This window comes from Scleropages formosus, chromosome 7 (genome assembly GCF_900964775.1).
Source record: "Scleropages formosus chromosome 7, fSclFor1.1, whole genome shotgun sequence".
NCBI classification, from domain to species: Eukaryota; Metazoa; Chordata; class Actinopteri; order Osteoglossiformes; family Osteoglossidae; genus Scleropages; species Scleropages formosus.
In genome coordinates this window covers 6,823,689-7,056,185 of record NC_041812.1, presented here as the reverse complement: position 1 = coordinate 7,056,185, position 232,497 = coordinate 6,823,689, and the positions used below count along the sequence as shown (strand labels likewise).

At 46.5% G+C, this 232,497-nt stretch overlaps 4 protein-coding genes and 1 long non-coding RNA gene across 5 annotated transcripts; 2 read left to right on the top strand and 3 right to left on the bottom strand.

Moving 5' to 3' along the window:
* Window positions 1-3,042: 3,042 nt before the first annotated feature.
* On the top strand, window positions 3,043-12,680 carry LOC108937658 (uncharacterized). The gene is made up of 3 exons (XR_001966355.1): window positions 3,043-3,090; window positions 10,326-10,419; window positions 12,573-12,680. It is a non-coding gene; the product is annotated as an uncharacterized LOC108937658 (long non-coding RNA).
* A 29,376-nt stretch (window positions 12,681-42,056) lies between these two features.
* basp1 (brain abundant, membrane attached signal protein 1) lies at window positions 42,057-80,825 on the bottom strand. The gene is made up of 2 exons (XM_018757561.2): window positions 80,642-80,825; window positions 42,057-44,265 (listed from the first exon to the last, which is right to left on the bottom strand). The coding sequence occupies exon 2, from the start codon at window positions 44,252-44,254 to the stop codon at window positions 43,559-43,561; it is 696 nt and encodes a 231-aa protein (XP_018613077.2). The 5' UTR covers window positions 44,255-44,265; window positions 80,642-80,825; the 3' UTR covers window positions 42,057-43,558.
* A 12,416-nt stretch (window positions 80,826-93,241) lies between these two features.
* Window positions 93,242-207,017, top strand: myo10 (myosin X). The gene is made up of 41 exons (XM_029253576.1): window positions 93,242-93,766; window positions 120,427-120,525; window positions 131,547-131,705; window positions 142,440-142,627; window positions 156,811-156,945; window positions 157,076-157,200; window positions 157,909-157,922; window positions 158,036-158,120; window positions 158,998-159,101; window positions 159,582-159,711; window positions 160,577-160,695; window positions 161,602-161,748; window positions 161,871-161,971; window positions 168,142-168,208; window positions 168,305-168,397; window positions 169,221-169,289; window positions 169,502-169,584; window positions 170,055-170,163; window positions 170,451-170,531; window positions 182,714-182,838; window positions 182,979-183,093; window positions 185,464-185,570; window positions 187,444-187,662; window positions 188,697-188,736; window positions 189,277-190,137; window positions 190,416-190,536; window positions 191,972-192,215; window positions 192,989-193,084; window positions 195,428-195,521; window positions 195,750-195,805; window positions 196,253-196,395; window positions 197,005-197,196; window positions 197,368-197,525; window positions 197,674-197,797; window positions 198,976-199,273; window positions 200,915-201,122; window positions 202,430-202,566; window positions 202,836-202,956; window positions 204,091-204,549; window positions 205,361-205,552; window positions 206,092-207,017. The coding sequence occupies exons 1-41, from the start codon at window positions 93,746-93,748 to the stop codon at window positions 206,200-206,202; spliced, it is 6,150 nt and encodes a 2,049-aa protein (XP_029109409.1). The 5' UTR covers window positions 93,242-93,745; the 3' UTR covers window positions 206,203-207,017.
* Window positions 207,018-207,095: 78 nt separating this feature from the next.
* Window positions 207,096-218,568, bottom strand: marchf11 (membrane-associated ring finger (C3HC4) 11). Its single transcript, XM_029253578.1, has 4 exons — window positions 218,251-218,568; window positions 214,195-214,350; window positions 211,786-211,978; window positions 207,096-211,037 (listed from the first exon to the last, which is right to left on the bottom strand). Exons 1-4 carry the CDS (start codon window positions 218,548-218,550, stop codon window positions 210,709-210,711), a joined length of 978 nt encoding a protein of 325 aa, XP_029109411.1. The 5' UTR covers window positions 218,551-218,568; the 3' UTR covers window positions 207,096-210,708.
* A 4,072-nt stretch (window positions 218,569-222,640) lies between these two features.
* On the bottom strand, window positions 222,641-229,585 carry znf622 (zinc finger protein 622). The gene is made up of 7 exons (XM_029253577.1): window positions 229,454-229,585; window positions 228,623-229,201; window positions 227,821-228,102; window positions 225,936-226,098; window positions 224,804-224,919; window positions 224,169-224,312; window positions 222,641-223,582 (listed from the first exon to the last, which is right to left on the bottom strand). The coding sequence occupies exons 2-7, from the start codon at window positions 229,197-229,199 to the stop codon at window positions 223,449-223,451; spliced, it is 1,416 nt and encodes a 471-aa protein (XP_029109410.1). The 5' UTR covers window positions 229,200-229,201; window positions 229,454-229,585; the 3' UTR covers window positions 222,641-223,448.
* Between the last annotated feature and the right edge of the window lie 2,912 nt (window positions 229,586-232,497).

Sequence of the window (232,497 nt, the reverse complement as noted above, 5' to 3'; positions counted from 1 at the left end):
CCCATTTTTCCTGCTTCCAAGACATCAAATTCAAGAACTGACTGTTCACTCGCTGTCTAATATATCCCACCCCTTGACAGGTGCCGTTGTAATGAGATAATCACTGTTATTCACTTCACCTCTCAGCGGTTTTAATGTTTTGGCTGATTGGTGTATTTTTGAAATATCAAGAATAGAACCCATTTTTATTATACACACACACTTTCAGAACCGCTTGCCCCTGACGGGGTCACAGGGAACCGGAGCCTAACCCGGCAACACAGGGCGTAAGGCCGGAGGGGGAGGCGACACACCCAGGACGGGACGCCAGTCCGTCACAATGCACCCCAAGCAGGATTCGAACCCTAGACCCAGCGGAGAGCAGGACTGCGGTCCAACCCACTGCGCCACTGCGTCACCACACCCCCTCTCGTTTTTATTATAGCAAACCCTCAAAATGCTACACTTGTTCTGTGTGTGAGTCTAGCATTTCACCACACTGGAAATTGATTGTGTCCGTATAGAAATGGAGCCATGTGGAATAAATTATTTCACAGTATTTGCAGGTTCCAAATGTGAGCTGATAAAAACAGGTGGCTGTGTCTCATAAAATATTTTCACTTTGGGGGACCGCTGTATTACGTCACACACACACACACTCATCCCACCACACACATACACACACATGCAATGCAGATTTCAGTTAAACGATTTCTCTTATTAATTGCGCTGTGTATATGTATTTTGCATATGGCTTTGTTCCCCATTCGCACACATCATGACCCATGTCTGATCACATTAATTCATATTAATTCAACAAGCTCCTGTTCAATAACCACATCTTGGAGCGATTCCTGCAAAAACGACTGTCAGGGAGAAAACTGTGCTGATGGCAAAACAATCCCTTTTATATTAAAATGCATATATTGAAAGGCCTTGGATGATTAATTCAGAAGTGCCTGGAACAGAGATGAATTTGAAGTGCTTTTATTAATTGAGGCCGTTGTGAACAGTTGTTAGCAAAAGTTTGTGTAAATACAGTTCCTATTTTCAAATAATGTACTGGCCTTAGGGGGTGCGGTGGTGCAGTGGGTTGGACCGCAGTCCTGCTCTCTAGTGGGTCTGGGGTTCAAGTCCTGCTTGGGGTGCCTTGCGATGGACTGGTGTCCTGTCCTGGGTGTGTCCCCTCCCCCTCTGGCCTAATGCCCTGTGTTACCAGGTAGGCTCTGGTTCCATGTGACCCCGTCTGAGACAAGCAGTTCTGAAGTGCGTGCGCGTGTGTGTGTGTGTGTACTGGCTTTATATTTTTTAATTTGACTGGTGCAGCTGAACCCTAATAAGAGTGTAGTTAAAGGTCTATTTATTTTAGGTTTTGATGGTACGGTCGGGGGCCACGTGGCCGTACTATAAGTATTCATACACTTCACGCCTTTATGAGACATCCCAGGCAGGAAAACATCAGGACTTTGCCCAATTATTTCTACTTATTCATGTAGCTGACACTTTTCTCCAAAGCAGCTTACAAGATAAAGCTCCTTAGAATTATTTACCCATTTATACAGCCGGGCAATTTCAGGATAAGTTGCTCAACGGTACTACAGCCAGGATTTGAATCAGCAACCTTTAAGCCCAAAGGTAGCAGCTCTCACCACTATGCTACCAGATGCCCGATTTAATAAGAGAGCTAATCTTTGTACATTAAATAGATTTATAGGTTGAAACATAAAACTAAGACAGAAAAATAGACATTCATGTGCGGACCAATAATGCAGAGTTTTATGTTTTATCAGGCAATCCCCGCAAAGCTCACTTAATTTTCAAAAGCAGTGGTTCCCATTGCTTCATTAGTTTGTTTGCACTAACATAGCTGAATATGAGCTGATGGATACATTTCTAATTATAATTATTATAATTATTCTGTTCATTTTATCGTCCTTGTGATTGCAATGACTGGTTAATGTTTGCGTACTGATCCCGCTGTAGTGTAAGACCCTAACCCATATGGAGTCCAGTAAAATTTGCTCACAGTGTTCACGCTCTAAGTGTCAGTCACTTGGACACAGGGACTGGAGAATTTTAAAATTGTTTAACATTTGCTCAACACTGTCTCTCTTATGACTAGAACAAAATGCAGTATTAATATTCATCTTCATCTGAGCCATTAAACATGATTGCATTACATTTTGATGCACTGAAGCTTTTACGAGTAGTTCATATGCAGTATGTTGTTGCAACGTATGTATTGTCAATAGTTCTACATGTTGTCATTAGCGCATTTTTATGTCGTCAGTAACAAAAATAAGTGTAAAGATAAGCATTTTTTCCCTTGCCATCAACCATCCGATGTCCATGTTCTAGATCCTACCCTGGAAACAGGGTGTGCGGCAGGGTACACCTTCCATATGACAGCAGAATATACAGCAGAAAGCAGAATATAAACATATAGAATGTAAATATATATGTGCGTTCTTATTTATGTAATTAATGCCAACAGTCTGTCCTTAATACTGATACCGAATATTTGAAAGGTCAGATGTTGGTCATTAATAGATTCACTCTAGAGATGCAATAATTCCGACAAAGATAAATGAAAATAACTGAAACAATCTATCCTGTTCAATTCAAATAGAATTCACGTCTTAAAAACGCTTTTTGTGTCCTGCATTCCAGCTCCTTGTACAGCACGCTTTGTACTTTTGTCAAGTAACCTTGTAATGCATTAGTTTCCTGATTCCAGCTGGTTCTGTTGCAACTTCATACGCATGCACAAAAATATGTTTTATAACCTTGGTAAAAATTTCATTACACTGTAACATGTCACCATAAGTCAGGTTCTTCACTAACGTCGGGCTCTTTCACTGCATAGTTTTTAATATTTGACTTTTGTTCTTCTTTCAAAGCTGCTGCAGCAGCAAATCTTGCCTGTGTAGAAAAGCACTGGGCCGTGAAAAGAAACACATTTTAAAACATGCTTCTTTGATACAAATTATTTTACCGCATTTATTTCATTTTTAGCTGTAAGCAGCAGCAGGTTGCGTAACACAGGCTAGTAGCCTGAAGGTTGTTGGGTCAAGTCCACAGGAGCTCCTTGCTCAAGTACTCTTCCTTAAGGTACGTAACCTCCATCGTTCCTCTGAAATACTTGGATGAAAACAGATTAAACTTTACTTTTCACGGTAGAGAAAGTGTGAGCTAATCAACACAATAATAAATTGCCTCTACATTATTGGGTTTGAATCCCACCTCCCGTTACAGTTCTCCTGATCAAGATACTTTCTCTAAATTTATTCAGGAAAAATTACCTGGCTGTATAAATGGGTCAATAAATGTACATGACTTAGTATGGAAACCAGACATTGCAATTTGCTTTGGAGAAAAGCATCAACATATATGTGTGTGTGTGTATATACAGCACAGTTGCTTTAGTTTATACTTTCATAGCTGGGGTGCCTTGTCATTTGCTGTGCTTCTTTTCCTGGCATCATGCCGTACAGCACAACCGAACCATATTTTATTTATAATGAAAAAAAACATGCAGAGTTTATATTAAAAGTGGGCCAATCGATGCTATTCCAATTAACCTCTGTTCCGAGTACCTGGAAAGCAGCTTCCTAGAATCAATGGGGCTTGATAATTAATACGAAAGGAGAAGCGTAAGTTCTGGACCTGAGCTCCTCCGCTCTGCGGGCTGCAGTTTCCAGAGGGACCAGATTGGCCCGGTGTTGTACGGTCTCCCAGCCACCGCGAACGCGGACAGCGGCAGCCACGAACATGGAAAACGGAGGGTTTTTGCAGGTTTGTTAGAGTCCTGCAGCGGAAGGGGGGAGAAGAGAAGAAGTCACCCTCTGATGTAGCTCACCGGCGAACATTTCCACAGCACGGAGCCTCCAAATCCAGCTAACCCCTGAGGTCACGCAGACCCAAACATCTCAGTCTGAACGTGATTTCTAGATGGAGTTCTTGACAAATGAGAGCGACAAGTCATTAGACAACCAGCTCAGGGTTCATGCAAGTCCTGATTCATGCTGTCTGCTGTAATATTGTTCCTTTTTGATTCGCTTAGCGGAAGCGCTTGTCAGGGCACAGCAACTCTGCGCCTGAATCATTTAGAAACTCACAGACTGTGGAAAAGAGTATTTTGGAAAACGGCAGTTTACGACGCAAACCTTGGACATGGAACACTAGTTTGTGTTTGTTGTTCAGTGTAAGCACAGTTAAGGCAATAGAGGTATGACATCCGGTGGTCCGAAAAGAGTGATATTCTCAACTGCAGAGTGGAGAGAGATTGGTTGGAGGGGCTGCCTTTCGCTCAAAAGATTGCGGGTTTGATCCTCGCCTCTGACTGCAGTGCCCTTGAACAAGGTACTTTCCTGCACATTGCTTTAGTGACCAGTTGTGACCTCTCAATGGCCTGGTGCACCCCCCTCCCCCTTCAGCCTCGCACCTAGTATTTCCAGGATAAGCTTCGGCTTGCGTAACCCTGATCAGGACAAGTGGTTCTTGAAGTTGGTTGGTTGGTTTTTTTCTATTTACAGTATATATACACACACACACGCACGCACGCACGCACGCACGCACATGCCGATGCAATACAAGGAACACGGAGTGAATAGAGACACTGAGGGAAGCTAAACCAGCGCACAGAAACGTGATGAGGGGAAATTGTAGGTACACACACTGACTGAGCCACATCTTCCATGACATGAACATGGTACCGAGAGAGTTAATGTACTCATGCATCAGAAGGTGAGGCGCATTCTTAGAAACACAAAGTTTGCTTTCTCCAGCATGTCTGTCGCTTAGACTGCCTGATCTCCTTCCCAAATTCAACTATTACTAATGGGGGGTTGGGTAGGAATAAGGTGTAGGTGTATGGAAATATCTGCTTGCACCAGCAAAGTATGTATCCTAGTTCACTGTTGGAATGAAAATTTTCATTGCAACGAAAGAACACTGAAGGGGTTCATTTTTTTTTTTTTTTAATTACACTGATCAGTTGTTGTTGTGAAGCTTACAGTAGGACAGCTGATACAGCTCAGAATAAAATGCCTGAAAAGGAACAGCTGAATAAAGCACAGACACACTGTCTAAAACCACTTGTCCCAAGTGGGGTCGCGGCAAACCAGAACCTAACCCAGCAACACAGGGCGTAAGGCCGGAGGGGGAGGGGACACACCCAGGATGGGACGCCAGTCCGTCACAAGGCACCCCAAGCGGGACTCAAAATCCAGGCCCCTGGAGAGCAGGACCCAGTCAAACCTGCTGCGCCACCACACCCCCTCTGGAATAAAACGGTAGTGTATTAAAGTAATTAAAATAAGATGAAATAACAACAATAGTAGTAATAGACAATAGAGAAAAATTGTAATATTTACAGTATATGTATTTTTTTGATGTGTGTGAGAGCGTGTTTAGAGTCCCTGCCCTGCAGCTGAAGGAGCCAGGTTTGAATCCCTCCCCCTGCAGCAGTATCCTTGAACGAGACACTTAACCTGAATTGATACAGTAAAAATGATCCAACTATATAAATGGGTAAATCATTGCACACACTGTAGCATTGCACTTGGCTTTGGAGAAAAATGTCACTTAAATAAATAAATGTAAGGCCAAAGCCTTGTAGCCTGAGGGCTGCTGGCTCACATTCCAAGAGGGGTCCTGCCGCTGAGAGAAGAACTTCAGCTGACCTGCTCCTCTGAAATTTCTAGCTGTGTGTGAGTAAGTAAAACGGCTTGGAATAAAAGTGTCACCTAAGCCAGATAACAGCAGACAAGACATTGTTCTTTTGCACCGAAGCATAGCTGAGTAGTCCTGAGCAAAACGGGTCACTATGCAACGATCTGAGAAGCATACAAAACTGTGATTCGTTTTCCAGAGAGCTTCATCCAAGTTGACTCACAACACTCGTGATCCTTCATCTCAGAGATTGGGCCCTGTGTTTTGCTGAAGTAACTGAGCTATAGCACCTTGCCCGAGGGCAGTACGACATCAGCATCCCACCAATGACTTTAATCTATGTCTCTCAGGTATGGGATTCGTGGCTTCACCAATTAATTCAGAGAAGGCCGGGAAGATCAACCAAATCCACTAGAATTGAATTCTTTTGAGCGCATCCTAATTTGATCTTAGACAGTTGGCTTCCAGGTTTTATAACACTTTATGAATAGTTTCATGCTGTTGGGCTCAAAACACAATGATGTTAAGTGAGGGAGAGAGAACAAAAAAAAAAAAAAACCCATATTTTTCAGAATTAAAGTTTTAAAGCGCTAATGATTGTATGCTCAGTTGAGTCAGTTTCACATTTTTTGCAGAATATTGATTTAATTTAAACAAATGCAAAGAGTCTGTAAAAGTAGGTCATACGGTGCTTTTCTGAGGATCGTAAACGGTTCCAAGTCAAACACAGAGTTCGTTATGTGATCTGCTTTACCCTACAACTATATTTGTACTTCTGAAAAATAATAATGCGAAGTAAAAATAGGTATTCTTTTCACATCCTCAGTGCAGGAAAAAAATGTTGCTAAGCAACCGCATCACACAGAAATGAAAGCAAGAACAAAAAGGACGGAGAAGTGAACAATGCATTTTTTGTTGCTATTTTCAATTCACATTTAAAAAATTAATGGGTGTTAGATATAAAACTGATAGAATTTATTCAAGCAGCAGGCAGTTAATGACAAATTACAGATTTTTATTTCCATTTTACCCCATTCCTCTTTAACAATCAAACTCACATTCAAGAATTGAGTTATCACTGTTGATGTGATTTTTCTGCTTCTTGTTTTAGGAACAGTGTTTGATCTTGCTCCATTATTGAGCTTTGCAAAACATAAGAGATATTTGATGCAGTCACTTCAATACTCTAATCGATATTAAGCAGAGAGATTGGCCAATGACTCAGCAAAGCAACGGAGTCAAGTTTTACTTATTCAGAGACGGCAAAACCAACTATAATTCAAATTTAGCTGGATTTTTAAACACAGACTAATGCAATATCCGTCATACTGAAACCACTGATGTTATTTGCGTTATGATTGTTCAAAGATATTTATAGTTAATGACAAATATTGAGCAGGAGTGGGAGTGGTTTCATACCTTTCATATCGGTTTCTTCTTGTCAAGAATGAATATTTAAGAGCCATGTGGCTTCCAGGTAACCGAGTTGTATTTCCTAGAGGTTCTCAGAATAGGACCGCTCAAGATGCTGCCCTGATGGTGGCCTTGCTGAGCAAAGTGCACTTTGATGACCTAACCAGGTCACCTGCTCTTCGTTGCTTAATGACCAATTAATTGACCGCGTCTCTCAGGAAGCAGCTATAAATAATAATACAATTTAAATACGTGAATGAATAACTGCTGGAAACATTATTTATGCTAGTGTATGGATGCCATATATAGGCAACAATTGCTCGTTTATCACTCAACCGTAAAATGCATGAATAACCATCCGGAATGAAGAACGGCCTGGAAAGCTGATTTCGGGCTGGAGTTTCATTTCGCAGTGACAGGCTCTGTGGGGCGAGATGTTAACCAAGGTCCTTTTGCCTTCCCACATTGAATGAGGGTTGAGAGGCGGCGAGCACTTGTCAACACATTAGCACTGATGTGCTCTCCTCCGCCCCCAAAGGGATCACCCTGCCCCCACCATCCCCTGGTACAGCACTAGCACTAAGCAACTCTTGGCACGTCGAGGCTAAGCAGTACACGGGTGTAAAAGTCAGGGGGAATTCAATTATTTTTTATTATATAAATATTTTGCTGCTGACCTGACACTTTTATTTAAAATAACCCATTATTTTCATCAGTTAGGTAGTTTGATTCTCCCTGGAGGGGTTCCAGTTAGGCATGTTGATCAAAGGTGTTAAAGTAGAGACTTGGGACTTGAGCCAAAAACCTTCAGGTTAAAAAGCCTTACGCACAGTGTTACTTTCTGTTTAATTTCACTTACCTCTCCTCCTGAGGGTCACCGACCATGTCGGCATTGCTTTCCACATCCCTGAAACTGTTTCAAAAGCAGCATGGCTCATCAGCTGACGACAACTCGCTGTGCTCTAATCTGCATGGACCTTAATCAGAGTGCTGTTCAGAAGGGAATGTTGGAGAAAGTTCAGCTGGTGAGCCGTGATTGCATGGCTGGTGGTGGGAACAACCATGATGGAGAGCTCTCCACCACTAGAGGACTGACTGATGTGGTACATGCAAGTCAGCTGGTTTGAAGGTCCAAGAGAGGCTTAAGGAGAGAATGAAGGCTTATCAGTGAGAGCAAGCTTTTCTTTTATTTTGTTTTGTTTTGGCTTGTTTTAGTGGGCAGCTGGTAGTGTAGTGGTTAGAGTTGCTGCTTTTGGACTCAAAGGTTGCATGTTTGAGTCCCAATGCTGGCTGTAGTACTCTTGAGCAAGGTACTTGGCCTAAATTGCTCCAGTAAAATTACCCAGCTGTACAAATGGGTAAATAACTGAAGGTACCTTAACATTGAAAGCTGTTTAGGAGAAAAGCATCTGCTGTTGGTTTTTGGCCCTTTTACTCCTTCTATTATGCCTTAAAGGGCTCATTTTATTCAGTATTGTCAGAAAAAAAAACTTACATTTTTGTTGGGATAACCTACTGTCCTTGTCCTCTGTCTTGCCCATGTGGTCACCTCAAACCCATGATAGAGCACAGTACATACTGTTATCTGAAGAATACAGGAAAATACCCTTCTCTACACACACACACTGTCTGAAACCGCTTGTCCCATACGGGGGTCGCGGGGAGCCAGAGCCTATCCCAGCAACACAGGGCATGAGGACACACCCAGGAGGGGACACCAGTCCATCGCAAGGCACCCCAGGAAGGACTCAAACCCCAGACCCACCAGAGAGCAGGACCCCACCCAACTCACTGCACCATCGCACTCCCCTCCCCTTCTCTATAAAAATCTAAATTACTATATGTAGCTTAACACTGTAAGTAACTGCAGGGAAAAGCCTCTGTTTAATAAATAGAAATGTAAAATGTATTATGGAGCAGAATGAGTCTGCACTGCTGAAGCAAACTGCACCAATATAGCTACGAATAGTCAGATTCTAAGGGGCGAAAGTGATTACAAAGGCCATAAACCTGCGTGACCCTGCAATGAGTTGTCCTTCTCATAATGCTCCACATGAACGCCTTTTCAGTGTTTTTCTTCATGTAAGATCATTGACAAAGCCCACGATGAAACTCTTGCGATGGAAAAACGTCTCTCAGCTCCCTCGCCGTTCGCCTGCCTTGCTCATGCAAATGAATAAAGAACGCCGTTAATGAAACGATCGTGTGCATGCATATATCCGCAAAAATAGCCACAACCCTCTATAAACAAGAGCCATTTACGATATTTGTTTATCATAAACGATTTTGCAAACGGCTGTACGATGAATGACCGCGGATCTTGAGAGTGAGCGTATCTAGGCTCGGCTCGGGGAGCGGCGAGTATCTGTGAGGATGGCACAAGCAGAACCAACTCGCGTGAGTCACCGTGTGAGTAAGTGGTGGTGGTGGGGGGGGGCAGAGGCGTCTGGGTTGGTTTACTGGAACTGCTAACCAAAAAAATGAAAGCCTGATTATCGCTGCCATCTTTCGACTTCTGCTTTGGCCTCATTGTTTCGGTTGCTCGTTCGGTAAGACTCTACATGGCCGGTGTGTCAGTAGCCTTTTCCCCGCAGCAGCCCCCACCCCCGCAAGGATCCGCACAGACACGTCCGAATACCAGGAACCATAACGCAGCTCAATGCATGACCAGAGTGAATGGTTTCTACATACCGACTGAACCGGTTTACCAGGCGGCATAGGGTCGGAGCCATTGCCGCGCAAAGGACGCAGGTTTAAATCCCACCGCCTGCTGTAGTATCCATCAGAAAGGTTCTTAACTGAACTGATACAACAAAGATTACCCTGTTGTTAAAATGGGTGAATTATGGTAAGTGGCTAATCTACCGCTGTAAGTCACTCTGGAGTGAAGTGGCAGACAAATTACTAAAAAGTAAAATATAATAACAGTGTTTGAAGCAGTCAGAATGTACAGTGAGAAATATATGTGTTTCAGCTGTTAAAATATTATGTTGTTATGCGTTATGAACACGAGTGTCATTAGCTGTGATACACGGGTGTCTTGGAAAGTCATTTGGACGGCATTTGGACATGTGGAGGGCTGCACACTGCGTGTGTGTGTGTGTGTGTGTGTGTGTGTGTGTGTGGGCTGCACAAACAGAGAGTGGTTGATTCTAATTGTATTGGAAAGGGTGGCGGGGTTTCACACAAAACACACACGCACGCACACATACACTCGCACACATACAAACGGTTTTCCTTGTCTGCGCTTGTTCCACCAGGCTGCCCCCTCCGTCAAACAGAGAGCTGCTTTCTAAGGACCCCCCCTCACCAACAATGGTCCTCCTGCTGCTCCCTATCACTCTGCCAGCAGCGGTGAGTCAGGCCCCCGGGGAAGGGCAGCGACGGGACGAGGCAGGGGTGGGGATGGGGGTGGGGGCAACGGCACAGTGGCAGCACTGATCTCAGTAAGACTTAATAGTCACCTCTATCCACCTCACACACACACACACACACACACACACACACACACACACCCCTAATCGAATGCGACAAGAGTGCTGGACAGGCTTGGTTTTAGTTTTTGAGTCTATTACTGATTAAATTAAGTTTGCTATATTATTATTATTATTATTATTATTATTATTATTGCAATTATAATGATAAAAAATATTATTATAATTATAATTTTATTATTATTAGAATTTTGTAGATGCAAGACAGCCAAACCATCCAACCAAGGTACAGCTGGGCAGTTCTGAGATCACAGGTATTTTCTTGTTCTCTTCCGCCGGTATTAGTTTTTAATAAGACTGCCTTATATGTCTCAAATGTCAGAGGAGAGGTGAGTCGTTATTTGAACAATAACACTGGAGATAATATGGGTACTGATTCCCCTCCTGCGTACTCTTTGGTTTCCCCTTTTTTCTTTTTCCTGGCAACGTGTCACGTGCTCGGTAATGTAAAATCTGCTCGACGGGCCGCGGAATCGAGACGATCGTGGGATCGGTACCAGGAGCCGCGCACTCTCGTCACGCTGGTACGAATAACAGAGCAAACGCGTTTGTGATTGAGCTGTTTGCTCAGGCAGCGTTTCGGTCGGGCTGACTGGCTAAGGCTGACAAGCAAAGACCCCGTTGCCTAGATACAGTGTTAGCGGGGAGGCGGCAGCTTCGATGCGTCTTGTTTAGAGGCCATTGTCCCCCGGGACTACAGACATCGTGGCCGCCGGGCTGACGGACCTCCAGCTGATTGAACCGCGAAGGCCTTTCAGCTTGAAAATCGGGCAAACGTTTGTTTGTTTGTTTGCCAGAATTCGTAACGTTCCGGGCTGCTTCTCGCTCAATGTCACCGTCTCCGTGCAGAGGTTGTCTAAAAGCGTCCGCAATCCTTTTCACGTTTTTTTTTTCTTCTTTTATTCGCACCGCTCTTCCATCGTTCCTACGTCAATGCTCCGTACCTTGTCATCGGTAACAGTCTTTGTCGTGATTTACGTGATCTCCTCAAACTCTTGGTACCTGGCTGTCCGTGCTTGTTCAGCAAGCGGGAAGAATAAAGAGCCGATATCCAGGGCGGGGGAAGAAAACACAAACCGCCTTTCACTTTAATTTTGAGTCTCGAGCCTCCGATGGGTAACGGGTTTCTTTTGTACGCCGAGCTGCGCGGAGCAGCGAGTCGGTGCTGACTGGATAAGAAACTGTCCTGGGACTTTGTGCCTGGAATTCTTGATGTGGAAAGCATTGTGTTTTGCATCCTTGACAGAAAATCAGTGCTCCAGTTGCTTTAAGCCCCACAGTAACCGACTTACAATCAGCTTATTTCCCACAATGTTAACACGGCCCACCGAATGCTAACGGACTGAACAGATCCAGCATCAGTTGCTTTGAATAGAAAGTATTTCCTTTTTTTTCCTTCTGAGATCTGCTAAGAGAACGTGATTTAAGAGTCAAGGAAACCGTAAAAAAATTTTTGTCCTAAATTTTTCTCCGTTTCCATAGGAGTTATATATTCTGTTATAGCTGCACATTATTTGTTCACAATATTGTAGCAGAACAGAGCATGTGAGTGAAAAACAGGCATAACAAGGGAGGTATGGGGGTTGCTTCCCTCCAGTATTTGCATATAACTCCAGTGAATGCTATTCCCGGTATCCTTTTGGTCTTTCCTATACCTGACAAATTTTTACGCCCCCGAGAAAAAATGTTTCATATACAGTACGTATGTAACCCGAGCGTAAACTGTACGAGTGTAAGTCTACAAAAGTCCAAAACAGGTATAAATAGAAGTCGCAGCTGTCATGCTGACAGTTGTAAGGCATAGATGTTGCACACAGCTCCAAGCGATGGGAGTTGTTATAAATTGTTCGGATTATTCTGAGTTTGCCGTTTGGTCTAAGTAGACGCATGCGGTAAAGACTCGGAAATAAAACACTAGAGGGAATTAGATGCCGTCTGCTGTGGCCTCTGTCTTTCTCTCCTCTCCCCCTTTGTCTCCTTTTCTCCTTTCTTGGTCTCTGTCATCTCTTCCAGGAGTCAAGATGAGCACCGTCCAGCAGCACCTTCCTCCCACATCCCTCTTTCCATTGTCTTCGGCACCGCGACCCCTCGGCATGAAAATCCCGGCACTCCCACACTGAAGTTTAGCACCTGTAAGATTTTAAATACGGCTCTGAAAATAGTTTGTATGAACACCTGACAAAAAACACACATTTTTTTAAAAAATATGCCAAGAGCTATAAAACAAAAGCTGGATCTGCACATTAATACTAGAAAAAGCAGCATAACTGTACAGTATTTCAGAAGGCTGCTGGTTTATTACAGCTTGATGAGTGAGACCTGGTCTTCGGGTTCGAAACAGTGCTCGGCACAATGGGAATGGGAGGGGAAATTAGGGTTCGGCTGCTGTCTGCTTTTTCTTCATCTGCTCTCTGAATCGGCCGGATCAGAGTGGGTGGAGATGGCGGTCGGGCAGCACGGAAGTGCTCCTTGGGGTCCAACTCAAAGGCCCTGACAGATAGATTCCAGAATGTTCTGAAAAGGGGGAATGAACCGAAGTGCAGTGAACTGAAGATGGATGAATAGTCTTCTGCCTCAAATTAGAGGCATTTGAGGCACTGCTCACATGCTGTGGAGAAAAGACGAGATGACAAGAGGAGGAGATGAAAAGACATCTCACTGAGATCATCCTGCTCCACCTCAGACTGCTGTGTGCAGCCCACCCATTAAAGTTGGGCTGTGAAATGGTCGTCCATCATTTACAGTAGTACCACACGTGGTTAAATGGGGAAGCACGTTCACATTGTGTTCACTGGCAGAAAAGCACAGGCCTCCACCAATCCAGACCTCGTTCATTATGCATAAACTTTTTATGCAAATATAGAAGGTTATATGCAAATCCCGCCGATCAAGGGGTGCCGAGGTTACAGAGAGCACTCCGAGGACACCCTGTCCATCACGACGAGTCCGCGATTTGAATTCACCTCCTGCGAGGATTTTGTACCCACCCAGAAACAGCCCTTAACAATGTTCTAAATTCATGGATATGTGTAACTTTTTTGGTAGCTTGATGATTAAGGACATAAACCTGAATGCTGAAGCAGGTCTGACCAACTCTCAAGGGGGGCCTATTTCAGAAGAGGTGAACTTAACCTGAACTGCTTCTCTAGGATATGCAGTTGTGTGAATAAAATTGAAAGTTTGTATAAAAGCATTGGCTAGACCGTTAAAATAAATGTATAATGTGATCATAAATATAAGCTGTTGTGATTAGAGGGAAGTGCATTGGTGCAGTGGTGTAGTGGCACAGTGAGGTGGACTGGGTCCTGCTCTCTGGTGCGTCGGGGATTCAAGTCCTGCCGGGGGTGCCTTGCGACAGAGTGGCGTGCCATCCTGAGTGTGTCCCCTCCCCATCCAGCCTTATTCCCTGTGTTGCCGGGTTAGGCTCTGGCTCCCTGTGACCCCATATGGGACAAGTGGTTCAGATGGTGTGCGTGTTGTGATTAGAGGGGGGTGTGATGGTGCAGTGAGATGGACTGGGTCTGGGGTTTGAGTCTGGGGATTGAGTCCTGCTTGGAGTGCCTTGTGACAGACTGGTGTCCTGTCCTGGGTATGTTCCCCCCCAACCTTATGCCCTGTGTTACTGGGTTAGGCTCCGGCTCCCCACGACCCCGAATAGGACAAGCGGTTCGGACGGTGTGTTGTGATAAGACCCAAATTAAGGTGTTGATGTCAGACATCATCCAAATCATTTACCTTACCATTTTTAAGGGACCAGTTGGTAGCATAATGGTTATAGCCCCGCCCTGGAGTCCAAGGACATGAGTTTGAATCAGTGTTCCTGCTGTAGAACTCATGATCAAGGTACTTACCCTGAACTGGCAAAGTAAAAATTACCAAGCAGTATACCTGGGTAAGTAATTGTAAGCAGCTTGCTTTTTCAAACTTAGCATTAAATGTCTCTTTCAACAAAGGTGTCAGAAAAATAATATTTCATCTACTCATAGAAAATACAGAGGATTAAATGTTTCTGGCACTCACTGGTACCAGGATCATCTCCAGATTCATTCTTATTTTACAGACAGGTACACGTTTCAGCGAGTGTTCTGTACTTTGCGGTACCTCCATGGGAGAGGTGCATGGGTAATGTTCTTGGGGCCAGATTTTAATTGTGTTCCATAAATTTTTAGTCATATTCCCCATCTCATTCCCATTCATCTTTCATCATGAGTCCACAGAAGTGATTTGGGTGGGACAGTCTACTATGCTCTTTTCTTTCACTCCCCCATATCTTTGATGTATTATTCCAAATTTTGAGTGAGATGACATGAGCAGGACGAACCCTTGTGTCTTCGATCTGTGATGAAGAAAGAGCCCACGTGAGCCCATGTTTTGTTGTGTTTAGGTCTTCTGGACTCCAGTAGTACAATTTCGATGCCTGACGTGCAATGGAAGGTGAACGAACGCATGGAGCGTCGGGCAACACGCCGCCATGGGATGCCGCCGTCAGTGTGCTCGCAATCAGCATCGACTACGATAATTGAGAGTAAAACTGCGGCGAAGGAGATGGAGAGCATGCAGAGGAAGACCAAAGCGACAGCTCCTTTGAACGCCACCGCTCCTTTTGCGCGAGGGGCTGGAGGAAGGCGGCTCGCGAACACATAGCAGCTGGGTCTCGGCAGCAGTCGCTTGAAAGCATGACACATCCTATTACTCCTGTGAGATCAGGCAATTTCCACGTCATCTCCTGTTTCTGAGGGTATTTATAGACTTTCAAAGGCAGCATGGCAGTAGGCAAGCATCCCTCTCCTTGTCTCTCACTCCCAGTCTCTTGCTCTCTCTCTCCCTCCGTCTCTCGCTCTTGCCTCTGATCTTGCTCGAGCTAATGTCCTCTCTCTTCGCCGTCGCCCCACCTTCCCACACACACACACACACACACACACACACACACACACACACACACACTGCCTCCTGCTGTCCCTGCTGCTTGAGATCAGCATCGATTAAAATCTGAGGTTCAGCTGACGACGAGACTACACCCATGAACACCAAGCCCAGAAACGTGCATTAAGAGCCAATATCTGGATACCGCCCCCGCCCCCGCCCCCCCCCAAGGGCACCCGTGTTATCTGACTAGCTGATCTCCAAGGGGTTGTAAGCCACTGTCTAAATCATGCGGTATCGGCAAGGAGAATGCAGTTGCCGTGGCGACCCAGCAGGCCAACGAAACGCACGGGCTCCCCGGAGACGGGCTAATACAAGCTGTAGCGCAAGCAGGTGGCCGAAATGAGCCGCGCACGACAGCTTTGAAGACCAAATTACAACAATTTGCTTCAGATTTATCTGTTTTTGTCCAAACATCGCCATTTTTACCTTAACAGCCTTGAGGGGAGGAAGTACATGTAAAAAAAATAGAGGAAGAGAAGGAAGGCAGTGGCATTTTAAGTGTAGCGTAACAGCGAGCAGCTGTGGCACATCGCAACGCGTGACCCGTGTAATTTGATCGTCCCTGATTATCTAATCGATGGAGGAACTGGAGTAAAAACCATAATTCCTAAAAAGGTCGCGATTCCACGGTTTTTCTTTAAGGTGCCTCTTGGCTTCCTCTATGGAAACTCAGAAATGTTCCGCTCAGGTGTGCAGCACGGTAAAAATCTGAACGTCTCACCGGCGGCCGACCCTGAAAGGAGGCGACGGTGATGCTGGGCGTGAGATCGGCCGAGGTTTCCACAAGAGCGGGGTAGCAGCAAGGTCAGCCCAGGGATGCTTCCGAAATGTCAGCCAAGCCCAGCGGCTGGGTGGAACCGTGGCTTCAGTCCCACTCCCCCTCCCCCCACTTCACCTCGGCCACCGAGCCCTGCTGAAACAAGGCAATAAAAGCTTTCACCTCAAAGTGCTCTGTGGTGGATGCCGAGGGGCTAAAAGGAGGAGGGTCAGGCAGTCCCTCCCGTTTCTATATACGGAACCTGCAATGTTGTGACTTTCGTGGACCCGCCAATCCATCGGACTGTGCGCAGGGGTCCTCACCCCAGCACTTGGTCGAATGGTCACAGCTCAGTGTGAACATCCAGATTACTTCTCAACCGTTTCTCGTAAGTCAGCACCTTCCCAGTCGACATTCTGGACCTCAGTCCGTCTATAACATGTCATTACCACAATCCTTCTTCAAGACCGGTGTGTGGCCAGCTTACGATTGCAAGCATTTTAATCTAGGTATCCAAAGTCGGGCACGTTCTTCATCTTCCAGGAATTTCCCAGAGAGTTGTCCTTGGCTGACTGTCTCCTTTTCCACGCAAAAAAAAAAGAAAAAAAAAAAAAAAATTGTGCTAAAGGCAGACTGTCCTTTGAGAAAAGTCGAGGGAACACAGCCATTCGATGACATTTACCTTTCACCATGATTTACATCTCCTCTCTGTTAGCGGAGAACTGCTGCTGGATGAACATTACAGCTATTGCACCGTCACAGATCTCGGAAGCTCCAGAGCAGTTTATTCCCCGTATATTCGTTCCCATCATACATAATCAAGTAACCGATGCTGCCGTTCGCTACGACGCTGCTGATCTGCACCAGGATTTGGGAGTTTGTCTACTGGGACCTCTGCCTAAATTGGCCTAATGTGTTTTTTTATTATCTAATTATAAGGCAGTCATAACACATCATTAGATGCTGTACTCCCCTGGCTGCAGGTAGTTGCGGCTGAATTGATCCGGAGGGGAATGGTCCTTGAAGACAAGTAACGGGAACCTGGGAATAAAGGAAGGAGACAGTGGAGAGACAGTTTCAGACACAGCTGCAATTGTACAGGGGAGAGCACGTTAGACTCTTGCCAAGTGAGACGCCCCCCACAGACACACATAAGCTTGTTGCTGCAAGAGCGCTGCATGATTTGTGCTCCTGCATTCTTCAGTGCATCAAGCTGGTGTTTAAGTGGCACTCCAGAGGTGGGGAGATTGCCCAGGGCAGGGTGGGGTGGGGGGGTTAATCTGTGGCAGCCAACGGTGCTTTTATTGGAATCCACTCACAGGTAAAGGGCTTTCTGACCACACTGGGACAATATCTGACTTACTGCCAAAAGGGAAAGGATTCATTTAGTAAACACTTCCTATTGCAGGGTCAACGAGCTGAAGGTTCCTTAACCACCGAGCTAAAAGTTCCCATTAGAGGAAACTTCCGCGTTGCTCAGGGCTTCAGCAGCGCCACAATGCAAGCTCTGTTTACTCTGCGCGGAAGAGCCAAGCCGCACTCATTAGCATTTGCATCTCTTCCAGGCTTTGCAGCTCTTCATAACAAGGGAATATGTCAGCTCGTTACCCAGACACCACATGAGGACAGTGGCCTGGGTGTGTTACAAGGCTGTGTGTGTGTGTGTGTGTGTGTGTGTGTGTGAGGGAGAAGCCCTGCTTTTGGAAGCATACATTGCCGCAGTGATGAATGGGATTAATAACGTTCGTATCACGGGTTTATGGAAGTCTGTTGGCGAACAAGTCCCGGGACAGGGTGCCGAGAGCGCAAGGTGGGTAGGGCAAGGTGGAGGTGGGCAGGGATGTGGGCGGCTCGAAATGATCCGTCTCCTTTACGGACACATTCAGAGAGCCACTCAGCATCCACATTCCACGCAGCTCATGGGATGTCATTCTGACATAATTGTTTCAGGCAAACGGAGAAATTTTAATACCTCCCAGACACCTCCCTATGCTTTAGCCGAGGTGGATGGGAGGGACATAACATGCACCAGGATTCTACAACAGCTTGAAAGAGCCATAAATATGCATTAGCATTCTCGACTCTGTGTTCCTGTGCAGTTTAAATTTATTCACGGCTGCCAGCCGTCACCATGTTACTCAGAACAGCAAATACTGATTATGCGGTTATTAAAATCAGCCTCTGAGAAACCTCGGGCCAAATATTAATTAAATCCATGAATATGGATTGTGCCTCCCATAAATCAAGCATCGGTTTTTGAGAATGCTTCTTGGGTTTTTGTTTGTTTGTTTGTTTTTTTTTTGTTTTTGTCTGCAACTGCCTTGTAATCTGAGGTCTGGTGAAATGCGTCTCAGACTCGGAGATTTTAATTAATGTGTGCAACCATTTCGTGGAAGATGACTTGGTTAACGTTTCGCAAATCAGAATTCGGCATTCGAGATATCGCATAGGCTCTGTCCAGTGACAGCCTCCTGCCTGTAAATCTCTTCATTGCTAAAGAAAACTGAGAATCAGTCCAATATCTAATCAACCCTATGACCTACAGGCTTTTGATACTTCCCGTGGCTTTGCCGCTGACAGACTGCAAGCTGAGATAACAAGGACCATGTTTTTCGGGAACGCTCCACGTTCACAAAAGTGGATAGATCAATAGGCCGCCACTGTATTGCGGTGCACTAATTGGCATTCATCAAGGTTCACTGGTCGTGGGGGCAAACCCCCCTCCCCTTCCTACCGGCTCTGTCCTGGATGTCACTACATTTGACAAAAACGACCCCCTGGGAACCTGTTCTATTCTGCACAGCCTTCAGCCTCATGCATCCCTATGATAAGGCAAAGAATGGGATGCCATTTGCTCACTATAACTGCAAAGCAAACTGCTGCCCCTTCCTACTGCTCCCAAAGACACTGTCACTGAATGTGTCTCCTTCAACACACAAGCTCACCCAGGGGACTGAGCCATGTACTTTTTCACCTGCCCACCTCATCCTTATTCTGATGTCCCCACACTGAAAAATCATGCTAAGGTCCAGGCCATAGTGTCCACACCATCATCATTCTAACAGGAAAATAAGAGGTGTTTTCTGGAGAACATGGAGAAGACATGTATGTGATATTGGCCCTGGGCTCACTGGCAACGGGTAACGTTCTCTTCTCTCCTGTTTCCAAGGCGATCTCGTCACATCCTTGCACAACGTACATCACGGCCACGTGACAGGTGGCTCTGAAGGCTGATGAATAAAACAGCTGCTTGCAATCACTAACGCGTTTTGCACAGCACACCCGCTCAACAGAACCTGCGCTCTGCACCGTATGACCGCAGATGTACATGAGAAGAAACCTCAACCACTTTTGTGCCATGCAGCTGCTATTAAAGTGACGCCTGCACCAGTCCTCTGAGAAAACTGGGTCTGAAGCATTTAGCCTAATACAACATAAGGCTCCGGTGGGAGGGGTTTGGAGTACACTGAGTGATCATGATGCTGGCCATCCAGCCATCAAAATGGGCAAGAACTGGAGAGGATAGACTTTTTTAATTGCCCCTAAACCCTCTATGAACACAGTTGTACTACAAGACACAATCATAAGCACTGATGCAGCTGTACAGAACTAGTTTCCTGCACGTGTACTCAAACTTTTGACTCGTACTTTAGATATAGCGGAGTTTGTAGACCAACCCCAAGCGGCCAGTTGATCGACGCAAAGTCAGAAGAAGGAAAGGGCCACGATGCTTCACAGTGTCAACAGAGCTGCTGTGTACCTCCCCCTTCCATATCCTCATCTTTGCTGTGCTTCCATGTTCTAGGAGGGCATCAATGCACTTTGTGACCAGGGAAACCAAAGCTAAAGAGTATTCCTCTCAACACACCAGGATCTCCTCTTTGCGGTTCATGTTAATTGGTTGTTAACCTGCATTCACATACCGAGTCATAATGAACCACATGCACAACACAGCTAATAACAAAGCTCCAAGTTCAAAAAAATCTACGATCAGTTATGTCCGCAGACTTTTCAGTTAACATCCACAACCTGGGTTGGTTAAGAGATCAACTCTGTGTTCATTTTCCTTCTCTCAACTGCACAGAAGTGGTTCGCTTCACCCTGACATCTCCAGCAACACCTTCTGCTCCACAGGAATACCACAGCGGGAGCATAGCAACGTCTTGTTAAACCCTCTGAAACCCTTGAGCACCTCTCACTGGTGTCAGTGGGTGGAAAAGGAAGCAATCGATACTTCCTCTAGGGCGGAAGCTTGCTTAACGGCCGCCTTTTCATATCGTGTTCGACTTAATGGAGTCTAAAGTCTTCTAATAAGAAATGACCGCGCTCCACTGGGGAGGCAATGGCTCACCAGCTTCATCAGACTCAATGTTCCACCCTTGAAGATCACACCGAGGTCAAAGCATCTCGCAGTTCTAGGGGCGATCATTCACAATAGCCATCGGGCTTTGACTGATCTCTGTTTGGTTATCCTTCGAGACTCATCTTTCATAAGAGACGAACATCACCAAAAGCAATTTGTGTATGTGGTGGTCCTTCTGCGATGAAAATATCAGGAGGTTTCTTGTTTCGGTCCCCCAATTACACCCCAGGATCTCTCGGTCCACGTGCTTTGACAAAAGGTGACACAGGGACAGAGGATGCTCCTGGACCATTGTCATCATATGAAAGTACAAGAAAAAACATCTGAGTGGGCCTGTTCCACAAACAGTGATTATATCATCACTTCATTACGGGATAATTAGCTTATCTTTGTTATTAGACATAATAAAAAACTAATTGCTATCTGTTATTGTTATTTATTTGTTGTGTAATTGTTATTACACCTTTTAGAACACCTCTGAAAAGCCTAATTTTTCTTGTCGGGCAATTGTCTTGTCTAACTATTTTAGCATTTTGATTTATGCCTTGGTTATCAGTGCAAAACTAAGGGCTATGAGTATTTAATAAATGATTAAAGCATTTTGAAGGAAAATTTAAGCAGCGGCATTTTTACGGGGTCTTATTTACTTTTAAATTTCAAATAACATGGTTCTGCTAGGAAGGCTCGTTTATGAAGCGCAATCTCATTAAGAGCGATTGCGGAGCAAATCACGCTGATGACCCTTTAGAGCTGCAGCAGTTCCAAACGCAACAGCAAAAGAGCTGCTATTTCTGGCTGCAGCGATGGTGACCTTTCGACTGAAAGGAAGAAAACAAGTGCAGGTTGATATGGTTTATATGGTGTACGTGTCAAATGCCACCAATGCATCCTGGAATGCTCAGAATAATATCTCCAAACACACATGCCGTTGCCCAGATACAAAGAGAACTTCTTCAGAGACTTTATTTATTATTCTGTTGTACAAGGCAACAAAGTTAAATGGAAGGTATTCAAAGGATCTCCCTGCATTGTGATGTGTGGCGGCCTGCTTGTTCTTGGAATTCACCCTCGGTGAAGATGTCCCATTGTTCTATATATGAGCCTTTCATGCATGCAGGTGCATCATGCATTCAAAAGTCATAAACGTTAACCTCCGACCTCTGACCCCAGCATGCGATAATCCCTGGCCCTCGCTGAGAGCACAAGAAACTGCACATGTTTGTTTGTGCGAAGCTTTCTTCTTTTTCTTCCTTTCTCACCTGGGGAGTCTGCTCAAACAACACCCATAAATCAGCTTCATTAACAAAACAGAAAAGCATGCACTTACTTTATGTAATTATACAACACCTGGCAAAGATCTCATCAAAGCAGAACCTTTCGAAGGGGTCCTGAGGCTGGATAATGAAATAAATATTGACTGAGCTGCAGATAGCAACTTCCACTCTGGGATCTCTCTCTAGGGAGGTTTAAAAAACCTTATCTTGGAGAGGGCCATTGAACTGTAGCATGAAGAGCTTTTTCTCTTATTTTACACTACTGGTTAGCTTCTGCCTCAGTTTCTGGGGTTATTGTAACATAATTTGTATTATTACCATTGTATTCATCTGTTTATAGGCAGATTGGGTGGCACGGTGCCACAGGAAGTAGCACTCCCGTCTTACAGTGGTGCCTGGGTGGTGCAAGAGGACATGGATGTGATCCCTGCTCAGTCTCTGCGGAGTTTGCATGTTCTTCCCATGTCTGTGTGGGTTTCCTCCGGGTGCCCTGGTTTCCTCCCACAGTCCAAAGACATGCTTTTCAGGTTCCCCCATAGTGTGTGAGTGACACAGAGAGAGTGTGTGTTCCGCTGATGTATGGATGAGTGACCCATTGTAAGTAGTGTATCTAGTAGAGTAAGTCACCGCCAGGCTAAAACACATCTGAAAGTCTTGTTGTAGCCAGTGAGTGCAGGTCAGCAGAGCAACTGCCACATGCCTGTGAATTGCATCACTTTTGTGTTTTGGTGCAATAAAATCCATGGTCAGACTGGCTTCGCCTCTATAGATCTGAAGTGTCGTTTTGGCCTGATACCATATGGATTAACACCAGCACCTGAACTGGGCTTCAAACTGATTTCAGCACTGTAGTGGGTTCTATCAGAACAGACAGCCTAAATGCAAGTTCACGCAATCCCTGCCCCTCTGTGTTCTGGAGTAGGATAGAGAAAATAATATCTTTTATGTCCTCCTAACATATCCACCAGCTGCACTCACACAGACTAACACACACCTCCTTTGCCATTATGGGCCAGCATTACGTAAATGACACTTACATCTTGGCAGCTAGGCTCGAAAACCACTTCCTGGGCACTTCCCTGAATTTATATAGCACCTTTCTATATTTTCAACATGTCTGCATGTTTGTTATCAGCTTGAACAATGCGAGGAAAAACTAATACTTGAAAAAAAGCAAAGCAATAACAGACGAGAAACATTTACTTTGTTTACTTTGTTAATCAATTGATCTGCTTGTAAAGCAAGCTGCAAAGAAGGCTGTAAATCAATTAGATCCACCAGCCGCCCTAACAGATCGTGGCCCGTAGGTTTGTGTTACTTTCCCGCCTCCGAGCTCTAAGTCTGATCAGATGTTCCTTGAGCGGATGCGTTCACGGAGGCTGCGTGCCGGAGCCTGTTGCTAGGGGAAACGTGCGACTGCGGCCAGCGCCGGAGCCAATGAGCTCCTGATGTCAGACCCCAGCAGCTGACACCATTGGCCAATACAACACAGCCAACTCCTTATTCCTCAAGGTATTGCTGCTAATTTGAGACGAGGTGTCTGCATGCTGTGTTTGCACATATGATGCTGTTAAAGCATCCGATAGCTGTTGCTGCTCTAAATTACCATCCCAGTGGCATGCAGACATTTCCTAACATGCACCTGTAAGGTTATACAGTGTAAAAGCCAAGCTGTCTCAACGCACCGATGTTGCATGTTATGCAGGTCCTTTCCAAAAAATATGATTTTTTTTCCCTCCTGGTTTTCATCCCTCTGCCAGTGAATTACATGCAGTTGCATATCAGTTTGCTTCGGTTTAACGTAATCTGAAATCTGTGTTTATTCATTTGTAATTAACGAGGATGGTTTAAAATAGCGGATTTAACCCGGTCCTTTGGCTCACCAGTTCAGCTGTAAATCCCAGTTAAATGCAGAAGAAGAGTGACAGATTGATACCACCATATTACATCTTATCTGAATCACCCTGAAATTAGGGAAATGCGCTAGGTGCAATAGTTGGCCCTTTAGACATGCAGAGAGCATGAGCCCACCATAACCGTTTCATGTAAAACATACACCTGAGGGAATATCAGGTGTTCTTTTCTTTCTTCTGTTATCTGCGGAGTGTATGAGTGGACTCACACATATATAACTCACACATAACACAGATTCACAGTGTGTTCTGCCCGCAGATTTGTTTAGTTCATGTGATTAATTGCTTTGTTGAGCGGAACCTTTATTTCCGTAAGTTATACGCAATTTGTGCACATGCGCTATTTCCATGATGCGCTACTGTCGCGATAGGCATAGTGGAAGCGTCTTGAGTTCTGTGTGCTTTCCTACGCCCGTGGAAGCAATAACTGTAAGTTGTGAAGTTCTTGTAGACATTGGCTAAAATGTTTACGTGCTTTTAAGTTTGACCTTTGTAATGTAAACTCTGTTTATTCAGCCGTAACTCCACGTTATTGTATTGTAAAATGCGTGTGTGAGTTCGCGCTGTGTCATGCTAAGTGTGCTATCGGCAAACGATTTAATTAGTTATTATGACGATTGTTGTAATTAGACTAAGTTTCCTTTACTGTTTCTGTTTATTATAGTTTCACTCGCATTTTCACATTTGGAGACAATAAAGGAGCAAGACGCTCATAATCCTGGCTCGTGAGAATCGAGTTTGGCTTGCTGTTAAACTGCGTTAACGTACTGGGTGTGCACAACACGCAGGGAGAACAGTACAGTGAAAAGTTATACCAGCGGTGGGTGCAAGGAAAAAATACAGGAACGCAAGCATGCAGCGTCCATCTTCACCCAACTCTTCAGTCCATGCAGCATCAAGAGCGAGCTCTAAGCGCTCATCTTCTTCCGAGTCATCTATCATGGAGGCTGCTGCCAAGGCTAGAGCCTCAGCTGAAGCAGCTCTTACTAAGGTGGCTTATGCTAAAAGACAGCTAGAAATAAAAAAGCAGAGAGCTAGGCTAGATCTAGAATTAGAAGCATTGGAGATTGAAAAGGAAGCGGAAGCTGCGCGAGTAAACGCTGAAATCTTAGAAGCAGCCGCAGCTATGGGAAATGATGACATGCAAAGTGTGAGGAGCGCTGTCTCACCACAAGTGATTCAGCAGCGCACGGAAGAATATGTGCGGTGCCGGTCACAGGTCAGTACTCAGACTCCTGCTTTATCGCATCACGATGAAATCCGGCACGCTGCGAACAATGATACTCAGCAAACAACACCTGTAGCTGCAGAGGAGAAGCCTCCGCTCAATCTCTTCAGACCCTCAGCAGATCAGCACGCATGTGCAACTGAACGCATACTTACTTCACGACCATCGGATTACCCACGCAGAGAACATGGTCAGCATCCTTCTCATGCTAACACTTCAACCATGTTAGACTTTGCCAAGTTCCTAGCACGCAGAGAATTAGTGACCACTGGTCTCTCCAAATTCGATGACACGCCAGAGAACTTCAGAGCATGGCAGTCCTCATTCCTCAACGCGACACAGGGCTTGGGGCTCACATATAGTGAAGAGTTGGACCTTCTTGTGAAATGGCTGGGTAAAGAGTCATCTGAGCATGTGAGAAGGATCCGTGCCGTTTATGTTACTGACCCCAGAGCTGCCCTCCATCTGTCCTGGGAAAGACTTCGGGAATGCTATGCTACACCAGAAATAGTGGAAAATGCCCTATTTAAAAGATTGGATAGCTTCCCCCGTCTGTCGGCTAAGGACAACACAAAACTGAGAGAGCTCAGCGATCTTCTCATGGAGCTGCTCGCAGCTAAAAATGATGGCTATCTTCCTGGCCTGGCCTACCTCGATACTCCTCGTGGGATAAAGCCCATAGTGGAAAAGTTGCCTCCAGCCCTGCAAGACAAATGGCTCTTCACCGGCTCACTATACAAGGAACAGCACAGAGTAACTTTTCCTCCTTTTTCATTTTTTGTTGACTTTGTCTATGACCAGGCTAAGGCCAGAAATGACCCAAGTTTCACCTTGTCTGGCAGCGGTCAGTCTTATAACAAAGGTGAGAGAACTCAGTCAAAGCACAGCGGATTCAAGACTGCTATATCTGTGCAAAAGACAGACGTGTCTGCCACAGTTGACGCAGACTCCACAAGCACTACAGAGGCTGAGAGAGGAGACAATGATCTAGCCCGATACTGCCCTGTGCACAAGAAAACTCATCCTTTGGAAAAATGTAGGTTATTCAGAATGAAAACATTGCAGGAACGAAAAAGCATCCTAAAGGAACACAAACGCTGTTTTAAGTGCTGCTCTCCAAGGCACCAGGCCAAGGATTGTCAAGCGACTTTGAAATGCGGCGAGTGTGAGAGCGAAAGACACTGCTCTGCAATGCACCCTCTCACCTCCCAACCTCCTGCTTCTCTGACCACTCTAGAACCAGACGCAGAAGCACGAGGCAGTCCTCCACTCGAGGTGACATCACGATGCACCAAGGTCTGTGGAAAGGGCAGCCTCACGCGGTCCTGCTCAAAGGTGTGCCTGGTGCGTGTCTTCCCCCGGGGTCAACCGGAGCACTCCATCAAAATGTATGTCATCATTGACGATCAGAGTAACCGCTCACTGGCCCGCTCTGAATTTTTCCACCTGTTCCGGGTTGAGAGCAACCTGTCACCATACCTGATGAAGACATGCGCAGGCACCACGGAGATGACTGGAAGAAAGGCGGTAGGCTTTCAAATTGAAGCAGTGAATGGAGGTGTGTGCATGGACCTTCCACCACTCATTGAGTGCAATGAGATAATGACCAATAGATCTGAGATTCCAACTCCAGAGGTCGCTCTCGCACACCCTCACCTAAGGCACATTGCTCCCCACATTCCCAAGCTAGATCCTGACGCGCAGATGATGATCCTGCTAGGGAGAGACATGATACGTGTGCACAAGGTGCGAGAGCAACTCAATGGACCACATAATGCACCCTTTGCTCAGCGTCTAGACTTAGGCTGGGTAATTGTAGGTGACGTGTGTATTGACAATGCTCATAAACCAACTCTGAGTGTCTTCAGAACCCACATTCTACAGAACGGACGCCCGTCTCTCCTCACTCCTTGCCATAACAGCATCAGGGTAAAGGAAAAACCGTGCTACGGCGGGGAGCGCAGGTATGGTCTCTCTACATCCACGTCAAAACCTATGCAACCTGAAGACAAGCTCGGGCTTATGGTCTTTCAGCGTACAGACAATGACAACAGATGTGCCATGTCCTTCGAGGATGAGATCTTTCTAAAGATTATGGAGAAAGAAGTCCATCAGGATGAAAAGAACAATTGGGTAGCTCCCTTACCGTTCAAGTCACCTCGTCCCCCACTCCCGAACAACAGAGAGCAAGCACTGTCCCGCCTTAGGTCTTTAAGACGCACTCTGAGCAAAAACGCGGAGATGAAGCAACAGTTTTCCTCCTTCATGGAAAAGCTCTTCGAGAACAAACATGCAGAGAAGGCACCGCCCATCCATGAGAAGCAAGAATGTTGGTACCTGCCCATTTTCGGGGTGTACCATCCGCAGAAGCCAGGGCAGATACGAGTCGTGTTTGACTCAAGCGCCCAACAACACGGTGTCTCCCTCAACTCAGTGCTGCTTGCAGGCCCCGATCTGAACAATACTCTCCTGGGTGTGCTGTTACGGTTTAGGAAGGATCTCATCGCAGTCACTGCTGATATCCAACAGATGTTTTATGGATTCCTGGTAAAGCACGACCACAGAGACTACCTGAGATTCCTGTGGCATAAAGACAATGACCTATCCAAAGAGATAGAAGAATATCGCATGCGAGTGCATGTCTTTGGCAATAGCCCATCCCCGGCGGTTGCTATCTACGGTCTGCGGCGAACTGCTCAGAAAGGAGAACCAAAGTATGGAGCTGACACAAGGCACTTTGTTGAAAGACACTTCTATGTGGACGATGGGCTCATATCCCTTCCTACAGAGTCTACAGCTGTAGACCTACTGAAGCGTACTTGTGCATCACTTGCAGAGTCTAACCTGAAGCTGCACAAAATCGCATCAAACAGCATCACTGTGATGAAAGCCTTCAAACCAGAAGAACTGGCCTCAGGCATCCAAGACCTGGGTCTAGATGATGAGACTCTGCCGGCCCAAAGGAGCCTAGGCCTATGCTGGGACATCAGCACAGATATGTTCACCTTTAAAGTAGCTGTCACTGACAAGCCTTACACCCGTCGTGGGGTGCTATCAGTCGTCAACAGCATCTTTGACCCCTTGGGTCTGGCAGCACCAGTGACGATCAGAGGCAGATTGCTGTTGCGGGAGCTGTCCAGTGGAGTTCAGGATTGGGATGCTCCTCTGCCAGATGAAAAGATGAGCAAATGGGAAGTATGGAAATCGTCACTCGAGGAGCTAAGCAGCCTCCACGTGCCTCGCTGCTATATACCCAAGTCACTCTCAAGACCTATGTACACGGAACTGTGTCTTTTTTCCGATGCCTCAAACTGGGCCATAGGGGCAGTAGCTTATCTAAGAGCTGTCACTGAAGATGGCCGTTGTGAAGTTGGATTTGTCCTGGGAAAGGCAAAACTATCACCGCAGCCAGAGCCCACAATCCCACGCCTTGAGCTTTGTGGGGCCGTCCTGGCGGTTGAGATAGCGGAGCTGATCTTAGACGAACTGGACCACAAGCCGGACGCTGTACAATTCTACTGCGACAGCAGGGTGGTCCTCGGATACATCTGTAATGACTCAAAGCGATTCTTTGTCTACGTACACAATCGCGTGAATCGCATACGCCAGTCAACGTCCCCTGAGCAGTGGCATTACGTCCCTTCAGAAGAGAACCCAGCCGACTTAGCCACCAGATCTGTGGCTGCATCACAGCTCATGAACACAATGTGGTTCAAGGGACCTGACTTCCTCTATAAGCCTCCAAAGCCAGAGAAGCACGAGCACTTTGAACTGATAGACCCTGAAATGGACGTGGATGTCAGACCGCAAGTAACGGCTCTCGCTACCCACATTGAAGCTAAGCGACTTGGCTCTGAAAGATTCCAGCATTTTTCCACATGGAACTCCTTGTTGAGAGCTGTTTCCCTCTTGATACATCAGGCACGTTCCCACAAGTCAGGCTCCACCGACACATCGCAGCACATGTGTAAAGGATGGCATCAATGTAGCAGGCCTCGCACTCCTGGAGAACTCGAAGCAGCCAGGAGGCTCATACTAGAGTCTGTTCAAAGAGACACATATCCGAACGAATATGCTGCTCTTCAAGCAAACACAGAAGTCCCTAATTCAAGTCCAATCCTGACCCTTGACCCCTACATCAGTGATGGCCTCCTGAGGGTCGGAGGGCGTCTCAGACATGCTTCCCTTGAATCAGAGGTAAAAAACCCAATCATCCTCTCAAAGAATAGCCATGTTACCAAGCTGCTTGTGAAACACCATCACATGGAAGTGAAACACCAGGGGCGTCAGTTCACAGAAGGGGCCATCAGAGCGGCTGGACTGTGGATTGTTGCTGGCAAGAGGCTGGTGAGTTCTATCCTTCATCGCTGTGTAATATGCCGAAAGCTCAGGGGGAAGGTAGAAGTGCAAAAGATGGCTGACCTCCCTCCGGAGCGGCTCAACACATCTCCACCCTTCACGTACGTGGGGCTGGACATATTTGGACCATGGTCGGTGGTCACTCGACGCACTCGTGGAGGTGCAGCGCAAAGCAAAAGGTGGGCCATTCTGTTCACATGTATGAGTACCAGGGGAGTACACATCGAAGTTATAGAGTCTATGGATGCCACCAGCTGTATCAATGCATTGCGGAGATTCTTTGCAGTTAGAGGCCCCGCAAAGCAGCTTAGGTCAGACAGGGGGACTAACTTCGTCGCTGCCAGCGCAGAACTGGGCATGGGGTGTCTTGATGAGAGGCAGACCAGCATCCTGAAGTATCTCCACAGCAACGGCTGCACATGGAAGTTCAATCCCCCGCACGCCTCCCACATGGGGGGAGTGTGGGAGCGTATGATTGGGGTGACACGCAGAATACTAGACTCTATGCTTTTACAAAACAAACGCACTCACCTGACACATGAGGTTCTGTGTACCCTGATGGCGGAGACCTCAGCAATAATCAACGCAAGGCCGCTGGTCCCCATCTCATCGGATCCCTCCTCACCAATTCTGCTATCCCCTGCCATGCTCCTAACTCAAAAGCCAGGCCTACATGCTCCACCAGGAATCTTCACTGGAAAAGATCTCCTGAAAGGCCAGTGGAGGCAAGTGCAAGCGCTTGCGAACGAATTCTGGGGCCGTTGGAGAAACGAATACCTAAGCACGCTCCATTCAAGACGCAAGTGGCACAGAACGCATCGGAACCTGCAACCTGGGGACATTGTGCTGTTACACCAAAGTCAAGCGCCTAGGAATGAGTGGCCAATGGCTCTGGTCACGTCAACCTCTCCAAGCAGCGATGGAAAGGTCAGCACAGTTGAAGTACGGACGTCATCTCAGGGCACCTCGAAGACTTACCTGCGGCCCATCTCCGACGTCGTCCTCCTGCTGGAAAATGACTGGGAAGAACGGGATTGAAAAGGACAGGGAGAAAACAGCTTAAATTTAGTGGCATTAGTCATGCCAGACGGGGAGTGTTCTGCCCGCAGATTTGTTTAGTTCATGTGATTAATTGCTTTGTTGAGCGGAACCTTTATTTCCGTAAGTTATACGCAATTTGTGCACATGCGCTATTTCCATGATGCGCTACTGTCGCGATAGGCATAGTGGAAGCGTCTTGAGTTCTGTGTGCTTTCCTACGCCCGTGGAAGCAATAACTGTAAGTTGTGAAGTTCTTGTAGACATTGGCTAAAATGTTTACGTGCTTTTAAGTTTGACCTTTGTAATGTAAACTCTGTTTATTCAGCCGTAACTCCACGTTATTGTATTGTAAAATGCGTGTGTGAGTTCGCGCTGTGTCATGCTAAGTGTGCTATCGGCAAACGATTTAATTAGTTATTATGACGATTGTTGTAATTAGACTAAGTTTCCTTTACTGTTTCTGTTTATTATAGTTTCACTCGCATTTTCACATTTGGAGACAATAAAGGAGCAAGACGCTCATAATCCTGGCTCGTGAGAATCGAGTTTGGCTTGCTGTTAAACTGCGTTAACGTACTGGGTGTGCACAACACGCAGGGAGAACAGTACACAGTGGCATGTCACATTCATTTTTTAATGCTCAATTTTTTTCTTTTTTTTTTCTTGTCCGGAGCAAATTAGAGCTGAAAGAGAAAAGGTGATAAATTACCATTCAAAAGTTTGAGTACTCCAATACCCGGTTGTCAAACTGGGCAGTGCTTGCACAGGACGAACTGAACCGAAGAGGAGAAGCGACTCAAAAGAAACATGTTTAACGAATGACTGAAACTGGTATTTTAGGATGGGGAAAAAAACTTGAAATACACACACACGCACTTTCTGAACCACTTGTCCCATACAGGGTCGCAGGGAATCGGAGCCTAACCCGGCAACACAGGGCATAAGGCTGGAGGGAGAGGGGACACACCCAGGACGGGACACCAGTCCATCGCAAGGCACCCAAAGCGGGACTTGAACCCCAGATCCACCGGAGAGCAGGACCTGGTCCAACCCACTGTGCCACCGCGCCCCCCACAAACTTGAAATAATGCTGCCTTAATATTTTAAGTTAACTCTGCTCAGAGAATCAAGTTGATTCAGCTTCATCTAAAATATGACCATGTTGAAATACGAGTGGTCAGACTGTTTATTTGCAGTGTAGAGAGGTGTCCTTCTTAGTTACCCTCACATACAGCGCTCTCTACACCCCAGTGTGTCTGCTGACCCTCCGTGACCCTGCTGACCCCCCTGGCACGGGGTGAAGTCACTTTGTGCAGGACCGAGGTTCTGCAGCTCCTCAGCCACCATTCCCCTGCTGTTAACTTGGAATGGAAGTGACATTTCTAGATCAAGCAACATTTTGGTTATTGGTAGGTGTTTTTTTTTTTTCCTGTGTTTTTTTAGGACAAGCAAAAGGAGAGGTTTATTGCACACCCAAGAGATGTGCTCTGTGTGCGAAAGTCTTTGTGTTCATCTAACTGTGAAGGATAAACTTTTCTTTTTCTTAAAGTAGACTCCTTTGCTAGACCATTGAAAAAGTAGCAACAGGGGGAAGAATGCTTTGGAAATTATATTGTTGAACTGTTTTTGGGTGAAGGGGGTGCGGTGGCGCAGTGGGTTGGACCACAGTCCTGCTCTCCGGTGGGTCTGGGGTTTGAGTCCCGCTTGGGGTGCCTTGCGACGGACTGGCGTCCTGTCCTGGGTGTGTCCCCTCCCCCTCACGCCCTGTGTTACCGGGTTGGCTCCGGTTCCCCGTGACCCCGTATGGGACAAGCGGTTCTGAAAATGTGTGTGTGTGTGTGTGTGTGTGTGTGTGTGTGTGTGTGTGTGTGTGTGTGTGTTTTTGGGTGCTGGGGGTGCGGTGGTGCAGTGGGTTGAACCACAGTCCTGCTCTCCGGTAGGTCTGGGGTTCAAGTCCTGCTTGGGGTGCCTTGTGATGGACTGGTGTCCCGTCCTGGGTGTGTCCCCTCCCCCTTGGGCCTTATGCCCTGTATTGCCGAGTAGGCTCCGGTTCCCCGTGACCCCGTCTGGGACAAGCGGTTCTGAAAATGTGTATGGGTGTGATTTTCATGTGATTATGATCCAGGTTTAGTTAATGTCTTTACCTTGGGGAGATCTGTGAATGTTCAAAGTACTAAGAAGGGATTTCCTGCCAGAGTCGTCATTATTATTATTATTATCATGGGGGGTGCAGTGGCGCAGCGGATTTGGCCTGGGCCTACCCTGTGGTGGGTCTGGGGTTTGAGTCCTGCTTGGGGTCCCCTGCGGCAGACTGGCGTCCCGTACGGAGTGTGTCCCTTCCTCCCTCAGTGTTCCGCCCTGTGTTGCCAGGTTAGGCTCCGGCTTGCCATGACCCCACTTGGGACATGCGGTTGTAGACATTGCGTGCGTGTGTGTGTGTGTGTGTGTGTGTGTGTGTGTGTGTGTGTGTGTGTGTGTTATTATTTAAAAGGAAAAGGGTTGGAAACCTGGGCCATTTTTCCTGTTCATTTCATTTAATTTCCGTCCCCGCAAGATGTATGTACTGAGGATTATGAAAGGGAATTTATATGTACTCAACATACGCAGAAAAATTCAGTTTTGCATTCCAACTTCGTGCTCTGAATTAATTAGGTTCGGCTAGTGTTACAAATGAGTTGTGAAAGTTTGTAGAACCCGTAGGCCGCACCCCCCAGATGCCCTCATTTGGCCCGCCTCCTCCGTGACATCACAGCGTGGGGGCCAGACACGTAGCCATGTTTCTCCTCCCTGCAGCAGTGCTCCGCAGTGACAGCCCATCACAGCGGCTCACCGTCAGCGGGATGCCGGAGCCCCGAGCCGACCGTGAGATTATAAAGGCGGCGGCTTGGGCCGAGCGATGGCTGCCGTCCGCGGTCACGCCCAGGAAACGTAGGGTCGACCGTGGCTGTAGGGTCGACCGCGTTCCCGACGATCAGCTGACATTCCGGCCATGTGACACCACGATGCGAACGTCTGTGGAAGCGACCCCCGTGTAAACTGCCCCTTCGGGACCCTCATTAGCTCAGAAACGTTGAGGGTGCAGGGCCACTGGGGGACATGAGCTGAAGGCCCGGTAGCCACACTGCTCGTCGTACTACAACCATTAGTCATTATTCGTTCGTCGTTCGTGACCAGCAATTGGTCATTATCGCTTTTATCATTCATAGGGCAAAAACGAAGAAGGAAAGCGTGATTTTTCTTCGCACGGTTTTTCCGAACGATTCAAAATGTTCGAATAAGAAAAAGGTGTAGCTCACCGACCGGACGTAAGCGTTTATGTAAACAGCACAGAGTGACGATCATTGTCACATAAACACATTCCACTGTACAAAGAGCATGTGGACTAACCTGGGGCGGATGTCCTCGGTTCCCCACCGCGTCCAGACAGCATCTTCACACAATGCACAGGGACAGATATTGCAGTTCCTCTTCCTGACGGCTCACGCTTCCTGAGAAGCGATCGCACTCACCACTACAAATAGGAAGCAGATGTCTCCCCGACTTGTAGACTACTTTAATCCATTATAAAAGTCCCCCGTTATTGCTACCAGATGTGATGCTGACCTGTTTCATTTCTCAGCCCTCACTCATTTTTATGTGCGTGTTAAGTGGGCCAGCTAGGAGTCCCCTCACCTCTGCGCTGCCAGCGCAGGCCTTTTACTGGAAGGATGCGTCACTCGAATTGTGATGCACCAAGAACCATAAAAGCAATCACAACGACGGCTGCTACAAATAAACGGCACACATTATGAGCACCGTGAGCGGCCCGATGCCCTATTTGAATTTTACTAAGGCGAAAGAAAAGGGATCATTCTTGGAGGACTCTGGTGTCATTTTCTTTTACTTTTACGCATTTGGCAGATGCTTTTCTCCAAAGCTGGGCGTGTGGTGGCACAGCGGGCTTGGCTGGTGCCTACTCTGTGGTGGGTCTGGGGCTCGAGCCCCGCTTGGGATGCCTTGGGGTGAACTGGCTGTGTCCCCTCCACCCTCAGCCCTTTGCCCTGAGTTGCCAGGTTAGGCTCCAGCTCACTGCAACCCTGCTCTGGGCTAGCGGTTGTAGAGATTGTGTGTCTCCGTGTGTGCGTATCACCACTCTTTATTTGTTTTTTGTCTGGCCGATGGCTTTCTCCAGGGTGACGTGTTAATGTAATTTATAATGATTCACCCTTTTTTGCCACAGGGTCTTCTTACAGTATCAATTCAACGTAAGTATCATGAGCAAGGGTTCCACAAAAGAAGGGGATTTGAACTGAGGACCATGAGGTTGCTAGGCAACAGCTATAAACCACTATGCTATTTGCTGCCCGCATCACTATGTGATGCCTGTTTGCAAGACTCGTGATGTGGGAAATCTGACTTCTTATTAGGAGACTTATCAATACATCAGTACATGTTACCCTTAATGGTAACTCTAAATGATGACGTCCCAGTGATACTTCATTGCATTTTTTTTTTTTTATGTTGGATGGTTACGTTTATGGGACTCCAGGCTTCCAAGATTCCCCTTTTTCTGAGTCAGAAACTTTCAGATACTTCTTTTTACGGCATGTTGAAAGCACATTGAAATATGACAAACTCCAGATGGATGTGACAGAGGCTATCAACAAATCTTCCTAAAAAAAGTCTTGTTAATTTATAGTATTGCCTAATGCAAGCGTAGAAATGAGTGTGCTGTCTGGCTTTGGTCTGGCACCACTGTTTTTCAGCCTTGACAACAGGTTGCAAAATATGAATAACATTTCATTTTCTTTGACGTTTTATTTGGAATAAGCGCGATAGGTCCCTTGACATACAGCAATAAAACTCTATTTACTTGATTAAAATCGTTCGCTGTCACTGAATCTAATAACTTCCACATTTGCGGATGGGCTAATTAATAATGCACCGCTGGCATCCAGTTTTACAATGACGGAGATCAAGAGGGCAAACAGTGAGATTTAGTGGTTAAGGAAATGGAACTAGAAGTAGAGTAAGGGGGAGAGGGCCAGAGATTTAAATACACACTTTGTAATGTGAGACCTTACTCTTTGTGGTGTAGTAAAACATGGTTTTCAGATCTTTCCCCTTCTTGCGTGTTTCCATGTAATGTGCCCCTACGGATGGCGTGTACACCTGCACTCATTTATTTGTCCCTTTTTTTCACGAGCACAACCCTTAATAAAAGCACTGAAGGGAATGGAAAAGGCGAAGAGAAGGTGCTGGGATCGTTCATCACTGCCTGCAGATCCCAGCCGGTGGCACGCAGATGGAGGCGTCGGGCGTGGGCGTCGTCGACTCAGCCGAAAACAGGTCGCCGCACGGACCGCTTCTCGTCTTCGGCAACAGTGGAAGCGTCAACGTCCCCGGTTTGCACGGAAGCGATGGGCTGCCGAACGAGTTGAAACTTGCCAATTCTTCTTTTGCTTTGAGGGGATGGTTTGGCGATTTTCTCCGCTGCTTGCCGTATGATTGCATTTTCAGGTTCAGAGGTGGGAGACCCGCCGATGCTCAGGTCTGCTGCGCTGGGCAGGGCTTCGTCTTTCACGGCTTGTAAAACACTCAGCAAAGTCAGAGTGGATTCAGGTCCACAAGGTCTCAGGGGCCCCGAAACTACAAAGGAAGAGCTTGAGCCTTGGCTCCAGGGACAAAAATCTGCCAGGCCTGCATGAATTACACTTAATGCACCATACTAAGTCACAGGGACCAGCTACAAGAAGCCAAACAGGCCTTCTCTTTAATTCTCTGTTGTGTATATTTACTTCTTATTTGTGTATATTTATTCAAAATCAGCACAGGGGTTTGCAATGCTTCGTTTCCGTGATCGTTTCGGACACCGCGGCACACCAGTGCGCCGGGGAAAGCGATTCCGTTCACTTCATTACTTAATCAATTCAAAGTGTCAAATCGAGTTTGGTGCCGGAGAGAGCGCCCGGTGTGGGCGGTGGGGCCGTCTGGTGCGTGGCACGACCCCAAACGGCCACCTTCCCAGATGAGCCCATTTTCCAAGGAGGAGAGAAGCAAATCCGCGGACTATCCACGAAGGTTACCATCCCCTCCGTCTGTTTGGGCCGCCACCGTTTGTCCTTCCAGCGGGCTGTTTGTCTTGGGACCACCGCAGATGGATATGCAATCGCCCCGACCACAGGGCTCGCGCGTCAGGGAGCATTCGTCATGTTCGCGCGAGGGGAGAGGAAACCGCGCGTCGTAACTCACTTTTCAACAGAGCGCGCCCCCAGGAAAGACGGGTCAACAGAACGCACGGCATGGACGTGTTTCCAGAGGAGGGGGGCATAGTGACACATCCAGCAATGGGGCTGACAGCTCCTCCACATCCTCTGCTTGTCTCCAGGCTCGCGATGACAAAGCTGAGACAAACACGTTAACCAGGCTTTCATCAGAAGAAAAGGATGGCGTTCCACTTATACTTTTCAACCCATGCTGGAAAAAAAAAGTTCTCTTTTTTCCAGAAGTTTTTTTTTCCTCGCTATCCTTCCAATTTCTCATTTTCAGCTTCAAAAATAAAACTAAATGCAGGTACTATTTAGTAAGTACTATGCTGGCAGGAGTGGTAGACAACGGAGTGCAAATCGTGACGAAAGAGTGAAATGTTTAGATGATGAACTTGAATGTCACAGAAAGTTCTGGAATATAACCAGAGGGGATGTGACATTGTGCTTGTACAGAAGCGCAAAAATAATTGATGGATTTTTAAATAGTGCGAGAGAAGCAGAAAAAGGCTAAGCAAATATACGAACGGTCCGTTCCCACCCATAGCGACCTTCTTCTAGTGGCAGTAACACGCAGCTGCCGTATTTTTAATTTCTTATCATACAGACCAGTAGTTCAGCAAACAACAGGTCATTTTGGTAATTTGCATTTATTCAGCTGATGCTTTTCTGCAGAGCAACTTATACATTTACCCCTTTCTACAGCAGAGCATCTTCTACAGTTTTAGGGTTGGTTCCTTGATTAAGGGTACTGCAGCAAGTGGTGAGGTTCAAACCTGCGACCTCCAGATCCAAAGGCAGCAAGTTTAACCGCTATGTGACTTGTAAACTCCTGATTTCACTTTAACTACAGGGCCTTTTCTGTTGAAACACATGGCAGTTATTTAAGCCATGATGAAATGGGTACTTATGGGTCAATAAGTATGCATGAGGTGTTTGTTCTTGCAAGGAGTGGTGGAATTTAACCTCAGTTACTATGTGCGCATGTGCCATAAGTGTCTGTGAGCATGTGATTTTGTCTGCTCAGTAGTCAATAACAGCATTTAAGACCCTCGAAGAAGATAAAAAAAAATAACCAAAGTCTATTCTGGGGGGGGCATGGTGGTGCGTGTGTGCAGTGGGTTTGCCCGGGTCCTGCTCTCCGGTGGGTCTGGGGTTTGAGTCCCGCTGCGGGTGCCTTGCAACAGACTGGTGTCCTGTCCTGGGTGGGTCCCCCCCCTTCAGCCTTACTCCCTGTGTTGCTGGGTTACGTTCCAGCTCCCTGTGACCCTCCATGGGACAAGCGGTTTCAGCTGGTGTGGTGCGTGTGTGTGTGTGTGTGTGTGGTCCATTCTGACGTTCCTTTAGGGCATTTGAGGTTGTGGGGGGAGTGGGCATTTTGTTATCACTGTAAAAGTTTGTGCACAAGGTTTGATGTGCGATCAAAATATGTGTCTCTTCATGCCAAAGAACTGTTCGATCTCTTTGGAGATTGACAGGATGCAGCTTGGCGTTGTTTGTAATATGCGTGTTTGATCTCTCTGGAAGGACTGCAGAAATGATACCTCCTAACAACTGTCGCCATGGTGAAATAGCATGAAACGTTTACAAAGTCCAGTGCATTTTAAAGCCTTATTATTTTTCACATTGTTTCTTAATATAACTTGACTTATGTTGAAGAGCAGGCAATTGTTCTTATCATATCATACAATATATAACTTATGATAACCTAAGAAGTCAATGAAGTCACAGTTTCAAAATTCTAAAGGAAAAGAGGCATGCTTGTTGTAATGAAGCATGTGAGCTCAGCTACACAAAGTATTGCTGCAATACCTGTCGCAGTTCAAAAGTTACAAAAACTTATCAGTCTTCTATAAATCCTCTTGGAGCGCCCATAGTCACTTCTGCTGCCATTGAACAAGAGTGTCTGGAAATGAAATGGTTTCATAGCAGCATTTGCTTTACGTCATATCCTGATACTATTGGTAATCATTTTTACAAGAATAACATTTTTCACTTAAAAATTAGTTTCATTAAACAAAGTGTGCTGTTTAGTCATTTACATGAAGCATGAATTTTATTTATTAAAGTCTTACGCTTACTGAAGCCATAAATGTCTATAACCATGTTTGCCGTTTTCGGTGCGAATGAGTGTTTTAATGAAGCACCGAGCTTTATTTACGAGGTGCCATTAAAAGACATATCTTCTACAGAAAATTAACCTGAGGCCACTGCTGTCGTTTTTGTTTTGCTTCCAGACTACTTCATGTTGTCCCCCAAACAGCTCATATTTATTTGTGGTATAACTCAATGTCTTGCCTTTTCATCTGAATTTGTTTTTTGTTCGCACAGTAGACACTCCTATACTTAGACCACGTGTTGAACTGTGGGATTTTCATTATAGCAGATTTGTTCAGGTTAAATTTTAAATAGACCACCAGTGTTCTCGAGTCAGGGTAACACTGATAAATTCTGTGCTCTGTTTCAATGTCATGAGGGTCAATGAATCTGTGTCGCACAAGAATATTATGAAAGTTTTTTTCAATGTCTAAAATTCCAATATCTGGTCCCAAACCTATAGGACCTAAATTTATTATGAAACACATATTGGACATTTTCAGCTTCTGGAAAGAAAACATAGACTGTCTGAAACCGCTTGTCCTGGGGGGTGGGAATCGTGGCAAACCGCAGCCCAACCCGGCAAAACAGGGCTCAAGGCTGGAGGGGAAGGGGACACACCTAGGATGGGACACCAGTTAAATTAAATTAAATTAAATATATGACAGAAATTTGAGTGAACAAATATCACAAAAAAAAAATTATTATTTATTAACTCCAACAATAAACCACCAAATACTCCTCTGTGAAAAAATTACTTTTTGTGTCACCTTTACCTGCAATGACTGCAACTAAACACTTCTCATAGCTGCTGATCAGGGCATCCAATAACTGTGGAAGAATGCTGGCTCACTCCTCAATGCAAAACTGCTTTATCTCAGGGACATCTGCTGGCTTTTGAGCATAAAAAGCTCTTTTCAGATTTAAATCGTGTTTAGATGAGGGAGTGTCAGGGGTGCGGTGGTGTGGTGGATTGATCCATGCCTGCTTTGTGGCAGGTCCTGGGTTTGAGCCCTACTTGGGGTGCCCTGTGGCGGACTGGCGTCCCATCCTGGGTGCGTCCTCTCCCCCCCTTGGCCTTACACCCTGTGTTGCCAGGTGTGCTCCGGCTCATCGTGGTACAAGCAGTTGTAGACATTAGTTGGTTAGATGAGCGCTTTGACTAGGCCTTCCCATAACTTATGTGCCTTTCTGATTGCATAGCTTGCTGCAATGTTTGGGATCATTGTGCTGCCGCATGACACTGTAGCACTTCATTTTCAGCTAAAGGACAGATTTTCTGATGGAAAGCAGAACTTAACATTCTTTCAGAGACAGATCATGCTGATCCTGAGGCAGCAAAACATCTTCAGGCCATCACACCTCCACCATCATGCTTGGACTGGTAGGACTTTTTGGTAGTTCTTACTGTGCCATGCTTGGTTTTTGCCAGGTATAACGGGGCCCATGTCATCCGAAAAATTTGATTTTGACTCATCAGTCCACAGGAGCTTCTTCAAGGAGCTTCCAGACTCATCCAGATGCTTTTCAGCAAACTGGAGACAGTCCTTTGTGTTCTCTTTAGTCAGCAATGGTTTCTGCCTTGCTGTTCTCTCCATGTGTTCCATTTCTGCATTTTTTTTTTATTTTGACGTTATAGATATTGATTTCAGTTAAAGAAAACGTGGCCTGTGTGGTTCTTTTTGACATCATTCGTGATTTTACTTGATTTTGGTGAAGGACAGACTTTTGTTGACTGCACGCTCACTACCATCACAGATTTTCTCCACTTGTTGAGAATGGCTTTGACCATGGTACGGTTCGAGCAGAAAACCTTAGAAATGGCTGTGTGATGCTTTCCAGATTGAGCGATGACAACTTTCCTCTGGAGGTCTTCAGAAATTTTTTGGAGCACGACACAAAATGCTTCTAAGACCCTTTCTTCAACCAACATGACTTTCGATGATGAGTTTTCCAGTTAGTGAAGTGTATATTTGACAGATTTCATCCAAGTCAGACCCGATTGTTCACCAAACTATTCAGCTGACCCCCCTGCTTCTTTAGTTTAACTTGGGCCAGTTGAACTCGGGAGTGAGAATTCAAGTATCACACCTGATAACTTCATACTATTGAAATGGGAGAAGAACAATATTAGGTTTATTTCTTTATCACTCGGGCTTCCTTTATGCACTACTACAGCAGACAAAATGGAAAAAATTCAATGTCAAATGCTCAAAAAATAGAGAAAATCTGAAAGGGGTCGACAGGACTGTGAACACGTCTTTTTATGCTTCCCCTTCACATCCTATCATTTGCTTTCCAGCGTGCTCATCGATTTTCATTGAGAGTCACACATTTATCACAATGAGATAAGACTGAGTCTTCATGTTGTCAGCACTACATGTATCTGTTCCCTAAATGTGACACAATAAACTCGCTGGCCATAACAGCACAGCAGACCAAAACACCTACCGAGTGGACTGCAATGGACGGCTGCAAACAAACTATATCCTTCAGAGCACCATTATGCCATTGATTTCAGAGGGAAATATTAACATCCCAAAAAATTGCTGCATTATGCAGAGATGATAAGAAAGCATGTCTGACGTGAGTGCTATTGAAAACGCATCGGGCCTTTGTCCAACATGGATAAACGAAGTATGAAAGATTTAGCGAGCCACTTCCCCTGGGCTGCTTTGACGAGTGAACCTCAGCTGGGAGATGTGAGCATGGTGTGATCTTGCTATATGCACAATGTTTAACCCTTTACTTCTATCTGGATTCACTGGTGAGGAAAGCAAATGCCATCGACACCCATTTAATCATGCAGCTGATGCTTTTATCCTAAGCAGCTTGGATAACGACATCATTCACTTATTTTTATAGCAGGGTAATTTTTATTGACTTCTTTTAATGGAACAATTTTAGGGGAAGTAGCATGCTCAAGGGGACTGCAGCAGGACGTGCGATTCAAACGTAGGTGCACTGGATGGAAGATGGCAGCTCTAGAAACTACGCTACATGTGTTCTGTCATTTAACCACCCACAGAGGAGTTTACAATTTTTTAAATTTTCATTTTGAGTTTAAAGAGAATTTCAACAAAGAATATATCTGATTGTGCTCATCAGGTGTTCTTATCGTGTTGGGGTTAGCTGCTTTTTTAGTTCTGTTAACACCTTAGTGGAACCAAGACCACATCGTCTGGCTTTTTCCTTTTATCGACCGAAATCACGTCCCTCTCCTTCCATTATTGCGTGTATGGAGAGCTTTAAGATGCACCGCAGAAAGAACATATTACCTCGTGGACGACATTGTGTTTTTTATCCATTACTTACATTTTATTACTGTTGCACCATGTATACAAGTACATAGAATTTGAATGCATCCATTTTACATCTTTTTTTTTTTTCTCAATGGGTTGTGTTTGGTGTCAGAGACACAGAATGGAACAGTGAGTGTAATTGTAATGAATGCAGACTTTTTTTTCCATTTCCACTTGACCGAAAGACAGGACTACAGGTGCACCCAACCACGGACATGCATTTACTTTGTCAAGAGAGGAAGAGGCGGCCCGGCTAGCACAGAACGTTCTTGGCGGCGCTTCAACATAGATGGGTGTTAATACTGACGTCGAGGGGAACGCTGTGTGTTAGCCAGTAGAAACCTAAATAGCGCGAAATATATATTTATATATATCTATATACCTAGAGAAAAAAATGACAGAGAATGTGCGGGTAAGAGAGAGGTCAGCTGGGTCAGTGGTGCTCAACCTGGTCATGGGTCGTGACCCGTTTAGCGGGTTGCATCAGGCTTCGAGGATCGCAGCTGGCAAAGTGAACTGCCAGCGCTTAGTGCCATGAACACGGTTTGTATCCTCCGCTGTGATTTACCATGGAAAAAGCTGCTGTCGCTGCTGCGGGTTGTTAATCACCTTGAGGTGTAAAACAATTTGTCACGGACTTACTCTGCGGAGAAGCGTGTCGAAGAGGCCACGCTCCCATTCCGACTGGACTGCAAGTTGAGAGCCACTAGAGAGGGGCAGGCAGGATAATGTTGCGGATTTGTCAGTAGACCCAAAAACTGAGGGAATAAAGGGCAGGGTCACCGACGGGCAGCTGCGGGGAGCAGGATAGCACTGGGCGATGGGGCGGTGGGGCGCTGCAGCGCTGCGCGCTTCCTCAGCTCTGACGGTTCTAGGCGCCGGGGGCAGATCTATGTGATTTGGGGAGGAAAGGGAGGGATCGATGACCATCATGGAAAGTGAAAACAAATCAGAAAGGGGGAAAGGAGAGTCGAGGGGCTGAAAGGGGGCTGGAGGAGAAACACGAAGGAAGAATCACAACGCTGGCCCTACAGACGCAGTGAGGAACATTGCACCCTGGGAAAGAGGGAGAAGATGGGGCTGGAGGGGGAGTGGTGGTGGATGAGGGGGTGAGAGGGTGTGTCTGGGAGGTCCAGGTGGGGCCGAAAGAGTGCATGTCCAGCTGGTAAAGAGATTCTACCCTTCCGTTTCGTTTTCAGACATCTGCAGAGTGGAGAGTCCAGGAGCGCTGATGGTTTATGGTCCTGGAGCTCCCCGGCGGAAGCTTCAGACATGGAAGCGGGACACCCGGAGATGGGGCAGAACCCAGAGGACTGGTGAGGATGGAAGCATGAGGCGGGTGGTTAAAACAGACCTGTATCAAAGTTCAAATACTACAGCAGAAAAATAATAATAATAATAATAATAATAATAATAATAATAATGTGGATGGGCAATTCAATTTAATTGTATTCTTTTTCTGGTCGTCGTTTCCGATTTAAAAGAAGCTGTCCATTAATCTTGAACTGCTACGGTTTGATCCTTGCTGGGGACTGGTGCTTCCGTGGCATTGGCCTCCTTCCCTGGGGCTGCGCTGTCAGTAGCGGCCGTTGTGGAACTGGGGGCCGCCTCCTTGGCGGGGGCCTCCTTGGGTGCAGCGGCAGCAGGCGCAGCGGCGGCAGGCGCGGGGGCTTCCGTGGGCTTGGCCTCCGAGGCGGCGGGTGCGGCCTCACTTTTCGCTGCCGGTGCCGTGGGGGCCTCAGTCTTTTTGGCGTCGGCCCCGTCCGTCTTGCTCTCGGTCACCGGGGGTGCCGGCGCCGGGGCCTTCACCTCTTGGGCAGGCTCTTTAGCGGGAGCGGCGTCAGCAGCGGCTGGAGTCTTGGCCTCCTCCTTGGGGGCGGCGGATTCGGCGCTCTTGGGTGCTTCGGCCTTCGGCTTGGCGTTGGCGGTGGGCTTCTCCTCTTCCTTGGCTGCCGCGCCCTTGTCGTCCTCCTTGGCCGCTGTCTGGTCGGCAGCCGGTTGGGCATCCTTCTCAGTCTTTTCGTTGGCTGCCGCCTCGTTGCTCTCGGCCGCCGCCGGCGCCTCCTCCTTGCTCTCCTTCTGGGCCTCGCCCTCCTCGGCCGACGCTCCTTCTGCCTTGGCGTCCTTGTCTTTGGCCTTCTCGTCGTTCACATTGTAGCCCTTCTTCTTTTTGCTTAACTTGCCTCCCATTGTCTCAGTCTCTGAAATGACAGAAGAACACATGTAAGATCCATGTGGGAAACACCGAGTGCCAGTTAAACAGTGAAAGGATCATCACAAAACACATGCGTTACAGATTAAAGACTCTTCCTGTCTGCCTTCAGCGATGCAACACAAAGATATTTATCTGCCTAATGGGGGTATGAAAACACGAATACTGCACAGATTTATGCTTGCAAAAAGGATTCCTCTTCCTTTTGAAAAATTGATCACCTATGAATGCGTAACCAGTAATGATCCATCTGCACACATGTACCCATTTCTGTCATTCCAGCTCCTCCAGAAATTGACAGCAACACAAATATTTCATGTAGAAAAATGTAAATATGCGACACAAAATTGAATTCAAACCACCTTCCTATAAAGTGTATGAAAAGTAAAGCGCCCACAGGCAGGAGCTGCCAACAGCTTGCAAATAAGCATGTCTGTTACCGTGGCAACGCCGATGTGATAGGGCTGATTCAGACGCAGAAAGCTGCAGAATGTTAATTGGATTGTTCGAAAACAATCACTCGTGTAGAAACATCGTTCCTCTCGCCTGTGGGACTTCTACGCAGCCGTGCAGCGTCAGCCCCTAAGAGTGGTACGAGGGTCTTATTCATGTTTTAAAGCCCATGAGCGTGCAGGAAGATTCTCTGCCAAGGTGACTTGGAGTCACTAGAACCGATCTGTCTCTTGGAAGCCTGCGGCAACATCCTTTTATCAAATCTCCAAATGTGCCTGTTTCTCACAGGGTTCAAGAAACAAATGCTCCACATTACCCACTAGAGCATGTTACCATGCTGTAATTCATACCGTGAGCCAGTCCACCAAGCTTCCATTTGATAAGCAAAGCTTTGTTCAAAATTTCCTCGAAATTAAGGAACCAAAGATAGCCTGGGTTTGAAAACCATCCCCAGGAAAAGTATGTGGACAAGAGAAATTGAGAAGACACCACGCAGACACATGGCAGAAGGCTGGGTATCAACCTCAATGCTGAAACCTCTCAATATTTGGCTCCATCCAGGTGGTCACAAACTGTACGGCTGATGTACTGCTAGAACCAATGTGTTCATAGCCTCAGATCAAATAATGCTGGTTGCAGCCTCATGGGCTACATCCCAAGAGCCGAGACACAGCTGCCAACATGGAACAAGAACTCAGAATACCATACTGGCCAACATGTAAACAGCATCAACATGGAAAGCTGTACCCCATCAGCAGGCAGTGAGAGCACAGCGCCTCCAGTCGAGGATACGTCCTGCCGCCGAAGTATTGGTTCATGTCCTTGCAGCGGTTTCATAGATAATACAGATAAACCAGAGGATCTTCATCATATTAAAGGTCTCGGACCCCTTTAACAATCCAGCAAAAGGTAAGGACCTTTCCTGAGAAAAATCTCCCTGAATAAATTCACGGCAAGCTTTCATCAGACACACCCCAGAAGTCCATCCATGCGCCCATAGATTAAGAACCAAAGATTCAATGATTTCCCTCAGAACAGCTGAATCCTTTTCAAGGTTCAAGAAGGGCGTTACATTTATTCATGTAGCTGATACTTTTATCCAAAGCAACTTACAACTATTTGTTCAGCTGGGAAATTGTACTGGAACACTTTAGGGCAAGTTCCTTGCTGAAGAAAGGAGCTCTTACCACTTTGCTACCCTCTGTCCCATGAAAGACTTAAAACACACAGACGTCTTAAAACATTGCTTGCAAACTCACATCTCTGACCTTCATACACTTCATTACATCACACACACACACTGACTGAAATCGCTTGTCCCAAGTTGGGTTGCAGCGAGCCGGGGCGCAACCCGGAAACATGGGGCACAAGACTGGGGGGATACACACAGCCAGTCTGTCACAGGGCACCCCAAGCGGGACTCAAACCCCAGACCCACCAGAGAGCAGGCAGAGGCCAAACCCACTGCGCCACCATGCCCCCCACTTCATTATGGCTTTAAAGTAAAATAAAAATGAGTTCTCTTTATCAGTGTGAGAAGGTCAGAGGCACATAAGTAAGAGGAGGTACAGACGAATTTCACGACTATAATTTATACATCCTAGCAGGAATTAAAGCAGGAGACAAAGGGAATATATGTATGATCACTTTCCTGCAGCACTCCACCGACTCCGGAATGTTCCCCCGAAAGTGCCAGTGATGTGTCGCGAGTTTCTCCGGGCAAGAAAATGAGGAGCTGGACCATTGGAGCAGGATGAGGACGGAGAGCTTCTTCCACTCGGATAATGGAGGCCACCCAGAGTCGAGCAAATGTGCCGTATTAACATCACAGCCATCTGACCGCACAAAGACAACTCATCGTCTCGACGCCTCGAGCGTTTCCTTTTCATGATTCTTGACACACTTTTTAAAGTTTCGCTCCAAATAGTGGATCTTTACGACTGTGCGTATCCCACTGAGAAATTAAATATCGGTTTTCTGTTTGTATTATACCGAAGAACTCAAGCTCCCTGTATTGGCAATGAACGCAAAGCTTAATTTAGAGCCAGAAAGTTTTTTTTTTCCCTTTTTCAATTCATCGAGCCTGAAATGCTTCTAAAGAATAACAGTATCGGAGTACATTTCTAAAAAGCAACACATTTCTGGAATGTCTAAACCCAAGTAGTGGAGGGCTGTTAAAAGTCCTGTTTTTGCCCATACCATGGTACCTTTATGGCCAAGGCGGCTCTGTGTACCACTCTCGCCTTACAGACATACGTTTACAAGACCACAGAGCGATGAATCAAGTTACTGCTGGAATGTGGAGATCAGCTCCTCTGAGCTGCTGACTCAGAGCAACCATTAGAGCCTCATGCTGATGTCCCATCCAGGCCACAGTCTCCCAGCACAGGGAACAGATCAATGTCCTCGGTTTTAGGTTTGAGAACTGGCCCAGAGGCTCACGAGACGCGGCTAAAAACTTGGTAGGAAAGGACAGTGGCCGGAAGGTCGTTTCGTGCCACCACACACGGCAGAAACTCTGGTTCTGTTCCGCTTTGTGAGACCACTCTCAGGTTTTGTGCCGTGAAAATGCATCAGAAGATGTGAGGCTTTCTAAGCAGAAGAAGCTGTTAAAGTAACTGGGAAGAGCGTAAAACAGTGTACGGCCTAGTTAGCCCAGCGGCTAGCACTGTCACCGTGCAATGGACGGAATCTGGTTTTAAATCCCGGCTCCTGCTGTAGTATCCTTGATCGAGGTTCTAAACCTGCACTGACACAGTAAAAAAACCGAGCTGTATAAACTAGAAAATTTATACAGCAGGTCATTTATACAGAATGAACTCAGGGTAAGAACCTTGACGAAAGGGACTGCAGCAGGAGACGGGATTCAAACCCAGATTGCAAGACAGCAAAACAGCTCCAGACACGATGCTACCTGTTGTAGAGACCACCCCATATACTATCATATCGGAGATGCCGGACATAGAAGCGTGACTGTAGTCAGCCCACGTCTTTACTCAACTGACGCTAAGGATGAGGGAGATCTAATTTGCTTAATTAATTAGGGTCATTAACGTTCGCTAATGTCGAAAAACCTAGGGGTGCGCAGTGAGTTTAAGTGCAGCAGTGTTTGACAGACCGAGGGACTAGCGTTTCATCGAGACACGCTGGGAAATCTATTCAAACAGCCACGCGTTGCCAGGTGATGAGAAAATGAATTGCCGTCAAATAATTTAGTTTTAAACAAACAGCTGCCGTCACAGGTAATGATATATATCTGGCTCTCTGTGCATAACTATGCCTTTCTCTGCCTTACATTATTTGTTCTGTTTCAGATTTTGGGCATTGTTATGTTTCCACGTGGTCCTGCACCCACAATGAGGAACAGAAATGCGATCGGGCTCGGAAGGAGACGGGCGCCGGGGGACGATTAAGGCAAATGGAATGGGGTTACGGTGAGATCGGCGCAGTCGAGCTCCCAGAACAATGTTCCCTTAGTCCAGCGCTGCTAACAAATTGCCTCGCTGATAAGACGCTGACTTGGATTTGCTTTTTCACCAATGAATGGCGCAACAACCAAGAGGAAATAAAAGCGGACAGCAGTCCTTTTCTGCTCCATTTATTTGTACTCCGATATAAAATTACCCAGAGTTCTTATTCAATAAATTTTGCGTATTTATAAACGTAATTGTTGGCTGAAAAGGAAATCCCTTTTTAGGACTCATGTACTCTAGGTTGTTCTGGGGAGTAATGGACCTAATCACTATCCTTTTATTAAATTATCTCTTACTACCGATGGGTATTTCCTATCTCTAAGTCACGAGGCTGATATTATAAACTCATAATACGCCAGCAATAAAATAGCATCAGACAATAACAATCTGAAAAATAAAGATTATCTATGGTGGAAGTAGGGGCCCACCTATTAAAAAAGGACTAATTGTGGAAGAAATCTTATCACTAAATTAAACTTGTCCACATGATAGCGGCATAATGGGAATTGTGAAAGGACATAGAAATGTAGAGGTTTAATTGTAACATCGCTGCGTTGTAGTCCCGTACGGTCCAATGTCGGAAGTGAAGAAATTATTAAAAAACGGCAAAGGAAATGAGAAAAGAGTCTCGACACCTTGATTCTGATCAGCTCTTTTGTCTTCGCCCCGTTCCGTTGTGCTGAATCTTTGGCCGCTTTTTTTTCTGTCTCTCGAAATTTTGCAATAAATTAAGGTCAGGAGCACAACACCCCTGTGGCACTGCTGACTTCAACTCTGACTGGGTTCCAGGAGCTATTAAAAAAACAGACTATTTGCTGTGGAAGTCTGGGGTGGGCTCAAGATCCTAAATCAAGGGGGGAAATCAGGAGAAAAGGCTGAAAGTAAGATGGATTGTTCCGGAAGGAGTACGTAGAAAAATATTGAATGTCTTCAATAAAAAGCAGTAAAGTGTTTTTTTTTTTTCTTTTTTTTTTTTTTGCCCGGGGGCCCTCTTTTTGGGAATGTGTTGGACAGACTTGAAAACGTTAAATCTGGTGAATGAATCACACATGTATCTGTGAAGCTATCTTGTGGGTTTCATTCCAAGATGCATGTAAGCGCAATGGTCGTCTGAGAGCACTCAGGTACTCCTCTGTGTATCCGATGTACGGAGTGCGGTATTCAGCCGTGCGCTGCCACGGTCTGAATCACTTCTTTAAAAAAATAAATGCAGCCAATAAGATAAAACGTCCATGCGTTTTTTTGCACGGGTGCCGCGTGGAAGATGTCTCCATAGAAACAGATGAGAATCCCAGCAGGCACCTTGTGATGATGCAGGTGATTTTTCTGCAAAATGACGAAAAGTTTCCAGTGCAGAGCAGGTCCAGCTCAAAAAAATCACAAATCATATGAATATTTCTTCCAAACTGGAGCGAGGAAACTGAACCTAGTAAAAAATAATCATGCGTTTGGTCAATGTCACAGAGCACTTTGGATTGGATTTGGATATACTGTAAAAAAAAGAAAAAGGGGGCCGTATCAGGCTGCAAGGTTGGACACGGCATCGAATCCCATTTGGTCTCTGTGATGTCTGCATGTTTTCCTTCTGCCGAATGGTTTCTGACAAACCAAGCAGAAGAATGTTACCTCTCTGTGTAAATCTACAAAGAGGAGGAAATAACCATATCCCATACCACAAACTGTGATGGGGAGCTTTGTCACCGTAAAGATCAAAAATTACAAAAAATTATACTAAATAACATATAACATTACGGTGTTACTGCAACATAAGTTCAGCAAAGCAACCTATAAATAACGAAAGTGGGTTTCTGCCAAAAGCGTGGTTTCAGCTGGACCTCTCTGGTTTACTGATTTCCAAACATACTTTATTAGGACAATAAATCATATGCATATGAACTGACACAAAGGAAAGAGAACTTGGGAAAACGGTCAATGTGGCAGCGCGGGAATCACTCGGACATATATATGGGCCGAAGTTGGATCAGCGATCAGAAGAATGGAACGGGACGTCTGGTACACTGCGCAGGGGCAAAGGATGCTGGGAAATGTTTGTCAGCTGGGAGGGCTGACATTTCAGTACAGTATCCTGTCGTTTTAGGTGCTTAAGTCAAGTGGAAGGTCAAAAATAAACCAAAATCAAGGGGTGGTAGGTGGCGTAGTGGTTAGAGCTGTCACTTTGTCATTGAAGGACACGGTTTTGAATCCCAAATGCTGCTTTCGTGCCTTTGAACAAGGTACTTACCCTGAATTGATACAGCACTAATACCTTACTGTACAAATAGGTAAATTATTATATTTAGGATAACATTGTTAAGTTTGGACAAAAGCACCAACTGTGTATATAAAATAATATCTAATTAAATTCAACGAAATGCAAAGCAAGCAGCCTCTACGCTCGCTGGCCGTGTCACATGCTCATTTTCCCAGAGCGATTCCTTCGCTCGCAGCGCCGTCCGTGGTTAAGCAGATCGATTCCCAAAGCAGCCAGCTGGTAGAATCCTTAGTTGAAAATGACTATCGATCACACTGGACTCTGAGTTTTAACACCAGTCAGCAGAGAGCTGCTCGCGCACTCCGAGCATCAACTAAAGCACAATTTCTTGCAATTTCGTGCTGTTCGTGAATTATTTGTTTGACTGTTGTCATTGGCGACGAGCAGCGGGGGGCCAAATCGTTGCAGTTCCTTCGATCTGGCAACGAATGATACATGGCGGTGCAGCGGGAGCTCGGGAGCGGGAGCTCAGAAGCCCCGTAACATCCGCCAGGACGCGGTGGCATTTTGCGGCAAAGGCCTGCATGTTCACACACCCCAAAGAGGGGGCGGCGCGGTGGGACGGGCTGCGGAACAGCTCTGCGCCGCTTGCAGGAGCCTCCCGAGACACGGCGAGTGCCGCAGCGGCCGTCTTTCCTCATCGCGGAGCACGAGCGGCGTTCGCAGCCAGAAAACACAGGAGAAAAACCCTCAAAACTCACTTGAGGGAAACAAATACAAAAAAAAATTGTTCATGTTAGTCCAAAAAAAGCTCATTTTGCATCTGAAAATTGTCCAAGGCCTTTTCCTTTTTTTTTCCCTCCATTTTTTTTAACTGCTGGGAAGCGGATAATTCCTCCAGTGGCCTTTTTGCACAGACTCCGCACTATAAGCGCAGCAGGCGTATGGAAACGCAGAAGCGTAGCTAGTGCACCAAATAATTTATATTAAAGACCATCTAGAGCGAGTCCAGTTCCAGTGCCCCGGGGAACTCGTGATGACAGCACATAGATGACAATGAATTCACTTTGAGAGCCTTCGTTTGCGAAACCATCTGCAATCATTCTACGTTTTTATTCTATTTATTTACCTTACGAGAGGGGGGCATGGTGGTGCAGCGGGTCTGGGGTTCGAGTCCCGCTTGGGGTGCCTGGAAATGGCCTGGCATCCCATCCTGGGTGTGTCCCCTCCCCCTCCAGCCTTGCTGGGTTAGGCCCCGGTTCGCTGCGACCCCACTTGGGACAAGCGGTTTCAGCTAGTGTGTGTGTGTGTGTGTGTGTGTGTGTGTGTGTGTGTGTGTGTGTGTGTGTGTGTGTGTGTGTTTGTGATTTACCTGACACCTTAGTCCCAGGCAATTTGCAGTGTTATGTTGGCATATGAACCTCCTTTTACCCATTGATACCCGTTTAAACAGCAAGGGTGCTGTGTGAAATCACGGTAAGGACTTTGACCAAGGGTATTATCTTGGTCTTTCAATTGCAGGAATACAGCGCAAACCTCTGTGCAACCCCCTGCCCCTCTGTATGTACATGTTAGGGTTAAATGTTGTCTCCGGTGACACCATCATACGTGAGCCCCAACTTTATCGAATGTGAAGAACTTATTTATTTTGATACTTTGAAATATGTAAAAATAGTTGAGGTTTAGTCCTAGGAGCTCAAAGCAGAGACCATGCTGAAGGTGAGCTGGTGTGATTTTCATTTCGCTGCTTAGTGGGTGACTTTATTCCGAGCCAGTTTACCATTTTACCCCTGTAAGGCACAGAAACTTAAATGTGAATATGAAAAATGTAAAAAAGGTGTTTAACCGTTTGGTCTTACTATCACTCTGTCTACCTTTCCCCTTAATTCCTTCCTGCAGGGGCAGCTTACAACACAGCAGTTGGAGATGCTGCATTTGGAGCCAAAGGTTGCAGGTTTGAAGGTACTTACCCTAAAATTTCTCCAATACAATTTCCCAGCTGTTTAAATAGGCAAATCGTTGCAAGTAGCTTAACATTGTAAGTGCTTTTGCAGAAAAACATTGGCTAAATGAATAATTTAATGGGGCATTAAAATATTAAATTATTAATTTAGTAAAGCTGCAGTTGGTAGCGTAGAGGTTAGTGCTGCTGCTGCCTTTCAGCCCAAAGGTTGCAGGTTCAAGTCCCACCTCCCCATAATACCCTGGAGCAACAAAATTACCCTAAATTGCTCAACTGAAAGTAGCTTAACGTTGTAAGTCGCTTTGGATAAAAGCATCAGCTGAATGAACAAATGTAAGTGCTACGGCACACGCTAATAACACGGTGGAGAAAAAGCACGGGAAATGTGTTTACCTCTCATTTGCTGCAAAAGGATAACAAATTCAGTAAGGAATTACTGCGAATGAACGGCATCACCCCCCGAAGAATAAACTGTCACCGCGACATGTTTACTTCCTTTGGGAGGATGGCCGTGTTCTGTGGAGTCCTCGCTCCCCACCAAAACATCTTTTTAATTAAATGTTAAATTAAAACATGGGGAATTCATCCCCCAATAATGTGATCATCAGTCAAGTTGGCCAGCGGAGCCTTTTCAGCTTTATTATGATCATTACATAATACCTCCTTTTGTATGGTAGACTTAAATGTTGTTTTCAAACATGTTAACAGGCTTTCGGGGAGAAATCATATTTTATTTAGATGTGAAGCAGTTCAGCCAACAGCAAAATGTCAAATTAGTTCACAGATAACAGTCTAAGGGAGAGAGATCCTCTGCTCGGTAGTGTGAGGATTATACTGGTCAGCCTGAAGACGTCCGGTATGAACACCTCACATGGATTATTAGGAAGCTATGCATATTATTTGGAAAAAATAATCATAAAATTATGTGAGCTAAGCTTAACATGTTACTCCCTGACAGCACGTCTTCAAAGTGATTGCTTTCATGAAGCTTCATTTAATTGACATCTTTGTTCAAAGCTACCTAATGATCAATTATTTACCCATTAATAATGCAGAAAATTCTTCCCGTGTCAATTCAAGGGAAGCGCCTTGATGAAGGCAGTACCGCAGCGGTGGGATTAGAACCAGGAACCTTCAGAATACAAGGTAATAATAATAATAATAATAATAATAATAATAATAATAATAATAATAATAATAGCCCCTTAATCCTTAACACCAAGGTGGTTAGGGCTTGAGTTCAACCTCCTTAATTTTCATTAAAAAAAAATTGTATTGTGAGAGTTACATTTATTAAGATGTTTTTTCCCCAAAGTGACTTACAGTTATTTACCCAGGGGGGTAATTCTATCAGCACTATGCAGGGTTACTCAAGAGTGCTACAGGCAGAGATGAGAGTTGAACCTACAACCGTTGGACCCAAAGGTAACAGCCCAAACCACTACACTACCAGTTACCCCTCAGCTGCAGCACCTATGTTTTCTGAGTGGGTTAAGTGAATAACTAAGCTGAGATGTACACAATGCAGTCAGTACCACTGCAGTAGTGCAAACACTGAAATGTGCTTCTGTACCAACAGGTTCATCTCGTAGCTAAACGGGTGCCAATTAATGGGGGCAGGATATCGTATCGCAGCCTCTAATAAAGCTGCTGCGGCTGCCGTCTCAGAGGGTCCGTATTGATCCGCATGTGTCTCCATTAAGGGCCAACCCATGGACCGCCCCGGGGCCTGACATCGCCCGGTTCTGGCAGCCTCACCTGGCCGATAAGACCCGATTAGATCCCATGAGATACAATCAGCGATCAATGGCGGTCTGCCAGACACTACAGGCTTTCGGTGTGTAAAGACGCTGCCCTGTCATGCAGCTGCCCACCGATCCAGAGGGCTGCCAGAGCCGCCGTGGTCTCGGAGCGGAACGTGTTTGGTTTGGGCAGATGTACTGCCCAACCTTAGCTGATCGCTACATGAGAACTTAACCTACATGCTGTCCAAAAAAAAGAAAAAATAATTCTTAGTAGCACGGTAGAACAGTGGTAGCGTTTATGCTTTGCATCTCCTGGGTAGTGGGTTCAGATGTAGGTTGGAATCCAGCTCCGACTCACTGCGGCTGGACTGATCTCCCTGTGTTGCTGTGACTTTCCTCCAGGTGCTCTGGTTTCCTCCCACAGTCCAAAGACATGTATTTGAGGTGGATGGTTGAATCTAAGTTAATCTTAGCGTGTAAATGAGTGTTTGTGATGGACTGGCATCCCTTCCACCGTGTACCCTGCCCAACTTCAGGTGTTTCTGGGATAGGCTCTGGATTGCTTTGACCCTGCATCAGACAACTGGTTATTGATAATGCATGGATGGATATAGCCATTTAGCCAAAGTAATTTTTTCCAGGCCATTTAATAAAATTGGCCTGGAAAACATAGCATCTGGGAAGTGGTTCTGGTATAAATCTCAGTCTGATTCTTCCTGCAAATGAAAACGGTTATGAAACAAGTCAATGACTGCAGAGCAGGCTCCGTCTAATAGCTGTTTCCTTTATTCCTTCTCAACATAGTGTGATTTATGGGATTTATGCTTTCTGGCACTGGGTTATCAGGCAGCGCACTGCACGTTACTACTAGAAGGACCGGTGGCCATTTTAACACCCGGGTTCCAGGACACGCATCGCATGGCCTCCTTAATCCCATCACCGAGATCAATTTCACGAAAGTCAGCGTTTTTCCCTCCTTTTTTGGGGCAACTTTACACACACTGATTCGAAACAGCTTCTCTCCTTTTGCACCCACTGTTGTTACTCACTATCACAGTTTTTTTTTTTTCTTCTAAATACAGTTGTTGTTCGGAGGCAGAAGGGTGGCCAAATTCGGATTCCACTGCCAGAGTGTCATTTCCGAGCGGGATGAGGAGTTTTGGCGGGAACGGACACCGGGACGTGCTGACTCCAGGGATTCCACGCGAGGTGCCAGGGATGATGAGCAAGAGCATTTCAGAGGTGAATTAACAGCACAGCCGTCGGAGCAGCAGTGTGTTTGTTCTGTCTCCCCAGAACCCCCTTTTGCTGACAATTCCATGCTTGCTAGGGATGTTGACTGTGTCAAGGGCAGAATACCTCATCCGTGGGCCGCCCTGTCCAAACACACCCCTTCTAGGGGAGACGCGCAGATTGCCCATCACCTTCGTTCCCCTCCTAATGTCTCTTTGCTCCAAGGCTCTCTACTTTGTTTACAGGCGGCGAGCCTTCGATACCACAAAGGAATTTCAGCATTCTTTTTACCGTGGTCCACTCCAGAAATCGGCGTGCGGTTTCTGATCCGGCATTCCTTTGGTCGAAAGCTGCAAGCTGTTCTCATTACTTGTGAATAATACCCCTGCTGGTGCCAGGAAAAAATAGAGCACGGTGCCGGGGCCCAGGGCTGGAGGACCCTTCTGGGCTTTTTTCTAGGATGTGGATAGGGACAGAACGCGCTACTTGTTAAACCTGGCCCGCTTTTCCCGTATCTTCACCCTTCCCTTTCCTCGCTCAAATGTATCTGTGCAATAGAAGTTGTGCTATTGTGCGAGGTATTAACTTTTACACAACCTCATTTTCTTTTAGAGCGGAGCCTTTTCTCTGCTGGAATCAGCCTACCACGGTACAAAAGACCAGGAATGGCTTTGGAGCAGGAATTGCCGTGGAGTATGAAACAGCACTAATAACAGTTCTAGGGACTATTGCTATTTAAAATCCAGGTTCGAGACTGTGGTTATGGCCTAGAGGATGGTCAAAGGATCAGCATCCAAAGTCTGCAAGACCCGATCCATCGTGTCTCATGATCAGCATTTCCTGTCTGATCCTCGGTTCTACAGACAGCTATCGATGATGCGTACCAGCAAAGGGATGGCAAAGTCAGACAAGCTGTGCTTTAATAATTACGCTTCTGTATCTAAAGCTCTTCGTCTGTTGAGAAACGCACTTCTTGTTTACTCTGTTGCACACTGCTTCGGAGAGAAGCATGTGCTAGAGTTAGCCAAGCCAACTCTCATCCAGGGAACAAGGAAACCTCCCATCATCTATTCTGATTCAACCTGGATCACTGAAAGAGTCTTCCACAGCTTGCCGGTAGGGAGATGCTGTAAGACATGAGCGCTCAGCAAGAGCTGTCTTCTAATCGTGTTTCTTTTTAACGCCCCATCAGCCTGTTGCTACACTTAGCAGCTGTATAGTAACCGGGTGGGAATGGGCACCATGGGAGCCGTGTCACCACCTGCAGCAGCGACAAGCACAGCCAGGTATCCAGACCGGCTCCTAACAAAGCTGCCCTGCCCCAGCTGGAAAAGTAATTATAGATTCTAAGTACGACAGTATTGCAACCATCTATAATAATATACATACGTGGGTGATACACGTGGCAAACCTGCAGGACATTTATGAAGACTAACAATGAAGCTATTATAAAACTTTTCTTGGCTTAAATATTAACATATATACCCCCAGATCCCCCTCCCACAGCCCAAAGAAATGCATTTGATGCCATCCCTGTAGATAAATGAAATATTATGATTTATTTATTAGAAAGATGGGTCTAGCTATTGATTTTGGTTCTTAATTATAGTTATGAACTGTAAAAACCATATCCAGGAAGAGCTGCATGGTCGTGTACGCAAGACTCTCGCTGCTGATCTGCACTCGGTGGAAGTGATACGAACAGTCCACACCCCCCCCGACCCTCCACCACCGAGAATAACAGAATTCAGTGCCAAGGTTGCAATTGATCCTCACGGTCTGATCACTTGGTCTGATGGCGCGAGTGGCACACTCGATACCCAGTCCGGACTACTCACGCTGCAGGTGGGTGCAATGAGATTAGAGGGCAGTGGCTTTTCTCTTGCTCCCCAAATGTCTGGCAGGAGAAAAAAAAAACCAAGCAGGCACAGGGACCCATGAATAACCAACACTGACATTCACGGTATTGGGGGACAGAAATCGAATTTCACAGCATCACAAGATACGAGTTAGGATCCACTCTTGGCGCAGAGACACAACGGTTGATTGCATAAAAGTCTGTTTTGTTTGTTTGTTTTTTGCCATTTGTGGAAAATTGCATAGGCCACATGGGCAGGACAGGCCAGAAATTAAATGTGGTTGATCTTAACTGGATTGGAGAAAGGTGGGGAATGGGATGCTGATTAAATCAAGCCTTTGGCTAAATTGACAATTACAAATTGGGCGGGGCAGAAGGGGCAAGAATCTTCTACCCCACTGCCCAGCACCCATGGTATGAGAGCAGGGACAAGAGCAATAAATCTCACATCTCAATTTCACAGGTGTGTGAGCCTAAAAACCACACAAATCTCTCACTTAAGGGTCGCAGCTCAAGATATATAGTACATCAAGATTGTGAACATAAAACATTTTCACGACTTCTTTGCGAAAGACTCCCAGCTAATTTGAACCATGCAGCATGCAAAAAAAATAAAAAATATTCAAATGCGGATTGTCACCGACTTTTGGATTCATAATTTGGACTGTCACTGGCTGTCAGTGGCTGTTTAAAAGAACTGCGAAACTGATGTCTGAGACTGAACTCTGTGTGACAGTTATACATTCCTCTGTAAGGGTAGTAAAGTGTTCTGTGTGCTGTGGAATATAACACCACACTAAATGTTGGCAGGAGAAATGCAAAAACTGTAAGCAAAAACTATATAGTGTGGATATATATATATATATACACACACACACACACACAATCAGGTTGCACAGTTGTGCAGTGAGTAGGGCTGCTGCCTCACAGTGCCTGGATGGTGCAAATGGGTCGTGGCATGGGTTTGAGCCCTGCTTAGTTTCGGTGGAGTTTGCATGCTGTCTCTGTGTGGGTTTTGTCCAGGTGCTCTGGTTTCTTCCCACAGTCTAGACCCACATAATTCAGGTGAACTAGTGACTCTAAATTTCACTTAGTATGTGGATGGGTGAGTGATCGTGTGTGTATAGCTACCACGGGATGGACTGGCATTCTGTCTGGGGTGTAACCCCCCTTTAGCCTTGTGCCCAGTGCTTCCGGGATAGACTCTGGATCACCATGACCCTGCTTAGGACAAAGAAGTTACTGAAACTGGATGGATGGCGAATATAGATATCCAATTAAATATTGTTAAACTGCTTGATTTCTATATATACATATTAATATCACAATCGATAAATTTAGTAAACAGTTTTGAAAATGCATGAATATATTATTATATATTTATAAATTATTATATACATGAAATTGTTTAGATTGGTAGATAAACTGTTATATTTATTTCTTTACCTGATATCATTGTTCATGTGAATGTACAATGTTACGTTTGTATTCTAAGGAACTTTACAATGATTTACCCTTTTGTAAAGCTTGGAGATTTTTACTGTAAATGCCACACGATACCTTGATCAGTGGTGCTATTGCACAAGTAGGGATTCAAACTCAGGTCCTTCAATGACAAGGTGACAGTGCAAAGCACTACGCCACCTGCTGCTCCCCATCTGCATGTCAGCTGTAGCATCATCATGCAGATTGTAGCACAGTAACTCCAATCAGAAGGCTGTGAGCTCAGTGTCAAGTACGAAAAGTTAATGTTGCACTATTTAACATGGCACTTCATTCAAGTGGTCGTCCCAGTTGACCCGCGCGGCAGCAAAACAGGAGACGGCTCATTTTTAGTCATTTTAATAGCGCCGCTGATGATGGCTGCTGTGTGAATATTTTGAAAATGCAGGTTTTCAGCCATAATGTGGCGTACAGAAGGGAAGGCAGATAGCAGTGGAACACCGAGGAGCGAACAGCCAGCTCCTGTCACAACCCAGTGCATCTTGGGTACTAATTAGAGTGCCCTTCAGGCTCTGGCTGCTCCTCCCTACCCGATGTGCCAGGTGTACCACCTGTGGAGACCCTCATTTTCCTCCAGGAGGACATCCAAAGCCCTCCTCATATCCACCTGGGACGCTCTTTCACTGCAACGACACACTCTTGTTTTGATCACCCTTGCACATCTTATCCAAGGACAGTTACAGCAGCAGGATGGTGATTTTTTTCATGCAAACTGGCAGAAAGATGAGCATTTTTCTCTATGTCTTGCTGCATGATTCTCCTTTTTTTTTACCAAGACTGACTGTCAAAGATTAGTATCTTAAAGTAAACAGAGTACAGTGCAGTATGTTGTGTGCACAACCATACCATTAATCAGACTGCATTTCAGAAAACTGAGATTGATATACAGATGTACAGTTTTACCAAACCTTATCAATGGGATAATATTTAATTCTGTTTATTAAAAATAGCAGAGGCAGAGCAGATGACTGGCAGAGATTAAGTACAATACAATCATCTGAAAGATGGTATCAAAGGAACGTACTGCTTGGCACGTAGGGGCGAGAGCGAGAGAATGCAGTACTCTGGTGCATTTCCCAAAGATGAGCCTAGAGAGGGTAAAACGGAGTCTGAACCCACAAAGCTGGAAGAACCTCAAGGGGTTATTGATTCCAAACTGGCTGTAGTAATTAGAGCCAATTAGTGTGTTAATGCAAAATTATTACTTGCAGTGCTTACGTTCATGGATATTATACTTAAAAGCACAGCACATCATTTTCCCATTTTTTTTTTATGTTCCGTGAATGTATTTTAATAAAAATTGACACCCTGCTAGTTCAGCAGTTTGACAAGATAGATTAAATGTTTCCACACTGCACACATCATGCAGCTCAACAAAAGCAGCCTCTGATACCGCATGTATTTTGCTTCCCACAGCTCTTTGGTTCACTTTTTATGAAAGAATGCTTTAACTATTGTTGCTATATTATACTCTGATGTATCACAGTCATTGGTGCACGACTGAATTTAAACAGAGGTGTAAATTACACCCATGAAATGCAAGAAGAAGCGTGTTTACTGAGTGAGAGCCATTTAGTAGCCCTATTCCATGGTATTAGGAAATACTGCAGACTGAATGCACCTACTGCCCAGTTCAGGGTGTCACGTGCTTCTGGAATATTCTCTGCATCACCATAACCCACGTATTCCAAATAACTACAAAAAAGACCAATAATGATCTCATTATGAACAGGTTCTATATATATTTGGATATTTCTATGGTGTTTCTGCAGGTATGTGTTTTGAATTAGGTTTACCGCAGACAAAAAAAAGTTTTCAAACGTGTGCTGAGAGATTGTTACCATAATTTTACCACAACCACATGGTTGGTCTGCTCAATGTTTTTTCCCTTGATCCTGTTCCATGCCTCAATGTATGCTGCCCGGAACTTTCTCGGAGCGCTCGCAGGTTCCGCGTCAAGTTGACAATGGTCAGATTAGTGTCATCGTGTGACCACTGCTGAACGAAAGCAAAATGACCACATGCAAAGACGATGGCGAGCAGGGACGCGGGGTGGCTCCGAAGATCAATTATGCGATACAAACAGGGCATTTGAGGACACGGCAGGGATCATTACTCATCAGAGTTGACAAAGCACTCACAAACCCAAAACGGGACCTTAAATTCATCATAAATACTCTGAAAAAACTCAACAAGTCTTTAAAATGAAGGAATGTCTGTTTGCACTTGCTGAGGGCGAGCCAAACAGTTTTTTTTGCTATCACCGTTGTTCAGAAGATCCAAATTCACACTATATCAGTCTTGTTGTTCCAATGAGTACATGTTGACTTTGTTAAGAGGACTTTAATTTCCTTGGAAGCACCAGCTGTGTGCACTATGTATAAATGTCACGGGTGCCGGGTGCTGTTTTTGTTTATTCAAACAAGACGAGGAAATCTTCAAAAAAGAACGTCACACGGTCCCAACCCATAACATGTTGTCCAACTGCAGTCTCCAGTTTGAGAAGTTCCACTTAAACATGACATCTCTAAAAGCTTATTTCCAACACCGGCTTGCCCTGCTCAAATCACTGGGTAGTAAAAATGTTGACAATTTAAAAGAATATTATATTTTTCTGCTATTTGCTGGCTCTTTTCATGTCCCCATCCTTCATTAAATGAAGCTATTTATAGATTAGTTATCTGTATTTATTCATATATTATTTATTTACTGTTATTAATAAGGAGCACGAGCTTGGCTGTATAATACATGTTCCCCACGGACAAGCCAAATGGAAGTCATAGCAAATATTTTACCCTCTTTTTCACTATACTGATGTAGAATGAAAGGTGGACCCAGACGGTTCGTGCTGATGGGCTGCCTTCAGACCTGATGAGGAAAGAAGACCTAGAAAAGGTGTCACTTGACACTGGACAGGTAACATATCTTAGTAGGAAGGGGGCATTTGGTGACTTGGGGAATGTAATGGGCCAACAGTTATGGGATGTAAAAATTTAACTGTTAATCGATCAGTAGCCAAGACATGGAGCACCACCACCCCGAGCAACATGACCGCTGGAAGGGCACTATCAACAAACTACTGGGCTAAAATCCCAGGTATGGGGCAACCCTCATTTCACTGCACTTCTTCCAGGAAACTGTTGATGGGATTGGGTCCTAAGATATCAATGGGAGGTGAACTACCCCACATCAGTGCTCTAAAGCAGTCCCAGCTGCCCTGCTGTTACTTCTACATTTATTCATTTCGCAAAAGCTTTTCTCCAAAGCAACGTGCAACTCAGACTAGCAGAACCTTTCAGCAACGGCCTCGCTATGCCCCGCTGCCCACAGACAACCGGCACGCTGGCTCAAATGCTTCTCCGACAGTTTGTTAAAGAGTTGCCTGGATGCTCGTTCTGGGAAATATGTGACCCCTGAACTGCCAAAGTCTTCCATTCTGCTAACATGTAATCATTCGGCTTCAAGGTTGCCATAAAGAAAACAAAGCAGGCCCCCTGAAAGCATAATCTAAACACTGCCAAACGCAGAGAGAGCTTGGTCTTAAAGGGCCAGAGTTGCCGCTTCCTCTGCTGATGGAACAGGGTTCGGTTCCAGGCCAGTATCGGCTACGCCCCTTCCCCCACCCTCAAACCCCTACCCTGCTGTTAACTAACACCTGAAATGCGGGTACTGCTTTTTTTTGGTACAGTCCCCACCCACTTCCCCAGCTCCTGACAACATGGGTGCAGCCATTAGAAATGTTGGTATTTTATGCATAGTGTGGCAAAGCCAGATGCTTTATTGTTACATGCCATTGTTGGTATCTGGTACGGTTACCATGTGAGAATGTGACGGATGACTGTTTTTTACTGCTCAGGAGACTATCTGGGTACACTACGGTGTATCAGCAACGTCACACACTCCTTTCCTTTAACACACAGTCTTAGCACTGAGTACTGCAGTTTGCTGCTGTGGGAAGCAGCCTCCACACGCAGCACTAACCCTGCATCTGCAGAGGAATCAACAGATGAAGCTAGTGGGCTGGGCTTTAACTCGCTTTTGCTCTCTGGTGAGGAGGCTGTCCGTTGACACCTGAAACTGCGAAGCAATGAAATCACTGCTGCAAACTGCTGCTAGTTCCACCAGCGGAGCCCAGCACGGGTGAAACCCATCTGTCATCCAGCACTCACAGCGTGCCTGCTATCAGAGATTAGAGATGCTCAATTTTATATTATCAAGATTACACATCAAGATCTAACGTATATTTTACATAAGCTGTGATTTATAGGTGTAAAGCCTGGTTAAATTCTTGCAAGACAGCCCACTGGAATGTAATGAGCGGAAATAATGTTAGCTGTAAATAGCCTGGACCTCAACATCCAACGTACAGGGGCTGATGGCACCATCAGGACCCACCGAACTATTGTACTGTACAGACTTCTCTTTTTGTGCTCACCATATTCACTGGTGTTGGATATGTACTTAAATATTTACACCTCCTTTTATTTATTTTTAATCAAGCAAATCAGACACTAGTCTGCATAATTCATGAGCGAGTCAATGAAAAGGAACAGCAATTAAAAATTGTGTAGCGCTGATAAATTATGAGAATTAATTAAAATTTACTCAGAACAGTAGGCCATCAACTGGCATAAATGATGGAAACCATTACTGGTCATTAACCATTATTGAGCAGATACTTTTATCCAAGGTAACTCACAACACTCAGATACTTACAATGATTATCCATTTTACAGTTATTCTATGAAAGTACCTTTCTCAAGGATCCTAAGGAGCAGGGATTTCAACCCAGGATCCTTGAATTTAAGTTGAAAGCTCTAAGTGCTACACTAAACACTCCCCCATTACTAGTAGGGAATATATGTGCTTTCCTTCCCCTTATATTGAACTTCTGCATTGTGACATTTCGAAACAGCCCTCTCGACCAGATGGAAGCCTTAGTCCGTGTTTATGCAAGGCGACTAAACAACCCACACAGATATTCAAATGAATGACATCCTGATCTTTTGCATAATAAGACTAATTTGCTGGAAGGTGGAGCCTAACGGTGATAGCAGCCGCAAGGTAATCCTTTTAAAGCCACGGTTTGGTTTTTTCCTGAGCCCTGTCATGCGACCAGCATTGTAAGAGCTCCACGGCCATTTGCCTGAGTTTGAATACCTCTCAGTAGGATTCAGTGGCATGCTTCTGGCTAGAGGGCTCTTGAGTCTGCCCGTGAGAGGAAGCTCAAGCAATAAGGCCCTTTGCGTTGACCACATCCCGAAACGAGGGCCCTCAGTCTGCTGGTATCTCACAGGAACTGACTGGATTCACCTTTCTTCCTATCTCAATGAGGAGAAAAAAAAGAGGGTAAAATATTTGCTATTATGGTGTTTCTCCAAAATTCTTTACATGCCATGACTGTGCATTCAAGCCTCGAGCGAGAAACTAATATTCACAAACTTAATCAGTGGAAATTAATCAGGTGACACCTGCGATCGCACAATGTCTCTCTCTCTCTCTATCCATCTCTCTCTATGACTGATTTAATTGAATCATCGTTGCAGCACAGCTGATTTCATTAGACAAGAGCACAGCCCGACTCTTGTCCTCTATCGCTGCTTTCCAGCACATGGCCTCCTCTGACTTGCCTGACCTCCTGACTGGAACTTGCCAGATTACGGATCCTCGGCCCCATCTGCTCCTGTGGCATGAGGTCTCTGTTGGGTCTCATCTGGAGACGTTTTTCACAGTGGGCTTCATACAATGTAGCCGTGTGCTATTTAGAGCGATGCGCTCAACCCATCCCTGCTGGTTGGGTCCAGAAGGGAAACAGTGAGAATTATTATTTGGTGGCTTCACTGGCACATTTATTCCAAAGCAGCTAACAATTTTACCTCTTTTGTACAAATGAATGACTTACTGGAGCAAATCAAATTAAGAATGTTCCTCAAGGGTCTAACCGTAATCCGTTAGGGCCTTGATCTGAAAGATCAAGAACTGGAACTGGTCATAGCCACAAAGTCACCTCCATTCCTATTTTGGGTCGCCGAATGGTAAAGTTATTGAGTGGATGAATTCCAAGAAATGCTGGTGTAGCAGAATGAACTTGTTCGAGACAAAAAACAATGCAAGCATTTATTCCTAGAATAAAAAATGCAGCAAAAACTATTTTGCTTGGTTAGTTCCAGGAAGATCATGGTAGGTGTAGAAAAGGAGAACTGAAACTGCTTGAAGGACTTGTGGTGAAGACTGAAAGCCAAACATGAGGACAGTGAAATTCTCCCATGGATGAGACCTCTGCAAGCAAAAAAAAAAAGGTCCTTCTGCTCTGGATTATGGCCACCGCTTGCAGCCAGGTCATGTGTTAGGTGCACAGTGGGAAATGGATTTGAAGGACCATCTGGGATGATAAATATATCTTCCCCTGCTTCATGTGTACCTGCTCCATGGCTACGTCCCAACTCATGGATTATTACACATTTAAAGAGGAAAACAGTTGTATCCCACCCAGATTGACTTCAACGGGACACTAGAACCACGGAACCGCTGTAAACCTGTCTGGACTTATGACTTATGAAAGGCCGTGAAGTGGATGATGCGTCTCCGATTCCCTTTGTGATTTAATGTGGCTGCGGGTTCATGCAAACCTCCACTTGCACCTGTAGACTTGTAGTATTGTCCTAATTGCTTATTGTCTTCCTTTAAAAAGGCCTTGGCCCAAAGTAGACGGCCTGCTAAATCCTCATGCACAAACTTTACATGAAATGTCACACTGATACAGGAGCGGACAACAAAGGCTCTGGGTGTTGGGTCTTCCCACACAGACTCGTACGGGACCTCTGGAGAAAGCTGTCAGAGCACCGTTATCTTCTCGTGGTTCTGTTTCTGGCCAAAGCCAGGCAGCAGCCCGCACACAGCAGAGTTGACACCATACATCTGTTTTGTGTGAGACTCGAAGGGGCCACCGCTAATGACTCGTCACCCACGAGAAGCAGAACAAATCGGCAGCCAGCGGTCACCTCATTGATTATACGTACATAGGCATATATTTAAATGTGGTGCAAACGTTTCTTCATTGTCAACAAGGTGATAAGAGTTTGCCAAATTCCAGCAACCCCAGGAGGTAATTGAGCAGGTTGGTTCAGAATTCATTCATTAGTCAATGTTCTTCTTTGTGCTTGATGCCTGAGCGTGTGGCATGTGATTTGGAGAAGTATCTGGATTTCACTTCCTCTTCCCCAAAGTCTTTTGAATTTATTGCTTAGAGTGCACAATAGCTCAGTGGGTACTTCTCATATTCAAAATGAGTATACTACCTATTCATGTGTGTTGTTTGATTGTTGGTACTTTATGGAAGGGCATGATGGTAAATCATGCTTTGGCACCTGTACGTGTCAACGAAAGGTGTACTCTACACGCTTGCCAAAGCCACATGGAGTGTCCACATGACACCAGCTTGCATTTCTGGTGGTAATTTGAAATCATAAGAAACTCTTGGCATCTGTGTAAGAAACGTATATGTCAGCTGAATATGTGGCAGGTCTTCAGCAGGTCCATGTTGGGATATACGAAGCCCCCAGAGTGAACAAGTGCTGTGCGTTTCCATGGGAACCATCGAAGACAGTTTCATCTTCTGCAACGTCCCCATGCCGAAACTTCCCGCGAAGGCCGGCGTCAACCGTCCCTCTGTGGCGCTTTGATCTTCTGACACTTACCACTGAGCAGCCCGAAACGGAATCCCAAGGAGAGCCATCTGCCAACACAGCAGTTTACCTGACGTTCGCATTGGGGGAGGATGGTCCACAAAGAAGACCCCCCAAAATGAACCCAGCAAAGATAGGAAGGTGCAGCTCAACACCGACACATTCATTACACGGAGCTGGCAGGAAGAACTCATCCTGCCTTTCTGTGTCCCCACAAATCTTCCAGATCCCTGGTGCCCCCCCCCACTCCCCCAACACACACAACAAACCCACATCAAATTCTTGAAAACACTCCCACGCTGCTTTTCTCCCTTTCCCTCATAGATAACATCCAAGTTATCATTAATTAATCCAAATGCAGAGCAGGAACAGTGGGAAGACTGGGAGGTGGTGGTGGGGGGGGGGGGGTGTTGTGGAGAGGAGCTGGCAGAGCCTGGTGAACACACACAGCCCCCGGAAAACAGGACACAACGACTCGGATCCGTAAACCTCACAAGATGGATGCCAGAGCTACGCTCCACCTCCACTCCCCACCATCGCCGATCTGTTCACTATGCTTTCTTTAACAGGTTCCTGTCCTGCCCCCTCGTACAGATATAAATGTAGTGGAATGATCACGGGCACATGCTGATCACACACCAAACACAAGCGGACAAATCCAACGACTACGATAAAAAAGCGGGCGTTCCAAAGGACTAGGACAGCTATGTTCTTCCCATCGCACAATGATGGCTCCACCGGTGACAGCTTTCTCTAGAAAGCCGCCATTCCATTTCTGTTCTGTCATAAGGAACTTCCAAAAAGTAAATATGTCGTTGTGATTGCATTAAAGGATTCCGCGGTGTGTAATAGAGCGGCGCATTGTGAGCAGCTGGTAATCTTGATGAAGATTACAGTTGAAACTCTCCCTCAGGCCAGGTAGAGCTTGGAGCTCAGTACTTCAAGGAAAAATCACTGCAGCTCACTCTGAAGGCACATAAAAATGTTTAACACACACACAAATCTCTTTCATCTGTTCATTTTTTAATTACTGAGCTGGACAAATGTTTAAATCACCAGAAGTCAATTTGGAGAAAAGCATCAGCTAAATAAGAGAATGTAAATATTTTTTGGTCCTGTCACTGGGTGAAATGTGTGGTTCTGTGATCAGGCCAAAGTGCATTTCCCTAAGTGGGATAATTTACCAGTCACAAATCAAACTGAAATCCACATCATAGTTGAACACTTGTCCAGTGTGATCTCCTCGCTCAACGCAGAAAGCTAACTTCTTCGGACAAGCGAACAGGACGCCCAGTTACACTTCGCCATTTACAGCATGGGCGAGCAAACACGACTGTAGGGTCTGCAGGTCTTCACTGTGCCTGAGCACTTATCGATTAATTACGGTCATATGGACTGATCAGTTACTGTTAAACTATTTAACATCACCTGGCTTTTGCTAAGGAAGCAGAAGTTAGAGCAGCAACTGTGAACCTTCAAATACTGCAGTATTAATGGGAAATAATTGTAAGTATTGTAAACACTGAAAAATTTAATTTTGAGTGAACGACGGTGTCAGAAAAATTAATCATAAAAAAATCCAAGTGTTCCAGTCAGTAAATGGCTGAAACACCATTTACTCATTTAGCTGACACTTTTCTTCAAAGAAGCTTGCAGTCTTAGGCTATCTACAATGATTTACCCACTTATACCGCTGGGTAGCTTTACTACAATTTAGGGTAAGTACCTTGCTCAAGCGTACTAGAGCAGTAGGTGGGATTCGAATCCACTATACTACCTGCTGCCCCACTGCAATGCCGTTTTCTGACCAAAAAAAATCATAAATCCAGTGAGTGCTGGGACACCACAAACAAAAATCCACTCTATCACCCAGAATACACACACACATTTTCAGAACCACTCATCCCATACAGGGTCACGGAGCCAACCCAGTAACACAGGGCATAAGGCCGGAGGGGACACACCCAGGACAGGACACCAGTCCATCACAAGGCACCCCAAGCAGGACTTGAACCCTAGATCCACCAGGGAGCAGAACTGCGGTCCAACCCACTGCGCCACCGCACCCCCCACCCAGAATACAAACCCACAAAATGGGAGCTGATTTACCATGCGAAAAGGATGCAGTGCAGCAGGAATCACAGATACAGCAAGGCTGGGGTGAGGGGGGCGGCGCTGTCTGAATTACCCACCCTCGCTCTCTTCTTGACACCAGCAGTGCCGTGCAAAAATAACTGCTCTTCGTAAACAACGCGTATATCTGCGCATAAACAGCGGCTGAGGAAGATTGATTCATTGTCCGCAGACTAAGGCAGGAATGCAGCTTCACAGGCAGACGCTGACATCGTGAACGTCAAAACGGTCCGCGTGCGCGCTCTGATTGACTTTAACGTCCTGCGAGACCACTTAAATTCCCATTCCTGACAGAAATCGGCCACATCCTGCAACGAATGAGCCTCTCCCATGAGGCGGCTTGGCTAGGCCGTGATTCCTGGCGGCAGCGCCAACCTGCTACCGACTTGAACCGGGTCCCGCCAGCAGTGCGCACGTCTTCACCCCCCGAGGCCCCTTTTGCACTATATCCGGACTTCGAGATGAGCTGTTACCCAACTCTTCGGCAGGAGCAGGTCCAACTGCGGTGCAAAACACAGTCGCTCCTCAAGGCCCCTCTGCATCACCACCACCAGCACGCATGTAAATAAATTCACAGTTTTGTTTAGCCATTATATCACCAAAATCCCGCCGCCACCAGATGGTCTAGTAATGCTGATTCTCCACTATCACCCATCGGTGGTTCGTCGTGAAGAAATTACGACGATAAAACGTGCGGATACACCAGGGTACACATTTAATCTTTTAATTACTCCCGTATTTTCCTAACCTTAACCCTTCCTGGATGGAAGATTGTGTACACTGGAGCATGAGTGTTTTTGAGGGAATACTTATATTTACTTCATTACCGTCATCCCGTTGTGGTAATACTGTATATTTATCTGGGTTTATCAATGGGGTCGTGTAAAATCCAGGAGTAGCCTTGCAAGGATGGCAGCTGGGTGCGGTCGCACCCGGTACAACCGCGCGAAAGGGTTTTTCAACTACAGGGGGCTTCGGTTGAGACGCCGCGATTTCGCCGAGCCGTCTGCAACACGGCTCGCCCCATCCCCCAAAAACAGCGTGCGAAAAGGGCTCGAACCGTGTCGAGGTGTTTTTCGCACTCCAAAGCGAAGCTGTCAGAAGACGCTCGGCTGTCCCTGAAGGATGCTCACCGTGGTCAGTTCATCGTCCTTGTGCCGAAGCTGAAAACACGGGCTTTGCAGCAACGCCCTTGTCCAAGTCTTGGGCCGCAACGTAAACGCAGCAGAGCAGTACATTTTTACCCCAACAAATATGTAACCCTATGCCATTCGTTTTTCACTAAGTACTTAGCGTAATAAAACAAATATATAGCACCGCTACGAATGTTTGGCTCATGTCTCACATGGAAACAAACGAAGGAGCGGCTTGGATGTTTCGCTGCAGAAAATAACAGTCTCAGAAAGAGAAAAAAAAAAAAAAAAAAAAAACATACCCACAAAGTCAAATACGCTACATGAATTCGAATCTATGGTGGACTATGTGGCTTTCAGTATAGTTTTTAATTCATCTTAATAGTCTCATCACTTGCAATGCGACTGCATCCGTTTTTTGAAACCTGAACTCATAAAATGATAAGCTCCTTTAGAAAATAAACTAAATAATTTAATTTGGTTATTATGATGTCTTTCCAATGTTTAACCAGGCCTGGGGGTGGGTGGCTCCTTCCTGCAAATTAAGTTATCCCCAAATCTCACTAACCACTTACATTAAGGAAGGTTTATTCTCTCTCCAGTATTTTAAATTTATATATCTTATTTGAAATCTAACGATCAAACACAACGTGCTAATGGAATCAAACCAAAAAGATTGAATGGTGCATTCATAAGGTGAGATTATACAAACATCTACATAAATAAGACTACACCAGTGGTGCGCAACATTCCCCTGAATATTTAAAAAAAAAAAAAAAATCACAACTGAGGATGTCGCGTCCAAACAGCATCACACTTTATGTCCAGCTTACAGGGAATCGTGGAACTAAACTCAGACATTTAGAAGTACTCAGCTGAGGGGAGTGGAGGCAATTTCACCACACCCGCCATTCTTTAGACGTTTCATCCGTGCAAACTTCCCACCTGAGACCACGTCAACTTGGCAAGAAAGGTCGCGCAAATGAACAGTGACGCATTAACAGCCGGACAGCCGTGCTCTCGTTGCTAGGTGACGGTAGTTCTCTTGTCCGCCATCGCCGATGAGCACCCGCGGCCGAGCCAACAAGATGGAGGTCCGGGAAAGCAGGTGGCGCTCCATCATCTCGCCCCGGCATTCCCCGGACTCCATCTTGCCATCTGCCTTGGCGGCGCTCCGCCAAAGCCGAAGATGCCTAATTTCCATTTACCGCTGCCATTATAGCTTGCGAGTTCACAGCTGCTCTAAACCCCAATGGCATCGGGCATGGAAAAGACCATCCCGGATCCCATCCTTCAGACAGGCCATTCCGATGACCACCCCCCCCTCCAAGGCTGCTCAATGGTCTGACTTTCTACATGTGTCCTCGTAAACGGTCGAACGTTGCTCTATACCACTGGCACAGCGAGCGCAATATAGAGTTTCAAGAGACCATTAATCCAAACAGCCTCTCAAAGAGTAAATGGAATTTTACAGCGCGGGCGGCTCGGGCCAGAACCCAACGCCAACTTGGACCAGTGCGGACGGCCCCCCATTTCAGGAATGTCACCAAGCTAAACTGCTCTAGTGTGGACTGCCTTATTACACGGTCAGCAATGCTGAGAACTCAAAGGCGAAATCAGTTAAGGGAAACGTACAGAATTTGCCACGTGCTTCAAAAGCTTCACCCCCCCAGATAAGAAGATTGAGACAGGATTAAGTGCAATGGGATCCAACAGAGCAAGTCTTGTGGGTTATGATGAGTTCCTGCTAGACGACATTTCTGGTAAATTTTAGTTTAGGATGCAAATACTTTTAAGGTTAAAAAACTTGTTTGTGCATCTGCAACAGCTAGCATATTTCCAGAAAATAAAAAAGGAAAGGACATTTAAACTCTGCTAAGTTGCGGGATGATCAGGAGGAAAATATGATGCATGTGGAGATCACCAGCTTGGAAAAGACCAACCGCACTTCAGAGTCATTTTAAGGTTTTTCTTGACCATACCATAATTAAAAAGAACTTCCTTTTTCGGGCAGATTCAAAACCACCTCTTCAGGTCAAGTCCAAACTATTTCAGTCCACCATATAACCATGGGACTCACATGGCCTGCATACCTCCCCTTCGCGTTTTTTTGTGTCGAAGAGAATCGTGTAAGTCAGATTTTATTGTTCGCACCTGAGACTGGGCTAATGGACCCACACGGTGGACCTAGGAAAGAACAGGTGGGCGTGGCCTAGCTTCCTACCGCGAGTGTGGCCATGGGCGGTCCAAGTTCTCCAGGACCTCGGTCCCTTCTAGCTTCCGAGTGACTTTTCAATTACTGGCTGATTTACCCCTAACACGTGAGCTGTGAATGACTTATTGTCCAAATAATTGATTTCCATCACAAATGGGGGCGCTGAGGTTAAATAAAAACCTGCATGCCCCGAGAGCCCTCGAGGACCCCTGGCTTACAGTGAAACAGAGACAGCGCTTCCAGCTGGTCCCGAAGCTGCTTCTGCGATGAGAACTGGAGCTGTAGGGAGACACTGAATAATTTCCATGCTTATTATGTGCAACTGCTCCACTTTTTTCTGCCACGACAGCACAATTCTGGTGGACTGTTAGGCAAGGGGTGCAGCTACTGGGGGGCTGCTTCTGGGCTTGGTGCGAACCCATCCAAAGTCTATCCGCGAAAGTGCACGCCTGGACGCACGCCTTGGCTAACTCTCCTGCGGTGTGGCATCTACTGAATAATTTTTTTAAAAAGAAAAGAAGAAAATGAAAGTTTGCCCACTGAGGGTGCAGTCAATCCAACAGCGGAACCCTGGAGAGTTTAAAAAATATATCTAATGTCATTTGCCCATGTTCAGGAGGTTCTGTTTGAAATGAGCGGGCTCATCTCACTCTGTCTGAGCGTTGCTATGGAAGGAGAAAGTCATTGTGAGCGGCCCAGGTGTCAAGGACCCCCACTGTTGCACTTGTGTCCATCAACTTGACGCTGAGCGGTTGAGTGTAAGGTGATAACGTGTCATCCAGCTCGAGCGTGGACGTGGTTTCCGAGGAACGCGTTTCAGCCGCGGAATCGATTCTCCACATCTACACGGCACCGTGGAGGTCCGTTCCCTGCAGTCGCACGTGACGTTTTTTAACTATAGCTGCTTAGCAGCCTCAAACACCTGCCAATACACTTTTCCAGTTTGCACTGCTGTGTATTTAACTCTAGCGAGTGACGCTCAGGTTCTTTTTTTAGGATGTAAACCTAGCGGTTACAAGCGCATGCCCTTAACAGATTCGTTACCTGGTGGCACAGGGCTCAGCGGGCCTTCAAGGCCTCATTTCCTCTTCCAGTTGGAGTTGGCGGTAGAGGCCATACCGACTTCCACTTCCCAGGGCCTCACGAGACAGTGCCAAGCGGAGGGGCAGAATTCCCCTCGTGACGCAGTTGGGACCGGTATTTCAAATCGTGAACCTTTGCTGTTTGGAACAAAACGGGCAAGGACGCCTTCTGTGCTTCTGGCTGCCATGAGGATTCCTTAATGGTGCATAGAGGGGCAGCAGGTACAGTAGTATGGTGGTTAAGAGGAGGAACTTGTGACCTTAAGAGACTGGCTCAACTATCACTCTCAGCAGTAGAACTGTTGAGAAGATATTGTATATCTTGAAGATACTTACCAAAAACTGCTCTAGTTAGAATTCTGAGATGTGCGAAGAGGCCAAAAACAGGTGGTCCTCGATTTACAACGGAGTTCCCTTTCGATGACCACGCCATCATTTGACTTTGTGCTGTCTCCAATTCTTTTAACCATGAGATTATAGAAACAATAAACATCCGCAAATGTAATGCTGCATAATAAGGCTTCGTCATATTTTTTCACTAATTTCGCATATTAGTCATGTTAAAATAATATTAAGTTGAATAATTACAGCAGAAATCATAATTATATTTTCATGCTGCATTATCACTTTCACTTTCTAAATCTTTTTTTTTTACACAGAATCAACAAAACATAATCACTGCTCATTCAGTACGAAACAATAGCAGATATGGTACCTTGTGGCAGCTCATACAGCTGATGTTATCATACAGCAGTTGGAGCAGTCATCGTTAGACGTTATGAGCAAACATCGGTACTCGAAAATAACATAATAAGATTGATGGGACAGCCGTCGTAAGTCCAGGTGGTTGTAAGTCACACAATTCATAGGTCAAGGACAAACTGTACTTCCTAACTATGCTTTGGATAAAGGTATCAGTGAAGCAACTAACTGACAGCAACATCTGAGGATTTGCATTTTGAGAAGAATGTTGGTTAAAAATTGCACGTGTCATACATTTCCTTCTATGAAGTTATTTGCTAAGTAAATCAGCATGTAAAGAACAACGTCCGTTTTGCATTATATACGAAAACGCTCTAAGCGCTATTCCCAGCCACACGTGAAAGGACATCTCCTGAACATTTCACCCACGCAAGCTGAGTAAACCACAAAATAAGATCTGAGGTTCCACCAAAATCCTGTTACTAGCGTATATGGGTCGACCTTCCGAGCTACCGCCGGGTTCTTTAAAAATGATGATACCAGTGACAAGGATCTACGGTCACGGTGTGCCATGCCTCATATATCTTTGGAAAATGTTACAGCATCACGGAGAACTGCCAATAAATCTTCTCGCCACTCCGCTGGCCCGGCGTACATCACATCTCCATGAAGGGTGGGATTGGCTTCGAACACCGTGTCGCCCCATGTCGCGCTCCCTTTATGAGTCTGAGGGCCCTGTAATTATCGTTCTGCCGTTTCTCTTTTCCGTCTTTCTCTCACAACTGTAATTACGGTTGGAAGGAATTACACGTTTCGGCTCTAACGCGTATTCGGAAGCGGTGCCCTCTATTAGAATTCACATTTGGCGGTGCAGAGGAGGGCAACTTTTATCCATTAGGACAAATTTCTGAGCACTGACAAAGGCTCTGTGTAGCCCGATTATAAATAGACATTAAATTAAATCGTTATAGACATTTTGCTTCTCTGGAATGGCAGCATCTTCTGATGTCGAAGAAGGGATTGGGCGCAATCCAAGGATTTTGAGTAAAATTTCTGACATGTTGAGCTATTAAGACCAAAATTTTTTTCTTCAAAGTTTTGTGAAAAATTTCCATTTTGATCACAGTATAATCGCAGGCTTATATATGTCTGGGCTGTGTCCGTGATACAAATTCCGCCACAGAATTCGGTATAAGCAGCGTTTCGAAAAACATGATTGGCAGCAGTTTGTTGCAGGAGAATATTAATGAGAAAAAAAGGGGAGGGGTCCTTATTTTAGATAAAACACAGAAAAAGTGCTTTGGGTGGCAACCACCCATCGTTTAATAACTGACTAAACAAAGCTCAGAGCAACAATGCGAAGGGTCCCTATTTTTAGGTGTTGAAAGAATGTGATTTTAATTTTATTTCACAGTGAATAGATTCGAAACGCTCGTAGCTCTGGTTGCACCCAGTTTGTTCTGGCAGGTAACTGCTAAGTGGTATATTTAAATTTCCCGGATCGTGATGAGTGTATCGAATGATCACGTGCGACCGGCACATGAGCGCTCTCGGTGGGCGCCAGGCAGGAGAAACTGGGTGGGCAGTTATAATGGGAACGCTGTGTAATCCAGACCAAACCGGCGGAACCAGAACGGCTGCGTTCAGCAGGACGTTTTCTCGAAAGCGAGGCGACGAGACGGAACGGTGCCGTGCTGATCCAGAGAAAAGGCTCTGCAACGCTGCCAAAGTATGCGCCAAATGGACGGACATGGCAGCAACACGCGCTGGCCGATACAAAGACCACCGGCGCGCGCTGCCGGTGGATCCCAACTTAAGTCAGAACAGAGGTCCACTTCGACAGCCTCTAAACTACCACCCTAACCCCTCTGCAATGCATTACATGCATTTCTTAATTTGTGTTTGCCGCTAAATTTGACCTTTTTAAGCCTCGAGCACCCTAGTAAGACATCGGACAAATTTAAGGCATGCAAAGGAAGGCGAGGCAGCAGGCGGTTCACAAGGAAGAGCGTTTCGAAAATGATTGACAGCTCGCCAGATCATCCCCGGGCAGATGCGGATTACATTGGCCCCGCCCCCCCCCCCCCCCCTCGGTTGCCCGGTGCTGCCGGCTCCATCAGACTGCCGAGTCTTGTCACATCAGCAGCCAGACTTGCTGTCCCCTCTCTGTCTGGCCCGGGTGGGCGACGGCGACAGAGTCGGGGTCCGGTGGTCCGGGAGCGTCGCGCACGTACGTGAGTGCCGGTGCTGCAGATCTGCAACTAGTGCCCCCCCAGGTTCAGCACCGGACCACCTTCCTGTCCCCTCCCCACCGCGATGGGGGGGCTCTTTCCATCTCCCCCACCCCCGCCCCCCTCGGGCCAGCACGAGGCCAGGCTCCCGTGTTTCGGCACCGACCCAGGGAACATTTGTGGGATTCCTGCAGGAGCCTCATCCACCCGCACTCATCCATTGGATGAAAACTGACAGAACTGGGACTCATTAGAAAACATGGCAGGAGCCCAGAAATGACATGGCTCGCTGCAGCGCTCGCAGAGCTCGTCGCTTCCCTTGGCTAACGGCGGCGACGGAAAGAGCCGAGCCTGCCAGCGTTCACAGTCCCCCTCTCCTATCTGCGCTCTAGCGCCCTGCATCATTAGGGCACCTCACCCTCGGGAACGAAACTCGTGCGTCTGCACCGCTGCTGGCCATTAGCGCGACCCGAGCGAGCTCGTACCCAACGCCGGGCGTACCGACGCTCGTTTTTCCGGAGCGGATCCGAAACTGCGGCGGCAGCCGTTATTTTCTCCATGTTTGATTTGGATGCCTTCTTCCTTCTAAATGGGCCAATTATGTAATTGAACATTTGAGCTACGGCTACACTTAGTCATCAGATGGTTTTCTGTCCTCTTAATGATATAGTGTGATTCGGATGAAAATGAGAAGTTGCCTTGGTCGCTAAGGCCGAGGTGCAGGAGGAATGCGTGCTCTTAACTTGGCCGCCCGACGGCACCGTGTTCCTATCCCGTGGGGCCGGGCTCTCGATGTTCCTTAAACACCGTGGGCCCGTTTTCCTCCATGGCTGAGTGCGTGTCAAAACGGCGATAAAACGGTGTCTTTATAACCGCATTACGGCAGCAGGACCGCTGCGGCTCAACCGTTTTTTTTTTCCCAAGTCCCTCTCCGAAGACCCCAGTTGCCACTGCTGACCAGCCACTCTTCTTTCTGTGACCCAAACATGAGGGAGAGCCGGACAATCCGTCACGGGTCCGCAGCCGCCGACACCCAGCTGACACATCCAGGCCACCGTACTCGAACCTTTCCCCAAACAGCCCCCACTCACTACCCCCATGTTCTGACAAGGCTTAGACCAATAACCACCGCCCCCACCTCCCGGGAGCCTGTGTCTCTCCCTGCTCTGTGGCCGTGGGCGCCAGCTGAGGCTCATCACCGCCATACTGGCCGCCCCCCCTTTCTCCTCCCCCTCCCACCCCCCAGGCCACACCCACATCTCGCTCTCTCAGCAGCGGGGGTGGGGCTTCCTACCGGCTCGCCTCTCTGGCCGCCAACCCCGGTACGCAGCTTCTCCATTTTGTCTCTTCCCCATCCGTGCGTACGGTAAAGCAGACCGGTGTGCCTGTACATCGCCGCTTCCAACGGCACTGGTGTGACCACACCATTTACATATCACAACAGACACGTAGCCTGCCGTTGAACTGCAAACACGGCACGCGGTTGCTTGGGAACCGTCGAGAAATCCGCTAAAAGGAACTCAAGCATCAATTGAAAGTGTCACAAAGAAGTGACTAAATATGGGGTCCAGTATCACAACACACTTAATAAACTTACTACGCTAAATATACTCATAATACATCAAGGAGGAGGTAGCTGATAGTGTGGTAGTTAGAGTCAGTGATTTGGAATAGAGATATGGCTGAAAAGATGTAGGTTCGAATCCCTTCTCCTGCTGTGTTATCCTTAATCAAGGTACTTACCCTGAGTTGATACAGTAAGAAATTACCGTTTGCGTAAGTAGGTAAATAATTTTAATGGAATTAATTGATATAAAACCTAACATTGTAGGCATAGTTGGGAAAAATGTCAGCCAAATAAATGAATAAACCGACTAATAATAATAATATTAATACTTACTGACAAAACATGGCAGGTTTTAGCCAATAGGATTCAAAGTCGAATATATGGTGGCAACTTTGCATTTGCAGTTTCCTCATGTGAACTTTGAGTTCACTTTGCAAGTTAAACAAATATGAATTTTCATTATTGGTTGCCTTGTATATATAATATATTCAAAGAAGCCCTGCATGAATCTCTTTTGTATTCAACGGGTTTTTCCTGTATTGTCTCTCAGTCCCACGGGGAGCGATGTGTGTGACGCCACCATCCATAGGATCCCGGTCCCCAACATGTCACTTAATACCCACACAGTGCTGCCGTGGATCTTATTATCGGTCCATACAAAGACGCACATGAATATCACAGAGCCATCACATCACACACTTTACTTTCATGTAGAGTGTATTATTCTGAGGTTTATTTCATGGAACCGTAACATAAGACTGTTGAACACGGACGACTTGCTGTGTGCGAACATAGAATTTATGAATGACTGAATGATTGTGAACACCTATTTCTCTCCTATGGATGCCTTTGACAGACAGCCACAGACAGTCAGTATCAGCACCACTAGGTCCATGTGTCAAAGCAGCGCAGTCGGGTCCAAACCCCCAAAATGGTCCATTTATCCAAATGCGATGCATGTTCTCGGCAGTGTGTGGCAGCCAGACTCCAAAGCCATTTTCACGATGCGGCGTGACAGTCCACGCTGAAGCGCATGTCCATTAACATGCTATCAGCTACATGCACCGAATCCATGTGGCGATTCCCCACAAGGGCAGGGAGAGAGTCGCCTGGCAGCTCATATGTCATGCATCTGTAATTCTGCCCTCCAAGTGTAACAGCAGAGAAACAGGGTAACAGTGTGTCCCAGTGGAGCAGGTGTCACAGCCTGAGATGCTGCACACTCAGACCCAGTCTGCAGCATTCAGCACTGGTTTACACCATTTCTACCGCACACTTACGTTGTGCTCCAGTTACTCACACATCTCCACATATTTACCGACACACTTGCTATTACCACCCCTTATTGAATCTGCATTAGCAAAAGCATGAGATGGCATGACTTTCACATCCAGGGGTGCGAGTCCACACACGTGCTTCGCATCCAGACCGTCAATAAGATTTTTACCACTTATTGCATTTTTTTTTTTTTTTGTCATTTACTGACAATGATGACCCTTTAATGAGGGAAGCTAATGACAAAAAAACTGTATTCATGCATATTTATTTTACATTAAATGGATCAAACGTAAACCAAGCGAGATTTGCAATAATATATCAATCCCATATGTAATTAATGTAAGAATACATGATAAATATATAATTTTATACACACATAAATATCCACATACAGTATACGCACATATAGACATATATTTTTATATAATATATATATATATATATATATATATAAAATTAATTTGCTGCATGTGCAGTGTGGTCGTAAGTGTCTAATCATAATGGAAAGAAACGTGCAGCTGCGAACACGACTCGACTCAATAAGCGAGTCAATCGAGTCGATCGATTAAGGGAACCAGGAGACTAGTCTGTCGCGCGCACGCGCGCACGCACGCACGCACGCACGCACGCGCACGCGCACACACACACACACACACACACACACACACACACACACACACACACACACACACACACACACCCTGCGCCCAGTGCGCATGCGCGCCGGTGAGACAAAGGACCCGAGCAATTACTTAACGAGACTCACCCATTCGTCCGCTCACGCGCTCACTCATTCACGCCTCCACCCATTCATTCGTTCATGCGCTCATTTCTCGAGCGTAAGTCGCGCGCAAGGGCGCCGTTTTGTCCGAGGAAGCCGCTCGCCCAGAATATCCCCCCCCGCCGCTTTTTTCCCCTCATATTTTCCACGTTTGACGCGATGTGGGTCATGTTCATGATATTGTAATATTTTAATACTGATCAGAGAAATAACAAGGAGTATCGATCGTGCCGTTTGCGTTAGGTGGACCGTTTTACACACTACACATCATTTACTCCAACACCGTCCAGACATACAGTATTTCTATAGGAGGGAACAATGTACTATAAATCCTGCTAGAAACAGAAGAAGAAAAAAAAAGAAAAAAGAGAAAAATGAAAACGATGGCGCGTGTGCGGAGGGTGCGCAGCGCACTGGTGTGTCACACCCCCAGACCCGTACAAAGGGGTGGGGTGCTGGAAAAGATCTTTTTCCTACAGAAATATCATTAAAAGCTGTATGTATCTTTTTTTTTTTTTTTTTACAAGATGCTCGTTCTCTATATGAACCTCCCCACGTTCTCCGTGACATTTACATTTTGCACATTTTATTTCATCTCATCACCAGCTCTCAACTTTCTCGCGTCTCGCCACATCAGTCTCCCTGAAAAGAAAATGTTTTAAATTTTTTTTTTCTCGTCCCCCACCCCTCTTTTTTTCCTTTCATTCCTGCTAAAATGATCGTCGGAAATGTCTTCGGGTCAAGTGTTTTCGCGTGGAACGACAGGGGAGCGCGCGAGAGGGAGCACACACCCCTTTGTGCGACCCTGCCTGTTCTCCCATCCCAGATCCGCGTTCGTCTAATCCGCTCCTCGGCGAAATGATGCGAAGGTGTCGAGCATCAGCCCGTCCGAGGCGTCTTCGTCACGGAACGCGCGTTTCACCGTCGCGCTCATCAGTGTTTCGCTGTTAAAAGACCATATTGGAAGCGGCGCGCGCGAGGCGAGCTGCTCCCCAAGTGGACGCGTGAAAACGGGGATGTCGCCGTTACAAAAAAATCTGTCCAAGTGTCAAACTGAAATAAAGCAAGGCGAGCTGCTGTGACGGGAGGCGGGCTGTGGGCTTTAGGGATGCTCTTACCGTGCTCCGCGGCCCCCTGCTCGGCGTGTGCGCGCTCTGCGGTGCGTTTCCAGCGGCTCTCTCCGTGCGCTCAGTGCCTGTGCCCGGCGCGCTCTCCGTCTGCGCGGTTCTCTGCGTCTCCCGCACACGCGCCGGGCGGCGAGTCTCTGCGACGCCGCGCACCGCCCCTAGGGGGCGCTGTGGAGCCGCCCGCCGGGGCCGCGCCGCGACCGCGCCACGCCACACCGCACCGCACCGCGCCACTCCGCTCCCTTTCCCCTCTTTATGTCCTCTCCCCCCACCCCCCACCCCCCGATCCCTCTCATTAAGGGTTAATTCCAAAGCCATTTGACCTGGGAGGCAAATATGCCGGGACTCCATGTGTGAGGTTTCCATTTCAAGTACACATAATGTTGTGAAATCATAATTTTATAACCCACTTATCATTTAGGTCAGGAACATATAACATGCTCCTATGGAGAGGGGAGCGTCCACTGCACCCTTTTGGTCCTGCAAGGGCTGTGTGAGTTTCTGGAGAAGTGACTGTGCTCAATCTCTGCTCATCCACTTATGTAATGGTGTCCTTTTCTTCTGACACGCGTGTAATAAACATGGCACATGTGCCTAACGTGTGGACATTCTCCAGGGTTGCGTAGTTGTCTCGTGGTAGGTTATCCAAAGAATTTTAGTGAACTCAGCCAGCTCCCACCCCACACACACACACACACACACACACGCACAGACAGATACACACAGGGACACACACACGCGCACCTCAGCCGCTTCTATCTTCTCATCCATTGAAAATTTTTGTCATATTTTGACTAACCTTTTAAACTACCATCAGTCTGAGGACGGGGGTTATAAACAGGAGTACAAGCCAAACCCCGTGTGTCACATTTAAACATGATGCCGTGTTCTGAACACCTTCCTGTAACACACACTAGAAGAGTGTGTTCAGAACATGACTGGAAGGAGTGCACGTGTTCTTCATTTTCCCAAGAAAAAAGGTCCAAATGAGCCATGTAAAATGCTATATCATGTAAATATATTGCCATCCTAAGTGACAAATGAAAATACATATGTACATTTGCGCTTAAATTTATATAATTCTCCAAAATGACATGCGATGATTATTAATGAGTATTTAGCTGACACCTTTGTTCAAGGTGACTTAGACTCCGCATTCAAATCTCTACAGGCATTCACTCATTTGTGCAATAGAGCAGTGTAACATAAACACACATAAACACACACATACGTACCTTAACTTTGTGCAGGTGACTATGTCAGGTGAGCTATTTTCCCAGGTTAAGTGCACATTAACAAAGCGCTGGAAAATATCATATTCATTTCTTATGTGATTTATGAAATGCACACCCTGATAGTCCATCTCCCACAGAGGTCACAGGGGGCACCTGTCATAAATACGTACACCAGCCGGGGAGCATCAGGTCCGCTGTGCCCGTTTTAAAACAACAGTAAACACTTCTGTCTGTTTTTGTGTTTACTTTAATACAAATGCAAACCATTAAAGCAACATCAAGTCTAAAAGAAAGTTGAATTTAACTGCTGTTTCCCTGGGTAAATACCCTTGGCACATGAGCGCATGGATTAACTGGGAATCTGGAGATCAGTCTTCAAGTACTTGTCATTACGCTCCTCTGGAATGGTTTTAAAAATATATGGAGGGAAAATAACGAATAGAGAAGCAGAGGGGATGCTCTAGAGAGCTTTAAGTGTTTGTCAGAGATGAAGAGCGAAGGGAGGCTGAGCACAGAGCGCACTGCAAAGTCCGAGCTGCGACAGTGACTCCAAAGCGCCCCCTAGAGGTGAAGGCAAGTCGTTTCTTCAAGGCACAAGTAATTAGCTAGTTCTGCATGGTTGTCCATTCAGTAACACAGTAATTATCCTCTCACTTTCATAAAATGAAAATATATTACTCTCTGTGGCAGCCAAAGGCATCATCAGACTGGGTCACCAGACAATGTGTATTCCAGCCCCTTTGTGATCATCTGATCCAGAGGACCTGCCAAAGACTTCACGGCATGTTTGGTCAGCAGGACTGAAACTGCAGCTCATCTTTATAAAATAATAAAAGCATTACTGCTCATTAACTAACACCAAAGAATTTTCCGGGCTGCAGCTGCAGATATGAACACCGAGTCATACACTACGCATCGGGGGGAGGGCTGGTTTGCCCGACCATAGTACTAACAGGCCATGGAAAATCAGAGCAATTTCTCACTGATTTATAGAGGTTCATTCTGAAAGCATAAAATCTTAAAATAAAATAATAAATAAAGTAATAACACACACACACACACACATTTTCAGAACCGCTTGTCCCATACGGGGTCACGGGGAACCGGAGCCTACCCGGTAACAGAGGGCGTAAGGCCGGAGGGGGAGGGGACACACCCAGGACGGGACGCCAGTCCGTCGCAAGGCACCCCAAGCGGGACTCGAACCGCAGACCCACTGAAGAGCAGGACCCAGTCCAACCCACTGCGCCACCGCGCCACCAAGTAATAACATAATAATATTAATATTAATAATAATAATATTAATAATAATAATAAGAAGAAGAAGAAGAAGAAGAAGAAGAAGAAGAAGAAGAAGAAGAAGAAAACTTCTCTGGAGGCTACATACAGCAACAACAAAGGATAGGATGGTGTTACTGGCTAAACAGACAGTTTAGAAAGTACACAGTAAAACACAGTAAAACCGGAGGCATCAGATCGGCTGGGAGAATTAAAAGAGCTGCAATGGCCCTTGTTTGCACATGTCAGGATTCAGTGAAGACTCTAAGAGCTGATGTGTGTGATCTGACTGCGTAGCTGTTCTGTCACTCCCCCCCCCCCCCCCGAATGGGCTCAGACTCTGTGTGTAACAGGCAAAGCTGGGCAGGAGCAGCACACTCTCTCTTCATTCACGTAACACCACAAAACCAAAGTGTGGGGCTCCAGTGGCATTTTCCAGGCCATCTTCACAACCACCACAGTCATCAAGATCATATCCATTTGTTCAATAAATGAACCCTTTTCTCCAAAGAAACATTATATGTTAGGTTTGTATATAAAGCCCCTTGCAGTGATTTATCCATTTATACATTGGGGTAACTTTTACTGGAGCGATTCAGGGTAAACACCTTTGATGAAGGGTATTAGAGTAGGAGGTGTGATTGGAATCCAGGTCCTTTGATTGCAACATAGATAGATAGATAGATAGATAGATAGATAGATAGATAGATAGATAGAGCACATGTGTAGTTAACATTTTATTAGCCAAGTAGGGTTATACATGTATATGCATACAGTATGTGAATAATATGAGTAATACAAGTGAACATTTCGGCAGTGTGACGATGGCTCTATGTTACCTGTTGTCCCCCAGAAAAATGATGCCCAGATAAAAGAAGCATCATTTGCTAGACTGCATGGCCCCTGTGCATTGTGGTTCTTCAAAGGGCCAGAGCCATTATGTTCATTTACATTTACATTTCTTTACATTTATTCATTTAGCAGACGCTTTTCTCCATAGCGACATACATCTCATAGGAAATACAATGTGTGCATTACATTAGGAGAAAGTGAGAAAGAGCTACAAACGTGTGATTCTTAAGTAAAGTGAGTTTGTTTCTTTCCACCATATACGCAATGTTCTGTTAATCTTTCTTCAAAATCATGATATTTTTGACGTCTTTGGATGTCTTTAAAGGCAGACCCATCCCTGGTTCTGGATGACTGAGGAATCCTGGCTGAAGATAGCAGCTGGGCAAAGAGTGAAATGCTTCCCAGGGGAGGTGTCGCCCGCCGGCTCTACAGAGCGTCAGACAATTTCCTCCGTGATCAAAAAAGGCCCAAAGTGTGTAGTAGGGCAGGCTGGTGGGAAGGTTCTCAGAACGCCCCCTAGATGGCACCTGGTCTCCACACTGGAGCTCTGCGCTCACGCTTTGCGAAAAGAAAAGTCCGACTTTGAATTCCGTTGACGACGGAAACATATAGACACGGGTCATGAACTGCGACACTTTTATTCGAATCAATGCATACGACCAATACTCCCTATGAGCCTTTTCTCCGCCTTTGGCCGAAACATCACAGAAGAAGACAGTTTGAAGAAGCCCGAGAAGAAGGAAGCTTTGATTAACATTCCTCATGGAGTATAATGTAAAGAATATGAATATTTCTGTAGCACACAACACTCTGGGTTTGGAAGAAGGATGCACAGGCAGGGTTCATCACAAACATTTTATTAGAACACAAAGAAATTACTTTTCCAGTTCAAGAACCCCAGTTCCTTAAGGGCCTACACCTCAAACCAACCTTCTCAACCTCTGTAACACCCCTCCCCCCACTGAGAAACACTGTCACCCCATTATTTTCCCCGTTAGTCCCCCCAGTGGTTAAACACTTATTTACATTTTACCCACAATGCAACTATATACAATAGGCCCATTTTCCCGCACAAACTCAAGGTAATGCAAGTTTTACATTTCGGTGCTTGTATTCAATATATTGCAGCCATTCAGGGGTGCGTTTCCGCCCTTTCTGTGTATTATGGAACTGACGGCATTCCTCCTGCACCCCACGATACGCTGGCAGTGTTGCAATGCAGAGATCCAGACCTCGAAAGCCTGGATAAGGGATCGGAGAGCCTGCAGAGATGCCGCACATTCCTTGCTCACTTGAGAGGAAATGGCCATGGCTTGAAACACTCTGCCCTGTTGTTTAACGTACTCATGTGCCGCAGCAAATAGGGCTCCTCAGCAGATGCTGAACCCCGGTGTCCCCACCCCCCTTGTACCCGCTGGGTGCCTGTAGAGCAAATACCCAGAGGAATGTCTAGCAAGAGATTATGGAAAAGGCATGGATGCTGGACCCATCTGCAGGCCAGTCAGGGTGAAGGAACCTTGCAGAAACTCAGGATGGATGTGTGTTCTCTAGCCAGAACTGAGCGCCACGGTGGAGCATCTGAGGAGTCCTGTCTTGGGATGCAGAGCAGACACAAGGGTCACGGTGGGGGTGGTTGCAGAAGACACAACTATTGGAATGAATATAAATGCACGATTTGCACACACGCACACAGAAAATGTATATGGGCTGCCTGGTGGCACAGTGAATAGTGCTCTTGTCTCACAGCACCTGGGTGGTGTGACAGGAAGTGGGTTTGATCCGCGCTCAGTCTGTGTAGAGTTTGCATGTTCTCCCTGTGTCTGCATGGGCTTCCTCTGGGTGCTCTGGTTTCCTCTCACACTCAAAACACATGCTGTTCAGGTTCACCCATAGTGTGTGAGTGACAAAAAGAGAGAGTGACCCAGTGTAAGTAGAGTATCTAGCAGTGTAAGTCACCTTGGTGAATAAGGTGTGTGGGCTGATAACACTACATAGAAGTCACTTTGGAGAAAAGTGTCTGCTAAATAAATGTAATGAAAATCTTTAAGGGCACACAGCTTTTGCCTTCTTATTTACCCTCGCATCACGTGTTCAATTACAATTGCCAGGAAAAACGTTGCGGCTTCGCAATGCCATCTGATGACCTTCACACCTGTTTACTGTTCGCCTCCCGTCGCACAATGCTTTCACTTCCTCTTTGCTCCTGATAACCTATCACACTGAGTTACGGAGAACACGCCATGTCACTCGGAGTGTTTCGGGGAAAGCGGCAGCGTGTGAACGTCGAGATGTATGACATCATGAGAGCATGGAGGTGTTTTTATAGAGCTGCCACCCTGTTTAACCAGGAAACTGGGGCAAAAAGTACCTTGAAGGATTACTAGTAAAGACACGCAGCAGTTGGAACCTGATAGGGGGTTCACTAAAATTGCACACTGAAAGGAAAAACCATGTTCAAATTCCAAACCGTTTTGCTCCGACTAATGAATGTTTCCCCGGACCCTCTAATTACCACGGAAGAAAACCTCTGGAAATGGGGAGGGGGACAAAAGCAGAAGGGCTTGTCTGGCATGTGGCTGGAAAATTGCAAGCAGGACCTGGAAGAAAGTCAGAATGATGATGAAACCATTTCTTGGCAGCACGGCGGCACAGCGGGCAGCACAACGGGTAGCACAACGGGTAGCACTGGTGTCTCACCCTCCTGGGTACTGATTTTGGATGTATCCATCGCAGCCTGTGGTGGGGCTCAACTGATCTCCCTGTGTTGCTGTGGGTTTCCTTCAGGTGCTCTGGTTTCCTCTCACAGTCCAAAGACACGCTTCAGGTGAATTGGTGACTCGAATTGGCCCATAGTGTGTGTGTCACACCCTGTGTTTCCTGGACAGGCTCCGGACCACCGCGACCCTGCGCTGTACAGCGGTTAGAGATAATTCACACATGACCCAGCCCATACAGCACACCCTGGTACATGTGAACCGTGAGCTGAAGCACCACTATATATATGTATATATATATATACTGTAAATATTTAAGTCTGATGTTTGGACTAGAAACCATAAAGCAGCTATTTTACTATGTTTTCTTTTTTTTTTGTACACACTGCAAAAATGTTTACATGTACAGTGCTTTAAATAGCCGACGTGTCTGTTGCCCACTCCATCACCGAAACGAGAGGTTATTGTTAGAGCCTACGTCCACAGAAAAGATAGTCATTTTTAATAAAGTAAAATGCTGTATGTACATTACACCTACAGTGTGCGTAAAGTGAATGCTGACCCAGTGAGCGATAAAGCAATAATAAGTGTACAGCAGACCGTGGTGGACCATATTTACCAGGAGGGCCTTTATTCTCTTGGCCTCTGAATGAACCAGCGGTGTTTGTTCATCTCCCTGTCACACCTTCAGCTCGTCTAAAAAATTAATGAGCTTTTAGTTGCGCAGGGGCTTGTGGGTAGCGACTCCAGCATACGCTGGGGCGTCTCGGCGGCGCCACGTACGCGCGGGTGCCCTCGCCGTCTCCCTCAGCCGCGCTGGGCTCGATCGCACCGTGGAGCGTGGAGGTCCAGGCTGGTGGGGGTGGCTGTCAATCAGTTGCTATGGTAACTCTGAGCCAGGCAGGAAAATAAGATCACATTTCGCGGCTTTGCCGTCTGAAAGGAGCAGCGCGACCTTCTCTGCGTCTGTGTGTTTCACGACTCCCGGGACACTCCGGTCATCCTTTGTCAGCAGCTAGTGGCACAAATCACAGATTTACACCCTTAAGGACTTAAACCATTCACAAATGGGGACAGCAGGTGGCGCAGTGGTTGGAGGCATCCACTTCCGCTCAAAGGAACCAGGTTTGAATCCCACCTCCTGCTTTAGTACCATTGAGCAAAGCACTTGCCCTAGTTAAAATTACCCAGATGTGCGACAGGGTAAATCAGTGTAAAAGCAGCTTTGGAAACCGTGTCAGGGAAAAGAATAATGTCAGTGCACACACTGTATTAGTTTCATTATTTGCATGGTGTTTAAATGTCTTAGAAGCACATTTCTTTTATGTCTCAAAACCATTTTGCGGAGTCTGGACCCAACAACAAACAGGTGGGATCGCTGGCGGCAACACTGTGCGCTGCTTCCTCCCAGCTCTAATTATAGAACCTTTGGATCTTCCTTCTGTTTGAAGCAGCGAGGGAAAGGGCTCTTTCGGAGGCCTTTTACAGCAATTGCTCGTGGGGAATGTGAGGGTTGGTGGAGCGGAAAGGCCGGCCCACATCCTCTATCTTAGGTGACGTCCAAACGGAGGAGGAAATGTTTGTTTTCCTCTTCCTGTTGGTGGGAGATGGCCTGCTTGGCCGAGTTCGCCGATGCGTACATGCACTTGACTGGCACTTTGCTTGATGGAAACAGGAAGCTCCCTGGGATGGGTGGGAGGAGGTTGCGGGGGTGTGGTGGCGGAGTCTGGGTGTTTGCCGAGCTCCGTCTCTGACCGCTCTAGAGGAAGGGCCAACGTCAACACCTCTCACGCCAGTCCGGGCCTCTGCTCAACAGATGCTGCTTCTCGGGTACGAAGACTACCTCACCTCACAAGAGCGTCGCCATGGTTTCCGGATGCTGCCCTCCCAGCAACAAGAGGCAGCTGGACCACCTGGAGCAGATGTTCACCTTCTGGCTGTAACGGTCCACGCGGACGACACCGGAGAGCTGCTTCCAATCGGAGAAACACGGTCATTACACTCTCCCCCCGATCCAGGACGGGGACATCAGTAGCTATAAATCACAGTTTAATTACCACAGAGCCTTATTTATTTATTTATTTTTCTATCACACTGTGACCATGTAAAACACCACCAGAATCTCTAATTTGGAGATGTACATGTGAAAATGTGACATAAACATGTTCCACATTACTAAAAGCGCCCTGTTATATGTGGTAAAAATAAAGGATACTCTATTGTATCCAACATGCAGATTGTTTAACATGACTGGTTAGAATGAGGGAATTTATCTGAAATGAAATATATTACTGCAATTCATAAAATACAATTTTTCTAAGTTCTAAAATGCGCAGAAAGCCCTTCCAGGGTGTAACTGCACATGGCCTAACACCCTGTGCCTCCAAGGTAGGCTCCAGACCCCCACGAGCCATGGTTGACAACCCAGGCAGCACAGTGGTTAGAGCTGGTGTCTTCAGAGGTTGCAGGTTTGAATCCCACCTGCTGCAGCGGTACCTCTTAACAAGGTACTTACCATAAATTGCTCTGTTAAAAATTACCCAGCTCTATTAATGGGTAAATAATTGTAACTTGATACCATAAGGTGCTTTGGAGAAAACTGTCAGCTAATTAATAAATGATGAAAACTAATGATGAGTGAAGCCTTAAAGTTATTTTATAAGCGCTTGACTACTGGTGGAACTGAGAATCTTCTCTGAGTAATTTGCTTCAGTTATGCCACCTCACAGGAGACTGGTTACAAGTGTTTTTTTCCTACTGCTGTAATTTGCAAAATTGGCTGAGTTGCTACTGAAATATTGGGGCGGCACAGCGAGCAGCGCTGCTGTCTTATAGCACCTGGGTGGCGCAATGAAACATGGGTTTGATCCCCTCTCTTTCTGTGTGGAGTTTGCATGTTCTCCCCGTATCTGCGTGGGTTTCCTCCGGGTACTCTGGTTTCCTCGCACAGTCCAAAGACATGCTCTTCAGGTTCCCCCATAGTGTGTGAATGACAGAGAGAGAGAGAGTGTGTTCCACTGATGTATGGATGAGTGACCCACTGTAAGTAGTGTATCTAGCAGTGTAAGTCACCGTGGTGAATAAGGTGTGTGGGCTGATAATGCTACACAGAGTTCATTGGAAGTGGCTTTGGAGAAAAGTGTCTGTTAAACAAATTTGTAGAACTTTGTGTCTCGTTTATGGTTTTGCTCCAACAGAAGTACGTTGGACCTTTGGAGGTGTCGCTTTAAGGGCAGAGAAAATACATTTCCTTATGATCACGTACTTTTTTGGCGACTCTCCACGAGTCTCGCGGGCACCTTTGCGAAGTCAGTTGGTCCCAGAGTTTTTTGGACGGCCGAGGCGGTCGAGTAGAAGTTCAAAAGCACAGCGATGGAGGGGAACCGGCACCGCGAACCTCGGCATACCAGTGGTCCGCTACATTACTGTTCACTGCCTATTATTGCTGCTACTGTTATGTTGAGAATAAAAGCAGGATATGGCTTTGTGTCCCAAGATGAGTCCGAAACACCATCTTGGCAAAGCAGAGCTTTCCCTCTGTGGAAACGAAAGGCAGATTTGCCCCTTGCCCCGTCTCGGCAGCGCCTCCCTGCTGGGAGCAGCTCCAAGGCCATTGTTGCAGGAATGTGGGGCTCCGCGGGGGGTGGAGGAGACGTGCAGGCATGTGGGTCAAGGGTCATCGCGTCGACATGGGCCAGGTAGCCCCAGCTAACAGAACAATAAGGCTGAGTGATACCTTCTGTCGTAGAAACCACAGTGCACGCCTGTTGATCCGACACACGCCAGTAAAAATGTGGTAAAGGTTGGAAGAAATTGCTCAGCAAAAGTGCTGAGGTTATAAAAAGGGGAGAATGGCAGCGCACCGAAACGGGACAGCAGGTGGCGTAACGGTTAGAGCCATCCTTGTAGTCAAGGCCTGCGTTGGAATTCTACCTGCTTCTGTAGTACCTGATATCGAGGTGCTTACCCTGAATTACTCAAGTGAAAATTACCCAGCTTTACAAATGGGTGAATACAGTAAGTGTGAGTAGCTTAGTGAAAAAAATAACATTTAAAGCAGCCTTAGACAAAGGCTTCAGCTACGTGAATAAATGTAAATATATTTTTTGGTACAGAGATGATATAGACACAATTTAAAACTGCGAATTAAGCGATGTTTTCATTTATCTGATGTTTTCTCCGAAGCAACTTCAGAATTATTTACCTATTCATAAAGCAAGGTTATTTTACTGGAGCAATTGAGGGTAAGTACGTTGCTCAAGGATACTATAGCCAGAGGTGGGATTTGAACCTGTAACCTTTTGGGTACAAAGAAAGCAGCGAAAAAAAAAGCTACACCAGTAGCTTTACCGTGTTCGGTGCCCCAGACTTCTTCTTGTCCGCTCTTGCTTACTGTCCGCAAACTCGGTTTCTCTTTCATATTAAACCCCACTGATTGAGTCACGTATTGATGTTGTTCCACTTTCATACAGAACCATGAATTCTTGTGATATAGCAGTTCAGGTCTAAGCGCAGGTGCAGCGTGTAAAAGTACAATTACGGTCACAGGAGGATTTATTTATCTATTTATCTATTTATTTATTGAGTGAGTGAGTGAGTGAGTGAGTGAGTGAGTGAGTGAGTGAGCGAGCGAGCGAGTGAGTGAGTGAGTGATGCCCACTCAATCTGGTCATCTTTCTACCTGTAAGAAAAACTGCCATCCCCTTGTGAGCCTCAGTCCTCTGCCCAGGCTCAACACACAAACTGCTCTTAAATAATCATAAAATATATACGCAAGCAAGCTGTCATTTCTTGCCAAATTAATGGTTTCCTTTAGAAAGGCTTTCAGTTTTGTTTTGAGATTCTCATGGATTCACAGGTGTGCACCGCGTTTCCTCAATTATGGGAAAGGCAGAATTCACCTACCTCACGCCTACATGGTGTGCAAAATGATCTCTTCCAGTGGTTTATACAATATACTTATAACGTTATATATTTTGTTGTATTTTGTGTTTTTTCAGTCTAGTCTAATCTATTTATCTTACTATAGTACTCCTGTTGGATGTTATTGTCCAGATATTTACTGTTATTTGTGAGCATTGCTCTGCTCAGTTGTCGCTAGATCCACGGGGAGATGGGATATATGTCCATGGTTATATAAATAAATGTGTTTTATATTTTTATTTTAAAGTGTTCTGTTTTTGTGGAATTTACTGCGGCGGTGCACACATTCTGCAGTGCAGTATATGTGTTTTCTACAGCAATGAAAGAGGTTTTTATTGTATCCTCCTGTTCCTGCCTTCCACTCCCTGCCATAAAGTCAGTGCAGCATCATAGATACATTATTCACCGTAAAAGTAGTTCTAGGCATTCAAAATAAAACTCCTGGAAACCGACAGATGTTTCCAAAACGTCAAGTTTTCCATTAATTTTTAATTTTCTACATTGCCTTTGGCTGTAAGGGTGACACAGAGCGTGCTGAATGGTACAAAGAGCAGTTTTTTGAGGTGTTCAGGACCAGAACAGTAAATGTAAGTTAAAAAAAAATGTATTGTATGTATTTTAGCAGACACTTTTCTCCAAAGTGACTTCCAATGAATTCTATGTACTAGTGTTATCAGCCCACACACCTTATTCAACGCAGTGACTTACACTGATTGATACACTACTTACACTGGGTCACTCATCCATACATCAGTGGAACACACTCTCTCACTCACACACTATGGGGGACCCTGAACAGCATGTCTTTGGGGACTGTGGGAGGAAACCCACGCAGACGCTGAGAGAACATGCAAACTCCGCACAGACTGAGCTGGAATCGAACCCATGTCCTCTCGCACCACCTAGGCGATGTGACACACACATAATGTGTGTGTGTCTGAAATTTACTTTATATGGAGTAACTACAAATTTAGAGATTTTACACATGCACTCAACCTGTATATATTATGAAGATATTATATATGTACTTATAATATTATACATTTTTATTTCTTTACTTAGTTACTTATTTATTAAGCTTATTCTGAGCACAGAGTGTGACACACACACACACACACACACTTTCCGAACCGCTTGTCCCATACAGGGTCGCAGGGAACCGGAGCCTAACCCGGCAACTCAGGGCGTAAGGCCGGAGGAGGAGAAGAGGAGAGGAGGACACACCCAGGACGGGACGCCAGTCCATCACAAGGCACCCAAGCGGGACTCGAACCCCAGACCCACCGGAGAGCAGGACTCGGTCCAACCCATTGCGCCACCACGCCCCCCACAGAGTGTGACACGTTACGCCAAAAAAAAGCAAAAGAGAATAAAAGTTACTGAGTTACTAATACTAACTCACACTATGATTAGTATTTTGAAACCCTCTGGAAAAGACAAGAGAAACAATCTGCCTAAAAACGCGCCCGAGCAGCACTCGCGGGGGGCTGCGGGTCCGAGTTGGGGGCGGGGCGGGGGTAGTGAGGGGCGGAGTCACCGCGCCGTTCAAACCGCGGTGGGTGGAGCTTCGGCCAGCGCTCGAGTCCACATCTCGGTGCGCTCTTGAGCGCGCACTTCGCAATCCATCTCCCCTGTACGTTTCAGCGCAGCTCTCCTCCATCCACCCTGTCCTCTGTGTGTGAGCGTGTGTGTGTGTGTGTGTGTGTGTGTGTGTGAGAGTGTGTGAGAGTGTGTGTGTGTGTCCGTCCCGGTGTGTGTCCATGGGAGAGGAGCTCCGCGCGCAGCGCCGCCGCGCTCTGTGACTTTGCCACTTTATTGAAAGAGTTTCCAGTTGGGACACAGATCATCGGAGCTCTGTCTCCACTCGGACACCGGGACACATGGTGTCCCAGAAGAGCCCTGATCTACAAATCGAGACGCTTCTCTGGATTAAAGTCGCTTTTCCTCCTTCCTCTGGTCCGTGAAGAATGATGTAAAAAGGACTAAAATAATAATAAGAATAATAATAATAATAATTAAAAAACATCCACACATGGTCCTGCTGGACGGTTCTCACACACTCACCCCAAGTTTGGATTAAACACACAGAGGATATGGATAATTTCTTTACCGTGGTAAGTCTGCAAAACTCACTTGGGTGTAAACCCAAGGTGAAGAACACGTCTGGGCGAAGTGTGTTGGTGTGAGTCCTTGTGTGAGGAGCAGATGTTTTGACAAGACGAGGAACTCACCACGTTTTCTCCTCTTTCTCCAGCTGTGATGTGTCTGTGCTGAGCTGGCAGATCATCTCCTCTTTGCCTACCTGAATTTTACCCTGTTTTCCATGGTTTGGTCAACTTTGACCCAGTGTTTCTTTGTGCTGTTTGTGATGGGTGCATGCAGTGGATCTCCTGGATGTAGGAGAAGAGAGAACCCCAACGGGACAAGCTGTCCTGGAAGACTGCCCACACTAACCTTACATCTTGGAATTTCCTTTACTTTATTCCCCCCCTCCCAGAGCTGTAGCTATTAATAGAATATAAAGAATATATTCCAGGCTATACACTCCAGACTCCCTTGGCAGGGATTTTGGAGACCTACGAAGCATGGAAACTCAATTTAACTTGAGCTCAATGCATGTCCTCCTAAGAGTGATGGTAAAATGTTTTATTCTCCATATGACACACAAACATTTAATATATCATGTAGAACATTTCATTAGGAATCTTTATTATTTAAAAGAACGATATAATTACAGATTTTTGTTATTAAGTTGAGAAAGGAGAAATAAATCCGAAAGAAACGTCACTGTGGTCAATAAGAATTTTTTTTAAATCTAGTGTTTTTTTTTATTATTATTAGGTTGTTTAGAAGAGTAACATGGAGAAACTTATTGATAAATACGGCTTTTTCCTTGGCGTGGGTTGAAAACGTCCGACAGATCCTGTGATTTCACCCACCTGATACTGTGACTCTGGCACCGAGTTGTGAATCAGTGTCTGTGAAAACAGTTGCGTTACACGCCGTGCTCTAGTCTCTCACACTGGAGAAAAGTGTCAGTTTGTGTGTCACCTGCGTGTCACAAGTGGATGCCGCCTTGTCTGTGTCCCTCTCTTGACCCAAGCGAGCAGTGAATGCGGAAACCCGTGGTGTGTTACTACACGTTTGCTGGTGGGTGTGGATGAACACAAATCATCACACATTCACTGTCTCCAGGCGATGCGATGAATCAATATCTCCTATGAAACTTGGAAACAAAATATATTTAATTACTCAAGCGGTAGAGAATAACTGCTGGGGACTCCAAGAACGCGCATTGCCTCTCGAGTGCAGAAGCTATTAAAATCAACAGCTGACACCTTCTTATAAGAGAACTGAGGCCCCCTGTACAGCAGTTTCAAATATCAGTCTCCTGCATAATATCTGCTAATCTTTCTGGAAACAAAGAAATAGTCTTGCAGGAAAAGGGCACTTGATGAGGAAGTGAACTCTTTTGGAAATGCAAAGGTCTCTGAGCTTGATGAGTCTGATGAAGCGGAGGAAGCGTGTTGTGTTTTCATCTTTGAATTAGATGACGTGTAGGTCTGGATGACAGCGAGGTGAGGAAGGAGGCAAGTTTGAGCGCTGATGCTGGAAATGCTAGTAAATCAATTTAAAGTTTTGCTTTAAATCTATTTTACGGCAGTTTTGCCTGTTGCTTTGCATCCCCCTGTTCTCACTGTTACAGAACAAGAATCCTTAACCTTGGGGTCCTTGGACCCATCGAGAGCACGCGGGTGGGATTCAGGGGGTCCGTGAATCTCAGGTTCGCTTTGAAAGTAACACTGACTCTATAAAACAAAAATATTCCCATGCTATTAATATCTATGACATAATTCCATATGAAGGTAATCAAGTTTCAGTGATATAAACGGAGCTCGGCACTTTCTCCAGATTTATTTACGGACATTTTCCTAGGAAGGGTCCTTAGCTTCCATCAGTTCTTAAAAGGGGTCCGTGGCCTAGAAACGGTTAAGAACCTCTGCTGTGGAAAGTATGGAAAAGTGTGTTTTGTTTGAGAAGGACTGTCAAACATACATGAGGTCCTGCTGCGCACGTCTCCTGCGCGGTTCCTTACCTTTATTTACACAGCGGGGTCACGCAGGTTATTATTTGTCAGCACTTGTGGAGTTGGCTGTATTTATTTGAAATGAATTGCAGGTTCGCCATTGGCTCTTCAAGGTGGCCCCTGACTATGCTCTGACTCCGCCCACCAGGAAATGAGTACCTGGTGCAGATAATTAGTTGCAAACGCTCGGTTGCCGTGCAGAGTGTGTATGCAACTGCTTTTATCTGCTGGCCCCCCGAAGGCCTCTTCCAGGGGAAAACGCACATGTCCCCGGCAACCTCTTGGCAGCACTGGTCCGTATCTATGTGCGCATGTTGGTCTCAAGAAACTTGGATGGGTGGTTGCAAACATTCGCTTGACAGTCGGAGCTGAAGGAAGGAAATAGGACTTTGTATGGGTTCCTCTCTGCTGCAGAGGTGGAGGGATTATTATAGTCTGGAAAAGTCTTTATGGCTCTAGTGGGGAGGCTAAGCGGCGGCTACACCCGTCGAGTGCCATCGTTTCCAGGCGAACGCTCTTGTGAAATGTGCGACGGCCGCAGGCCTCGAAACGCCAGGTTAGACGCAAAGTGTCTTTACCGGGACGCCGCGGGACAAGTTGGGTGAGGGTTGTCAAGGCAAAGGGGGTCGTTGGGGCGCGGATCTGTGGAGCGCAGCTACCGCAAAGGGCCAAGATGGACTTTGAACGCTTTCACCTTGCTGAAGCCCGAAGCTTTGTGAAACTGTCCAATGAGGGGGGGAAAAGACACACACTCACACACACACGGCAGACGGGTCTCTACTGGTTAGATCTTCAGCTGAAACGCTGAAATGAAGCTGCAGCTGGATTCAATGATCGCACTGCTTCAATGCCACATTCATGGTGGTCCATGTCGTGTTTCCTATAATGGAGTTGGAATAGCCTTGGCTAGACTGTTAGGGTACGGCTGTTCCAACGCCGTCCCTATAATTGGGTATTGAGTTTCCGTAGAGTGTCGGTACCCAACTCCAACACTCCTACCGAGAGCACTGCTAAAAACACGCTATTCTAATTGGGTAATGTGTTGCATATTTCCAGCAAATCAAAAAGGACCCGTAGCCGCTTCACTTCAGAGCAATTTAATTTGCCCTTGAAATAATACCTTCTTTGAGAGCCGTAGCTTCTGGAATGTCTTCAGAAGAGCGCCCGAATGATGCTTCGGGATCTGCTCGTCCGAGACCGAGTTCAGCGGTTTGTTTACATTAATTAACCTGTAATCACTTTCATGTTGCTGCTACTCACCACATATATGATTATGCCTCATTAAAAATGACATATACATGTCTTGAGGGGTGGCCCGTGGCACAGCGAGTAGCGCTGCTGCCTCACAGCGCCTGGATGGTGCGAGAGAACGTGGCCTGGACCCCTGCTCAGTCTGTGTGGATTTTATGTGTCCTCCCCATGTCTGTGTGGGTTTCCTCTGGGTACTCAGGTTTCCTCCCACAGTCCAAAGACATACAGTTTAGGTGGATTGGTGACACTAAATTGCCCATTGTGTGTGAATGGGTGAGTGTGCGTTTGTTTCTGTGGCTTCCCTGTGATGGACTGGTGTCCCGTCCAGGGTCTACCTCCCTCAGCCTTGCACCCACTGCTTCTGGGATAGGCTCAGGGCAAATGCTTATTGAAATGAGCTCGATGCCTATATATATCTTAAATTAAATCTAATATGCGACATAAAATTCTTGCATTTCATGGACATTCTCATTTACATCTTTTTGTTTTAAAAACTAAAGTGAATAAGCAAATGGGCTCTTGCTCTAGGGCTCAGAATGAGTACCTTGCAATGTTGTCAGTTTTACTTTTTTGGGCACACTTTCAGGTGTTATGTCCTGGTCCAAAACTCTTGTCCCATCATATTGTCCCATCGTCCTTTGCAAAGGATGTTTTTCACCTGGTGTCATAACTGAAGTCCTTAAGCTTATATGTGGCTGCTGTAACTTTCATAGCAGCATGAGCTGTAACCTCAAGAACTTTCACCTGGAGCAGGTGAGCCCCAGGCCTTCCACAAGCTGCCATAGACCCCGAACCCCAGACCCTGGTCCTTTATCCTTGGGTTTAACCAGTATGTGTCTTGCTTCATAGCTCTTAGTTTTTCTTTTTAAAACACTCACACGCTAACACATCCACATCTCTCCACGTGAACTACAATTAAAACTTTCTTAAAAGACCTGTAAACTACAGAAAGACAAAATCATAGGACCAAGGTTCGGATCCCGCTCCTATTTCGCGGATCAGTGTTCTTACCCTCAACTGATACAGTAAAATTGACACAGCTGTATAAACTGATAGAATATTAATAATAAATAGTGGCTCAAGGCTGTGTCTTTCTTTTTATTTCAGCCTCATAAGCATGTGCTGCGTTCATATTGAACTGCAAAAAGGACCCTACTTTCCATTAACTATCAGATTTTGACAGATGGATCCTGTCTTAGACGTGCACTGCATTACTGAATGGATCAGACCACACAGTTAATATTACATGCTTCACCAATCCATCTATTGTGGTGTTAGAATTACATTTCTTCATTTAGCTGACACTTTTCTCCAAAGCAGCTTACAATGGTAGTCTACCTATGATTATTTACCCATTTATACAGCAGAGTAATGTCACTGCAGCAATTTCTTAGGCTAAGTACCTTGCTGAAGGGTCTACAGCTACAGGTGGGGATCAAACATACAACCTTCGAGTACGAAGGCAGTAGCTCTACCACTGCACTACCAGCTGTCCTTCTTCCTTTATATTATTCCTTATAATGCAAAGCAAGCCCTTCAAAGGGCAAGCAGATGTTCTTGTGTAAGTGGCGCTATTGGAGGAGACCCTCTTTGATGGTCCCCCATCTCGTGCCACATGGTGCAGGAAAGCACCCGAGTGGTGTCGGTGGCATCCGCTGACCACAGATCGCAGGCAGCGAGGGGGCAGGACTCCTGTAAACGGTCATGACGGCTCATTCATTGATGGGCGCCGAGGCGCTGACACCAGCGCGGGCGCCTGCACGAACCCGTGTGCTCAAAATGCGAAGGTGCCGACAGACACGTGCAAACACAAGCGCGCATGCCAGCCTGCGTGTATCTTCACACACATCCATCCGGCCGTGCACCGACACACACACACACGCGCAGGTGAGTAATAAAACAGCACAATAGCAGCTCAGTTTGGGCGTGACAAACTTCCACTTGCACTAATGGTCCCCCTGGCTTGCAGGCCAGTTACTTCAGGGTGAATTGTGTGTATTACACTAAAAGCTTTGCAACTGTTTAATGATTCAACGGCTGCGGCAAGAGGGGGATTTAATACAAGCCCATTAGGAATCTGCTTGATGTGCATTGTTCATTTAAAATCCTGCACCCCTGGAACAGTATTAAACCCAGATGGTTTTGCCAGGAAAAGGGGTGTCTGGTCACCACTGTGAAAGTGGGTAATTTACTATGCAGGTATTGCTTTGAAGGCTTTCAAAGAACAGCAGGGGCAGGTCTGCGAGACCTTTGTATGCAGTGTTCGGCTCTTGACACGGATTTGTTCCGAAAGTCACATTGCCATCCAAGTGTGCAAATTTAGAGGCACTCGCAATTTCAGAGGAACAGCAGAACCTGCACCTCATTAGAAGTTCTTCAGGTCGTTCATTGTAGCTGTTTTATTGCTTAAACACTATATTGATCAAAAATCACTTCATAGTTTTGCTCCAGTTATACCTGTGATATTTCCTTAAAGTAGACCAGGTTAGAGAATGAGATTCACACTTAGGTTTCCCCCCTCTGCTCCGGTTTACCCCGATCCAGAGATGTGTTTCAGGTAAACTGGTGACTCTAAAATGCCCATAGGGTGTGTACAGTGAGCAAGTGAGTGTGTGTGTGTGTGTGTGTGTGTGTGTGTGTGTGTGTGTGTGTGTGTGTGTGTGTGAGATAACACTCCAGTGGACTTGGTGTCCCATTCAGTGTGTACACTGCCTTGTCCCTATAGGTTCTGGACTAACACAACCCTGCACTGAATACACAGTTATTCATCACATTGGAGATCAGGTTACTCAAGGATGGTACAACATGGTATCCTTTAAGGCAGAAACCTGAGACCTCGGTGTTGAACATCTTTAAGCGTTTGGTGAAAAGTGCCATCTTTTGATCCGAGACATCAAACCCCCGATGCTCAATGCAAAACGAGGCATGATAGGGTCCCTGCAGCGCGCCGTCAATGCGAGAGCAGTTCAGACCTGCCTTTGACTGACAGGTGCGAGACTGCAGGTCCCACAAAGTACGGGAGTCAACATCAGGGCTGAACTCTGTGGGATTCAGAAACCTGACTAGTTTTTCTTGTTGTAGCCTGCATGGAGTAGAAGAGGGAGTCTTTTTTTAGGAACTCTATTGAACAGACAACTGAGCCACGTTTCCACGCTTGTAGGACATGTGATAGAAAAGGCACATGATATTAACTGATGAAACAAAGAAAGACCAATTTGAGTAACTATTTAGGCATATTGGTTCCAGTTAGTTACACTCAGACAGGGCACAATGCGACTGGCTTCTTCCTTGAGTTTGAATTTAATTGAGTTATGAACAGACAGAAGTTCCTTTTTAATTATTTACAACCTTTATCCAAAGCATCTCAGAAGTGCTCACCCATTCATGAATCATGGTATTCTAACTGGAGTAATTTTACAGTAAGTGCTTTTATCAAGGGCACTGCAGCAAGGAGGATTCAGACCACCACTATTTGGATTAGAAGGTACAAGTCCTATCCATTGAGCTACTGTTTCCCCATGGTTGAGAGCCCTGTATTGATTGGTGCCTGATAGCAAAGAACAGTTGAGTCCACCTCAAGAATAACTACCACTGCAAATGCAGTTGTGTGGTGAAATGTTCAAATCTTTACAGATGAAAGAATAACACACACGCACAGTCTGAAACTTGTTAGGGTTGCGGTGAACCGGAGCTTAATCTGACAACACAGGGCACAACACACCCAGGACAGGACGCCAGTCCATTGCAAGGCTCCCCAAGCGGGACTCGAACCCCAGACCCACCGGAGAGCAAGACCCGCCCCCCCACACTCATGAACACTATGGTCAATTTAGAGTTACCAGTACACCTGAAACAGATTTCATTGGACTGTGGGAGGAAACCAGAGCACTTGGGAGAAACCTATGTAAACGATGAACTTGAAATCACTGCACAGACTGAGCAAGATACAACCCACATTCAAACTGACGAGCAAGGAGCTGTGAGGAACCACATTCACCTGCTGCTCCAGTCTACAGACACGATGTATAGTGAGTCTGTATATATATTAAGACCAGATTCTGTTCATGTCTGGGGTTTTAAGTCTTCTGGAGGAGACCGCATCGGGTCGGAAACTGGTTCCGACGTTTCGCTTCCCCTGTTGGAAGCATCTTCAGGGAGCTTCCACATCTTGCGAAGGCTGGATGTGAACCGGAGTGTTCAATGAGGGTTGGTGTATTTATGCTTCCAACAGGGGAAGCGAAACGTCGGAACCAGTTTCCTACACGACACGACCTCACCCAGAAGACTTGAAACCCCAGTCAGTCGACACCAGGCACGGAAGCCTACGTGTTTTGAGATTCTGTTCTTGTTCAATTATTTACATTGAAATGAGCGAGCTGGTGTCCATGTTTTCCAAGGTGGCCTTTTTGGGTCCAACAAACTCCACCCCCCCCAAAGGGCATGAGATGCTTTCTCTAGCAAAAAGCCAACTGGCTCAGGAAAAGGAGGAGTCCCTGTGCACTCGGTTACGATGTTTGTGGATCTCACAATGTTATTGCAATTAGCTCTGCTTTTTTCAGTTGTAACAAAGGTTTGAGATCCATACAGATTCCCAATAATCCCTGGTTTAGGTTATGGAATCATGATACTGAAAGGTAAATTAGTTTTTAAGCAGCTAAACTCATCTTTATTGTCATACACATGCTGAGTGGCACCATCATTGGAGACACCTCCCAGCTGACAGCGAGCACAAAAAGCTCAATCTGAACTGAATGGAACTGAATGTAACCAAGATCCAGACGGGGCAACTTTCCTGGAGATCTAACAGAATCAGTTTTGACCTTCCAGCTCTTTGTTTACAGTGGCCTCCAGGCAACAGTGGTATCCGTTGTTGGGCCGGAGGTAGGAAGCGGTTGTTTACATTCGGGGTGGCTCCCCGTGCCGCTCTCCGTGCCTCCAGTCGAAGTGGACAGCTGGGCAGCACATCGCCGCGTTGCCGCCAGCAGAGAACAAAACCAGCCGCTTGTGAAATGTAGGTCAGGTAGCTGCTGGGAACGGGCTCGGAGCGGGGGAGGTTCGGCGCTCGCTCACGGATGAGACCCGACTCCTTATCAATGTTGCCGACAGTGGTAGCCGTCTGCTTCGGCGAGTCGAGGACAAAGGGGAAGCCGACCTCCCCTGATCCCCACCCCCTCCTTTGTAGAGACAGTGAGGGGTCTGGAGTTTTTGAGAGCCGTGACTTCAGAAGCCCGGGTAACCCAGTCGCTTCAAGGGGGACCCGCTCCAACACAATACTGCCCTGTAATTAACACTCCATCAATGTCTGCGTCTTCTTCTTAAGCCTAGAGACATTTCAGATTAGTTACTGCAGTAAGAACAGGGTAAACAGTTAAGGGAAACACTCTTCCTTAGCCTTCTAACTTCTTTAGTCCATGGTTCATTTCAGCATCGGTCATTTCTATATTCCTGCTTAGTCGACATTTACTTTCTTGTGGCCTTCAGTAACTACAGTTATTTGATAATCTTTGGGAAAAGTCAGGAAAAGTCAAGTTTTCTTGATTTTTTTAAGAGGAAGTGGTGAGTGTATCAGTGATCACAACTGCTAGAATGGACCAGGTTGTGATGGGTTCTTCCATGGCCCTTCCATTTTTGGGGATCTCCCATCGTCTGGAACATGAAGAGGCCATGAGATCTGCACATTCTGCTGCAGATGGAAGAATTCTTGCAGATATGTGTCCTGACATAGAAAGTTCAGGAGGAACCAGGGGACTAAATAACACTGCAGGTGTCAGTCCATTGACTCCAACCCTCTTGGAGATATAGGCAGGAAGGAGGATAAATGAGTGGGAGGGAGGAGGGGGGTGGAGACAGCACTCCATAGAGCGGATGTCAGGCGGTCAGTTGAAGCTCCAGCAAGGCTAGACTTGTGTCACAGAGCCCCGCACCCTTTCGCCCAGCTGCAGCTGACTGACGTCCTTCCATGGATAAACCGGTTCCTCCATAACTCCTGTTGCGTGTTGCCAAGCCTGAATCGGTGTCTTGTTAGCGCCTGCCCTATCTTCTGCTCAGGGCAGGGAGACAGGAGCCTTGAACTTAGGGGGACAGTGGGCCATTCATGCTAGAGCCCCCTGGCATGACGTCGAGCCGGTCTGACTACTGCGCCAATGAATCGGCTCTGTTCTCTGCGGATCTCACTCACGGCTTTGATGTGGAGACTCTCATACTTAGATCCAAATGATTGTGAGCTAAGCGAAAAGGATGTGATTGACAGTCTACGTAGTTTAACACTCCCTGCCCCAGTCTTCGTATCATACTGACAGGACAATGATGGCCCCGCTCACAAGGGGTCCAAGTCAAAGGTCTGTTCATTTTTGCTATTGGCTCCAATGTGGTGGAAATGGGGCCCTCTTACCCTCAGAACTGCTGAATCCTTCCCAGCATTCGAGAAAGGTCCCAAAACACATACCTTTCAGACCCATATTTTTCGTGCTTGCCAATCACCAGCATAAAGTTACATCACTCCATCTGTCACAGTGACCTTCATATTTCCAATAATTGTGTGTCTGCATGTAAAGCTCTTAGCCTGCTGTGAAATGCAAATGTAAATAGCTAGGAGCAGTTGTATTGATGCTTACAAATGCATCGATAGAACTGCTCCTAGCTATTTACAAGACTTGATCAACCGCTACACCCCAACCAGACCCCTTCGCTCTTCTACTTCTGCTCGCTTGGTGGTCCCGCACACGAAAGTAAAGCACGGAGGTTCTCAGTTCTGGCTCTGCTGTGGTGGAACGACCTTCCCCTCTCACTCAGAACTGCTGAAACGCTGTCTATATTCAAGAAGGATCTGAAAACTCACCTTTTCCGGACTCACTTTGCCCAAGCTCTCTCAAGCTCACGTATGGTGTGAATGTTCATGCACCGTAACTTTATGATTGCCCCTAGATAAGCCTTTACACAGCCGCTACTCCTGTATTGTATGTAAATGTTTGTGTACCTTTTTAAAAATAATTTTAAAGAAATTGTAGGAAGGTTATCAGGATTCGTCTATCCTGAGTTTTATGCACCTACTCGTGAGATGAACATCAGTGCATAAAGCGGAAAGTAACAAACTAGGTTTACATAAGAATCACATGTCTGCAATATGTCTCTTTCTCCTAATGTGATGCACAAATTGTATTTTCTCCGCGATTTGCATCGCTTTGGAAAAGCGTCTGCTAAATGAATAAATGTAAATGTAAATGCACTTTTGTTCAGTCTCAGTTGTACGTCGCTTTGGAGAAAAGCATTTGCCAGATGAATAAATGTAAGTGTAAACGTAAACACAGGCCAGTAATTGTGGTGATGGAAATGCTCATTAGTGTAATGACAGCTGTAGACTTTTTTTTCTCGTTATATTAAAAAAAGTTCTGCTACTCCAGGATAAATTAACTACATAAAACTAATTACGAAAAATCCTCTGTCCTCGTGCCCAGGCTGTACTTTGCTGGCAATCACCAGCATCGATAGAATTCCGCAATCATTATCCTCGGTCTCGGAGAACAAGGCCCTGGATGTTCCATCAGCCATCCGTCGGCTTGATGTATAAACAAGCTGATTTTCCTGGAGAAACGTATAAAACCAGCCTCATTAAAATAACATTGCCGCAAACTTCTGAAACATGTTTAAGGCTTTCAGTTTTGAAGGGAAAATAAGCGTAATATGAAAAACGAGGATGCATTTACTGGGGGGGAAATTGAGCGGCAATTTGGTTGAGACTTATGACTGCAATATCTCTCAGTATTTCGACCGATCTTGACAAAGTTCGTTTGCTTTTCATGCAAAATGCCGAAGGCACGAGAGGAGCAGAAGATCTCCGCTGGCCACAGGTTTAAACCCCGATCAACATGTGTTGACTGGAGCCACCAGTAGAGTGTTGCTTGGAACGGCTCCCTTGTACTTGCAGAAGAGGTATCAGGTTAAGTATCCGGTCAATACCAGTTCCAGTGGGAAACTCTATCAGTGTTATCAGCGTGTTTTGCACAGCAGAATGGATATGGAAAAATGTCACTCGTTGGGATAAAACATTTTAAAAACAGCCATAACAGCAACATGGGCATAGTGCTTAAAGCTATTATCTAGCAGAAGGTCAGCAAGTCCCACATTTGAGTCCCACCTCCTGCTGTAGCACCCGTGATCAAGGTACATACACTGAATTACTCCAGAAAAAATTACCCAACTGTGTGAATGGGTAAATCACGGTGACTGCTCTGTTGTACTAGCATTACACATTTCCTGGGTGAAAGCTTTCATCCAAATTCCTGACTCACTGTACCATAAAATGTAGAGACAGCACATTTTACACTCCGTACAAGATGCTGGCGCTGCCTGAAATAAACAGGAGAAGCAATGAAATGAGTTGAGGGGGCGATAAATATAAAAGATTCACTCTGTGGCACACTGACTGATCTACGCGCCAACATGTTGTCACAGAGGTTCGATGACCATGATCATAGATGGCTTGAAGGAGTCAGAATGATCTGAGTATCGAGCAGTTATGGCACAGGCTAACAGTCCTGTGTGTGTGAGTTCCTGTTTGGCAGAACCTCGCCAAGGGCATTGTATCAGAACTGTGTCGCACGCCCGAGCGACTCCCAGCATACGCCGGCGTGTTCCGAAGAGCGGGTTCCGTCGATCGGATCTTCCCAGGGCGACGCACGCTCCGGGTTTTCCTGTTCTGAAACCTGTCGCCCAGCGCCGGAATCCTGAAGCACTGAGGGCACCGGAGGACTGAGGGCAGGGTTACCGCAGTAACGGAGATCGGCTCACCTTGTTGAGTCGAGATGGGGGTGCAGAAAGAGAGAGCAACAGAGCTGGGGTCGGAGCGTGACCCGTGAAATGCCCTTTGGCGCCTTGCCGTCGTTTTTATTAAAGCTCCGTATGTGGTCGGCAGTGGTGCGGTGACGTCAGTGGCGAGGAGGTGCGCGCACGCCGGCCTCTTGACTGCGTAAAAGCAAACCTTTCACCTGGGTGACAGTGACTGCATAACACCTGTCTCAAAATGCCTCGCCCACCTGGCACGTTTTGGCAGTCGTGCACTTTGGATAATTATTTATTCGGCTCGCCAACGCCTTTCTCCACAGTGACTTCCGGTGCTAGATTTTCTATAATAGCCTGTTTAAATTACCGATCATTTATCCAGCTGGGTATTCTTACTGCAGAAATTCAGGATAAGTACCATCACCAGGGGTACTATAGCAGGGGGTTGGATTCAAACCCACAACCTTTTAGGTCAAGGCAGCAGCACTAACCACTATGTAACCTGTTATCTTTGCTGCCTCCTGTTATTTACCGTATATAATCAACGAATGCTGTGGTGTAATTTACCATATGTGAGTCAGCAAATGCCGTGATGGTTGTCATCCGTTGTGCTCCGCATGCGTGGGTTCACATCCCATTCTCTCCGTTAGTGTGCTCGGTGGCTGTGTTTTAGCTTAACACCCAAGTCGCTTTGGGGGAAAGCGTCAGCTAATCGAATAAATGTAAGTGTACCGTGCGCACGCAGTAATTCCCGGGAACCGTATTAGTCACTTCATTAGGTCTCGTACGGCAGGGTCTTGAGCTCATTCTTCTCATCTGGGCGACGCCTGCAAAGCACCGAATGAGGGAGGATGTTCAAAGTCTCGCATCGTGTCACGCTTGGACTCCTTTCTTGTTTATCCGTTTCCATTGCACAACGAACGACAGCGATCGGTCCCCGGTCGCCCTCTTCCTGATGTCAGCTGTCTATTCCCACAACAATGCTCAGGTCCCCCACCCACGGCTGCAGAGCAGATACACCCTGTAGCTGCAAACCGCAGCAGGGCCACCGAAACGCTGCGCTCGTCCGCTGGAGCAGCAGGTCCGTGGGCTGTAGATGAGCGCGGGGCCTGCAGGTCGCACTCACACTGACACTCACACTGACACCGCTGACAGGATCTCTCCTGGAACACGGACTGGCGTCAGGGACGCTGTCAGCAGCCCGGGGAAACGGCCGGGAGAGAAATGACGGCCCGATAAATGAGCCCGGGGTGCGCTTGCAGACAGCTGGCGGCCTGCCTTTGTTCACTTCCGGGCGCGCGTGGGCCGGGATGTGATCCTGTCACTGAGAGACGTGACACATGTCCCTGAGAGAGAGAATGATCCCCTGTAACCCCCCCTCCCCCCTTCACTTTCCTTCCTCTTAATGCTGCCGACAGGTGTTTATCGGGTCTCTTTTATCGCATGTGTGGAGCCTGGTGTTGAGACCAGTGAGGGATAGTGTGGATTTACCCTACAAGGTGCAGATATGTTTACATTATTATATGATTTTCTGTCCTGGGAAATACAACTGAAGGTAAACTCAAGTACAGGTGGAAAGCTATAGATACAACCACACTCTTAATAATTCATCGTTTCCTTGACATATTATCAGATGTTATTAATATTTCACTCATGTAGCTGCCAATAGGCATGACATACAAACAAAAATACATGCATAAATTAAACATGCTGAGTGAGAAAGTTCCGGGAGTTTAAGAGGGAAGTGGGTCTGAAAGAGATTCGCTTTGAGACATTTCGCAAATGCCACAGGGGATTCAGCAGTTCAGAGGGGCAGAGGGAGTTTGTTCCTCCACACTGGGGTCACCGCTGAGAACGGATCAGTTTTTCATTTAACGCCCCTTGTGAGTGGCATGCAGGTGCAGTATGATATTATATCTACGAGTAAATGACATTTTTTTCTCTAGAGGCAGTCAGAAATCCATCCATGAATCGATAAGATACAGGGTGTTGTTATTAACTGGGTGACTTATCTTCACCTGAACACATGAGGCTACTGGTAGCATAGTCCTTAGAGCTGCTGCCTTTGGATGCCGAGGTTATAGGTTTAGATCCAACCTCCAGCTGTAGTACCCTCGAGCACAATTCCTCCATTAGAATTACCCTGCTGTATAAATGGGTCAACGATCGTAAGTTGCTTTGGAGGAAAGCGTTGGCTAAATGTACATGAGCTTTTTTTTGTGGTTTTTGGGGGTCTGCTCTCCCTTACTGGGCAGAAGATGAGAAGAACTGAGGAGGAAGAAGTCTGTGTTCCTCTTCCCAAATCAGAGCTGTGCTTTTCACCTCTTGGCTCCCATCACGACCGCGGAAACAGATACCGGGTCGCCACGGACCTCGGCTTTTCCGTGGTCCCGGGGTCCTTAGTCACCCTCCAGCGGGGGTCTAAAAAGGAGCCGCTGTCCTTCCTGAACCCGTGGGCAGTTCTGCGGAGAGTTAAAGCGTGCTGTGTTAACGTGATGCGCCCTTCCAAAATAAATGGGGGGCCTTTTTTAAACACTGAGCAGTCTTGCATGACGAGGGATCTAAATACATCTGCTCCGCAGGGTTCTGCAGAAACAGGCCAGAGTGCATTTCTGTGTTTAACAGATCCGATTCCGTCCCCTAAGCTGTCGAAAGCACCTACCATACGTTTACTCATTTAGCCAACGCTTTCCCGAGCAACTTATAATGTTATCTACAGTTACTTACCTACTCATACAAGTGGGTAACTTTTTTAACTGCAACAATTTTAGGACAAATGCCTTTCTCAAGGGTAATGCAACCAGAGGTGGGATTCAAACCTGTTAACTTTGGGCCCTAAGGCAGCACTGCCAACCACTACACTACCAGCTGTCCCAGTGATGTCCTCACAAAGCAGGGGCAGCTGGTAGCAAAGTGGTTAGAGCTGCTGCCTTTGGACCTAAAGGTTGCAGGTTGCATCCCCATCTCTGTCTGTAGTATCCTTGAGCAAGGTACTTACTCTCAATTGCTCCAGTAAAATTACCCAGCTCCTTAAATGGGTAAATAGTTGTAACCTTAGGGGGTGCGGTGGCGCAGTGGCGCAGTGGGTTGGACCGCAGTCCTGCTCTTCGGTGGGTCTGGGGTTCAAGTCCCGCTTGGGGTGCCTTGCGGCGGACTGGCGTCCCGTCCTGGGTGTGTCCCCTTCCCCCTCCGGCCTTACGCCCTGTGTTGCCGGGTAGGCTCCAGTTCCCCGTGACCCCGTAAGGGACAAGCGGTTCTGAAAATGTGTGTGTGTGTGTGTGTGAGTTGTAACCTTAACATTGTAAGTTGCTTTGGAGTATCAGCTAAATGTAAGTGGTGATTATATATTTAAAATTCTATTTTGTATACAGATGACTCATTGCTTCTGCTTCCCACAGTTACGGGACTTTCTTAAGGGACACAATCCAACTGTAACAGAGATCGCATTTCGTCACACCTATTTATTGCATTCCGTAATGTGAACTTCTATTTGCTGACACTAATAAAGGGGAAAGTTTTTCAGTTTTTCAGTTTTTCTTATATACTGGCAAAGAATTCATTTGTGTACTCACTGATACAGACTTGCTCATTTTTTGCTCACCTGTTTTCCCTCATTAGGTGTTTATAATGGAAGTTGTTCCTAGGCAACTGTAGGCACTGTAATGGTTAGTGTGCGTCACCTTGCAAAGGTAACCAGTTCGAATCCCCACTCCTGATAAAGCTACATATCCTCAACTGGTACAAAAGGAATACCCTGCTCCATAAATGTGTGAACCGGTACCTTGGACAAAAAAACCGATGGTTAATAAGATGCAGGGAGTGTGAGACATTAGATCAGAGCCACCACACCAGGGTGCTTCATGCGTCTGCGTTTTGGAGAACACAGGTGCTCGGGCCTAAGACCGTCCTCAGTGGAAGCGTCATCTTCTGGGACGCAAATTTTACAACGTGAAGGTGTTTGGTTTGAGTCCCGCTCTTCCTGATGTGCGCTTGATCAAGGTACTCACCCTGAATTGATATAAGAATCCACTGCTGCATAAATAAGTACAAATGTGTCAATTAATAAAGGTAAATAGAATTCAAGTCTTTATTAACAATTCTCGTGTCAAAAAGCATCTGGTGAAGGAATCAGTCACGTACAAGACTCACAACAAGGGAGTGAGTGATGTGTGTTTCCCATCGGCATATTTGTTAAAAGTGGTTGGACGGGTGTCTTTATTACATCCCTTACCGTGTTTACCGCAGTGTAAAAAGAGAAGTTATTCAGTGGAGCTGGTAAAACTTGAGTGTAATTATAAGGTAACGGGGTGAAAAGATTCGCTGTAAGGAGATTAACCTCTTAACGTTTATTACTGTTTTCTCCTATTTCTAAAAATGTGATAGGAGGTATCATATACCAAATACTGGATTCCAAAAACTGCACACACAGTCAGTATTCACTTTTTACATTTTCTTGATCTCAGTACTAATGTTCACGCAGTTCGGAGTGGTTGTGTGAGGTGTGTATAATACATGCTATAATGAAGTGTCTCTTATACCAAAGCAATAGACTGAAAGGTCAAGTCAGTTGTCTTCCATTTAACTCAGACAGCAGAAATAAATGCTGCTGAACACAATTAATGAAGAATTCATCATTTCTGAGTATTTAAAGTTTTTCTTTTTTCGGCAGAAAAGTGTTTTTGCTGTTCCTTTTTTATTTAAAAAAAAAGATGCAGTATGGTGACAACTCAATTTTCAGAAGTCTTAAGTCACTTTTACTGCTAAATCAAAATTTAAAAAAATAAATAAATAAATAAAATACATATATCCCTTGGCCTATAGGCTGGCAACGAGAAGTCAAAATCTTTGATATAGCCGTAATAAAAAAAAAAATATTCTGTTAGAAACTTTATTTTAAGATCTCCTTCAACTTTAAATGTAAATTAATAATTTATTTGTAATGACTGAAAATAAAAACATGTAGTCTTCACAAACACCTATTAAATAGCAGCTGTTGCCCGATTCATTCTGCAAACATTTCCAAAGTTTCTCCTCTTATTATCACCCACTCTCAGGAGCACCATACACCAAGCGGGAAACTCAACCGGTCAGGCTCACACACCTATTCTGTTTCGGTACTTTTAATGACACCTATCCGCTCGCTCGGTAAACACAGCTGCGTTCACTCCGCCGCGGACAGAAGTTGTGGAAAAGAGTTAAGTATTGAAAGTGCAAATAAAAACATGTATAAATAAACGGGAAAACATTTAGTTTGCCAAAAAGTCAGAACACGAGGAGCCGGTGTAGGCGGTCCTCTCGTAATATCTAGCCGTTTGTCCCATTTGTGTTTGCTTCGTGTGAGCACATGGAGGGTTTCCATTCGCATCATGAGCTCGGCTTCGCCCTTTGACCTGTCTGGTCTCTGGTCCCCGACTATGTGTACACGAGCGTGGGGCCGTCATCTATGTATAGGGTTGTCCGTCTGCCCCTTTTGTCCGAGCAGCGGCCCGCTCCCATTTCAGACAGTCGGAGGTCTGTTTGCGGAGCTTGACTTGCCGGAGCCAAGCCGCAGCGACCCTCTGCCCTTTGAGTTTGGAGCCCTGCTCCTCTGGTTCTTGTGAAACACACCCTTTTATAAAGCTTCAGCACCAGCAGGCCTTTAAAGGAGTCACACCAGCCAGAATTGCTCACTTAATGTTCGGCGATCTTTGGCGCCAACTGCAAATAACAAAAGATTATTTCCGGCCTCAGACCTTTTTAATGTTCCTTTAGCGGCATGTGCTCCACAAATGTAAAAGAAATGTTCCTCCTGCACCACTGCATGTTGGTAACCTTTCCTGCTGTCTGCTAAGCTCCTGGAGCTGTCAAAAAAAAAGGCTTGTTAAACAATTCAGAATATATAACATTTAGTGTTTTTTCCGTATGTCCTTTTTGTACGCTTGTTGCTGTGAAACGCAGACGTGTGCCAAGTTACAAATTGCAGCCGCCCTCACTGCAGTGCGCTTTTCGTCTGCAGTGGTGTCTGCTTGAACGATGAACCTCGGTGCAGCAAGTGGTAGGGAACGAACTAGGTTTGCTTGAGACTTTCATGTCTGCAGCTATGTCTCCTCCTCTTTTTGCTGAGATGTATGTCGCTTTGGACAAAAGCGTGTGCTAAATGAATAAACGTAAATGTAAATGTCTAATTACAAAAAATCTGTGCTGCTCACTTGTGAATTAAATTAAGGCAGGGACAAAGTGAAGCAGAACTTGGGTCTGGAGAGCAGCAGGTGGCGCAACGGTTAGAGTTGTCACCTTGCAACTGAAGGACCCGAGTGTCATTCCCTGCTCTTGCTGAATCACCCTTGATCAAAGTCCTTACCTTGAAATGATACAGTAAAAATTACCCAGCTGTATAAATGGTTGAATAATTGACGGTAGCTTAGTATATTTACAGTATATAAATCTGACATTGCAGGTTGATTCTAAGTGTAAGCGCACACGCATCATCTGAAACTGCTTGTCCGATATGGGGTCGCGGGGAACCGGAGCCTAACCTGGTAACGCAAGGTGAAAGGCTGGAGGGGGAGGGGACACACCCAGGATGGGACACACCAAGGATGGGACGCCCATCCATTGCAAGGCACCCCAAGCAGGACTCAAACCCCAGACCCACCGGAGAGCAGGACCCAGTCCAATCCAATGTGCCACCACACCACCCCACCAGTGTCCTCCTCTAAGTGTAAGCAAATAATAATAATAAAATTGTCAATAACTAACTGATGTGGAACGAACTGCATTGGAAGATCACAGTTCAGAGCACAGCACAGCTCCAGCACAGCGCTCTCCCACAGCATGGTAAAAGCTCTGTCCCCGAGATCAGCCAGCTCCATATCCATCCAGAACAATCAGGTTCATCTACATTCTGCCCGCAGTGCAGTTAGTGGCCAACGTGATGAAGTTATCGATGTCGTGCCCTCAGTGGCTTTGTGTTTATTTTAAAGCAGTACCTTCCTCGGTCGCTCGAAGCTCAATGAGGCCATGCATTCTCACTGTGGAGGCAGAAAGGGCTTTTCTTTCGGCAGACTTGCGAAGTGTGAATGCCATGATCAAATTAGAATTGACCCTTTCTACCACATTAAGGCAACACCCAGGCACGCTGAGGTCTGGCTGAGAGGCGTAGCTCGCGTTTAGCTGCAGAAACAATAAAACAGAATGAAATTTAATATCAGTTCCTGCTGGAAATTAATTGCACGGGACCTTAAGCTTTTTTCTCAGATGTTTTGGTGAGCTGCGCGTTATTATTCATTTATTTGATGCCTTTCTCCAAGTCGACTTATTTGGTAACAATATCAGTCTTGCATTCTAAGCTACTTATACAGATGGGTCATTTTTGGTGTATCATTTCAGGGTATCTTGATCAAGGGTACTACAGAAGGAGCTGGATGCAAACCAACGTTCATTCAGTGCGTTCATTAAGGCGATGAATCCAAGCTCGAGGCAACATGTTGGCTTTGATAGTGTTTCTCATTTTTAATACTTTTATGAGATGTTAGTTATTTGTATTCATCATACAGGACATCTGGTTTCATAGCGGTTAGAGCTGCTGCTTTTGGACCCAAAAGTTGCAGGCTTGAATTGCACCTTTGGCTGTTGTACCCTTGAGCAAGGTACACACACACACATTTTCAGAACCGCCTGTCCCATACAGGGTTGCGGGGAACCGGAGCCTACCCGGTAACACAGGGCGTAAGGCCAGAGGGGGAGGGGACAAACCCAGGACAGGACACCAGTCTGTCGCAAGGCACCCCAAGCAGGGCTTGAACCCCAGACCCACTAGAGAGTAGGACTGTGGTCCAACCCACTGCGCCACCGCACCCCTTTGAACAAGGTACATACCCCTAAATCACTGATGAGTGATCCAGTGTAAGTCGCCTTGGTCAATAAGGTGTGTGGGCTGATAACGGGTACAGTTCATTGGAAGTCGCTTTGGAAAAGATTGTGTGTTAAATAAATAAATGTAAATTGCTGCAGTAAAAAAAAAAAAAAAAGAAAACTACCCAGCTGTACAAAATGGTAAGTATATTATAGGTAGATTTACACTACATTTATTCATTTAGAGTGGTGGTGCAGTGGGTTGGCCTGGGTCCTGCTCTCCAATGGGCCTGGGGTTTGAGTCCTGCTTGGGGTGCCTTGCGATGAACTGGCATCCTGTCCTGGGTGTGTCCCCTCCCCCTCCAACCTCACGCCCTGAGTTGCCGGGTTAGGCTCTGGTTCCCCGTGACCCTGTATGGGACAAGCGGTTCAGAAAATGTGTGTGTATGTGTTATTCATTTAGCAGACGCCTTTCTCCAAAGCGACGTACATCTCAGAGGAAAAACAATTTGTGCATTACATTAGGAGAAAGAGACATAGCTGCATATGTGTGACTCTTAAGTACAGTTAATTTCCTTCCCTATGTGTACCGGCGTTCATCACACAAGTAGCTGCATAAAACTTTACCAGAATATCGCCGGTTCCTGATCGCCTTCCTAGTAGGTTTTTTTTTTATCTGAGATACATATAAACATTTTCGTTACATTATACGTGGCTTTAGAGAAAAGCATCAGCTACATGAATACATGTGAATATCCATCTTTATGTTCAAGTTATCACTAGATTCACAAGATTTTGACTCCTCTTTGTAAATCAAGCACAGTAACCGCAAAGTAGTTTTCCCAGCTTGTCCAAAGCAAAATGGCATTAAAAAGCTGGGGACTAAAAGAGGCTTTGACTATATTGTTTAAATAGGTTAAATTCTTCCAGTCTGAGAGAGTCTGACGTCTGTGAGGTTGTGCTGAGGCTGACCTTGTGCTTTTGGTTACTTTACGTGTGTTGGGGGGGTATCTGTTTGCACAATTTGATCTGGTCACGACCAACCACATTAGAAACGATGCATCATGGCACGATCGTGTGTCTCGTACCGCTTTGCTGCAGCTCCTGACTCTTCACCGCTACTTCGGCGTGGCGACAAGAAACCTCTAGATCCATTTACACAGGCCTGACTTTGACGAAGGCCGGACAAAACCCGAAAACTTATCATTAGCTATTTTTAATGCGGCGGTCGAGGGCGTTGCTCCATCTCAGCGGACCACAGGAAAAGTAATGAGTCACATGTGTGGCCACGAGCGTGTGTGTGTGTGTGTGTGAGTGTGTGAACGTGGCTGCGTGTAAAAGATGGAGATTTAGCCGAAAATGGAGCAAATTCCACTTTCAGGATGTGACGCAACAGAATAGATGATTGTGGTACCAAAACCCAGGTGAGCTCACCTGATCTGCTCAGTGTGGACTCAAAACTCAGCAGTGGCATTAGAAATACAGCCTTTAGCTCTCTGGAGGGATATAGTGTGGTACATATGGCTATGCGGGGATGAAGTCGACGTCACTGAATGACCAGTTCACTTCCTACACGGATTCAAATCCCGTCATTTTGAGCCGACACCTGTCGGTCCAGCTGTGAACCAGCCACTGGGCTCCACCCGGGGGACTCTGCAGAATTCAGCACTTTATTCTTTCTCACACCAACTCTGTTTTCATGCAGAAGTTCTTTCCCTTTTTGAGATTTTTGTTTCTCACTTTTTTCCTTTCTACCGGAGAACTGGGATTGGAATGAAGCTGGTCCGAACAGCTGTAGTTCTGGGCTAGGACATGTGTAAACTCGAGCCTTCCAGGAAAGGCACACTTTATCATTTCTCTCCCTACAAAGCAGATTTTTTGGGCTTCTCGCACACTTGGCCTTTTCTTTGAGTCGAGAGGCCTCCCCTCGCAGACGCAGAGAAAATCTCCACAACAAATCGACGGCCGCGAGGCTAGTATGTGAGGGAGCCCTGAACGAAAAGCAGAAGCTGAAATGATAAATCGACCATTTAGATGCAGTGAAAGAAAAATGCTGACTGCTCACAAAGTGTCTTTGTCCCCATTTTTTGAGTCATAACATATTTTGCGCTGGCTATAAGATCGAGGCAAATAATCAGATGACATCCGCTGTTTTTTAAGACTCTGTGTGAAACCTGATAGGAAAATTGAACAAGTCTTTTCAGTTGTGTCTTACATCGGCTTACACCGTCAGTTGCTGTGCAAAAAACACATCTGGCAGTTTTCCAGCAAATGTTAATGATTAAACAGCTCACTCTGCCTGAAAACTTGTGGATCTTTACACTGTGGATGAGTATCCCTTTGGATTTCAGCAGGAATTAAAATCCGCGAAAAACAAAACGAACTAATAATACCAGCCTGCCTTGTGCTGGAGCATAGTCTCGATTCTGCATAATTTCTGTGCACAACTGATTCCTTTATTTAGCTAAAAAGGGTGGTGACTTAAGCATTTCGGCCTTCTAACATTGGTCCTCATCCAACCCTACTGTTCGGTAATGGGGTGTGTGGCCTGTACAAACAAGCAAGAGTAAATCTGTTCAGCATGGTTGCTCACGAGGAACGTGTTATGCGAAGAAAAGCTGACAGGCTTGGGGCACCCATTTGGAAATGCTCAGAGGCATCAGTACCTTGTCCCTGTATGTTTTAACCATTAATAAGGGTCGCTGCTGGAGTATTAGTGAAGGACAGGGATCTGCAGCCAGAAGGGTGATAGTTGAAATCCTAGGAATATCTTGCTCTTGTGCCCTCGAGGATGCAGGCTGAGCCCACAGCTTGCTTCAACTCTCATCTTCCAATCTGTCAGGCCAGTGCTGATGTACCCCAATGAGCAGTCTGTGCCTAATGACCCCAAAGGAACAGCTGTGTAAGGGGGCTGTGGTAGCACAAACTCTTCATTCTTCAAGGAAGAAATCAAGAGTCTCCTACCCAGGGAAGCTGGTCGCTGGGTCGTTGATCCAGTCTCTGTGGAAGCTCATGGTCTCGACCCAATGCATCCAACGCCCTATGGAGGGCTGTAGGGTTTTGGAAACGTACAAACACTCCAGCCAGGTTGTCTTGCTTGCCAAAGAATCTGGGCCTCGGTGTGTCACTATTTAATCTCACCCTGACCAGCACAAATGTATCAAGTAAGACCATTCATAGCCCTCTCAATCCTCAGTGCCCGCTGACTGGAGGTGGGCCGGACATGGGATGCCATGATACAACAGGTGGGATTGCAGCTGGACAGCAAGGCCCGGCAGGTGCCAGTGTCATCTCGAATCTTCCTTGCCTTAGTGCCTGGCAAAGGATGCTGACCAACCCTGCGACGTGGGGCAAAGAGAGAGGATTAGAGTCATGGTGGCTTGTGAGGGCTTGAAGAGGAAAGCAGTATGGGGGGAGAGGGCCGGGGGAAGGCGGGGAGCCGACACACGCCTGCTCTGCAAAAAAGCTCTGCTAATGCGCTCTAATGACATGGCACAAAGGCTGTCATTTAACGGTCCACGCCTCCGGACAAACAGCTGTCAGAGCAGGGACACGGGCAGCTCCTGATGAACCCAGCCCCTCCTTCATTCAAACTTGGATTGAAGCTAATTCATACCATGTTCTGCCCACTTTTACCATAATTTTTCCAATTTCTGCAATTGTTTTTTACATCACAGGCTGTTAGAAGTGAAGAGAGCACCCGCTACCCCGACAAAACTCCAATCATGTGATGGAAATTAGGCTGATTTAGAGACACAAGGCAGCAGAGGCAGGGTCAACCGAAGGGTTTTCAGAGTAAATGGTTGCTTACGTTACCATAAAAATGTACCTAGGAGGTGATTATTAAAATTTTGCATGAAATACTGTAGAGAGGTTGAAGAATGCCAATTTTGTGAGTGACTGCATATTAAAATAGAGCATAGACTTTGATACTAACTCGTAATTCACATGTGGCGAAATCAAGCCAAAGATTATTTTATGTATAACAGGTCAAGTCGCATGTTCGTTTTATTTCAAGGGCAATTGAATTAATGACAGGGTTCAATAACAGGTTTACCCTGCATGATTTGGATATCTACATGAGAACAAGCTAATTAAACATGCAAGTCAACAATTGTTGGATTGAATCAGTTCAGAAAGCTATAAAAAGTATTCATCTACTTTGGGGACTGGTGAAGTCTCAATGACTACGGAATGCTGAAGTTGGCCCTGGGGGTCAACAGGAATCATCACCACCCCTTAGAATCTCTGTGGTCATCTGTAAGAATGTCTTAGCGCATTGCTGATTCCTTTCGTACACACCAGTTAAATTATGGGATGGGATACAAAAGTTATTCAGTACAGATGTATCATGTCCATTTGTTTCGCAATGGAATTTTTTCTTTGACATTTTTAAGTCATAATTTCTTTATTCGCCAGTTATTGAGTAATTATTGCTTTCTGAATGTTTTTTAAGACCATGCTGGGAGAATATTCTCAGTGTAACATTTAATGGAACTACATATTACACTCATTTAAAGAATTTATTTTATGCCAGTATGCCTTTATAGGATATTTCCAGGAATAACTCAGTTGTGTTTTAAATGTAAGTTCATCCCTGGGGCATTTATTCTGGTTATGTAACAGTGTTCATTCAACATTTTGCATTCTCCCCATTTGTAGACATACAATTATTCATTTAACTGATGCTGTTCTCCAAAATGACTTACAATGTTAGTCTACCTACAATTACCTACCTGAGTAACATTACTGGAGCAATGCAGGACAAGTACCCAGCTCAGGGGCACTAGACCAAACACAGTAGGTCCTAACTACTACACTCCCAGCTGCCAACATACACCCCTTAAACTACAGCCCATATTCTGTTTTTTGACAAAGTACAGGCTTTGTGTTGATTATTCTTACATATAGCGGGGTGGGGGCATGGTGGCGCAGCAGGTTCAGCCAGTTCCAGCTCTGTAGTGGGTCTGGGGTTCAAGCCCTGCTTGGGGTACCCTGTGAGAGATTGGTGTCCCATCCTGGGTGTGTCCGCCCTCCCCTCCCCACCCCCAGCCCCATACCCTGTGCTGCTGGGTAAGGCTCCAGCTCGCTGGGACAAGCAGTTGTTATGGATGGATGGATTCTTACATATTTGACAAGAAAATGTATTTTATTGCCATGATCCTGAAGCCCTCGCCACAGAAATGTGGTTGACTCCAGTGCCTAACTTACCTCCACAAGAAAAGGAAACATTTATCATTGTTCTATTGAATTTGGGGAGATTTGATCAATTTTTTGGAACCATTTAAATAGTCATACATGACAATTTCTGCTGGATATCATAACCTTCTTTATGTATTCTTGGTATACTGGCTCTCTCCCCTTTTTGCTGTGACACAGTTATGTTATAAATTAAAAAACAATGTAAACAAAACAGCATTGACCTAAATGTGTGTCTTTGATATGTATTTTGTTCTGAACAGCACTGCCAGTCTTGTAGACATATTTAACCTCATTTCATCATGGCTACAGTGAAAAAGCCATTAAGAAATTGTTGATACGTATAAACAGGTGAAGACAGCAGACAAAATGAATTTGATGTTCTAGAGCTCTTCAGTGTTGTCTGAAATATGTATTTTTAGTGGTGTGAAGGACATGAAAGTAGAGGCCTTTCCTCCCGGCGGATTTAGATGGGGTGTTTATGTGGAAGTACACAGATAGACAAACTCTGGCAATGGAAGTGCCTCTCTATTTGAAAGATGATCGCCTTTATGAACTTCCTCTTTGACCACGTTTTATCTCTCTTGGAATAAAACCTGGTTTCTTTTAATAGCACATTCTTTCAAGGGAATGAGTCCAGGATTTAGGGCAAAGTATAGTTTTACCTTACAGTTACTAATTTCATGGGGCTTCACTGGGAAGTACCCCCTCCGAATCATGCCTTTTTTTCACTCGCCAATACTGCCAGGTCGAATTGGCTGAATCAGAAAGAATGGGTCACCGTCAGGGGTTGCTAGTTCTCCGAGGTTGAAGGTCACCAGCCACAACCAATCCATTCGTCAAACAGCACCAGCCAAACAGTGGGCCCCCTCGTAAGTTTTTCCCATTAGTCCAGTATGTCACGGTTGACAGGGCTCAGTGCTAGAGCACATGTGGCTTTGCATTTAAGAAGCTTTACCAAAGCAACGGGTGCTCTTTAGGTAATACGTCTCTGGAATCTCTTAGGAGAGGAGCCTGCTTTTTCGCTCAAACCAGAAAGATTCTCTCCCAAAGGATAATCCAGCATGGCTACAAGCTGAAGGACAGTCAATGGTAGAAGAGCAAAGAGATCATAGTTAAACGTGAATATTTTCCATGTTGAGCATCCACTTTCAGGTTTTCATGACAAAGATGGTAAAGCCTTATCTTTTCACTGGAATTTTCCCACAGAACACAATCATTATTGTGAGAATGTCTACCCTCATCAGTGCTGCCCCAGTCCAAAGGGTGATAAAACATGTTCACAGGTAGTCCTGTAAAACGAAACCTCCAGAAGTTACCCCATATCGGCCGGTCATGACCCAAGGCTCATGCATCTTCAGCCCTGTAAAATTGGGGTATATGGCTGGGGTATATGGGTTATATATGGTATATGGCTTTTCAAATAGTGACCAACTGTAAGAGTTCAAAGCACATCACCGAAAAACACCAGTCAAGATCAAGATGCACATTGAAAGAGTAACAAACTCAGAAACTGTGTCCAAAATGTGTTTCTGAAGTTTAGTCTCTTGATTTCAATCGGCGAGAATGTTAACTAGGAACTACGAGTATACAGAATGTACATGACCTTATGGTTTTCTCCAACAGGGAGCCCGTGTCTGGCTACGGGAGGATGAGCAGTACATGCCCAGCACAGTGTCGTCCTGCTCAGGGGGTGTGGTGGTCTTTACTACTGATTATGGGCAGGTAAGTCCAACAGACTGTTTCTTCAGGGATACAACACTGTATCCAAAGTCAGACCAAGCTCTGAGGTGAGGTATGACCACAAACTTGCAAGTAACTCTTCCAACATTTTGCAAGAACGGACCTCAAGATTCAGAGCTAAATGATGTTCCATCTATTTGTTTTCAATAACCACTTATGCAGCTCAGGACTGCAGTCATCCAGAGCTCATCCTTCAAGCATAAGGTGTGAGGCAGGGAAGAAAGTCCGCTGTAGGGAATCACAGACCCTTACTCAGACAATTTAATTACCAATCCAGCTGAAACACATGGCTTGAGATTTACTCATTTAGTTGAGGCTTTTCAACAAAGCAACTTACAATGTTAAGAGACCTACAACTTTGCCTATTTAGATAGCTGGGTAATTTTACTGGAGCAATTTTAGAGTAAGTACATTCCTCAAGGGTACTACAGCTGGTGGCGGGATTCACACTTGCAAACTTCAGGTCCAAAAGCAGCAGGTCCCTATATGGCGGGAATGTGGGAGGAAACCGGAGCACCTGAGGGAACCGACATGAACGCAAGGAGAACACGCAAACGCCACACAGACTGTGCCGGATTCAGATGCACAGCCCAGCAGCTGCCCAGTTCTATAAATGATTTTGCAGTATAAGGCAGGCAACTGAAATCATACCTTCCTTTTTCCAAAAACAGGATTTCAAGCTTGATCTGCCCTGGTTGTTTGTCCTTGACAAATTCTGCAGCACAGTAATAGAGAATAACATAAATGTTACGCATACTTTCTGTGTTGGCTAAGTGTAAACAACATAACTGTTTCTCCAGCTCCTTCATTGCAGTTTGTGCAATGCAAAAACCCTTTGCTCCAGTGTGAAAACTATGGTGACAGTGGATTAGGTCATTTTTATCTCTGCATAAATCGGTTCTAGTGCAGCAGACTTTTCTCACTCATAAGACAGACCTGCTGTCTGAGTAACATCAACAGGCCAAAAAAGGAAGGACAGATTATATCTGGCAGTCATTTAAGTATCTGTGACGGGAATCTGCTCCGGATGGCTCCTGTTCGGTTGCAAAATTTGACTGAATGTGGCTACTTTTAATGTTAATTCATAATGGAAGACACATGCTACTGGAGGACATAACGCAACACTGGCTTTTACATTGCGTATTTTTCCTGTTGTTTGCAATTATTATCCTCATGGAGACACTCATTCAAAAAAACATGAGTTGGAACAGATATTTTGTTCAAATTACGAGGAAAAATATCTTAACATGATGTCACAGTCCACATGTTCATGGCAGGCTGAAACATGACGTGGACTAGCATGAAGTGAGTAATATTCACAAAATTTACAGAAGTATTAATGTTGTACATTCTGCTCTCCTGAATGCTGAGTACTGCGACCACAGATCCATGTGTCATCACTGGTTGACGTAGGCACGTAGTTTTTAGCTGCCAATAGTGACTGGTCATTGAGAAACTAAGAAATTTCCATTTGAAGCCGTTGACGTTCTTGCATAGTAAATTTATATTCTTTTAGGGGCAGCGGATGGTGTAGCAGTTAGAGGCATTTCTTTACAGTCAAAAGATCCATGTTTTGAAACCATTTCCCACTATAGTACCCTTGAACAAGATATTTACTTTGAAACAAATTAAATTTTAAATGAGCTGAACTGATAAAGTACAAATTATCCAGTTGTATAAATGGCTAAATAACTGTAAGTAGTTTAGTTTACAATCTTAACATTTTGAGCTGTGCAGGGAGGAGATGTCAGCTAAATAGGTAAATGTGTTTGGTATGTTCATTTTTCCCTAGCTTGACCTTGAATTAGCGTTACTGCTTCATATAAATAAATTTATATGCATTCTGTGTCATGCGGAACACAGGGAGCCGAGACGGCTGAACCCAAGTGCAGCGTTGTTCGTTAGACGTTGAGGGAAGAGGCAAGGTCTCAAAACCAGGGACAGGCGAAGGGTCAGTCGATCGGCGAACGGGACAGGAACGAGGATCCGTGGACGTGGTCGGAGAACGAAGCAAGGAGTCAAAAAACCGGAGATTGTGGACAGAGCAAGAGTGTAGTAACACGAGGAAGGGCGGTTGTCCCAAACAAGATTCCGCAATGCTACAGGAGCTGAAGAGGGTCTTTATAGGGTGAGTGATTACTCATGAGTTAGTGCAGAGTCAGGTGCTGTCGCTTGTGTTGTGGGTGTGGACGTGACAGTCTGGAAGTAGCCGTAGAACATTAAGGAAGATCCAACTGTATAAGAATTTTCATTTATAAGCTTTATTTCCAGCAGTCACTTCTGCAGCACATATAACTTCTGTTTGGTCATGACCTGACTCATAAATACATACCAGTGCCATTTTTGTCATAATAACCACTACCTTTATATATAGACTTTTCTGATCATGCATTGCAGGTGATGCATAAGTTGTACAATGATCACCAGTCATTTGGCTTAAAAATCGAAATCTTGTACCAGTAAAACATTGCACTGGTTAACTTAAACCATTAAGTGGTTTGGACTTATCTTTATATAAAGGATTTATGGAATTATGAAAATATGTCTCATCCTGGTAAAAGTAAACTTAGATAACCCTTTTTTTTTAGCTAACATTAAAATTAAAATCATTGCCTTAGACTGGGAATCAAAAGTGTATTGCTTCTGAATGCTTTAAATAATAAAAAAAAATCATAGGGAATATGATTTATTTATACAAATACTCTGCTATTGTATTTGTGAAACTTTGTGGAAAGTTTACCTCGATTCACAATCCCAGACTGATACATCCCAATTTTTATTCATAGATAATAATGCTGTGTTGATGGAAGTGAATTCATGTCAGCCGACTTTCCCTTGTTCTGCATCTCCCAGTGCACATAAACAGTTACTAAAATCAGTCACAGCATATTTCGGCATTTGCAAGTGATGTTCTGTTTTTTAAGAACCGAGCACATGTGTGTAACAGACAGTGGGATGGAATGAGAAACCGCTATGAAGTGTCTCTCGTGAGAAAATAAAGTTTTCCCAGAAAACAGCAAATAAACCCATGCGCCTTTGCTGTGGTTCTTTGTGTGGTGTAAGGTAAAATGAATGAAATTTAAGGCATTTACAGAGTTAGGAAACAAAAATGCTTTACAGAGAACTGTCAGCAGGAGCTGATTAATCGTAACATTTGAAACTGAATAAGCTGTGTTTGGCTCAGCTGACATGTTGAAAAAACATTGTTTTCTATAGTTCTTCATGATGTGGCACGAAAGCAATGGCTTGCGGCTATAACCTTAGTAAAGGTGTATGAGCGCTAAGCCACAGATAGAGTTAATTAGCTGTTAACAAAGTCATATAATAGGGAAAGCAGCTCGTAAAAGGGATGAGGTGTCTTTGCTGCCACGGCAACTGCAAAAGTGACCGGTCCATGCTGCCTCAAAGAGACATTTTAGAGGAATTTAGTTTTTGTCTCTGAACGTTTGTGTTGACACCTTCATCACCGAGAAGTAAGGAATATTGCATATGTTTGGGAAAGCACAGATGCCCAGGCTCTCCTTAAAACAGTCGTGTGATCTGGCGAAGCTATGCCGCTGTAGATTTTGGAGAGGTAATGCACTGCGGTCCTCGTTCTCGGCGACTCCGGGTGACCCGTACCGCAAGAACAGAGTTACGCAGCGAGACCCTGCTTGAGTTGGCCGGCTTTAACTCTGCATTTCGCCCGTCCCAGAAGAAGACTTAACGAGGCACCTCTTTGTCACGGGCTAATCCCCTTAACTGCTTTTCACATCCTGCAAACAGACAGAGGTGTTCGCAGAGCTGTTTTGAGGGAATGAAGCTAAGATTATACGGCTGTCGCTAACCTGGCAGGCTGGGAAGATCCCCTTCTGGCTTTCACAGCTTACTCTGAAAAACAGCTGTGCTTGTGACACCGTTATTGTATTGCTGTTCTCTAGATAAGAAAAAGTAGCCCATCTGGAAATGGGACATAGCCGATTGCCCGCTAACAGGCTGAGATCGGATGAGTGCGAGGGCAGGTATTAATCCAAGGGGTAAGAAGGGAGGTTGCTCAAGGAGAAGGGCGGATATAATCTCCTAGCAGCTTCAGTTGTCTGTAGACAGTACGCTGGTAAGGTGATTCCTGTGACACCTGCTTACCGGGACGTGGGTTCATCCCGGCCTGAACCCATGAGCCAAATGGGATCCTTTGTGCCTTGTATTACGGCCACATGGGCCTGGCTACCAAGCCGCCACACAGAACACATGTTGCAGTGAGGTCGGTGTGCGATTGTGTTTTTATGTTGGTGCGTTGGGTCAGGGAGGTGCGCTGTCGCCATGGGGACTGGGGATCAGAGGGAAAGAATGGTGGTGGGTCTCGGAGTCCCTCCGCCTCCTCCAGATCGAGTTTCATCCCCCTGACAGAGCAGCCTGTTTCCTATGAATAGGTACTAAATTGACAGGGAATTTGGGACAAAGGTAGAAAAGGACACCTGTAATTTAATAAGAGACAGGTGACTTCCAGAGAGAAGGATTTATGGCTTCCTCGGTGCGATGGAGCTTTATCACAATTGTCTGGAGAAAACAATTTCTCCATCTTAAAATTTTCTGAAACTGAAGCTGGTTGATGTGTCAGGAAATTAATTAGCTGATAAACTGTTAAATGGTGACATTCTGAAAGATGTCATTTGTTATTCTGCACACATTTCTTCAGGATTACAACTGCTCATAAAGTTTAAAAATAAGATGTTATATGTGTTAACAGCCATTGAGTAAGCCACATTTTTACTGTAACTATCTCCATGATGGAAGGAAAAAAGGGGGAAACTCCCAAGCTGTTCAGCCTTGTAATTACAGCCTTTGCAACATCAGTTCATTCTTGTCCCTGTTGCCCTTATAAGTGCTTTTCTGAAAAGAGATTTACTCCGCTGGCATCTGTTCTGGACCCTAAATCCCCAGCCCAGTGGCTTTGTTGTGTCTCTGCTATTAAATACCGTCTGTGTATCTTTCACATCTCGGCGGATATCATTTTGGTAATTAGGAAACCAAGCCGAGCCCAAACAGAGCCTAATCTGCTTTTAAAGCTTGAAGAACTAACCCCCCGCCCCAACAACCTCAGCAAAATAGCGGACATGGCGCATTGTTGAAGCCAAATGGGAGCCAAACAAATTGAGAAGTCCCATAAAGCACAATAGTACTGCCATCCTCATCCCCTGGAACTTTACTGATTTTTTTCAGTAAAAATGGGGAAGTTCACGAGAAGAAATTTTGAATTAAAACATGCATGGTCCTCCTCATGTATAGTGAACACAGTACTTGTCAATGTGAGGCAGATGGTGTTGTTTAAACCATGATGAAAAGACTTGAATGTAAATCCAAACTCTTGCTGTAGTGTCCTTGATCATTCCATCCAGGGTGTACCCCTCAGCCTTGCGCCTCGTGATTCTGGGATAGGCTGCAGACCACCATGACCCTGCTTAGGACAAGTGGTCATTGAAAATGTATGAATGGATGTAAATGGGTAAATCATTGTAAATAGCTTAGCATACCACAGCTAACATTGTAAGTCTCTCTGGAGAATGGTGTTAACTGAACAATAGCTGAGCTAAAGCTACATCCACCATGAACTGCACTCCTTCAGGACCAAGCTTGGCCACACGTGTTGCAAGTTCATGGTTTTTATGGAGCAATTGCTGGCCATGGCAGGTTGATATCTATCAGGCTTTGAGGAGCTCAAGGATTAAGTCAGCCCCCCTGTGACAAAGTCTGTTGTGCGTCGAGTCCATGCTGGCCTCCAGATGCAGGTCTCCTTGAGCACTCAGAAGTGATAATACCCCCATAAACAGACCTCTGTCTTGCTGAAACTGCTTTCGGGTAGCATAGATGACAACTATGTCATTCAGACCTTTTATGGCACCAACCTTCTATCCCTCTTATGTTTGTCTTCTCTAGATTGTTTTAAATGAAAGCAAAGCCTGTTGTTTTTGTCAAATGCTGATGTCCTTTCTTAACAGAAATTTATTACAACAGAGAGCTGTAATAATAATGAAAATGAAAGCTACTTCATAATAACAGCAAATTCGCAAGTTTTTGCATTTGACCCAAACATATTTTTCTTTTTTTCTAATTAAGCTAACAGCTCCCTGAAAAACGTTTTAAACAGTTTATAGTATGAGCTATTATTTGTTTAGCATCACAGTATAAACAGCAATATATGATGAACTCAGGTATCTTCTGATGTATGGAAAATGTACCAAAAGGGTGAAGACTGGAATCTTACTCTATTACTTTTATGATACCTTTTATCACTGACTTAGTCTCAATGCTTTGTGTATTTCTCAGTATAGACAAACACTGAGTATACATCAGAAGTTAACACTCTTTGTTTAATGGGAATAGTTTTGCCAGAGCTAAAACTTGTGGAGGAATGCGAACACCACATCTTTAAAACTTCTGTCCGAGTGTCTTGAAACAAGGAGACCCCTCATGTGTAAATGATAAAGCCAGAGCCAGAGGACTGTGAAAGAATTTGGGGGACAGAAGACCAATACTATAACCCTGGACACCCAGTATTAATTGATTTTCTTACATTTATTGATTCTAGGGGGTGCAGTGGGTTTGAGCAGTGCGCACTGGGTAGCAGGTTGGGGTTCGAGCCCTGCTTGGGGTACCTTGCAGCAGGTTGGCATCCTGTTCCGGGTGTGTCCCTTCCCCCTTCAGCCTTGCACGCTCTATTTCCGGGTAGGCTCTGGCTCGCAGCGACAAGCACTTTACATTGACATTTGTTTATTTAGCAGACGCTTTTCCCTAAAGCGACTTCCAATTAACTCTATGTAGTGTTATCAGCAAACACACCTTATTCACTGCAGTGATTTACACTGCTAGATACACTACTCACTCCGGGTAACTCATCCATACATCAGTGGAACACACTCTCTCTGTCACTCACACACTATGGGTGAACCTGAACAGCATGTCTTTGGAAGGAAACTGGAGCACCTAGAGAAAACCCATGCAGACTCCACAGAGACTGAGCAGGGGTCAAACTCATGCCCTCTTGCACCACCCAAGTGCTGTAAGACAACAGCACTACTCTGTGCCATCGTGCCAGTTGCAGAGAGTGATTGTGTTATTCATTCAGGTGATGCTTTTCTCCAAAGTGACTTAGAATTGCTTACCCATTTATGCAGTTAAGCATTTTTCTAAGCAGCTATTTAAGATAACTACCGTGCTCAAGGGTACTACAGCAAGGTTTCAAACCTGTGCCCCTTTGGGTCCAAAGGAAACAGCTCCAACCACTATGCTATCAGCTGTTCCTTTTCGTATGGAAAGAAAACAGCGCAGGCCAGTATTTTTAAATCAGTGTTGATTGTTGATGCAAAGTGGGGTACATTCATGTGCCAGGAAACTCAGTTCTGCTTTATCAGTTGTTGATTCAATTGTGTCCTCTGCAGCCAGCATAGTTATTATTTTGGCCATAGGAAAGGGAAATGGGTAATGCAAGAAAAAAAAAAGCTTTGCACACTCTGAATTAGGGAGACCGCAGTAAACCCTGGGAAGAGCCAGCTTTCTCTGTCTGTGGTCATTTTACCTCTCCTTTAAGTTGGTTTGAAAGTGTTAAGGAAAGAATGAGTTATTATGGCTGATGTCATAATTAATGAGGGGTGCGGTGGTGCAGCGGGTTTGGCCAGGTCCTGCTCTCTAGTGGGTCTGGGGTTTGAGTCCTGCTTGGGGTACCTTGCGATGGACCGGCATCTCGTCCTGGGTGTGTCCCCTCCCCCCTCCAGCTGTCTGCCCTGTGTTGCTGGGTTAGGCTCCGGCTCGCTGCGACCTCTCTCGGGACAAGCAGTTTCAGTGTGTGTGTGTGTGTGTGTGTGTGTGTGTGTGTGTTAGTGTTATAATTAGTTAACCCTCATTTAGCTGATGCTTTTGTCCAACTTGACTTCCGGTGTTGAGTTTGTGTACTAATCCATTTACTGTGATTTCCCATTTATTTGGCTGGGCAATTTTTACCGTATCAATTCAGGGTAAGTTCACAGATCAGGGGTACTACAGCAGGAGTAGAAGAAGGACTGGAGAGGTTCTGAAAGGGAGGGCCCTTCTTGCTAACTGACTTGCAGGACTTCCAGCCGGACTGCTCTCCTTGCATTGCGGGTTTGTTGTTCGTGAATAGAGCGAAATCAACCAAACAAACCCAACTCCCCCTTCCAAGGACACTGAGCAGCAGCAGGGCTGCAGCTCAGGGCCACCTCTTGGTCCCCTGAAGGCTCACCCTGGTCTCATTTGCCTGCTCTGGAATGCTGGGAATGTGCCCCTCATGAGAAAGAAGGGAACTGTGAGGAGGACTCAGGCAATTGACTCCCCCAAACAGTGGTGGGCTTTCTACTAGACCCGGCCTGGAAATGTCACTGCAAGCCCCCCACGCGGCAGGGTCACTGGATAGGGGGGCGGTGTGGGGCATTGGCATTCCTTTTGCCCATCAAGTGCACGAAACGTACTCCAGCTTTGAGTTCACGTAGGGTCTTTTTCAACAAAGGACTTCCTCCCCGGATGTTTAAAGGCTACAGAATTACAGTCTCGGGCCTCTGGAATATTATTCATCACTATGTGTTGTTGCAGAGCACCAGCTTTTTTGCTCTGCCCTGTTCCTGTTGAGCTGTAATTCTTTCTCTTGCTTTCACTCTCGATGTCTCTTTGGCTGACACAAATAGCGAATTTGCGGTTCTTGCAAAATGGCAGCATGTCTGTTCTTAGATTACAAATTTCTTCTGGTGTGGAGGAAGAGAACGGCCGTAATGGTCAGGTTGGGGAAAAAAGTTGCCAAAACGCGCTTTCTATCAGCCTCGCGCTTTGCCGCTGAACAAAAGTGCCCAGGGGTTCGCAAAGCGGAGGTCTACCTGTGGCAAGAAGGAACAAAATCATTATGAATTTATTTAATAGCAGGAAATGGAGAACCATTACAAATAAATGTTGGCACAGGCTGGTCCCCTTTATATGAGTTTTCACTACAGTGAATAGGAATTGACAGACAGGCAGGCAGCAGGACCTGTTTTGTTCTTCCTTTGCCTTCCTCATGAGCACCCCAGGTGTGTAGCAGCTCAGTGTGCCAGGACAGAGCATTGCTTATGGGATGGTTTGTCTTCAGATATGTGACTTCAAATCCTTACCCCCTCCATGTTGTAGGGGTTCCGGTGGGTGAAAATGTGATCAGAAGTAAAGCCGCTCAGAAAAAGCCCGCTATACTACGAGAAGAGACTGCAAAAGCAAGCAATCCCTCCAAGAATGTACTTATCTGGACTAAAGGCGGAAAGGTAGCGGACTGGGACAAGTACCAGTTAGTCTCCGGTCATGTAGAAGTGAACCAAAACAATCTGATTCTGAACAGCTTTTATGTATTTATTTATATGGTATGATTATATTGCTGCCTAGGTGAGGTTTTTAACAACACCAGATTACAGTTTCATCCATTTAGACATGCTCAATAGTACAATAGGTGGACTTCTTGAAAAATGGACACATTCGGACCTGCGGCTTTAATCTTCTGCCCCATTCAGCTTTTCATATCTGGACAGGATGCTGATATGGCTGCTTTGATTTGTACTTTGGACCTCATCGTGCTGTTTCAGTCCAACCAACTCCACCCCACACACACACACACACACACACACACACACACACACACACACACACACACACGTACGTACACACCACAGTTTTACTTTCTTCCTCCAGACTGGTGTGTTTTTCATGGGAACACTTAAGATTTATGCGCTCCGTCACCCGATCTGCTTGCTGCTGAGACTCTGTAACTTTCCATGGCGAGTCGGAGGCGCGACCGCAATTGCTGGTTTGTCTGTGCTTGCCGGAGAGTGGCGGATCCCTCATCGGGCCATCCTGTCGCTCACGGATCTGCCGCATGTCCTACTTCGTCTTGTTTCTGCCGCCCATCTTCAAACATAGTCATTCGGCTTGGAAGATGATGACTGCCCTCTTGTTGATGTCCTGAAATCACACACAACTGTAAATGTCAGGAATCTGAAAAAAGGGCCAAAAAGAATAACCAAAAACAGCTGTGGTATTTACACAACAAATTTATTTATTCAATGTTTCTTTTTTCTTTCATACAAAACCTAAAATCCATTTATAGCCGAACAAACAGTTGCTGCACATGTTGTGTAACTTTTTTAATTTACCAAAAAAAGGGCAATCTGGAAAAATGAACATTTTAATTTGCAACATTACAACTGAGAGGCTACCTTCTTTTCAGAGAAATGCAAATTAGCTATTTTTTTCTACTGAGTGCCCTTCAGGGGTAAGCAGTTTGAATCACAGGATCATCTCATTTCTGCTGAAACTCCAGTCAGTAGTAAACCGATTAGCTGGGAGAGATGAATCATGTGGAAACAAAAAAAAACGACCAGTTGTGAAGGAAATCGCAGCAACAAAACGAGACCACCATGTAAACCTTCCTCCAGTCTTCACATTGAGTTCTACTTAAGTTTTCCCCTGGGGTAAGTTATGGTGCTCATGTTTTTATAAGACAGGGATACAGTTTAGTCATTATAAATACCAGAAGTCAAATATTCACGATTTTTACAGAAATTCATTACTTTCCATAACCAGGCAAACAGAGACCCATACTTGTACGCAGGTATCCCAGTAGTTAGAGCTCCTGCCCTTCATGCAAAAGATCTGTGTGCAAATCTCACATCCTGTTATCGTACCTTTCACCAAGGTACTTACCCTGAACTGCTTCAGTAAAATTTGCCCAGCTGTATAAATGGCAGAAAAGCAGTAAGTTGCTTTGCAGAAACGTGTGTGCTAAATTAACAACTGGGTTTTTGGTGAATTGCTGTTTACACATTTCTGAGTCTATATAACTGATGGTGAATCTTGCATTTACAGAAGGTGTGTGTAGGTCTGTTATTTATTTGTAGCAAAATGTACACGTAAATAGTTTTGCTTGTGTGGGGACATGGTCTGATAGGAGGTACTGGACTTGGTGACCTGATGGGAGGTACTGCTGTGCTTCTTCCCATCAGGTGTATACCTACAAGCAGAACACCCTGACCAGGCAGAAGGTCCATGCCATGCACCCCAGCAGCATCTCAGGCGTCGAGGACATGGCATCACTGGGGGACCTTCACGATGGCGCCATCATGCACAACCTGTACCTCCGCTACCGGCAGAAGAAAATCTATGTAAGTGTTTTATGACAGCATCACCCTCTTCATCCCGCAAAGTTGCCAAAAGTACTTTCACAGGCCTTGAGCTCTTCTGAGGATCCACGACATCTTGGAGACACAAATGATTCCACTTGAAGGAGATAAGAACGAGACCCAAACAAGCCAAGCAAGTGTTGCATTGAGTCAAGGCTGTCAAAGAGAGAAAACAGAGAGAACCTTCCATGCAGTGTGTATGCTTGCCTTGAGTCCTCATGCCTTCCTTCTATCCTCCACACGTCTCTTGTCGAATATGGCAACCCCCCTCAACCTTCCCAAAACAAGCTCTTAATTGCTTCAGAATTACTGACCGTGGATAAATGAAGGTTTCTATTTTATGAATCTTGTTAAGGTTCTGTGGAGGTTAGAATCAGAAAATACATTCTAAACATGCAGGGAATCCTTTTTCATCAAGGGATTCTCAAGTACGGAGACAAAGCACAGCCTGTAATAACCTTTTATCCTACACGTGGAGAAGGATCCATGAAGTAATGATTGATTTTTCAGCTAATTGTGTTTGCAGGCATGAATTAGTTTTCTTTGATGTGGAACAAGGTGGTGGGATAACATACTAAGCACCGGTAGTTTTATAGATTTTTTATATAAGTGTAAGTGTTTTTTTACTGCATTTATGAAGTTAATCTATTACTCACGGGTTATTACACTGACCATGTGGTATCCAGCTATAATGCGAAATGTTTTTTCCTCGACTCTTTGGCAGCACAGATTTTTTGCCAATACACCATGAACTTTTTTCTAAATAGTTTGCGAAGCACTTCTTGTGAGGTAGCGCTATGTACTCTAGTCAATGACAAAGTGTTTGAAAATTGTTATAACTACACATTAAAAAAAGAAATTAATGTTATCAGACATGTGTCTTTAGTTTTATACTGGATAAACCTCCAACGAATTATCTTACTGACTTTGAAAACAAGGTCATATGACGTGTCATGTGAACTTGGTTGTTTATTCTTTCAGAAACGACTAGAGAAACTATCAGGCTTTGTATCTAATTGTTTTATCTGAGCTGCTGGACATGCCTAGTCAGCTGACTAATGTGTAGTTTTTCTGCCTCCTTTCAATTTAACTTGACTTAGACCTATTATGCAATTTCAGCCCTACAAGCTTCACATGGTCAGCGGGATACATACACACACACACATTTTCTGAACCGCTTGTCCCACACGGGGTCGCAGGGAACCGGAGCCTACCCGGCAACACAGGGCGTAAGGCCGGAGGGGGAGGGGACACACCCAGGACGGGACGCCAGTCCATCGCAAGGCACCCGAAGTGGGACTCGAACCCCATACCCACCGGAGAGCAGGACCTGGTCCAACCCACTGCGCCACCACGCCCCTCAGCGGGATAATCCAATATAAAAATAAATAAATGAATTAATTAATTAATAAATAAATAAATAAATAATAATCAGCATCATCATCAGCTTTATTTTGTCTAATACCTTTAAAAGAAGCTTCTCTATGGAAGATATTAAGAAAAAACCAACAATTAAAAGAACAGCAACTAAATAATACAGAGCACATGTCTCATGTACTTTTCTGAACACGTAGGTCTTAAGCCTGTATTTAAAGTTGCCGAAAGTAAGAGAATCCCTGATACGCTTTTGGTGGGGGGTAACAAGGGCACAGCAGTAGAAGGTTGTATTTCCCACATAATTCTGGAGAGCTTAAGATAAAAGATCAGTCAGACCACTCAAAGATCAGTCTCTAATACCATCTTTATTATTAAATTAAAGTTGTATTTTGGGTGCTTATGAGAAAGGGACTTCAGTCACTTTACCAACATGTCTGGTTAATAAGACTGTAGCCCAAGTGTAGTTCGGTAAGTGGTTATGGAATGAAAACCAGCTTTGTCTTATGACTGTTCATAGAACTGTAGTTCCAGCTCTTACCAAGTATTAGCGCTGTTATTTATTTGTTTATTTTCCAAGCCAGTTGCTCAGGCTTTTCTATAATTAAGAGATCTTCGGTTTAGGCGTCGCTCAGTTTCCCTAAGTATCTGCAAAATCCTCAATCTTTCAATATTCAGTCTTCATGCCACAAAAGGATTAGATGTCCCATAAGCAAGCCACACTATTGCTATTATTTGTATTTTCAAAGTATTGCTCTTTGGATAGAATTGACAGCCAGCCTAGACTTCAACATGTTTTCCCTGAACTGAGTTCACGATGAGTTTCTGACGCAGGATTGTGCATCGGTGGGCCCGTCTGGAATCTGTGCCGCGGCCCAGACCTGTACCCGCTCCCAAAGGTGGCTTTTCGGCTTAAAGCATGAACGGGAGCAACCTTCTCACCATTTCTCCCTGTTTGCCCTCACCTCCCAGGCAATTCTGAGATGGATAAACAGCAGGCAGGTTGAGGGAGGGGCAGTGATGTTTCCACAACTGTGGAGTTGGCTGGATGATGAAACAAGCACTCCACCAACACCGAACTCCCACCGGAGCAGCAGACACGGAAGCTCAAATTTAGCCTTTCTTATTTTTACACAAATTCCTGTATTAATCCGACCAGTTGATGTGCGCCTCCTTTCAATGGGCCTACTGTTCAGATGCCAAAGGAAATAGTTCCTCCAGGGTTGGGGACAAAGAGCTCCATCTCCATATCGCCTCTCTTAGTTTCAGAACACCTCCTTAGCAGAAGGGATTTTCTGATGTGGTGGGCAGTTGAAGGACACAGGGAGGTTGAGTAGAGGATGTCACCAAGCAGGTAGAAGCTTTTTCTTACAGCAAAGATCAACACAGCTTGTTGATTTGTCTGCCTTTGGTTTTATTATAAGGCTAGAAGGCCTGATTGGAAGAGCAGAAGTCACCTGAGTTGGGAGGAGCAGTAAGAACCCTGTGATGTGGTGTTTGGAGACCCTGATTATTCCTGAAATTCAGAGACAGCAGCCACCGCAAAATGAAAGAGCAGGTTCTTTCGATCTGAAACAGTCCAGTCAGGCTGTAACTGTTCTCATCTGGATGCTCTGAAATGGAGCGCTAATTAAAATGCGCTCACACTTGCACCACCGTTGAGCAACTGAGAAAACAGTTGACATTTCCTCAGGGATTTGACTCGTTCCACTTGATCCTTTTTTGCTCGGATGGCTTTTTTCAAAATATAAAAGCAGTCTGCCTTTGTAGGTTGTCATTTTGCACTCTACAGTTAAGACATTTTTCAAATGAAAGCCCTCTCGTGAAACGTTCGTCTTAATGGCTCGTCTCAAATGACTCAATATTTCAAGACCCTTAAATTCAGTTATTGCCTATATTTTTATGTCTTTCTCCTAAAAGCATGAAAGACTGAGATGTTACAATCATATTGCTCTCACCGACCTTAATCCTTCCACTGCAAACTCAGTTGAGACTTTTTGGTGGATTACACACTTCTGATGATGCAAACCTCAGTTCTAAGAGAGTTTACTTTTACTACTCAAGAAAAAGCTAAACGGGCATAATTGTTTTTAATTATATTTTATTTGTCATTCTGCCAATATTTGCCTTGCTTTCTGTTAGTGGCGTTGGTAGGGATCATGAAAAATTGTTTGGATAATTACTGCCATATGGAGGCCAGGAAAAATGATTGCAATAACAAGGTGAAATTTGTCAAATGTCATGGAAGGCAGTACCCTCACAACCCTGGACATAACGGCCTCTTTGTTTACAGGTTGTTGATTACAATTATATCGGGAGTCAGATATCCATGTAGCTTGATCCTGCTCATTTGTAGACAGTAACTGGGGAGCTCTTCATTATGGAAAGAAATGCTAGTGCTTTCACCTCAGCACAGCTCCTTGTAGATGTTTTCTTACAGTTGTTCAGTTTTATTTATGCATATTTTTTATTTGGCACAAACTCCTATTTTAAGGTTTTGCCTGTGGCTTATCACATCTGTTGAGTGGCATCATGTGCAGAAGATTACCTCCAGTTACAGTGCTACACTGACAAATTCACATTCACTGCAAAGTAAGTGCGAACAATGCAGTTCCTGTGTTTTTCTTTCCTTTTCAAGTGAGAGTTCTACATTTCCTTCACCGTGCAGTAAAGAATGTGTGATGTCAGACCAGTTCAGTCTGGGACTCCTTGCCTTGATATTTGCTCTAACCTCTCCATTCCAACAAGCTGTGGCCCACAACGAACCGCAGAACTTGTGTGCAGGCCCAAGGAAATTATCCTCTGTGTGTTTTTTCCCCCTCTTCTCCCATTTTTTTCCTTCCTGGAGTTAAATTAAGAATGTAGCCGTCCGCTCGTTTGCTCGCTGGTTCAGCCCTGCCTTGATTGGAACCATCTGGGCTACTGGGTCCTTTTGCTTCAGAATGAGCCACTTCTCATTGAGTCGTGCGGTCACGTTCTCCGGCTGCTTGCCACACATCAGAGGCCGGTAGGGGCAATTTGGGGGAAGCTAGGGCCTTTGTATCTTGCATTTTTTGTCTTTGGCTGCTTGGTCATAGTCCGTACTTCGTTTTGTGCTCGGCAAAGACCGGAAATAGAGTTGCTGGGCAGTGTTGGATTGCACATTCCTGCTCACATGAAGGCTTGGAATGTCAACCATGTCCTGGATTCGGTGTCCAGCGGTGTCATGGCGTGGGCGTCTACGACCCGAATCTGAGAGTAACTGCAGCCCCAACCCTTTTCTACTGTTCCAATTTGCTTCGCTTCCCACATTTTCCAAAGTGAAATTTTTTTTCTTTCCCACTGGACTGTTCCCACCAACCTCGTTCATCTCTCTGGATGAGAGTTGACTGTGGTTTCTTCATCAGGAGCCAACCATTGCCATAGCACAATAAGGTTCCAAAACTGGCCTCTAAGCTTGTAGAGAACAGCCTGCAACAGCTGGACATCACAGCTGCCAGAGATCCATGTCTATATCCCATGATCCTTTGCACTGCGGTACTGCAATGTTGTCCTTTCTTTTCCCTTCTGGTGGTACCGCAATAGTGCATTTGTGTTTTTTTTCTCAGATTACACCCCTTCTCTACCACATTCGTTTCAAGCAATTGGGGCCCCAGTGCCGGGAGCTGTGCGGAACCACGAAACGTTAAGTCTCTGGTGTAATTTCTCAGCCAGCCCGACATCTGACAAGTTGGAGTTGCTGCGGTAATGTTTAAACCTTCTGGTGCTTCAGTAAATACCTGCACGAGTGAGAGCCAGAGAAAGGGCCTTTGTGTCATCTGGTCCAAGCCAGATGTTCGGGATTATGAATATTAACATGGAAATGAATGTAACAGAGCTGGAATTAAGGGGGAATGTTCAGCCTCCTGCGTCCTGCATTGTTACTCTCCTAAATCTTCAGGGGAAGGACAGTTATGTGTTGAGGAAACATTTAACAGTGCTGAAATGTTGAGTCAAGCTCGGGATCATGTATTTGGTCTCACTTTCATGCAACAGTTTTCAAGTAGCGACTTTTGTATATTTTACAAGAGACATATGGTTTTTCCTTTGCTGCATGCTGAGGCCATAAAAGCCCACCCGAAAAAGAAGCACTTGGTGCTCGTTTGTTTTTTAGACATGGGCGTATGAGCATTACAGAAAGGGTGTGAGTGACTACCGGTGCTACCAGTGTCAGAAGTGGGATTCAGAAGTGCTTATCCCTCTGGTGAAATGGCTGGGATCCCAACCCCATCTTGGTCCAGTCCTTGGGAAAATATAGACGGCCCCATGTCTTCTCATCATGTGCTGAATCACAACTGGCAAACAGCATCCATGACCTATATTTGGATAAGGAGCTCTGAGGATGGACGCCATCCAGATGCTTGACTGGAACCAGATGGAGTGCATCACTTCGCGGATAAAAGAAGGAAGCAATTCGCCAAAGCCCCCTTGGTCAGAGGGTGACTTTTCAAGGTTTCAAGTGTCCATCAGCCATCCATCAGAAGCCCATCCAAAATGTTGCTGCAGGATGGGAGTTCCTGATGCATATTTTCCGTGTCTCCCTTCGTCTTTGACAGTAAGTGGTAGGGGTCCAAAATGAATCAATGAAACCTGTCACTTTGAGTTTGACTTGAACTAGTATTTTAGGTCTGATCAAGACTAGATAAATACACAAGGGGGAATTTTCAGAAGTGTCACCCCAGTTTTCTTCTGTTAGTGCCACATGGGAATGCAAGGGTAAGCTAATTTCATAAGCGTACGGTTCTGTACACTTAGTTGTCTCACAGCAAGAAACAGCATAAAAGGCTGTGAACAGCCTAGGAGAGATGGAAAGCCTCTGAAGGGGTGTTTTGTGTCTTTGCAGAGCGTGTGACTTGGGTTCAATGCGCATGAGGAAGAACGGACAAGCGTGTTACATACTTTCTGTATCAGAGAACCAGTTTCTACAATTTCCCTGGCTAGAACGTCATCACTGGATGTTCTATTGCCCTTCTGTAATAATCTGAGCTGTAACACATCTTCATAATGCGTCGAAAAGGTATCTGCACTCATCTGCGACAGGTTTTTCAACACAGTGAATAGCCTTTCGTCAGGAGCGGAGGATTCGGATACTAGCAAATGGCAGCGAGAAGAAGCTGGGCAAGTACTTTTTTCACAGATATGAGATCTGGGGTAGGCAAATTCTAGAGATACCCTAATGGTTTGTTTATTTTGTTTTCCGGCTGTCAAAAAGCAGGGATATGTTTACAAATCCTAAACTAACCTTATTCCCATTGATGTGGCAAATTGTCCAATAAGCGAATGGTTTGGGATTAATTTTATAACAACAATAATTATGAGTTAAGTGGTGCAGGAGGGATCCTGTAAACAGGATGAGGAAACATGGAACTCCCAAGTCCAACTACCGGACATGGCATCCAGCTTTGGACAGCATACCTTTACTAACATGTATAAAATGTCGTGGTGTTTTTCTCACTCACGTACCTTGCTTTTGTTTTGTTGTCGCCACCATGCTCTAGCAGTATCTGGCACACTGGAGCCAACCCATGGTGAGATTTGACATGTAAATGTCTTTCCAACTGACATTCAAATACCTATTCATTTAGGGCGGCACATGTAAATCATGAGCAGAGCACATATCTGGAGACAGTCTGACCCCCCAGACCTCCATTCAACTGATCAGGACCGTAAGGTGATGATATAGAAGAATGCGTGAAATGACCCGAGTCCTCTCCAACATTATAAAGGGTCTTATTTCAACACAGCCCTTCACACAGATTATGAGAAAACCAGTCATCATCTGCCGAAAGCAACAGTTGTCTTCTTCTAGTGTTTCTGTCGGCATTTTTAGTTTTGTTTTGTCTCGTTTTGTTTAAGGGTGATGGAAAACTCCAGACCCCTCTGTCTGCGATGCTCCACGCAGGTGCTGTGCCGAGAGCCTCGGTTCTGTCTCAATGGCCTGTCCAGATCAATCACTGGCTTGGACTTTGCCTCTTCCAACAGCACTAATTGGGCCCCATGTGCAGATAATGGCTCACATCTGTTCACCGTCGAACAAAAGCTCGAAACGCGCTCCATGTGGAAAGGGCCCTCCCCGCAACAGTGTGCGTGTGTGTGTGCGTGTGTGTGTGCGTGTGTGTGTGCGTGTGTGTGTGTGAGGGGGAGAGCGCTTTTGTAGGGGAAGCACAATGCAGTGAAAACGGCAACCACAACAAAAGTGTTACATCCAAGCAATCTGTGTAGAGATCCCAGGGGCCAGTCAGATGGCAGGATGAGCAGGAGAGAAGTGCTGTGCAGAACGGCTAACAGATCATGCGCGTTTTCGGCTGCTGCTTTCCGCCGTTGAGCTTTGCTTCGCTGTCACGCTGTCACCAGGTGTCCTGTTAGCTTGCACATAACAGCATGGAAACATCTGTCTTTTTGGTTCTGTGTGTCTAGTCCAGAAAGGCAGCCAGTCTTCTCCAGATGGTTATCATGACATGGAAATACCCTACTTCCCCCTGGCTACACTAGAACCTGGAGGCTGCGACTGTTGCCAGACCAGTGGGTGATTTATGATACTTCAAGTCCATCCCACCGTGGGAATCCAGAATCACAGCCTCATCACTGGGGTGGCTAAGGCAACAAGGCCTCAGCTCAGGGCTTGTCATGTTGGAGGTGTGATGCGAAAAACCTTGTAGCAAACTGGTTAGTGATGCTGCCTTCGAGCTTAAAAGTTAAAGGTTCAAATCTTCTTTCCGACTGTAATACACTTCTCCTTAATTATCCCACAAAAATCTTGAAGTTCTGCAAATGGGTAAATAGTTGTAAGTGGCTTTGGAGAAAAGCATCAGGTAAATGTGTGAGGCTGACCTTGCTTTCTATTTACCTGATTTTATGCAAACATGACTTTGTCAACTGTATAAGCAATGTGACAAACAATTTTGCATGAACTTTTAGGATGGCACAGGGAAAGAATGTAAAAACAATAACCCATGGCAAATGAATTAGACAAGTTACCTTTCCATGATCTCATCCAAACATAGCATAACATTGGGGTCTACGATTAGGGTGCCATTGGCATTCTTTGGCTTTTGACGTTCTCTCACTTTCCGCGATTTGTTTGATCTTCTCTCCAATTAAGTTCTTCCGCTTGATGGAGCAGCAGTTGACCTCCTGGGTTTAGACCTGCCAGCTTTCTGGTGGCCCATCAATCCCAAACAACTGCATCATGGCCGCACCATAATATTTACTTTATTCCAGGCTTATGTTCCACTGATCTTTGAGGAAACAAAGGCAAGGCCACTTGCTGAGCATGTGGGTTGGGCAGGCCTTGATCAAAGTGATCTTTGTGCCAAGAGCAGGTGTTCCAAAAGAGAGAAGGTAGGAACGACAGTGATTTTGTCCAACTTAGCATTATAGTCTCGTCCTTTTTTCTGTTTCGAATCCAGTTCATATTCATAACTCTTTTCTATTGCTAAGCAGCACAAATCCCTGAATGTGTACAAAGTAATAACCTTCCAGTTTTACAACTGGTTTGTCTTTTTTTGGTATTAAGACGACGTGAAATTTGTTAACTGCGAAATCAACATGACAGCATGTGGCAGAGTGTTTAGACCCATCATCTTGCAATCAAAGGACCTGGGATGAAACCCCTGCTATTTCTACAGTACCCACAAGTGAGGTACTTACCCTGAATTGATACAGTAAAATGACCCAGCGGTGTAAGTGGGTAAATCATTTTTAGTATATTATTAAACAGAGGGGGTGCGGTGGTGCAGTGGTGCAGTGGGTTGGACCGGGTCCTGCTCTCTGGTGGGTCTGGGGTTCAAGTCCCGCTTGGGGTGCCTTGCGATGGACTGGCGTCCCGTCCAGGGTGTTTCCCCTCCCCCTCCGGCCTTACGCCCTGTGTTGCCGGGTAGGCTCCGGTTCCCCGCGACCCCCTATGGGACAAGCAGCTCTGAAAATGTGTGTGTGTGTGTGTGTGTGTGTGTGTGTGTGTTAAACAGACCTAACAAAGCAAGTTGCCTTAAACAGAGGCATCGGCTAAATAATGGCTGATAATAATTGGCGGCTCTGACCTAATGACTGTAAAATTGGACTCATGTTTTTGGTAGAAGCTTACTGTCAAAACATTTGTGCATTAAGGTGTTAGTTTAAATGTAGGGGCAGCTAGTTCTCTCCTGACTCCACAACAGGAGGTGAGTTGAAACAGTTTGGAGCAGCTTGGGTTGTGCGAAGGCCCAGATATGCCAGACGCAATGAAACATGAGCGCAGTTTGTTTTCACAAGTATCAGAGCCCTTTCCAGAGCTATTCATTATCTCCGTCACTGCTCCAGCAGTGGTCAGCGAAGGCCAAGAGCACTCCTCTTTAAGCGGTTTCTTGGGTTTTTTTTTTTTTCTGTTTTTTTTGCATAGGGACAATATAAGGCCTTGTTTAAACTTCGGGAACGGTTAGGGCAGCACAAATGGAGCGAAAGCAGACATAACGTATAAGAGAACTTCGGCAGTTAGAAAAACATCAGCGGTGGCTGACCTTCATATAGCAAATCATGTGTTTTTCTACTGTACGAATAAGACTTGCATAAGTGTTATTTGTTGGCTTGTGTTTTCTTAGACTCCCAAATGGGGAAATGTCTACAGGTTTCTGTATTTTTGCAACATTTATTATTGTTTTTTACCTTTATTTAAATTCATTTCTGTTGTTACTTATTACAGTTTCAGTTGACAGATGAATAGTCTTGTGTTTATGACCTTGGGTATAGTCTGTTGTGTATATGTCGTATTTCGGTATTGGATAAAAAAACAAAATGCTTTAATCTGTGTCCTTTAAAGCCTTTATGTGCAGACTTTAAATAGTATTTCTTTTCCCCGTAGAAAGTGCTGTAGGCAACGTAGCAAGTTTTGACAAGTACAAAACCACTTTTTACATCAAGTGTTTGACTCCAGCTCTAAAAATACAGAATTTTAAATGGTGAAAAAACAAGCGCAAACTGATGGAGAGGTTTCATTTCATCCTGTGCCAGAAGCAGTGGCTAGAACATTTCCAATTCTAATGGCACACACATCAGAGGCTATTGAGCGCGGGACAGACTCGGGAAGAAACGGCTCAATGTACCAGCTCCAGCTTCCATTAGATTTCCTACACGGTGGATCTGCAAGGGCTTAAAACTTCAAACAGCCCCACACGCTGTCAGTGGAACTCCTAAAAAAAGAATCATTGTTCTTGTTCGGCCAGTGCCTGGCTTTGTGTCGAGTTTGATATTTTCTGACCCCGCATCCAGAGTCTGTGATTTATTTGTCAGTGCGTGCAACTGTTCTGTTTTACATCAAAATAAGTCATGTTGTGTGTGTTTCTTCCGTAGACGTACATTGGCTCCATCCTGGCGGCGGTTAACCCTTACGAGCCGATCCCTCACCTATACGACAAGCCCAACGTGGAGCTCTACAGCAGACATCATCTAGGAGAGGTTGCCCCGCACATCTTCGCAGTGGCCAATGAATGCTACCGCTCGCTGTGGAAGAGGATGGAGAACCAGTGTGTGCTCATAAGGTGAGAGCAGTGATATGGATTAGATGAGGGTTGAACAGTGGTGTGCATGAAGGTGGATTATCCGCTACACCCCAACAAGACTGCTGCGCTCTTCCACATCTGCCCGCTTGGTGTTCCCACACATGAAAGGTAAAGCACAGTGGTTCTCGGTTCTGGCAGAAAGACCTCCCCCGCCTCTTTCAGAACTGCTGAATCTTTGTCCACATTTAAAAAGGGCCTTAAAACTCACCTCTTCCAGAGTCACTTTACCCATGATCTAAGTTTATGTAAGGTGTAAATGTTCATGCACCCTAACTTTAAGATCATGCCCGGAGCAGTCCTTTACACAGCTACTTCTGTAATGTAACGTAAATGTTTTTATATATCTAAAAAAAAATTACTAGGAATGTGGTCAGGAATCTTCGATATTTTGAAAGTTTTATGCAGCTACTCGTGTGGCAAACATTGATGCATATGGTGAAAACTGCCTGTACTTAAAAATCACACATCTGCAATTATGTCTCTTTCTCCTAATGTAATGCACAAATTGTATTTCCTATGAGATGAAGTTGCCAGGTTAGGCTCCGGTCCGCCGCAACCCCACTTGGGACAAGCGGTTTCAGACAATGTGTGTGTGTGTGTGTGTGTTTATTTGAAATATTATGGTCCAACTAGTAAGTATTTGTAAGATACAGGGAGCACGAACACATGAATTCAGCTGGTTGTGGTTTCCACTCTCCACCACGGAGGAAGGCAGTGTGATGCAGGGTTTTCTTTTGCTCATCATTGCCAAGCCCATGACAATGTCATCCAGCGTGGCTACCTTGGCATACTTAGGAGGTATGCCACTCCATCAAGATTACAGCTAGTTGGACAGTCCTTCAGCCTTCAGAGCAATTCCAACATCGAACACACCTCAAAGTTGTGCAAGAACAATTTGGAGAAGAAAGAAGGAGAATTTCATAACATAACCTTTGTGTAAAACACAAACACACACACACACACACACATACACACACACACAGAGTCTGATACCACTTGTCCCACGACAAGCCAGAGCCTAACCCAGCAACAAAGGGCGTAACACAGGAGGGGGAGAGGACACACCCAGGACAGGACGCCAGTCCGCTGCAAGGCACCCCAAGGGGGACTTAAACCCCAGACCCACCAGAGAGGAAGACCCAGTCAAACCCACTGCACCACCGCACCCCCCACTGTGTAAAACACACACACATTTTCAGAACCGCTCATCCCATACGGGATCCCGGAGCCCACCCGGTAACACAGGGCGTAAGGCCGGAGGGGGAAGGGACACACCCAGGACGGGACGCCAGTCCGTCGCAAGGCACCCCAAGCGGGACTTGAACCCCAGACCCACCGGAGAGCAGGACTGCGGTCCAACCCACTGCACCACCGCACCCCCCTGTGTAAAACATTCTTTTTTAAAAAAATTGGTGCTATGCAGAGCCTAGGGTCAAAAAGCATACAGATAGACAACATAAGGAGAAAAAGGAGATATATCCTAGACAGCTTAGGGTCGAAAGGTTATAAATTATCACAGGTATGATCATGCAGATTCAAAAACATAGTTGCAGGACCAGAAAGTTTCCAGCAAGTCTAGTCTGACTTTTTACTGATATTGTGTGTGAAGCGAAAAGCACATGAACAGTTAAAGGTGCTGAAACGGCATTTTGAAGTGGAGCACAACAACGTGAAATGGAAAGCGGAGGGGGAGAAGCGTATATTGAAAGGATGAAAAGTATTTTGGAGTTTAGGGACTTCGGTGTGGAACAGAGGGCAGATGAGCAGTTTTGTGCAGTGAAGGGTGAAGATAGAACATTTTAGAGGTTGAAAAATCTACACATGGGGAAACAACTGTGGAGCACAAAAAAGTGGAAGCAGAGCTTGTGGAGTATTCTTCTGTTCTTGCAGGACTCATCGTAATAAGATGGTGAGAACAGAGGCGGTAGTTAAAGTATGTCTGAAGCCTCTTGTCCTATACAAGGTCGCAGGGAGCCAGAGCCTAACCCGGCAACACATGGCGTAAGGCCGGAGGGGGAGGGGACACACCCAGGACGGGACGCCAGTCCGTCGCAAGGCACCCCAAGCGGGACTCGAACCCCTGACCCACCGGAGAGCAGGACCCGGTCCAACCCATTGCACCACCGCACCCCCTGCAGATATTTTTTTTCCCCTGTTATTAGTCAAAATGGGCTCAACGTAGTTAAATATTTCATTCAGTTTTCACTGACTTTTTATGGAGTCCCTTTCTGGCGTTTTGTGATCACATTGGTTTTTATCCAGCAACTGGTGTTAGGCAGTCACCCTGCCATAAAGCCATAGGATGGTTTTGAGCAGCTTGGTCAAAGTGGGGACATGGATTGCAACCTTTTCACTTCCAGCTCACAGCTCTAACTGCTAAACCACCTGCTGCCCCTGAAAATGAATGAAATGAGTGCTCTTACAGAGTCTCTTACACATCTGTTGACCCACAGTAGAGCTGTTTATGCCGAAACTAGAAAGGAAAACAGAATAGTGCGGTGTTGTGGGCCTAGATATCCCTGAAGAGCTATAAAACATCTCCCTGTCAGCTCTGCATGGCTCACCTTCTCTGCATTTTCTCCGTCGTAACTACGTGTTACAGCAGTTTTGCGTTTATTATCAGAAAAGACGGCAGTTATTTTCCGTGCCGTTCTGAAACCCGATAAAACAAACTTTTTAGTCAGTCTGGATTAATATAAACTTCCTCCTCGAGACTTCTTGAGTTTGCACTCTCGGGTCCTGCGGACTGGACATCCGCCCGCGTTTTATCTTTGTGTCCTTTGGCTCCGTCCTCACGTCCTTCCTCCGAGATTGCAGTACGTGAAGCGTTGCGCTTTCCCGTTCTTTACACTGTTGCTGCGTACGTAACGGCACGCATCGAGCGGCCTCCGGCATCAAACATCTCAGGTTATTTTTGAATGCGGCGATAATATTCAAATCCGCATTTAGGAGGGAGAGCGGACACCGGCATCCTTCCTGCTGGTGCTAGATAACGCTTTTCCATTCCAGCCATGAGGCTCCTATCCATAGACAATGTAGCGTGCCGGTTTGATGTTGCACGCTCAGCAGCTGGAAGGCACGAGCTGTTTGTCTTACCCCAGCGAGGGTCAGATGAAATGCCCTTGAAACAGAGGAACATCCCAAGACAAATAGCCCCGTTCTCTTGAAGACATTTATCGCTGCAGTTAGCCAGGAATTATATGGTGTTACTTTCTTACCCTTTTGAGGACTAATTAAGGAGGCAATCTTTATCAGTTTCCGGAAGGTGCTGGAGAATTGTGCGTAATGAAAGACATATGTACGCTGTGTAACGGTCCCGTTGCGAAGCCAAAGACTGCAAACAAAAAGAAGAAACTGGATGTCTGCGTAGATCCCAGAAATGTTTTCGAGACCGTGCGATACATAGTTATTTTCCCGCTCGGTCATGATTCTTTCTGTTTTGCCACCGACACGTGATCGGATTGTTTCTACAGTGTTTTACATGAGCGCCGAATTGCGTACGGTTCTGGTTTAGTGACACACGGAGTGTATCGGCTTCACCTTAAAGGATAAACTGTTCTCTTGTTTCTAAGGCTTGACAGGATATGAAGGACTCGATTGCTTTATGTGAACGTGAAGTGAAAGCAGAAGACGGATTCTAGCAACAAAAGCGAAGGGGAAACAGTTGTGCCATTCTATCTAAAACGGCAGGCGCCAGCGGAGCATCTGGGGACCACATGTGAGAAAACTGGCTGCCGCCGAACAGCGTAGAACCCCGTGCCAGTGTGTATGGCGGTGCCAGCCTGCCTAATGACACAGCGTGTCCCTTGGCGCTTGGCCCTCAAAGGATGGGGGACATTGAAGAATTAGGACTTGTAACCAGAAGGCTGTAGTTTGGGGTTGTTCATTTAGCTGACACCTTTGTCCAGGATGACTTACAATGTGAAGTTTGTACACTAAGCTTCGTGCAGTTATGACACATTTATACAGATGGGTAACTTTTAGCGCATTCACAATAAGTTCCGTGATCAAGGGAACCGCAGCAGGAGCAGAGATTCGAATCCTTTTCCTTCGATTGCAAGACAACAGCTGTGACCCCTATGCTCCCCGGCGCCTCTTGCCCCATTTGGGATCAGAACTTGTACCGCGTCACATGCACACACTCACACAAATGCGTATACGCTCACAGGCACACACGCTGAGTGCGTGTGACTAGGATTTTCCCCCACTCTCACACACAGACTGCTCTTAGTGAGCTTTAGAGCCCCTCCGTGCACCCCAGGCTGTTTACTTTTTCAAAGAAAAAGGGATTTTCCCATAGATACTGTACATGTTGTGGTCCCAGGCCTGAACTTATTACTTTCTAATACTTCTAATCAAGCCTGTTTTGTAACTGAAGAAACATTACTGCCTGTGTCTCTACTGCATGTCAAGGTAGCCCTTTACTGTCATGTTTAGGGGTATAAATAATACACACACACATTTTCGGAACCGCTTGTCCCATACACGGTCGCGGGGAACCGGAGCCTACCCGGCAACGCAGGGCGTGAGGCTGGAGGGAGAGGGGACACACCCAGGACGGGACGCCAGTCCGTCGCAAGGCACCCCAAGCGGGACTCGAACCCCAGACCCACTGGAGAGCAGGACGAGGTCCAACCCACCACACCCCGTTGTATAAATAATAATAATAATAATAATAATAATAATAATAATAATAAGAAGAAGAAGAAGAAGAAGAAGAAGAAGAAGAAGAAGAAGAAGAATTTTCTTATTATTGCGGTGGCACAGTGGGTTTGGCCAGGGTCTGCTCTGCGGTGGGTCTGGGGTTCAAGCCCTTCTTGGGGTGCCTTGCAGCAGACTGGCATCCTGTCTGAGGTTATGGCCCCTAAACATGATGGTTTAATAATAATGATATCACACACACTGTCTGAAACCGCTTGTTCCGAGCGGGGTCGCAGCGAACTGGAACCTAACCCGGCAACACAGGGCGCAAGGCTGGAAGGGGAGGGGACACAGTCAAACTCCAGGACCCAGCCAAAGCCTGCTGCGCCATGTTATTATTATTATTATTTTTTTTATTATTTTTTCTCTGACACTGTCAAAAGTGAATTACAATGTAAGGTTTGTTAAGTAAGCAGCTAATTATTATTTATACATCCAGGCAGTTGGGTAATTTTACTCTTTGAATTCAGAGTAACTGCTGGACAGCAGGAGCAGGGATCAAACCCGGTCTTTCGATTGTAAGGCGACAGTTGTAACCGCTACGCCATCTGCTAAAATGTCACTTGTACTGCGGTCCCTGGTTTATTTTTTCAATCCGCCAAACGTTTGGGTCCGTGGCCACCGTGTTACCTCCGCTCAGTTTGCCGTGTGGACTGCTGCAAAGGTGTAAATAATTGATCGGCTCAGTAGAAAGCCAGAGCGGTAATTACTCGACCGAGGCTGTCCTGAGGGGATCCGGGGACGTGTCTCAATAGACCTTCCTCACACCACGGCCACCCCCACAGAGGCGAGAAAAAAATATTCATTGAAATTCAAGAGGCCCGTAGATCACCGAAGCCCTCGTCGTGTCGACACCTGGGACCGCCTGCCCCTTGAGCCTAATGATCAATTGTCCCCGACAGTTAGTCCGATTGAGGTTTATTGATTGACAGGAACCCGGCTGTCGCTCCAGGTGCATGCGTTCGCGGTCTGCCCCATCCACCCCCTCACTATTAAAAGCAGCTTTGTCTTTGGGGGCGGGGCATTAGATGTGCTGACTTTACTGTTTCTTTCTTATTTTTCTGCTTTTCCAGCTTAAGCATCTCATACCCCGTCTGTTTAAAAAACGCAGCTGCAAATTCCCATGTGGCGTATGAGCATTACAGGGAATAATGCGGAAGTGAAGAAATGGTGGAACCGCTGCCTGACGTCCCCAACAATATCCGCCGCACGAGCTCGGGCTCTCGTTCCGCCGCGATTAGTGTTTTCGGTTAAAATGACGTGGCGCCGATCGGCAGCATTTTATCGCGTTGTAGTAACGTGAGCAAAACGTTCAGGGTTATTCCTGGAAGTATGCAGTTTGGTTAACTGTGATTTTACAGGAGATTCTTTGCCTTTGACACCTCGCTAAAGGAGCTCTGAGATGCGAAGTAAATGTAATTAATAAAGTTTGGTAAAGTTTGGATTCAGTTTAACTGCGCTTTTTGCCTCCTTTTCATGAGCCCAATTGTTTGCTGCTTATTAACGGGGCACTGGTGCATTTAACGGGGCCGATGGGGCCTTAATGATAGGATGTTCTAGAACAGTGGGGTGCGCTATTGCCCAAAGCCTTCTTTGTTATTCTCTGTAACCAAAACCAGCTACACTTTGTCCCCCAAACCCAAGAAGTGGAGTCGCCATTGGGGGCTCGTTGGCTTTTATTTTGCATATTTTATTTTTCATTCAATGCTTTTCTCCAAAGCATCTTACAGTGTTAAGATTACAATTATTATTACAAACTTACAACTCTTTACACAGCTGGGTAATTTTACTGGAGCAATTTAGGGTAAGTACCTTGCTCCAGGGTACTACAGCTGGAGATCGTACCTGCAGCCTTTGGATCCAGAGGCAGCAGTGCTAACCGTTACGCTGCTGGCTGTCCAGTTATGTTATTTTAATAAAGTCTATTTGTTTTATATTAGTAAATAAGTTTGCGGACAACCGCTGATTGTGCCGATCACAAGTTTTAGCGTTGCCCTTCCTGTGTCCGATCCTGGATGGGAGTCTCCAGCATGTAGCCTGTATCAGGGCGTCCTTTGCTTTAGGCCTCTTCTGGGATGAAAGTGCTTTAACCAGTGGTGTGTGGGTGGGAGGGGGCATGCATGTGTGTGGAGGGGGGTGGTAGCAATGGGTCGCAACCCAGGAGCGAAATGTGGAGGGGGCAGCGCCGGGCCTGGACCCCGGTGTCACTCGCCCAAATGAAAGCCATGTGCTCATTAATGCCGCACCACATTCCTCATTCAGATGACGGACCACTAAATCTGCTCGCTTCCAAACTTAAGCTGCTCGTTTTCGTTTTTCCACACGTCGGCTAAAACCCGGCCCGTTATTTCTCAGAACGGCAAAAAGACCCACAGAAGGTGATTGATAAATGCACAGTGTATTTTCAAATGTGTTTTCCACTTAGTGGCACCAAGAATCTACTGCATCCAAAATGGTCAGTGTGACGTAGAAAAATGTACTTGCCTTGTTACGGTGTATGAAGCACACCTCACTATGGTGTATAAAACACACTTCGGTACGCTGTGTGAAACAAACGCACTTCATTTTTGAACAGCCTATTGGCCTGTCATCCGGCCCTTCCATTGGCCCATTCTATGTCCAGCTGCAATGATTGGCCCCTCACTCTGCTGTGGGCGTGGTGTGTGTTGCCATGGAGACAATGTGAGCTTCTGCTCCGATAACCTTGAGCTGTGCCCCTTCCTCTCATGTCAGTGTGAATTTCTCTCCATTACGGTATTCCCTTGGTACAAATTTACTGCAGATTCTAGAACAAAGACAAGGGACTTGAGGCCTTAAGGTTTCTGCTCTAAAACTGTTACTTTTACTTTTGTAAGATACTACAGCACAAATTACTACCTCCAGAGCATTAAATTATAAAGAAATTAATGTTAATTTATGCCTGAGACCTGATGCTTTACTGCTGTTTTCAAGGAGGAATCCCTGAAACAAAACTTTAAAGGATGTGTTTCAAAGATTTTCGGACACTACTAATTATTGCGATAAATTTTGATAGCACAGGACTGGACAGGGTAGGGTTGGACAGGATAGGATAATACTTTATTATTTATTTCTCTGCAGAGAAATTCACAGTTGCCACCATTTCATAACCAAAATTCATAATTTGTCCTGGTCCCTCATTAACATATCTGGGGCTAAATCACTGCCTGGACTCTGACTTTGCATGTGGGGGTCTGCTCATTTCCACCAAATGACAGTTATTCCAGAGATTATATGGGGTCACGGTAGGGTCATTCAAGAGATGAAGGTCATGGCAATAACCTGTTCAAGCGACAGAGGAGCAAGGAGCCATTGTAACCCCGACGGGTCCTGCTCTAACACCCGGGATTTGACCATCAATAAACTCAACTGTTCTGGGGGTGGGGTTGGGGGGGAGGCACCTCAGGGGTGGTATGGGCTTTCATACAGCGCTGAGAAAACTAGAGATATGGAACTGTTTGGATTTATGAGGCCTGCCAGGTTCACAGACAGTGTTTCCCTTTAGGGGGTTGGGCAGACCACCTCCCGGCACGGTTTAACATGACCCCTACTGGTCTGGATCGGTAGCGCTCTCTCCTCCGTGCTATAGTGTCATAGCCTGTCCCCTTGGCATCTGGCCAGGAATGTCAGGCCCCGTTGCACACGCTCCTACCGCCTACTGTGAGAACAAGGCACCTGAGGGCGCGCAGCTCTTCTAAGAGCAGCCACCCACATGTTTAGTAGACTGGGAACACCAGCCCCAATCATACCCCCCCAGACACCATTCCAGTAGGGTTGGGTTGCTGCAAAGGGTCTCCGGCGATTGCAGTTCCCCCAGGAGGCAGGGACTGGGGGGTTTTATGACAATTTTGAAACTGGAGTTCAAATGTGATGAGACTGATATTTATTCACTTAGCAAGTACTTTTCTCCAGATTAGTTCACCCTGTGACATCACATTAATTCACCCATTCATACAGCTGGGTAGTTTTTACTGGAGAAGATCAATGAAAGTACCTTGATCAATGGTACTGCAGCAGGTGGCGGGATTCAAACCTAGGTCTTCGAGTCTAAAGTGGCAGCTCTAAGCAGTACGCCACCTGCTGCCTTATTATCCACTCTTTGCTTTTCATTCTGCGTCTGACTCGTGATGTCTGAGGTGTTTCTGGACAAGGGCTGTGGTGCAGCAGGTGGCACTGGAGCCTCGCAGCTTCTGGGCTGTGGGTTCGGACATGGGTTTCAAACCACCTCAACCTGTGTGCAGTTTGTACGTTTAACTCATGTTCTCTTAGGTTTCCTCCAGGTGCTCTGGTTTCTTCCCACAGTCCAAAGACAAATTTTTCAGGTGAATTAGTGACTCTAAGTTGCCATTCTTGTGTTTGAGTGAATTAGTGTGTGTGGCTGACCTCTAATGGCCCTGTGTGCCCTGCCTCACACCCTGTGTTTCCGGGATAGACTCTGGACCACCGAAACACTGCACTGGACAAGCAGTTATTGATGATGTAGGGATGATTGATAATGGATGTTTCCCGACAGAGTGCACAGTACCTCATATAGTTTTACTATGTGTGCCATGGTTTCTGTTTAAGAAAATGTTTTTTTTCTATACAATAAATATAAACTCTGGATTTCTGCGGGACTAAGTGAAACTCCCCATTCATCACTATTGGTAGTTGCTCATTTTTTAATGCTTGGCCTAGCCCTTAAAGGGGACGAGGCCTTCTTTCTCAAAGCGCCTGCTGGTGCACCGTGGCTTTTGGCAGCAAACACCACCTGCATCAGCACAACTGCTTGCTTATTCAAGGCGTATTAATAGCATGTCCCTGTTATCCCCCCCCCCAAACACACGAGCCCTTTTAGTACTATTATTTCTGCGCTGAAATTTAACACGAGACGCTCCCAGATGTGAGGAAGCCTTAACTCGAATCTTATCCCTGGAAAGCTCGGCCACGTTTACTTCCACCTCGTAGAGCAGCAGGAAGGCCCTTGTAACTGTCTCGCGCTGTGTAAAGTTATCAGCATTTCTATTAAAATAATATTAAACGTTTATTGATCCCCGAAGCTGCTGTCCAGGGCAGCGGTAATTCAGCCCCGGTTGTTGTTCTCAGAAACAGATATGTGACTGGAGGCCAAGGAACCGATAACCCCTCTTCACTTGGGAGGAATGAGGTGGGCGGGATTGGACTCTCGCTCGCTCCTCAGCACATCCAAGCCGCGCGCTGCACCACCTCTGTGTCAGTGTAAATATTTTGGTAGAGAACATTCCAGAGCACCGAAATCTCGCTGGGCCCATCTGGGCTGCGGCCCTTCTTTGCGGGGGAAGAGCGAAAAGACCGGACTCGGCAGGAGAGCTGGCCCATTTGCGTGCCGTGCTCTTTTTGCAAAGCGGCGGCCTGCTGTTTCACTCGCCACATTGCCCCCGCACCTCCTGTACAAGCCCCTTTTGCCCCTGTGGGGTGGAATTAGAGCTCTTCCTGCGAAGTGAGGTCATGGGTCAAGCCACAGAGCACAGCAGCACTGTTTGGGTTGTGACTCAGCGTCCTCTCTCCCGCCCTTCTCGTCCCATTGGTCAGCTGCTCCCCGGCCCATCCCAGGTGGATGATTGGCAGCTGCTCGGCCCAATCAGGTAACATTGCTACACTTCCGTTTGCCAGAGGCCCAGCGGCCCCCGTACTCCAGTCGGATGGTCTGTGGGCAGCCTGGCAAAGCCGCACTACCTCTGCCGTTAAATTTGCATTTACATTTGCATTTATTTATTGACCAGATGCTTTTTTCCAATGCACTGAACAATTCAGAGTAAAGAGAACTGCATTTCGCAACAGATGAAGCCTTTTAGATACAGACCAATGACTGTCGAACCGTCCAGGTCTGTCCAAAACCCCTGTTTTTGTTGGCGAATGTTGCACCAGTAGCCACATATAGAACTGACTGGAAATAGAGAGGTCATTTGTGACTGAACATGTGATGTAAGTTTATGGAGCCAAGTGGGTCTGAAAAAGATTCTTGAAAGCAGAAAGGGATTCAGCAGGTCTGAGGGGTGCAGGGAGCTCCTTCCACCACTGAGAACCAAAACCAAGAGCTGATAGGCTTTCAGTTTTGGACTTCTGCTGAGCCAGAGGTGGAATAAGCGTACCACTCATGCCTGGGTAGAGGGAGTGATCAGGTCCTGTCGGTACTGGAATGCACATCCTTTACAGTGACCGTCTCTAGGCAGCCCGAGCTTGCAGTGTCGACATGTGTTTGCAGTGTCAACATGCAGCACTCAGGGAACCAAATAGACTTCACACCAGGCTGCAAGGGCACTGTGAGAATGGGTCACACTCTATGGCACCAGGAGGGGCACCAGACAGACAGCACAGCTGGGAGCGCTGGAGTGGGAGGTCCTGGCAACTGGAATGCGAGACCCACACATCCTCAGATAGACAGTCCTCTGGGACTCACCCAGGGGTCCGCTTGCATGCGTGTGTGTGTGTGTGTGTCTGTGCCTCTGTGTCTGTGTTTATGTTACCATGCACTTCCATCAGGGTTAGGCCGCTGAACTCGCTATCCCCACGTTGCGGGTCAAAATCGTGGGCGCTGCCGTTGTCCCACAGAGCAAACTGCTTTCGCTGCTTGGCTCATATAAACATCCTGCTGTACACATGAGGTTTTGTGTAAATAGGGGACCCCTGATGGACTCACATGTAAAGGGATGCCGTGTTAACCCCCCAGCCGTCAGTGTGAAATCGAAATCTGGTATGTTCAGTTTGTTTGGATGACTCCTCCTCCGCCAGGGGAACTACCAGTGCAGAGTGTGGTAAAGCCAATCAAACAGTGGGGTTAGGTGATATAACATAGGCAGCATATAAGGTCAAATTCAAAAGTTCTTTCCGATTCTATTTCTAGCATATAAATATATTTATTCATAGTATATAATGGGCATATATTTATTTATATATTTATATTTTGATTATATTTATATTCCAGTTTTGATTTTATTAACATTTCCATTGGGGGGAGGGGCACAGTGGCACAGCGGTGCAGCGGGTTTGGCCAGGGCCTACTCTGTGGTGGGTCTGGGGTTCGAGTTCTGCTTGGGGTGCTTTGCAGTGGGCTGGTGTCCCATCTGGGGTGTGTCCACTGCTCCTCCAGCCTTGTGCCCTGTATTGCTGCCTTGGGGTCCGGTTTGCCGCGACCCCCCTCCGGACAAGCGGTTGCACAGATTGTGTGTGTTTGAATATTTCCCTGGTATCACCTGCCCTCTACTGGCCACTATATGCATCATGTTCCATTACAAACACACATGCACAGTCTGCCCTCCGCCATGATGTTTAGAACATGTCTTATGTTTGAAAAATGGACTGCAGCACCGTTCAGCTGATACTTTAGCAATAAAATACCTAATACTCTTAAATCTTTGAATCGCTACAGTAAAAATTCATGGCTGTATAAATGGGGTAAATCACTGTAAAGCTACTTATCTGATGCTCTTATCTGCCTTGGGCAAAGGTGTCGAATGAATGAATGAATGAATGAATGAATGAATGAATGAAAACATCTGTACATTATCAAATAAAGCAGTGATGTTAAATAAGAATTGCAGTCAAACAACACGCCCACGCAGCTTCACATAATCAGGTTTTAATTAAAAGTTACCTTCTCCTGGCAGCAACTTGACGCAAAGGGAACCAACTATTTCCCCTCTTTGTTTGTAATCATCAAAGGGAAAAATGTGAAATTATTTTCTTCTCTCCTCTCTACTTGAAGACCTTTCCGAATCTGTTCCGGAAGGCCGCCGGACTCATTAACACACCATGGCTTTCTGTCTGAGGTTGAGCTCTGCAGAAAAGAGGACAATGACCGAGGAAAGGCACCGATATGCCAGCGTTTCCTGCTTGATTTATTCGTTTTTCAACTGCACTTTCCTCACTCAGCAATTTTCTAAAAATTTCTGTTTGGAGAGGAATGTTGCAAACCTGTTTTTACACATCCATCTGACAGGTGTCACTAAAACACTCGCAATAGAGTAGGAGCTTCAACAGTGTTTACAGCTCATATCTGGTGTTGCTGAGTTTTGGTGATCAGTAACAATGTGACAAATGCAGCACATTTTCAGGATGAATCCATCAACAATCTGCACAAGGCAGGACTTTGCATATTTTCATTTTAAATTGTGGGGGTGGCACGGTGACATAGCGGGTAGCACTGCTGTCTCACAGTGCCTGGGTAGTATGAGAGGACATGGGTTCGATCCCCGCTCAGTCTGTGTGGAGTTTGCATGTTCTCCCTGTGTCTGTGTGGGTTTTCTTCCACAGTCCAAAGACAGGCTGTTCAGGTTCCCCATAGTGTGTGAGTGACCGAGAGACTGTGTTCCACTGATGTATGGATGAGTGACCCTCTGTAAGTAGTGTATCTAGCAGTGTAAGTTACCCTGGTGAATAAGGTGTGTGGGTTGGTAACACTACATAGAGTTCAGTGGTAGCCACTTTGAAGAAAAGTGTCTGCTAAATAAATAAATGTAAAAAAATCGAGGGACGTCTGTATTATTAATTTTGGAAAAAAGTGGGAAAATTTCCAGTCCCTATTGTGTTCAGTGGATGAGGAGCCAGTGTATTTCTTGAGTTCCGTTATATACTGGCTCCTTTGGCTAAAACTCATTTAATCGAGTTGGCGAGGTGACTTGTTTTAGCTGTCTGCATTTCTAACCGATTAAGCACAAATATTAGTATGCCGCACAATTAGTACACACTTCTAATCATCGCTGGCACTGTGTAATTTATGCTTGTCATTAGGCAGCAACGTCCCACATCTAATTGCGCGCTATGATATTGTTTGTGTTTCGTTCTGTTGTTAATATTACACACTTTCACAGGAAATGGGGCGCAGAACAGCCTTATTTATCAATATTCAGACATTGTTATGGCTACATTCACAATATTCAGCCAAAGATTTGCCCTTTGACAGCATGATGAAGGGTAGACCACCAAATGTCTTCTCTCGTGCTTTGCAGAAAAATGAACCCAAAACTTTGAACATGTTATTCATCATAAACTTAATTCTGTCATTATGTTGCCTTGAACAAACAAGAAAGTTGAATAGCATAGCAAAGGGGATAAAGCCACCACTTTTGGACCCGGGTGGGAATCCCACCTCCTGCCGTACTGCCCTCGGTCAATGTACTTGTCCTGAACTGACACTGTAAAAACGACCCTGCTATATTAAGGGGTAAATCACTGTAAGTAGATTAGCTTTGAAGAAAAGCATCAGCTAAATGAATAAATGCAAATAAATAATAACAGGCAATGCACCATAATGTTTGCTGGGCTTATTAGCATCAATTTAATGTCCTCTGGTAGAAAACAACAATGTGGTCTGGAGAATAATGTCAGCAGCCACCTGCTGCTCAGATTTGTTCTGATTCCTTCATTTGCATGTTTTTACTGTGCCCCCCAGTGGTGTATTAAACCTCCCATCCTGTGTTTTCCAGCGGTGAGAGCGGGGCGGGCAAGACCGAGAGCACCAAGCTGATCCTGCGCTTCCTGTCAGCCATGAGCCAGCGCTCCCTCGGGGTTACGGCCAAGGCAGGAACGTCCCACGTGGAGCACGCATTGCTGGAGAGCAGGTGGGGCCTCCCCCTCACGTTGCTATGGAAACCGTGCCCAAGGCGATATGGAGATGCTTGAAGCATCCCTCCAGATGTACTGTCTTTGCTCCTTGCCCTGTACTACAGGCATTTTCTCCTTCTTCTGCAGCCCCATCATGGAGTCCTTTGGGAACGCCAAAACCGTTTACAACAACAACTCAAGCCGCTTCGGGAAGTTCGTGCAGTTGCACTTTTGCCAAAAGGGGAACATTCAGGGGGGTAAAATTGTCGACTGTATCCTTTTCAAATTAACATATAACCCAAGCTGGGAAAATGTTGACTGCCACACGCATGATCGCTAGATTTTGGACTGGCCAGAAGAGATTGAAAGTCCTCCAAGCACTTATTTGTCATTACTGTAGCAGCTGAAGAGGTAATGGGAAAGGAAGGCACATTGCAAGGCCTTGGCTCACACTATGCAGGTAGCCTTGTGGCTAGAGCTGCTGCCTTTGGACTTGAAGGACCCTGGTTCTAAGTTGACCTCTCGCTGCAGTACCCTTGATCAAAGTACTTACTCTGAACTGATACAGTAAAATTTCCCCACTGTATAAATGGGCAAAACATTATAAGCCACTTAGGGAAAAAGTGTCAGTTAAACAGAGTGGGGGCGCGGTGGCGCAGTGGGTTGGACCACAGTCCTGCTCTCCGGTGGGTCTGGGGTTCAGGTCCCGCTTGGGGTGCCTTGTGATGGACTGGCGTCCCGTCCTGGGTGTGTCCCCTCCCCCTCCGGCCTTGCGCCCTGTGTTGCCGGGTAGGCTCTGGTTCCCCGTGACCCCGTATGGAACGAGCGGTTCTGAAGATGTGTGTGTGTGTGTGTGTGTGTGTGTCAGTTAAACAAACACATGCAAATAATCTTGTGCTCTATGAAAAGGGTATTTCACCTTGCATTGCTTCTGAGCATCATTCCTATTTCCGTAATGTTCCTTGACTATATGATTTCAGACTTATTGGAGAAGGTAAGCCACCATTTCTGCTCTTGTCTTTCTCTGCGCTTGTTCGTGTTTTTCGTTGTTTGCCGCTGCAGTTCACACGTTAGGAGGCACTGGTGTCATTTACTGTGCTTGGACAGAACCGAGTGGTGAGGCAGAACCCTGGTGAGAGGAACTACCATATCTTCTACGCCCTGCTGGCAGGCATCGATGCAGGCCAGAGGGGTGAGTGACAGAGACATACCTCACTGCAAATTCCCTGACCCTCCCTGTGGGTCCAAATGGGGCATCGGTCTTTCCGAAGGGGATCATGATAAAGTTTGCGTGACCCAAAGTCACAGCTCATGTATGATCTGGTTGCAATATAGTTAAAACTTACATGGTAATGTACACTGCAGACTTGATGTAATGCAGCTCAATGTAATGCGGAATCACTTAAAACACGGTCAAAGGTTGAAGCCCAGCTCTGCCACCCTTTTATGACATTGCTTCAAATTTATGATTTGTTTTATTGCATTGGCCAGTTCAATGTTTATCTTCAGTTGTTGATTTTTTCATGTGCTTCATTGAGTAATTGGCACAATTTCTATCTATAACATGATGCCCTATGAAAAAGCTTTATAACATCACTTTTTCTTTTGTGGTTTCAGTCATCTTAAAGCTTTGTTTGCATTCATATTAAGCAAAGGAGGCAACCATGACTAATTTACAAAGGTGGCCAAGTAATTGTCAAATAAATTTCTTTTGACAATTATTATTTGTAGTGCCCTCTTTCAGGGTGGTGGTTTCTGAACCTAAAACATTAAATATTAGTAAGTTTACATTAAAATATGTCCATTCAATACAACAGAAATTCGCCTATGTCTCAGTAAAAAATTTGGCACTCCATCACCCATGCTATATCAACTCTACAGTGTAATTCATTCCAGGAAGCTCAATTTTACAGTACTTAGCCCATTATGAACCAAAGTGGTTATTTGTGTTTATTTTATCATGCTGACCAATCTAACAGGCCGAAATGGCTAATTTTCTCAAAGCATTGAAGCAGTAATATATGTCTAGAGAATTTTCCTTTATTGATTGGATGAATTCTGACTGACAGAGGCATTCGGCCTGACGCAGCCAGAGAGCTACTACTACCTGAGGCAGTCCGGATGTGTGGAGGACAAGACAATCAATGACAAGGACACTTTCCATGAAGTACTGGTGAGATCTTTAGTTTGAACCCTGTCTCTTATATTCCAGACCTCATTCACATTTCCAATGCTTGGGAAGCATCACTAGTGCCATAAGCTGGCTCAGATGGGTTCCTCAGCCAGCAAACCGGGCAGCTGGTCATGCAGCGTGTGGAAATCCATGCTTAGCGGAAGAGGCGAGGGCTCGCTGTAACAGGACAGGGACAAGGGCCAGATTTACATCCCCTGGTTTCTTTAACCTGTGGTGCGACCCATCTGCTTCTTCTCAGATCTCCGTTTTTTTTCTTTTTTTTGGATAGCAGCTTCACCCAAACCTTGAAGCTTTTGCCAAGTATCCTGTATGATGTATGTACATTAAGTAAACATCTCCAGCTAGGTGACATAACATTGAAGGAATCAGACTTGCAGTGTGAGAAGTTACCGGTAGGAGAATTTGTCTACCGCTGAACCCACAGTCTGACTGCGCCACTCTTTCTATGTGTCCATGAAGAGCGCCATGCGGGTGATGAACTTCAGCGAGGAGAACATCCGCGAGATTCTGCGGCTCCTGGCTGGAGTGCTCCACACAGGGAACATCGAGTTCATGACCGCCGGTGGGGCGCAGATCTCCTCTAAATCAGGTCAGAGTTGTCATGGACACCTGCTCCAGAGGTGACAGGATGGGATGGGGGCACTGGGGGCAGGATGGAACAGTGTCAGTTTGGTTTCCATCAGAGGCCAAGCATTTGACCTTCTGCAGTATATTAAAGCCATCAATCTACATTCAGGTTTACAGTCAGGTTTTGGGCCTTACCCTGTGGGTATCAAAAATAGCATAAATATGCTTCCTAGTGTAAAAAATCTAAGGACTGCCTAAAAAGCGACAATTACCAAAACCCTCGGCCATTCTAATAGTACAGCAGTTCATCAGAGGCATCATGTGGCACATTTCAGCATTTACAAGTTCTCTTATTAATGCAGGCACTGAGTTCTGAGTATCTAAAATTGTGCGATGCTGTGTAGTCATAACGTGTTCTTCAATAACAAGCATTTGTGGCCTACAGTCACTGAGAGAAGGTTATTTAAATATAACTTCTGAATGATTTCCAGCGAGATTTCCAAAACTTTGGCAAGGACCGTGCAGTATAATAAAATACGGATTACGGAGTCTTTGCAGTGAAATAACTAGTGATTAGGTGTCGTTTTGCTTTATACTTCCACATTTTTCAATACATCGGTCAGTGGAATTGAAGATGGCGCTTTGGAGATAGAGCTGGTTTGGTTGTGCGATTCATTCTAATGATGTGATGTGACGTGATGACACGTTCCATCCTGCTTACGTTCTATTTGCATGTGCTGTCCTAATTATGCAATGCTCATGTTTCTGAAACTGATGATGACAAAGGCGCTTTCAGCTTTGGTGAACGGATGCTTGTGTGTCCTACGATGGTTATGTGATGACCACATATCTCACCCTGATGATGCTCCTTGTGGTGTGTGTTCCAGCTCTGGGCTGGGCGGCAGAGCTCCTCGGGCTGGACTCAGGACAGCTAGCAGAGGTGCTCACCCATAGGTCCATGATCCTCAGGGGAGAGGAGATCAGCACGCCTCTGTCTGTTGAGCAGGTAATGGCTGGAGGAGAATGCTGGGGGGTCAGGAAGAGGGTGCGGAGGGTGGTTGAGTGGGCGCGTTGTCCGTAGGAGCTTGAAAGTGAGTTTTTCTGCATCCAGTTCCCAAACAGGAGGGAGCATATCTCACATCATTATTTGGAATCAGCCCCAGAAAAAGGCATCAGCTAAGGAAATTATCTAGTTTGAATAGCTGAGACATAATGAGTAATCACGTGGCCATCGGTGCTTCAATCTGCACACTTTTTTAAGCCGCTGTTCCACTAAAAACAAACACTACTCAACAAATGCATATTGTCTCCTTAAGTTTTTCCACTGGCTTTTCTATGCGCCGTCAAAAGGGAAAGTGTCTAAGTAAACAGGCATGACTCGGTCACGGGGCTACAGCACCCAGGAGCCGTCCTGCAGCAGTGGCGAGTCTGAAACACATCAGCAGCTGTAATTCGACTGTTCCCTCCTGAATAGAGGCTCGATCTGAGCTCCAACAAAAACATTCCACAGAGTCGAATGACAGGACATCATACATTTTTTCGCTAACCGAATACCTTGGTGTCCTGCTTAGGAAGCATATGGAGACATGTTGCTTGGTTACAGTGTTATGCAGTATGTAACACGGGAGTTGGGTTGGGGTAATAGTTAGCTGTTGATTACCAGTTTGACTTCCCAGGTGCTGCACACAAAATAAACCTTTCTTCACACTTGCATGAATATGTAGATGCTTGTAGTTCAAAATATTGAACTATAATATTATAATTGTCAAGGGACAATTGAGATAGTTATTTCAGTTTTTACAGTACATCTGAACATTACTGTTTCAGAACATCATGACCTCACTGCATTTAAGTGGGGCTGGTGGGGATGATTTACCCTGATTTTCTGTGGCTTTACCACTCCCCTTCACAGGCCGTGGATTCCAGAGACTCCTTGGCTATGGCACTTTACTCCCAATGCTTTACCTGGATCATCAGGAAGCTCAACAGCAGGATACAGGGGAGGAACGACTTCAAGTCCATTGGAATCCTAGACATTTTTGGGTTCGAGAACTTTGAGGTAGGCCTGACCAAATGGGTGGAACTCAAGAAACAAGCACAAAAGCATACTTCTGACAGCAAAGGTTACCTTGTCGAGGGTTATCGCTGTAATGGAACCTCACTAATGAGTTTGTCCTACAGGTCAATCGTTTTGAGCAGTTCAACATCAACTATGCAAACGAGAAACTCCAGGAATACTTCAATAAGCACATCTTCTCCTTGGAACAACTTGAATACAACAAGTGAGCTGAACTTGGGCTTTTGAATATCTCATCTGTTGGTATAATGCTTGTTCTTCCTTTAACACTTTGTAAAAAACTGTGTTTCTTGCGGAGATGCATGACTACGTTTTTTGCGGGGGCATGGTAGGGTGCAGGGGTGGGGGAGTAAATCACAGGCCAGAATGGCCACCATGGCATGTGAGCATCAGCATGAAAGGGAGGGACTTTTGAATTGTACCTGGGATCATTTAGCTGGTAATTGCTCATTGATGACATTGACCTCCCAGGTTACCTGGTCAATCATCTCTCCAGTCACATATGTAGGCAGGGGACTGACAGCTTCTAATGATGCCATGATTAACGAGCAGCCCTCCCATGCAAATGAGCTGCCCTGTGTTAATCTCATTCCTTTGTATGCTTGTCCTGTGTTTCTGACTGGCGTCCCATACTGTAGCGTCCGGACGGGAGTCCGACACGGACGCGCGTTGCTATTACGTCCAAACACAGACGAAATATATAATGACTTCACGTGCAGTGTGAGGTTAGACGTGTACGGTGAATATTGTAAGACACTCGGTGGAAGTGAAACAAGAAACACGAGACCGGGAAACACACACGGTGTTGGAACTACGGTGAACAGTGAAACGCTAATCTGTGAGTCTGACCGCAACCCTGAGACGTGACGAAATACCGGACAGGAACGATGGACCAGGACTGAAGAACAAGAGGCAGGAACTGACGGGACGGGCACTCGGGACTGGAACATGCACACCTAGAAAACAAACTGAGGGAACAAGAGACTACCAATCGCCAACGAAGCACAAGAGAACTGCTGATTAAGAATCCGCGACTAGTTCTGCTCCGCTGGCTCCTTTTATACCTCCATGTCCTACGAGCCTGTGAGGTGATAGGTGAGCGTTAGCTAGCGGCACTGAGTGGCGCCGCCTCTGACCAGGAGGGGCAGTGACCCCGTGGGATGTGACAGTACCCCCCCCTCCAGGGGCGGCTCCAGCCGCAGAACGCCGGCGGGTAGGCGGTCGCCCCCGCCGTCGCGGAGCAGGCCGATCTGGATGACACTCATGGAAGTCCTCAATAAGAGCTGGGTCCAAGATGTCCCGTGCTGGTACCCAAGACTGCTCCTCCGGCCCATAGCCCTCCCAGTCGACCAGATAGTACAGCGTACCCCGTCTCCGTTTGGAGTCCAGGAGGGCCCTGACGGAGTAGGCAGGAGAACCATCCACATCCAACGGTGGAGGTGGAGCAACTGCTGGGCTCTGCAGGGCGGAAACACAATGGGGCTTGAGGCGCGAAACATGAAACGTGGGACAGATACGATAACGCGAGGGCAACTGAAGACGGTAAGAAACCGGGTTGATCCTCTTCAGGATCTTGAAGGGGCCGATGAAACGGGGGGCAAGCTTCTTCGAGGGCAAATGCAGTTTGAGATCCTGGGTGGACAACCATACTCTCTGCCCTGGCTGGTACAATACAGTCCTACGCCTTTTGTCGGCCTTCTCCTTTTGGTGGGATACCACCTCCTGGAGACGGACATGTGCGGATTCCCACACCGACTCACTCCTCTTGTACCAGTCGTCCACAGCTGGCAACCCACTGGTCTCCATCGTCCACGGGAACAGCGGAGGCTGGTAACCGAGCACACACTGGAAAGGAGTTAAGTTTGTGGACGAATGGACCAGGGAGTTCTGGGCGTACTCTGCCCAGGGGAGGTATCTGCTCCAATCCGCTTGATTCTGAGCACAATAACTCCGCAGGTAACGTCCAACCTCCTGGTTGAGGCGTTCCACTTGCCCATTAGACTGTGGATGATACCCAGAGGAGAGGCTGACTGAGACTCCTAAGCGGGCAAAGAAGGCCTTCCAGACTCTTGAGGTGAACTGGGGTCCCCTGTCCGAGACGACATCCTCTGGCAGGCCATACAGCCGGAAGACATGTTGGAACAGCAGTTCCGCGGTCTCCAGGGCTGTAGGTAGACCTTTCAGAGGAATCAGTCGACAGGCCTTGGAAAAGCGATCTATGACGACCAATATGGTGGTGTTTCCATCAGAACACGGAAGATCAGTAAGGAAGTCCACCGCTATATGGGACCATGGACGGTTGGGAATCGGGAGTGGCTCTAAAAGCCCTGCTGGCAGCTGCCGTGGGACCTTGGCCTGGGCACATGTGGTGCAGGCAAGGACGAAGTCTCGTACGTCCTGTTTCATGGATGGCCACCAGAAGCGTTCAGCGAGAAGCTTCAAGGTTCGGTTGACCCCTGGGTGTCCTGTACTTGGACCATCATGGGCCCAGTGTAGGAGCTCGGACCGAACAGTGGACGGGACGTATTCTTTGTCTTGGGGCTGCTCGTTGGGACCGGGTTCTTGACGTTGGGCTGCTTGGATATCGTCCAATAAAGCCCAACGGATAGGAGCCACAAACTGCGTCGGGGACAAGATGGTGTCTGGTGGGGAGAGCTGAGGCGATACCTCGAACAAACGGGACAGGGCATCGGCCTTGCCGTTCTTGGAGCCAGGACGATAGGTCACCGTGAAACGGAACCTGGTGAAGAACATGGCCCACCGCGCCTGTCTGGAATTGAGCCTCTTTGCCTTCTGCAGATACTCCAGGTTCCGGTGATCAGTTAACACTAAGAATGGGTGCGTAGCCCCCTCTAACCAATGTCTCCACTCTTCTAAGGCCATCTTTATGGCTAAGAGCTCCCTGTTTCCTACATCATAATTCTGTTCAGTAGGCGACATCTTGTGTGAGAAATACGCACATGGATAGAGCTTCAGGGGACTTCCCTGGCGCTGTGAGAGCACTGCCCCTACCCCGGCCTCAGAAGCATCAACCTCCACAATAAAGGGCAGTTTGGGATCAGGGTGCTTCAGGATTGGGGCAGAAGTAAAACGCTGCTTTAGGTCTTCAAAGGCCTGACTCGCCTCAGGAGTCCAGGTCAGGCGCCTAGGGGCTCCTTTTAACAGCGCAGTCAACGGGGCTGCAACGGAACTGAAGTTCCTTATGAAGCGCCTATAGAAATTCGCAAAACCTAGGAACCGTTGCAGGTCCTTTACTGTCTTTGGCTGAGGCCATGACAGAACTGCCGAGACCTTCTGTGGATCCATCGTGACCCCGTTGGGTGTTAGGATGTACCCCAGGAAATCCACAGAGTGCACATGGAACTGGCACTTCTCCCCTTTCACGTACAGCTTATGTGCTGCCAGCTTTTGCAACACCTCCCTGACATGTCCAATATGCTCCTCACGGGACCGAGAAAAGATCAGGATATCATCCAGATACACTAATACTGAGCGATTAATTAGTTCTCTGAGTACTTCATTAACAAAAGCCTGGAATACGGAAGGTGCATTCGCCAGGCCAAAAGGCATGACCAGGTACTCATAATGGCCGAGGGCGGTGCTAAAGGCGGTCTTCCACTCATCCCCTTCCCTAACGCGAATCAGGTTATATGCACTCCTAAGGTCCAGTTTAGTAAAGATGGTAGCACCGGAAACCTGTTCGAGGGCCGACGTGATAAGAGGCAAGGGGTGCGGGTACTTCACAGTAATGGCATTTAGCCCCCGATAATCAATACAGGGGCGCAAACCCCCGTCCTTTTTCTCAACAAAGAAAAAGCCAGCGGAAGCTGGAGAGGTAGACGGCCGGATGAATCCGGCTTCTAGTGCCTCCGTTATATAAGCCTCCATTGCCTGATGTTCAGGTTGAGAAAGAGGGTATACCCGCCCCCTAGGGGGTGTAGTGCCCGAAAAAAGATCTATAGCACAATCCCAAGGTCTATGAGGAGGCAGTTCTGCAGCCTTGTGTTTGCTAAACACCGCCACTAGATCTGCATACTCCCTTGGAAGCTGCAGGGGAAGATCTGCATTAGGGCTCTCTATGGATGTGGAGTTACAAGACGTCTCCAGGTGTTTGGGACACTGCTGTCCCCAAGACAGCAGTTTCCCCTCACTCCAAGAGATAATAGGGTCATGGGTGCATAACCATGGATATCCCAAAATAATGGGGTTATCAGGGGACTTAATCAGATAGAACCATATCTGTTCCTTATGGAGTGGCCCTACCTGCATAGTAACGGGCTCTGTGCGCTGTTCTACACGCCCCGACCCGATTGGAGCGCCATCAATAGCTTTAATAGCCAGGGGTTTTGGGCATCGGGCACAGGGCAAGCCCCAGGACGCGGCCATATCATGATCCATGAAATTCCCTGCAGCGCCGCTGTCTACCATAGCTTCCGTCTGCTGCTGCTGGAAACCCCAGGATACTGTAACTGGTAATGTCAACAGGGAGGTATGGAGAGATACATCACTCACCAGTAAGTCGGTCCGTTGGGATCCACGGGGTGGCCGCACTGGACAGGAAACCTGAACGTGATCCGCAGCTCCACAGTAAAAGCACAAGCGTTGCAGAAAACGGCGCCTCCTTTCCTCCTCTGTCAAACGCCCGTTACTGAGTCGTATTATTCCCTGTCTGACGCACTGTTCTTCGAGCCCTGCACAGCTGACAAGGTTGCGTGCTTGAGCCGGCTCACTGTCCACAGGGCTGTAGGGCACCTGCTGCCCTGGCGGCGTCGGGGTCCGGCTGGACCTGGAGTTGCTCCGGTAATCCGGCGAGAACTCCTGAGAGAGTGGTCTTGACAATCGGGGGCTGGATGTCTTCTCCACTGGAGACCTGGAACGCACCTGAAAACTCTTGGTGCTGGGGAAGAACTGTCTCTCTGTCTTTCTGTCTGGGCTAGGGGGTGACTCTGGAGAGTAGGGCCCTGGGAACAGAGAGGCTGGACTGGAGATTGAGTATTCTGTGTAATTCTGGTTCTCACCTCTACTACCTTGCAAAGCCTCCGGGAAGGGAACGGACAGCTGCTCAGTAGCGCTGATCCCATTGGTCTGCACAGGGCTCGTGGGCTCCGCGCGAGGACCCGAGGAAGCATAAAGACGATCAAAAAGACATGTCCGCCAATCATCATGCGTTTGCGAACTGGTAGGATCGGCGCCCCGCCCACCGCGACCGAGGAGTCGTGTCAACCGCCCCAACTGATCTGTGAGGCGGCTAGCGGCATTTGCGCAAACCAGGAGCCGTTCTTGGTTCGCCTCTGTCAGATCCGCCAGCTCACGCCATTCCGCTGAAGTCATATTAGCAGGCGGATTCTTCTGTAGCGTCCGGACGGGAGTCCGACACGGACGCGCGTTGCTATTACGTCCAAACACAGACGAAATATATAATGACTTCACGTGCAGTGTGAGGTTAGACGTGTACGGTGAATATTGTAAGACACTCGGTGGAAGTGAAACAAGAAACACGAGACCGGGAAACACACACGGTGTTGGAACTACGGTGAACAGTGAAACGCTAATCTGTGAGTCTGACCGCAACCCTGAGACGTGACGAAATACCGGACAGGAACGATGGACCAGGACTGAAGAACAAGAGGCAGGAACTGACGGGACGGGCACTCGGGACTGGAACATGCACACCTAGAAAACAAACTGAGGGAACAAGAGACTACCAATCGCCAACGAAGCACAAGAGAACTGCTGATTAAGAATCCGCGACTAGTTCTGCTCCGCTGGCTCCTTTTATACCTCCATGTCCTACGAGCCTGTGAGGTGATAGGTGAGCGTTAGCTAGCGGCACTGAGTGGCGCCGCCTCTGACCAGGAGGGGCAGTGACCCCGTGGGATGTGACACATACTGTGAATGGCAGGAGCTGTTTGCAATTGCTAAAAATAAAGGGAAGATCTCTGCAGTGCCGTGATTTTCCACAGCAAATTAGAGGGGATGATTCTCTCAAAAGTACATCCAAAGTGGCATAGTCGCTGAATTTTTTATGCAGATGGAATAAGGAAGGATATACTCAGCTCAGGGGTTGTGGGTCGTCATTATACTTTAAATCCCGGTCACTAAGGATAGGGAACTGAGTTTCCCATCCACCCAAACCCTGGATGCAGCAATTTAATCTGGTCAGGATATATGGCTCTGTTGGAGGCAGCACAACAGTCCCCACTTATGCTCACATGTGAGACAAGACAGCTTCCCTGCTGGCTATGGGGGTGCACTAGAGTTAATTGCAGTGCCTACCGGTGCGACTGGCACCGCTCCGGAGGTGCTGTTCTGCTTAGATGTAGACTCCGTCTTCAGTTCTTTGGAAACAATGACAGCTTTTCTTTGTGTCTCCAGAGAGGGGCTGGTGTGGGAGGACATCGACTGGATGGACAACGGAGAATGTCTGGACATGATCGAGAAGGTAGCCGCCTTAGGTTCCCCGCCTCCACACATTCTGCAAAGCTGAGCGTGTCCCCCAGCTCTCCTCACCACCCGGTAATATTTTGGTTCTTGGCAGAAACTGGGCCTTCTGGCACTGATCAATGAGGAGAGCCACTTCCCGAAGGCTACCGACAGCACCCTGCTGGAGAAGCTCCATGGCCAGCACTCGGTGCGTCCTGTCATTGAACCATTACCCAAAAGGGGCATTGTGTGCCATAGTGCTTAGTGCCCCCGCCTCTGTATTTGGAAGCTGCAGGTTCAAATGCCACCTCCTGCTGTGTCACCCTTGATCAGGGTACCTACCCTAAATTATTCCGCTAAAAATACCCATTTGTCCATGGATAGATCATTGTAGGTCCTCTGGGAGAAGATCATCAGCTAAAGGAAAAACTGACACACAAATAATCCCAAATAAGATTCATCTGACTCGAGAAAATCAGCCCACCCTTAGCATTTCCAGCCACCCACTCCAGCTAACATTAGCACTGGCTAAACTCAAGGCAGCATAGCCACACACATGATTCCAGTTTTCTCCCCAGGAACTATATGGGCCATGCCTTTTTACACCGTGGAGTTTTACAAGGGAATAATTATGGTGTGCATGCAATGGTCGTCTATTAATGGGTCAAACATCTGCTTCCAGCAGAGAGGCTCCCCGGTAAAAGAGGCTGGCAACTTGCCGCTAGGCCTCGTCTCGCTACAGTTAGCACTTTGCTACAGCTTGTTCTCATTTACCCTCTGAGGTCACCTGCAGATTTAGTTGAATAAACAGAAGTGCCTTTTTATGTTTCGAACATAAAGCTGCAGAGTTTGTTCACTGTTTTGCCTTTTAATGAAGTTAAGAATGTTGAAAATGTGTAGCACGTTGTTAGCAGGTCACTTGACCTTAGGGCAGCTGCGGATCCAGTAGATCCATAATCGGAAGCTGAAGGTGGCATTTGTGCTGTGAGATCATTGTTCTGATGCGGTGTCTTTTGTGGTTCCCTGTGCAGAAAAACCCTTTCTACGTGAAGCCTCGAGTGGCAGTTCACTACTTTGGGGTGAAACACTACGCTGGAGAGGTACGTGTTCATCTCAGGAAGCCCAGTGTTTTTTCAACGGACTCCACATTCCTCCCAGTCTGCTTTATTGTATTTATAAAACATTGATTACAGAATCTGTCTTCACCATCGCTCTGTGTCACACACAGACATATATATATCCACTCCCGTGGTACGAAACAAAGTCTTTTCTCAGATTCTTTATCCCCCCCTTGTGGCTGACCCATGCATAGGTGGTGTATGACGTGAGGGGCATTTTGGAGAAGAACAGGGACACTTTCAGAGACGATATCCTCAATACGCTGAGAGAGAGCAGGTTTGTATGCCCCTAACCAATAAATCGGAATCCGTGGGTTTGTGGGTGTCGTCCAAGCTGGCAGCTGTTACAGTGGCTATATTTGGGCAGTGTGTGTGTGTGTGTGTGTGTGTGTGTGTGTGTGTGTGTGTATGTGTGTATGTGTCTGTGTCTGTGTCTGTATGTGTTGAGTAGTTGATTGTCTGAATATGTGTGTTTGCATATTGACTGTTTGTGTGTGGATGTGCATCTATGAATTTGTGTGTGTATGCCGTTGTATCTGAGTGTATGTGTGTGCACGTGCATGTTTGTGTGTGCGGTTGCGCGTATACGTGCGTGCCTGGGAGCACGAGCAGATGGATAGAGTGTGCTCATGAAGTGAAAAGAGCTGACAGGAGCAACTCTCCAGTGGTGCCTTGGACTGTAAATATTTACCCAGAAGCCTCTTCAGACACATGTGCGCTTAGTGCTCCTCGTGTCATGCATGGCAGGCTGGATTTCATCTACGACCTGTTCGAGCACGTCTCCAGCCGCAATAACCAGGACACCCTCAAGTGCGGTTCGAAACACCGGAGGCCCACTGTGAGCTCCCAGTTCAAGGTGAGCAAGTGATACTTTTGGTGCCTGGATGGATGGATGGATGGATGGATGGATACCCTAGTGATATGTTAGTATAATAAAAATTAATTTTTCCAGCTTTATCAGCTTGCTTTTTATTCATAAATTAAATTATTTACAACTAACTAATGGAATCTCAAGTAGAAGACAGAGGAAAGCATCCTCACTTGGCTTCCATTGCTTTTACTCACTATAGCAGTGTTACCCGCTTGCACTCATACCGTTTTTCTGTGAATTTTGACATTCTGTCATTCACACTGCTTCCCCAGAATTCTCTGCACTCCCTCATGGCCACCCTCAGCACGTCAAACCCATTCTTTGTACGCTGTATCAAGCCAAACACTAACAAGGTAAGTGCTTGGTTTTTAGCCCCGCCCCTCAGTTCAGTCACGCCCTCAGTGGAGCTCCGCCTCCTTGCCTGTGGCTCGGTGGTTTGCTCTGGAATTCTGTCTATGAATACAAACGAGTTCTGCCAGGATCTGACAGTTCAGTCAGCAGAGAACTAGTTCCTTTGTCTTTCTTTTCTGGTACTTTTCTTTTATATTTTTAAAAAAGTTAGGCGTGCCACGTTGGCTTGATCAAAACACAATGTTTTTAAATCTGTTATAAGTACATCATTGCGAATAGCCTATTATACAACCTTGATATGTTGCTCTAGACAGAGGTGCCAGCTAAATAATGCTTTATAATATCAATATGTTACATGCAGTAAATTTACAGTCATAGTATAGATACACGCATCTGCTTATTTTAAGGGCTGAAACTTCAGGCCTGCTTTAGATTCGGTCAAATCTCAGTTGGTCAGATATGATGCCATTCAGTGTTTTCCTGTGTGAAGCATCTGCACTGCTTCTTGAAGGAGTTCTGCTCCTGAGCTTGTATCCTGATGCCCACACTGTCCTCTCCACTCCAACTGGCCTGCAGTGATGTGCTCATCTGGAGATTAACCGGTTAGTTAGGTTGGTCTTGTGAGCTGTCTTCCTGAATGTCTCTGGGAAAATCACTTTGGACAGTAAGTACATCATTTCGGTGTGAAATTGTTTTCCGCACGTGGGATCCGTAACCCTGCACTGCACCGCGGAAAAATTAGGATTTCTAAATGTGATTAAGTGCTCGGGTGGTGTGACCGTGTTGGATAAATCAGTGTGCAGAGGTGACCGTGCAGGGGGTCTCTCCTGGGGTGCCGGCTTTTATTTAATTTAGCAAACAGTTAAGCCTGTCAGTGACTTAGGCAGGAAAACCCAGAGTGATTTGCCACAAGAGGGACCAGTCATCATGCTATTTATTAGTTTAACGCCCTGCCTCGGTCACAGCACTTCCCTCACAAAGGGTTTGATGCTACCTGCTCGTACAGCCGGACCTGCCGAGGGACCTCATGTGGGTTAAGCGATCCAAGTCTGAACAGCAGGCTCCAGCTGGGAAAACAGCAGCGCACCAGTCAGAGGTCCGCTTTCAATGCCTGTCAGCTCATCGCAGGGTTCGGCTGAGTCGGGCAGGCGGGAAAACAACATTCAGCCTGTCAATTTGTCAATCTGTTCCTCCAAGACTCTAGTGTGCTCTCTGTTTATGTGTGTAATAACATCCCACCAACAGACATGGCATGTCTCCAGGACTAGAAATAAGGTCTGGTGGAAGATATGACTTGGGACATACGAAGGCTGGTGAAGTCGTTCGCCGTGTTAATAAGACCTACTTTGTTTGAAGGAGAAAGTGCCTGGTTTGTACTGCTCATAACCATTTCAAATGAAGGGCACAACTACTTAAATATTGTCCTTTTAGCCCATTTTAATTCTAAGGAAGATTAGAAATTCCAGTACAGGCCATTAGAGGGCGCTGTGACCCATTAACACTCAACATGGGGAAATCCTTCATAAAACCTGCTATTTTTTTACCTGCACTGAGTGCATAGCTCCTATCATGATGTTACTAAAACAGTTCAGACATTCTTTTAAGTGATGTTGGTCTTTAAAGGCATGAATTTCATAGTGCATATTGTAAAATGACGCTCAGTAAGTTAATATGGATGTGTGGATGAGTGACCGATTGTAAGTAGTGTATCTAGCAGTGTAAGTCACCACGGTGAATAAGATGTGTGGGCTGATGACACTACATATAGTTCATTGGAAGTCACTTTGGAGAAAAGCATCTGCTAAATAAATAAATGTAATATGTTACATAACGTATACACTCCACTATGAGACCTTCAGATGCTCACGCTATGTTGCTACTGTGATATAATAAGATCTTTGGTGCATTATAGTGCCTCTGAAGAATGAAAATTTGTTTTTATATTTAAAGCAACTTGCAGTGTTTCACTGGAGCAGTTCAAATTAGGTGTTTTGTGCTGCAGATTTCTCCCAATCTGCAACCTTTGTATAGCTGCCTGGCTTCATACAAAAAAGCCATGACAATCCCAAAATATGTTTTTCATCTTCATCACAAAACCGTGCAACATTCTGCATCAACCGGAGTGGAAGAAGCAAACATTTGTGTTGCAGTCCTGTGCTGAAGTCTGATGAGCTACAATAAAGTCACCCATCATGACCGCGTCATTCAGGCATTTGAATTAACGCTCTGTGCCAGCCTGCGTGGATCTTGCCAGCTCTCTGTGGCTGCTTCTTCCCTACTGCCGCCAGAGGTGTACATTCCCATTCAATACCTATTTTGCAGTCTGAATGTTCCCAGAATGCACCAGCGCAGCATCAGAAACCCTGTAAGACAGAAAAAAGAGGAAAGTGTGTGGGTCATGAGCAGGACTGGGTTGTTTGTAAAAATAGTATGAGCACTGACAGGGACATGAAGGCTTTCAACCTCAAGAACAAGTTGAAGGTTCTCAATCCCATGATCAACATCATGAGAGAAAAACCTCAGGGTTTTCAATTCCAAGAACAAGTTGAAGGCTTTCAACCCCAGGAGAAACCTGAAGGTTTTCAATTTCAAGAACAAGCTGAAGGATTTCAATTGTCACACAGAACAGAGGATGCGGGGAAGGCTGGACCAAAGTGCAGGATCGTTTATTTGGAACTGAGGGATCACATGTGTTCTCGTTGTCGGGCAAAGAGTTGGTCGATCGGCAGTCAGAGCGGGAGCAAAGATCCATAGTTGAAGTCAGGGGGAGAGGTGAATGGTCAGAAGCCAGGGAATGAAAAACAGGAGATGGGGCTGAAGGAGACCGGGACATAGGATGTGATGAGTAACGTAGGCACAAAGGGGACAGTTGTCTCAAAGAGATTCCACAAGCGAGAAAGGACTGAGGAGTGTCTTTTGAAGGTAAGCACTCTGATCACCACCAGGTGCTTAATCAGAGCTAGGTGCTGCTGGTTGAGGTGTGGGTGTGGATGTGATGTCAATCCCACAATCAACATCATTTTCAAACCCAAAGCAACATGAAGGTTTTGAACCTCAAGAGCAACCTGATGGTTTTCAACCCAAAGAACAAGTTGAAGGTTTTCAATCCCATGATCGACATTGTTTTCAACCCCAAAGTAGGCTGAAGGTTTTCACCCCCAAGAACAAGTTAGTTTTCAATCCCATGATCAACATCGTTTTCAACCCAAAGAGCAACCTGAAGGTTTTCAAACCCAGAACAAGTTGAAGACCTTAAACCCCAAGAGCAGCATGAAAGTTTTTGACGCAAAGGGCAACTTGAAGATTTTACCTGCTGAGGAGCTCAGGATTTAGACTGAGGTACAGTACCTCATTATATTCCAGAGATAAACATTTAAAATCTACACGATATTGGTGCAGCTAGATATTTCGCCAAAATAATTGAGATGAGTGCGTGGTTCAGGGTAAAGCACCAACTCTCTGCTGAATACTGAATGCTGTGACATTCGGTTCCAACACACGAACCCGCCTACTGCACATGAGTGGTCGCCTGAAAGCTGCCATTAGGAGCCTGGTGTTTCTCCAGCCAAAGGACCAGAGAAAGCAAGTCGTGTGTCACCTCACTTCCCGGCAGAAACTTCTCCCCAGCGCTGCATTGTGTAACTGCAATGCCTTCAAACTTGTTTTTCTTTCCCAGAATTCTCTATAGAAAAAAAAAATGAAACAGGAAAAGTTGTGAAACAAATTCTTGACATGAGACTTTCGGATTGCACTGGAAGGAGATCCTTATCTGCACTTTCTCAGCGCAACTTCTTTCTAGCCTCCTGAGACACACACACACACACACACACGCATGCACATGCATGTCTGCTCACGTACACACTCACACCCACGCACTCTCATACTGCTGGTTTCTTGGCCAAGCATGACGTCCCGTGAGTAAGAGCAGCTACGAATTAAGCTGAGAGATCCCGTCCCAGATGACACGTAAGACCTGAAATACAAGATCTGTGGAAAGAGGTGGTTTGAGAAACACACTATGAGCTGGACATTTAGAGGAACAGGAGCGGGAGAAGTGGCCAAGGTAGGACTTTTTTAAAAATGTTTTTAAGGGAAAAGCCATAAAGCAACTGCAGACACTTGAAAATGTGTAGAACAGATCTCACGGTACATTTTACCTTCACCGTAGTGACACAATTTGGTTTTTCTACCTATTGTCTGTGTACAGAGTGCTGCTTTCCACTGAGTTATTTTTCCATCTTCTGGTTGATATTTATTTTATTTATTTTTTTTTTTTTTGAAGTCATTGAAGAGGGCAGATTTTGGAGACCGCTTGACACAGCTATAAGAAAACAGTTCTGCAGGTGCGCTGGAAAATATGCACAAACAATAACTCCATCACCAGAGGGTTTGTGTTGTCCAGGTTGTTGTTATGATGCTGGGTAGAAGACCATGTCCAGCACCAAACTTTCAGTCCAAGGGCACTTGTTTCTTCGGGGGGGTGGGGATAAGCACAGGTATTGGGGTCACCGGAGTCATGCGGTGAAGGTTGTTTTGAGACAATCTGACATGTGCTCACACCTCTTCTTATTTAATCCTTCTCTTTTTGTACTCCCTGCATACAAAGAGGGAAAATTTGTCCTCTTTATTAACATGTCACTACGTACAATGTTAGGTGTGTGCACTAAACTACTGCAATGATTTACACATTTGTACAATTTTTTACTGTGTTAGTTACTGTGGTACTGTGTTAATTAAGGTTAAGTGTCTTCCACAAGCTATGTTCCTTTGACTGGCTTTATCTACTATGCCCCTTGTTGCCCCTGATTGTACTTTTGGGTTGTGGAACTGCCTTGAAATGTACAGAAGGACGACAAAGAGCCTTTGTTTGGCATTTCAAGGCTGGGAAATGCAACTGGGTTGTAATTCTTCCTTCTGCAGGCTTTGGTTTTATATATTCAGGGTTTGCTCACCCTCATAAAGTGGGTTCACGTGGTCAGTTCTGATGTTTTCCTCATGGTAGACATCAGAGGCTCAGTCAAAATCATCTGAGACACATGATCATTCCCTGCATATGTGCTGTATAAACAAGTTAGTGATTAGAGCCCATTTCCCAGGAATCTTACTCCGTCGCCAATTTGTAGGGGATCAGGGAATAATTTCGATTTTCCTCACGTTGGCAGTTTTTTTTTTAAAAAAAAAAATATTCCCTGGAAAGTGTGCTGCAAAGAATCTGTTAATTTTCATATGAAAATGTGCTGTAAAGTACATTTTCTTTGATTACTATGATAATAATGTTATAGATTTCTTCCATCTAAGAGTGAAGAAATGGGGGGTAATGCTCTTCAATCTGTGATCAGCATGCATGGAGATCAACCCAGCTGTTGCCAACATGGTGCTCGGTCGTTCAACGTGGCCCAAGTGCAGCTGTTCAGGTCAAGTGTTAAGTGGGCTGCTGCGTGTGTAGGATCCAGGCCATCTGTGTTTCCAAATACCCTGGAGAACTCATTGTTTCAAAGCATTCTGGGTGAACAAGGAATTTGTAGCATGGAGATCAGCATGTTTTTTCCAAGCTCCTCCTCCTCCTCACCAGCAAGCTTAAACCCTGCAGCCCTTGCGACATTAATATTATTTCCACTTTTGACTTAGATTCAAAAGCATATTTATTGAAAATATGTAAAGATGTTTTAATTTGGTGTATGCTCCTTTTATGAGGTAAAATTTCATTTCCAAACGTTTCTCCACTATGCGACTTGCTTTTCATGCAGTGTCCGTGGCCAATAGATTAAACGAGCCCAGGGAATTTCTCTCTTTCTAAAAGAAGACAGATGAATCCTCCCGTCCATCATAAGCCAGTTCGCAGCACTCGTCTGAACCGCACACCCAAACATTGCCACGTCCCCCTGGGCTGTGAATAGGAAGAGAGTGGCCTTTAGATGCTGTCTGACCCCTGGTTGCCTAGCAACACAGCGCCGTAGGGGAGAACATTCAGGCCAGTGCTCATCTAGCCAGTAGTCAGTCCTCACGGTGAGGGCGATGAGGCTGGATTCCCACAGAGCGCTCCAGAGATCATGTGTTCCCCAACACGGGGGGTGGAAGTCGGAGCCCATGAGAATGATGAAGTGGTGGGTTTGTTGACCGTGCCACCGGCAGGGCCATCGCTCTCCTTTCCAACACACAGCCCCTGTGTTTTGGCCTAACTACAGACACGTGTTGGCGCTCCGCTCCTCAACGGTTCCTTTTGCCAATGTCCGCTCGCGTAATGGCAACACGTGAATAGTGTGTTTGCATGCGTGTACGGGTACACTAATGACTCCCCGATCCTGGTCATTCAAGAGCCATTAAGCAACTGTTATTCAGCTTGGGGGTCGGGAGAAACATCAGCGAGCTGCGGAAACCTGACCTCCACACGCATGTGGCAGAACCAGGCAGTTGCCACGGAGAGGAAAAGCAGTGTTGCATCACAACCTCACAGTAACTGATCATCAAGGCATTGACAGCACACGCAATTATATAATTCCCAAGCTATTGATCTTGCATTGGAAGCTGTGATTGGGTGCATGAGGGCAATGTGGCTACAGGGAACTGGGAATGAAACTACTCTGGTCTAATAGGGTTGGGGTTTACAGTGAAGTTACTGTATAACCGTCGTATTGTGTTACACATTTTTGAGATTCTACAGTGAATAAGAAGCACATAGCAGAGTGCAGGGGTGGACCTGTTTTAACCAGACTCTCTTCCCACCTTTGATTTGATCGTTTTTTTTTTTTTTTTTACCTCTAACTGTCATGAAGATAAACGGGACTGCATGTCAGGTTTCAGATATCCCTCCACAAATCCTCAGGAAAGGCAGAAAAGGCGAGATGCGGTGGCTGCGTTGCTTTTCTTGTGGAATTAGAGTGCTCTTTGAAGGGAGTCGGGCGTGCGCGCGCAAGAGCCCCGTCTGCGTAAACCCAGATTTGAAGGGAAGATTACGCTAAAGCTTGTCGAGGCCTATCGAAGGTTCTCTCTTTTCCGACCAAACCGAGATTTTCTCGCTCAATGTATCGACCATGGGGGGATTGAAGGCAAGGCCTCGGTGATATTCACGCGATGGAGCTTTTTTGTCTCCATGGACAATGTGGGGGTGGTTGTGCTGCAGGTGGGGGTTTCTTGGGTCTGCTTTATTGGAGCCATGTCCCAGGCTCGTGCCGTGGATATAAACAATGATTTCCCATCGACTTTGAGGACCAGGTCCTTTGGGAGGACAGCTGGGTTGCACGGCCCGCAGAATGTGGTATCAATGGTGGGGTACACGGGCAATTGGAAGCATCAAAAGCTCTTCATTGTGGGGGAGTGAATGTGCTCAATGGGCCCAAATGGGTGAAAGTGGGGAGGGTGGTACACTTGAATGAACTCTGGTGATCTGTGTGGAGGAGGTGTGTGTGTGTGTGTGTGTGTGTGTTAGTCTGCACTAGTCACAAGAAGCAGAGGAATCAGTGGACTGCGTGGTGTGTCTACACTCGCCACCCTAATCTGTCTTCACATGCTGATTATAGCGGCAGTGCTGTTCGGGTCTCAGGTAGCAGACCGAACCGTAGTATTACCATCGGAATCGCTCTTCCAGAAGAGCAGCACGTATGCGTCCAAACCTCCTGCTTGGCACAGCCTCATACCACACCCCTCTCACATGTGCACCAGTTCGACACAAGGGCTTCATGCCCCCCCCCCCCTTTGGCCTGTCAATCTATTGATGTTTCCAGAGATCTGTCCTCCCCATTTGTGCCCCACCTTGTCGATCGTGATATTTCCATCAGACAGGAAGCGAACCCGTTTCGCCTGACCGTAGTCGCCAATGTGTTTGCCCCAGTTCGCTGGCTTTCTTCGCCCTTGTCTGTGTGCAATAAGCTTATGAATAAAAACAAATCAAACTGGCTACGTACAAAAGAGCGGACCCGCAGGCTTGTTTTCATATCACAGCCCACTTGTACGGTGCTACGGTTCTGCCACTTTGTTCGGAAAGGACATATGCGTCACTTTGTTTACTGACAGAGTGAATTGAACATGTAACTTCCCAAGAGTTTCTTTTGACTTTCAAAAAACTCTTGACTTCTGGTAGGTGTCTTATATTGATTATTTTAAGGTCTCTTGACAACATGGCGATAAAGGACTTGGAACCTGAATGTTTGCATGTTCTGTAGGTAAGCATGGTGTTGTACCCTTGAGCAAGATGCTTAAGAAATCTACGTATGAGCTACTGTCTCTGGAAACTGGCTTAGGAGAGCGGCTAGTATAGTAATTAGAGCTACTGCCTTTGGATCCGAAGGTGACAGGTTTGATCCCAGCCTGTGGGATGACGATACTTCTCCTGAATTGCCCAGCTGTATAAATGGGTAAATAATTGCAACCTTAACATTGCATGTTGCTTTTGAGAAAAGTGTGAGATAAATGGAAGATCTGTGCAATGTATTCAGTTGATCTTATATATGGGCTTTTAACATAATTCTTAGAAACATCTACTCTAGGCAAGTTTTGTCTGAGAGTTCAGAATAACAAGGTGGTCATAACTGCTGGACTGTATAAACGTGGCGTAGCGGTTGGAGTCGTCACATTGCAAAGTCCATGGTGTGAATCCAGCTCCCTTGATGACGTTGTATACTGCTTCATATGGTAGAATGTGACCAATTAACTGAATTCTAGTATAATTTCTCTGCATCCAAATCTCTCTTTCTGTTGATGCAATGCACTCTTTTTATTTTTCTCTGAGACGTATGACATTTTGGAGAAAAATGTCTGCTAAATGAACAAATGTAATGATGAACGTGCTTACCTTGAAGTTAAAAATAAAATTTAGCTGTTCAAATGGGTTACAATACGTGTATATCGTTAGTAGCGTCATACAAGCCCAAAGTAAGTCACCTTGGAGAACAGCATGAGCTACATTAAGGTTAATAATAAGTAATTTCAGTTTGAGAAGTGGTAAAATCTGCTGATGTATATGTGCTGACCTATGCAATGTCAGAACAGGGTGGCATGGTAGCATAGAGAGTAGCGTTGCTCTCTCACAGTGCTTGCATGGTGTGAGAGGATGTGGGTTTGATCCCCACTCAGTCTGTGCGGAGTTTGCATGTTCTCTCTGTGTTGGTTTCCAGAGAGAGTGTGTTCAGCTGATGGCTGGATGAGTGACCTGCTGTAAGTAGTGTATCTAGCAGTGTAAGTCACTGCGGTGAATAAGGTGTGTTGGCTCATAACACTACATAGAGTTCATTGGAAGTTGCTTTTGAGAAAAGTCTCTGCTAAATAAATGTAAATGAAGAAAAAACACAGGCTGTTTAAGTGCATTTTGGTTGTCTACACAGTGTCCCATCGAGGTCTTCTCAAGTTGCACCTCTGATCTACAGCAGGGTCATCAATGGCCAGCGATAGGACCACAGCTCTGGGAAACATGCTCCCATGCTTGAAAGGAACTCATTGCCTAAGTTCTTGAAGTGCAGCTCGTAACTTTGTTCCTGACAAGCTGCAGAACTTCCATCCATCAGTATGGTGAACTGTTGTTCTTCATAGTCCTTAACTACATTAACTTCATATATACCAGTTTCTTGGGCTTCATAGGACCTACTTCATTCGATAAGTTCTAATTCCAGTGGAAAAAGTATGACGATAAAAACAGTTTTGCACTTCTCAGGGCCTCCAGAGATCCAGCCAAACCAGCTTAGGGTCTTTTGCTCAAGAGATAAACATATTTGATGTTAACAATCTCAGTGTGAAGCGAATGGACTCACGCAAACTCAAATTGATGGCATGTGCGAGAGGACAGCAAATGGCTGCAGCTGCCAACTGGAAAAGCATACAGTTCTAACAGAGAAATGATCTTGGACTGTTGGGACAATTTGGTTCTCAGCCAGCTGTGTAATTTTGTGCAGGAGCTGTACTTATACGACACTTAGAGAATGCCCCCCATGAGTCCTTATGGCTGTAGAGAGTCCGCTTCGAACTCCTAACCAAAATTGCCTTTCGCACAACCCAGCTGCCAGCTGACTGCGCAAATGGAGGTTCGTTTTGGAAGACATAATTGAGAGGCAGCCCAGTGGCTTCCTGACAACACGGTATAAGAGAGGGACTCAGCCTGACCACGTGGTAACTTGTCTCAGTGTTGCTACGGTCCCAGTTGGGGAGTTGAGCCTTTAAAAAAATAACAGCTGGCACATCTCCATGCTGCAGCCGCACAGGGCCGGCGGGTACCCCCCTTCCAATCGCCACCTACCCCCACCTATGGATTACAAACAGCCCGCACAAATTAGGCCCGGCATGGGACATGGGCGCCATGGCAACGGCGCACACATAAAGTGAGCCAGCTTGGGGCATTGTACCGTCAGAGTGTCCCTGGCCAGTGACGAGGCGCTCGCCACTCGCCTTCTTCTCGGTTCCTCATGGACTCCCCAAGTGGCCGTTGAGTGAGTGGGACGGAGAGACCGCCCCCCCGCCCCCTCCTCCGAGCGGTAAGTCAGGCAGGACCGTGTAGCCATTTGCGGATTTACAGCGCTCCACGGGCGCTCTCCTTGAGGTGCGACTCTCACCCTGGGCAGGTTGAGTAAATGACACGTTGATTATGGGTTTTCAGACCCAAACCGATTTTTGAGCAGCGAAGTGTTGTATTTGGTGCCAAGTTTCTCTGTGTTTTGCATGCTTCTCTGCCGTGGCTTATCGATGCTTAAGACACATTGTCACTGTGTTAATCTTGTGTTTAGTTCTGAGCCAAAATGTGTTTCCAAGGTTGGCACCAGCGCAGTGACGGGCTGCGTTACGACTTGTCGAGATGAGCCTATCGGAGATATGAGAGCAAAGCAGAGCAAAACTTTCCTAGTGGAGGTAACAAGCAACTTAATGGTGAATGAAGCCAAGTCCCCCCCACCCCCAGTGCACTTCATGATCAAGTGAAAACATTGTGCTTTCCCAACCGCCGCTTTAATGCACATGTGAAATAACTGTTTGCAAGAGTTCACCTCCTTGAAGGTGAGAAAACAACGGAAGCTTCTGCTGTGTTTCATCGCCGTGGCAAACAGCTGCCGCGTAATTTCCAGCTGTTGAAAGCAGAAGAATTATGGCTTTTATAGTTGTAATTTTGCGGCAGTCGTACTTTTTTCCTGGAAAAGAAAAGGAAAAGTTGGTGTCACTTATGGGGTTCTTCCCTGCTTTCTTTATCTTTGCTTTGTAGGGGGGTGTAGTAGCAAAGACCTGGGGGGGGCTGACATTGCATCCCTGCAGACAGCCCCCACACCCCCCAACCCACTGCTTCCACACTCTCTCTTCCCCTCCTCACCCATTTCATCTGCCCTAAAGATTCTATAATCACACATCTAAAGCATGAATAAGAGATGGGGTGTCTTGCTCCCTCCCGGGGGGATGGGGGGGCAGATTGCTGACGTGTTGCTCTGGAAAGCGACCGCTGCTGCCGCTCATTATGCAAATTACAACCGTGGAAATTTCATTTCTCCGCTGCCGCGTTGAAGCCAGCCATTCAGACGAGCGCTGTCATCTGCGAGCGCGTTAACTTCGTCTCCCTGGGGGTGACGTGTGGACAGCTATTGAGAGGCGTGACCTTTAAGGGGGGGCAGTCGAACGGGAAGGAGCTGCTTATTTTTCAAGGGACGCCCACCAGGGTCAGAGTGCGAGGTGGGGGTCCCAGTTAATCAGAGAATGGTGTCCTTTCAGATTCCCCCTCCAGTACTATAGTGGGTCTGCTCCGCCTTTGTGCTCGATCCCAATCGCAATTCCTTCCCGGAGAGTCGGGAAGCATCTTTATTCCCGGACGGAAGAAAGAAGTGGTGTCCTCAATAGGAGAGGAATTCCGAGTGCTCTCCCCGGATGATTTGAATGACTCTTCGGGACAAGGGGAACATTTGTCGTTGGCAGTTTGATTTTGAACCCCTGCCCGAGATCGGTGTGGAAGGGCCGGGATAGTTGTTGGGTTCGGTGGATTTTGTTGACGTGTGATTTGATCCATCATCATGGTCGCTCTGTGCGTCACACCGCAGATATGTATAGCTTTCCGTACATGAACGAAGATGGGTGGAGGCAACCTAGTCTGATAAGGGCAGCCCAACCATCATTGGCTTCAGATCAGGTGCTGGAGCTCCTCTGAGATGAAGGTCCCTGATTAGATTGATGGCATCAACATTTAGCGAAGCTGCATTTTCCTTAAACCATGGCCTCCTTGTGCTTGCAGATGCCTGACCACTTTGACCAGACGGTGGTCCTGAACCAGCTTAGGTACTCTGGGATGCTGGAGACAGTGCGGATCCGTCGGGCCGGGTTCCCTGTGAGAAGGACCTTCCAGGACTTCTGCACAAGGTGAGTGAGAGGAGGAATGGGGTCACAGGGAGCAGTAACATGGTCACATCAAAGCTGCGTTAATAAAGGAGAAGAAGAGAGTCACGATGAGCACAGGGAGCATTAACGTGGTAACCTCAGCCATGATTTTCAACCAACAGGTACAAGGTGCTCATGAGGCGCATGCCCCTACCAGGTGACCCGAAAGGGAGATGCTCAGGGCTCCTTCATGCCTATGACAGCAGCAGGATCGAGTGGCAGCTGGGCAAGTCCAAGGTGAGCAACCGACCAACCGCGATGCTCCGTGATCCATTAGGATTTGTGAGTTGAGAAGTTCAGAATAAAATTGAGAGCAAATTCTTTGACGGAAATATAATACAATAGTTTTTTGCTTGAATTACGGGTTTAAAAAGATGCAGATGTTTTCCATTAATTCCTTGTTTTTGTTGCATTTTCTTGACTGATCTGTTTTTGGTATTGGTTGTAAACAAATGACCTGGGTTTACAAGCTGAAACTACAGCAGGTAGAAAGGCACTCTTAAAAAGAATAGGAGTGTGTGACTAGATTAATTCTATGCACTGTCACAGTGTTGGACTGAAAGGTCACAGGTTCAAATCCCACCTTCAGCTGTAGTACCCTTGAGCGAAGTACTTACCCTAAATTGCTCTAGTAAAATTACTCAGCTGTATAAATGGGTAAATAATTGTATGTAGTGTAACTTGTAAATTGCTTTGGAGAAAACATCTGCTAAGTGACTAAACGTAAATGCTCACAGCTTCTGTCCGGTGATCCCGAGTGCTGGCGATCAATAACAGCATGAGAAGGATTGCATATGTTTATGGGATAAGTTGATCAATAATTGACACTAAACGGGAGTTTGTGCAGACTACAAATTTTCCTGTATTTTCAGTCCTTAATTTTAATCCCATTAATTTTAATTTTGCTAAAAGTTTAAAATGTGAAAGTCTTAAGGTGTTTTTTATAAGCACAAAATCCATGATTTTTACAGAACCTAACTGGTAAATAAATCATGGGATATTTCTATTATTAATGTTATTGATTTTGTGGTAAAAGTGGCTTTGGGGTTACGGACAAAGTGATTCACAAACAGAATTGCTGTGCCGTTCATAAATGGAGGAGCCAGTGAACTTGTATCCGTCCTCAAAAGCGGAAGATTCACACTCCACTACCCCACCCTACGATTGCCTCACCTACAGCCATTATTGGATGTGTGGTACCTTTTTTGACTGTCAGTCATCAGCGATTAAGGTTATATGTCAAATTAACGAAAGCAGATTAGGAAGATTAAGCAGATAATTGGGAAAGAGACAATCGCTGCTATCTGCCATTGCTTTTTATGGTCTCGCTACCTGAGGCAGTGCTGATCTTCATTGTAATCCATCTTCAGCGATATTATAGCGCCTATTGTCCCTGTTGTTTTGTTCTGTCTGATTTCATTTCCTTTTGCGTGATCCTTCACAATTTTTATTGTACAGGGAGAAAGAGCGGGAGTTGCCGCTTCAGTAATTTCTAACTAGAATTGACAGATGTCGCCCCGGCAACCCAGTGTGACCACGTGACCCAGCTGGAGGTGACAGCAGCTTGGAAACCCTGTGGTTTTAAATCAATTTGTGTCCCTTTCCAGCTGCCTGGGGGGGGGATACGTGTCGCGAGGCATGAGATTTATGCTGAATTAGTGCAACTTAATTTTTACGGGGCACATGTCGAGCGCACTGTCTGTAGGGTTTTATGGGCAAACTTAATTTCCCTGAAGTTACGAGGCAGCAATAAAAGTCCTTTCGGAGGCCCAGAAGCTGGCAGAACAGAGAGACCCTCTTGGGGAGACAAGCGTTTCGCCGTGTGTCACTTTTACTGCGGGAGGAGACAGCCCTTCTTCTGTGTTCTTGCCATTCACGGTTCAAAATATGAATACCTGAGCTTTGCATCCGTGGCTGAACCTCCGTTATCAAAGCAGATGTCTGCGTCAGTCTCGATCCGCAGGGCGAAGTAAACAATTCTGAACGGATATTGATTCAGGGAATGTCTTGTGAAACGCATGAGATTAGTAGACCAAGGCTTTGTGATAGGATGGTGTTATTAGAAGAGCATTGTTTTCATTAACCAGGGGTATCATTGGGTTTTGTCTGCCTGCGACAGCGTCAGGGTAACTCGCTTCTGGTTCAGAAGGGGGAGGGAAGATTTGCAAATGCCTCCCAGGCTTTTACCTCTGTTGCTCGCTCCACATCAGAAATAATCCCAAATCTTCCCTTCTAGTGCCCCAAATCCGCTTAGCCTGAGCTGGCACAAAGGGCCCGTTCCGCTATCATTGACAAGCAGCTGGGTTCCTGGAAAGCGAAATGCGGTAATGGAGAAGCAAGGTCTTTAAAGTCCACGCCAGAGTAATCCTGTAGGCATCTTAGCAGCAGCTCAGTGGTTAGAACAATAGGGGGAAAGTCTCTCGGAATTCCAATGGCTGCTTTGTCACAAAGACTAAGCTGATGGTGTAGTTGTTGTGGCACGTTACCTTCAGACCCCTCTCATTCTGTGTTCTACTGTATTGGACTCAGTTAATGTCGACAGCAAATTGAGAGTTGAGTTTGGCTCCTGAATACTGAATGCACGATCTCATCCCGTCCCTACTTCAGGTGTTCTTACGGGAATCTCTGGAACACAGGCTGGAGAAGCAACGGGAAGTAGAGGTGCTCCATGCTGCCATGATCATCCAGGCACACATTATGGGCTACATGGCCAGGTAGGTCTCCTCTTCCCTCTGGACCTTTCAACTGGATCCTCCTGCAGGACTGCTCATTGGATCTACTCACTTGTCCTTCCCTTTGGACCTTCACATTGGACTTTCTCTTTGAACCTTCATACTGGTCCCTCCTGCCGGACCTTTTTTCTCTGGGCCTTCCCACTGGAATGTCCTAGTGGACTTATCCTGTCTCATGGACACTGGCACCTGTTCACATTTTGTCTCGTGCTGCTCTTACACTCTTTTCACACCTCAGGATTTTAATCTAAAGATGTTCTGGGAGATGTCTGTACCCTGAGAAAAAAAATCCTGACTTTGTGAAACTGGACCTGAACGCCCATTCTTTTGTGTGTTTAGGATGTATTTCAGTGGTTTTTAATAAGTTTCTTACCCAAAAGAGGAGACTGAGATGAGTGAATCAAGCAAGACTTCACCAAGTCTTGGACATGTTCTACACCCAGAAGTTCAGGAAGGGCATCGTGGATTTACTATATAGAGCCTAGGAGGCCATGTGGAGATCAACTAAAAAGGCCTCTGACTCACATTGTATTTCTTCACCTGTTGTGCTCAAGGACACCCAATCTACTGAGTCCATTAGCGTCACTCCTCCATCCTATCTGGACATTTCTAGAGTCTTCAGTCATTGCACAACATACATTCCTTTTCTCTTTCTTTCTGTCAGAGCTGTTCCAAAAGAGATCTGTTCACACCAAACAGCTCCTTCATCCTTACCATCTTTCTTGTCCATGCTAACTGGTTTTACTGTCTTAGTATTATCTGTCCATGTGAAAACAGCAATGAAAACAAGAATATGAAAAGTAAGTCACAGGAATACAAAACGTACTTTCATTTTAGACATTCTTGTCTTCCTGATTAAAAGACCTACTGTAAGTATAAATAAAGTCAGCAGAGCAATTTTGAAAAGACAGGGCAACTGAAGTGTGAACCCAGGCATAAGAGGGATGTCACTTTAATATAGTGACTCGAATTAATGGCTTTGTTGAATGGGTGTGCTAGGCAGTGGATGGAGGCCACAAGAGGGCATTGACTGACCTGGAAGGGGTGGGTGTTAACAAAGGATCTGACCACTTTATACATTAGGCAAGACCTCAACTCCCTAACATACTTTTGAGCACAGACTAAACCACAGCGGTTCCTACCTGGTTATTTACTGATGGAAGAAATAGTAAATCCCCTATTTCTCACTGAGGGTTTTTTGCAGGTTTTTTTTGTGTGTGTGTCTGTGGCAATAGAAAATATTTTATAGTGTGGTTAGTTTCACTCCCTACTTACAGAATGTTTTCTTCTACACCAGAATCTTTCTGTATTTCAGTATAACAAGTGAACTGGCTCCAGTAAATGAACTCAAATTATCCTAGAGCTTTGTGAGGAACTGCTCCAGGACTGTTAACCACAAATTTCTGAAAAAGGTGCTGCGTTATTATTTACTCTCTGCGGTGAATCCATTTCCACCCTCGGCCCTTTTTGCCAAGCTTTCAGGCAACATCAACGTTGGTTCCATAAGACTGTCAGTCAGCGATTAAGGGAATGGCAGCTGTTCAGCACAGACCTGGGCGTGGGAAATCATTTATTACTGCTTAAGAAACACATACTACTTCGGATTCTGGTTCCCCTCAACCCTGAGAAGCTCCAAGGAGACCGTTCGCTCTTGAGCATGCCTGTTCAACTTACAGCAGCACTATGACAGCACGCCAGCTTCTATTCTATTCTACTCTCAGCTCAGAGCCCCTGTTCTCAGCATCTGTGATTTGATGCTTCCCTGTTTAATAATGGTCAGAATGCAGGTACCTGTAGGTATGTGTGATCAGGTAATGACTGCTCCTCCCACCTACTCTTGGTGTAATGTCCACAGGAAACAGTACAAGAAACTGCTGCATTGCATCGTGGTCATCCAGAAGAACTACCGGGCCTACTACTGGCGGAGGAAGTTTCTGCTTCTCCGCTGGGCAGCCCTCACCTTGCAGAAGTGTCAGAGGGGGCGGCTGGCCCGCAAGATCTATTGCCAACTGCTGGAGGACAGGAGGAGGAGGGAGGAGGAAGAGCGGAGGAGGAAGGCCGAAGAGGAGGAGAGGTGGGGTAGTCGAGTGTGTTTTAGCCGTTTCAGGGCAAATTTCAGTTACCGTGACATGACATTGCATTGTTGAGGCAGTAGGTGGTACGATGGTTAGGGTGATGGTTGATCAAGGTTCTTACCCTAAATTGATGCAGAAAGAATAACCTGCTGTAGAAACACTGGTAAAACGGCGAGTAAAAGTGAAATGAGTAAAACACTGTAAAGTTGAATATACTACATTTTGTTAGCTGTCCAACTCGCCTCAAGTAAAGGCACGTGGCGAAGGATAGGAATAATATGGGATAATTTGTATAGTTTTGTTAAATCAACTTGTACCCCTTGTCTTCAAATGGATATTTTTCCAGCGGTCCCCCAGTGGGACAGCTAGTAGTGTTGTGGTTCAAGCTGCTGCCTTTGGACCCAAAGATTACAGGTTGGAGTCTCACCTCCAACTGTAATACCCTTGAGCAAGATACTTACCTTAAATTGCTCCAGTGAAAAATTGCCCACCCGTATAAATGAGGGAATAGCTATAAACCACTTTGGAGAAAAGCGTCTAATAAATGTAAATCGATGTTTTTCTGGAGCTCAAAGGTACAACAGCAGGGTGTCCTTGGCTACAATTCCCTCTATTGGGCTGAAAGATGCTCTTGTTTGTTTGTTTGTTTCATCCTGTTCAGCCATAAGAAAAAATCCCAACTCACTCCAGTACGCAGTAAGAATCACTTAAATATTGGTTTCTAATGCAGTAAAGCTTTTATTAGCATTGAACGTAAACTGAAGCTTACCGAGTTCATATAAGGACTGCGAGCATTAAAGACTTGCATGGTCTGCTCTGTGGTCCATTTGGGTAGGATGGACCGTGCTCTACAAGGAACATTTTGGTTCTGCCTGGAGGAAGGGACACAGCAGGGACGGGTGTGTGACCCGGCAGTCGGCTGCATATGCAGGGCTGCCCAGCTGAGCCCTGGCAGCACGGTCGACTCGCTGGACCGCTTTCAAACGATTTGGATCCGCAGGGGTAAAACCCGTCTGCCTTTTTTCTCTTCTAGGGAGCGGCAGAGAATGGAGGCGGAGAGACTGGCAAAAGAGGTGAGAGCACTTTGCGTGTCCTGAGCAAACCACTTGTACCTGTGCAAACATGAAACAACTTGCTCGAAATGACATACGCTACAGGTGAAACATCTGGAGCCGCCCTGTTGTACCTGTAATTAATGAAAATGTGTGGGACAATTTTCATTTTAAAATCATTATTATTGCAGGCATACCATCCTAATAAGTTGACTTATAGCAGCCCTTTTACCATCTCCTGGTCACCAACCCCTGCATCACTGTAAAAGGCATAAATCCGAATCGGAGTGATTATTATGACTATTAATTTCTATTTATTTATGACCCAAATCAGTCTTGCTCTGGCAAGATAAATGTTATGATCTTGCCAAAATCTTGGAGGAATATGGGTCTCTGTGAGGTCCTTGTTCACCCCTGAGTCCAAAACTGCTGTGTATGATCCAGTGTTACAGACATTGCTTTATGAGGAGTTATTTTGGGACAATGAAATCGGAACAGCCAGTGAGTTTCTTTGTCGCAGCAGTTGTTGCAAGTGATGATGTGACCTTTCACCTCTGCCAGGCGGAAGAAGCGCGCAGGGCGGAGGAGCTGGCCTCCCAAGCTCGGGACACTGTCCAGGAGGCCGAGTGGGATGCCCGACCCCAGGACACGTACAAGGTGGAGGAGATCCTGCGGCTGGAAAGGGAGATCCAGAAGCTGCAGAGGCAGAAGGAGAGGCAGGAGCTGTCGCTTACCGAAGCCTCCCTCCTGCGCCTCCAGCGGCTGCGTGATGACGAGCTGCGGCGGCTGGAGGACGAGGCCTGCCGTGCCGCCCACGAGTTCCTCGAGTCGCTCAACTTCGATGAGATCGACGAGTGCGTGCGCAACATCGAGAGCTCGCTGAGCGCAGCGCCAGGCGGCAGCAAGGAGACGCTGACCTTCAGCCGGACCTTTCCCAGCCGCCGAAGGGAGGAGGACGAGGAAGTGGACGAGGGCTTCGGGGCCGATGACGAGACTTTCAAGGAGTCGCCCAACCCCAGCGAGCACGGCCACTCGGACGGCCAGCGCACCAGCGGCATCCGCACGAGCGACGACTCCTCCGAGGAGGACCCCTACGTCAACGACTCAGTGGCACCCCCACCTCCGCCGCCAGCTCTGCCCGGACCCCAAGCCTGCCACAGCGGCTCCTCCAGCGGGGATTCGGCCTATTGCCGCCCCTTGGGATTGGGTGCTTCGAGCGAGGGCTCCGTGGAACTCATCCCACCAGACGAGGACTCGGACTACGACCGCGACGACTACGACGAGGGGGCCATTGTGTCCAGCGGCAGCGTGGCTTTCTCCAACCCGCGCAGCGGCCAGTGGTCCCTGGACTACCGCTGTTCCCTGGACACCTACAACAGCTCGGGGGCGTACCACTTCAGCTCAGAGGGAGCGCAATCCTCTGTGAGTGCGGTCCTGCCTCTCCACGCGCCCACACACCACAGCATGTCTTTTATCCCACGCTGCTCACTTTAAAAAGTTTTATTGCACCATTATACTGGAGGTCCATAAGAAAATAGCCCCCCGTAGACCTGTTAAGAATCCGAGTGACCGTCTCCTCGTGTAGAGACCGTAATGATGAGCGTTTAGCAGTATAAACTGTCTTCCGGTAGCTTGCGAGGGCAAAGCCGTAGATGCGGTGTGTGCGTGTTAAGGTTCTGGGCTTTTACTCTCCCCACTAGTATGAGGACAGCGAGGAGGACTTCGACAGGTTCGACACAGATGATGAGCTGTCCTATCGGCGGGATTCAGTGTACAGCTGTGTCACATTACCCTACTTCCACAGCTTCTTGCATATTAAAGGTGAGTCTGGGGGATCAGGATGGGAGTCTCAGGGAGTCAAGGGGTAAACCTGTGGGTGGCTCCCCACCTGTTCACTTTCTGTTTATTAATCATTGCTGCATTTTTTTTTTTTTTTTTTTTTTTACTTTGAATCCCTGGTTTCGTGCAACGTCACTGAGTCAGTGACGAGTCTAACTTTTATCTGACCCAGCGTACTTAGCTGAAATATAGTAAGTGCAGGCACAGCTCCAGTGTACAGTGTGGAGTTAGACCACAACCACAGTGAAATGGCTCTGTAGCCAAAATGTTGTAAAGACCACTAGGTGGCATTGTGCCCACTGCAAACGAGGCATGCAGTGACGCAGCGGTATACTGGCTGCCCAAGGGAGATTCACTGATGAGCCATTCTGGGGGATGGGAATGATCAAGGTCTCGTGAAGTGAACTGGATCGTGACCAGAGATTGGATTTGGGCCTCAGATTCGATTTTGTCTTTGCCAAAAATGTAAAATTACTGAATTTAAAAAAGAAGAAGGGGGCCTCACAGCTCCTGGGATGTGGGACTAGATGTAGGTTCGACTCCAGCGCAGTTTGTATGGCGTTCATGTTCTCCCTGTGTTTGTCTGGGTTTCCTATGGTGGCTCTGGTTTCCTCCCACAGTTCAAAGACATGTGTTTCAGGTGAACTATTGACTTTAAATTGCCCTTGGTGTGTTTGTGAGTGAATGAGTGTGTGTGATTGCATTGTGATGGACTGGTGTACTATCTAGGGTGTACCCTGTCTCACAGCCTACACTTCCAAGTCAGTCTCTGAACCACTGCCATCCTACATTAGACAAGAAGTTCTTGGTAAGGGATAAATGAAAGAAAAAAATAAGCATCTACTTACTGGACTTCCAGCAACTTTATCAGAACAGGGTTTTTTTTTTTTATTATTAAAAAACCAGTAAGCTGAGATCGAGACTGGTTAAAAAAAAAAAAAAAAACTGTAAATTGAGACTGTTTTTTCACATACAAGACATCTTTCTAGAACATATTACTGAGAAGTGTGGCTCTTCTTTTTGATATGAATGAAACACACACACACACAGTGTCAGAACCGCTTGTCCCATACAGGGTCGCAGGGGACCGGAGCCTAACCTGGCAGCACAGGGCATAAGGCTGGATGGGGAGGGGACACACCCAGGACAGGACACCAGGCACCCCAAGCGGGATTTAAACCCCAGACCCACCGGAGAGCAGGACCCGGTCCAACCCACTGCGCTACCATGCCACTGTGTGAATGAAACAGGCAGAAAGAATTCTATCGTTTCTTTTCATATCTCATTCATAACAATTTTTTGACCATATTTTTTCTCTTATCCTCCGTCATCATCTCCCCGAATTTTATTGCTCTCCCACCATCTGCCTCATGTCCTCTTTCTGCCCTCTTTGCTCTCCACTCCCCGTGGCACGCAGGGGGCCTGATGAACGGGTGGAAGAGGCGCTGGTGTGTTCTCAAGGATGAGACCTTCCTGTGGTTCCGGGCCAAACAAGAGGCCCTCAAGCAGGGCTGGCTGCACAAAAAAGGCGGCGGCACATCCACGCTCTCCCGCCGCAACTGGAAGCGCCGCTGGTTCGTGCTGCGCCAGAGCAAGCTCATGTACTTTGAGAATGACGGAGAGGAGAAGCTCAAGGGCACGTTGGACATCCATGCAGCCAAGTAAGGCCACATGCCGAGTTCCATTTGTGTGCCACGTTACCTACCTGTAGAGATGTGAGGAAGTATCCAGTCAAATCAGCCTTCCAACCCTGCTATCCAACCACAACAAAATAAATAATACAGTGTATCTGATGAAAGTGTGCAGACATATTGAGCTCAGCTCCACAGAGGTGAGCCCCCTACCTTTGGAAAAAATGGATCACGACTCGTTTCCCTCAGATCTCTGAAGTCCAAACTTGGGTTGTCGGTATGAGCAACAAAAGTCTGTGCTCTCCGGTGCAGTCTTAATGCCAAAGCAATTACCTGTTTGGATGACTTTCATTTTCCAAAAGGAAACAAACACACCAGCTGAAGAAGTTTCCTTTCTAGCTATAATATGTCGGTTACTTATTTAGGTGAAGCTCAGATGAGACATTAAGGCACTTGGGTCCATGAAGAAGATGGAAATGGTGATGTAATTAAGTTTTTTAGGTGCTGGTCTGTGATTAGAATTCATTTCATCTTCAGGAGATGTAACCATAGTTGAGCTGAGACGCAGAACCTCTGTTTTTTGGTAGCCTTGTGCAAGGAGTCCATATGTTTAGTTCACGGACTATTGGTAGAAACCACACTTAGTTATAAAGAAGATCAACTCAAAGGGTTACATTTAAACCTAAACGCTAGTGAAGATGGTGGCAGATAGGAGCGTTGAGGCCTAGACAATGAATCCAGCCCAGCAGTAGCTGCAGGAGCAGGGTGGAGCTAATGTGATTGTCTACTTTTACTCCTTCCAGGGAGATTGTGGACAACACAGGGAAGGAGAACGGCATCGACATCGTCATGGCTGAGCGCACGTATCACCTCATAGCAGAGTCTCCTGAGGATGCCAGGCAAGTGCCTCCATTGACCAACACGCCCTGTTATTGTCTTTATGTAAAAAGCCACGTATTGTATGTTTCACATCCCAGCAAAAAATGTGAAATTAAGTAATGCTTATCATGTCAGGAAGAAAGAGCTGGGCTTTCAAGAAGGTTAACAGGATGACGGTGATTATTTCTCTTCATCTTGTGCTATCTCTCAGACAAGCTTGCCCATCTGTGTAGGCCAGTGTTGGCGCTGTCGCTGTTATCACAGACACTTAATCGTAGACTACGTTTGGTCCCCCAGCCCAGGATAGATTAGCTCTTCCACTCTGCTTCATATAACACCTTTCAGCCTTTTACCCAGTCATGGACCCAATTCAGTTACATCCCCCTCCAGCTGAGATTCCATTTGTAGGGTTTGCCTCGACCTCCTGCCAAGGAGACCGAGCTGAAAGAATCAAGCAAACGTTCCCCTTTGCTAACAGCAGGGGTCACGTTTGATATTGATTCCATTCAATGTAACCTCTAGATAGTGTTCGTGCACAGAAAGGTATGGGCTGCACGATAACACAGCAAGTAGTGCTGTTGTCTCCCAGCCCCTGGGTGGTGCGAGAGAACATGGGTTTGATTCCTGCTCAGTCTGTGTGGAGTTTGCATGTTCTTCCTGTGTCTGCATGGGTTTGCTCTGGTTTCCTCGCACAGTCCAAAGACATGCTGTTCAGGTTCATCCATGGTGTGTGAGTGACAGAGAGAGTGTGTTCCACTGATGTATGGATGAGTGACACATTGTAAGTAGTGTATCTAGCAGTGTAAGTCACCTTGGTGAATAAGGTGTGTGGGCTGATAACACTACACAGAGTTCAGTGCAAGTTGCTTTGGAGAAAAGTGTCTGCTAAATAAATATATGTAAATGTATTTGCATTTTTAAGATTTGTGGCAGTGATGGAAGGAGACTCTCTTGGTGGAAACACGCCTTGCTTCGTAGTCAGTCCATCTGGATCTGCATCAATGAACCCATAAATATGTTATGGTGAGACCTCAGTTTGGCAGACAATGGCTGGAAACTGAAAGGCTCGTTACAGTATAGAGTGCTGCTGTTTGGGCTCAATGATGCACCCACTTTTTCACAGATGATCTTCTCCAGGTTTTTGGTGAACAGAGAGCATGTTTTTAATAGCAGCACACAGTCATGACAGTGCGTGCTGACAGCAGTTACCTAAAACAGGGGCAGTTTACAGGAGGTGTATAGCCTATGTTGTTTTTGTCTGGGGAGCAGCAGCATTTTCCAATTTTGTTTCAACCACCTACTGGTGTTGAGCATTTGACAGGGATTTTGCTTGTGTCTGAGTGTGTTTGTGCCTGATAAAAAGTCTTAGCAGTTGAAATTAAATGTTTTTCACACTTTTGTATTAGGTAATCTGTTCAGGCTTTAGGAAAGTGCTTTGAAACCATGCTGCATTACCAATGTTTTATGTATCGTACTTTGCTTGAGCGATGGAATATATACCATAGATATTATTCAAAGTGCCTATAATATGTAAAGACACATAGTTATTTAAAGATGTGCAATATGAGATATATAAAAACATGAGTTTGCTGATCTTATTTGTTTATTCAATAACTGACAATGACCACTGATCCAATGGAGAGTCATGGTGTTTGGAGCCTGTTTCAGACACCAGAGTCCATGTGTAAACTGTAAGTGTTAACTCCATGCAGAGTGAGATGGGTTCAAATCCAAGTCTAGAGCAGTAAGGGCTAATACTACCTGCTGTGTTATCATTCTGCCATTCATTTTGAATTCCCTATATGGATTCTGGCAACAGGTTTTTACGAAATAAATGCCTTAAGAGGTAATAACTGCATGACTGGTGTATTGTCAGCAGAAGGACAAAAAGTCAGTGCCAACATGACGTCATTTGTTTTGGCTGATGAATTATGGATACTCTGCTGTATAATAAATGCAAAAATGAAAGGCTTGATCAGTGTGGAGTATAAAGAGACAGAAGGGTAATTGTAGCTTTGATAAGCTGTTATAACTGGGAGGAAGTATGCTCATCTCTCTGTCGCCCTGCCTTTCCCTCCATCTCTCCCTCTCTCTCCCCTTTTCTCTCTCTGTAGCACTTTCCCTTTTTCTGTCTCGGCATGCTTGGTCCCCAGTACCTCCCGCCTTGTCATCTGTCACCAGATCTGGGTCTGTTTGTTCTTAGCCCCCTGGTGTGGCAGGGCTGTGCTTGTGGAGAACAAACACTCGCCATATGGCGGCTTTTGACGGCCCAGCCCCTTGCGCTCCGTCCTCTTCCTCCCTCACTGAGTTGCTCATGTCTCTCGTCTCACGTTTTCCCTGTCTGCTCTGTTTCCTCTTTGCAGCCAGTGGTTCAGCGTGCTGAGTCAGGTCCACGGCTCCACCGAGCAGGAGATTCGGGAGATGCATGATGAACAGGCCAACCCTCAGAATGCCGTGGTGAGTAGGGAGCAGAAGCTGGAGGAGGTCATATCACTGAGGTCAATTACTATTTGCCATCGAGCTTCCCTACCCCCTGTGTACACCCTTTGCTCTGGTCTATAGCTGTGGTGTGAAGTCTTCAACCCTGTTGTCCCTCTCCTAATGAATGTTAACTCTTTGCTGCTCAGAAATTACGCACTGCAGTCTCCAAGTGTTGATGAGACACACGTCTTCTGTTTTGTGTAGGGAACTCTCGATGTTGGTATGATCGACTCGGTATGTGCTTCTGATAATCCTGAGAGGTAAGGACCAGCCATACACACTAGCACTCTTAGGTTTAATCGATTTAAGGTGTCCCACGACAAGTGTTGACACTTTTTATAAGTTGCATGTTGTGAGACTGTTTTGGACCATAAACTATTCCTTTCTCTGTTAATTTGGCTCTTTTTCTCGTGGGTAAGTACACAGCTCTCTGCTCTGCACCCCCCCAACCCTGGGTATACGGCCCCTCTCCTTTTAAGAGCACCAGCAACAAGAGCCCAGGTCCTGCCCCTTTAAGACCACTGTATATAAGAGGGATGTTGGGGGCAAATTGACTGTCGCTGTAGGTGCTGCACAGTATTTTCTAGTCCCTAGTGCCTGGAACCTGTGGGACCACTCTAGAGTTTGGGAGATTCAACCAGCATTTGTTGACTGAGGTCCCAGCGTAACCCTGCCCTCTTCTTCCCTTTGCCTTTACTGTCCCACAGGCCCAACTCATTCGTAATCATCACGGCAAACCGCGTGCTCCACTGCAACGCTGACACACCCGAGGAGATGCACCACTGGATCACCCTGCTGCAGCGCTCCAAGGGCGACGCGCGTGTCGAGGGCCAGGAGTTCATTGCCAGAGGTGAGTTCCCCCCACCAGCCCCCCACCACTGCACCGTAATGACTTCTTAGCACAAGGTCAGTATCTGAGCCAGTGCAACTGACACACCGCTCTTGCTAAAAGCAAAGATTTTATCTTTTGCACAGTCATACGGAAGCTTTTACATCTCTTCAAGTCCTCGGTTGCCATCCAGTCTGGCACAACTAATAAGGCTTTCCCATTAAAGCAAAAACCCAAAATGGTTACCATACATTTTGGAAATATTTTTGTTTCCCGTTCAAATATGCATCAATTATTAATAAGGCATCACAGAGAGCTGCCTGCACAGACAATGTTGTCGTTCTCATACCCCTGGCGTGATTGCCCATTTGTGTCATATTGCGTTTGATAGGAAGGGATTGTTCTGTGTGTGAATACACACCCTGGAATTAGTTTAATAGCTGCTCTGAGGATTTGGACCTGCGCCTTGCGGAAACGTGGGGGGTCTGTCGGTCCTCCTGTTGCCAGCCGTCGCCACCATGTGTGTCGGTCCTTCACGTACACCCCCCCTCCCCCCAAGCTGTGCTGCCCACCTGTGAGCGTCAGTTAATGAACCCCCCTTATCTAACCCCCACTGTCTCCCCCTGTTAGGATGGCTGCACAAGGAAATGAAGAACAGCACCAAGGCTTCGCTGAAGCTGAAGAAACGCTGGTTCCTGCTCACCCACAATTCCCTGGATTACTACAAGAGTTCCGAGCGCAGCGCCCTCAAGCTGGGCACGCTGGTGCTTAACAGCCTGTGCTCTGTGGTCCCGCCCGATGAGAAAGTCTTCAAGGAGACCGGTGAGCACTCGCCAAACAAGAGTTCATGAAACATTAGAATTTTTTTTTTGAAAAATATATGCTATTACTTCCTTTTTCTGCTTGCTAGATGTTGTTTGGCCACTAGAAAAGGCATTTTGGAGAATTACAATGAAGAGTTTTATAGCAAAACTCTCTTCTTCCGCGTCTCAGGCTACTGGAATGTGACCGTGTACGGTCGCAAGCACTGCTACCGCCTCTACACCAAACTGCTGAGTGAGGCTACTCGCTGGTCTAGTGCCATCCAGACCGTCATCGACACCAAGGCCCCCATCGACACACCAACCCAGCAGCTAATCCAAGACATTAAGGTGACCTTTGGTGACCTCGCTCAGTATTCATCAATAACTCAGGACCTATCCCCGTTTTCATTGCACATGTGAAACTTTGCACAGCAACCTACAGGCTGATTCCGGAACGTTCCAGAGCTGACTACCCAGTTGGTTCTGTCACCCACAGGAGAACTGCTTGAATGTGGAGGTGGTGGAGCAGATCTACAAGAGAAACCCCATCCTTCGCTATAGTAACCACCCGCTGCACTCACCTCTGTTACCTCTGCCCTATGGGGACATCCACCTGAGCCGTAAGTCAATCCTACCACTAAGCTCTTTGCCAAGGAGTGCCTTCTTCACTTTCGTAGACCTGGGCATACAAAGGCACATCCTGAGCTTATTAATGTTTGGCCTTTGCTCGTGTTGTTTTAAATGACAAGTGTATAAAGAAAGGGGGCACGGTGGTGCAGTGGGTTGGACCGGGTCCTGCTCTCCGGTGGGTCTGGGGTTCAATTCTTGCTTGGGGTGCCTTGCGGCGGACTGGCGTCCTGTCCTGGGTGTGTCCCCTTCCCCCTCTGGCCTTACGCCCTGTGTTGCCGGGTAGGCTCCGTGACCCCGTATGGGACAAGCGGTTCAGAAAATGTGTGTGTGTGTGTGTGTGTGTATAAAGAATATTAGATATAGCTGCCGCAGATGGCTCCTCATCTTACAAACACAAATGGGTCCGGAAGTCTGTTCGACATTCGTTTTGCTTGTCGCTCCAAAGTCACTTCTACCTCTAAGTAACAATGAATATAAGCTTAATACAAACGTCCCTCTATGTATTAACCTTTTCGTACAGGTTTGATATAGAAAAAAATCATGAAAAAACATTTTGTAAGATTTTATTTCAATATTTTTATTACTTTCCACCTAAAAGATTCAAATGAAAACTTTAAAATGACTGTAAAATTCCCAAAAATAGAAGTACATTGTGTTTGCAATCTCTTATTCTCTGCTGATTGTTGACCAGTTCATCTCGTAAGCACGTGTAACTGACCCTTAATAGCGAGGAAGAGAGATGAAGGTAGATGAAGACAGTCGCACGCTATTATTCTGTTTAGGTGCAATTTACCGCCATGTGGTAATGCACTATGGTTATGTAAATACAGGTTGTTTGTTCTGATAGAGACATTTCATAACACAGATAAGTGAAGAAAATGGAAATAAAATGAACTGATCGAAAAGAGTTTGTAATTTAACCATTCGTAACACAAGGAGCCAGTATAGTTTTTTTTTGTTTTTTTTTTTATATTTTTGTATATAAAAATTTTGGTCATGTAAGGAAAATTTAAACAGTAATGTTGTTTTTGTTGGGAAACATCTTGAGAATTAATTATACTGAAATCTGTGGCGCTGATCTGTCGACGGTTTCTGATGTTTCCGTCCGAAAATCATTTAAACGATAAAGAGCTCATTTCTTGCGTGCCCTGCCCGCCACCTCCTGCAGTGCTCAAGGACAAGGGCTACACCACCCTCCAGGATGAGGCTCTCAAGGTCTTCAACTCACTGCAGCACTTGGAAGGTGTTTCCGACCCTGTGCCCATCATCCAGGGCATCCTGCAGACGGGCCAGGACTTGCGACCTCTACGTGATGAGCTCTACTGCCAGCTGGTGAAGCAGACCACCAGGCCCCCGCAGCCAGGAAGTACAGGCAATATTCGCATCTGGCAGATCCTGGCCTGCATGAGCTGCACCTTTGTTCCTTCCAGGGGCATCCTCAAATACCTGAAGTTCCACCTGAAAAGGTGAGGGGGGGGGGGGAAGACAGATCACGGGAACCTGGGGCCCGGTGCGTTCGCATTGTTTTGTCCTGAGCTCTGCATGCTGTGGAAAGAGCTGGAAAACCCGCTGAGCTTAATGCTCCAGAGAGAGGTGTTCCAGCCATGATTTACCCCTTTATACACCAGGGTATTCTTTCTATGTCAATTCAGGGCAAGTGCCTCGATCAGGGCCGCTACAGCAGGAACATGGGTCCGCTCATTGCAAGACAATCATTTCAGTTAATATACATTCCATGAATTGTGTTTAATACAGCCGAATGCTGATGTCTACAATTGTTTTCTAAAAGGATAATAAAGATGTCACATAACCTATTTTAATTTTTAGCCTCATGTACAGCTTCATAATGTACTGTATCTTACTCAAGGGTACCGCAGGAGGTCACAGACCTACGTCTTTAACTAAAACCCATTCTGCTGTCCATATCATAGCCTCTGATTTATTCACCAGCAGCTTCCCAGATACCTGCAATATGTCATTTATGCCTCGCCATATGGGCTAATGTGGATATGAGGGCGTTCGTCTCGGATTCCTGGCGTGCATTGAGTAAGATGGAGGACGGGGGGACTTGCATCCAGATCCCTTGTAGGCAAGGCCTATCAATAAATGACAGATTTTCTATTCCACCGTATATTTACAAACAAATTACACCATGCGACGTGGTGAAATATATTGTTTTTGTTACACTGCCCTGGCCTGGATTCCACACGCGTAGCTTGTGAGTTGATATTGTTGTTTTATTGCAGTCCCTTCTGCACGTTACAAAAGTGTAATTTGTTTCTGTAGTATGGGATCGATGGCCCTCTACTTACCACTGGGCAGTACTCGATATTTCACCGATTTTCAGGCGTGGGACACAATCTGGGTCGGGGGGTGCCGATGATGGATGGCCCTTGCAATGCTCGTGACTTTATTGCTGTCACTGACCCTGCCCCCCAACCCCACTGCCACCACCAGACTGTAATCAGGCAAACAATCAGGTGTCGGAGAGCAAAATCACACCATGCGAAAGTCCTCACCAGCAAGTCCCAGCCACTGGGATCCCCCCACACCAGGGACACTTGTGCTCCTTCAGCCTCATGGTTCCCCAAGTTCCCTGTCTGTTCCCTTTCATTTCTCCAACTAAACCTTTCAAACAATGTAGTGGGGGGTGGGGGAGGCACTTTTTAAAGGCCTTGAGGATTCAAGTGGAAACATTTTAGTATTTTGTAGCTAAAGATGAGTGAATATGTGATGTACATGAGATGTACGTCGCTTTGGAGAAAAGCGTGTGCTAAATGAATATACGTAGATGAATAGGAAAGGGCAGCTTCGGGCCATGTTCGGTTTGTTCCGCTCAAATAACTGATGAACTAGATTTGACTTTGAAACCATTCCTACTGTTTAAATGTATGAAGCCATTTTTCGGAAACACTCGGATGTGAAAGTGTCTGCAGGATTAGGTGAGAGAGCAGGCTTGAAACGGAGGAGATGAAAATTAATATAGCGCAGTGCCTTGGGCGTCTTTGTCGGCTCTTCCTCGCATTTAATTTGTCCATGTATCTGTGTCATCGATGGTGGGGAAAAGATCCATCTCTGATTGACTGGCATTCCCTTCATCCAATCAGGACCCGTGAGCTCTTCCCCGGGACGGAGATGGAAAAGTATGCGGCCTTCGCCTTCGAGTCCTTCAAGAAGACTAAGACGCGAGAATTTGTGCCCTCGCAGGAGGAGATCCGTGCCATCATCGACCGCCAGGAAATGAGCACCACGGTGTACTGCCACGGCGGCGGCTCCTGCAAAATCACCATCAGCTCCCACACCACAGCCGGAGAGGTTAGTGCCAGGCGGAAGCAGCCGATCCCCACACCATCCCATGACAGCAGAAGGCGAAGGTGCAGCCAGAGTGTCATTCGACCATTTCATCCTCTTAGCTTGTTCCTTATGCACCACTTATTCCCTTGATGTCGTGACCCTGTTGGAATACATGCCAATCAGGGAACGAGACTAACAAAACCCTGCCACTTTGCAGAGGTGACACGTCAGCTGCTAGTTGTGGCGGTTAAGGACCAGACTGTGTTATTACACAGGTGTGTCAGCGCTGTAATGAGCCGCTGTTTAATGCACATCATTGTCCCCCAACACACATACCCCCACGGTGGCTTCTTTCTGCCGCTGCAGCACGCTGTGCCGGTAATGGGAGGATCAGATTGTCTGCAGGCCTGCCTCGCAGCATGCGCGGCAGATGGGGGGGCCATCGGCGGGCACCGCACACTCGAAGCGCTGCCGAGACAGCCGTAATTAACCGCCTCATCCATTTCAGGCTGAGGGAACTGAATTTTTTGCTATTAGTTGAGACTGTTATAGAGGAATACCACTGGTGGTCTTTAGTTTCCAACAACCAGAGAAAGAGCTCTGCACTTGGATGAATTTGAAGTTGCACTTTTTCAAAAAAAGAGTGTTTTTCCTGTACTGATTAAATAAAGTAGCTCATTTCATCATCCGCTACACCTCAACCGGACTGCGACACCCCTCCACATCGGCCCGCTTGGTGGTCCCGCGCACGAAAGGATAAGCACAAAGGTTCTCGGTTCTGGCTCCGCTGTGGCGGAACGACCTCCACCTCTCACTCAGAACTGCTGAATCTCTGTCCGCATTTAAAAAGGGTCTGAAAACTCACCGCTTCCGGATTCACTTCGCCCATGATCTCTTAAGTTCGTGTAATGGGTAAATGTTCATTCGCTATAACTTTAAGATTATGCTTGTAAAACAATGCATAAACCTTCATGCAGCTACTCCTGTAATCTAACATAAATGTTTATGTATAAATATATATTTGCTACAAAGAGGATTAGGAATCATCAATATTCTGATATAGTTTTATGCAGCTACTCATGTGATGAACATTGGTTCATGTGGTGGAAAGACACTGGCTGTACTTAAGAATCACACGTCTGCATCTGTGGCTCTCTGTCTGCTAATGTAATTCACACGTTGTATTTCCTATGAGACGTACGTCACTTTGGAGAAAAGCATCTGCTAAATGAATACATGTCAGCGCAAACTTAAATTTGATTGACTTACAGCAGGTAATGTGAGCGGAGCTGAATGCTTGAACGTTACTCTCTGGCGCCGCCCTGCAGGTGGTGGAGAAGCTGATGCGCGGGCTGGCCATGGAGGACAGCCGCAACATGTTCGCTTTGTTCGAGCACAACGACGCCACGGAGAAGGCCATCGAGAGCCGCACCGTGGTGGCCGACGTCCTCGCCAAGTTCGAAAAGTGAGTCGTCGCCATCCTGTCGTCCTCTTCGAAACCCGCGCTCTTCTGAACGGGCTCAATTACTTCGCCGCTTATTCTCTATTGTATGTGTCTGGCAGGTTTTAGAGGAATTTAATAATTCAGATATTCAGTCCTGTTCAAACAGGCAGGTGCAGAATCTCATCCTTCTTTATTATGCTGTGTGAAAAGGCCAATATTTCCACATGGCAGCGGTGAAAGAAGAATGTGTGTGTGTTTGTGTGTTTAGCAAACTTCTCCATCCCTTCCAGGCTTTCTGCCAGCCCAGAGGAGCACAACACCGGCTGGAAATTCTATTTCAAACTCTACTGCTTCCTAGACACCGATAAGGTTCCGAAGGACAGCGTGGAGTTTGCGTTCATGTTTGAGCAGGTGAGAAGCAGGACGGAGCTGCGGGGGCTGTTTATGCCCCCCACCCTCCACCCCCGCAGTCGCAAAACTGGGAGATAAGGCGCAATGCTTGAAATATGACATGCCTTACAAACAGCCCAGGTCAATACACAGTCTGGAATGCGCTCTCAGGTGAGGAATAGACTTTTAATTCTGAAATTAGCATTATTATTCATTTAATTACTGTCTTTCTCTAATGTGGTTTATCACATTAGAATTGCACAGCAATCCCCTTACATTTATTTACCCATTTATACAGCTGGGTAATTTTTCTGCATCAGTTCAGCCTAAGTACTTTGTTCAAAAGTACCAGAGTAGGAGGTGGGGTTGAGACGCTTGAGCTTAGGATTGCAAGGGAGCATCCCTAATTGCTGCGCCACCTGCTGGCCCTCAGTATTTATTTTCCGTGCGCATATAAATACATTTATGAATTATTTAACACTCTCAGTCGTGCATATGCCTGTATCTGGTAAAGGATTTGCACTATTCTGGAGAAGTTATAGCTGTGTTCTTCTACACCCACTGACTTGTGCATGTAGGGTATTTGGTTCGCCAGACACCCGTGGAATTTATAGCAAACGGATCTGTACGACGACATACCAACTGTTCCGCCACGGCTGCTGCCAGGTTGAGAAGCTGAAAGTTTGGACTGGATCCCCTTTGGGTCTCGAAGGCATGCGATGCGCTACCGTGGCATCGCACTTGAGCTGGTTCTCCACTTACACCTTCTAAGGGGCTCTTCACCCTTCGCTGCTGTTGATTGTAGAAATTGGCTTGAATTGTTTGTTATTTGCTTTTCATCTGTGTTAAGATGGAGAGGGCTGAATTTGTTTGCTGTCGTATATAGACGTGCTCGGAGCCGTCTTCGGTTGTTGCGCTACCGATGGCTGTGGCTGAAAACCTAGCTCACTACAGCGCATCTTCCTAAATGTCATCACCCCACGGTGTCTGTGCTCATCTTCCTTCCTGGATCGGTGTCATGACAAAAGATAAGACAGACGGGCGCTCGGTTTCCGGGATTGCAGTGCAGTCTGCTGTAGATACAGGAAAATGCTGTACTGGATGTTAACTGCGATAGCGAGGGCTAATGAAGGCTGCTGCTGTCGTCCCCTTCAGGCCCACGAAACGGTGGTCCGAGGCCAGTACCCGGCCCCTGAGGAGACCCTTCAGTTCCTGGCCGCCCTGCGGCTCCAGTACCAGCTGGGCGACTTCAGCGCTCAGGCAGCGGTGCCCGAAATGGGGCAGCTGTACCCTATGGGGCGCCTGCGCGCTCGCATCCAGCAGTCGGCGAGGACCTTCGCCCCGGCGGGCGCAGAGCGGGCTGAGAGGAAACGTTCCAGCTTCCTGGAGGGCACCCTGCGCCGCAGCTTCCGTGCCGCTTCGCTCAGCCGCCAGAGGCTGGAGGAAGAGAACGTGCTGGAAGGATGGGTACGGGAGGAGATCGCTGCCGCACGTGCCAGTGTGTTGGACAAGTGGAAAAAGCTGCGTTCCATGACCCAAGAACAGGCCATGGTCAAGTACATGTCGCTGGTGAAAGAGTGGCCCGGCTACGGCTCGACACTTTTTGATGTGGAGGTAATGATCCTGTGTCCCGTCACCTCTTATCTCCTTTTGCTTTTTTAAGCCAAACTTCATCCTACTAAATTTCTTTCACCCTTTACATGCTCTTACTTTTCAAGCTAAATCTTTCTCAACTACATATCTTCCCTCCTACCCTTTCCTTGTGAATCTAAGCTCTTTTTCTTTGGACCCTTCACCTCCTCTTCAGGCTAAGCATGATCATACCTTCACTTCCTAAGATACTGTGATTTTTTTTTCAACAACCCATTACTTATATTAACTCATTTAGTTGAAACTTTTCTCCAAAGCAACTGGCAAGGTTAATCTACCTGCAGTTACTTACCCACTTATACAGCTGGGTAGTATTACTAGAGTAATTTCACATAAGAACCTTTTTCCAAGGGTATTACAGCCAGAGGTGGAGATCAAACCTACAACCTTTGGGTCCAAAGGCAACAGCGCTAACCACTACACTACCAGTTTAACCCTTAGCATACTTAACCCTTCCTTTTAAAGCAAACCCTTCATATTGACCCTTTGCTTCCTCTTCAAACTGCATTTTTCTACTATACCTTTTTCCCCTTTGACCCTTTACTTCCTTTTTCTTCTCAAACCATGTAAATAAACCCATATTACTAGCTAAGCCTTTCAGATACATGGGTCTCATTACTGATTGTGCTTTATGCTCAAGTGCTCATAACAAATTAGACCGTGTAACACTGATATATTGACAGCATGTGGCTGGTAGGCAAATTTTCAAAATTGTAAATAAATAATGTAAATATATACAAGGGTCCCCCCTGCCTCTCCATGCTCTCTTCTACAGTGCCGGGACGGAACGTTCCCCCAAGAGTTGTGGCTGGGTGTCAGTGGCGAGGCGGTCTCTGTGTACAAGAGGGGCGAACCCCAGCCTCTTGAGGTCTTCCCCTACGAGCAGATCCTCTCCTTCGGGGCCCCACAGCCGAACACCTACAAAATTGCCGTGGAGAGCCGGGAGCTGTTCTTCGAGACAGGGCTGGTATGAACCTGCGCCATCCCACTGACACCCAGACAATACCGTCAACACCCATGACATCACAGCAATCGCAACCCTTTTCAGCCACAAGCCATTTCAAAGCCAAGTAGTAAAACAAATATTACAAATATGTTCTGTATTGCCACGTTTTCTTTTCAGTGTTCTTATTTGGAAAGAAAAAAGAAAATGGTGGCACTCAAAATCCAGTCGGAGGTGTTATACTGTGGTTTTTGTCATGTTACCTAAATATGCCACTCATACAGTTATGAAGTCATAAAACTGAGTCACGCCAAGTTTGACTTCAAACTTGTCAAACTTGGATTTTTAGTGTCTCCTTGACACTTTTGGCACCCAATGATTCTCCATAAAGGGATAAAATTCCAGCTAAAGAGGTCCAGACTGCTCCCGATTCCCTCATGTAGTCCACCTGCTTTCTGATCAATGGTCCTTCAAACTGCGACATCGGTGACGGTGCAGCAGCGCATGCGACGTGAGGCAGACTCTTCTCACTTTGCCCCTTTATGTCTGTGCCGTTTCTTCAGGTGGTTGACATCGCCAAGCTCATGAAGGCCTACATCAGCATGATTGTCAAGAAACGCTACAGCACCACCTGTTCCATTAGCAGCCATGGAAGCCAGTGCAGCGGCCGCTGAAAGGAACGACCTTCAACTCTTGACCTTCGAAGTATTCGCCTCGTCATGGGAGGCAGCTGAAGAGCAGGAGCTCTGCTCATCATTGCTCTCTGGTGGCAGGCCCCACCTGACCCTAAAAGTTCTCTTTTAACCAGCTGGTCCCGTTTTGCAAACGCTACCATGAACAGCAGAATATGGACTGGGTTGTGTATGGAAGACATGGGAAAAGCCTTCAGTATTTAATGAGCTGCATCATCTGCTCAGAGCATGAAGCTGCCATTGGACACGGACATAGATGTGTAGTTAAGGGCATTTCGATGTGCTCTTAACTCTTTCTTCAGTTTCCAGTCAGCATAAATTCTCTGGAAAAAAGGAGGCTGATGGTGGTTGAGTGATGAAGAGGTCATTATATCTGGTGCTTTGTATACTGCGTCGAAGACATTGTCCACTTGTGTCAAAGGTGTGGTGTCAAACTTAGAAAAAAAAAGACACAAAGAAAATAATATCCAAAGCCTTTAGCAATACGCGTGGCAAACGCTAATGGACCACTGTTACAATAGTGCCTTATTTGGGAAGAACTCCAACCTCAAGGGCTGAGGCCCAGGCTGAACCAAGAATGCGCCACGTTCGTTGCAAGCAAGCACTTGTACCTGTGTAGCAAAAAAATGAAATGTCATGAAGATATTATGGAATTCCAAGCAAAGCCCTGCCATCCCTGACCTCCGCTGCTTCTGGCTTGCGAGGAAGCGATTCCTGTGGTCTCCTGCGGCGGTGCGGTGCTGCTTCCCGATGTCCCACAGGGCTGCTGGCGGCCTTCGTGTTCCTAGATCCCACACACAGTTGACCCGCTATGTGCCTTTCTCGAAGAGTCGCGCACTTGGACTTAACCGTCTGCTTGTTTTCAAGTATGATACTGTGCAATGTTTCATATAACCCAATGGCTGTACATTTCTAGAAGATTCTAGGCTTCTCTTGCTGGGCTACAACACTAAATAACAGCAAATTTATGATCGATCCGTTTTTACTATCATGTCTCAGACAATTAAAAAAGCTCACAGGAGAAATAACATTTGTTCCTCATGTTTCTTAATCATTTTTACTAGACTTGTTATGCATTTAAAGGACATGTTCTTAACAAGCCATTAAAGACATATTTATCTGGAAAGGTGTCCTCTTCCTTGCACAGCACATCATTTAAAGAGCACGGTGGCGAATAAATGCCCCGAGAGCGGAGCTTCGTGGGACGTGAACCATGAGATGCTCGGGGGTCTACGATAGGCAGCGAGACAGCGAAAGGATCGCCATGTGGAAGGTGGGCCGGCGAGATCTAATCTTGGCTCCTTCCACAGCTAAAGCAAGGGCCCGATTTCCCACTAGCTGGGCACCAGTTCATTTTATGCATTCATTTAATTTAAAATTCAGTTTGAAGGTTTAGCAAGCGGATTTAGTCTGATTACTGATGCCTAGCGAGTTCAGGGAAAGGTTTCCCCTTGTTATCTGCTAAGTTTCTGGGAAGAAGGGAAACTTAACGGATATGTGCTGCCACGATAATAAAGGCTGTACGTTATTTTATTTTGAATAAGGTGCAATTTTCTATCTGCATGCCATTCGAACCTCCTGTGCGGTTTTTGCGATGCAATTCCGTTTGTGCTCGGAGGATTTCTGAATTGACACGGTTAAAATATGACCCTCACCGGGCCTTGACCGCGGTGTGACCTGGAAGCCATTCATTCCCATCCACACGTGCGGCATCAACACGATGCAAGTTCTCTGTCATTCAAAAGGCTGAAGAATTTTTTTTTTTTCTTTTTTTTTTTTTTTTTATGAATTGTACAGATAAGTTTGTATGATCAGTGGGAGCACATTCAGGCAGTGAACTCTTCACCTGCCATTTGTATTCACACGCCCACAATGAACTGCAATCGTTTGGGAGTTTTCCTCTTTTCATGAAATGAATCAGCCGCGATGCAGTTGGGGGAGGAATTTTCCACATGACAGCTAAATTAGGGGGGGAGCTTTGCGCTGCCACATTTGCCCAATCCCAGAATCCCTGTGCAGGCCTGCTCGCGCTTGCACTAATGTTGCTCGCCCCCCCCGTTATTAATGACATGGCAAAATGTATGAATCAAAGAAAATGGGCGCCAAAAGAGAAGCGAATGTTCGTGCGAGAAATATGGCTGGATTCCGTACTTTCCATCAGACGGCTCGCAAATGGAATTCTTATCAATCTGATGCAGAAGAGCGCTTACGGTGGAACGTTTCGAAAGGCTCTCGTCTTTGTTTCGAAAAGCGAGCCGTCCGCCTTCCTCCTCCCAAACGTTGCTTTATCCTCAGAACCATTCAAGCCGCAGAAGTTTAAAGCCCCCCATCTGTTGTAATGAGACAGCTGAGCGGTTTCTCGGTTTTCGCCTTTATTTCGACAAAGCTGGACACAGAGGGAACAGGACCCCGCTTCATCCGACACACAGGGCTTCCAGCAGACCGGCGCTGAGGCCGTCCGCACACATGGCACAGGGGAACGCCGCGAACAACCTCAACTTCTAGGAGATGGCTGCAGATTTAACCGTTGCTGTAACTCAGCCGATCGCCGGCATCAAATTTTAATGTCATATTAATAATTTAGGACATCCTGAGGCAGTGCTGAACAAGATCTACCTGTAAATGTATGGTTTGGTTTCCCGAGTATAAAGCAGAATAAAATTGTTTTTCTTGGTCGAGTTCAATGCCCGAAGAGGTCTTCTCGGATATATCGAGACGAAGGTCTATGGGACCGAAGACACGAGATCCTAAGCTAACCTCTCATCCATTGCAGACGACACCAGACCGGACAAGTCACGGCATCAGGTTAATTGCGGCAACAGCAATGTCACCGGGAAACATATTACAGGTGGTGTCTGATTTACGATGGGGTTACGTTCCGCAAAACCCATTGTGAGTCGAAAATATCGCAGGTTGAAAATGCATTTAAAACATACCTCTGCGTAACAGACTGGGAGATGGGGATTTCTGCTGCTGCCTAGTATCACTGCATATCGCTTGCCTGGGAAAAAATCGAAATTCAAAGTACGGTTTCTGCTGAATGTCTATCCTCAGCTCACTGTCGTGAAGTCGAAAAATCGTAAGCTGAACCATCGTAAATTGGGGACCACCTGTATAGTGTGTGTGGAGGGGGGTGGTTCTGGGACACCACACTGCACTGCTGAGCCTTCCGGGGGTGTCGTGAGCTTAATTCAACGAAGGGAGGTGCCCACTTGACAACCTCAGTGAAATACCCATGTTGGTACCCTGTGGTTGTGTCGCGTAGGGAGGGAAGTTAAGCTTGTTGATCTCAAGCTACGGACACGTATGTCGGCAATGTTGGATGCCGTTCTCTGTGGCTTCACGGTGATGTCGGTTGGACCGGGTCCTTGAGTTCAGCCGTTATACCATACGCACGGGGTGTAACATCTTGTCCTGTGCATGTTGAATGTAAGGCGGAGGGTTGTAATCCGAACAGGAAGTTGTAAATCAACGCTAAATACGACGGCCCAAGTCTGCACGTTATCGCTTCCTGTGAAGCGGGGGTCTATTTCGTTGCCGCAACACGCTCGCGACGTTAGGTGTTCGCAGCCGCCTTGTCACCAAGCTTGCGATGCCGCGTTTGCCGTTTCTAAACGAGACATTTAATCTCGAGGGGACGATTCTAGCAATCGGGGCGGCGGCGCGTTGGGGGAGGGGAGTGTCGGCACCGCGCCGTTTCGGTCTCATCTGTGAAATACAATTCTTAATTAGACTCGGACCGTGTGGGTGTCCTGCCTGTGGCTCTGCTTCCTGGGAGCAGCGAGGCGGGGGAATCAAATTAGCCTCTCTGTCACACGGAATCCCATTACTGCCGTCAGGCGCCGCAGACAGGGGCTCCGACACACACACCACATGCGGCCGCAGCTAAACGCTTAAAAAAAGGCTTGTCAAGTTTCCCCATGTTTTAATAACCTGAAACACCAAAATCTGAGGGGGCAAACCAAGGGTGTCTGACCATCTGCTTTAATATGAGCCTGATAGCTGTAGGGGCAGAAGGGTTCGGTACCGATGACATCCACGGCTGGATTAAGACACACCGTTACCGTGGTAAAACTGCAGGAAATCCCAGAGACACCGAAACACCCGAATAACGATACCCGCACCGCCCGCCTTCGCTGCAGAGCAAGGCGCCATCCCTTCGCGGAGCAAGAAAGCAACAGGATCGTGTTTGTTCCCAAATTAACAACACACAGTAGGGTTCATGGTCAACGACAGAAAAGAATTGCATTCGACAGCAAGTTACATTCAGTGACAATATAAAAGGAGCATTACGCTTCAGTAGAAAACTATTCCTTTCTGATCTCTTTCACCTGTAGTTCAGCAGATTCTTCCTTTTTTTTTCTCTGACCAACATCACCCAAGGCACCGGGGGTCACATCCTCCAGGCGCTGCAGGGGCGATGGGAACTGGGGCGGGGTGGGGTGGGGGGTGCATCACAGTGAAAACGGGAAGACAGCTGGCAGCCGGCTAAACGGACGTCACCCGGATGACCACCTCGCCGGAGTCGGCGTCCGCGCTGGAGCCTCGAGAGGAAGTCAGGCCGGGGCAGAAGCACAGCAGGCCGCGGCCGCACCGGGAAGCGGGCCGCGAGCCCAGCTGGGTGGGGTGCAGGACACTGCCGGGCTGCAGACCGGTCAGAGGCAGCCACAGGCTTCGACCGACCGAGGGTCCCGCGCCGCCGCTGCCCTCCTCCACGTCGGCCGCCTTGTCGTAGTTCTGCACGTCCCAGTAGAGGTTCACAGCCCGCCAGCGCTTGAACACCTTGTTCACCGCCGCTCCCTCATGGACGATGAGACCTGCGGACGAAGGAGCGTCGAGCCAACGAGGGGCCCGCCGTTTCACGTAATGTTGCCCGCATAACCTTTGTAAAGCTATTCATATGTACCACACCCACCATAAATAGTGTAAATTCTAAAGAATCACATGATATTGCACTTAGGGTGAAACGCACTCACTTGAACATCACATCTTAATACGATAAAATACATTATGGTTTTCCAATGTAAAGACTTAAGTTTCCGTACGTCACTCACAAATCCATCTTACACAATAAATGGAGATCAGGGTTGGTGGTCAAACGGGAGGGAACTCACAGTTCAAACAGGGTAATGTACTGTATATTGACATTTTTGCAACAGCTACTTTCAGTGAATCAGGAAAACTTTTGAAGACAGTTAATTTTCAATATCTGAAAATGTATTAAAGAAATACCGCATTTTATCAGTCATTATTTAGAGAAGGAAATGCAGAGAGGAAAGAATGCTGCAGGCGGCTATGGAAGTGGACCGATTAAGCAAGTGAACCATTTCGATTTTTTTTTTTTTAAATCTGCTTTTCTAAAAATGCAGTAAAGGGCTGCGTGACATCAACGACCCGTCAAAATCAGATATAAACCATGCAAATGGATATGTGAGGCTGAACGAGTCTGATGTGAGCCGTGTGGTTCCCGGGGCAGAAGGTCATGCTGCCCCATGCATGGAGAGCAGACGGTGCTGCTGGGTAATGTAGTTAAAGGGCTGAGTCTGAGGCCAACCGGCTGCTCACCGATGCACACCAGATCCATGAAGCCGTACATGCCGTAGCAGATCTGGAAGAGCACGTCGCGGCGCTGCCACATGGCCGTGGGACTGAAGGCCGACCACAGCAGCCAGGTGACGCTCGACACCAGGAAGAGGGAACCCAGGAAGACGGCGATGATCTGCACCTTCTCCACGAGGGTGATGGTGATGGCCTGCCACTGGGAGGAAAGACAAAAGTCATGCGACGCCCAGTAACACTGGGTCCACTTCCATCCAGTATCAAGAACTATTTGTCCGGTGCAGGGTTGCGGTGGTGCAGAGCCTGTCCCGGGAGGAAGGGCACACCCTGGATGGGATGCCAGTCCATCAGGGCCCATCACGCACACTTATTCGCTCACACATACACACACTGCAGGTAAATTAGATTCCCAGATTCACCCGAAACACACAACTTGGAAATGTGGGGGGAAACCAGAGCACCCAGAGGAACTGAAACATGGAAATGCCACACAGTCTCATTGAGATTATCATCCACATCCCAGCCCAGAATCCCAGGAGCTGCGAAACACCAGTTCGACCCGCTTGCACCATCACCACCACTGCATCACCACGTGGGATCCTGTTTAGGCTCCACCTCTCTATTTCAAATGAGAGGAAATAAAGACAGCTCACACTTGCCTGCAGTGAAGAGCCCTTACACACCGATTACACGCAGGCAGGATAACAGAAACTCATCACAGAGCCCAGCAGTGAGGGATCGACTGAAACAGCACTGAGGTCAGCACCGTAAACACACCACCGCGGTAAGTGTGGTTCACACCTTGACCCGTTCATGTCACACCACTGACAGCACGGTCCACGGCCAACTTCCTTTCATTTACATGGAAGTAAGAAGCAAAAAGTCAGTATTTGCCTGTTTCCATACTCAAGATCACACGCACATGGAAGTTACCGCTGGGCCGTGTGCTTACTGGTTTTAGCGTCAGTGTGTCGCTATTCTGTCTCATCTCACCCATGTGCAAGTTAATTATCTCGTAACGTACATAATAATGCCTGAAAAATGCCAAGGCACAGAAACGATGCTGATAATCAGACAACTAAGTGAGAAGGCTGGAGCAGAAAGTGGCATTTCACACACTGTGTCCGACACCTGTATGATACAACGAGGTTTTTCTTTTTCCAAAAATCTGATTTTACGTTAATTTGCATATTGCAGCACAGTAGAGTTACAGGGAAGGGAAATTTTACCCGTGTATGTGTGTTTGTGTGTGTGTGTGTGTGTGTGTGTGTGTGTGTGTGTAAAACAGGCCAACCTGCAACCACACACAAGTCTATTCAAGCACAACTGTTGGGAATTCAGCCCTCCTGCCCACTGTTTGACAAGGCAGTTGGACGCGATTGACACGACCTGCAATATGATATGGAGCTTTTCCCAAGTCAAAAAATCCAGCGAAATCAGTAACCCTCTAAAAAAAAAAAACAGAGATGGGATTTATTTTCACAGCTTCATATTTTACAGTTTTTAAATTCAGGCATGGATTTTTTTTTCTCCCCAACTGTTTAATCCTGTTTTATTTCCATTATTCTGGATAACACAGTAAAAAAAAAGAAAAAAAAAATCTGTTCCATTTCCAGCCTTTCATTACAGTTAATATGCACTTTTTACAATTCGCGCTATAAAAATACATGCTGCACAAACGAGCCCTTTCATTTAACTCACGTGATGATCGAGATGTAATATCGCAGCTATGCGACGGGCACATTTTTATTAGTTCGGCTCGTTCCCGGGGGGCAGCACGTCTGCAGGTTCCTCCTCCGGCCTCCTTTCTTAATTACTTAATTAGCTCCATCATTTTTATACGGTCGGAATAGATGGCGGCCCACGCTCGCCCCTCGAGGAACCCGGTTTGACAGCCCTGCTTCACACGATTACGCGCCTACATGCAAGGGCTGGAGCCCCGGAACAGCACGAGGCGGCTGCATTAGAGTGGAACGCACTGATTTACTTCCTCCTTCTCTGTAAACTGCAGGTCGTCTTCACGTCTCTGCGCTCACACCACTGCACCGCGTTTAACCAGGGTTGGAGCTTTCTACTAAGGGCTTGTTAACCCACGAATTAAAGCATCGTCTAAACAACAAACCGGCACGCTCTGCGGGGGGATGGGGTAGCCGGATCTCAGGGAGTTTAAGAGGCGTCTACCCCCGGCCGTCTTCGGCCATCATCGTTTAAGAAGCTCCCCAGGTTTGACGCCGATGAAGCGCGGTTGATGCTTTCTAATGAGGCCCGAGAGGGTTATGGAGGCGGTCCTCCTTAGCCGCCAGGCCCCCTGCCCGTGGCACAGCAGCAGCTCATCAAAGCCACGGGCAGGCGGCAGGAACTCAACTTCAGTGCCACGACTAAGAGCAGCAGGGCAGAGGCCGGGCGCCACGCTACCTGCCACGGCTTCTTCATCTTGATGGCGATGACGCGGAACCGGTAGCAGCAGAGCTCGCAGGTCCACGATCCCCGCTCGCTGATCCACTTCAGGAGGCACTGCTGGTGGGTGTGGCGCACGGAGCCGTCACAGCGGCACGGGTTCAGCAGCTGGCCCTGCAGGGGGTGGGAAACAGCCAATGAGAACGCCCATCTGAGAGGCAGCCAATGAGAAGACCAAGCTCAGGGACCACAACCCCCCCACCACAATCAACTAGCTGACCTTGGTGTGAATGGGCGCCGTGTCATAAGGGATGCGCTGAAAGCGGAATGATGGTTTTCTAATGACCACTTACAGCTAGAGTGACCTTCGCGACGGCTGGAGATCAGTGCGAGACCAAAAGTCACATTAATGAAGAGCTCAATGTTGAACTGTCGATAGCCGCAAAGAGCCTCGTTCCCTTTACGTCGATGGAAGGTGTTTAAACTGCTAATAGCCCCAGTGGGGCAGCTGGTAGTGTGGTGGTTACAGACATTAACTTGCAGTTGAAGGACCTCGGTTTGAACTCCTGCTCCTTTAGTAATACCCTTGATCAACGTACTTACCCTGAACTGAGAGACTAAAAATTACCCAGCTGTATTAACAGCTAAATCATTGCAAGGAACTTAGTGTACAAACCTCACACTGTAAAAGCATAAAAAAGCATAAATTTACATTTATTCATTTAGCTGATGCTTTTTTCCAAAGCAACTTACAATGTTAAGGTTACAATTATTTATCCATTTATGCAGCTGGGTAATTTTACTGGAGCCATTTAGGGTTAGTACATTGCTCTAGGGTACTAGAGCCAGAGGTGGGAATCAAACCCGTGACCTTTGGACCTAAACGGACGGACAGACGGACGGAAGGAAGGAAGGAAGGAATGAAGGAAGGAAGGAAGGAAAGAAAGAAAGAAGGAAGGGTAACAATAGGGAAAGGAGCAGGAACTAAGGGAAACAAAGGTTTCTGTGCATTATCCTTTGTTGTTTACTTGCTGCTAAGGAGACACAGGGATACAGACCCCAGGACCAAGGACATGAAATTTTAAGAGCTTTTCTATTTCCCCTTCTCCTTGAAACATGTTATTCCCAGTATTCTTAAACTTACCGCCAAGATTTACCGCTAGCATGTGCATTTCATCTCTCAGTGTGGGTTTTTGGGAGGGGGTATAACACTTGGGCACGTTAACAATTCTGCAGAATTCAAAGCACAGCAAGTGCCAGTCAAAAGTTTGAGTACACGTGGGTAACATGGACAACGGAGGAACTGGACAGAGGAGCGAAAGGAAAGCAAGACAATGGTGTCCTACACCTGTGGGAACGGCTTACTGTACCACCCCATCAAACATAACCCATGGCCAAGTATCCTTATCTTTTGCCCTTTTTTTTTTTTTTTTTAATCGAAAAAGGGAAGTGTCGCTGAGAACAATTAATGACTTTGCTGCATGGAGGATCTACTGCGAGCAGCTCCGTATTACCATATTAAACATAGTGGCCACTGCTCTCATTCCTCATCATGTCACATTACTTCATGGAGTGGAGAAGATCCCAGCGCCTTATGAAGTTAATGAGCAGGGGGGCACTATAAATCAACGCTTGTCATGGGGGCTGAATCTCCATGTATCACTGATAGGGAATACATAGACTGGCCACATTTACATGTGCAGCAACATACAGAAATGATATTTATTCAAAGTGACTCTTCTCCGCACAGGACTGGTGGAACACACACACACACACACACACACACACACATACTGTGGGCCATTTAGAGTCACCAGGTCAACTACACTTGGGGCAAGCGGTTGTTGACAATGGATGGATGGATGTTTATTTGCCCTGTCCAGGTGCCGTGGGATACCCGCACCTCCACTGCATCACCATGAACTCGTGTCAGAAAGTTCGATTAAGCCCTAGATTATTTGCTCTCCTGTACTTGAAGTATGCATCCATCTCTGTCTTTCCAGTACAGGGTCATGGTGGTCTTGAGCCTATCCTGGAAGCATAGGGTGCGAGACTGAGGGACACCCTGGACACCAGGCCATCATAGGGCAACCACACACATACATTCACCTGCACATACACACACCAAGGGTAATTGCAGCCATCAGTTCACCTGAAGCACATCTTTGGACCGTGGGAGGAAACCAGAGCACCCGGAGAAAACCCACACGAACATGGGGAGAACATACAAACTCCACACAGACAGAGCAGTATTCAAACCATTGTCCGAACCCACAGCCCAGGAGGGGTGAGGCACCAGTCCTACCCTACCCCACCAGTTCTAGCTACCTGCTGCGCCACCTTGCTGACACATTATGGGATGTGAAGGGTTTTTGTATTTTGTGATGGAAAAACATGCAGCTGCCTCTTTTATCTGCACATCGAAGCCAGAGTCTCAGGCTCCAGCAAGCGTCTCGGGGCTAAAACAGGCGATGCGGAGCGTCGCCGCGCACAAGAGCAGCGTATCACGTTCCGCCGGACCCTCAGCAGATGCCTTCAAAGCAGCAGGCGGCCCGGCGCTGTCCAGGCAAAATGCACATCAGCGCCAGGAAACGGAAGGAGCTTAACTGGAACTGATGAGCAGCCGGGGCCACTAATGACCCACCATCCATTATCCCACCTCCTGCGCTCTCACAAATGTGAAATGTCTTCTTTCTTAAAACACAGCACTTCCCCATCTCTCACACGCAGATACGCACATCCCCCGAGCCCCGTTCCTCGCACGCTCGGCTCACGTTTCGACTCGAAGCTTCAAATTCGGATCCGCATCACTCGCCGAGCTTTGCTCGGACGCAGAAGATACGTCGCCTGTTTATGGAAGCTGAGCGATGAGGTAATGTGGGAGAGAGCTGCCCCCCCCAGTGGGGGCGCTACAGTTCATAGAGCATATGAGACGCTCCTGGGCAGGGGCGGGACGGGAGCACAGCTACAGTTGTCAGGCAGTAAAACAGTTTCACCATGGTATATTTTTTGGATACACTGGGGGTGGAGGCCTGAGCTGGGTGTGTGTGTATGTGGATTGGGTGGGGGGGGGTCCTCATACTTTGGTTTCCTGCATTGTCACTCTACATTTACTCACTTCGTACACCTGGCTGTGAGTCTCTGGAACTGACCAGAAAGCAATGGTGTCACTTTTCTGAGCAGGGTCCACTGACCCCGATGTACAATCAGAAATATTAGCGCTATTAAAAAAAAAAAAGACATTTTCTTGTACCATGGTTCCACACGTTTCGTACCGTAGTTTTACCCCGAGGTCACAGGTGACAGTAACACGAAATTAAAGTTACCATTTTACAGGTTAGTTTTCTCTTACTCGTGAGATTTGTCCGTTTTTTTTTTGCCCTTTGCATTTTCACTGAAATTTGAAAAACTGCTTCCAAGCAATTAATACTCACCAGTAAGTAATTAATAATTAATTAACAGTAATCAGTTTTCTCGAACATGGATTTAGCAGGCGTAGGTGTATGGAGAACTGCTCCCCGCTTCCCTGCCGTTCTATAGACTCTTCATCATTTTTAAAAAATAATTCTACCTTTTTCTCTTGAAAACAGTGTCTCCTGAAGACAGTTTATATTGTTTCAATTCCAGACGTCGTGATTGCTAAAAAAAAGTGCGAATAACTGATAATAACTGATATTTGGGCACAGGATAATAGAGCAAATCAACAGGCTTAGCTGTTTACCTGAACGCTTGCCTGGTTACCTGACTACTACTATAATAATAATAATAATAATAATAATAATAATAATAATAATAATAATAATAATAGCAGCCAGGGTTGTTACACAAACAGTCGCGCATAATCCACATGGAAACCGCACCACCCTCGAAACTCGCCCCAGACAAACGGTGAACAATGTGTAGAAACCTCCCCCCCCCCCCCGGCAAATTTCACGGGAGGGGTTGGGGTCCGAGCCCCGTCTTGGTCGCCGTCCATGGTACTAAGACGCGTATCCGTGCGGACGATCAGTTCGGACCGGGGGAGTACTTGGGGTGGGCGGGAGTGGGGGGTGGGGGTGTTCGGTCCTACTCTACCTGCTCGGCCCCCTGAAAGCAGATCCGGCAGCTGGGGGTGGGGGCGCAGTTCTCGCTGCTGCAGTCCGACTGCGCGGTCCTGCTCGTGGGAGGGTCCTGTCCCGCGTTGCCAGCGGCGGCCCCGGGGGGATCGCATGGTACGCGCCCTTCCTGGGGGTCCGAGTCCGAGCAGGGGTCCGAGCACGGGACCGAGCAGTGGTCCCCCACGCTGTCGCGTCCCTCCACGCTGGTGTGAGTTACTGTGGCGCCCCCCTGCGGCTCGACCTCCGCGGTCCCGGCGGAAGGAGGCTCTCCGCTCATACTCAACAACAGCCGGCGAAAGTGATGAAAATTAATTCAAAATGAAAAATGAAGGGAAAAAAATCAGTCTTCACCCTCTAGGGACAACCCCGTGACATGTCCCGCCGTGGTCCTCGCTGTAAGACACCCGGGGACGAGCCCGGTGGGATTGCGGGGGGAGGGGGGGGAGGGCGCGGGTTGTCGCACACGTCGTCGAGGAGCAGTTTGGAGAAGTTGGCGGAGAGATGCGCGCGCCTCCCTCTGCCACGCGCGGCCGGGCTCGGCGGCGGCTCGCTCATGTCCGACGCGCGCGGACGCGGACACCGTGCGCAGGCGATGGCGCCGCTCTGCGACTCACCTGGAGCCGCGTTTCCACGGAAACGGGCAGCTCAGCGAGAGGGGTGTGAGGTTTGCGCGTGAGGACGCGCCGAGCCGTCGCTGAGGGAACCGGGACGGGCACGAGGACGGGCACGAGGACGGGCACGAGCAGAGCCCCGCTGGTGTCACGCTGACATGCCGGGCGTGAGCAGATCCCGCAGGGTCCATCCGAGCGTCCGGCGGCCGGTGGGCTGCGCGGTGCCGCCGATCCGTCCCGTCCGCGCGCCAAGGGTCTGCAAGAAGGGGGTCCCCGGTGAGTGAGTTTTCGCGCGCGACCGCGGCGGTCTGCGCGGAGGCTTTTGATGAACGAGCTCAGTCAGTGTCGCTCCCCTGCAGCCGCACTCGTGGCCCCAGGGAAACGCGGGGGGGGCGGGGGGGGTTAGAAATGACAGCTTGGGAAATCAAGTGGTTTTTCTGTAGATGCGCGCGCTCCCTCACGGCACGAGCGTCTTGCGATGTTCAACACGTCCCCCGATAGGCGCCGAGCATCATGCAGTCCGCAGTCAACACCGAAACTCTGGCTCTGAGGGGTAAAAACGGGATCCTTCATCAGCAGCAGCAGCATCCTCGTCGTCATCATCATCATCAGCAGCAGCAGCAGCAGCAGCAGCAGCATTCTCCTCCTCCTCTCCGCGACGAAGCCCTCAGCCCTCTGCCGCTCCTCAAGGTGTGGAGCTGCCGTCTGAGAAGAGGAACCACGGGGCCTCTGAGGTCCTGGGTGGATCGGAGCCATTTCCTGTCCTCATCAGCTGCCAGATGACATCATGTAGTTCCTGAGTTCTTCACTCCTCTCTCTGCCCCCCCCCCACACACACACACACACACACACACCAGCAGCAGGACCACTGCCATTTCTGTTGCTTCACTTTGCTTTGTCCAACACCACTGTCCACATGGATGGACACACACACACACACACACACACAAAGTTCGCTGCACTCCTACTGGGGTGTGATGTGGCCAAAGGGCAGAAGTTAACCATCTGTAAACCAGGGTGGTTGTGGAGAGGAAGTCCGTGGTCTGCACTATCATCTGAGGCCTGTAGATTACATATATATATGTATATATATATATATATATATAGTATACTATGTAATTAAATATTAGCTTTCTCCAAGGTGACTTGGAGAAGTAGTGATTTGCCCGTTCGCACAACAGGGCAATTTTGAAAACTTACCTGTATCAATTCAGGCTAAGAGATCAAGGGGACTAACAGCAGGCATGGAACTGAAACCCGGGATCTTCCATGCAACTCGCCTGTATGTGTGAGTGTGTGTATAAATAGACACACGCGAAAAAATAAAATTGGAACAGGTGATGTTTCTTCCAAGGAAGTCCATATATGCACAGCTCCAGCTTTGTTCTATATTTACAGCACACGTCTTCATGTTATGACACCCATGTTTTCTAACTGGTGTTTAAAAAAAAAAAAAAAAAAAAACGACCAGGGGTACAAACAAGTAAATCATTGTAAATGACTCAGTTTAATGTACAGGTTATAGTTGGGGTAAAGATCAATACACCAACAACATGGCCTCTATTGCAATTCATTTGGCGATAACCCCCAAAAACACATCATGAATAATAATTTTCTGTTAGGGGATTGTCATACCTGAGCGCCAAAGACCTCGTGGTGAAAAGAGCGGCTTGTCGCCGGAGTCGCTCACAGGAGGTACATACGCCGTACGTGTTCCTTTGCCCAATATATTTAGGCTAACGGGGTCCCCTGTCGACAGGCCGCAAAGTGCCGTCTGTCTGAGAGCGATAGGAAGCTTCCCGAGCTCCTGTCCAGAGGAAGTGCACTACTTACAGCCCGGTGGCGGTAATGCACGCTAATGCAGCAAAGTAAATTACAACTCGTGTCCAATCATTACCTACAAGAGGAATCAATACTCAGCCGGCCCTCGGCGTTCGAGGGGCGAGATTACAGAGGCGGGGTGCTCTTCCCTCGCTCGCTCCTCCAGCCGTCTACAATGGCATCAAGCGATGCGTGTAATTAGACCGCCGCTGGCACGTGGTAATTAATGCGAGCCGGGCTGGCACGCCGATGATGGGCTCGAGCGAGACCCCCAGCAAGGCCGAGGTTCTCATCCGACGGGCTACATCTGAGGATCCAGGGACACCCAGCCCCATTACGACACACTGCGTGACTTACAAAGAGTATTACCGGCGTTCGTAATTCGGAACACATGTTGATGTCAATTCTGCTCTTGTAAGTGCAAATAAAATGTGTGAGTTTTTAAAATATAACCTATTTTGTGCCAAATCGGACACAATGTTTTTAGAAGCATCGCTTTTTAGGGTTCTCTCGGTGACGATCAACAGTCAAGATTTCAAACGTGACTTAAAATATGCTGTGGGAGCTCAACAGGTGAGCGCATCAAGTATGAATTTGTTCTGTAACAGTTTTTAAAGGGCCACCCCAGATCACTTCCTGTGAATGACAGCCAAAAATCAGCTGCATTAGCAGTGCTCTGCGATCAATCCCAATCGATAGCAAAGACAACATATTAGGACGAGTCCGGCCAACCCCTGCTGAGATCATTCAGTGATAGAAAGCTTTGGAGGGTGGGGGGTCTGAGTAGACAGATGCTTTTATTGGAAACAAGATCAGCAGGGACCGGATGAGAAGGAAGGAAGCTGTTGTTCCATCACAAGAACACATTACCTTTGTCATTTGGCACAAAAATAAAATTAACAAGCAAACTGGTCATTAAAGGCATGAGTCACCTGAAGTTGAAGGGAAGTCGTAGGCTAGGGGGAAATAAGTTGGACCGAAGGCACCCAGAAGCAGAATGATGTTCACCTGCAAGATTGATGGCGGCGACAATGTTCCTCCAACTCCCCCCCCTCCTGGATCGATTAGCCCTTTCCCCCTCCGCTGTCCGCCTCGTTTCCGCTGCCCACGTGCTGCAGGTCAAGCACTACCTTCGCAGATGCCTCGATCGTCTCACGGGAACGCACCGCCTCCCACAGCAGTCCCCCATGACATCACCAGTTCTCTGCTGCGTCTGACCGGTGGACTTGGGAAACACTTCGGCAAAACCAAGTTGGCCAGTTTCTGCTTCCTCTGTTTGTACCCAAGGCCAGAGACCAGTCTGATAAAGCTTTTTGTGTGCAAGTAATTAGGTCAACATTTCTCAGACCCTCAACACCTATAGACCTGCCCGAGACAATGGGACATCGGTGTCAAAAGCCACAGATCTAAGTCATTCATCAAGAAATCACAAGAGGTGAAGGGAGGTTGTAATACTCCTGAAACTAACACATCCGTACATCTATTATTACCTCATTATTTGGCCATTACAAACCTTTCAGCGTTTCTTTGCCGAGCTATATTGAGCGCATTCTTTCCACATAAAGGGAACCACAGTACGAGAAAGGATGCGTTCTCTCCAATCTCCGATCCCACTGACGGCGCCATTATGAACTGGTACAAGACCCGTGCGCCCAATCTCAATGGGGCTACTACACACGCTGCCCATCTGGAGATGGTACTTCAGGGAGGAGTTACCAACGAAGCATCTTGTGTGGAAAAGACACTAAACATCCATTCATCAACCGTAACCACTTGTCCATTGTAGGGACACAGTGGTCCAGGGCCTATCCCAGAAACACAGGTCATGAGGGTACACCCTGGACAGACTCCAGTCAGGCTCCGGGAAATCATACACACCAAGGGCAATTTAGGGTGACAAGCTTACCTGAAACATCTTTGGAGTATGGGAAGAAACCCACACCAACAGGGAAAACATGCAAACTTCATACAGACTGAGCTGGATTCAAACCCACATCCAAGCAGGATCCAAGCCAAGGCACCAGCTTTAACTGGGTCATCACATAACTACATGATGGGAATAAAATTCAAAAGGGGCAGAAGTACAGTGGATGCAGTACACAGGTGAGGCTGGGGCACAGGGGGAACTGGTTATCGGGGTACACCACTGTATTTTTACCCCAGGTAGCCTCAAAACAGTCCACAGAATGGCAGTTCCCACTTTTACCACTTCACTTAATCTGTCAACACAATGTCTTTTTAATGTGGCAAGTAAATGTCTGGATCAGCAAATTTAGTTGGAAAGTAGCATATATAGTCAGATAAATCCACCCTACAAGGTGGGGGAAAAAAAGGTCCATGCATTGTTTTAAGGCAGAAATTTAAGCAACAACAACTAACAGTAAAAGCTGATGGCCTCTTATGACAATTTATTACAAAGTTCGGAGATATTACATTTCAGGACACAGCTTTCCCAAAAATTTGATTCTTCGTTTAAATTTAACAGTACAGAAAACCCCTAGATCCAACACCTCAGAAGTGTCATTAAACATATCCAACAGCATCACAGGATTTTTGAGAGTGCAACATGGCAAAGTCCAAAGGCCTCTGGAAAGGGGAAAAGAATAGGCGGGGGCTATACAGAGCACTGCAGTTAAAGAAAAAAAAAAATGCAGTATTGACAGCCAGCTGCAGGGATGACATCCAGCAGAGCTGCAGATCCACATTTTCGGGTTTCCTGGAGAACCTGCATCGCCATGCCGTGTTAAAACATGACCTGTGCTCTGAAGTGCATCTGTCTGGTAGCGTTGTTATGGATCCCCATCTTTAGCATCCACTTAGACTTCATCCTTTGCACATACTGCATGTCCTTGAGTTGCTGGGATGAGGAATCTTTGCCTAGAGGGGGGCAGGGCATGGGTGGGGAGACAAGATGACGATTTGAGAGAAATCAACATTTCCTGAACAAAAGACACAAAAAAAAAAAAAAAAAACAAATGCCTTTCAGTTGCCCCACTATGTGGGTGTTACTGTGGGCTACAGATTCTGTGCAGCAAAGCAGAATGTGCCTCAACGAATCTGTGATTAAGCCACTTCTTTCGGGGGGAGGAGATTAGTCATCAGAGTGATCAAAATCAATCTGATTGGCACTTTCGCTAAAACAAATGCACCCAATTCTGACTCCTGAGATAGAGACACCGTTCTGCGAGTTTTTCCACAGGGGGCACGCAGCTCTTTGAAAGGACCAATTACGGCTGGTGAAGTGAAAATTTGAAACTGCAAAAATAATGTTCCAAAAAGTAGGTTTATCTAACCTTGAAATTAAGAAATACTTTCTTCTTGAAATTAGTCTACACATAAACAAACCAAGTTATTGTGCAGCTTCTTCCTTGCAAGACAAGTGCATTGTGTCCTATTTTCACATGATAATTTCGACCTTGCACAGAAACAGAAATCTCCATCTGAGAAGAGCAAGGCCTCTCACCGGCATCTCCGGACCACCCCAGCGCTCGGTACTGCCGCAGGACTCGGCCCACTGCGTTCCGGTTGTGAGCTACGGCTACGGTCCGCGGGGCGCCAAACCGCTGCTTGTAGTAGCGCATGAGGGAGCGGTGGCCAATCTTCGCACCTGCAAAGCAAGTGGCAGATAGCAGTTAGCACCCAGACCGTCACACCGGGGGCGGGGCACTGCAGTATCATGTTGAAACCCACTTAAGATACTGAGGGTAGAGAGAAGACAAAGCAAGCAGGATGTCTGACACATGAGGTGTGACCCACTTGATATACCCATATGTTGCAGCATGTCACGAAGCTATGAGCGTGTATGTGAATATTAGCAGCTCTGCACAGAATCATGGGAGTGACACGTGAAGGCGGACGGCAGGTCTGACAGCTGCTTTGGACCCTGTAGACACGGCAGATGAGGCAGATCTTTTGTACCGTCAGCACGTGTGGCAATGTCAGAGGGTTATGCAAGGGTATTTAATGCAGGAGTATGTAACAAGGTGGTGGTGGTGGGGGAGGGGGGTATATGAGGAGAGGGAGAACAGCATGGTCACTGTGGAGACCGACAAGGCCAGTTTTGATTTATAGGGAAGGAAAAATGGGAAGTGGACACACCTGAGGGCAGTGTGAGCTCCATCGTTTCATCATCGTACTCCAGGTTCTTCTCATTAGGCACCTCCTGATCCCGCTTCTCACCTTCCTCTCCATCCTCATGGTCTGGGTAGCTACTCCTGGAGATCCCAACCAACAGAACAGTGCGGGACACATTTCAAACACTGAAAAGGGCATCTTTACCAGCACTTCTCAATCAGTTACCAAGCGTACAGGTTCAGAAATCAATCAAAGCAAAACATATAAGCATTTTAGTTAGGTGTCATGTAAAATGATGATAAAAAGGTCCATCAGAAGGTGCCGACCAACTCTAAGGCAGCCAGAGAACAAAAAAACCACACTAGAATTCCCTTGGATTTTAGCTAATCAGATTATTTTAAATGGCAATCTTTACAAGAAAACTCCTACATATGAAATCGGAATTGTGCCGTTTTGCTGCCCCAGTGGGCCTGGCATTATATGATTAATACATTCTTACAGGCTGCATTTAAACAAGAAAAATGTTGCTCATAAATAACATGTAGAAAAAGATAGCAACAGCTCCTCCAGACGTGAGAAGTGCACAAACACGTGTTCGTGTGGGCTGTGCGGTGTTAAAATCGGTTCTATCGCACTTCTAGGGCTTCGCACCAGTCACACATTCCTCATGATGAGGGCAAAAAATTGCATGTGTACAGATTTGAGTGGGAGCGCTCTATTGCAAATCATAAAATTTTGTTTCAGCTTTTTGTTAATGACGCTGAATCGTGCTGTTACAGAAATGTCAATATTTTTTATTTACTCATATACAGATACCACTGAATAAGACTTGCACTCAAAATTAAATCTGCAGAGCTGTCAAAGCATAGGGGAGCTTCGCTTAATTTAGAGTAAATAAGGGCCAGCAGCCCGTGTAGTGGCTGCAGTGGTTGCCTTGCACTAGAAGGACATGGGTTCGAATCCCCACTCCTGCTACAGTATCCCTGCTGAAAGTACTTACCCTGAATTGCTCTAGTTAAAATTACCCTGCTGTATAGATTGATAAAACATAAGAAACTAAGTATAAAAACTTCACACTAAGCTGCCTTGGACTAAGGTGTAGATAAAATAGTGAAACCATAAAATATGGTAAACCGCTCCGAGTGAAGAGCGTCACCTGAAGTCGTAGAAGTCGGCGAACTCCAAGGCCGCATCCCCGTCCGTGAACAGTTTGCAGTGACTCTTGTGTGCCATGTGTGCTTGCACCGCCTCCGTGGAGTAGAAGGACTTGCCCTTCTCATTACACCAGAGACAGACATTGCCCACGCCCACCTTCTCACCTAAAGGTACGGAAATACACAGGGCAGGGGCTTCACAAACAATTCTTACATCCTGTCCCTCACACACCCACCTTATACGTTACTTTGAACGCAAACGCACACCTGTTACATCACCAATATCCGCTTGTCCAGTGCAGGGACAAGGTGGTTTGGAGTCTAGCCTGGAGGTATACAGTGTGAAGCGCAGTACTTCCTGGACAGGACACCATTGTGTTACAGGTCAATCACACATGTTCATTCAATCACACACAGAGGTCAATTTAGAGTGACCAATTCACCTGAAACAAATGTCTTTGGACTGTGGGTGGAAACCAGAGCAGGGAAGAAACCCAAGCAAAGTCCTCCAAATTCATGCAGATTTGAATCCACAGTCCATGAGCTGCAAAGTACCAGCACTACTCACAGCTGCCCACGATGGATTTGCACGTCTGCCACAAATATAAAAACAAAAAAATTATATTGTAATTGAAAATGATGTGTCATGAATGACAGATGAATAATTTGTGATGCCAATTTTCATTAATCACAAATCAAAATTTAACTAACAGAAACATGGCCTCTGTGAAGGAATCAGAGAAGTGAAAACAAAATGCAGCTCAAGAAACTCGCAGCCACCCCAGTCTTGGAGCTCCCTCCTCCAAACAGTCGATGACTCATCAACATTTAATGGGAGAGTCACATGTTGTGTTTATGATAATTGTTAGGGCAACACAAAGCCAAATAGGAGTTTAAAAAAAAAAGAAAAACTGAGAAGCCATTGGATTTTAGTGAATCTCATTAACCTTGACGGTCCTTGGACTTCTTTTAATGAGAAACCATAAGTAACAATTTTCAGAAGAGCTGTTTTACTGCCCCCCTGTTTCTAGCATCTTTAAAGACAAGGTTTGAGGCTCCTGCAAACACCAAAACAACTAAATTAAACCCAGAAAATAGCATCCAGAGCTCAGATCTGCTCCCACAAACTCAAAAACTTTGCCATCATAAATACCCCTGTACTTGGCTCCATTCTCCTCCTTTGCCTCTTAACACCACAAACAGTGTTGCCTGAGCACAGAACCTGTTGTGTTAAAATCCACTCACACGCCGTCTCGCACTTCCGAGGACTGGCCTACCGTTCCGAACAATGAAACCCAAACACTTCAGATGTCGTATCAACAGGAGAGAGTGTACACTTTTCACTCTCTCTCTCTCACACACACACACACACACACACACACACACACACACACACACACACACACACACACACTTCAGTCAATTCTTCCATCCTCAGCTTTAACAATTTCAGTTCACCAAATACTCTGTTAAATCTATATCTCTGAAATAAATCTTCAAGGTGATGTTACATTTACACTTATTATGATGCTATCATTATTTATTTAATGTTTTCTCCAAAATGACTAAATGTTTACCTACTGCTTACAATGACTTCCATATTCTACACAGCAGGGTAGTTTTTAACTATCAATTCTGCATATGCAGCACTACGGCAAGAACAGGGTTAGAACCCGAGTCCTTTGTTTAAGATAACAGTTGTAACCACTATACTTACCTGCTGCCCTCAACAAGTGCATTTTACCATGATAATATTAATAAGTGAATTAAACAGCAGTACAGGGATACATGAAGTCGGTGAGGAACCTTTAGCCCAACATCTTCGAAGTGTGTAGAAGTTTGTGGGAGTCCGGCACACACGACTGAAAAGTGTGGAACCAAACTCACCCAGATAGCGAATAAGTCCCTTCAGGTCCACCAGGTACTCGACGTCCGGCAGGAAGAAGCTGTGGACCTTGGTCATGTGGGACACGTTTTTCAGGAGGGAATGGGAGTGGTGTGAGCAAAACAGGCAGTCCGTGACAGGGACGGCCCCTGGGGGAGCCTCAACCGATGGCGTGGCCCCCGGTGGCCCATCAGCAGACTCGGCTTGCTCCATCGCTTCCTCCTCGTCTTCATCATCATCATCCTCATCCTCCATGTCATCGTCATCCAGATCCTCCCATTCCTCTGCAAAAGGTCACAAAACATTCACCGATATAACTCTCCCAAGAAAATACGTATCGCGGAGTATTTCAGTTCCGCAAACACACCACAACGTTACGTGAATAATCCAACAGCGGCGGAGCGGAAGTGCCTCACAGCTCCTGGGCTGTGGGTTCAAACCTCACTCGTTCTGTGTGGAGTTTGTATGTTCGCCCCGTGTCGGCGTGGGCTTCCCCCGAGCGCTCTGGTTTCATCCCATAGTCCAGAGGTATGCTTTTCTAGGGGACTGGTATTACCAGCTTCACGTGGGACAGCTGGTAGCGTAGTGGTTAGAGCTGCTGCCTTTGGAGCCAAAGGTCAGAGGTTTGAATCCCACTACCACCTATAGTATGCATGAGCAAGGTACTTACCCTGAATTGCTGAAATAAAAAATACCCAGTTGTATAAAGAGGTACGTAACTGTAGGTGGCTCAATATTGACAGAGTCAGCTAAATGAATAAGTGTGTGCGGAGAGAGAGAGAAAGCGAGTGCCCCGCAGCTCACCCTCTTCGCCATCTGCCGCCTCATCCTCCTCCTCCTCTTCAGCCTTTATCTTTCTGGCCTGCTCCTCGAACCACTGGAGCCGGGGCGGCTTCTCGGGCCGCTGCCTGCTCTGGCCCGGCGGCCCGGCCACCTTGGCTGGAGAAGTCCTGTGCTGCTCCCGCAGCGCTTGCTGGAGCGCCTCGTTTCGGGCGTTCTTGTCCAGGGGCTCCCCATCCAGGCCCTTCTCCAGGTTCTTCTCATTCATCTTCTCCACCTTCTTCAGGGCAGCCGTCAGCGCCCGCTTCTCCGCCTCCTGGTGCTTGTGGGAGCGCAGGTGGTTCTGGTGGGCGTTGGCGCTCGAGAACCTCTTGCCACAGGTGTCGCAGGTCGTCGCCCGCTCGCTCTGCGCATGCGCCTGCTCCTCGATCGCCGCCCGCTGCGCCAGCACCCTCTCCTGGAAGTTTTCGGCCGTCACCGGCGGCATGTCCGCCACTTTGCGCTTCAGGTTGTAGCGGTGCCAGTCGGTCTTGTAGTGCGCGCGCTGCACGTCGCCGTCGGCGAACGCCACGCGGCAACTGATGCACGTGTACGAGGACATGTCTGTGGACGAGGCGGGGGGACAGTTTCATCGTTCAGTACGCCACAAAAATGCTCAAAACAATATGTCGCCGAGACGCGTGGTGAAACTCATTCTCAACTGCGCAGTCAGTTCAGAGAGAGAGAAAGAATCACTGTGACTGTATATCCACAACAAAAAAACCCGAACTGATATCAGATATGTGATTAGCCAAAAACTACAGCAAATAATTCTCAGAGTATATTTTCCCACATTAAACACGCAAAATTCCTCACCGAGTTCAAGTCCTCCGATGTTCGCGAAACCCTCCGGTACTTCAACACACCAAAGTCCACACGCGCTGAGGCCTAATGTACGTCTGATTTGGATCCCAACCGATCTGAGGTCAGGGCACCCTTCCAACTCCAACCTCCAACCGGTCCTAACGAAACGGAGAAACCGATTCGGGATCAGGGTTTAAGATTGCTGTCGCCACACTTCCGGTTTACCTTTTATCTCGGCGCTGCACTCCGGATTATACGCTCTGTCGCGAAAGACTGCCACCCATCGGCGTGGATGACTAATTAACCTATGAATGTATTATAGGTTCAGAATCAGAATCAGAACGAGCTTTATTGCCAAGTATGTTCACACATACAAGGAATTTGTCTAGGTGACAGAAACTTCCACGGCACAGACGGAATGACAGTGACAAGACACAGATGAGAAGATAGAATATGTGAATGAAGGATAAAAAATATATAAAAAATATAAAGTACCCAATATACAAAAATAGTCACTAGACATTGTATGTACATTTATGTTCTATACAAATGCAAGGGAATGTGAGTAAGAGATATGATGTGATAAACAGATATAATTATAAATATAAATAGCGTTGTGTATTGCACTGGTTTACTCTCTAGGGGCGATTTAGCTGTTCATGAGGTAGATGGCCTGAGGAAAGAAACTTTCCTTGTGCCCGGCTGTCCTGGTGCTTGGTGCTTGGTAGCGCCGGCCAGATGGCAAAGGTTCGAAGAGGAAATGGCCTGGATGTGAGGGGTCTAGAATGATTTTGCTAGCCCTTTTACTGACTCTGGACGAGTGCAGTTCTTGGAGAGCTGGGGGGGTGTGCCGATTCTTCCAGCAGTCCGAACTATCTGCTGTAATCTTCTGATGTCCGATTTCATAGCTGAGCCGAACCAGACAGTTATAGAGGTGCGGAGGACAGACTCAATGACTGCGGAGTAGAATTGCATCAGTAGCTCCTGTGGCAGGTTGAACTTCCTCAGCTGGCGAAGGAAGTACAACCTCTGCTGGGCCTTCTTCACAATGGAGTCTATGTGGAGCTCCTACTTCAGGTCCTGTGAGATGGTGGTGCCCAGGAACCTGAATGACTCCACTGTTGCCACAGTGCTGTTCATGATGGTGAGTGGGGATAATGCTGAGGTGTTTCTCCTAAAGTCTACGATCATCTCCACCGTTTTGAGCGTGTTCAGCTCCAGGTTGTTGTGACTGCACCAGACAGCCAGCTCTTGGACCTCCTGTCTGTAAGCAGACTCATCGCCGTCCCGGATGAGGCCGATGAGTGTGGCGTCGTCTGCAAACTTCAGGAGCTTGACAGAGGGGTTCATTACTATTCATTAGTTACTATTATATTATGTAATCCTCCGCTACCTGCTTGTATATGAAATGCAAAGTATTGAGCTCATTTAAAGTAAATAGCATTACATTATACTGAACTGGGGGCGCGGGGGCGCAGTGGGTTGGACTGGGTCCTGCTCTCTGGTGGGTCTGGGGTTCGAGTCCTGCTTCGGGTGCCTTGCGACGGACTGGTGTTCCATCCTGGGTGTGTCCCCTCCCCCTCCGACCTTATGCCCTGTGTTGCCGGGTAGGCTCCGGTTCCCCGCGACCCTGTATAGGACAAGCGGTTCAGAAAGTGTGTGTGTGTGTGTACATTATACTGTGTGTCTGTGTGTGTTGTGTTCTCAGTCACACGCCCATTCCTCACACTTCTTGTAGTAAAACCAGTTTCACTTCTGATTTTCCCCTTGCAGCCCTAGTATGTCCCTGAAGACTGAGACTGAAAAAAAAACAAAAATATTCCAAGTTATTTGCATAGCAAAATGAACGTAGCACTGGGGTTTCGCTGCTCCTAAGCTGTCGCCTTGGATGTGGCTTGGAATCCAGTTCAGTCTGTGTGGAGTTTCCATGTTCTCCCCTTGTTTGCGTGGATTTCCTGATGGCGATGCTATTTCTTCCGACAGCCCAAAAACATGTGTTTCAGATAATCTGGTAAATTTCCAGTTGTGTGTGTATGTGGGGGGCGTGCAGTGGTGCAGTGGTGTAGCGGGTTTGGCCAGATCCTGCTCCCTTGCGGGTCTGGGGTTCGAGTCCTGCTTGGGGTGCCTTGCGATGGACTGGCGTCCTGTCCTGGGTGTGTCCCCTCCTCCTCCGGCCATGCACCCTGTGTTGCCGGGTTAGGCTCCGGTTCACCGCAACCCCACTTGAGAGAAGCGGTTTCAGTGTGTGTATGTGTGTGATTGCCCTGTGATAGTCTGGCATCTCCAGGGTGCACCCTGCCTTGTACCCTGAGCTTCTGGGATAGACTCTGGACCACTGTGACCACATTGAACAAGCTATTGATAAAAATGGAAAATTACGGTAGCACAATAATATGAAGGCAGTAGTAGCATCAGGAGAGAAATGCTTTTTGCCATTGCTCTAGAAAACACATATGGCACTATACTATAAAAGACGCACACACACACACACACATTTTCAGAACCGCTTGTCCTATACGGGGTCGCGGGGAACCGGAGCCTACCCGGTAACACAGGGCGTAAGGCCGGAGGGGGAGGGGACACACTCAGGACGGGACGCCAGTCCGTCGCAAGGCACCCCAAGTGGGACTCGAACCTCAGACCCACTGGAGAGCAAGACCTGGTCCAACCCACCGTGCCACCGCACCCCCCTATCTATAAAAGACGCAGTATGTTTTTTTCCAATCTCCCACCAAGTTTTCCTGTTTTCAGCAAGTGATTGCTGTAAATTTTGTATCTCAAGTATATCTTATATAGAGTATCAGGAAAGTGTCTGATAAACAAATAACTGTAAACTTAAGATTGCACTGTCACTTTAAGTGAGTCCCACTCTCTCACTTAGTGGGTGGGAATAATGCCTGCTAGTTAATATACCACTACAGCATCTTCCTAAACTCCACATTTTCTTAATATAACACTCAGTAATTTGGCAGAAATATATATAAAAAACACTTATTTTTCTTTACAGATAAAATGCCTCCCTCTCCAAACCTAACAGTATATATGGGAAAAGTGTT

What these genes read in the sequence shown, in the direction of transcription:
- znf622 (XM_029253577.1), bottom strand. Translation starts at nt 229,199, where the DNA reads ATGTCCTCGTACACGTGCATCAGTTGCCGCGTGGCGTTCGCCGACGGC. An exon ending in GCCGACTTCTACGACTTCAG is followed by an intron (nt 224,920 to 225,935) that starts GTGACGCTCTTC and finishes TGGGATCTCCAG; the next exon opens with GAGTAGCTACCCAGACCATG. An exon ending in GGGGTGGTCCGGAGATGCCG is followed by an intron (nt 223,583 to 224,168) that starts GTGAGAGGCCTT and finishes GCCCCCCTCTAG; the next exon opens with GCAAAGATTCCTCATCCCAG.
- basp1 (XM_018757561.2), bottom strand. Translation starts at nt 44,254, where the DNA reads ATGGGAGGCAAGTTAAGCAAAAAGAAGAAGGGCTACAATGTGAACGAC.
- marchf11 (XM_029253578.1), bottom strand. Translation starts at nt 218,550, where the DNA reads ATGAGCGGAGAGCCTCCTTCCGCCGGGACCGCGGAGGTCGAGCCGCAG. An exon ending in GCTTTCAGGGGGCCGAGCAG is followed by an intron (nt 214,351 to 218,250) that starts GTAGAGTAGGAC and finishes CACCCCCTGCAG; the next exon opens with GGCCAGCTGCTGAACCCGTG. An exon ending in CATGGATCTGGTGTGCATCG is followed by an intron (nt 211,038 to 211,785) that starts GTGAGCAGCCGG and finishes CTTCGTCCGCAG; the next exon opens with GTCTCATCGTCCATGAGGGA.
- myo10 (XM_029253576.1), top strand. Translation starts at nt 93,746, where the DNA reads ATGGATAATTTCTTTACCGTG. An exon ending in AAGGCCGAAGAGGAGGAGAG is followed by an intron (nt 187,663 to 188,696) that starts GTGGGGTAGTCG and finishes TTTCTCTTCTAG; the next exon opens with GGAGCGGCAGAGAATGGAGG. An exon ending in GTCCTCGCCAAGTTCGAAAA is followed by an intron (nt 202,567 to 202,835) that starts GTGAGTCGTCGC and finishes CATCCCTTCCAG; the next exon opens with GCTTTCTGCCAGCCCAGAGG.